Source organism: Manis pentadactyla, chromosome 15, assembly GCF_030020395.1.
Source record: "Manis pentadactyla isolate mManPen7 chromosome 15, mManPen7.hap1, whole genome shotgun sequence".
NCBI classification, from domain to species: Eukaryota; Metazoa; Chordata; class Mammalia; order Pholidota; family Manidae; genus Manis; species Manis pentadactyla.
Genome location: NC_080033.1, coordinates 61,245,728 through 61,518,559, shown reverse-complemented (window position 1 = coordinate 61,518,559; position 272,832 = coordinate 61,245,728). Strand labels below are relative to the sequence as shown.

Genomic DNA, 272,832 nt, shown 5'->3' with positions numbered 1-272,832 from the left:
TTAGTTGGTACTAGTTATTCAAAAACCGCAGGGCAGTTTTTGGGAGCAAGTGTGGGGACCGAGTCATGGGTGAGGGCATGGCTGCCAGGGGCTGAGGACGCTCCCTGGTCTCCAGGATGGCCAAGAAGGCTCGGCGCAGTCTCAGCTCAGTGTCTGCGGCGGTCCCTCGGGCTGTGTGGAGTGCGGCTCATGGGGGCAAGGTGCCCACGGCCTGCTCACATGCAGCCATCCCATGGTGCCCTGGAATTGAGCCTGTGACATCCTGGGGCAAGATGGGCCCAGGGGCCATCCAAGGAGCCCCTGCTCTGGCCAGGAGAGGGCTGGCAGAGGCTGGCCCAGGCAGGAAATGGGGAAGGGAGGGCCACTTTCCCAACAACTGAGAAACTGGGCAGCGAGAAAGCACAGGGGGAAAACGGTATCTCATGGCTGTCTTTAATTTCTGTTGAATTGACGATTAGACTGTTGGGGGTTCACTGTACAGATTTTGGCACAAAATAACCGTGGGGCCTCGGGCAAGTTACTTGCCCTCTCTGATCCCATTTCAAAGTATGTAAAATGGGGATGCTTAAAGTACGAGTCCCACAGTCGGGAAGGGCACACGCCATGCTGAGCGTGCGAGGACCGGCCTCACGCAGCCCACCCCGGGGGAGGGTCTTTGCACCCCCCTTGAGTCGCCGGCTGGCGCCCTCTGCAGGCTCCAGGGATTGCCCAGGGGCCGGGAGGGATGGGCGCAAGGTGCCAGGTGCGAAGGCAGGCCTAAGACAGGACGCATCTGTCACCCAAAGCTCACCAGGCTCCCGCTGGAATAGAACAAAGGAACAGAAACACAGATCCCCGCCTTTAGCAAGGTTACATGGCGACACGGGTGGGAGGGGTTAAAGAGAAAAGTTAAAAAAAAAAAAAAGAAAGGAAAATATACATTATTGCCAGCTAAGGACTTATCGCTCATTATCATTATCAATACGGAGGCGGGAGGGCCTCACTCCGAAGGGGACATTGAAGTCGCAAAGCGCGAGTCTGCAGCCAAGCCCAGCCCCGAGGAGCCGGCGCCCCGGCGGGGGGCACAGAGGGCAAAGCGCGCCGGCCGGGGTGTCGGGAGGCCCGCAGGGGCAGCGCCTGGCCGACGGGGAGGCAGGGCGGCCCGGGCTGACCCGTGGGAGCCACCAGCTGGCCCGGCCGGGCCGCCCACGCCCCACGCGCCCCAGCGGCCGAGCCTGAGAACCGCGCAGCTGCGGGGGGTCGGCAGGTGCGCCCACACCCGCGGGGGCGGGGGGCGGCCCGGGGCTGTAGCTGGGCGGCCGCTCAGCAGGCGTGAGTCGAAGGGTGAGTGGAGGGACCTCTGGACCCAGGTGTTAGCCAATCGAGTTTACAGTGAAGAGTATTTTCCTGGGTCCTTTTTTGGTAGTATTTCTAATCTCCCGCCGTCGGGTTTAGAACCCTGCGCCTCCAAGACTCCTGGAGCCCACCCGTCTCTGCTCATGGCTTTGTTTGCAGGGTGTCTTCCATGTCAGAAAATCTTAACTCTGCACTTGCCACCTCGTTGCAGGTATGTGGCACCTAGTAGGTGTAGTGGGCAATGCTGAAGCAAGCCCAGGAAAAGGTGGAAATCAGTACAATCTACTCGGGAGATGACAAGATCCATGTGCGCGGTGGGAACAGCATCGGGCCTGGGGGGCAGTGCTCTCCCAGGCAGTCTGGGTGTCGGGGAGGCCCTGGTCCAATCCCTGCCCGGCTAACTCCCGGGATTTGGCCCTGGGTGGGGGCTGTGCCAGGATTCCAGGTCCTGACCAGCATCGAGGCATGCAGGTTGCCGCAGGCATTGGGCATCTGTCCCTCCAGGAGCGGCGGTCTTGCTTGTATCAGCAGCGTGTTCCTGTCTGTTGCCGGTGGTGTCCCACTGGATTAGTGCACCACCGTCTAACGTACCCATTCTCCCACTGGGACACTGCGGCTGTCTCTCCTCCCCGAGTCCCACCCTCAGTTGCTCCTTGTCAACCCTAAATACAGGCAGGCAAGAAATGTATGATTCTATTTTTTTTTATTAGAGAATGCAATTTCCATTTTGATCATTTTATCTGCTAGCAGCCTGAAATCAAATCTCAGCCCATGGAGGGTGACTCCCTGGAAGTCAGGAATGGGGCTGCATCTCCAAGGTTTGTCAGAGGCAGTAAGACAAAAGGCCCTTAAACTCACTTGTTTTCCTATTATTTTCCCCTAACCCTGGCTGGGTAGGGGACCAGAGAAGGCTGTGGACAGGATCTCAAGGATGCACCCCAGAACCTCTCCTTTCTCCCCTAGCTCAGGAAATTTTAAGTTAATATTTCTGGGGAGAAAATTACCCAATATTTCAAACTGTTGGGATTGTGTTCCACTGAGAAACAAGGGAGACTTGAAAAACTACAGCATAAGCAAATTAGACATTTATTTTTCTCATTTAACAATAAATCTAAAGGGAGGAAGTTCAAGGTTCATGTGGCAGCCCGAAGACTCTGGCATCTTCCCTGTGGCTCCAAGAGGGCTGCTGAATCTCCAGGCATCACATCTGCATTCAGCCAGAAAAAAAAGGGGGAGAGAAAAGGGAAAAAAAGCAATACTGGCTGAGTCTGCCCCATTTTAAAACGTCTCCCTGGTAGCCCTATCCAATGACTGCTTACGTCTCATTAGAGCTGTGTCTCAAGGCCACCCTTAGTGGCAAGGGACTTAGGAGCATAAGCCTTTTATTTTATTTTACTTAAATAAATTTTTGTATGAAGCTATTATTGACATACACTCTTATGAAGGTTTCACATGAAAAAACAATGTGTAATACATTGAACCTAAGCCTTTTAGCGGAGGCCTTCTCCACGTCAAACAAACCTGGAAGGTGGAGGAACAGGTTCTGGTAGGCCACCAGCACTGACGGCCACACGAGGCAGATCATGTCTTGACTCCTTCAGGGTTTAGGCATTTGAAATAGAACAGCACAGTGCCCTGCAGTTCAGAAGCTCTGGCTTCTTGTACATGTCAGCATTCTCAGGTGCCAGCCAACCAGAAAACTGGTGGACTTATGGCGAGAATGCATTTCTTTAGAGGCCCCCAGTGTAGTCAGGACAGTGAACTGGAAAACTAGGCTCCGGGCTTAGCAGCCAGGCACAAACCCCACAGCAAGCTCAGAGGCCACAAGGTGGGCAACCTGCCCAACGCAGCCAGGGAGCCTGGGGCCAGTGGCACCCATTCCCTCGCTCCTTTGGCTCACCCAACACGTGCCTGCCTAACCGAGCATATTATATCATTTCTGAGATAAATTATGTTCACATTTTAAAGTGTCTGAAAATGGAATTGTCTTACAAGTGATGGCCTCTTACAACTGCTGGCAAGGTGCCCATGGTGCCTGTACAAACCTGGTTTATTCCCAGTGGCATTGCTGGGCAGGCCCATAGACCATTTAAGGACCGTCTTGGGGAGGAGGAACGTCCTGGTGACCCCTCCTTGGAAGGTCAAGGGCAGCCATACAGAGGGACCGTGGCGATTTGGAAGAACATGCCAGACACCAGCCCACAGCTCTCTCTTAGGAAATGTGACCTTGCTGGTGCCCGTCGTGGTGCAGCATTTTCTCCTTTTTCATGGCACATGAACGAGGAGTGTGCAGCTGGTAGTAGAGGGAGCCTTTAGCTACTGTCAGAGCACTGCTTTCATTGCATCCCATAAGTTTTGATATACAGTTTATAGTTGAAAGTATTCTTTATTTCCATTTTTATTTCTTCAACTCATGAGTCACCTAGCAGGACGTTTTCTCCAGCTTTAGTGAACTTGATATTGAAGAATGACATAATACAAGAAAATGCACACATCGCAAGTGTACAGTTTGATGAGTTTTTTCAATTGTGCGCACACATTTACACAGCAAGCAGATCCGGAAACAGCCAGAAGCGCCCGTGTGCCGCTTGCCGCTCATGGTTTCCTCACCTCCAGACTAAGCACCTTGCGGACGCCTAATGGCATAGCTGCGTTTCACCAGTTTTGGAACTTCACAGGAGGAGAATCGCATGGCAGTGCTCTTGAATCTTTTCAATCCCAGGTTGTTGTTGTTGTTGTTTTTCCTTCAATCTGTGGGATTTATCTCCATTATTTCTCCAACTGGAGAATTGATCCTTTTCTGCTTTTTATTTATCTTGCTTTCTGGGACTCCTGTTTTCTAGGCTCTGGCATTTCACCTACTGTCCTCTATGCTTCTTTTCCTTTTTTGTTTCTTTACTCTTTCTTGTTTCATCTGAGACAGTTTCTTAACCTGACCTTCTAATTCAGTGATTTCTCAGCTGCACTGATCCCACCATGGGTCCCGCTGTGCACCCTGCTGTGGACCCTCCTGTAGACCCCACTGTGGATCCCTCTGTGGACCCCACTGTGGGCACCACTGTGGATCCCTCTGTGCACCCCACTGTGGACCCAGCTGTGGATCCCATTTATTATGTTCTTTGCTCCAGTCACTATGGTTTCCACACCTCTTCTATCTACTTGATTTTTCTTTTTATAGTTTATTGTTCTGATTTGATCTGGCTAATGAATTATCATGTTTAGTGTTTATTATGCCTATTTTAAGCCCCCATCCATTTTTTTTTCCCCTAACATCTATTTCTAATGGAATTTGTAATTCCAACTTCTTGATTTCTTTTGAAGTAGCTCAGATTTCTCATTATTTTGGCCTCCTGTGAGTGTCTATTGCCCCAGAGCACGGAGTGTGGGGTCCTGCCACACACACGGGGAGAGGTCAGGGCCCCTGGCAGGTGTCAGTCCTTCAGGAATGGGAAGCAGGGGACAAGCCCTGGGCAGCAGAAAGTCATAGTGAATTACTGCCCACCCCACCAAGAGATGGCTCTGGGCTGCACTTGGAGCTCAGCCCCCAGGGAGCAGCACCCAGAGCGGGTGGGGAGGGCTGGGGAGGTGGTCTTCCTGCCCTGCTGGGCTCCTCACCTGCACAGTTTCTGCACGACCCGCTTACCCCAAGGACCCCTGTAGCTGGGCCTGGGTCAGTGGATGGGCCCATCCATTGCCATTGGAGCTGGAGAAGCAAACAGAATTTGAGGCCACAGCCTCTTGCCATCTGTGGATGGCCACACACAAGCTCCAGTTCCCATCAACCTTTCCCCTCCCAGGTCTTGCTCCCAGTTTTCTCCGCGTCTCAGTGTTTCCCTCTTGATGGGAGCACGATACTGAAAACCTCAGTCCCAGGGTAAGGTTGCCACCTGGTGGCCAATGTGAACAATGCATGTCTGTGTCTTGCCTCTTTCCCTTCCAACTCAACACTGGACAAAAAGAAAGACAATGTGAGCCAAATAAATGATTTTAAATTATCTAGTAGCCTTACTAAAAAAGTCAAAGGAAATAAGTGATTTAATTCCACTAGTGATTTTATTTTACCCAAAATATCCACATATTATCATTTCAACATGTAATCAATGTGTTTCAATTATTGTTCTTTTTCTCATACTGAGTCTTTGAAATCCAACGAGCAGTTTGCACTTACAGCACATCTAAATTAGGATGCTAAATTTTCATCAGGAATATTTGATCTGCATTTAAATTTCATAAGTATTACAGTTGAAAAAGGAGATTTACATACCCACATTGTTGCAAATACCTACTGTCCTCTATGCTTCTTTTCCTTTTTTGTTTCTTTACTCTTTCTTGTTTCATCTGAGACAGTTTCTTAACCTGACCTTCTAATTCAGTGATTTCTCAGCTTCTTTTTTTCCAATTAGATGTTTTACTGAAATCTACAGGTAAGTGAAACGTTCCATGTTTAATCGGGATTCTGTCTCAGTTTGTAAACAGACCCACCCTATGGCACAGTTTGCTCCCCAAATGGGCCCTGCAGGGCTGCCCCATATTCTTAACCTAAGTTCGACCACGTTTGACCTAAGGCACGCTCGCCACCTTCTCGCTGTCCGTAGATAAACTTGTTTCTTACTTCACTGAAACATCTGAATTGGTCAGAAGAGAACGGCCACCATTCATGTCCAGAGAATGTCACACCGTTCCCCGAGCACTTGTCAGCCAGCATCCGTCCCCACAGTCCAGTGGAGCCCAATGAGCTGTGTGTGCTGAGTCCCTCCGGGGCTGACTCACACCCCAACTGCCGGGGTTGCTGCCAGCAGACAGCCCTCGGCTGGCAGGCCTCTCTGGGAACTTCCTTAGCTGGAGAGAATCATCTTGACCACCGCGCCTCCTTCTGGGTGGTCCACATCCCTGATTGGCCAGTATGGTTCTTAAAGGCCATTGGTACGAGTAGGGGGCCCCGGGAGGTGACTGCTAGGACAGGGTTCTGGAGCTGGATCCTGGCCGCTTGCTGGCAGTGAGGACCCCAGGACAAGGTAGTAATGACACTGTGAAAACTTCCACCACGGACCAGCTAGGGTGGTATTCTGGTGGTGAATTCAGTAGTTGATTCCTTATATCAGGAGTTTGGGAAATACGGAGGGAGGGAGACACTGTAAGGATGGTGAAATGGTGTGGCTGTGGCTGAGCATGATTAAGTCCTTGGGAAAAGAACAGGAAACAGAGTGATTCATAGGCAATCAGAAGCCGGCTGCAGAGGCTCACACCTCCTGTGCTTGCATGGCAGCAGAGAGAGTTGGGGACTGGCTCCAGGACTTGGTCGCAGAGCAGCCAAGCCCCAAAGGTGAACCTTAACCAAACAGGTCTGCTATGTGAAGGCCAGGGCCCCAGATCCCCTCCGCCACGGTGGTGTGCTGGGCCTGGTAAGAGCTGGCAGGAACCGTCCATGTCCCCAAGGATCTGAAGAAGCTGAGCAGCAAGCCTGGAGGGGCCAGGTGAGTGTGGTCGGGCTGACGCCGATAGCCTAGGATCCTGGGGCGGAGGCCAGCAGAACCTGACACTGGCTGAGGGGGAGTGCTGCTTTGGGAGCACTCTCCCGGGATGTAGGTTTAACACCCTGGCCAAGCCCCCAGGGGATGGTGCCAACATGCTGCTAGGCTGGCTTCTAGATGCATGGAAACAAGCCCTGAATGACATTAACTGAGGTGGAAATGCCAGAACTACTGTGCCAGGCAGTAGAAGAAGGGGTTCTAAGGCCCAGAAGTGGGCATGGTGCAGTGGGTGCCCAGTGACAGAAGGCCCCGTGGGTGCCTGTGCTCGGGGAGACCCAGAAGATGCCAGTGAGAGGGGCCCAGCGGGGCTATGTTCACACGTGGCTCCATTCACGGCTGGGTCACAGGGGATGGGGTGGTGACAGGAGGCCCTGCTACAGAGCTGATGCTGACGGCAGTGTGCCGGGAGCCTGGTGGCGGCAGTTACCACAGTGACTGCGTGGCAAGGCGGGAGTGGCAGCCAGGGTTCTGCCCTGCAGAGTTTTGCAGGCGGTTGAGTGGGGCCCGCAGCCCTGGGGCGGGCCAGATGGACGGCTAGTGGCGCCAGCTCAGTCTGCACGATCAAAGGAAGCCAAGGACGAGGACCCCCCGGCCAGGTGGCCTCAATAAACAGTCTGGCATTCTGTGGTGCCTCAAATCCAGACCGGGCCGCCTCTGCCTGCACTGGAGTAGGTAGCTCCCTCCTCCATGCTCCCAGGAGGCACCTGGCAGCCCCTCTGTTAGGAGCCAACCACACTCCACTGGACCCACCTGCTCACCTGGCCGTCTCCAACTAGATGGCAGCTCTCTGCGGCGGGAGTCGGTCCTCTGTGGGCCGGGGTTCTCCAAGTAGGGTGCCCAGCCTAGCAGCGGCCGCTTCACGCAGGAGCCGGTTAGCAGTGCTGGGGCCTGGCTCTTCTGTTGGGGTCACAGGTGGGGGCCTAGGGCTTCAAGGGCTCACTCTATTGGTGAATGTAAAACATAGGAGCGGGAATTAAAGCTCAGGAAGGGAAAACCCAGAGGCCAAACCATCAGTTATCCAAGTCACCAGAGGTCTCTAACACAAAGGAAACGAGCGGCTGCTCTTTAGCGTGGCTGGCCATGTGTTTGTCTGAGATAGCTGTCTCTGAAGTAGATGTCCTGGCAATCAAAAACTCAAGTTTTGTTATTTTAAATCCTACTTTATTAAAATTTTTGAATTGAAATATAGCTGGCATATTTCAGGTGTACAGCATAGTGATAATTACATACATCATGAAATGCTCACCATGGTGAGTTAGTTGTCATCTGTCACCATACAAAGTTCCAACATTATTATGGACTATATCCCCTTTGCTGTACCTTTCAATCCCTGTAACTTATTTTGTACTTGGAAGTTTGTACCTCTTTGTCCCCTTCACCTATTTCTCCCATTCCCTCAGCCCCCTCCCCTCTGGCAAACATCTTTTTGTTCTCTGTATTTGAGTCTGTTTGGTTTATTTGTTTTATAGATTTCACAGTTAAGTGAAATCATAGGGTATCTTCCTCTGACTTATTTACTTAGTGTAATGCACTCTAGTCTGTCAATGTTGTTACGAATGACAAGATTTCATTTTTTTATGGCTGAGTGATACACCATTGTATGTGTTCCACTCTTCGTTGTATATTGAAGGGCGAGTAGGTTGCTTCCATACCTTGGCTGTTGCAAATAATGCTGCAATAAACATAGGAGTGTATATGTCTTTTTGAATTACTGCTTTTGTTTTCTTTGGGTAAATACCTGGAAGTAGAATTGCTGGGTCATATGGTATTTCTATTTTTAATTTTTTGAGGAACCTCCATACTGCTTTCTATAGTGGCTGCACCAATTTACACTCCCACCAACAGTGCATGAGGGAGTGCCCTTTGCTCTAATCCTGCCAACACTTGTTAGTTGCCATTTTGATAATAGCCATCTGACAGGTGAAGTGATTTAAAAAAAAAAGCTCAAGTCAAGCACTTGCATTACAGTAAAACCAACTGAACGCGCCTGATGCTACAATCCACCCTGCGATGCCGAGGCATCTGACTGCATGGTGGAGACAGCAGCAGCCCAGGTAGTAGATGTATTAAAAATCACAGGTACGGTACATTGTAACCAAGAAGGGGCCACATCTAATAAAGATTATAGTATCAAATCCTATAACAATTATACAGGCTATGGTCTGAAATCCTGTCCGTGGCCTTTGTGCCAAACTTGAAGAGTACAGCCATGAAAATAGGTCAGTCATCTCAGGGACTCGGGAAATCTTTTTACAGATTTGGGTGACTTAGTGGGACATTTTCACATCCTGGGCAGTCTGGTCCGGGGTGAGTCTCCAGGCACTAATGGGGCCAATTAGCTTGCAGCAGTATTTGATACCCAGAACCTGGGGGTGTCATTTGGACATTGCTTGGGTCCAGCCTCTTCCAGCCGAGCTGTTTGTACGTGGCTCATCTCTCCCGAGAGGAGAGCTTTTTTCTGTCTTTAAGACACCCAGGCTGGGGCACTGGTTGGTCTGAGCCATGTTTTCTCCTTCCTGTCAGTTTGTGGAGGAACTGAGTTTCATTAGGCAGCCCTTGTGCCCACTACATTCAGGAAGAGTGGCCTGCCTGGACGTAGCTCCTTTCAGAGGGGCCCCATGGTTGTCGGGATTCGGTCTCACACCCTCTGGCTGGGGAAAATGTCGCACTGGGCAGCCTCTACTGTCTGGTGTGGGAGCGAGAACGCACTTGTCTACCGGGCTCTTGGCTGATGCCCAGGAGATGGGCCCCCTTTGGAGCCCAGGTTAAGGCATGAGTTCTCCCCCACCCAAGGTCAGTGGACCCCTCAGAGCTGCCAGGAACGGTCTTCACCCACATGGAGGGTGGAGGGCTAAGTGAGGGGGCCTGAGGCGACGTGGGAATGGCCTCAGGCATGAGGTCAGTGTGTGCGGACCGTGTGCAGCAAGGATGGGATGGGGCTCTGGGTATCCTTCCCGGATCTGCCCTGGGCGCGCCGGCCTTGTGGGAGGAACTGGCTGAGCCACTTGGCCAGAGATCAAGTGGCAGGGAACCCCAGATTGCTTAACTCCCAGTAGCACTTTGCCTGGGTATTCCCCTAAGGGGCAAAATTAGATCAAGGGTTTATTGGGGGAAGGAGTGGGAAACCTTCTCCCTTGAAGGAAATTTGTTTGAGGGTGACCCTTCAGGGGCTGCAGAGGGACATGAATCCGTGGTATCTGGGCGTCTGGGTGGGAATCTCCTCCTTGCCTCATAATCAAGGCAACTCCCTCCAGTGCCTTTTGGATGGTTTCTCAGTGGTCCTGTAGGTATGCCTGTAATTAGGGGCAGTGCTCTGTGGAAAGAATTCTCTGGCCTCAGGGTCAAGTGCAGCCTCTTCAGGGTTGGGTCACTATGGTCATAGAAATAATAAACCCATTTGTGATATTGTGATTTATAATAAGAAATACATACTTGGAGGAGGTGGAAAAAGATGGCGATGTGAGAAGTGAGGCAGAAATCTCTTCCCAAAACTACATTAAACACAAAAATACAGCAAATATAGCTAATCCAGAAAGAGTGGCCCAAAAGAAGACTGCAACAGACTGCTTGCATCTGGGGAAAAGAGAGGACCTCACAGAAAAGGGTAAAGTAGCAAAGCCCTGACCCAGCAGGACCCAAGCCCTCCCCCACCCCAGCTCACAGGAGAGAGGAAGAGAAACAGAGCCGGGAGGGAGTAGAAGCCCAGGACTGCTGAACACCCAGCCCTGGAGATCTGCTCCAAGAGCATGAACCCACATTACATGGTGCTCTGGAGATTAGAGGGGTTGGAAAGCAAAGACAGGAAGAATACTTGGAGAGACTGAGATTTCAGCTGCTTGTGGAGAACAGGTACCCACAACCAGTCACTTTGGGACAAAAGAAAGGTGGGTACTTTCAGAGACTTCCCAGGAGTGAGAGGGCTACTAAAGAGGCAAGGATTGCACAGAGATTGCTGCTCAGGAGAAAGGACAGGTGGGCAAAATCGTCCTGATGCACTGTGTCCAGCAGGTTGGGAACTTTCAGGAGTTTCAGGCTCTCCATCCCCCTGGCTGGCAATGCAGCCCCGAGGCCCCCCACTGCAATATGCAGCCTGCTGCTCCTTCCTCCTGGGCCACATCAGATCACAAACCTACTGCCTCCACCATTGAGCCAGGCCAGCCGGAGGGCGGCCCCACCTAGGGCAGCTACAGGGGCATAATGCAGAGGCTCCTCCCTGCAAGTTTGGCCCACTGGCCCTGGCAGTGGAGGCAGGCACTGCAGCTGGGAAGCAGGGAAGAGCTCTTTCCTCCTGGAAGGCACCAGCACCACATGCCTGCGACTGGGCAGCCCCACGAAGTAGAGCTTCTGCACACTTGAGGTGCCACCTACACAAAGTTATTATTCCATAGTAATCATTAGAAATACGAAACAAAAAAGAATCTTGCCTCAAACACCAAAAAGAGGGCTAAGTGAAACTGAAATCACCAATCTTCTTGATAAATATTTCAAAATAAAAATCATAAACATGCTCACAGAGCTACAGAAAAATATTCAAGATTCAAGAGAGACACAAACTTTGAAAAATACAGTGTCTGAAATGAAACATACAATAGAGGTATTTAAAAGCAAATTAGATGAGGTAGATGAGAAGGTAAATGAAATAGAAATTAGAGAACAGGATGCAGAAAAGCTAAGCCACAGAGAGAAAAAAGGATCTCTAGGAATGACAGAATGTTAGGAGAACTGTGTGACCAATCTAAATGGAACAATATTCCCATTATAGGGGTACCAGAAGAAGAAGAGAGAGAAAAAGGGATAGAAATTCTCTTTGAGGAAGTAATTGCTGAAAACTTCCCCAATCTGGGGAAGAAAATAGTCTCTCAGGCCATGGAAGTACACAGATCTTCCAACACGAGAGACCCAAGGAAGACAACACCAAGACATATAATAATTAAGATGGCAAAGATCAAGGACAAGGACAGAGTATTAAAAGAAGCCAGAGATAGAAAAAAGATCACATACAAAGGAAAACCCATCAGGCTATCATCAGACTTCTCAGCAGAAACCTTACAGGCCAGAAGGGAGTGGCATGATATACACAATGCAGTGAAGCAGAAGGGCCTCGAACCAGGAACACTCTACCCGGCAAGATTATCATTTAAACTTGAAGGAGGGATTAAACAATTTCCAGATAAGCAAAAGCTGAGAGAATTTGCCTCCCACAAACCATCTCTACAGTGTATTTTGGAGGGACTGCTATAGATGGAAGTGTTCCTAAGGCTAAATAGCTGTCACCAGAGGAAATAAAAAGAGTACAGAATATGACACCTAATATATAAAGAGTGGAAGAGGAAGAAAAAGAAGGGAGAAAAACAAAACCTTTAGATTGTGTTTGAAAAAGCATAATAAGCAAGTTAGACTGTTACACAGTAACAAAGCTGACTTTGAACCTTTGGTAACCATGAATCTAAAGCCTGTAATGGCAACAAGTACCTATCTATTGATAATCACCTTAAATGTAAATGGACCAAATGAACAAATCAAAAGACATAGAGTTAAAGAATGGATAAAAAACAAGACCCATCTATATGCTGCCTACAAAAGATTCACTTCAAACTCAAAGACATACACAGACTAAAAGTGAAGGGATGGAAAAAGATATTTCATGCAAATAATGGGGAGAAAAAATCAGGAGTTGCAGTACTTGTATCAGACAAAATAGACTTCAAACACAAAGTAATAAGAGATAAAGAAGGACATTACATAATGATAAAGGACTCAGTCCAACAAGAGGATATAACCATTATAAACATATATGCACCCAACACAGGAGCACCAGCATATGTGAAACAAATACTAACAGAATTAAAGGGGAAAATAGAATGCAATGTATTCCTTTTAGGAGACTTCAACACACCACCCTCTCCAAAACAAAAATCAGCCAGACAGAAAATAAGGAGGCAGAGGCACTGAACAACACATTAGAACACATGGACCTAACAGACATCTACAGAACACTCCATCCAAAAGCAGCAGGATACACATTCTTTTCAAGTGCACATGGAACATTTTCCAGAAGAGATCACATACTAGGCCACAAAAAGAGCCCCAGTAAATTCAGAAGGATTGAAATAGTAACGCTTCTCAGGCCACAAAGTATGAAACTAGAAATAAATTATGCAAAGAAAACAAAAAAGCCCATGAACACATGGAGAGTTAACAACATGCTCCTAAATAATCAATGGATCAATAACCAAATAAAAACAGAGATAAAGTGATATATGGAAACAAGTGAAAACAACAATTCAACACCCCAAAATCTATGGGATGCAGTGAAGGCTGTTCTAAGAGGAAAGTGTATTGCAATACAGGCTTACCTCAAGAAAGAACAGTCCCAAATGAACAGTCTCAACTCACAATTAATGAAACTAGAAAAAGAAGAACAAATGAGGCTCAAAGTCAGTAAAAGGAGGGACATAATAAAGATAAGAGAAGAAATAAATAAAATTGAGAAGAATAAAACAATAAAAAGAATCAATGAAACCAGGAGCTGGTTCTTTGAGAAACAAAATAGATAAACCCTTAGCCAGACTTACCAAGAAAAAAAGAGAGTGTACACACATAAACAGAATCAGAAATGAGAAAGGAAAAGTTACTACAGATACCACAGAAATATAAATAATTATTAGAGAATACTATGAAAAATTATATGCTAATTGGATAACCTAGAACTAGAAGAAATGGACAACTTTGTAAAAATACAATCTTTTAAGAATGACCCAGAAAGAACAAAAATCTGAACAGACCAATTACCAGCAACAAAATTGAATTGGTAATAAAAAAAACTACCTAAGAACAAAGCCCCCTGGGCCAGATGGCTTCACAGCAGAAGTCCTGATACCCATCCTCCTTAAAGTTTTCCAAAAGGTAGAAAAGGAGGGACTACTTCCAAACTAATTCTCTGAGGCCAACATCATTCTAATATCAAAAACAGACAAAGGTACCACAAAAAAAGAAAATTACAGACCAAAATCTCTGATGAACATACATGCAAAAACTGTCAACAAAATATTAGCAAACAGAATGCAAAAGTATGTTGAAAAGATCATCCATCATGATCAAGTAGGATTTATTCCAGGGACTCAAGGATCGTACAATATTTGAAAATCTATCAACATCATACACCACATCAACAAAAAGGATAAAAATCATATGATAATCTCAATAGGTGCTGATAAAGCATTCGACAAAATTCAACATCCATTCATTATAAAAACTCTCAACAAAAAGGGGAAAGAGGGCAAGTGCCTCAACATAATAAAGGCCATCTATGATAAACCCACAGCCAAAATCATACTGAACAGCGAGAAGCTGAAAGCTTTTCCTCTGAGATCGGGAACAAGACAGGGATGCCCACTCTCCCCACTCTTATTCAACACAGTACTAGAGGTCTTAGCCACAGCAGTCAGACAACACAAAGAAATAAAAAGCATCCAGATTGGTGAGAAAGAAGTTAGACTGTCACAGTTTGCAGATGACATTATATTATTCATAAAAAACCCTAAAGAATCCACCCCAAAACTACTAGAACTAATAATTCAGCAAAGTTGCAGGATACACAATCAATACACAAGATATCTGTTGCATTCGTATGTACTAATGATGAACAAGCAGAAAGAGAAATCAGAAAAACAACTCCATTCACAAATTGCATCAATTAAAAACTACCTAGGAATAAACCTAACCAAGGAGGTGAAAAACCTATACCCTGAAAACTACAAGACACTCATGAGAGAAATTAAAGAAGACACCAAAAAATGGAAATACATCAGGTGCTCATGGATAGGAGGAATTAATATTGTCAATATGGCCATCCTGCTGAAAGCAATCTATAGCTTCAATGCAATCCCTATCAAAATACCAACGGCATTCCTCAACAAACTGGAACAAATAGTTCAAAAATTCATATGGAAACACCAAAGACCCCAAATAGCTAAAGCAATCCTGAGAAGGAAGAATAAAGTGGGGGGGGATCTCGCTCCCCAACTTCAAGCTCTACTACAAAGCCATAGTAATCAAGACAATTTGGTACTGGCACAAGAGCAGAGCCACAGACCAATGGAACAGAATAGAGACTCCAGACATTAACCCAAACATATATGGTCAACTAATATTCGATAAAGGAGCCATGGACATACAATGGGGAAATAACAGCCTCTTCAACAGGTGGTGCTGGCAAAACTGGACAGTTACATGTAAGAGAATGAAACTGGATCATTGTCTAACCCCATACACAAAAGTAAACTCAAAATGGATCAAAGACCTGAATGTAAGTCATGAAACCATAAAACTCTTAGAAAAAAACATAGGCAAAAATCTCTTAGACATAAATATGAGTGACCTCTTCTTGAATGTATCTCCCTGGGCAGGGGAAACAAATGCAAAAATGAACAAATGGGACTATATCAAGCTGAAAAGCTTCTGTACAGCAAAGGACACCATCAATAGAACAAAAAGGTATCCTACAGTATGGGAGAACATATTCATAAATGACAGATCCGATAAAGGGTTGACATCCAAAATATATAAAGAGCTCACACACCTCAACAAACAAAAAGCAAATAATCCAATTAAAAAATGGGCAGAGGAGCTGAATAGACAGTTCTCTAAAGAAGAAATCCAGATGGCCAACAGACACATGAAAAGATGCTCCACATCGCTAATTATCAGAGAAATGCAAATTAAAACTACAATGAGGTATCACCTCACACCAGTAAGGATGGCTGCCATCCAGAAGACAAACAACAACAAATGTTGGCGAGATTGTGGAGAAAGGGGAACCCTCTTACACTGCTGGTGGGAATGTAAATTAGTTCAACCATTGTGGAAAGCAGTATGGAGGTTCCTCAAAAAACTAAAAATAGAAATGCCACTTGACCCAGGAATTCCATTCCTAAGAATTTACCTGAAGAAAACAAGATCACAGATTCAAAAAGACATATGCACCCCTATGTTTATTGCAGCACTATTTACAATAGCCAAGATACGGAAGCAACCTAAGTGTCCATCAGTAGATGAATGGATAAAGAAGATGTGGTACATATACACAATAGAATACTATTCAGCTATAAGAAGAAAACAAATCCTACCATTTGCAACAACATGGATGGAGCTAGAGGGTATTATGCTCAGTGAAATAAGCCAGGTGGAGAAAGACAAGTACCAAATGATTTCCCTCATTTGTGGAGTATAACAACAAAGCAAAACTGAAAGAACAAAACAGCAGCAGACTCACAGAACCCAAGAATGGACTAGAGGTTACCAAAGGGATAGAGGTGGGGAAGAAGGAATAAGGGGATTAAGGGGCATAATGATTGGCACACACGGTGTGTGTGGGGTCAAGGGGAAGGCAATATAGCACAGAGGAGTAGTGACTCTATAGCATCTTAGTACGCTGATAGACAGTGACTGCAATGGGGTGTGTGGGTGGACTCAATAATATGGGTGAATGTAGTAACCCCAATGTTGCTCGTGTGAAACCTTCATAAGATTGTATATCAATGATGTTAATAAAAAATATATATTTGGTCTTTTGTTTCTGACACAGAGCTGCTAAGACCCTTGGAATTTCCTACACGAGGGATAAAGGTGTCTTTTGTTACATTCAGGAGGTGAGGAGGTTGCTTTCGGATCCCACCTCAGGGTGGGGGCTGGCTTCCAGGGGAGTCCACCTGTGATTAGAGGGTTGGAACTCCCAGTCCCACCCCTTGACCTCTGGGGAGGGGAGAGGGGCGGGAGGCGGAATCAATTACTAATGGCCAATGATTTAATCAATCATGTCTATGGAATGAAGCTGCCATAAAAACAAAGGACGGACTTGGGGAGCTTCCAGGTTGGTGAACATGTAGAGACTGGGGAGAGTGGTGTCCCTGGAGAGGGCCTGGAAGCTCCAGTGCCCTTACCCTTACCTGGCCCTGTGCATTTCTTCCATCTGGCTATTCCTGAACTACATCCTTTATAATAAACTAGTGATGTAGGGGTGAAGGGGTTTCCTGACTTCTGTGTGCCACTCTAGCAAATTCGTTGAATACAATGAGGGGTCTGTGGGAACCTCTGATTTATAGCTAGTTCGTCAGAAATACAGGTAACAACCTAGAGTCTCGACTGGCATCTGAAGTCCACGGAGGGGCAGCAGGAACCTCCCATCCGTAGTTGGTCCGTCAGAACCTACTGGCTCACAAGTGGTGCCTGAAATGCTGGTGGGGGTCCGGGGCAGTCTCGTAGGACTGAGTCCTAAAACGGTAGAACCTGATGCCATCTCTGGGTGTATAGTGTCATAACTGAGTTGAATTTTAGGAAATCAGCCCGCGTCTAAGAATCACTTGTTGGTGTGGGGAACCCCCAACCTGCACACTCAGGGGAGCTGGATGCAGACCTTCCACCACGGGGCCAGGCCACCCTGATGGGCCTCTTGCATGTTTCCACTCGCTTGTGCCTCAGCAGTGATCCTGTGAGGGAGGGACGGGCAGGGTGCCAGGCTAAGTGTCCCTGTGAGGAGAGGGAAGGTCCGGGGGCGAATACTCCCCTGGCTCTGGGGGCCTTTGCCTCCCCATCTTCTTCTTCCTTCCTCACGGGGCCCCCAAACCCAGTCAGCTTTTCCTCTGGTGGCAGAGATGCCTCCTGAGGGGTGTGTCTCGGTCCTACCCCATTAGGGGGTTCAGGATCTGTGGTATTTTGGGGGAAATGAGCATACACCTGGATGGGTCTTTGAGAAGGTTCAGAGTTTTAGGGTCTTTAGAGACCCTGGCCAGTTGTCAAATTTTGGCAGCCCTCCCAGTTCAGAGCCTGGCCCCAAACCCCATGATAGCCAATCAGCAGCCTTTTCTCCTTCCTGCTGCACAAAATCTTGATATTTGTATTTCAGTTAAGGTGTAGTTTCTGATCTGTTTCTACATTGTGATTTTTATTTTCTCCCATTACCTCAATCTTGCATGTTGTTAACAGAAAAATTTGTGGGTGACACCATCCCTGTGGGCACTCCTCGGAGGCGGCTGCTTAGGTTCCCAGGGGTCCTGACTGGCCTCCCTGGGATGGGGGTCTGCCTCCACTAGACGCACTCACAGGTGTTCGGGGCAAGCGCTGGGCCTCTGGCACGTGACCCTGGAGCCACCAGGTGGGCAGGCCCTCCTGCACATTGAGTCGGTGAAGGCCCTTATACCCGGTGGTCCCATCGTCCTGTTGGACCACTGGCCTTGGTCCCGCAGATCTGGGGAGATGGCCAGATTATGGCAGCAGTGACATTTTGGATTGGATACAGCAGGCAACACATACATGTGAAACCACATAGCAGTGTGACAGACCCCCAGCAACCAGTGTCCCCTCCCCGTTTCCCACCTGGGCCAGTCAGTCAGCATGGCGCTTGCAGCTGAGAGCATTGCCCTGGGTTAGCCGCAGTCACACACTCCTGCCCTCCGCCAGCTGTTCTGTGCCTGTCTCAGCTTACAGAGAGCGAGTGGGCAAGCCATGCCCTGGGGGACTCCTCTGGGCCCCCACCTCTCTCCCTTGGGTACCAGTGTTGAGGCTGGACCAGCCCTTGTGGTCCTATGACAGCAGGATGCCCTCAGCAATGACTGTCAGGGCACTTCAGGGACGATGCCCATGGCTAAGCGAGCACAGGCTCTGAAGGATGCATGGCAGGCCCGGGGCCACCCAGCCAGGTTGGTGGGGAAGGTGGAGGGAGAGAAAGGGCGGGCCTGGAGTTGTGTCAAGTGTGGGGGGCCAGGGCTTTGTGGGTTCACTCTTTAGAGAAAAGCGGTAATTAAAGTAGGAGAGGGGAAAACAAGGTCAGTCAGCTGTCTAAGTCAGCCAGAGATCTCTAGGACACACGCTGGGGGGCAGGCGGAGGCCTGGCTCTATCCAGTGGCGCAGCCGATCCACAAGGTGTTCTTCCAGATGGCTTCTCGCTAGTGGCTGCCTCGGCGAGCAAAAGCGTAAGTCAGGCACTTGTGTCACAATAAAAAAAAACAGCTGTCAGGTGCTTAAACACCAGTTACCTTGCTACTCATTTTAATTTCAAACATATTAAGACTTGGATGGCCCCGCGCATGTCTATTTTGGTGAACATGCTATGCGCATTTGAAAAGAATGTTTTCTGCAGCTGGTGAAGTGTCCCATCAATGTCAGTTAGATCGAGGTGGTTAGTCGTGTTATTGGTATTTTCTGTATCTTCATTAAATTTTTGTCATTCTATCAATTACTGAGAGGAATTAAAATATCCAACTATGTCTTTTCTTCCTTTAAATATGTCCGTTTTTGCTTTGTCTACTTTGAAGCTCTTATTAGTCACATGCATGTGCCTTTCTTCCCTTTATCTCTTGATATGCCCCCAAGTCTACTTTATCTAAGATTAATAGGGCCACTCCACACTCTGTTTGCAGGTCACATTGAATACTTTTCTCACCAACTTACTTTCCATCCTGTTTTTATATTGAAGGTGTGATTCTCATAGAGCATATAGTTTGAATTGTTTGGGTAACAATTAAGTTTAGTTTTTGATTTTTTTTTTAATCCATTTGACCATTTCTGTCTCTTGTTAATACAGCTGAACTTAGGTCTGCCATTTTACTGTTTTGTTTGTCCCTTTCTTCTTTCTTGCCTTCTTTTGGATTAAAAATATTTTTAGAATTCCATTTTAATTTATTGGCTTTTTAGATATCTCTGCCCATTTTTTCAGTGGTTCCTCTAGATTAAAAATACAACTTTAACTTTTCATATTCTCCTTATTGTACCATGTTATGTACCTTGAGCAAATTTCTTAGCCTCTTGGAACCTGTTTCTTCATTTATAAGTAATAAACTTGTCTCATGGCTTATTTGACTACTGAATGAGTGAATGCATATAAGGAAACCAGTAAACTGCTGAGAGCAGAGCAAGAAATAGCCATTTACCACCATATTACCATGCTATTTACTAATAGCAGTACTATTGTTACTACTACTGCTGGTCTGGTGGTAAATGTTGTTGTGTTTGACCTCCTAAGGCCACAGGGGAGGCATAATGAGCATCCTCCGCAGTTTGACTGCTTGAGGTCATGTTTTCCCAGCTGTATTGATCACTCAACCTCTAGCTGGCCTGTTCCATCAGGGATGGTGTGTGTCGCAGGGCACCTCTCAGCTACCCCTTCCTTGCCCAGGCCTGGCCATCTGTGCCTACTCTCCAGGCTGCTCCTATACCCCATACAGCCCAGCCAACTGACCACAGCCTGCCCCAGCCATGCCCCTTGCCTGGTCCCCATCATAGACAAAGCCTGGCTTTATTTCAGCATCACTGTCTGTGGTCCTGGGCAAAATCTGAGGCCGCAGTCCCACAGGCCTCCTGCTACCTTCAGAGGTGTGCTTCCCCGTCTCTCCCTCCTCAATTCAAAGTGCACAGCCTCCGCTCAGTCCTGGCCTCTCCCATTTCCCTGAACAGCTCCCATTTCCCCAACCGGCTGCTCCTCCTCTTCTGTAATGAATGGACAGGCTCTACTGGATTCTGTAATGCAATGAATGAAGTCTGGACGGGCTGGAGGCAAGAGGGTTGGGGCAAACACTAGCAATGCTCCTAAGAAAGAATGAATCAGGTTAACTTGGATTCCTGCAAGGTTTCTCTTTAGTTACCACCCATCAGAAACAGACAGAAGGAGCACCTAGTTGCTGTCTGAAGTTTTGGTGAAAGCAACTGAAATGGGAGCTATGAGTCAGAAGCACTTCATCCCTTGGGCTTCTCTTCCTAAGAGGGGGTTTCTGCCTCTGGGTAAAGCTGCCCAAATCCTCTTCCCAGTCAGCATCAAGCTCACTCACTTTTTATGAAGCAAACGATGCTATTCCTTACCACAGTGGCTTCTCAGTTTTCTCACCAGCCCAGACCTCTATCTCCAGCTTCGCATAGCCTGTCCTCTGCCCAGGTTTTCTGCAGTGACCCACAGGCAGGAGCCCTTGGTCATAATCTTCTTCACCCCCTGCAATGCCTGTTCCATTTTTGGTGCTCAGGATCTTTCTGGAATGAATGAATGAATGTCTCCCTACATCCATGATTGCTGTCAACAGCCATGGTCTGGGGTTCATGTTAGGCTCCCTTTACTCTCCAGTAACTTACTTCTTCGGTGGCCATCTCTGGGTTCCTTCACGAGCCCCACCCACCTTTATAGGGATGTTCTGGTTTGTTTTTTCATATATTTTCTGTAACATACTGACAGTCCTTTTAAAACCAAGAAAGGTAGGTTCTCCTTTACTGAAACCTGTGTTACGCACAAAAGGATTCAATGTGTATGTCTCAGAGTGAGGGGCAGCCTCTCCCCGGGGGGCAGGAGGAGAGAGAAGTCCTGAGGATAAGGTGACCGACGATGAGCTAAGTAAGAGCTGGAAAACAGAGCAGAGGGTCGCAGCCGTGTTCCAATGACTCCTCCTCAGCAGGATGAGCTATGGGAATTCTTTTAAAAAATACCAGAGTGCAGACCCAGTGGAGTCTGAAGACTGTGGAGACCTAGTACCACTAGTCCACTGTACTTTGGCCAGTAGGGTTCGATGGGACAATCATATAAGCAGTTGAGCCAAAAAAAACTAGTGCCAAGCATGGCCTGGGGTGGCAGAGGCTCCAGCCTTCCCAGACCCAGCTGCCCTGTGGGGACAGGGCCCTGTGTTGGTCACACAGACGGAGGAGGACGAACTGTGGCCAAGGGTGGCAACTGTGACAGGGCAACAGCCAGGGTGGCTGGGACTAAACCTCCAGCTTACCCCACAAAGGCCCTCCTCTCCCAGTGCCCCAGGACCCATGTCTTTGCAAGCCTTGTGCCTACTGCCTAGGATGCTATTGCTGCCAGGCAGCTGCTTCTGGGAGGAATCTCCCTGTGCACCAGGTGAAACCTCAGCCTGGATGGGGGGAGGGTTCTTGACTATGAACGAGAAAGGATTCTCCAGCAGATCGTAAGACTGTAGGTAAAGAAGGAATTCATTAGAGCGAGAGTAGTAACGAATGGCAGCGGCCTTGCAGGCAGCTGATGACAGGGAAGTGCAGAGACAGGGAGAGGAAGCTCGCTGAACTTGTCAGTATAGGGCAGTCTCCCTGGCCGGCTCCTGAAGCCAGGGTCAGCTGGTGTCCAGCGTCCGCTTGGATCTGCACTGTGTGGGGGCTAGACCCCACCACCCCAGGAGTCAGCCACAGAGCACGGGATGGAGGGACGTCATATTCTGAAAACATCCCGAAGAAGGGAGATTTTCAGGCAGGTTCGTGCAGCTAGAGGTTCGTCAGGATCATGTAGGCAACGAGAATTCGCAGGCCCAAATCTGAGCTCTCAGCAGTCTCTCTCCCTACTTATCAGAAATAAAGTGCTGACGAAGTGGAGACTTGAAAATAAAATGAAATAGCAAAGAAAAAGACGCTTACCGCTGGAAAAGCAGAGAGACAAAACGCACTTAAGTTGAGCAGTGAGACAGCTTTATTTAAAGTTACACATTTAAAGAAAGGAAAGTGTGGGTCCTCAGTGAGGAGGTGCGCTGAAAGATTGGGGGGGAGTCCCTCTTTTAAGCATTTTTCAAGAATGTGACAAAGGGCCAGGGGTGTGGACTTGTTAAGTGGTCTCAAGTTGCTTATCTCTGGTGAAAGACACCACATCTGCTCTCCTCTATTATTAGTCCTCCAGCTAGTTCTGCAAAATAAACGTAACACAAGAAATTTATTGACCCAGTTCCTCCCCAGGATAGCAGCTTCCCTCTGGGAAAATACCAGTTAAGAGGCCTGAGACCTCCTGCCCTGCTCCCAAGGTGGGCTGAGTTACTGTCTGTTTGCTAAAGAATATGTTATGAAGCTTACTTCCTAACTTCCTGACTTTTAAAATACAATTTCAGCCTTAACATAGACTCTCTCCTGTTCTTACACTGTTTGTATCTCAGCCTGTTTGAAAAATTAATCATGATGCTTGTCTCAGGTCCCTGCCCTACATCACTACCATCTCATCCCCATTCAACTAGTCCTTAGACTTACCAACAGTAGAGTGACACCAAACAGATTATCCAAGTCAGCTATATACCAAGATGGTCCCCAACTTCAGATTTATACATAAAACAATGTGAAAAGGTTAAAATATGTAAACATTTTAGTTACAAAAATGGTTATCTATGGAAATGTGAAGAAAATCTCCAAAATTAAAATATCAGTGGAATAAAGACAGTCACGGGACCAGGGCAGTGGGCGGGCATGGGCTCTGGAGTGAGAGGCCCACACCTGGGAACACCCCGACCAGCTGGGTTTTGTCCTGCACCCTGCACCTCTGGGCTGTGGCCTCGCCCAGGCTGTAAGGACCTGTCTTTAGGAGTTCCATCTACAAACGCTTTGGTTTATGAGGACCACAAAGCACTTTTTTTTTAGTTCTGACCTGGATTTTTAAAGTGTTGGGAGTAAGGAGCTCATGAAAAGACAGTCACTCCCATGGTCACCTCTGCAGCTGCTCAGGTAGGCAGGTGTTTTCTCAGAGCATCTGTGATTTGCTCATTTATAGTAGTATCGCTGGCATTCCCTGAAAGTTTTCCACAGGTTTTTCTGCCTTTACTATCATCTGTTTTTGGATTCGTTTCCATTGTAGGATCAATGAATGTCAAATACGTGTTTTCGTTCAGAGTCCAAGTTCAAGTCGAGCCCACGAGGCAGCTGTGATAGCTAGAGCCAGAGGCCAGCCGCTGTGCAGCTTGAGCCTGCTTTATGCTATGCTAATGTTAATTAACTAACAGGGCCCACTTTAATGGGTTACAGTTTTAGTATAAATGAGTGTTCATTTAGGGACTAAAGAACGCATGAAAAACTTTCCAATGGAATTAATGATTGTATTTTTGAAGTAGGAAAATTCTATTCTCTAGGCCCATAAAATTATATGCAAATATACACACATAAGATTCTTAGATCTTTATTTTACAAAACTTGGTGTACAAACACATACTCTTTTTCCTTGCTTTCCTTATCTGACCTGGAGGCATTTGCTCCCACTACACATTTTTCATAGAAAACCATCCAGCCATGATATATTTTTATACCAGTTTACTCAATCACTCCCTTACTGATAGTCACATTATTTCCTCTTTTTGTCCTTATCAAAATATACAATATACACTGATAAACATATAATCTTAAGTACTGGTACTTTTCTTCTTAAGGATTGATATTAAAGAGTATAATATATTCTTAATGTTAAAAGACAGAGTCACAATGATTTCCAAGGAGGCTGTCACAATTTACATTTCTAACAGCTATGTATGAAATTAACCTTTTCTTCTGCTTCCTTGCCGCTAGTAGATGACAATTTAGAAAAACAAAGACTTACTGGACTATGGAAGATCTGGTAAATTTGTTCAGAAAGTCACTCACATTCATATATAGCCACAGCACATCAATGATCTTCAAAAGTAACATAAAAAAAGCCAGTTACAGTTGCCATTTACAATTCTAACGCATGACTTACACTAAGTCAGTTTCCAAAGGGAAATGCTTTGGTTGACAGTGAACCTCAAGGAAGTAGAATGTGCCTCCTTTAGACCGAATACTGCAGAAATTTATTTATAAAGTGGACTAAACATATCCAAATTTTAAAAAGCAAAAAAAGACATTTATTGACAGTTTCTTAGAATAAATTATTTTTTCCTCTAAGGTCTCTGAAATGTAACATTTGTGGACTATCTACACATCCTACTTTTTTGCAAGACACTTTATAAAAATGTTAAGAGAAACAGGGAAACACACGAAAATACAAGGAAGTTTCTGGGTTAAACAATATTTTGGCGAATGACATGCACTTGTATGTAAACACCCCACTGGAAAACAGTGAGCGCACGACGGACGGGGGGTTCTCCTTGAGCCCACGCTCGTCTGGCGGCGCACACGAGGGGCGGAACCCCACCTGCCTCCTTCCGCTCCTTCCACCTCCTCCAGTTACCTCGCTCGCACAGTCATGTAAATAACGCTTCTAGGAAATCTAGCAAACCCAGAAGCAGATTGAAAGGCCAACACTGCCTTCTATTTACTGATGAGGCAGCCCAATAACAATGGTCAGACCGACTTAACAATACCAGCAAGTGGTAGGAGAACAAGCTGCAAGCTGCCGACAACCCACTGCACGTTTCATCTGCAAGGCATACTGGGTCGTAAGGGTACTGAGAACACGGGGTGTTTAGTATGGAAAATCTTGTGTCCTAATAATCAGAGGACAAGAATCTCAAACTCCCAGTGACTATGTTAAATTTACATGTGCTGATCTAAAATGCACAATTTGTATTTTGTGCCACGATCTCACACATACCCACTGAATTCTTAGGGTATGTCTGTAGATCCTTTATGCTGCTGCCCAAAATATTTCATTCGAGATTTTAAAAAGTTCATTGTGATGCAGCTTAGTTTGTCTCTTTACAATTGGTATACTCTGATGTGAATCCTTCAGTCCCGTACCCTAACTTTGAATACACTACTCTTCTTAGGAGGCCCTATTTGTACACATTTTTGAGTGGATAGCTTGTGTGTCCTCCGGTACCTTCACTGCTTCTCAGCCGCCAGAAGGGGTCTGGTGGAAGGGTTTCCACCGCACAGCCTGGCTGCGGTCTCAGGGTTTAGCCCCCGCATGAACTCTCTGGTGGACACTGAGTCGGGACTTCCTGCTGAAGGCCTTCCCACATTCGGAACACTCATATGGTTTTTCTCCTGTATGGATTCGCAAATGTAATCGAAGAGTTGACCTCTGGCTGAATGTTTTGCCACATTCAGTACATTCATAGGGTTTCTCTCCCGTATGAGTTCTCATGTGTATAATGAGTTGTGAGTTTTGGATAAAGGATTTTCCACATTCGCTGCACTCATAGCGTTTCTCCCCTGTGTGAATTTTCTGGTGTATAATGAGGTTTGACTTCTTGAAGAAGGTTTTTGCACACTCACTGCACTCGTAGGGCCGTTCTCCTGTGTGAATTCTCTGGTGTGTAGTGAGCTCAAACTTCTGGGCAAACGTCTTGCCACATTCACCGCACTCATAGGGCTTCTTCTCCATATGCGCCCTCTGGTGGACAATGAGGTTCGACTGGTGGGTGAAGGCTTTTCCACATTCAAGACATTCAAAGGGCTTCTCGCCAGTATGAATTCTCTGATGTTTAATGAGGTTGGCCTTATGGGAGAAGGTTTTCTTACACACGTTACACTCATAAGGTTTCTCTCCAGTATGGATTCTCTTGTGACTAATGAGCAGTGACTTAAAGGAGAAAGCCTTGTCACAGTAATTACAAATAAATGGTTGTACCAAATTTCTAATTTTCTGACGTTTAAAAATGGCTTCTTTATGGCTAAAGGCTTTTCCACTTTTGGTGTATTCAGAGTATTCTACCCCAGGGTGGGTTTTCTCTTGCTTCAGATAGAGGAGTGCTTTTCCAAATCCATTACACTCATCAGCTCTCTTTCTCATATAGCTTCTACTACTATTAAATAGGTCTGAATTAGATTTCAAAGTTTTTTCATATAAGTCATATTTATAGGGTACTTGTCTTAAGGAAATAAAGTCTGTGCTCAGATTAAATGTTTTTCCAAAGAGATTACCTCTTTCCTCAATTGGGGTTTGGTTCTTAAAAATTATAAATGGTCTCGCCTGCTCGTCTGGGTGGCTGTGGCCCCTCTCCACCTGCTCATCAGCCTTCCACACCTCTAGGAGAGAGCACATAAACACTGGGTCAGCCTCTCACTGTGGGGTTCATCACTGTCAAGTCTCCTCAGTGCCCCACTGTAGGGCGGCCTCTTTAGTTTGGGACCCAGTCTGACAATCTTAAGTCCCCAGTGCAAATTTTTCCTACCTCTTAAACTCTGAGAGACAAAGCGTGGGGCAAAGGCAGCAGAAACCGACAGTGGACACAAGTAGCATTGCCAGCTTACAAAATGACCTCGGAGTGTGTGATGTGAAAAAAAACAGAGCTGCAAACAGCACAAATGATGTGGGGAGGCTGGTCATGCCAGGGATGAATGGCAAACACAGTGTCCTCAAGGACAAAGGGCAGTTAGCATAGACCAAGAGAATAAGCAGATGAAGATGTTAAGGGAAAAAACCTAGGCCGATCTGAGTTGAGCAACCAGTACTTCGGCTCTGAGTTACCATGGCTAGACTGGCACCTCGCCTCCATGCACCTAGTGCCTTCCTTTTTCTCCTCTGCTCATCTATACGAGTAGCCTCCTACAGGCAGCACTTCTCACAGGCTTGCAGAGATAATCCCAGTGCCAAACTCCAAATCTCTGAAGTGAGATGTTTACAAACAAATGGCAAGATCCAGAAACGCTTATGTTCTGTGGAAAACATAAACCCAAGGATTCAAGATCCTTCTTACAGAATCACTCACCACTACTGCTAGTTCCACTACCTTTTGCTCCTGAACTTGCTGGAGAGAGAACGTGTTTTTACCATCACATCTGATATTTCTCCTTTTAATATGTTTAATCTCTTCCCCAAACCAGTCTTGTTCCTGCTTTCATGCAAAGGGACCTTAGGGACCAAGTTTACCCAGCCCCAGCTACAGCTTTTAACAACCCTTATACCCTCATCTACATATTACTGCTTATTCCTGACTCTTGTGATCCTGCCACCATTTGTGACCAGGACAATGCTGTCACTCTTGCACTGAAATGGCTGCAGTTTCCTTGAGGCCACTACACCAATTCCCATAACCTAAATTATAAGTCACCATTCTGGCAAACCGAGAATACTAATGAAAGAGCAACTAACTGCAAAACAAAGGTTTAAGACATAAGACATGTTAGACAAGTATCAAGGCTCAAGTGTGAGAGGCAAATACCTATAAAAGTTAAACAAGAAAGAAAAAGCAGGAACAAGGTGCTATTTGGAGGTATGAGTCAGAGATCTGAGCTATACAGATGAGCTAGCTGTTCTCAGACATCTCTAAAGGTTTAAGGATTTGAAAAACAGGTTCCTAAAATATACTTCAAAAGTACCAACCCATTCATAATCCCTGGGATATTATTTCCATTGGCTTCTGATTCTCCCTCTCATCTCCCACAACTTCCTTGGAAAGTTCTGCACTGGTGGTTCTAACTTTGCTATCTTCAACTCTTCTCATTGCTCCAACTTGAAAATCACTTCTGGTTTGAAAATATTAGAGAACTTGCTAATGGAACATAGCTCCTAACTGCTTAGACTTCACAAATCCCCCCCAAAATAAAGAAGGCAGAATGTCAGAGTCTCTCTCAGCTTTAACACCTGAAACTCAAAGCCTAAATCATTTAGTAATTCAGAAGCTCATCATTTTTGGTAACTCAGAAAGAATATAAATGCTACTAAGCAAAAAGTGAGCTATACCTGGAAGCTGTCCTTACCCACAGAGAGTAAGTTGCTATAATTCTCCAACATCACATCCATGTATAGAATCCTCTGAGAGGGGTCCAGCTGCTCCCATTCCTCCTGCGTGAAGTCCACGGTCACATCCGTGAATGAAACCGATTCCTGAAATGGCATATTGCTATTCATTCTGAAATGATCAACATTTGGTGATATAGAAAGGATTTATGAAAACTTATCCTTACCATGTTGTAAGAGTTATTCATCATGAAAATTTACATACATACAAAATGTACACCTGTACATCTTCACTATGTTTTGTTATGCCTCCAAAGAGTATTTTTATAAATAAAGCATTTATTCAGGATTCCCTATATCTCCAACAATGTCATATTTGACAGCTATCTAAGATTAATAAACCACTATTTCTCTCCTGAAGATGGGTACAGGGAAATAAACACATCATCATGATAAGCATATTTAATGTCACTAGTACAGTTATGACTGACACTTATATGGGGTATTATTTCTTGTGGCAGCAAACTACACACTACTAAAGAGTTAAAGCTTTCAATATTTAAAGGCAGAAGATGAATTTTCAATTATAAAACAAAAAAATATCAGGTATAACTAAAGGTCTCTCCACCATATCTAAGCCATAAAAATGGTAGAAAAATAAAAAATAAGTGGGATGACACCAAACTAAAAAGTTTCTGTATAGCCAAGGAAATCATTAACAAAATGAAAAGGCCATCTACTAAATAGAAGAAAATATCTGCAAATCATGTATCTGCTAAGGTCTTAATACTCAAAATATATAAATAACTCATACAACTCAAAAGTGAAAAAACAGTAACTAAAAATGGGCAAAGGATCTGAATAGACATTTTTCCAAAGGACATACAAATGGCCAACAGGTACTTGAAATCACTAATGAAAAGGTGCTGTACATCACTAATAATTAGGGAAATGCAAATCAAAACTACCAACAGCTATCACCTCAATATCACACTTGTCAGAATGGCTAGCATCAAAAACTAGAAATAACAAGTGTTGGTAGGAAATTAAAGTGATGCAGCCACTAAAGGAAAATAGTATGAGGGCTCTTCAAAAAAACAGAATTACCATGTGATCCAGCAATTCCACTTTTGGGTATTTATCCCAAGAAAACAGAAACACTCGAAAAGATACATGTTTCCCCATGTTCACTGCAGCAAAATTTACAATAGCCAAGATGTGGAAACAAACCAAGGTCCACAGACAGACAAAGAAAAGGTGGCATACACACACACACACACACACACACACACACACACACACACATTATGGAATATAATTCAGCTAGCTAGATGTGGAAACAAACCAAGGTCCACAGACAGACAAAGAAAAGGTGGCATACACACACACACACACACACACACACACACACACACACACACACACACACACACACACACACACACACTATGGAATATAATTCAGCTACAAAAAGGAGACCCTGACATTTTGAACAACATGGATGGACATTTAGGGCACGATGCTAAGTGAAATAAATCAGAGAGAGACAAATACCTTATGATCTCACTTTTATGTGGAACATAAAAACAAAATCAAGCTTATAGATAAGAGAATAGATTGGTGGTTGCCACAGGACGGGGGTAGATGATATATGAAATAGGTGAAAGAGATCTGAAGGTATAAACTTCCAGTTACAAAACAGGTTAAGTTATGGGGATGCAATGTATTCCATGGTGACTCAATTAACAATATTGCATTGCATAGTTGACAGTTGCTAAGAGAATAGCTCTTAAAATTTCTCAATGCAAGAAGTTATAACTATGTATGGCATTAGATGTTAACTAAACTTACGATGATCATTTCCCAATATATACAAATCTCAAATCATTGTTGTATACCTGAAACTAATATGCCAATAAAATATTAATAGAAATTTAATTTTATTAATAAAATTAAATAATTTTATAATTATTATTCAAAAAACAAAAATTAAAAGATAATTCTATATTTTAAAAATGCTCACAGCATCATTTTACACAAGCACCCAAAGCTGGAAAAACAGCAGACTAATTTCTTGTGATGTACCCAATCCACTGAGTACTATATAGCAATGAAAATGAACTAATTCTAGCTACACAGAATTTCGCAAGGTAGAAATGCTGGCTAATTTCTATTTCTTGGCCTGAATGGTGGATACATGGGATTTTATATATATGAATATACACGTACACATATATTATACCACATGTGTATCTTAAACACTCTTCTATATATATGATGCTTTTCACTATAACAAACAATCCCCATGAAGCAAAAGAAATGTGGAAGCATATAAATATGGAACGAGTCACAAAAAGAACTTGAAAACCAAGCATATAAATAAAAAAAAAAAGGAAAAAGCCTTAAGGACAGAAAAAAACCTGAAGACCATTTGGTAACTTTAAAAACCACCTATGTTGGGATTAAACATGGCAATGTGAGAGGTTAAACAGAAACCTCCTCCCAAAACAACATATAATATGAAAATATAACAAATACATAAAATCCTGAAAGAGCAACAGGAAAGAAGGCTGTGGCAGACTGCCTACACCTGGGGAAACCAGCAGACCTCAAGGAAAAGGGTAAAGTACCAAAGCCGTGATCCAGAGGGACCCAAGCCCTTTCCCCACCTCAGCTCACCAGAGAGAGGAAGAGAAACGGAGTAGGGAGGGGGTGAAGGCCTAGGACTGGAAGCATGAACCTACATTGCATAGTGCTCACAGCTAAGACAGGCGGACTACTTGGAGAGACAGATTCCAGCCACTTGTGGAAAAGAGGGATCCACATCCAGCTGCTCTGAGACAAAAGAAAGGTGGGCAGTCTGAGAGACTTCCTAATAGCAAGAGGGCTGCTAAAGGGGCAAGGATTGCACAGAGCTTGCTGCTCAGGAGAAAGGACAGGTGGACAAAATTGCCTGGGCACACTCTGCCCAGGATGTTGGGGACTTTCAGGAGCTTCAGGCTCTCCATCCCCTTGGCTGGCTACACAGCTCTGAGGCGCCCCACTGTGATATGCAGCCTGCTGCGCCTTCCTCCCGGCTGGCACCAGATTGCAAACCGGCTGTCCCCACCATTGCACCAGGCCAGCCAGAGGGTGGTCCTGCCTGCAGCAGCTACAAGTGCAAAGCACAGAGGCTTCTCCCTGCATGCTCAGCCCACTGGCCCTGGCAGTGGAGACAGGCAGTGTAGCTGGGAAGCAGGAAAGACCTCTTTTCTCCCAACAGGCACCAATGCTGTACACCTGCAACCCCCACCATTGCTCCAGGGGCTGAGCACCTCCAGAGAGTAGAGCTTCAGGGCACTAGAGGGCGTCACTGACAAATATGAAACTTCAAAGGAACCTGGTTCAAACCAAAATCCCACAAACACCAGAAAGAGGACCAAGTGAAACTGAACTCATCAATCTTCCTGAAAAAGATTTCAAAATAAAAATCATAAACATGCTCATGGAGCCACAGAAAAATATTAAGAACTCAGGGAGGAATTCAGGAATGACATACAAACATTGAAGAATACAGTATCTGAAATGAAACATACAATGGAAGGATTTAAAAGCAGATTAGATGAAGTAGAGGAGACAGTAAATGAAATAGAAATTAGAGAACAGGAGTACAAACAAGCTGAGGCACCCAGGGGAAAAAAAGGATCTCTAGGAATGAAAGAATATTAAGAGAACTATGTGACCAATCCAAACGGAACAATATTTGCATTACAGGGGTACCAGAAAAAGAGAGAGAAAAAGGGATAGAATGTGTCTTTGAGGAGGTGATTGTTGAAAATTTCACCAATCTCCAGAGAGCATAGTGAGGGAGATAATCTCTCAGGCCATGGAGGTGCACAGATCTCGAAAAACAAGGGACCCAAAAAACACAACACCAAGACATATACTAATTAAAACGGCAAAGATCAAGGATAAAGACAGAGTATTAAAAGCAATCAGCAAAGAGAAAAAAATCACATACAAAGGAAAACCCATGAGGCTATCATCAGACTTCTCAAGAGAAACCTTACTGGCCAGAAGGGAGTGGCATGATGTATTTAATGCAATGAAGCAGAAGGGCCTTGAACCAAGAGTACTTTATCTGGCAAGATTATAATTTACATTTGAAGGAGGGATTAAACAATTTCCAGATAAGCAAAAGCTGAGAGAATTTACCTCCTACAAACTATCTCTACAGTGAACGTTTGAGGGACTGCTATAGATGGAAGTGTTCCTAAGGCTAAACAGCTGTCACCAGAGGAAATAAAACCACAGTAAAGCAAGCAAAAAAATTAATTGCTAAGCAGATGCAAAATCAAATCAACTACCCCCAAAGTCAGTCAAGGGATAGGCAAAGAGCACAGAATATGATACCTAATATATAAAGTATGGAGGAAGAAGAAAAACGAGGGAGAAAAAAAAGAACCTTTAGATTGTGTTTGTAATAGCATACTAAGTAAGTTAAGTTAGACTGTTAGATAGTAAGGAAATTACCCTTGAACCTTTGGTATCCATGAATCTAAAGCCTGCAATGGCAATAAGATAATCACCCTAAATGTAAAGATTTCACCCAAAAAGATTGAAATTGGTCTGAATGCACCAATCAAAAGACATAGAGTTACAGAATGGGAAAAAAAACCAAGACCCATCTATATGCTGCCTACAAGAGATTCACTTCAAACCCAAGGACATACACAGACTAAAAGTGAAGAGATGGAAAAAGACATTTCATGCAACTAATAGGGAAAAAAAATCAGGAGTTCCAGTACTCCAGGAGTTCTTGTATCAGACAAAATAGACTTTAAAACAAAGAAAGTAACAAGAGACAAAGAAGGACATTAAATAAGGATAAAGGGGTCAGTCAAACAAGAGGATATAACCATTATAAACATCTATGCACCCAACAGGAACACCTACATATGTGAAACAAATACTAACAGAATTAAAAGGGGAAACAGAATGCAATGCATTCATTTTAGGAGACTTCAACACACCACTCGCTTCAAAGGATGGAACAAGCAGAGAGAAAATAAGTAAGGACACAGAGGCCCTGAACAACACGTTAGAACACATGGACCTAACAGACATCCACAGAACACTGCACCCAAAAGGAGCAGAATACACATTCTTCTCAAGTGCACATGAAACATTTTCAAGAATAGATCATATACTAGGCCACAAAAAGAGCCTCAGTACATTCAAAAAGATTGAAATTGTACCAACCAGCTTCTCAGATCACAAAGGTATGAAACTAGAAATAAATTACATCAAGAAAACAAAAGAGCCCACAAACACATAGAGGCTTAACAACATGCTCTTAAATAATCAATGGATCAATGACCAAATAAAAACAAAGATCAAGCAATATATGGAGACAAATGACAACAATAACTCAATACCGCAAAATCTATGGGACACAGCGAAGGCCGTGCTAAAAGAGAAGTTATTGCAATTAGGCTTACCTCAGGGAAGAACAACAATCCCATATGAATAGTCTAAACTCACAATTAATGAAACTAGAAAAAGCAGAACAAATGAAGCTCAAAGTCAGTAGAAGGAGGGACATAATAAAAAGATAAGAGAAGTATAAGCCAGGTGGAGAAAGACAAGTACCAAATGATTTCCCTCATTTGTGGAGTGTAACAATGTAGCAAAACTGAAGGAACAGAACGGCAACAGACTTCAAGAAGGGACTACTGGTTACCAAAGAGTAGGGGTGGGGGAGGGTGGGTGGGGAGGGAGGGAGAAGGGGACTGAGGGGTATTATGACTGGCACACATGGTGTGGGGGGGATCATGCGGAAGACAGGGTAGTACAGAGAAGGCAAATAGTGACTGTGGCATCTTACTATACTGTTGGGCAGTGACTGCAATGGGGTATGGGGGGGACACAGTAACATGGGTGAATGTAGTAACCCCATTGTTTTTTCATGTGAAATCTTCGTAAGAGTGTATATCAATAATAACTTTAAAAAAAAGATAAGAGAATAAATAAATACAATTGAGAAGAATAAAACAATAGAAAGAATCAATGAAAGGAGGAGCTGGTTCTTGGAGAAAATAAACAAAATAGATAAATCCCTAGCCAGACTTATCAAGAAAAAAAGAGAGTCTACACACATAAACAGAATCAGAAATGAGAAAGGAAAAATCATTACAGACACCATAGAAATACAAAGAATTATTAGAGAATACAATGAAAAATTATGTGGTAACAAACTGGATAACTTAGAAGAAATAGACAACTTTCTAGAAAAATTCAACCTTCCAAGGCTGACCCAGAAAGAAACAAAATCTGAATAGACCAATTACCAGCAACAAAATTGAACTGGTAGTCAGTCATAAAATTACCTAAGAACAAAACTCCTGGACCAATGGCTTCAACTGCTGAATTTTATCAAACATTTAGTGAAGACCTAACACCTGTCCTCCTTAAGGTTTCTCAAAAAGTAGAAGAGGAGGGTATACTTTCAAACTCATTCTAGGAGGCCAGCATTACTCTAATACCAAAACCAGACAAAGATACCACAAAAAAAGAAAACTACAGACCAATATCCCTGATGAACATAGATGCAAAAATACTCAACAAAATATTAGCAGACCGAATTCAAAAATATATCAAGAGGATCATACACCATGATCAAGTGGGATTCATCTCAGGAATGCAAGGATGGTACAACATTAGAAAATCCATCAACATCACCACCACATCAACAAAAAGAAGGACAAAAAACACATGATCATTTCCATAGATGCTGAAAAAGCATTCGACAAAATTCAACATCCATTCATGATAAAAACTCTCAACAAAATGAGTACAGAGGGCAAGTACCTCAACATAATAAAGGTCATACATGACCCAACATTATACTTAACAGCGAGAACCTGAAAGCTTTTTCCCTAAGATCGGGAACAAGACAAGGATGCCCACTCTCCCCGCTTTTATTCAACATAGTTCTGGAGGTCCTAGCCACGGCAATCAGACAACACAAAGAAATAAAAGGCATCCAGATTGACAAGGAAGAAGTCAAACTGTCCCTGTTTGCAGATGACATGATGTTGTACATAACAAACCCTAAAGAATACACTCCAAAACTACTAGATATAATATCTGAATTCAGCTGGATAGAAAAAAGTTGCAGGATACAAAATTAATACACAGAAATCTGTTGCATTCCTATACACTAATGATGAACTAGCAGAAAGAGAAATCAGGAAAACTATTCCATTCACAATTGCATCAAAAAGAATAAAATACCTAGGAATAAACCTAACCAAGGAAGTGAAAGACCTATACCCTGAAAACTACAAGACACTCTTAAGAAAAATTAAAGAGGACACTAATAAATGGAAATTCACCCCATGCTCTTGGGTAGGAAGAATTAGTATTGCCAAAATGGCCATCCTGCCTAAAGAAATCTACAGATTCAATGCAATCCCTATCAAAATACCAACAGCATTCTTCCAAGAACTAGAGCAAATAGTTCTAAAATTCATATGGAACCACAAAAGATCCTGAATAGCCAAAGCAATCCTGAGAAGGAAGAATAAAGCAGGGGGGATTACCCTCCCTGACTTCAAGCTCTACTACAAAGCCACAGTAATTAAGACAGTTTGGTACTGGCACAAGAACAGACCCATAGACCGATGGAACAGACTAGAAAGCCCAGATATAAACCCAAGCATATATGGTCGATTAATATACGATAAAGGAGGGAGCCATGGATATACAATGGGGAAATGACAGCCTCTTCAAAAACTGGTGTTGTCAAAATTGGACAGCTACATGTAAGAGAATAACACTGTATTACTGTCTAACTCCTCACACAAAAGTAAACTTGAAATGGATCAAAGACCTGAATGTAAGTCATGAAACCATAAAACACCTAGAAGAAAACATAGGCAAAAATCTCTCAAATATAAAGATGAGCAACTTTTTCCTGAACACAACTCCTTGGGCAAGGGAAAGAAAAGCAAAAATGAACAAATGGGGGACTACATCAAACTAAAAAGCTTCTGTATAACAAAGGACATCATCAATAGAACAAAAAGGTATCCTATAGTATGGGAGAATATATTTGTAAATGACATATCTAAGAAGGTTTTAACATCCAAAATATATAAAGAACTCACATGCCTCAATCCCCAAAAAGCAAATAACCCTATTAAAAAATGGGTGGAGGATATGAACAGACATTTCTCCAAAGAAGAAATTCAAATGGCCAACAGGCACATGAAAAGAATCCCCACATCACTAACCATCAGGGAAATGCAAATTAAAACCACAATGAGATATCACCTCATATCAGTTAAGATGGCCAACATCGAAAAGACTAGGAACAACGAATGCTGGTGAGGATGCAGAGAAAGGGGAACCCTCCTACACTGCTGGCAGGAATGTAAATTAGTTCAACCATTGAGGAAAGCAATATGGAGGTTCCTCAAAAAACTTAAAATAGAAATACCATTTGACCTGGAAATTCCACTCCTAGGAATTTACCCAAAGAAAACAAGTTCTCCGACTCAAAAAGACATATGCACCCCTATGTTTATCACAGCACTATTTACAATAGCCAAGAAATGGAAACAACCTAAGTATCCATCAGTAGATGAATGGATAAAGAAGATGTGGTACACATACACAATGGAATACTATTTAGCCATAAAAAGAAAATAAATCCTACCATTTGCAACAACATGGATGGAACTAGAGAGTATTATGCTCAGTGAAATAAGCCAGGCAGAGAAAACAAGTATCAAATGATTTCACTCATCTGTGGAGTATAACAACAAAGAAAAAACTGAAGGAACAAAACAGCAGCAGACTCACAGAACCCAAGAATGGACTAACAGTTACCAAAGGGAAAGGGATTGGGAAGGATAGGTGGGAAGGGAGGGGTAATGGGAAAGAAGGGGCATCACGATTAGCACATATAATGTAGGAGAGGGGACACAGGGAAGGCAGTATAACACAGAGAAGACAAGTAGTGATTCTATAGCATCTTACTATGCTGATGGACAGTGACTGTAATGGGTATGTGGTGGGGACTTGATAATAGGGGGAGCCTAGTAACCGTAACGTTGCTCATGTAGTTGTACATTAATGACAGCAAAATAAAAAAATGTATGTAAAACTTCTCCCTGTTATTAAAGATGATCTATTTCCCTATTATTTTTTATTTAAAAAAAAAACACATGGAGGTTAAACAATATACTACTAAAGAACGGGTCAACAAAGAATAAAAGAGGAAAAACAGAACGTATGTTGAAACAAATGAGAATAGAAACAATAACCTAAAATCTATGAGACAGTAAAAGCACCTCTAAGATGGAAGTTTGTAGTGATACAGACCTACCTCAAGAAACAAAAATCTCAAACCATCTAAACTTACACCTACAGGAACTATAAGAAGAATAATAAAGCCCAAAGTTAGAATCAAGGAAATAAAGATTAGAGAAGTAAATGAAATAGACTAAAAACAATAGAAAAGATCAATGAAATTAAGAAGTGGTCTTTGAAAAGATAAAATTGATAATCCTTTGGTTAGACTCACCAAAAAACAGAGGGCCCAAATAAAATCAGAAATAAAAAAGAACTTAAAATTGACACACAGAAATACAAAGGATTATGAGAGAATTCTATGAAAAATTATATGCTAACAAACTGGATAACCAAGAAGTGGAGAAGTTCCTAGAAATATACAATCTTCCAAGGCTGAACCAACCATGAAGAAATAGAAAATCTGAAAAGACCAATTACTAGTAATGAAATTCAATCAGTTATCAAAAAAATTCCCAGCAAACAAAAAGGCCAGGATCTGATGGCTTCACAGGTACATTCTACCAAACACTTAAAGAGTTAATACTTATCCCTCTCAAACTATCCCAAAAAATTGAAGAAAGAACACTTCCAAATTCATTCTATAAGGCCAGCATTACTCATACCAAAACCAAAGACACTACATAAAAGGAAAATTACATACCAATATCCTTGATAAACAAGGATGCAAAAAGCTTCAACAGAGTATTAGCAAACTAAACAATACAGTAAAAGGATTATATACCATAATCAAGTGTGATTTATTCCAAGGTTGCAAGAATGGTTCCATATCAGGAAATCAATAAATGTGACAGGTCACATTTAATAAAATGAAGACTAAAAATCATTATGATCATCTCAACAGATGCAGGAAAAGCATCTGATAAAACTCAACACCCATTCACGATTTTAAAAAGCCCTCAACAAAGTGGTTATAGAGGGAACATACCTCGACATAATAAGGCCATATATGACAAACCAACAGGTAACACCACACTCAACATGCAAAGTGGAAAGCTTTTGCTCTAAGATCAGAAACAAGACAAGGATAATCACTCTTGGTACTTTTATTCAACATAGTACTGGAAGTCCTAGCCTCAGCAATCATACCAGAAAAAGAAATAAAAGGTGTCCAAACTGGTAGGGACGAAGTAAAACTCACTATTTGCAGACGACAAGGTACTACACATAGAAAACCCTAGATTCCATCAAAAACACTATTAGAACTAATAAGTGAATTCAGTGAAGCTGCAGGGAATAAAATTAATATATAAAAATCTGTTGCCTTTCTAAACACTAATCAACAAACTACCAGAGAAATTAAAAAAACAATCCCATCAAAAAGAATAAGTAAAATACTTAGGAATAAATTCAACCAACAAGGTGAAAGATCTATACTCTGACAACTGTGGGATACCAATTAAACAAATTGAAAATAACACAAGTAAGTGAAAAGATATACTATGTTCAGGAATTGGAAGAATATTGTTAAAATGTCCATACTACCCAAAGCAATCTCCAGATTCGGTGCAATCCCCTATCAAAATTCCAATGGCATTTTTCACAGAACTAGAACAAATGATCCTAAAATTTGTTTGGAACTACAAAAGACCCCAAACAGCCAAAGCTATTTTGAGAAATAAGAATAAAGCTGGAGGGATCATGTGCCCAGATTTCAAATTATACCTTGAAACTATCCTTATCAAAACCATATGGTACTGGTATAAAAACGGATACATAGATCAATGGAACAGAACAGAAAACTCAGAAATAAATCCACACTTATACGGCCAATTAATCTACAACAAAGAAGGCAAAAACATTGGGGAAAAGTTTCTTCAACAAATGGTGTTGGGAAAACTGGAGAGCTACATACAAAACAATGAAACTGGACCTCTTTCTTATACCATACACAAAACTAAACTCAAACTGGACTGAAAATCTAAATATAAGACCTGAAACCATAAAAATCCTAAAAGAAAACACAGGCAGTAAACTCTTGACACCAGTCTTAGCATCTGTCTCCCTCAGGCAAGGGAAACAAGAGCAAAAATATACAGTTGGGACTACATCAAACTGAAAATCTTTTGCACAGAGAAGGAATCAACAAAATGAAAAGGCAATCTAATACATAGGAGGAAGTGTTTGCCAATGATATATCCAATGCAGGGTTAACATCCAAAATATAAAAAGAACTCATACAACTCAACAACAAATAAACAGTCTGATTAAAAAATGGGAGAAAACTTGAATAGACATTTTCCCAGACATACAATGGCAAACAGACATGAAAACATGCTCAACATTACTAATCATCAGGGAAATTCAAATCGAAACAAAATGAGTATCATCCCACACCAGTCAGAATGGCTAATATCAAAAAGACAAAAAAGTGTTGGCAAGGTTGTGGAGAAAAGGGAATCTTCAAGCACTATTGGTGGGAATGTAAACTCGTGCAGCTACTAGGGAAAACACCATGGAGGTCTTACAAAAAATTAAAAATAGAAATACCATATGATCTAGCAATTCTGCTTCTGGGTATTTATCTGAGGAAAACAAAAATACTAATTCAAAAAGATAATATGCACTCCTATGTTCACTTCCGCATTATTTATAATAGCTAAGATATGGAAGCAACCAAAGTGTCTGTCGATAGATGAATGGACAGAGATGTATACTGTTCAAATTAATAAAGGGAAACCTCACTGACATGGAGTTAGGAGGCCTGCAGTGTGAACTGTCAAGTTCACTACTCCTCATCAATTACAGACCCCTCCCTGCCAAGACATTAGCACCTTACAACACATACTGTTTTAGCTACTTTACTCCTTAGTAAGAAGAGGGAAGAGTTCCTGCCTCCTCCAGCAACAGCCCAGCCAAGGAGAGACTGTCTTCAACTCAGGCGATTAGAAGCCATGACACATGGGACCCCCCGTTTCCTCCAATGAACTTTTTGCTTAGAACAGTCCACCTAACTCCCCCAACTTTCTTCTAAAAGCATTCTTCTCCCTTGTTTTCCAGACATGCCTATGATTTTGCATTGCCATCACTTTCTTGTCCTGAATTGCAATTCTCTGCTGTTCCCAAATAAACCCATTTTTTGCTGGCAAAATAATTGATGGTTTTAAAGTTAAAAATGTACTTGTGTGTGTGTATACACACACACAATGAAATGTTACTCATCCATAAAAGTGAATGGAATCTTGCCATTTTCAACAATATGGATGGACCTAGAGGGTATTCCACATAAGTAAGACAGAGAAGGACAAATACCGTATGAGTTCATTTATATGTGGTTATCTAAAAAACAAAATAAATGAACCAACAAAACAAAACAGACACATTAATACAGACAACTGGTGGTTGCCAGAGGGGAAAGAGGTAGTGGGGTGAGATAAGCAAGATAAGTGGTACAAACTTCCAGTTATAAATAAGTCATAAGGATATAAGGTACAGTATAGGAAAGACTGTCAATAACAGTGTAATAACTCTGTATGGTAACAGGGTAACCAGATGTACTGTAGTGAGCATTTTATAATGTATATAAATGTTGAACACTATGTTATACATCTGAAACTAATAGAATATTGTATATCAACCATACTTCAATTAAAAAAATCACTAATTAAAATAAAAATGGAATAAATGTTTAGTAAAACATTAAGACCTTCAGAAAAAGTTAAATATATATGTATACATATATACTTTTTATAAGAGGCATACTTTAATACAAAAGGCACAGAAAAGCTGGCACAAAAGCATTATTAATTAGTTAAAACATAATTCCAACAATATGTATATTCCATGACTCCCAAATTCTATAAATTCTACTTAACACATACAAATGGATTAAGAAAGAAGATTGGATCACCCACACAAAACTGATAATACTGGCTACCTCCCAAGTGAGAAGACTAGCTTTAATGGTTAAGAGGATTTTAGCACTGAATGAGATAACCTAATTCCAAGAGTGACAGCATGCTAGGGAGGGCTGTCTACAAACTACAAAAGAGGATAGTAGGAGAGAGTAAAAGACAGAATTCATGTATGAACTGTGTTAACATAAAGAAAAAGACTTCAACATATATGTTATGCGGAAGCAAAGAAGCGAAGATGTTAAGTATTGACCACTGGATAATGTAATAGGTTGGTAGTTATTAGGTTGGACCATATTGAAATTGATAACATTCAACTGTTCGGACAGATGAAAACAGGAATTTCATATACCTTAACTTACTGTGCTTTTATGCTTTTATTTGTATTTCCCTATATTTTCACACTTCACAATATCAAATGCAAAGAGAAAAATGAATTAACAGGCAATAAGAAAAACCAATCATCAGAAAAATTTAAAACTCTGGGTACAAAGAGAAAAGTTTACAAGTGTCAGAAGAGAACTGAATAGGTCACTACATGGCATTAAGAAAAACTGGCATTTGGGTCTGCAAAGCAACTGGAATTTGGGGGCAGGGTAATGGAGTTAAGGAAGTCATAGAGAAGGGCCTCTAAAATTCTGCATAATTCACCTCAGATCTTTGGCTGGTTGCTGTATGTTCACGTTGGAGGGCAAGCCTTGAGGAGAATTAGCAGAGTGCAGCAGTTTTGTTCTGCCAGAGAGTTAAATTATCGGTGAAACAAAACTCAATATTCTTTAGTTATGTTATCATAACTTTAGATTATGAGTTTATCATACATGTCAAACATACAAAAATTTCTAGACATGCAATAAAGCAAAAATCAATGAAAGGACAAAAATCAAGTGATAATCAAAAACAGATGTAGAGATGATCCACATATTAGAGTTAGCACACAGACTGCATATTGTAGAGAAAAAGTTCAACAATGTGGCTGAAAACATGGGAACATTTCAACACAGAACTGGAATCTACAAAAAGGAAGCAAATGGACATTCTAGAACTTAACAAATGTAGTTTTTACCTAAAATTAAAAAATGAATTGTACATGCTTAATAGCAGACTGGACACAGAAGGAGACAAGAATTGTGAACTTTAAGACAGGTAAACAGACGATATCCAACTGAGACAGTGAGGAAAAAATGGCGTAAGTAACAAAACGTAAAAGAGATGTGAGGCATGGCCAAAAAATCTAATGCACTATTGCTTAAAATGTTGAAAGAAAAAAACAAAAAAGGATTATGTGTAGTCCCAGAAAAGGAGAAAAGAGAATGGGACAGAAACAATAGTTGAAATAGTAGCTGGGAATTTTTCAAATTTGATTAAGAGGCATCAACCACAGATCTAAGAAACTCAATAAAGCCCAAGCAGAATAAATTCAAAGAAAATCATATCCAGATACACCATACTGAAGTTGCTGAGTGGTAGAGAAAAAGAGATTATCTTAAAAGTAACCAGAAGAAAATGTATTGCTTTTAGTGCATAATAATAAAGACTTTCTTTTTTTTTTTTACCAGAAGGCATAGAACTGAGATGAAAACAGAATGCCATCTTTAAAGTACTGACCAAAACCCCCTAGCATTCTATACCCAGGTAAAGTATTTTTCAAAATGAAAGCAAAATAAAGACATATATAGGATTAATTTTTAAAAGCTGCAAGAATTCACTGCAATGTATACCTCTCTTGGACTGTACTGAGGTAGTATAATACTAATTATAAGGTGATTAGTGAAATACATAAGCTGTAATCTCTAGAGAAACCACTTCAAAAATAAAAGATATAAAGGAAAAAGGCACAGAGGTACAGATAAAAAACAAACAGCAAGATGACAGACATAAACCCAACTGTGCCTATAACTAAATCAACCATATATAAAATAATATATCAATTAAAAGAGAGTGTCAGGCTGGATAAAAACTATGACCCAACTATATGCTGTTTAGAGGAAATACATTATAAATATAAAACAAATAGATTGAAACAAAAAGAATGGAAAAAGACACACCACAAAACACTAATCATAAAAAGGTAGGTATGGCTGTATTTATATAAAATAAAGAAGTATAACCAGAGCTAAAAAGAGACACTCCAAAATGAAAGAGGGGTAAATACATTAGGAAGACAGAACAATAAAAAATGTACATGCACAGAGAAGACAAGTAGTGATTCTACAACATCTTACTATGCTGATGGACAGTGACTGCAATGGGGTTTGTGCGGGGGGACTTGATGAAGGGGAGAGCCTAGTAAACATAATGTTCTTCATGTAATTGTAGATTAATGATAACAAAAGAAAAAAAAATGTGCACGTAGTCCATAAATATACATGCACTTAATAATACAGCTTCAAATTATATCGAGCAAAAACAGAACTAAAGTGAGGAATGGACAAATTCACATTCACATTATCAGTAAAATATAAGAACAGAATAAAGACATTTTCAGAAATGCTAAGTCTAAAAAAATGTATCTCACATACCCATTCTGAAAAAGCTACTAAAGAATGTATTCCAATAAAACAACAGTAGCCCAAAAAAAGACAAAGACATGAAATAGAGAAACAAAAGATATAGCTAAAGGAAATATTTAGGAGTTTAAAGGGGACTGCAGGATGGCAGTGATTAACTACTGATACCAAACTACTTACCATACAGATTAAAATAGTGTAATTCAGACATTTTGAGGGCTGTCATAAACAAGATGCCAACTGCCAGCATGCCACCTTTTTAACCTGAGAGCACCATGCCTGAGTGAGCCAGGCCCAAATTCTTATCTGTACTTGGTTTGGCCTATCCTGAACAAATGCTGATGACCTCTATTTCTCCCTTCCACACCACACTGCCTTACATTGGGAGGGCAGTGATTTAATCTCACAAAGTGTTCTGTGTTGATCTACACCTGAGAGTTGGCAGTTGACCAGTAAGCTAAGAAGCAGAGAATACAGAGCAGCCCACACGGTCTAATTATATTCCCACCAGACATGCAATACCTAATCCACACTTTGACTCTGCTAAATGGCCTAATCATGTGAGCCTATGTTTTCTTGTTTCTCATGACCTTGCCAATGACTTCTCCAAATGGAATTTCTGTAAACTCTCAAAAAAGCTGAAGCCAGACTATCACCCAGAGACTATTCAGCTCATCTTCTAAAAAACCTTTATCTAATACCAGCAAAATTTCTAGATATGTGCTTACTTGTAAGTTTTGCCAATTGCTCCCCAGTAAGGCTGTCTTACTTTATACTACCACCAATATATGAGTGGTTTCATCTCTATTCTACTAACACTAGCCAATATAACTTGAAAAAACAATGATAAAACCTAAGTCTTAATAAAGGGAACATTGATACATGAAAGGAAAAGTCTGGAAGAAAAACAACTCCACAATTCAGACAGAAAATTATACAAAAGGCAATTTAAGTTCCAGTTCCAGTTTTTCAAAGCTGAATTTTATATTGATTAGGGAGGGATATAATACATAAGTGGTAAAATCTCTAAGAAAAGCAAGTAAATAATAGCCATGTCAAGATAGTGGCTACCCGTGAGAAGGATTCAATCAGAGACTGTATCACAAACAACAGGTAATGTTCTATTTCTTAACCTGGGTGTGCACATGGGTGCCCATTTTATTATTCTTTAATGTACATATATTTGTTATACACATTGTTGTAACATGCACAGAGTATTACAATGCTTTCTACACTCCCCTATATACATGGTGCATTACACAATTTAAAAAGTTAGGGGAAAAAATGAGGAAACTCTCCATGCCCTGCTATGGAAAGACTTCAAAGATAAGTCACTGAGAGACAAAAATACAAGTAATCAGAGAATGAAAAGACAAACCGCATTTGGAGATAAAATCTTTGCAAAACATATACCCAAAAAAAGGATTTGCACCCAAAATATATATAAAGAATTCTTGCAACTCAGCAATGTGAAAACAACCAACCTGATTTAAAAATGGGCCAAAGACTTTCCTATACACTAACAATGAACTAAAAGAAAGAGAAATCAGGAAAACAATTCCATTCACAATTGCATCAAAAAGAATAAAATACCTAGGAATAAACTTAACCAAGGAAGTGAAAGACCTATACCCTGAAAACTATAAGACACTCTTAAGAGAAATTAAAGCGGACACTAACAAATGGAAACTCATCCCATGCTCTTGGCTGGGAAGACTTAATATCATCAAAATGGCCATCCTGTCCAAAGCATACACAGATTTGATGCAATCCCCATCAAATTACCAACAGCATTCTTCAACAACCTGGAACAAATAGTTCAAAAATTCATATGGAAACACCAAAGACCCCGAATAACCAAAGCAATCCTGAGAAGGAAGAATAAAGTGGGGGGGGGAATCTCGCTCCCCAACTTCAAGCTCTACTACAAAGCCACAGTAATCAAGACAATTTGGTACTGGCACAAGAACAGAGCCACAGACCAGTGGAACAGAATAGAGACTCCAGACATTAACCCAAACATATATGGTCAATTAATATATGATAAAGGAGCCATGGACATACAATGAGGAAATGACAGTCTCTTCAACAGATGGTGCTGGCAAAACTGGACAGCTACATGTAAGAGAATGAAACTGGATCACTCTTTAACCCCATACACAAAAGTAAATTTGAAATGGATCAAAGACCTGAATGTAAGTCATGAAATCATAAAACTTTTAGAAAAAAACATAGGCAAAAATCTCTTGGACAGAGAGAACCAAGATGGCGGCGTGAGTAGAGCAGCGGAAATCTCCCAAAACCATATATATTTTTGAAAATACAACAAATACAACTAATCCTAAAAGAGAGAACAGAAGACACAGGACAACAGCCAGACCACATCCACATCCACGAGAACCCAGCGCCTCACGAAGGGGATAAGATAAAAGCCGTGGCCTGGCAGGACCCGAGCGCCCCTCACCCCAGCTCCCAGCAGGAGGAGAGGAGTTGGAGCAGGGAGGGAGAGGGAGCCCAGGACTGCTAATCACCCAGCCCCAGCCATCCGCACCGGAGCGCAGACACAGTGCATGCATGGGGTGCTGGAAACTAGGGAAACAGGACAGCAAGACCTGTGAGTGGGTCCCTGCAACGGGCGCCCCTGGGACAAAGAAAAGCGAGTGCTTTTTGAAAGTCTTAAAGGGACAGGGACCCCACAGCTGGACAGAAGCGCCCTGGGACACTTAGCCCAGCAGCTGCGAATCCCCGGGTAACTCTGGGCGCCCGAACCCCCGCAGCACAGCTTGGAGGCCCCTCACCGCAATAAACAGCCTCCCGCCTGTTCCCCCTCCAACGCGGCTCCACCATATTGGAGCGGCAGGCTGAAGCAGGCCATGCCCACAGCAACTGCAGAGCTAAATAAACTCCATAGCCGCCGGGCAAGATCAGAAGCCCCATCTGCACGCAGCTGCCCAGCACAAGCCGCTAGAGGTCGCTGTTCTCCCAGGAGAGGAAGGCCATAAATGGGCAAGAAGGGACTTTCTCTTACCCAACACACGCGCCAGGCTCCCCACAAATATATCTATCGCCATGAAAAGGCGGAAGAAATTGATACAGACCAAGATCACAGAGGCAAACCCTGAGAAGGAGATAGACCTAACCAGTTTTCCTGAAAAAGAATTAAAAATAAAGCTCATAACCATGCTGATGGAGCTGCAGAGAAATATGCAAGAGTTAAGGGATGAAGTCCGGAGGGAGATTACAGACGTCCGGAGGGAGATTACAGAAATGAAACAATCTCTGGAAGGATTTATAAACAGAATGGATAAGATGCAAGAGGCCACTGATGGAATACAAACCAGAGAACAGGAACGCATAGAAGCTGATGCAGAGAGAGATAAAAGGATCTCCAGGAATGAAACAATATTAAGAGAACTGTGTGACCAATCCAAAAGGAACAATATCCGCATTATAGGGGTACCAGAAGAAGAAGAAGAGAGAAAAAGGAATAGAAAGAGTATTTGAAGAAATAATTGCTGAAAACTTCCCCAAACTGGGGGAGGAAATAATCGATCAGACCATGGAAGTGTACAGAACTCCCAACAGAAAGGACCCAAGGAGGACAACACCAAGACACATAATAATTAAAATGGTAAAGATCAAGGACAAGGACAGAGTTTTAAAGGCAGCCAGAGAGAGGAAAAAGGTCACCTACAAAGGAAAACCCATCAGGCTATCATCAGACTTCTCAACAGAAACCTTACAGGCCAGAGGAGAATGGCATGATATATTTAATGCAATGAAAGAGAAGGGCCTTGAACCAAGAATACTGTATCCAGCACGACTATCATTTAAATATGAAAGAGGGATTAAACAATTCCCAGACAACCAAAGTTGAGGGAATTTGCCTCCCACAAACCACCTCTACAGGGTATTTTAGAGGGACTGCTCTAGATGGGAGCACTTCTAAGACTAAATAGATGTCACCAGAGAAAATAAAATCACAGCAAAGAAAGCAGACCAACCAAATACTAACTAAAGGCAAAATATAAAATCAACTATCCACAAAAGCAGTTAAAGGAAGCACAAAAGAGCACTGAATAAAACAACCAACATATAAAGAACAGAGGAGGAGGAATAAGAAGGGAGAAAAATAAAGAATGACAAGACAGTGTTTAAAATAGCTCAATAAGTGAGTTAAGTTAGACAGTAAGATACTAAAGAAGCTAACCTTGAACCTTTGGCAACCAAATCTAAAGCCTGCAATGCCAATAAGTACATATCTTTCAATAATCACCCTAAATGTAAATGGACTGAATGCACCAATCAAAAGACACAGAATAATAAAATGGATAAAAAAGCAAGACCCATCTATATGCTGCTTACAAGAGACTCACCTCAAACCCAAAGACTATAGGAACAAAGAAAGACTTAAGTAACAAAACTGCAGCAGAATCATAGAACCTAAGAATGGACTAACAGTTACCAAAGGGAAAGGGACTGGGGAGAAAGGGAGGGAAGGGAGGGATAAGGGTGGGGAAAAGAAAGGGGACATTACAATTAGCATGTATAATGTGGGGGGGGCATAGGGAGGGCTGTGCAACACAGAGAAGACAAGTAGTGATTCTACAGCATCTTACTAGTTGATGGACAGTACTGTAATGGGGTTTGTGGGGGTGATTTGGTGAAGGGGTGACCCTAGTAAACATAATGTTCTTCAAAAAAAGAAAAAAACTCTTGGACATAAACATGAGTGACTTCTTCATGAACATATCTCCCCGGGAAAGGGAAACAAAAGCAAAAATAAACAAGTGGGACTTATATCAAGCTGAAAAGCTTCTGGACAGCAAAGGACACCATCAAGAGAACAAAAAGGTACAGTACAGTATGGAAGAATATACTCATAAATGACAGATCTGATAAAGGCTTGACATCCAAAATACATAAAGAGCTCATACACCTCAACAAACAAAAAGCAAATAATCCAATTAAAAAATGGGCAGAGGAGCTAACAGACAGTTCTCCAAAGAAGAAATTCAGATGGCCAACAGACACATGAAAAGATGCTCCACATCGCTAGTCATCAGAGAAATGCAAATTAAAACCACAATGAGATATCACCTCACACCAGTTAAGGATCACCACCATTCAAAAGACAAACAACAACAAATGTTGGTGAGGTTGCGGAGAAAGGGGAACCCTCCTACACTGCTGCTGGGAATGTAAATTAGTTCAACCATTGTGGAAAGCAGTATGGAGGTTCCTCAAAAAGCTCAAAATAGAAATACCATTTGACCCAGGAATTCCACTTCTAGGAATTTACCCTAAGAATGCAGCATCCCAGTTTGAAAAAAACAGATGCACCCCTATGTTTATCACAGCACTATTTACAATAATCAAGAAATGGAAGCAACCTAAGTGTCCATCAGTAGATGAATGTATAAAGAAGATGTGGTACATATACACAATGGAATATTATTCAGCCATAAGAAGAAAACAAATCCTACCATTTGCAACAACATGGATGGAGCTAGAGGGTATTATGCTCAGTGAAATAAGCCAGGTGGAGAAAGAAAAGTACCAAATGATTTCACTCATATGTGGAGTATAAGAACAAAGAAAAACTGAAGGAACAAAACAGCAGCAGAAGCACAGAACCCAAGAATGGACTAACGGTCACCAAAGGGAAAGGGACTGAGAAGGATGGGTGGGAAGGGAGGGATAAGGGCAGGGAAAAGGAAAGGCGGCCATTATGATTAGCATGTGTAATGTAGGGTGGTGCATGGGGAGGGCTTTGCAACACAGAGAAGACAAGTAGTGATTCTACAGCATCTTACTATGCTGATGGACAGTGACTGTAATGGGGATTGTGGGGGGGACTTGGTGAAGGGGGGAGCCTAGTAGACATAATGGTCTGCATGTAATTGTAGATTAATGGTAACAACAACAAAAAAAGGGCCAAAGACTTTAACAGATATCTCACCAAAGATATACAAATGGCAAGTAAACACATGAAAATTTCAACATCACACTATCAAGGAATTGTAAATTACAATGAGATATGCCTACATACCTGTTAGAATGGTCAAAAACCACAACACTGACAACACCAAATGCTGACAAGGATGTGAGATAATAGGAACTCATTCATTGATGGTGGGAATTCAAAATGGTACAGCCACTTTGGAATACAGTTCGGCAGTTTCTCACAAAACTAAACATATTCTTACCATGTAATCAATGTGCTCCTTAGTATTTACCCAAATGAGAAATTTATTTTATAGATGTTTACAGCAGCTTTATTCATAACTACCAAAACTTGGAAGCAACCAAGATATCCTTCAATAGGTGAACAGATAAATAAATGGTGGTACATCTATACAATGGAATACTATTCAGTGCTAAAAAGAAATGAGCTATCAAGTCATGAAAAGACATGACGAACCTTTAAATACATATTTCGAAGTGAATGAAGCCAATCTGAAAAGGCTCCATACTGTTACGATTACAACTATATGACTTTCTGGAAAAGGCAAAACCAGGGAGACAGTAAAAAGATCAGTGATTTCCTGGGGCTCAGGAGGAGAGAGGGATGAATAGATGGAATACAGGGCAGTGAAACTATTCTGTGTGATATTATAGTGGTTGATACACATCATTACATATTTGTCAAAACCCACAGAATACACAATACCAAGACTGAATTCTAACATAAACTATGGACTTTATCTTAGATAAAGTATCAATATTGGCTAAACTGTAACAGGCATACATTAATGCAAGATGGTAGTAACAGGGAAACTATGTATAGAGGGAGTAAGGGAGTAATATGGAAACTCTCTGTACTTTTCACTCAAATTTTCCATAAACCCCAAACTGCTGTAAAAAAAATGATGTCTATTACTTAAAAACAAAACAAAATAGGTACAGAACAGTACGTTTAATATGCTATCTTTATAACATCCTGTATTTGTACTTGTGTAAACATGTACAAATAAGCTCTGGAAAGCAACTCAAGAAAATAATGACAATGTTACTCATGGAGGCTAGTGGAAGAATTAAAATACAGACCCAGACATCTACTGAGTTCTCTGGCATCATGCTAATCTGATTGGAAAAATAAAAGACATACAGTAATACCCTGCATTTGCACTTAAGAATGCTATAAGAAATAATTAGAAACAAACTGATAACTCATTTAATTTAGCTTGTTTCTGGGAACACTGTCCAAAACACCATCTATATAAAGGTCCATAGATTTATTCAGTCCTAATACTAAAGAGCCGATGAAATGACACACAGGAATTTAATTCACTTGGTTTGCTTTTTAGCTGCTAGTATTGACCAGTCATTCTTACTGTTTTCTTGAGTTTTAGTCATTTATACCCTTCTATTTCATTTTCTGTGTCCTTATAAACTTTCTCCAGTGCACTGAAAAACACAACTAGAATAAACAAACAACTCACCTCGGATTTGTTCATTTTCTGCAGTTTTTGGATAAAGGCAGAAAAACTATGAAGGCAGAACTGGAATAGAGGAAAAAGGGGAGGTATTATTATTATTAAAGATCTGAGCTGCCTTAGAAGTCCTAGAAGGGCTTGTTTAGGAATCCTTACACATCTACTGGGAAAATACCACCCTCCTGGGAAAGTTCCTCTGCCTCTTCAGAAGGGACAGAAAGTATCATTCTGGCAGCACTCACTGTCAACCAAATATTATGACACCCCCAAAAAGGCAAGACAAAGACAATCCACTATCAAAAAAACCAAGCAATCAACACAAGCCTCAACTGATGAAATTATCACACAGGGAATTGAAAACAACTATGATTCCATATATTAAAGCTTTAATGGAAAAAGATGGAGAACATGAATGAACAAATAGGAAATTTCAGCAGCGATGGAAACTGTTAAGAAAAGATGAAATGGAAATGCTAAGAAATAAAGGCAAAATAACAGAGTTGATAGTTCAACAGGTTCATTAGTAGATTCAACAGAGGTGAGAAAATTTTCAGTAAATCTGAAGACAGGTCAAAAGAAATTACCCAAATGGAAACACAAAGATAAAGTAGAAGAAGAAGAAGAAAAAAAACAGAACCCAAGGGCTGTGGTACAGCATCTAAGGGCCTAACAAACATGTCATTGGAATCCCAAAAGAAGAGAGTGGGACAGAAGTATTTGAAGGTATATGATTAAGAAATTCCCCCAAATAATGAATGATTATCAAACCACAGATCCCAGAAGTTCAGATAATTTATCCAAACAGGATAAATACCAAGACTATAAAACAAAAACATAAACAGACACATTATATTCAAAACACTGAAAATCTAAGTTAAAGTCTTGAAAGCAGCTAGAGGAAAAACTGACATATCACATACAGAGGAAACAACATGAAGAACCAAAGCCAATTTCTCACCAAGAATTATACAAGCTTGAAGACAATGCAGTGAAATCTTTAAAGTGCTTTAAAAAAAGGAAAAAAACTATCAACCAAGTATTCTATATCCAGCAAATATCTTTCAAAAAATGAAAGTGAAAATAAACCTTTTCAAATAAAAACAGAAAATTCATTATCAGTAGACCTGTACTACAGGAAATATTTAAAGAAAATTTCAGGTAGAAAAAATATGATCCCAGACAGAAACCTGTTATCTACAACAAAGTAATAAAGATCCCTGGGAATGGTAAAATGAAGATAGATATAAAAGACACTTTTTCTTATTTTTAATCACTCTAACAGATAATTGTCTAAAAAAGAGTAGCAAAGTTCTCTGGTTTTATAGCATATGTAAAAGTAAAAACAGTAACAGCACAAAAGATGGGGTGATGAAATTGGAAGTATAACTGCTGTAAAGATCTTACATTACACATAAAGTAATATAATATTTAAAGGTCTATTGTGATTATATTATAATATTACTTAAAGGTCCATCTCTACTTAAGATATTTACTGTAAATCTAGCACAACCACAAAACTTTTTTAAAAGGAATAAATAAGCCAATAGTGCAGAAAAAAATGGAATCATAAAAAGTACCCCCTAAAGCTTAAAGTGGCCAGAAAAAGAGAAAAATAGGAACAAAGACCAGACAGGACAAGTAGGAAAAACTAACAAGAGAGTAATTTTAATCCAACCATACCAGAAATTGGTATAAACACACCAATTAAAAGACAGAGGTTGTCAAATTGTATAAAAACGGCTTTGTGCTGTCTATAAGCAGTGTGTTTTAACCACAAAAACAGCTAGATTGGAAATAAAAGGATGAAAAAAAAAACACTAATCAAAAGAAATTTGGAGTGATTATACTATCAAACCAAGTAGACTTCGGAAGGAATATTACCAGAGATAAAGAATGTCACTCTGATAAATGACACATGATGTGTCAAATCACCAGAAGATATAATAATGTCTTATGTCTATACGTATATGCACCTAACAAAAGAACTTCATAATACAATAAGCAAAAATTGATGTAACTTAAAGAAAAAAAATAGACAAACACGCAATTATAGTTAGAGACTTCACTACTCTTTTCTCAGTAATAGAACAGGTAGATAGAAACCCAATAAGAATACAGAAGAATTGAACCATATTATCAGCTATCCTGGTCCAGTTAGTATTGTAGAAGATTCCACCAATAGCATAGTAGCATTAGTACATATAAAACATTCCCAAGATAGATCACAATCTTGGCCATAAAACAAACATCAACAGGTTTTAAAGAATTGAGATCTCTAATCAAGTGTATTCTTTGACCAAAACAGAACTAGAAATCAGTAACAGAAAGAGATCTGGAAAATCCCCAAATATCTGGAAGTAGAACAATAAACTTCTAAATAATCAATGGGTGACAAAGGAAGTCACAAGGTAAGTTAAAACACAAATACAGAATTGAATGGAAATGAAAACAACATATCAAAATTTGACAGATGTAGCTAAAGTAGTATTTAGGGGACAATTAAAGCATTAAACTACTTACATTGGAAAAGAAAGGTTTTAACTAAAGACCTCAGCTTCTAAAGAAATGCAGAAAAAAAGGTATACCCAAAACAAGCAAAAGAAAAATAATCAAGGTACGAGCAGAGATCAATGAAACTGAAAACAAAAAAATAAGATTCAATGAAACCAAAAGCTGGTTATTTGAAAAGATCAGTAATATTGATAAACCTCTAGCCAATCTGACACGAGATGACACAAATTACCAGTATCAAGAATGCTGGGGGAGACATTACCAAAGATGACACAAACACTAAAAAAGCGCTATTCTTTAGCAACAGAAATAAATGACCATTAGCAACACTAAGGAGAAAAGGAGTCTTAAATACACAAGAAAAGCGGGAAATATCAACAAACAAACAAAAATGAAATAATGGGGAAAAGATTCCATCTTTAGTAGCAATAAAATACCACATAAAAGTGAGGTTAAGAAAAATGCAGATCTCTTAGAAAGATTATAAAATACTGTTAAGGGGGACAAGAGGACTTGACTAAAGTGCTCATTCCCCCTAATTAAATGGGATCATTATGAAAGTTTTAATAGGTTCCTTTTTACAATACAATTGATTCTGAAGTTCCGGCGGGAATCACAAGTAAATTCGTAAAAATCACAAAGTGTTCAGGGCTTTTGGGAGTCATAAAAGGGGAAGAGCGGTAAATTCTACAATGGACAAATTCAAAACGCCTGCATGGCAAACACTATCAGTGAGCAACGTCAAAAGGCAAATGAACACACAGGCCATTCGCATACCGAAGTACCAGCCGGCTGTCACCCTGGGCACAGCACTTCACCTGAGCCCCGTTTTTCCTTCAGTCTTCACTGAGATACCAGGGAACTCACAGGGTAGGTCTGTGGACCAGCTAAACACCTAACTCAAAAGGCCTTCGCTAAGTGGTCACTGGGCACGCCGAGGGAACCAGTTAACTTGGGAGCTCTCGCTCCTCCCAGCCCCGCGCCCGCCACGGGCCGCTGCGCGCGGCCGCTGGCGCCGCCAGGTGCGTCCGGCCCCGCCCTCGGCCTCGCCCCGCGCCCGCTGGGCCGGGTCACGCGCTCGCACGCCGGGCTTCCGGAGTTGCTCCGCTGAGGGAGACTCTCGCCGCCGGTCGGAAGCGCTCCTGACAAAGGGAGGAAAGCCAGCCCTCGCCACCGCCCTCCGCCTCCGCCATCTCCGCCCCCGCACGTCCGGCCCGGCGGCCCGCTGACTCCGCGCTGAGGAGAACGCCGGGCGGCCCCCGACACCGCCCCGAGGGTCACCATCGCCTGCGAGTCGCCGAAGTTTGGGCTCCCACCCTGCGCGGGCAAAAGCCCATCCCTCATTCCTTACCGTCGGCCCCCAGACCCCGCGGAGCTGCTGGCGACCCACCCACCATACCTGGACGGGCACAGCCTCCACTCGTGGCTCAGCGCCAGGCCGGTCACGGCACTGGGCAGTGAAGACGCACGGACACAGGCCCCGTCACCCACTCGCGGCAGGGGTGGGGGAAGGGAGGCCACCGGCGCGCTCGCAGTATTGCACATGCGCAGAAGCGGGGACTGGTTGCAGGGTCCTCCGAGGGGTGGTCCGTGGAGCTTCGGGACTACGTTTCCCATAAGCCTGCGGGGCCGCGCTGTGGGGACTCTGAGGAAAGTCTTCGCCTGGTTTCGCCGGTCGAATGAGCGCTGACCAAGATAATCCGTTGGCCGGGACAATTCATTTTTCCCCCAAAAGGGTTAATGGACAACCACTACCTCCCCGCAAATACAAAAACCTGGCTTTTAAATATTACACACATGATCTATGATAGCTGTGTTTAAATTAGTATGTACAAATATCACATAATTTCACTTTTCAAAGATAACTGTACCTTTAAATTACATACGCGCACACACATATATTTATATATATATATATATATATAAATTAAGTTAGCCATAAAGACATCATGCATTGCAACTAGCTTCTTTTTTTTTCACCTCGATCACTTAAAGGTTCATAGGAAATTTGAGAAAGTACACAGTTACCATATTCCACTTGTCAGCACACAACGCATAGCCTCCTCCAGAACAACGTCCCCCAACCAGAGTGGTGGTACATTTGTACAATAGGATACATCTGACACATTACCCAAAATCTGTAGTTTACATTAGGAACGACTCTGTGTTGTGCATTCTGTAAGGGTTTGAATTTATATAATGACATGTATCCACCTCTATGGTATCAAATAGAATAGTTTTCACTGCCCTAAAAATACCCTGTGCTCTATCTATTGATCCCTCCCTCTCTCCCCTGAGATCCTGGCAACCACTGATCTTTTTACTGTCTCCAGAGTTTTGCCATTTCTAGAATGTCAAAATCCACTTAGAAATATGAATTTAAGGTTCTTCCTTGTCTTCATGTCTTGATAACTCATTTCTGTTTATCCCTGAATAATATTCCATTGTCTCGATGAACTATAGTTTATCCATTCACTTATTGAAGGACATCTTGGTTGATCCAAATTTTGATTTTTATGAATAAAGCTGCTATAAACATCCCTGTGCAGCATTTTGTGTGGACATAAAATAAGTTACTGATTTCGGTAAATACCAAGGAGTGCAACTGTTAGATCATACAGTGAGAATATATTTAGTTTGACCCATAGATCAATGGAACACAATAGAGAGCCCAGAAGTAAGCCCATGCATACCTGGACAATTAATACATGATAAAGGAGCCATGAATATACAATGAGGAAAAGATTGTCTCTTCAATTAATGGTGTTGGGATAGCTTGATAGCTACATGCAAGAGAATAAAACTGGATTTCTGTCTACCTCTATACACAAAAGTAAACTCAAAATGGATTAAAGACCTAAATATAAGACATGAAACCATAAAACTTTTAGAAGAAAATGTAGGCAAAAATCTCTTGAACATAAGCAGGAGCAATTTTTTTTCTGGACACATCTCCCCAGGCAAGGGAAACAAAATAAAAAATGAGCAAGTAGGACTATATCAAACTAAGAAGCTTCTGTACAGCAAAGGACACCATCAACAAAATAAAAAGGCAACCTACAGTATGGAGAATATATTCATAAATGATTTATCCAATAAGGGGTTAAAATTCAAAATATATAAAGAACTCATATGCCTCAACAACAACAAAAAACTGATTAAAACATAGGCAGAGGACCTAAACAGACGTTTTTCCAAAGAAGAAATACAGATGGCCAACAAGCACATGAAAAAATACTCCACATGTCTAATCATCAGGGAAATGCAAATCAAAACCACAATGAAGTATCACCTCACCTCATACCAGTTAGAATGGCCACTATCCAAAAGACAAGAAATAATAAGTGCTGGCAAGGATGCGAAGAAAAGGGAACCCTCCTACACTATTGCTGGGAATGTAAATTAGTGCAGGTATTGTGGAAAGCAGGATGGAGGTTCCTCGAAAAAATAAAAATAGAAAGACCATATGATCCAGTAACTGCACTTTTAGGAACTTAACTGAAGAAAACAAAATTCTGATTCATAAAGATAACATGCACCCCTAAGTTTATTGCTGCATTATTTACAATAGCCAAGCTATGGAAGCAACCTAAGTGTCCATCAATAGACGACTGCATCAAGAAGAGGTGGTACATATACACAATGGAATACTATTCAGCCATAAAAAAGAAAGAAATCCTGCCATTTGCAACAACATGGAAGGACCTAGAGGGTATTATGCTAAGTGAAATAAGCCAGGCAGAGAAAGACAAATACCATATGATTTCACTTATTTGTGGAATATAAAAACAAAATAAAACCAAATGAACAAAACAGCAGTATCCTCATAGACACTGAGAACTGATTGGTGGTTACCAAGGGGAAGGGGTTGGGGTAGGTGGGGTGGGTGAGAGGGATAATGGGGCACAAAAAATCTTAATCATAGTATAAGTTGGCCATGGGAATGGAAATGCAGCATGGAGAATGTAGTCAATGGTTCTGTAACATCTTTCTATGTTGACAGATAGTAATTGCAGTACTTGGAGTGAGGATTTAATAATGTATGTAACTGTTGAACCACTGTTACATATTACATGTTTGAATGGTATTGCTATAGGATGTAAAGATATTTTAACTGTAATAATTTTGAAGACTGTTTAAAGTGGAACAATGTCCCAAAGCACATAAATTATAACGTGGTTTGTTGATAGGTACTGATGAAATTTTTTTCTGTTGTTTACTTGGCTCAAATGACATCATGGGGCATAGATCATATATCACAACACATGACCTTATCAGAGAACTTTTGTACTCTGTTATATTAAAATCTATTGGTCTTTTATGCACTTTGAAAGGATCATTTATCCAGGCATGATTTTGAAACATCATGCCTTGTTCATTTGAAAAATACTGGCCCACTGAGTCCTGAAGATCTTTAAATGTTGATAAATTTTATTACATTGTACCAAATGACCACAATTAATATCACCACTGGTCTCATCAGAAAAGCTGAAGTACCGGGAAGCCGATACAGGTTTTTGCCCAACTTCTAACTTTCATTTGCAAGCTCGTTCTATCATTGGGCAATATGATTGATCACTTGTTTTCCCTGAAGTGACAGTTCACTCCATTCATTTTGGAGAAAATGTTTGCCAAACACCCTGCCTTCCTTTGATGATCATGCAAGTAAAAATGGTGTTACATGAGAAAAGCAGTGAGTTCAGTTCACGACTCAGACAATTGCACAAGTGATTTTCCTGGAGATGACCATCATGCCTCTGCGTGCAGCAAAACTACTGCGTGCCAAGTCTCGTTTCTTCAGATAGACTATTACAAAGACGTGTGCTCAAAGGTGGAGACTTACTAGAATTAATCATTTTTACTGCTCCATTAAGGTTATTCTTAAGTGAAGCTAGCATTTCTTTTCTGCAAGTGCATGAAAGTGCAGAATACAATGACTGCCAGCTCAATTTGGTGCCACCGTCGACAGTCCTGCTGTGGCACCAGCAGATTTCCCCACCAACTGCTTTTGCACCACCAGTGCAAATGTCAACTCAGTGAATAAGGAAAATAATATCTAAGTATTCTTATTAAATAATAATAATTTGGTCCCCTGCAAGTGTCTTGGAGACCCCAGGGGTCTGCAGATCACACTTAACGCACCGTCATAATCACACCTAAAAAATTAACATTGTTTCCTTCAGAGTGTTCAAATATCCAGTTGGTATTCATGGTTCTGAATTCTTTTTGTAAGCTTCATCCATTTCTTAAAATTTTTAAACCTCAAGATCTAAATGAGTCCACATCCTGTAACTGATGTCTTTTAATACCTAGGTTCCCTCTGTATCTTTTTTTTTTCTTTGCCATTTTCACATCAAAAACACTGGGTTGTTTATTCTGAAGAATTTCCAGTCAGGATTTCCCTGATCATCTTAGATTTTAATTATGAATTTTCTGTTTCCTCATCAGGACTCTGAACCTGATCAGGAAGAATTTCTGATCAAATAATGACAGCAATTCCCTACTCTTTTCCGGGTCTTAGAATGATTCTTTTCCTAAGGTGTTGAGTGACAGGACCAGGTCCACCAAGTGTCTTGATTTTCTGTCCTTCTATTCAGCATTCCTATAATCAAGTACTTGCTGGGGCACAGCTATGAGGGAGACACAAAGGTCTCCCCCCTTGAGAGCTTACATTCCAGTTGGGGGACAGGCAATAAACAATAAGTAAAACAGACAGGGAGTCAGGTGGCATCCACCGCAAAGGAGATCATATCAGGAGGGCTGCAGGGAGTGCATTTTTTAAGAGAAAGGCTAGAGAAGGCTTCACTATGCAGGTGAGATCTGAGCCAAAACTCTGTAATAAAATATTAAGCTCCATACTTTCCATAATCCCAACTACAACACTCCATCATCAGGCCCCTACTGGTGGATGTTCTTTTCTTTGGATGATTTCCAGTGTCTGACACCACCACTCCATCCAATCACCAATGCCTCCCAGTAAGTAAGCCTGCCTCCCTCTTTTATACCTGAAATGATGGAAAGGAATGATACCTAATCACAGCTTTTCCCTCCTATTTGGGGCTTTGAGAGGCGGCCTTCTTTTTTTCTCAAGACAACATCATGAAGGAGGAGGCCTGCACAAATTGTCCTGAATCGGAGCAAAGTCAATACCTCATGCTTTAATTTCTTCATTTTTACCACAAATTAACTCTGGGGAACAGAACAGGCTGAACCCTGCAAAGTCCAGTTATCTTACTGAGCATTTGACAAGTCCATCTTTCTCCCTGATAAATGAAGAATTCTTACCTGGGCAATGACTTAGAAAGGCTTCATCCCAGGATTGCCAGGGCACACAGGAACTGTCTCATTTATCTCTTCCTTTCCAGTACTATGCTTGGTATAGATGAGGAACGAATGAATGGCTGGGGCAAGACATTGACCTAACGATGCTTCAAACCCAGCTATGGCCAAGATCGTCCAGTTCCGCAGCTTTGTCCACCTGAATGAACACAGTGCTGCCTCTGTATCCTGCACCTTGCTGCCACCCTCACCCAACTTTTCAGTACTGTCCACCTGAGTGGGACAAGTGGTACTCTTGCATCCTGCATCGTGCCAGAGTAGGGAGCTGCCCCTTCGGTGCATCTCTCCTGCCAGCCAGGTCTTGGGAATACAAAAAACTCCAGCTAGCTCCTTGCTCTATCCCCTCCTTGCAGAAACATACCTAAATAATATTCTATTTATCTCACCTGGTAGAGAAAAAAATGTCATAGTCATTCTAAATAAGTTTTAGTATTGGATGTATTGTTTTATAGAAGAGTTAGAGATAATTTCATATAGGTCAGATAGATATAGATATGAATAATACTGGGCAAAGTATTATTACAAAATGAAGCATTGAATCGAAGACTACTGTTTTTTTTCTATAAGTAGATCCAGAAATAGCATGGATCAGGGGTCTAGTGGTCCAAATAACTGTTTGCAAACAGAAAAACTAAAGTCTGGAGAAGTCAACATGTTTTAATTGAGACAAAATTGTGTTTATGGTTTAAAAAATGATATGATTATGTTTGGGGGGTCCCCAAAACCATGTTCAGATTCAATTATTCACTAAAAGAACTCAGAACCTAGCAAAACTGTTACATTCGTGGTTTTTATTGCAGTGAAAAGATACAGATTAAAATCAGCAATGGAAAAAGGCACAGAGGCCAGGGTCCTGGAGGCACTAGGCAGGAGCTTGCAGTTGTCCTCTTTCAGTGAAGTCACGCAGACTGCACTTAATTCTCCTAGCAACTACGTATGACACTACGTATGGAGCACTACTAAGCAGGGAGGCTCACCTGAGCCTTGTTGTCCAGGGTTTTACTGGGGGTTTAGCTTATAGGCATGTGTCACTGCCCTTGAGGCTGACCTTAGTCTTCAGCCTCTCCAGAGGTGAAGCTGATAATACCATGTATTCATATCTTTCACCTATTTTTAAACCAAGTGGTGTTTTTTTTTTTTCATAGAGTTTTAAGAGCACATCTAGCACCGAAATCTGGATTTCTAAATATTATTTTCCACTAGCAGGAGCCAGAACTCCTTGGAAAAGTGGTTGATTACTGGTCTGGGCCAGGAAAAGACAAGCTGAGCCTGGAGTAACTTGTATTAGAAAGTATTAGAAAGTAAGACCAAAAAAAGGTGAGAGCTAGTCTAAAGGGCAGAGACACTTACATCACAGAGGGCTCTAGTGGCCAAAGCTGGAACAGTCTGAGCAACAAAACAACTAAGGATAGTATTAGATTATAATCTATGAACTAAAACAAATTACCATAAAATATTACCATATTGGTAAAATATAAATAATTGAATAAATAAACAAATAAGGCAGAAGGCATGGCTCTTCCTTAGGGAATAATTCTAATTAAATAATAGAGAGGAAATAAGAGAACTAGAAAATCCCCATTAGAATACACAATAACAAAATAACAATAATAACAGATACTGAAGGCAAGAAATAGTGGGTGAAAGTGAGGCAAAACAGGATATTTTCACTCTTAAAGTATCTACCCCAATATAGTTATTAATTACAAAGAGAAAAATGGTAACTTCACAGTGCAGAAACCCCACAAACATGACCTAAATCAAGTAATCTTAAGTGAACATCACCAGTAATAAGACATACTGACATCTCATCCCACTGATGTGATATATAGAGAAGGGCACATCAATTCTGTGGTATTCTTGATAAAAACACATGACCTCAACCTACTCATGAGAAAATATCAGACAACCCGAACTGAGGAAACTTCAGTACAGTAACTGACCAGTACTTCCTCAAAATGCTAAGATCAGAAAGAGAAGGAAGGACTGAGGAAGCTGTCACAGATTACAGGAGACCAAGGGATGAGACAGCAACTGCCATGTGGGGTGGTGGATTAGATACTGGGCCAAACAAACACTTCCCAAAGCAAGGAGACATTGGTGGAAGAAGTGGTGAAATCAAATTTGTAGTTTAGCAATGTACCAATTAGTATTTAACTAATTCTTAGTTTTGATAATTGTACTATGGTTAGGTACCATGTAAACATTAGTGAAAACCAAGTGAAGGGTATATAGGAACTTCCTGTACTGTTTTTGCAATTTTTCTGTAAGTCTAGAATGACTTTAAAATAAAAAAGTTAACAATAATTTGGATACTCACCCTTTATCTGTTAGTCCTATAAAAATATCTTCCTCTTCTGGCACTCCGGTTGAGTAGATGCATCTCCAGGCTGGTGCCTTAGTGGTACCTTTCAAAGGCCATTCCATGTGCCGCTGTCAGGTCAGCAGCCTCTGGATGCTGAGGTATATATTAGGATTTGTGCATTCCATGGTCATTTGCCACCGTTGCACCTGTTTTGCTAAAAAGTGGGCCACTTGGCCTGAGGTGATGTTATGTGGTAAACTGTATAGGTGGGCCACACGCCCTGTGAGCCTTCAGACAGTGGTCCTGGCTGAGGCCATGCAGGCAGGAGGGGCAAACTCATTCCCATAATATGTGTTGTGTTGATTTCAGACAAGATGAGACTTTGGTCAAAATTTCTCCCCTTCCAGAGGGCAAGGGGTCCAGTGTAATCAACTTGTCAGGCAGTGGCTGGCTGTTCTCCATAAGGAATGGTCCCAACTGGGGAACTCACTCTTGCAATAAGACAGATACTCAGCATTGGCAATAGCTCGATCAACTTTAGTGAGTGGGTGTCCATGATGGGGGGCCTGTTATTAGCCTCTATCCCGACTACCACTGCACCAGCACTGGGGCTGCCAATGACAGAGGTTAGCTGATGGCAAATGGTTGAATCACACTACTTTGTTTAGTCTTTTCTGTGGTAGAGACTGGTGGGCATTAACATGTAGTACATGTGCCATAAAGACCTGACTTTGTGCCTACTCTTAGAGACCCATCTGCATGCCTCTTCTCCAAGCCTCCTTTACCCTGATTTTCCAATCTTTCTCCTCTCCTGGCCCTTGAAAATCAGCCAAGCCACTCACCATTGCTCAAGGGCCCATATATTCTTTTATCAGGCCACTTTTCTTTCTTCAAAAGGGAGTGACCAGGTGCATTACCTGGAGCTCTGCAGAGGGGAAGTATGTCAGGGTTACCCCTAAGTGGGGCTGTAGTGCAACACAAGTCCATTTTCAGCTTACACCCTCATACTGAACCAACTTATTCATGAATCAAACCTGAGCTTTTTCCTCCTCTATCAGAGGGTATAGGTGTGAGCTGAGGGAGAAATGCTGGCCAGGCCTTGGTGGGTGACATGGGGGTGTGCAACACTTACTCAACCAGCTTACTTTGCCCTCTGGCCCTGCTGATGCCCAATTTTGTCTGCTCTCCTTTCACCTAGTAACGGGTTATTTTGGACCCCTGGCTTGATAACTTGGTGGGTCTGATAGAATGCAGCTCAGGATGGCCAGCTCTGGCCCAATGGTCACTTGATGTCTTGTGGTCACACTCACCATCTTAATTGGGACCCAGTTGTAGGCCAGGTGCAGTTTTCTGACTAGTGTATAGCTAGCTTTCTGTCGTAGATATCACGGCCCTGATCCAGACCTTAGGGGTCTACCCTGTGGTTCTTGTTTTGGGATTTGTCGCAAACTCTTCCTGGCATCTCTCCCCCAACCATAGGTACCTGTGGTACTATTCGCTCTGTGTGGCTAATGGCTACCCTATTGGGAAGCACAGATACAGAACATTCCCAGCAGTACAGAAAGTTGTATTGGACAGCACCACATCTGTAGATCTAACAGTCTACAAGAGAAACAGAAATGAGAGAAATATATTAATCAATACCACAAGTATGCAAATCACCCAATACAGAATGTGGAAAATGCTACAGGACAAGTAACCCAGTTTCTTTAACAAATAAATTGCACGGAAAAAAAAAAAACCAGCCAGGGGGAATTTTATTCTACAAACTACAACATGATCAGCGCCCACACATGAACAAAAGTCCACATGAAAGTGTGGACTTTCACTGGACCTTGATTTGAACTAACCAACTGTAAGAGACATACTTTGAGACAAACCAGTTAAGCAACACATTGGGAGTGTGGAAATGTGAATTCATTCAAATATGGTTAAGGAGAAGAACCCAAGTAGGAGTTTGGATTTCTGATTCAACTGGAGGAAAAAAAAACAAAGCCGGGACTCCCTTTATCTCAGTCACGTTAGTGACATGTTTCTTCAAAGTTGCAGTGGCAAGAAAACCGAGCTTGGAATAGGTTCAAGAGCAGCAGCCACATCGCTCCCTCCAGCGTGATCCTGGGCCTGCCCACTAGGAGGGGGATGAAAGGGATGCCTGTCTTTCCCGTCACTCGGCTGGCGAACTGCTGCTCAGCCTTAGCTCTCTTTCAGGAAGCCCTCCTGGCGTGCCTCACTGCCCTTGTGCGCCTCGTCCTGGAGAGGGCCTCCCTGGAATTCCTCCTGAGGCCTGACCATGGTCCACTCTAGCTGGGGCTGCAGCTGGGACGTTCAGCGTGTGCCGAGGCGCTGTGCTTGGCTGGAGCTCAGGGCACAGCGTACAGGAACTGAAAGGAAAACGCGGGCTCGGGGGCCAAAGAGGAGACTGGCAGGAAGTGGGGTAGATGAGGAGGTGGCAGGAATTGGCAGGGCCTTTAAGGCCACGGCAAGGAGCCTGTCTCTGTTGGGAGGACTCTGTTAGGTAAGCCTCCCTCTCCTTTAGAAGTACAGACGCCGGCGCCCACCGACACCTCTGACTCAAAGTACAAGGTCTGGCAGGGCCACCTTAAGGCCATGCCACCTTAAGCAGGCCCACCCCCAGCACAGCCAATGGGGTCAAGCTCCACCTGGCCGCCAGCCCGCACTCTCTGGCCCTACCTCGTTATGGCCAGCCTGCTCCGCGCTGCTCCTGCGACCCGGTGGTTGTTGCCCCGGAGGGGCTACTGCTCCCAGGGCAAGCAGGTACGTGGGGGAAGTCCCCGGGAGGGTGGGGCCAGGCCAAATTCCCTCCAGGCTCTGTGCTGACCTAGAGCAGAGGATCGGAGAGCTTACCCTGTGTCAGGGGTGGGTGTTGAGTGAGATGGGCTGTGGGGAGTGTTGGGTGAAAGGTTTGTGGGCTCCAGGGACCCCCTTTGGGTCTTCCAAATGTACACACACATTTTGAAGGAAAGCCTGGGACAGTACAGCACAGAGAAGACAGGTAGTGACTCTATAGCATCTTACTACGTTGATGGACAGTGACGGTAATGGGGTATGTGGGGGGGACTTGATAGTGGGGGAAATCTAGTAACCACGGTGTTGCTCATGTGATTGTAGATTAATGACAGCAAAAGAAAAAAGAAAAAAAAAAGAAAGAATGCCTGGGAGGCCAAGGACCTGGGTTCTAGGCCAGCTTCTGTCTTTGACTTGTCCTTCCCATCTGTGAAATGGGAAGAAGTCCCCAGAAGGGCTCAAGAGCCCTGGAAGCCCCCAGACAAGGCGGTGTCAGGAAGGGGAGGTGCCGTGGCGATGTGCAGTGGAGCGCCTCCTTCCTGGCCTCCCCCGCTGTGTGCCTAAGGCAGCAGTGGCCAGCCTCGCAGGAAGGACAATGCTGAGTGACCTGCCCAAGTCCCTCAGGCAGGGCCAGCTACGTTAGGAGCCCTGCTGGCGTCCCCTTCTGCAGAGGCAGTCTGGTTCTTATCTTTGGTCAGGTGGCAGTTCTCCTGAAGTGAAACCACAACCCACGAGGTTCTGTCTGGAAAAGGCCATTTCTGGACAGCAGGTTCGCTTCTAGGGGCCCACTGGCATGGCCTAGCTACCTGGCCCTCGGGCAGTGTTAGCGGAGGCAGGAGGTGCTGGCAGCCCCTCTCCTGCTCCGGGACCTGCCACAGGGGCAGCCTGTGGCCCCAGGTGTCTTGGAGTGACTTAGAGTGTTTCTCTTTTCAGGGCGGACTCAGCAAGGGCTTTGTGGAGGCTCTGAAGGCAGTTGTGGGGAGCCCCCACGTGTCTATGGCCACAGTGGTCCGGGAGCAGCACGGGCACGATGAGTCCATACACAGGTGTGTGGGCGCTCCTGTCGGATCCCACCTGGGGGTGAGGGTCCTGGGGGGGTTCTTCCCCACATCTGTTTTGGGGGCGCTTTGGCATTTTCTACTTCTCCACACCCTCCAGAAAGGGGTCCGCAGCTCCTCTCCCACTGTGTAGCCTCAGGCCCTCCAATACCTCCAGGCTCCTTGAAACAGGACTGGACCGGAGGACACCACTTGCTGGGGGTTTGGATTTAGGTGCCAACCTCCGGATGCTGTGGTGTGGCCTCAGAACGTGGAGCACGTCAGCCAGCTGGCAGCCCTGTGTTATGGCCACGGCGTGCCCATCATCCCATTCGGCACGGGCACTGGGCTTGAAGGGGGAGTCTGCGCGGTGCAGGTATGGTGGCCCTTGTCACATGTGTGGCTGCCCTCTGCACCACACCCAGCTTTCGGCCAGGTCTGGCCCTCCTCACCTGCTTTCCCAGGGCTCTGGATTGGTGGCTGGGAGGTCAGCCTCAAGGTGGGTCCCATGGCCTGTGGTCTGGTGGGAGACCTAGGTCAGCTGGCTCCTGGGCACCTCTCCTGCCAGGGTGGTGTGTGTGTCAACCTGACCCACATGGACCAAATCCTGGAACTGAATCCAGAAGACTTCTCTGTGGTGGTGGAGCCTGGTGTCACCCGTAAAGCTCTTAACACCTACCTGCGGGACAGCGGCCTCTGGTTTCCTGTGGGTAAGCTGGGACTTGAGGCTGTCCCTGGGGCTCCCTGGTAGTAGGGCTGCTTCCGGGGCTCGTGGGGGCCCCTCTGTCCCCAGGCACCCACCCAAGGCTGCCCTCTGCCTGCACTCTGCCCTGCAGACCCAGGTGCAGATGCCTCTCTCTGTGGCATGGTGGCCACTGCGGCCTCGGGTACTAACGCTGTGCGCTATGGCACCATGCGGGACAACGTGCTGAACCTGGAGGTGGTGCTGCCTGACGGGCAGCTTCTTCACACTGCAGGCCATGGCCGTTACTTCCGGTGAACACCCTCCACCCACAGCCATGGGGGCCTCTGGGATAGGTGGGCCAGGCTTCTGGGGTTTGTTCTTCTTGCACGAGGCTGATTTGGGCTGTGCCGGGGACCATCTGCCTTGATGGCAGGCTGGGCCAAAAGGCCAGCCAAGACCTCAGGCTCTGATGGGCCTGCGGGACAGTGCCCCTACTTCCAGCCCCAGGGGTCTGGCCAGAAACCTGTCACCACATGGCTTGGGTACTCACCTACCTTGTGTGTCCCCTGGGCCCAGGAAGAGTGCAGCTGGCTACAACCTCACAGGGCTCTTTGTGGGCTCTGAGGGGACTCTGGGACTCATCACAGCTGCCACTCTGCGCCTGCACCCTGCCCCTGAGGCTATTATGGCTGCCACCTGTGCATTCCCCAGTGTCCAGGCGGCTGTGGACAGCACTGTACACATCCTCCAGGCTGCAGTGCCCGTGGCGCGCATTGGTGAGCTGGGCACTGGGCAGTCTAGGTGGGCTTCCCAGAAGAGACCCTCTTTGAAGGCCAGGCCCCACCTCATGTGACCTCTCCATGGCTTCAGAGTTCCTGGATGATGTCACGATAGATGCCTGCAACAGGTATAACAAACTGAACTGCTCTGTGGCACCCACGCTCTTCTTTGAGTTCCACGGTTCCAAGCAGACACTGGAAGAGCAGCTGCAGCGGGCAGGTGTGCTAGGGTGCCACGGGGTGTAGGGGAATGGGCTGCTCCCAGCAGGTGTCAACACCCTGCCCCCCACAGAGGAGATCACCCAGCACAACGGAGCCTCGCATTTCTCCTGGGCCAAGGAGGCTGAAGAGCGCAACTGGCTTTGGACGGCACGTCACAACGCCTGGTATGCACTCCTGGCCCTGCGGCCGGGCTGCAAGGTAAGCAGCTTGGTCCATGGACCATTTCCTCAGCCTGCTACTCTCTTGTCCAGAGCAGCAGGCAAGGCCCGCCCACAGTAGGAAAGCACAGGAGGGAGGCCCTGCCTCCAGCCAGCACTGGGCACAGCATGATGCCCTCAAGAGCTGTGAGCAGAGGACAGCCCTCCTGGAGAAAGAGCCAACAGGAAGGGGAGCTGGGCTTCAGGCATACATGCAGAGGTTCAGCAGTGTGGGGTGTTGGGGGGCTGCACACAGCCAGGGATGGGGAGCAAGGCAAGAGCTTGGAAAGCCTCTGCAGGCCAGGCCTGGAGAACTCCTGAGTCCCCTCACACCTGTTCTTAGCCTCGACGACAGTGACTGCTTACCTCTGTGCCTGCCCTGCCCTAGGGCTATTCCACCGATGTGTGTGTGCCCATCTCCCGGCTGCCAGAGATCCTGGTGCAGACCAAGGAGGACCTGAAGGCCTCAGGACTCACAGGTTCTGCCTGCCTGCTGCTGGGGCACCGAGGGGAGAGGACAGGGCTGGGGGTGGGCTGGGCTGGAGGCAGCAGCTCTGTCCTCTGGGCCCCCAGGAGCCATTGTTGGACACGTGGGTGATGGGAATTTCCACTGCATCATGCTGATAGACCCGGAGGATGCTGAGGAGTACCGCAGGGTCAAGGCCTTTGCAGAACAGCTGGGCAGGTAGGCACAAGCCTGGGGGTCGCAGGGGGAAGGGCTAGTTGAGGGCGGTGGGAGGAGCCCCTGCTAAGGCTCTCCCATCACTGCCTCCCAGGCACGCACTGGCACTCCGTGGGACGTGTACTGGGGAGCATGGCATTGGGCTGGGCAAGCGGCAGCTACTGCAAGAAGAGGTGGGCACTGTGGGCATGGAGATCATGCGGCAGCTTAAGGCCACGCTGGATCCCCAAGGCCTCATGAACCCAGGCAAGGTGCTGTGAAGGATCCAAGCACTTGACCCCCAAGCCCCCAGACAATGGAACCTCCCATCTAGAACCTTTCTTCAGGCCACAGAACCACTCTGCCTTTGCCCAGACCCTGCAGGGTCTTCACCTTCCACCCTGCTGGAGGCCAGGGTAAAAGCCTGAGGGACTTGGCACTCTTAGTCCCACTCCACCTGTCTGGTGACTTCCTGCTGTGGGAAGGGACCTCCAACTCCACTTTGAAAGGTCTTCTCTTTGAGCCCCCCAAATAAACCTGAACCTCATTTGCAGCTGTCTGGAGATGAGCAGGTAGCACCTGTGAGTGGCCTCCCATGCCTGTCCACCTCCTCCAGTTCTCTGTCCCTTGGCCAGTGACTCCCTCATCCCTCGTTCCAGGCCCGTCCTGACTTGTAGCCTGGGAAGGGGACGGTGCTCAGGCTACAGAAGGAACTCGGGTCCCTGTCCCAGCTGCTCTGTGAGAATCCCAGGGCCCAAGGACCGGCCCACGGCCAACATTGCTTATGACAGTTTCCCCCACTGAGCTTGAACTGGGCTTTAGAACATTCTGAACATGTTCTTTGAGCAGCTGCTACCAATCGCTGGAAATGCGAGTGAAGTTATTCTCCTTGTACCACTCCGCCTTCTCCTCGGTGTGATGTATTACACTGTCAGCTTTTCCCCCTCAAAGTCAGGATCTGTCTCCCCTGGAGCCTTCCCCCGCCTTGGCCGGGCCAGAGCCACCGGCAGTCATTCCCCCTAGGCCCACAAGAGGGCGCCCGGCACTGTAAAGCTCAGTCACCGCAGCATGGGTATCCGGCAGCGGCGCCCGGGGCTCACCTCACTCCAGGGCCTACCGCTCCCAGCCCAGCATCCCAGGCTTGGGGCGGGGCTTGGTGTTCTTGGAAGCCAGTCACTGACCACCACCTCCCTGCAGGTCCCAGGAGCCCATGGTGTGCACCCACCTCCCTCACCCCTCGCCTTGGCCCCTTAGGAAAGGGGCTGGGTGAGGGAAGCAGCGGCACTTCCTATCCCCCCTCACCACCCCCTCTCCCAGGCGCTCCTTCCCTGCTTCCACTCCCGCCGCCCTTCTTCACCTGCCCTCCTTAGCTGTTCAGGCCCTGGGCAGAGGCCACCCCTCTATGCTTCCTCAGTCCAGGGCTGAACGCTGAGTTCACTCAGGGTTTGTGACGTTTCTGCCCCCTGGCTTCCCCGGATGGGAGCAGTAGCTACGCCAAGGGGCGGTGTGAGAGCAAGTCTCCTTGGCCCTCGCCCCAAGCCACACGTACACTACGATCTAACCCCCGGCTCCCTGGCCCACTCCCCTCCCACCTGGACCGCCTATAGGCAAGCCCTCCAGGGGAGAATTCTGCAATGGCAGGTGTCTCCCCCTACTGGGCAGGGCTCTTCTTTGATGCGCGCCCCATTGCCTGGTAATTAGTAGGTGCTCACTCCGCAAGTGGCCATTTCCTCACGCTGTTTTATTAGAAAAAATTCCAAGCATACAGAAGAGCTGAAAGACCAAGTACACTGTTCACTGACATACCAGCCACTGAAGATTCAACAATGAGTATTTTTAATACTTGGTTTGTGTATTTTGGGGGAGCCATTTGGAATTGAGTTACATGTTTCTTGACATCATTCACCTACATAATTCAGCACCAACTCCTGAGAATAAGGACATTCTCCTACAAACCTCAACACCACTAAATGGCCACTAGATGGTCCTAGTGAGCTGCTGCCCAGGAAGCTCCCCCAACGTGTGCTGGGCTCCTGCCGATTTCCTCCCCTCCCAGAAAGTATGAGCTCAGGAGAGCTGTCTGGATGCAGGACAGATACCAGTTCCACTCGGGAATCCCAAACCACGCTGGTCCCACCCCTACCCCACAAGCTGGCAATCAGGGTCTGAATTTGGAGAAGGCGGCCTCCAGCATAGGGCTGCTGTGTGCCAGGTGGGAGTGGAAGTGGCTGGGGGTGGAGATAAGCACCAGCCCAAGAGCCTGGAATAGCACCCAGCGTGGGCTCCAGCCTGCCCCACCCGGCTCACGATCACTCGGCTGTCCAGGTCACTGCCAAGGCTGCTGGGCTTAAGCCACTGAGGTGGGCACACAGGCCTCTGCCTGCAGGCCCAGGGGTCAAGCAAGGAGATCTCCTTCAGGGCCAGCTTTGCCAGAGGAATTAAATATAGAACAGGGAGACACAGTTGCCAGGCAGAAGCAGGAGGTGCTGTGAATAGAACAGCACTCTTTGTGGTGACGGAGCTACGAGGGAGTCTGCTATGCATGTGCCAGGGGCTTCTGGGCAGGTTCTCTGACCCTCATGATGACCCCTGAGCTGCTTGACTCTGTCCTCACGTCACATGCGAGGCATCTCAAGTTTAGATGAAGTCATCCTAAGATCGTTGTGCCAAGTAGAGGAGTCTGCATGCAGATGGTGTAGAGCCCATGTTCGTGCCACGATGGAGACAGTCGGTCCCTGGGGTCCCCAGCCCAGGTGGGTCTGATGCTCAGGATTAGACCCACAAATTCTTCTTTAGTATTTCTCTGAACAAGGTGAGTGTGCCGTGTCTCGGCTCACATTTGCCCACTGGCCTGCAACACCCTTACACAGAGAAGGTGCTTCCAGAAACATCTGATGCAGACTGCAGAGCCAAGGCCTGGTGGGGTGACAGCCCACAGCACATGGGGGCTGAGAAGGGCAGAGTGGAGAAGCCGAGGAGTCGGCTCCCTCGCGAGCTGAGCTTCCCTCTGCAAGCTCTGCTAAGAGGCTCCACAATGCCCGCCGTGCGCTCCAGGAGCCTGTCTGGCATGGGGACAGGCTGGGTGTGCACTGCCACCCCGTCCTGAGCTTCCCGCCCATCCGAGGTGTGCCAACTCTTGTGAGCCCTGAGTGGCTGGTTCTAGTTCAAGGGTTCTGAGCTGGCTCAGCCCCAAAGCAGGGCCTCTTTCTGGGCCTCCATGAAGCATGCCCATGAGTCAGCACTGAGCAACAGGCAGGGCAGGACGTGGGATGGGGAGCCGAGGATGAAGTGGGGCTGGGCCTGCACCTGAAAGAACCTGCATCCTTGCGGCCGCCAGAGCTTTGCCCCCGCAGCTCTTTCCCGAAGAGTCCTGTCACAACCACTCCACAGGTGGTGGCAGGCTGATCCCACTGGCTGAGAGGGTTGGCAGGCGTTAAGACTCGGCTCTGACCTGCCACGTTCCCTCCCCCTGGGCGTGACTGCTTGGAGAACCGCTTCACACTCCCTGGGCCCACAGCAGCCTGAAGGGAGGCGAGGAGGTAGGCGAGGGGGTGCGGGACAGGCCTTCAACCCCCGCTTCTTGACTGGGTAACAATACTTCATTAAAATAAAGTCACACGGTGCATCTTTTATTAGACATTATTTTAATACCATATCAAAACACCTTGACTAATGAAGAAAGCTTTTCCCCCAAGCTTTGAACATTTTTTTAAACATTTTATAAGGTTTTATTTGTATTTTAATATATAAATACAGAAACCTATCTTGCATGGGCTGATGCCACGTGTGAACATCAATGGCTAAAATGTTCTCAGAGTGCCTGAAAACAGGGGTAGCTGTACATATTCTTTTAATAAGTCTTTTGTTTATCTAAGTTTTCTGGAAAAGAAAATCCACACAAGGGTCTAAGAAAAATATTCAGGCATTTTTGCAGGACACTTGTGATTGTTAAATCCTCTGAACTGACCAGAACCAGGAGGGAGAACGGGAATGGAGGGGAGAAGGTCCTCGATGGTTTGTTTTTTTGGCAATGAAGTCAAGATATCAGGGTCCCAAAGGGAAGAAAAGTGCAAAAACAAGCCAGAAAAAAAAAAAAAAAAAAAAAGGAACAAAAACCACAGAACACCCAAGGCAGAGCGGTTGATGATGGAGAGGGCCGGGTGCTGGGCACAGGAGACCATGTGCGTGTGCTCCTGGCCCTCAAAGCACGTGGCCTGTCCGGCTGTCACCGAGTGGGCTCTAGCTGGGCAGCATACGGCAATCTGTAAACATCATGAGGGAAAACACCAGTTGACACTAGACTTTTTGTTTTTTTTATAATTTTTTTTGTAAACACTTTATAGAGACAGACCCACAACGCCTTTCAAAGGTGAAAAAGAAAATGCCCTTTCCCTCCTGGCACGAGGGGTGAGGGGAAGGATAGCGGTTGACTCTTTCTTCTCTCAAACTCGCTCTCATCCAATTTGGTGTCCTCAGGGAGCAAGGGAGAGCCATTCTCTGGAAGTCAGTGCAGGAGGGGTGCCCTGTCCCCACTGGTGTCCCCAGCTCAGCTCTGCCCGTGGCCGATGCCTCCTCTCAGGACGGGGGCTGGCTGTCCCTGTGTGGACCGCAATATGTAAGTCATGCTCTACTGGCCAAGGCAAGGCCAGCTGCTGGCGTCTGGATGGGTCAGCGCGGAGCCCAGCATCATGCCAGGACACGGCTGGCACTCCAGCGCTGGCCCCATGCCCTCTGCCTCCCCCTCGCTCTCCTCCTCACTTTTCTTCCCCCTGTGTCCTCAGTGTTTAAGGTGAGGGTAAAATGAGCAAACGTCCCTGATTTGTCTGAGATCACCAGCTGTTCTGGGAGTTTACTTAGAATAAATAAAATAAACCTAATGGATAATAAAAGAAAACAAAGTAATGAGAAACCTTTGATAGTGAGATGAGGTGGAGTCAGTTTTGGTTTCTCTGGGGTTTTTGACTATTTGCCAGAAAAAAGAAAGTGCCAGCCTAGAACTCAGAAGGGACAGGTGGGATGAGGGACAGGAGAGGATGGTCAGTGGTAAAGCCAGGTGTCCTGGGGAAGGAACAGAGGTCAGACTGGGTGGTTGAAATGGGGACACGTGTGCGCATCTCAGGGAGGAAGTTGTTGCGCTGGCCTGCTGTGGAGTCGGGGACCTGTGCGGGGGCGCGGGGGTCGGGGAGGGGGTCCGAGACTGGCCTGGAGGCCTCAGATCCATCTGGAAGTGGGCCGAGGGAGGTGACCTGCAAGCAGGAAGAACCTGCAGTGAATGGACCTCTGACAAGACCTGCAGGGCACAGCGCCCCATCCTGCAGACCATCCTGTGCGTAAGTGCGATGATCTGGGGATGGGGAGAGATTATCTGTCCCCAGAGAAGCTGAGACCCACAGAGGGGAGGACTTGCTCTAGCTGCCCCTCGAGCACAAGGCAGAGCTGGGGTGCAAACCTGGGGCCAGGCCCAGAGCTCATGCTGGTGCTCCTACCCAGCACATCCCAAGGGCATCTTCCGGAACCTTCTTCAGGGAGCTTCATCTAGATGTCTGGAATATGCTGATCTTTTCCCCAGCTAATCTAATGCTACAGCAGGTTCTCCTCTGTAACCGTGTGCATCTGTATATGTTACCCTTCCCAGTGAATCGCCACCACCACCACCACCCCACAGAACCGCTGAAGGGTGAGACACTCCCCCCTCTCTCTGCTCCTCTCTCAGGGGTGTGTGTAAGGGTGACTCAGCCCCCGCCACCAGGCCCCAGGGTGACTCAACCCCAAGCCTCGCGCCCAGAGCACTCCCAGGCATGGCTCACCTTTGAGAGGAGTCAGCAAGGGAGCCCAGCAGGGTCAGTCCGCAGGGTGTTCTGGACAAGATCTGTTTACTTCAAACCACGAGTCTATGCAACTGGGGTGGGGCAGGGGAGCAAGGGGAGGCACGTTACCCCGCGACAGGCCACTCTCTGGGGGCTCTTGCCAAGGGCCAGGGTTGCTAAGCTCACCTGCGAGGACCCGAGGGGACAATGAACATGTCCCTAGATACCCACTTTCTGAAGCAGAGAGAAGGGAGAACACAAAGACTGGTCTTAGCTCAGCCAGAGGCAGTCCACCTGGCAGTGGGCTGCAGGATTGGGGTGGACCTGGGCCCCGCACGAAGGGGAGTGAGACCAGGCCTTGCCGCACGGATGGCAACAGCTACCAGTAAGGAAGGGAGAGGGGAGGGCTTTGTCGGGCAGCTAGGTGACTATCTCTCAGGCTTGAAGGGAACGGAACTGGGAACAAAGACCCAGCAGACTGGCCCTCACTCTGAGCTCGGGGGTCCTGGCAGGCCTCTCCTAGGTCACAGGAGCAACCTTGAGGTTCCCTTCCCAGCAGGGGACTTCTCAGGAGACCCCCAAGCTCTACCTGGCTCTGATGGTTGTGGCTGGCAGCCAGCATCTATCCCTTCCCGGAGAAGGTGGGAAGGGGAGGATGGACCCCCTGGCTTAGTGACATTAGTAAGGAGAGGCTGACAGTGAAACCCTGGTCTCCAGGGTTTACAGAAAGGACTGTCTGAACCAGAGAGGAAACAGAGATTGCCCCAAGACAGCTTTCTGATTTGTAAACCAACATCTGGGTATTTTCAAAGACAGGAACCAGACAGATAATTTGCATAGTTCTGCCCCAGAGTCAGACTCCCTTCTCCTGGTTTTGGTTTCTGCCTCACCAGAACACTCCAGTCCTCTGTGCTGGGCCGAGTCAAGACCCCACCTCCAGGCCAACTTTGAGCCTCCCATGCACCAGCCACATCCGTGTGCTGGGTACCACAGTTGCCCTGTGGCCAGTGGCCCTGTGAGTCACACTTTGGAAAAGCTTTTGTGTCAGGAAGAAGCTCTGGGGCTCGAGAAGCTGAGAGCAGGTGGTAGCCATCAGGCAGCACAGAGAGTCCTCCTGTCTTGGGTAAGGAGGTGTCTTCTTTCCAGTTGGAAACCAGAACAAGGATTGTGCTGGAGCCTAAGGATGGCGCTCGGCCCTGCTAATAATGGCAGCTCTTAGTGCCAAGGCCCACAGGTAGTGGTTGTTCCTGCCCTTGGCCCTCTGTGGGGGAGGGGGCTCGGGCAGCAAGCGCACCCTTCCGTGCCGCCTCTCTCACACAGGTGAGGGTCCTCACCGTGTGGAGCAGAGGGGCCCGTAGAGGAAGAAAAGGCTCTGGGAGACAGACGGAGACTCAACTTCCCAAGTGGGCCCTAAGCACCCCCACCCTGTGGGGCCCACAGGTCTCCCCTCAGCCCCACTGTCCAGGCTGCTAAGCCAGAGCAAAACCACTTTGCTCTGTATTCGGCAGGCTGAGACCTTCCGCGTGTTGGCCTCTGCCTCAACCCCATGCAGAGCCTTTGAGGGGAGGAGAGATGGTCCCACCACTGAAGGGGACAGGACGGCTAGTGGTGAGGGCCTGCCCTTCTCTGCTCTGCTTGCAGGGAGGGAGCCACCTGGGATCTGGGGTCAGCCGAGCCGGCGGGATGGCCCTCGTACCTCTTGTGATAAATGCACAGGCAGGGCAGCCTGGCTATTGTGTCCCCCTGAAGCAGCTCCTCCAGGCAGATCACACACTCACCCGCGTCTTTAGTCAGCACGTCATCTGCAAAGGGGACACAGAGGGTGGGAGAGGGTCAGTCGCCAGCAGGTGGGCAGCACGGAGCAGGTACACATAGGTCTAGGGACTGGTTGGGGCTGCTTGGGTCACCCAGTGTGCAAGGCTCTGTGGGAGACACAGAAGCCCAAGAGGAACCTTGACCAGAAGGCCCTCAACGCAGGATGAGACATGCACAACACATGTCAATCATCAAATAGTGAACTGGGAAGAGGGGACGGTAAAGGCTTGGAGAGGGACACACATGGTGCAGCGGCAGTACAAGGCAAATAGTCTCCCTGAAGAGACCTTCCCCCTCGACATATACACACAGACTGGGTGCGCTGACTTCTGGATTGGAAAAAATGGCGATGGGGAGAGTGGTACACATCAAGAATGAATGGAAGAAACAGGTACTCTAGCAAATACTTGCACATGCATGATGCAGCACTATTCACAACAGCCAACAGATAGAAACCAAAATATTCACCAGCTGATGAATGGATAACAAAATGCAGCATGCCCGTGGGACAGAGTACCACTCAGCAGGAAGAGGAATGCAGGACTGCCGCGTGCATGCTACCGTGTGGAGGATCCTCAGAAACATTAGGCTAACCGAACGAGGCCAGACACAAAGGGCCACATTATAGGAAATGTCCTAAGTGAGCAAATTCATAGAGATAAGAAGCAAATCAGGGGCTGGGGACCGGAGGGAATGGGGAGCTACCATTAAATGAGTAAGGAGTTTTCTTTTCTGGTTTTGTTCAGAACACTTCACACGAAACCTACCCTCTTGACAGACTGGTAAGTTTACAGCCCAGGGTTTGTCCATACAGGCGGACATTTTTATAGCAGTGCTCTAGAACTTCCCTTCATACCTGTTGAACAGCAACTCCCTATTTCCCTTTCCCCTCAGCCTCTGGCAACTACGTTCTACTGTCTGGCTCTGTGAGGCTATTTCAGATATTTCACCCAAGTGTGATCATGCAAGGGATTATCTTTTGGGGTGATGAAAATATCCATAACTAGATAGAGATGGCAACTGCATGACACTGTGAATGTCCTAAATGCCACTAAGTTGTACAACTCCATTTTAAAAAAAGACTGCCCACCCCCCCAAGAAAGAATGAATGCGAGCAAGCTACCGCCCACCACAGGCCCATGGCAAAGCCATGGCTGAGGAGCCCAAGCAAAATGGGGGCCACCATGGCCACGCCAGAAGTCCTTTATTAATTTCTATGACAGTCGGGGGACAGGCGACTCAGTGAATAAGCTATGGTCTCAAGACTGAAAAAACTCAAAGTCTAGCAGAGAGGTCAAACAAGAAAACAGAAATGAACAGTGCAGGAATTTCTAGAAGTCTTACAATGCATATGGGACTAGGTATGAGAGGTATGCAAGATGCCTAACTAGGGTGGAGAACATTCAGGGAAGGATGTTCCAGGCCAAGGGAACAGTATCTGCCCACCTGGGAACTCAGGAAGTTTGCTTTGGCAGGTGCAGAGACGTGCAGGGCCCAGGTAGGAAGGGCAGACCAACTCCCCAAGGATGGACTCGTGTCCTGCTGTGGTGCCTGGGTTTTATCTGGTTCACTGTGAAGCCCTGGAGATGCACTCCGATCACATATGGCCTCTGGAAATGCCTGGAGAATGGGCTGGAAGAGTCCAAGATGGGAAGCCCACTCTGCAGGCCGACACAGCAGTGCGGGTGAGATGAACTCAAGGAGAATGTGCCCTGTGCTGACGAGGGCAGCTGGGCAAATGGTGGGGCACTTGTCACTATGAGAAGAGACCCAGGAGGAGGAGGACAAGCATGAGAAGGAAGTGAAACTCAGAGTTGGGTGGGAGGTGTTGACCAGGCATCTCCCTGGGACGCTAATCGGAACCTCCAGGAGTCGGTATGAGTGTAGGTCTGGGATTTAGAAGTCAGTTGTGGGCAACAGGGGTAGACGTAGGATAAAGAAACTAGACCAAAATCTGAAGAAGGCAGAAGACAGAACCAGGTTAACTCTAACATTTTAAAGACAGGTCAGAGTGAAGCAGAAGGTTACCCAGAGTTTCCAGAACCACAGGAGAAAGGGGTCATGGATGTGAGAAAGGAGAGCATGAAGCAGGACCAATGTGCCTGCTGAAAGGTGTTCCGCGGTGGTGAACCCTGCCAGTGACACATACTGAGATTCTGTGTGCGTGCGTGTTCAAAGGAGCCTCACAACCTCATGAGCTAGGCAGGGTGCGTGGTGTTGTTTTTATTTTGCAAATGAGGATACTGAGGCCAGAAAGGCCAAACGCCCTGATTGCCAGGGGGCTGGTGATCTGCAGGGCCTGGACTGTTTGCTTGGCACCCTCCTCTGCCACTGTGCCCTTTGGTTACTTTGGTGGAAAGGGCAACATCTGTGGCTCATAAAATGAGGATTCTTCAGAGTCTGGAAAGTCATGGTGACTCCAAGCCTAGAAGGAACCCCAAGGAAAAAGCCTGTGATAGAAACCACTCAATGCCTAAGTCCCCATGCAGCGAGCTGTCAGAGAAGTCATCTTGGCTTCCTGGCCATTAGGATACCCTGTGGGCACTTTGTTAGCATCTGGCAAAGCACAGGCCCACCTGAAAGGGAGATGCGAACAGAAAAAGCAGATGGCACATAATTAATCTGCCAGTGAGGTGGAACCTCACACTCCAAATGTGGTAAATGGCAGATCAATAAAAAGGCTTGGTCTCTCTGTAAAGCAGTGCATACCATACACATTTAAGTATCTGTGTGTGTGTGTGTGTGTGTGTATATATATATATATATATATATATATACGTGTAAGTACATAAAAACATTTGGATGGATACACCTTATGAGTGGTGGAAAAAAGGATTAGAAGAAAAATATTTTTGTGTATTTTTAATAGTTTGCACATGCATTACTTTTATAATTAAAACCCCAATAAAGAAACATATTGGTGTTTTCATTTTACTCTGAAATGTATCAAAAGGCAAAGATGGCTTGGTGGATGGAAATATGTGATAAATAATAGTATGTGTGGTAATGCAGACTCTTGGTGGGGGTATCTGGGTATTCAGTGCAAAACTCTCCTCTTTGCTCTATGTCTGACACTTTTCATAATCCAGTATTGGAGGCAAAACCCCTAACAAAGATGGGAGGAAAAATGGTCTACTTTGAGGCAGTGGTTATACTGTAGACATCCTTGGCATTTATTTCCCTCTCTCTCTCTGTCCCAGGGATCTCACTGATAAAAAGAGCTTAGGCTCTAGCCCCCTTTCACATACTACGCTCCACACTTGGGGTTTATTTCCTCATGGGCGCAGCAACACTTGACTCCAAATTAGTGTCACCTTGCTTTCCCCCCACTGACGTAACTCAGCTGTGAGGCCAACGGGCAAGTTAGAATCCCCTGGGTCCCAAACAGCTTCCTGTGCCTTGTCAGCCCCAGGGGGTCTGGGAGAAGAGGGCGCAGGTGACTGAGACAAGGGGCAGGGAGCCAGTGGCGGAGAGGAGCATGGGGGCCTGCTTCTTCAACAGGACAGGACGCGCCTCTCCTCCCTTTCACGGCGGTCTCACTGGGCAAAGGGAAATGGTAGGAAGCGCGAGGGAGGCTCATTTTCTTATCATGGACTCAGGCTTGAGCACGTGAAGGCGAGACGCAGGCCTTCCTCACTAACAGTCAGTGACCACCACAGAACACTGAGCAGCGAGCGTTTCACAGAAGCGCAGGGCTGTGCCTTCCCAGCCAGCCCGGGTAAGCACCACGCACCACTGGCAGAATGAGACTGGGCAGCTGCCCCTCCACAGGGGCACACAGTGGGGAGCACATCTTGCTGGTACCCAGAGTCCTGGCTGCAAAAGGCTGCCCGGAGGTCCCAGGGTGGGGAGGAGTCAGAGACTTGGAAGGTGACAGCGTGGGGAAGCCAGCTGCACCCACACCCAGCACACTGCCCAGCTTTCTTCCTGCAGCGGAAGGCACGAGGTGCACAAACCCGCAACAGGCCTGAGTGGGCTGAGTGAAACTTCCTGCCCCGATCCCTGGGGCTCTGGGACTTCGCAGTCTCCAGATGTCCCAGGAGCCCAACGGCTAAAGCTGAAGCTTGGCTATGAACTGTTTCCTGCAGGACTCCCATGCTCTTCTGATGGGAGCCTGCTGCCTGCCGTCGAAGGACCCTGGGCCTGGCACAAGCTACTCTGCAGATGGAATCAAACACCCCTCGGCATCCCCAGTCTCCAGGGCAGAGGGCCTCAACCAGTGCTGCTTGGTGAGAACACGATGAGGCTGTGCTGGCAGCCATTTCCTACTGCCTCCCAAGCCTCCTGAGACCACGTGCAAACAGCCCAAGGGGAGTCTGGAGTGTGTTTGGCCTGGCTGGGGGTGGCGCCAAATGGTGCCAGTGCCTGTTCCTCCAAGCAGACTAAGGGATCAACCCTGAGTGGCAGGCAGAGCTCTCGGCACCACAATGGAGGAGTAACAGGTGGGTGGGGGTGGGGGAGGGTGGTGACAACATACTTCTGCTCCTCCCTGAGATGCATGGGCAGCGCTTCTAACAGAGAAGAGAGATCTACGAGGGGGAGAAGCCCTCACTTTGGGGCTGGTCAGGACTTCAGAGAGAGGTCAGTGAACCCTCAAGACCCTGTGGGGGGTCTTAGGATCCACTCCCACAGCAGGCAAGTGACCGTGACTGCCAAGCCCACTTTCTGCCCCTCAGCCACCTGGCCTCCTTTTCCTTCACAGACCAGGCCACAGCATCTCTTCCCCTGGGGCTAGAAACACATCTCACAGCTTCAGATCTTTCTCTTTGTACATATGTGTGGGTTCCGGGACCCAAGAGGAGTGGAGGAACCTAGGAGCTCAGAGCGAAGAGGCCAGATTTCCGTTGCTGTTCCACTGCCCTAGGCGTGCCGCTTGCGGGGTTAGCTTCCCTGGAGAGAGCTCGACTCAACACTCCCCAGAGGACCCCCAGAGTTGCTGGTGGTGTGCAAGGGTGGAGAGACCCAAATGGCTGCAGATGCATTTCTGCTGGCAGCTGGAGGGAAGGCTGATGCTGTGCAGCTTGGAGCCAGAAGCTGAGAGCAGGCCCATAATACACTTCCCCTTGTGCCTGATGGCAGTCAAGCCCCTGTGGGAAGGAAGGTGGGAGCCAGAGGGAGAACCTCCAGCAATTGACGCAGGCACACAGGCTCCACCCCCTGGCCTCATTTCCAGCCCAGGTGTGGAAAAGCCTGGTCTTGAAGCAAGCCTCTTTGGTTTGCACAGAGCTGCTGGCTCAGTCTCCAGGGGGACGGGAAGGGGCGCAGCCACCAATGCCGGCTCCCTTCTTCGGAAATCTTTAGGCAAAGGGGAGACTTTGAGAAGAGAGCTCCCCTACCAGCAGTGGCACCCCCACCCCAACACCCCAGGACCATGGACGTACCCCAATTATTCTGGCCAGTTGGGCTACAATGATGATAGCCTAGAGGGGCGAGCTGAATAAAGCTCAGGCCCAGAGGACTTTCTAAGGAGCCTTCCCATGGGAACCCCACACTCAGTCCCTTCCCCTGAGCCACAGATTCTGGTTTCCCCACATACGTCAAGCCCCTAGTGGGTCTCCTCCCACCTGTTCCTCCTTCACCCAGTGGCCTGTGGGGCAGCAGCAGCCAGGAGCTCTCTCTTCCTGCACCGAGGCAGATGCCTCCCCAGCCAGACCCTGCCACTGCTACAGCACCTGGGAGCTTTGGGCAGCACCCGCTGGGCTGGCAAACTCCCTGGCAGGACCTGGAGCCCCCAGGCCCAGGAAGAAGACCTTCCATCCCAAGCAAGTCTCAGCAGAGACCAGGCCAAAAAAGCACCATTTACACATGTCTGGTGGCTCAGCTGGGACAAACTAGCAAGAGGCACTCCTGCTTTTAGAGGAGCAATTCCCTTTCCTGGAAATAAATCCTTGTGTGACAGTTAGCATTTCAAAAACCCTGAAGTTGGGAGCAATGACCTTTGGTAGAGAGGAGGGGAAGGCAGTCAGGACTGAAGCAGGTCATGGGTCCGCACCCAAGAAGAAAGCTGAGGGGAGAGAATCTTCTTAAGCCACCTTGACAGCCACCAAGTTCCCCTTAATGCTGCTGGCAAGCAGCCTGCCACACGCTGGACTCCCCCAGGGTCAAGGGCCTCTGGCTGGTCCTGGACACCCCTCAGTAGTATGCCTCTCTTCTGTTCACAGCAGTATCAGCCCCCCACCTTGAGGCTTGCTCTGCTAGCTGAGCAATCTGATGGTCAGAATCTGTGTACATATTCTTGAGGGCAAGTCCCCTGGTTTCAGAGTCATAAACAGATGCTGGAGAGAAATTCAAAGGCCCATTCAAGCCTTTTTTTTTTGGTGTGTAAATTTAAGCATTTACACACCAAAATGGGTCCCACTGACTCCTTCCCCATCTCCTCAGAGCCCTGCATTCCGAGCTGCCTGTGGCAGAGAATGAAGGAGGGAACGTTCAGTGCTCCGGGGTGGTAGCTCCCCTGCCCCTCCAGGCGTTCATGAGCCCTCCCAGCCCGGGGCCAGCCCGGGGAGCTCCAGTTACTGGTACCCACATTTATCTGGAGCACTGGGTGAACCAAACTGGCCTTGCCTTTCCTAAAGTGGTTTTTTTTCAATCTGGCAGGCGGCTACTGGAGACTTTCCAACCCACAGCTCAGGCCAACCCTCATAATAAGAAAACTACTACTTTCTATCTGCCTCATTTAGGAGGTTTCTACTTTTTTTCCTTTGTTGGTTAACTAAATTTCATCTTATACAACCACTGTAAATTGTCTAAAAATGTCCCCAATTGGTGCCAGAAAGCGTGTGTGTAGATGGGAGATCTCCAGCGGAGTGACCAGGGGCTCCAGTGAATCTTTGTAAGGAAGCTTCTATCCTGCCCCTTCCCAGAAAGATTCCAAACTCTAATGTCACAGACTCTTGAAATCTCTGCACACTTACTTTCTAACAGAACAGATAAAGTGAGGCTGGCGAGGCTGGCATGATGAAAAATCATGGGTAAAATACGTTACTGGCAAAACCCAAATAAGTACCTAAAGGCCCCTACTTGGAACTTTGGTCTATGGCCCCACAAAGGCTGTGCTTTACCTGAACTAGAACAGGCCCTGGAGACTTCTGCTTCAAATCAAGCCAGGTGACAAACACCGTCCTCTCATCTGGAAGGTTCAGGTGTCTTCAGAAAGGACAGACTGAGGATGAGGAGTCTAGCCATGAATGCCGCCTTTCTGCATTAACAGTCTACACAGAAAGGGGCGAGACCATTGTTTCTGAAGACCCTTCATCGCCTTAAGACAAATCTATTGATAGGACCAGATGCAACAAGCCCCTCTTTTCAATTAGAGGGAAAATACGGGAACAGAACAACAGCTGCAGTTGCCGCAGACTGCTTGGCCAACCTCCTCTTCCTCTAAGGGGACTCTGACTCCAAGTGCGGCTTCTCTGGACGACCTGTGCTCAGGTGCACTACCAGGCCTGCTCTCCGATGGAGGTGAGGTGAGAAGAGAGCAGGACCCTTCCCATGGCTGCTGGCAGGGAGGGAGTCCCACGAGCAGCAGCTGGCACTTCCGGGCTAACACAGAAGAGGCCCTGGAGGCGTCTGGGCAGTTCTCCAAAACAGGAGCCCGAGACCCTCACCTTCCCCATTCCCTGGTGGGTGGCTCCAAGAGCCCTCTGTCCTCCACGGTTGCTCTTGCAAAGTTCTCCCTGATGACGCCAGGAGCCCGGTCCTCTCAGGCTGAGCCCACTGAGGCTGCTTTGTGTTCTCATGACAGCAAGGCACTGTCTACATGGAACTCTGCCGAGCAACCCACGGGACAAAAAACGGTCTTCAGGAGGGTGATGCACTTATTTTCATGTGAAAAATAAGTGAACACAGTTTCTGAGGCCAAGGAGGGGGAGCTGTGAACCACAGGAGAAGATGTCTCTTCCTTTGTAGGCCGAGGCAGAGATGAGAAAGAGAACAATGTGAAGTGGGGCACCCTCGAAGTGACACACACTGACAAGTCTGACAGGAAGCCTGACAACAGAACCAGAGATTAGGCGGCAGGCAGTCCCCAGGGCCAGGGAGAGGCTGTCCACTGGGGAGCAGAGGGGCTTCCCAGACACCATGTAAGAGAGAAAAGAGAAGGAAATACTGGGGACAGTCCTCCAACTGAGCAAAAGTTACCAGACTGCATGTAGCTGAGACACATCGGTAAGTGGACCACCCACATGTATCCAGAATCTTTTGGCTGAGCAAATAAATAAGAGATAAAGAGAATAGTAGCATGCGTTTTAGGAGAACTGAGTAGATCACATTTGTCAGATTACTTTGCAGGAACAATCTGGAATCATCAGGCTTTTCTAGGCTAAGGCCTTGTGGGGGAAGGAGGACATCTGGGACCGGGGACGCAGGGGTCCAAGGATGGGTCTGTAAGGAGAGTGCACCCAGGAAACTTGCCGTCACGTTGGGGGTCAATCAATTCAGTCTCACCTCCTTCTTAGTCCTCAGACTTCCTGAGAAATCACAGAACTCGCTTCCTAAGCATTGTTGTGACTTTATTCCTAGAAGCTGGGCCCGTGACATGGTCAGGGTGCGCTCACTCAGATACAATGCCTGTTTTGGTAGCAGATGCAATTCTCTGGTGAACATGGTTTGCAGACCAGACAAAGCACGAGAATGGAACCCCAGAGAGCTGCCAGCAGCATAGCAGTAAAGGGAAGCTAGTCTACTCTGGAAAATGGTGAGAAGAAACTACAGATGGTCTCACATCTTTTAGGGAGGGTGTCCCTACCAATAGCAGCTGAAACTTTCTGAGCACTGACAATGTGACAGGCTCTGTGTTGAAGGGTTTTAGATGCCACATTTTATTTTATTCTGGTAATAATCCTATGAGGCAGATCTATACCCATTTTATGGGCCAGAAGACCCAGGCTCTGCTGAACTGAGCAACTTGCCAAAGATTATATAGTGTAAGTGGCAGAAGCAGGCTTTGAACTCATGTTAATTGGGCTCCAAATTCTTATTCATAGCACGTCATGTCTGTGCTCACTGACAGCAGATGTCCATACTCATTTTGTCCACACAGCTGGGACATTAGGAGCACTTGGGTTTCTGGGAGTTTCCTGGCCTGATGATCCTATGCCCTGTTGTATTCATCGCTCAGCCCTGAGGCAGCCTCCGAGGTAGGGAGCAGCACGGCCTGGGTGGAGGATTAGGTGGCAGATCAGTGCACTTAAGCCCTGAAGGGAGACCACATGCTGCTCGGACCCTGCCAAGGAGCGCAGGAGCACACCATGCACACCACTGGCACAGACCCCCACCCACAGGGAGAGGTGGCAGCCCTCCAGACCCTCTGCCGCCAGAGGTGTGAACAGGCAAAGGCTGCATCTCCCAACTATCTCCCAACTGTCCAAGGAAGTAAGGGGGCAGAAGAAAGAGCAAAGGACTATCTGAGTGACCCAAGAGACTTCAGGGTGCCGCAGACCTAACCCCCGCCTTCCTTCTTCATCTCACTCCCCTTCCTCTCCAACCAGGGCAGCGAAACCCCACAACAGCTGGGCTCCTCAGCACCACTCAGACGCTCCTGTCAGACGGCAGGATGGAGACACGGCCCAGAGCCACGTGAGGTTGGGAAGACCCTCCCTCAGAGACTAACCCTGGCAAGCCCTTACCATTGTAGGAGAGGCGAGGTTTGCTCAGACACATTATAAAGTGCATTTCCATCTCATCTGAAGCCACAGACTTGGAGCAAATGGGGCACTTGAAACCTGAAAGAGAAGGAAACAGGATGAAACGTTTTCTCTGAGCAAACTATACCTATAATCAATGCGACACTCAAATGCCTGTAGCCATGTGGGTTTGAATCAAAAGAGATACGCCTAAGACCTGACTTTCCCCTCATTAAGTCATACAAAATTTTGTTATTTTATCACAACTCCCATTTTTTTCCCTAGTGTTCTCCCAGTCATATGCCCCTCACTGAAGTTTATCAGCATCACTGACAGCTGATATGAGTTTTAATTTCTTCTGGATGCTTTCCCATGGGGGTCTAGTGGGCAGTGGGCATAGGCACCAAATCATGGGCAACTAAATAAAATCAGTCTTAGTAACAGAGTTTAACACCTTAACCACTGGGCTGGATCGTGTATGGGATGAACGCCTGCAGTCACCAGTGTTCCATCCCTCACTCGCTCTGCCTCATCACCCATAACCAGGTGGCACCTCCCTCCCTCACCCAGAGCACCTTTGCCCCCCTGTGGCTAAAGCAGCTGTCCTCTGAGAGTGTGCAAGCAGCAGGGTGGCCATACAGAGTGCTCCCAAATGCCGTATGTCTTAGCCATATGCCACTAAGAATAACAGGTGTTTTACAACGCTGAGTGAACACAGGGTGTTAGGACCCCATTCTATTCCCAAAGAAGTTTGGACTGCTTATACACCCAAGTTTCATCAAGTTGTATCAGTACTGAAGATTTTGGTTGAGAATCTTCTGTGTTAAACTCAATTAAGCAAACATTGATTAAGTCCCTTCATTTTTTGTTAACTTTTTTGTAGATAAACACAGACAAACTATTTCCAATTTCCCCCATTTTAATTGTATGGAAACAATTTTCAAGTGGATTGCCATTCTACCAAAAAGATCCAAAACTTAATTATTTGTCCATACTTTACATACCACAGCTTTTCCCTTTTGTGATCCTAATTCCTACCTACCCAGCCTGTATTTCCTAGGTCAAATACAGCACATCTAAATAGTGTTGTGAAGATTTGACTAATTCTATTGATCATCAGTCAAAATGTCCCACACAGAGCTTCACTGACTGCTGGTAATATCTGTCAGTAACATTTCTTCTGAAACAGATAAAAGGCTGACATTTGTGTTGACTGCCAGTTGCTCCTGGACAGAGGAGGAGGTCACACCCTTAGCAGTGTCCTTCCTGGGCCTCGCACGTTCCGTTTGGAAAGTCCTGGACTCCGACAGCTGGTGGTGCTGAGACAGGAAGCAAGCTGGCTCCCATATTGCCATGTACTTTGCTTAAAGTCTTCTCCAAACCATCCTCTTCTCAGTGACAATGCTCCAAACACAGGACCAGACAGAAAATCCAGGGTCTGGCTAACTGTGGACAGTGTGGACCTTGGACTCTGTGGCATAGTCCCCATTCCCCCAACTCCTTTCCTCAAAGATCTTTAGCATCTAAGCATCTCAGCTATAAAGTCTTGGAAGTGCTATCAACCCAAGGACTCTGGCCAAGCTTTGGGTAAGGGCTGGCTTTTCTGATCTCTGGGTGGTTCCAAACGCATTAACAACACAACCAGAAGACTGAAAAAACAAAACAAAACCATGGTGCCAGAGGGTCCATCCTTAGTTTTCTGGCAAAACTAGATCTCCAATGTGCCAGGCTGATTCTTTTCTAACCCAGTTTCAACAGACCCAGTGTTCCACACTTGGTGAACAGGTGAGTAATGAATTTGAGTCTTATAGATGAGAATGTCTTCACATCTAACCTAAGCACCTCTGCACCCTTGGGTCTGCCCTCATGCCTGTGTCCTGCAAACACAACAATACTCGCATCAAATAACATCCCACAGAATTACCTCCATTGGGAGATTGTCTCATTTTCTTCAATTCAGCTAGTCACCTTTTCTTCCTACTCAGAATACCAAGGTTTTGCAATACTTTAGGTGACTGTAAGATACTCACACTTTTAAAATTTGCTAAGTTAGTACCTCTCTGCAGGCTGAGGACTCAGGACTGGGAGCAGGCCAGGACGGCTGTGTATGGGACCAGATCCTCTAACACCAGGCCCTGATGCAGCCCCTGGGAGGTGTTAGAGTGATTTGTTAGTAACAAAAGGCCTTACACCTTGCACATTACTCACTACTCTGATAACTTTGAACACATTCACAGTTAGTGCAAGAGTAGCATCAGTCAGTCCTTGTACCCAACCCATTCCTTGAGTGCTGGAGAGGGAGTTGAGTTACAGCTAAGGTACCAGGAAGCAGGCCACCCAACAAGAGGACTACAAGGGAATGTCACTGGACATCTATATTCCAGAAAAAAACAAGTTGAGACTCACAGGTTTAGACCAGTCTCCTCACTGTACAGATAAAGAAAGAGGTACAGTGAGGCCATGAGGCCAAACAACTAAAAGGACAGTGCTGGGACCAGAATCAGATTTCTTCCCTCCCAAACTAAAGTCCTTTTCCATCAGGGAAGAAAGAGCTGACCATAGGTGTGATACTGTGCTTCATAGTAAGAAATACATTTTTGGTCTTTGTCCTGTTTTTGACACAGAGCTCGCGCAAAGCCTTGGAATTTCCTAACATAGTAAGACCAGTAATATTTCATCTTTTGTCATGGTTCCCGAAGTAGCTCCAGAGCAGTAAGGTGAAGGGCGTGTCTTGTTATTCATAACACACCGGAGTTTACATTAATGAGGTGACTTTTGGAAAGTCCCTCGGTAAAGTAAGGATGGGGGCCGGTTGCCAGGGGAGCCAACCAGCTGATGAGAGGATTGGAACTTTCAGGTCCCCCCACAACATGACCTCCGGGGAGGGGAGAGGGGCAGGAGATGGAGTTCTGTCACCAATGGCCAACGACTTAATCAGTCATGCCTATGAATGAAGTCTCCAATAAACCCCAAGGACAGGGTTCAGAGAGCTTCCAGGCTGGTGAACGCCTGGACATTCGGACAGAATGATGCCCCTGCAGAGCACCTGGAAGGCTGCATCCTTTCTCATATACCTGGCCCTATATGTATGTCTTCCATCTGGCTGTTTCTGAGCGATATATCCTTTTATAATAAAACGGTGATCTACTAAGTAAAAGGTTTCTCTGAGCTCTGTGAGCTGCTCTAGCAAATAAAATGAACTCAAGGAGGGAGTTGTGGGAACCCCCGATTAACAGCCAGTCAGGCAGAAGCACAGGGACAACCTGGGCTTGTGACTGGGGTCTGAAGTGGAAGCAGTCTGTGGAACCGAGCCCTTAGCCTGTGGGATCTGATGCTAGATCCAGGTAGGCAGTGTTGGGATTGATTCAACTGCTTGGTGGTACGGGGAAAACACACCATGGGTTTTAAGAAAGAGGTGAGTTGGAGAGGAAGTGTCATTGTGGTAGGAAGAGAGACCCTCATTCCAGCAAAAGCAGGGTTAATGTTACTTTATCACCTACCTTTGGATTCTGGGGGAGTGGGTAAGGCTCAAGTCAGAGTCTATTGTGTGAGCAGGAAATGCCAAGACGACCTGGGTTTTCCAGCTGACAGACCTTGGCATGCAATCTACCCTCCCTAGACCATGGTTTCATCACCTGAAAAACAGGAATTTACCTCACCTTGCAAGGATCAAGTGAGATAAGAAACCTGAAGGCACGCTAAAAGGACGCTTATCAAATGTACGGTGGCATCATCATCAAGCATAGCAGCACTAATGAGGAGGAAGGAATTGGAGGGCTGCAGGAAGGGTTCAGGGGGCTGAGATGCGGGTGATGGGCCAGCAGGGAACACAGGCAACAGGTCATGCTAGGGGGTGGCCAGTGGCCAGCTCTGCTAGTCCCATCTGTTTCCTTTGAAACTCTAGAGCACTGTGTGTGGTATTTTCCATACCAGCAATACGGAACAATGGCCCCTATTTAACCTCTACAGCATCTACTCTTGCAGATGATGATAAAAGCATTTTTCTAGCCATTACTATGGGCAACCACTGGGCTTACACGTCTTCTCATTTACCATGATATGAAGGGGTACTAACATTAACTCTATTTTGGAGAAGAGGGTACCAAAGTTAGTCACTGGCCCCAGATAATGCAGCCAAAGGGCCAGTGCTGACTCACAACACCCAGGAAGCCGGACTGCCCTTGCTCACTGGGCTGGGTGACTGTCTGATTAGTATAGGAGGAGGAATTCATGGCAAAAAGAACATAAATGCTACCCAGATGCAAGATATTACTAAAAACTAACTTCAAATCTTCCACACTGTCCCCAATTTTTCCTGATGTATCCATGGTTCTAGATCATCCCATAAACTCAAACAATTGATAACTTTTCTGAGAATTCTGTTAATATGGAAGGACAGAGTCTGCTTTCCACTTGGCACTGAGTCTATAACTGGTGGTAAGATGCTGAGTTTGTAAATTATCTTTAAATGGAAAATGAAGGGCAAAAGTAAGAGGGATGGAAAAATATGGAGTACGAAGGGGAAAAAACTAATGTCCCCCACCTTCTTTCCTGCAAGGTCATCCAATGGTCAAGATGGGTTCTACCAATCTACTGCCCCAATCTGTTCTCATAATGTGTCCAGTCACAATTCTGCACCAAGAGCCCTACAGAATGATAAATATACTGTGACTTTTATGAGCTATCTGAAGGCTAAAATATCTAGGAAAGTTTGATACCCTTTTGGAAAGAAGTCCAAACTCGATTAAAATCAACCCCTGCAAACAAAGATAACCCAAAAGTCCACAAAGTCATCCAATCAAGTTGATTTTGTCAAATGTCCTGAGACCTTCATCAGCATTCACTAAGTGTGTGGAAGAATGCTTTATTTTTCTGAGAAAGCTACAGGTGGAGCCTGAGGGACATCCCCTACCACACCTGAGCCCAGATGGCCCACAGCACCCTGGGAGCTGGGCAAGGAGACAGCAAGTGCCTTGGCGGCCTTTCCCAGGACCCCAACCCCTACCATCTACTTCATTCCGGGGCGGCACCCCCCACACTGCTGTGTCTATCATATTTGCCACTGATAGAATGCAGAGAGGCTTTGGCTAGCTCAGGCTTACCAGCCAAGTCTGACACTGGTTCCCCTCCGCCATCGTCTGCTCCCACCAGGCTGTGGCTGAGGCAGGAAAGTGACACGGTTCCTAGTTCTCTTCTGCCAACCTCTCAAAACGAGGAAGGAATGCATGACAGAGCACCTTGGGGAATTTGTCAGCAACTGTCCGATTCTGTGCTGGGTGGGCTCCACCAACCCTTTACCTGCTGCTACAGGATCCCTCCACTCCAAACCTCCAAACCAGAGGAGAGAATGGAGACCTCACTTCCATCTTTCTTCTTGCCATGGGATCAGCTCGAGGTTATACAGCCAGAAGAGCCGAGGAGAGTCCAGCTGTTTGCTGTCTTTCAACAGCACCTTGCCTACATGGGGGAATCCTGAGCTGGCCCAAAGTCCAGAGCTCCAAGAGAAGACAAGCCTGAACTCGCCACCTGTGTGGGGCCGTGACCCCCGTTAGTGCCAGAAAACTCTTTGCAGTGTCAGGGTAAGCCTACTGGCAAGGAAACCAGCAGTGACCCCAGGAATGCACACATGATCACAGGCATGAGCATATTCCTGCATTAGGCTAAATAGGCCTCTCAGACTGTACCCAGTTTCCTGCATATGACTGGAGTAGCTGAGGCAGGACAGGCTCTAGCAGCTCAACTTACAACTTTCCCAATTCTCTACAACATTTATCTTGTGATATAAAGCGTTTCTCATTTTCGAAATCTGCAACTTCTCCTTTAAGACCTGATTTCTACGATGGGACGTGTGCTCTGCATGTTGCCCCAGTTCCCTCCCTGACCCTCCCTCCTATAATGTGCTATTTTAACACTGCCCCAGTTTTGCCTGTCTCTGGGATCACTGAAAGGGAGAAGAATCTAAAGAAGCAACCAGGGAAAAGGAAGCCACACCATCCAGGCAGGGCCTCCTGTTCCAGGGAAGAGGGCTGATGCAGACTCCTCTCACCTAGGGGCTCAGATGGCACCACCCGCAACGCTGTGTCCCTACCACCCAGTTCCTAGTTTCCAGCCTGGATCTTTCCTGCTCATGCCCTGTGGTGCTTAGTATTGATAAAATGAGACTTGACTACATACATAAATAAATGGGATTTATTACAAAAGAAAGGTCAAGGGATAACTCAGGATGACCTTCTTCTACATTTCTATACTGCAGATGTGTCCCCAAGAGCAGAGGCTGTAGGTATCATATTCTTACACTCTCTCTCTCTCTCTCTCCCTCACCACTGAGAAATAACTGGAAACCAATGCACAGTTTACGAGTTGATGAGGTGTTGACTGGTCACTCCTAGAACATTCTGGACTAGGGAAGGGCCCAGCAGTTCTGACTTTTGCCTCTTCAGCACCTCTCTTCTGGACTCGGCCTCTGAGGTTCTGTTCCAAGGGCTGGGGCTCACTTGTCAATCCAGGTGTTAAGAAAATTCTCTTAGGGAGACATCAGAAGAGAGCCACACTGATGCTTAAAGTGACTTAACATATTAGAGTATGTGTATGTGTGTGTACGTATGTTGTGATGCTTAACTTTATGTGCCAACTTGACTGGGCCACAGGGCGTCCAGAAGTTTGGTTGAACTTTATTTCTGGGTGTGTCTGCAAGGGTGTTTGTGGATGAGATTACAACTGAACTGGCAGACTGAGAAAAGCAGACTGCAGTCCCCAGTGTGGGTGGGCATCATCTAATCTGTTGAAGACCTGAACAGAATTCAAAGAAGAAAGAAGGGGAGATTTTGAGCTCTTTGACTGATCTGGGACACTGGGCTTCTCCTACCCTCAGACTGGCATGTCCACCATTGGTTTCCCTGGTTCTCAGGCCTTCAGACTCTGACTGACTAAAGCTGGTGGATTTCTTGGGTCTTCCACTTGCAGAGAGCAGATTATAGGACTTAACACTTTCCAAAATTGCATGAGCCAATTCCTTATATTCTTTCTTTCTATCTGTCTTTCATCTACCTCCTATTGGTTCTGTTTCTTTGGAGAGCCCTAAGACATCTGTTTATTAAAATGCCAAATAATAAAATTTAAGACACTGACAACATCAAAAGTTGGTGAAGATGTAAAGCAAATGGAACTCTCCTATACTGTTGGAGGGAATGTATAATGACACAGTCACTTTGGGAAATAGTTTGGTAGTTCTTCATGAAAACAAAACAGATACCTAGTCTGACCTGTGCAATTTGACCCAAATAGTCATTTAAATATTTACCCAAAAGAAATGAAAACACTTGTCTACCAATAGATGTTTATGAGAATGTTCATCACAGCTTTACTCATAACAAGCAAAACCAAAAATTACCCACTGTCCATCAACAGAATGGGTAAACTGTGGTTAATCTTGGAATACAATCAATAAAGAGATACATGCAACAACACAGATGAATATTAAAAACATAGTCAGCAAAGGACAAGAAAGAGCATATACTTTGATTCCAATTACATGAATTTCTAGAGCAGAGAAAAACTAATCAACAGTGGAAAAAATCAGAACAGTAGCTATCTCTATGATGGAGTTGGGCCAGAGATTGACTGAGAAAGGTATAAGAGAACTTTCTGGGGTGACGAAAATGTTCTATACCATGAGGAGGGTTTGAATTACTATCTTTCTTCCTTCCAGCTATATCGTATAGTAGGCCTGCACTTCCTGCTCCCTTTGAGGTTAAAGTCGGGTTTATGAATTGCTTTGGCCATTGAAATGTAAGCAGATGTAATGTATGTACTTCCAATTGGATTTTAAGAACTAGTTCATGATTTACTGTATTACCTGCACTACTGCACTGAGATGAAGCTTCTATCACCTTGGGTTCCTAAGCAACAGCAATGGGCAGAGGCCCTTTGACCTACACTGGATACTGCAGCTTGGGGGAAATAATAACTTGGTTGAGATAGCTGCTGAGCTTTGGGACTTTCTGTTATTACATTATAATCTGGTACTAGTCTGTTCTGACTGATACACCCTTCCTCTATCTTTTTCTCCTTCTAGGACTCCTATTACTCCTAAGTCAAGTGTCTTGGTTCCATCTTCCAGGTCTTATCTCTTCCTCCCTAACTTCTACGCCTTAGTATTTTCTCAGGTGCTCAGCACCTTTCTAACTCCTTCTGGACCCTGTCTGCAAAGAGGTAGATAATTGGCATTGGAAGTCAAAGAGATGAGACATGCATTCCAGCCACTATCTTCCCAGAATCTTCTCTGCCTAGATAGTTGTATCCTGCTTTTTAAATATAGATACTTCCTTTTATCAGCAGCCATCTACATACTTGTCATTTTCAATGTCTATATGTTCTATACTGATATACTGTATTTAGTTATTTTCATCTCTGGGTGTTTGGATTACCAATTTTTACCTACTATAAAGATTCTCAAAGTAGTGATTTCCACTCTCTACTCTAGTAGCGGATATCCCACCCCAACATATTTTTGCTGTTTCTAGATTCTAAGCTGACTGGTCTGGCAGAAAGTAATTTTAGGAGTCAGAAGAAACAGACTCTCCCAATCCTAGATAGATGGCCTTGTATAAGCTACTTAGCAATATTTGTGTAGCACCCAGTATGGTTCTAAAGCCCAACCAAATGGATGTATGAGTGTTCTGTGCAGAGAAAACCATGTGATATGTGGGGTGGCCATTTCGCCAGGCTGCATACAATGTAGCTTGAATATACTGAGGCTTGCCGATAAATCTGCCTATTTGAGAAACTCAAAAATTTTTTAGGCAAAGAAGTGAAAGATAAGCTGTCCCACATAATGTATTTTGTGGACTCGAAGATGCCATCAATTTTAAGAGGCCCCATTATGAACCTCCAAGAGAGAAAAAGAAGTTGCCTATTATAATTTTAAGATGTGATTATATGACACATCCTGATTTTAGAGTTATGATATGTATGTGCCTTAGAATCAATGAATATATGGAAAAATACATATGTGCGTATTTAAAATATATATATAGATTGAATCCCAATCACATATCCAATAAATTTATTCCTGTTCATCTACTGCAAATGAGAACAGGCTCCATGAAGATATCTACAGTGGGAACAAAGGCAAGAACTGCAGGGTGTGCACATAGTATGTGCCTGATGACGTCAAACCCACCCTGCCGCTAAAGCAAGTCCAGGCAGGTGGAGCCCAACAACAGCATTCCAGCCAAGTGAAGAATGGAAAAACATTTGCCAGGAGCAGGAGCAATGGCTACTCTTCAGTCCTGTTCTCTCTGACCCTCTAACCCATTGCTTCCGGAGAGAGGCCCTGGAAGAACTGTTCAGGAAGGCGGATGATGGGGACAGGGGGACGTGGGGACGTGAGGGGCTGATGACCTGAGCTTGGGCAGGTATAAGTACGAAAAAGATGAGAGCCTCAGTGTGAGTGTGATCAAGTCCTCAACTAGTGGCCAAGGAAGATGAATGTCAAATTATAACCATTTGTCACCTGGCTATCAATCTTGGGCAAATTTAGAGGCATCAAATCATGATTCAGAAAGTGTGGATGTAGTCTCCAGATGAACATTTGCGTTTTCTTTGGAGATGTCTTATTTAAAGGATGGCCCATCTGTTGAAAGAGGAAAATCATATCCAAAGGGTCAAGCCAGAATTTCTTTAAATTCGTAGATATTGGGAATTAGGGATTACCTATAAGCTAGGCAACAGGACAGGCAGGTTTGGACAGGAAATAACTTGTTAGTTAGCTGAATACCATGCTTTCCTCTCAATGGCCACCCCAGGTTCATTTCAATCACAGCATACGACATACCTATGCCCCTGGGGACCCAATGCCCACAGCTGCTGCTGGAGTGGGCAGAAATGAACAGCAAGGAGTGGGGCCAAGGACTACTTCCCCTTAAGACCAAGGGGACAATAAAATCCGATCTTTAAGCAAAAAAGGTAGTTATCGGCCCCAGAGGATTCATGAATTGATTAGAAACAGAAGGGAGCCTCATTCTTCCAATCCCAGAGAGGCACTGTCTGAGCAGGACACCAGCCATGCAGGAGCCATGCTACTTCCGTGGTAGCATGTGCCCTCAGCTGACCTGCCCAGAGAAACAGGACTGTGCTGGGAACCACCCTATTGCTGGCTTGTTTCTCCTCTGAATACACTCTTTTTCAAGTCTTGGGGTCTTTACCGGTATACTTAAAAATTCCAACCTTTGAATAACTGCTTTTTTAATGGAGAGATAGAGAGAGTAGGTGGAGTTGGAGGAGAAAAGTATATTCTATACAGGACCGTATAATTATTTCTGGGTTCCTGAAGACACTGTCCACATTGCTGATAGAGATTTTTCACTGACAAGGAGGAAAAGACTTGAACACACTACTAGCTCAGGTTCAGCCAGTATCTGCCTCACCAGGCAAATGGACATGACATTCACATCTAAGTGACTGCTCATATAGAAAAACACCATTTGCCTGGCACTGTGGAACTTGCATGTATTCATGCCAACAGCCCTGGCTTTCATGTCACTGGAGGTCTGCTAGAAGGCTCCTCCATGGCTCCCAGTATAATCTCAGGATACAGAACACATGCTGCTGTATTCACTTAATAAAAACCATCAGCTCCAGCATGGCCCCTGGCACACAGCAACATTGCAGGCTATGCCTGGCTATTTGGCAGAGTAAACACTGGCTAGCATCTTGCCTGGCCCTAGACCTGGTCCCTTCTCAGCAGGGCATCCTTTGCTCAGAGTACCTCCAACACAGAAGTAGATGGAAGCAGGAACTCAGAGGACATAGTCGTATAGGCCACAGCTGTGCTCTGAAATGGCATCTACAGAGGAAGAAGCCAGAAGAATAGAATGGGGTTGTTTTTAAAAGCCTAACTTCAATGGAGCAATCAATCCTATCAGAGGGAACTATCAGGGTAAGAGAAGACCTTCATGTTTCAACCCTTGCTTTTCTGTCATCCTTTTGGCTATCGGTACCTTAGAGAAAGAGATGGAAGGATTCTAGAGAGCTATGAGGCACTGACCAATGAGTTAAAAAGGATTTCCCAGAGACCTGCAGACACAAAGCATGAGTAAGAAGGATAATCAATTCTAAGCTCCTTAAAATACTGAATGACCCCTTCAAGCCACATAAAGTGTGCTAACATACTGGCTTTCTTCACCTCTGGTTCAGATGAGGTCTGGTAGACAAAAATGGGAGGAGAAGGGGTGGAGCAAGAGGAAGACACTCTAGGGTGGTAAGCAGGAACATGACAAGAGCTCATAAATCTTTATTCATGATAGTAGCTCCAGGGTTAAGAAAGTCAGGCATCTCCTAATGATAAGCAATCTGGCTGGCAAGCAAAAAATCTATAATATGATATAATATTAAAACCAAGTGCATGTAGTGGACAAAAATATTAAGTCAGTAAGCAGACTGTACTGGACCTTAGACATACATGTTTCTGAAATGGGAGGACCACATAAACTGGGAATGCCTTCTTCATTTTTACATTTTGCCTTGATGACTATTTTTCCACAGATTGTGACACTCCTTCATTTCAAATCAGCACACAACTTCCCAAGATACAGGCATCAGCAAACTAAACATTGACAAATACCACTTACTGAAATCTGTGGAAGATAAGAGAATTAAAAAATAAGCAGCCAAACAGAATGGAACAATGTAGATCCAGACTCAGAATTCTAGCATCCAAGTCATGAGTTATGTGGCCAAGGGCAAGCTGCCTGATCTTCCTGAGCTTCCACGTTTTTTATCTATAAAATGAATCATTTTACTGGTCTAGGCATAAATGAAACATGTATGTAACAGCTATTCAAATCTGTGGTACGTAGAATACGGGTCTCCCAAAGATGTCCACATCCTAATCCCTGACACCTGAGATATTACATGACAAAAAGGGCTTCACAGATGTGATAAATTAAGGATTTTTAAATGGGAGAGTATTCTGGATTATCCAGGTGGGCCCAATGTAATCACAAATTTCCTTATAAGGGAAAAAGGAGAGGCGAGTCAGGGAAACAGATATGAGAGAGAGGTTTAAAGATGCTAGGCTGCTGGCTTTGGAGGTGGACGAAGAGGCCATGAGCCAAGAAAAGCCAGCAGCCTCTAGAAGCTGGAAAAGGCGAGGAATGGGTTCTCCTCCAGGACCTCAGAGGAAATGCAGTCCTGCCAACACCTTGGTTTTAGCCCAGTCAGACTGTCTCAGACTTGACTTTTGCCTCCAAAATTGAGTGAAAATTTGTGTGGTCAACTTTGTGATAATTTGTTGTAGCAGGAAAGGAAGCCAACATAAAATGTTCCAGGAGACAAGGTTGTTCCCCTATATTAAAAGGGGGGACTTTAATTTTAAACGGAGTATTAGTTGGGGTTCCTTGGTTCTACTAAAAATTACTCAAGCATGGCATCCTCTCTTGGGGCACCACTGAAAACTGTAGTTATTTGCCACACTCAAGTAGCATGAGCAGCTAAGTCAGTCAGTCTGTCTGTCCATTCATTTTTATTCTTGCTATTAAATGGTAAGGAAGCATGGAAAAACATAAATACAATTTCTACCCTCAAGGAACTGATGGTAGCAGAAGAAAAGATAAAGCCCCAGAGCTCTCATTCCTTCATCATTCTCACAAGCCAGCAGTAACTGTCTAATGAATACATCTGACATGCAGCTTCTTGACCTGGATGCTCCTGGAATGGACATCAGAGGACCCATCAATGTCCTGAAATGACATGCCAGGTTCTGTGGTAGGTGTGTGTTTCTGGGGAATAGAGCCACAGATTTAGATTGTCAAAAGGGTTTGGGCTTGTAACCCAAAAACCTCAGAACAATCTGTATAACAAGAGAAAGATAATAGAAGATTAAAGCATGTTATAACAGCTATTCTGAGACCAGCCCAAATATTTGTGACTTACTTTTAGTATGGAGAACAGGGAACTCTAAGTGAAAAAGAAAATGGAACCAGGCCCTCCAGGGCTCTACCTCATGATCAGGATCATTTAATATTTGCTAAAGCATATTAGAGCCATTTACAAATTCCACTAAAGACTTCTTCCCTCTCTATTCAGTCAGCATTCATACGCTAGTCCCTGTCTTACACAACACTCTCTCAGCGCCACCCACACCTTCAGTGATTGCTCCATTTACAGCAAAAAGTGCCTGCAAAGTTATCCGCAATGGCCTTCTTCTCTTCCTCTCCTTCCATTCCTTCTTCAACTACGCCAATCCCCCCAAATCACCCTTACAAAGGTTACCAATGACCTCCACCTGGTGGTATTCTGAAGTCAATTCTCTAACAATCAGCAGCACCCAAGAAAGGTGACCCTCCTCTTCCCCCTCCACTAAACCCACATGTTGCCCATGCTTTCTGGTCCCCCTCATGATGCTCCTTTCTGACACCTGCTTTCCTTCTCACTCCCTTAGAAACCCACCTGAAACAGCCACCACTCTAGATCTACCTCCCCACCCAACGTGTTGCCCTTTCTTCTTAGCACTCAGCACCACTGCACCGGCCACTGCCCACTAACGTATAAGCTCCTGGAAGGCAGTCCTTTCCTTCTCCGCAGTCTCCCTGGAGCGTGGCATATGATAGGTCTTGAAGTATGTGTTGGATGAAAGAATATCACTTTGTAGAACTGGGAGAAAAAGGCCTCACTCTACAAGTGGAAAGAGATAACAAATTCAGGGTATGTCAAACTGTTGTTTGGGTTCATTCCCAGCAAGGCTACCTTCTACCACTTGAGGTTCCAGCAGCTGCCACACCACAGTGAGGGTTAAGTAGGATGGTACAGTGTGTATGAGGCAGTGGTGGTTAATAACCCACTGTGGTCATGTTGCTTCCTGCCTAGCTCGTGGTTCCAACAGGGGTGCAGATAACAATCACACGTGTGTGCAGAGACTGCGGGCATCCCTGCCCCCGGCACTGTGCTGTGCAGGAGATGTGAGGGCATCTGCTTCAGCTGCCACCTGCGCAGGCCTTGAAAGTCCTGGGGGCAGGAAAAAGGTCAGCAGCCCTGCCCCCAAGCAAAACGAAGTTGAGCTGGGCTAGAACACCCTCAAGGTTTCTCATTCCTCCTATGGACAAGAGCTGGCAGGGTCTGTCTCCCTACTCCTCCTGCCCTGCCCTTAGGTGGAAGTGCCCAGCACATGGGAGAGTAGCACTGGGTGACCTGGGCCTCCTATCCCACGAAGGGGCTGCCTAGGGACCCAGCAGCCACTGGAGTGGGGACTTCTGCATGCTTTCAGCAGTCTGGCAGATATACTTCCTTAAACAAAACAGCAAACTTTTGATTTTGAAAATTCTCAAACAAAATAATAGAATACAACGAGCTCCCAGGTACTCATCACCCAGCTTCAACAATGATCAACTCAGGATCAGTCCTGGTGTCTCACTTTCCCCTGGGGTCTCCATGTCTTGGTTTGCGGGTACCTTGTTGTCCTGGTGTGATTAATAGTCTCTCTTCTAGTCTCATACATGCCTGGGACTGCATAATTAATTATATGGTCACCTGATGTTCACTTCCACCTACTCCCACTTGCACCTGGATTATTTTGAAGCAAATTCCAGACATAAGTCCATCCATAAACATTCTACGATACCACATATTTTAATATAGCTTAACACCCTTTAGACCCAATTTATGAAGCACTGGGATGCTTCCTCTCAACACTCTTACTGGAGGCTTTCATGTCTCATAAACGGGGACTCAAGAAGGGGGAGTTGAAATGACTCCCGGACAGGCTCTGTGCTGTGCACTTGCAGGCGGGCCCTCCACACCCACCCTGTGGGATGACCGCATGGCGCAGCTTGTGCAGGCGCTGGCATGCACATCGAGAAGCCAATGTGCACTTTTGTCAGCCTGATTCCATTGTATGGACTTCTTCATTACCTCATGCTGCCTCCATACAAGAGGCTAAGAAACAGTCATGGACCACAGGATCCCAGAAACTTTGGCAGCCATGGCTCATTTTATACAAGGCCATAGGAGGAGCACTGTGAGTTTGAACAGTTCAGAGAAGGAACTCAAACTTTAAGCTGATCCACAAGAAAATAAAATCCCAACCTTTGTCTCTGCTCTCTGGACCGTATCACTGCAAGCTTCTAGAGCCAGGCTAAAAGCTGGGGCAGTCTAAGCAACCGACCTTCCTGGCACTTAGAGAAAATAGGAGAGAGATGGGACACAATCACCTTTTGAGTCCTCAGTAGAAGTGATCCCAGAAAGTTCACTGGTCTGTGATCCAGCAAGCCCATTTCTGGGTATGTTTCCCAGAGAAATCCTCCCACAGGCCAATCTGAAGATAGCACAAGATGTTCAGCACAGCAGGGAGCTGGGCAGAAGTTGCAGGCAGCCCAGATGGTGAATGGGGAGTAGATGAGCACACCGTAGAGCACGTGTGCAGCAAGCAGCAGCAAGGACCACATGCACACACAGGGTAGACCTGAACACAGGGCCCGTTAAAAAAAGAAACAAGGGGATCTGTAGCACCAAGCATTGACTTAAGTTAAAAACACAAGCACATGATTAACTAAAATCCAAAACAAAAAACAAAAATAAAAACCCCATTTATGCACACAAAGCAACAATTCGTAATACAACCATAAGAGAATACACATCAAACACATTTGCATGGTTGGCTAAGGAGGGGAGGGAATTGGAGAGTAGGACTAAAAGGGAGTAAATCAACATGCAAATGAATAAACCGAAGAGAACAGCCATGCCCAGACAATGATAATATGCTACAAACTGAGGAACAGTATTAACTCAGCTCTCTGTACCAGAAGGCTGTCTAAAAAAAAAAAAGGCTCACCTCACTGTTGATGAATATCCATGAAAAGAGGCCTAGACTCAATTGCTGTTAATGCCTTCTTCTCACCTAACTAGTTAACAGGTTGACAAATGGCCCAGGACCTGGGAGGGAGAGAGCAGGGGGACTGAAAGAGGGCGCCCCACTCCTTCCTGTTTGCACAGGGTTGAATGGCAGAGGGTGGGACTCATTACTGGACTAACGCAGTCCCTGCATCTCAGAGGTGAAGGCAGGTGGAGGGGCTTGAACGGAATTCCATTCACTGCAATGCCTCCCCTCAAGGTGTGCGCCTGGGATCACTGGTCCCAAGGCACCTACTTCCGGGTGGGTGACTCATGTCACAGCAATGTTTATATTTCTTAGCTGCAAAAGAAGGGGGTTTAACGGGATTTAACTTAACCCAAAATTGTTCCCTGCTTTGATACTCAGTGCTTGCATTTGTGTGTGTGTGTGTGTGTGTGTGTGTGTGTGTGTGTGTGTGTGTGTGTGTCCTACGATTCAGCTAGGCCGATGTATTAAACTGTGTTAATGCTCAGTGTTTTGCATACATCACTGTCTCTAGCAGCTGGTCACTGCAGGCTGAACCCACTTTCTCCATTTTACTGTGTTTACTAAGTGCCAGGCACTGATGAGCATACAAGGCAGAAAGGGCTCCTTCATGAGCTAAAGCTCTGATGAGGGGGCACACACAAGCACACGGGGCAAGTGCACTGCCTCACAATCACTATTATGATGGGAACAGGACAAGGTGCCAAATGGAACTGAGACGGCAGTGATGCCAGGAAATGCTTTCTATATGAAGGGATATCTCAACTAAGCTGATGGTAAAGAATAAGCAAAAGCCAGCCAGGCAGTTAGGACTGGGGAGGGGAAGAGGGGCAAGGCAGGAATGGGAGAAGAGGTTTCAAGCAGATGGGACCGCACGTGACAGGCTGTTTTTTCTAAGAACTAAAATAAGTATCAGTGTAGCTGGATCAGAAAGGTAGACACCTATCACCAGAGGACAGTGAAGAAGACTGTATTTTTCAAAAATGGCCTTAGGACAATTCCCAGTCCCTCATGGACCTCTAGAACTTTGCTGGTTTTTCATCAAGTGTTGGAGTCTATTTTCCCTCCCCTTGAACCTCGGTGGGCTTGTGTCTGTTCTGACCAATTATGTACAGTCAAAATGCACGACCTCTGAGGCTAAGTCATATGAAAGATGCTGCGGCTGCCTGGCTCACTCCCAGGACCCTCCCCCTACTTTGGAACCAGTCACGACGACGCTGTGAGAGGATGCCTAGAACACATGGAGAGGCCACCCACATCAGCATTCTGGCTGACAGCCCTATGTGAGGTCTCAGCCAGAGCCAGGTGTGGGAGTGGACAGGCCATCAAAAGTTACAGTGCTCAGCTTTCCAGATTTCTAGCAGAGGCCCCACATTATCATGGAGACAAGCTGCTCCTGCCATGCCCTATGCAAATACTTGACCATAGAATCTGTGAGCATAATAAACAGTTGTTTTATGGTTCTTAGTTTTGAAGTACTTTGTTATGCATCCCTAGTACAAGAACAAATGGATGCACAGAGTGTACACACATAATGGGAAACCTTAGAGCAAAGCGAAGGGCAGGTCTACAATACCTTACAGTATGGACACCTCTCACAAACATACTGCTGAGTGAAGGAAAAGGATGTAAGAGTATATACTTTATGATTCTGTCCACTTGAAGTAGAAATATAAGACAAATCTATGCTGTTACAAGTCAGGATAGCTGTTACCCGCTACAGGGGTAGTATTTGGAAAGGGGAAGGAGGGAGTCTCCTAGGATGCTGGGTACAGAGGTGTTCAGTTAGTGAAAAGTCATCAACATGCATACTTATGATGTAATACAAGCATTTTCCTATATATATATTCAATTGTAATTACAAAAAATTTCCTAAGTTTTTTTTTTTTTCAAGAGGTAGGCAAGGATCAGATTGGATAAGGCCTTCTAAGGCACACTGAGGATTTGGTGCATCATTCCAGAAATACCACAGTTCTGAGAGGGACTATATTTTAGAAATACTTCTCTGGACACGGTGCAGTAACTAGACTGGGTTGGTCTAAAAGCCCGCAGAGCAGTTAGGGCATTGCTGCAGTCATTCAGGCCAAAGGTGGTGTGAATGGAGAGAAGGGAGAAGCAGGCCTGTCCTGCTAGCCTGCCAACACCTTGTAAACCCCTATGCTATTGGGAATTCTGGATCGGCTGCCTAATGGGCCATATGGTAGACTCAGAATGCAGAGGGACATCTGGTTAACCTGACTCTGAACAATTATTTATCTTGATTACTGAGTTTTTTGACATCCCTTTGTAGTTTGTACCCAACCCTGGAAGAAAAGTATATGAATTAAAAAGATCTTTAAAGAGTCCACACTCTTGGGTTTGTTATCTTAGAAGTCAGAGGTATGCGTGCAGAGGTTTCTGGCTGCAGAATTTGGGTAAATACAGGCATAACGCATTTTACTGTGCTTTGCTCTATTTTATAAATAGAAATTTATAAATATTGCATATTTTATAAACCGAAGGTTTGTAGCAACCCTGTGTTGAGTTTGTTTATTGGTGCCATTTTTCCAATAGCATGTGCTCACTTAGGGACTCTATGTCACATTTTGGTAATTCTTGCAATATTTCAAGCTTTTTCATTATTATTATTTTTGTTATGGTGATCTGTGATTAGTGATCTTTGGTCAGTTACTATGATAATTTGAGGTGCCATGAACCGCATCCATATTAAGACAGGAACTTAATTGATAATGCATTCTAACTGTTCTACTGATTGGCTGTTCACCCATCTCTCTCCCACTCCTTGGGCCTCCCTATTTCCTGAGACACAATATTGAAATTAGGCCAATTAATAACCCTACAATGGCCTTTAAGGGTTCAAGGGAAAGGAAGAATCAAATATCTTTCACTTTAACTCAAAAGCCTTATTGCTGATACAGTGAAAGTATCAGTGGTCTGGAGAGAAGATCAAATAATCTACAACATTCCCAAAGCCAAGCTATTGCACACTTAACAGACTCCAGCACAGTATAAACATAACTTTTATATGCACTGGGAAACCAAAAATGTCATTGACTTGCTTTTTACTGGGACAGTTGCTTTACTGCAATGGTCTGCACTGAACCCACAGTATCTCCAAGGTCTGCCCGTAAGGGCCCATGCACTTTGGAATCCTAGGAGGATGGAATATGGAAAGGGGACAGCGATAGTGATGATGGTTCAGTGTGTAACACACCAAGTTTGAGGGCTCTGAGAGACATACATGGCAATACCTGGACTGGTGTAAGGAGCTAAGGCCCAGAGGGAAGATCTCAGCTGCAGATATGGATTAGGCTAGAAACAATGGGCAAGGGCAAGCCCTGAACAGATGCGCCCACTCCAGGAGAATGCATGAAGATTCAAGTCTGAGCCCTGAGGGAAAATAATGTATAAGGGACCACACCGAAACACATGTCCAAATATGGTGGATTCTGGAAGTAAAAGGGAGCAGCTAAGAATAGCATTTACAGTAGGAATCTTTGGGATTGGGGGGTGGGGTGGGGGGACTCCAAACTGTCGACATCTATCCACAAAGCAACTCTTCTTGCCTTCTTTCCTTTTCTTCTTCTCTTTTTTTTTGCTGAAAGGCAATAGCGTTACTAAAAGACTATCTCTTGATTTTGGCTAAACTTAACTCAGGTCTTTAAAATGAACCAATTAATACTGTTCAGGCCTCTGGCTAAAGAGCCACAGAAAATACCATTCTTCTCACTTTCTTCAGCCCCACTGGCTCTCCTTAGGCATCAGCTAGATTCCACACCTTTGCTGAATGAAACGGTGGCGGGGGAAGTGGACCATCACCTTTCTGAGTGTACTCGAAATAGCCTGGAGAGGCAACCTCAGGGGCATTTTACAGAAGAGGAGAAAGGAAAAGACACACAGACACACAGACACACAGACACACACACACACACACACTCTCTCTCTCTCTCTCTCTCTCTCTCTCACTCTGCAGCCAGAGGTCACACTCCCAAACTGGTCACACTCCCAAACTGGATCAGTGGGTCTTTAACTTTCCAACAGGCAAATGTTTGAGTTTGGTTTTAAAAGGCAAAACCGGTCAGCACAACCCACGAAAAAGGAACAGTGGGTCTGGATTGGAACCCAGCCTTGCCTTCTGAGAAGGGGAATCGTCAAATCCGCACAGCTGCCCACCACCCCCGTCTTCACAGACTGACACTCCCAGCCTCGTCAGGTGCCTTCTCACCACCGCTGGGATGGCTGGTGGACTTTCCTCCTTATCACTTCAGCACATTACAAAATGTTCACCACTTCTAACCGCCATTCTCCTCCACTTCAAGGCTTTCCCAAGGCGCCACTCTCTTTGGGGACACTGGCTCTTGGCTCTAAACTTTGAGGCCTTCTCTCTCCCCCAGTGGAGAAAAGTTTTTTATTTTTAAAATATATTGGACTAAAATATTCGTATGTCAAGACTTTTTTTTTAACATACCATGCCATTTAGGCTATTTTGAAGTCTGCTTTTTTTGAAAAACATTTTATTGTGATAAGAACACTTAACACGGGATCTATCTTCTTAACCTCACTCTTCTGAGAAATGGTTATATATCATCCTATTGTATGGAGGTATAGTGTATTTAGCTAGTTTCCCACAGACGGTTGTCTCCAGAGGGAGGGCAACACTTAGGTTGTCACCAGTTTTTCAGTATTAGAAACAACACTGCATCTTGGCAGCACTTCAAGCAATGTGGGCACTTGTCCACTTATATCCTTTGGGTAAATTTCACACAGTAAAACTGCTTACTTAAGACACAGATACTTTACAACTACTACTACTGCTGCTATTTTTGTAAAAAAGGGAAAAAGCAAACTGAAAAGTTCCAAATTTGACTCCACAGAGCTAAGTACTGATACAGTACCTCACGTCCCACAAGGACACAGCAGACTTACTATATCCTCCTTTGTTAGATCCCTTCCCCTGGATTCCTGGTTTTCTCTTTCTTGGTTCACTCCATTCTTTAGGAGGGAGCACACCCTCCTGAAGCTTCCTGGGAAAGGGTAAGTTTTTCAAGACCTTGCAAATGGCTTTACTCTACTGTCATCCACCTGTGGTGGGGGCTGGATGACTGGTGGTTTCACAGCAAGATGTCAGTGATGTCAGGTGCTCCTCTCCAGGCTTGTTTTTATCCTCTGGTTCCAAGGGCTGATTTAATCTCACTCCACAATTCATGACACACTGGTCTGATCAAGGCCCTTCTCTTGCTTGTTTCCTTTCATCCCCAAGGGTCATTCCCTTCTCCTCCCCGAACACCTTCTTCCCCAGAAGCAGCCATTTCAATGTAAACTTTATAGGCACCTTCTGGTTTATACACGTGCTAGCAAATGGAAATGGTCATTTTGGGTAGGCACCTTCTTAACTTTTTTGCTCTCTACTGGATCATTCTCATCAGTAAATAAATATGCAAGTATTTCTTCAGTTTTGAAAAAATGCCTTCTCTGGACTCTGCTTCCCCTGACAGCTCTCTCCCCATTTCTTTGCATTGCTTTTCATCAAAACTCCTCCACAAGGTTGTCTATATTCACTAATGCCTCTCTGCCCTTTCACCCTAAGCCCACTCCAGTCAGACTGCTACCTTCACCAGCCCATCAGCACTGCTCATCAAGGGCACCAATTGGTCCCCTGCTGCCAAATCGGGCAGTCAACTCTCAAGTCCTCATCTACATAATGCTGAAGAGCCCAGAGCTGGTCACCACTCCCTACTCTTGGACTCACTTTCTTCCTGTGGCTTCTGCGCTGGGCTCTCTTGGTTTTCCTCTTATCCCACTAGTTGTTCCTTCTGTCTCCTTTTAGGATTCCTCCTCTTCCTCCCAGCCACTTAATAATGGTCTCTGCCTCAAGGCTTAGTCCTAACCCTCTTACTATTCTCTTTCTACAGTCTCTCTGAGTATTGCAGCATTAAATAACACCTGTGTTTTTGCCTTACTTGTGCTTTGGAAAGTTCTTCTTTGCTCCTGTGACAAAAAGAAATTCTGCATTTTTTCCTACTTGTTTTATAATCCTTTATCTGCAAACCTTGGGGACAGAGGAGTTTTGGAATTCAGATCGGCCAGACTTAAGAAGGGTGATGTTAGGGAAATACAAATCGAAACCACAATGAGATATCCACCTCACACCAGTTAGAATGGCCACTATCCAAAGACAAGAAATAACAAGTGTTGGAGAGGATGTGGAGAAATGGGAACCCTCCTACACTGTTGGCGGGAATGTAAATTGGTACAACTGCTATGGGAAAAAGGATGGAGGTTCCCAAAAAAACTAAAAACAGAAATACCATTTGATCTAGTATTTCCACTTCTAGGAATTTACCCAAAGAACATAAAATCTCTGATTCAAAAAGATATATGTACCCCTATGTTTATCACTGCATTACTTACAATACCTAAGATATGGAAGCAACCTAAATGTCCATCAGTAGATGAATGGATAAAGAACGTGTGATACATATACACAATGGAATATTTTTCAGCCATAAAAAAAGGAAATCCTACCATTTGCAACAACATAGATGGATTTAGAGGGTATTATGCTCAGTGAAATAGCCAGGTGGATAAAGACAAATACCATACCTTATCTGCAGAATATAAAAAACAAAGCAAAACAGAATGAACAAAACAGCAGTAGACTCACAGACACTGAGAAGTGTCTAGTGGTTACCATGGGGGAGGGATGGGGGTGGGGAAGGTGAGGGGGATAAAGATAAAGGGACACAAAAATTCTCAAACATAATATAAGTTGGTCACAGAGATAGTAGTATAGCATGGAGAACATAGCTAATGGTTCTATATAATCTTTCATAAACAGTAACTATACTAGTAGGGGTAAGGATTTAATAATGTGGGTAACTGTTGAGCCACTGTGCTGTATAATTGAAATCAATATAAGATTGTATATCAATGATACTTCAATAAAAAAAGGGTGATGTGGAAAAGACAAGTAATGACTCTATAGCATCTTACTACATTGACAGACAGTGACTGCAATGAGGTCAGTGGGGGGACTTGATAATATGGGTGAATGTTGTAACCACAATGTTACTCATGTGAAACCTTCATAAGATTGTGTATCAATGATACCTTAATTTTAAAAAAAGGAGTGATGTCGTGTCACAATCCTATCAACATTAGGGATAGCACCACACAATTATACATATCAATAGTTTTGAAGTGACCCATCAAAGAAATAACTGATTCAGGCAAGGATTATCAATGGATATTAAAACCATTAGATTTCATCACTAGAACACTAAAATCACTTGGTTGTTGGAGAACAGGATATTTGCAAGTCACCAATAAATCACCCTGTAAGTAACTTGTTAACTGCAGAGAAAAACTGTCTTTTATGTGAGAAAGACAGGGCAGTCACTATCCTAATCAAATTATCAAACTTAACAGAACTAATGGTGGAAAAACCTGATAGCCATCACACATCTCCCTGCATGATATAATATGAAATACATAACAATAGCTATATACTTGCCCAAAATATTTTAACTAATCTAGCTTCTAGGCCTAGTTTCCAGTTTAAAAACAAATACAAGGGATAGTATAAACAGGTTAAATGACACCATAAGGAAACAATCAGACAAATCAGAATGAGGGACATTCTATAAGTCAACTGGTTCTAGTCTTTACAAGAAGTCAGTGACACACACACACACACACACACACACACTCTCTCTCTCTCTCTCTCTCTCTCTCTCTCTCCTGGATCAAGAGAAATGAAAGAAATATACCAACCAAATGCAATGTATGAACTAGATCTTAGTTCAAAAAAGCCAAATAAGAATATATTTTGGGTCTCTTTAAGGCCAAATATCTCTCATATTAGAATCACTCTAAGGTCTTAGCAGAGAAGGAACTGGGTAGGACCAGCAAGAGGACTTAGAGAGGACTTAGCAGTCCCCCGAGATGCTAGAGCAGAAGCAACTGGTGACTGCCTGCCCCACGTCCTTATAGTTTCGTTTCTGCCAGGATATGGCGCTTACTGCATCCTGTCTTGCATCAAGATGCATGTTTGCATCTCCCACATGACATTGTTCCTGAAGACAGTGAATATGTCTAATTAATTTTTTAATTTTCCATAGTGACTTTTAATAGCATGTGTTCAATAATGTTCACTAAACACTGTTCAATGAACAATAAATAATGTTCAAATGCTCAAACATGAATTCAGTAGGGAAAAACACTTTAGAAATAAATGGGGAAGGTTGAATATGGATTGGGTATTAGATGATATTATGGAATTACTGTTTATTTTTTAAAGTGTGACAACTATACTGTGATTCTGGAGGAAGCATATCCTTTTCCTTAGGAAATACCTATATGTAGTAGTATATGCAGATAAAGTGTCACAATTTTTGCAACTTACTTCAAATGGTTAAAGCAAAAAAGAAAAAATATATATACATACACATATATGAAACAAATACAGCAAAGTGTTAAGCATTGAGTTCAGGCAGTGGATGTATGGGTCCCCACTGGAATACAATTTTAACTTATCTGAATGTTTGAAAGTTTTTATAATAACAGTTGAGAAAAGAGCTACAGTAAAATGTGTGATATATTCACATTAAGCAGGATAAATAATTATTAATGCTATAAATAGCCACACCTGAAAGTTTTGCTGCCATGTGGGTTATAAAAGAGCTTTCAGTTTTCACAGCTTTCTGGATTTCAGATTTGTGGATAAGGGATGGTGGACCTGTATTCATTTTATGATGTTACCACTCTCATTTAGGTCTTTAATTCTTCCAGACTCTATCACTGTATGAGAAATTATACAGAGATCTGGTTATGCTTTTCCATGCTGTAAGTCAATTTTTCCTGTGCTTTCTACTAAGCATTCCATCCTTTCCTCACTGAATTTGTGGTGCCCCTTCATAGTATATATAGTTTATATATGTATATGGTTCTGAGATCTTTATTCTAGTCCACATTTGTCTTCTACCTGTTTTTGCATAGACACCATACTGCTTTTAGTGCTAGGGCTTCGTAATTTACAATTATCTGATGCACTTTCTTTCTAGAAGTTGACTTTGTTACTTCAAATACATTTAAGAATAAAAGCTCTTTAAAAAAATCAGAATTCTGAATGGGATTGCACTTGTGGCTGGCAGACTGTATTTTCCCAAGATAGCTGCACCAATGTATGTCTCATCCCACACACTCTCTTTGCAATGTGGTATTAACATTCCTCTATCAACAGATGGGGTCTATGTTCCCTTCCCTTCCATCTAGAGTGACCGTTGCGCCTGCCTCAACCAATAATGTGCAGAGGTGACGCTGCATGACTTCTGAGACTGGGCCAAAAATGGCGATATGGCTTCCACCTGGTCCTCCCTTGGGACACGGGCTGTGGGAGCCCAGAGCCAACAAGCAAGAAGTCCAGCGACCCTGAAGGCCCGCGCTGGGAGATCACATGGAAAGCTTGCTCACAAAGAGAGAAGCCCAAGGAGCCCTAGCTGACCCATCCCCCAGCTGCTCGGGTCGCCCAGACTGGGCACCAGGCATGTGAGTGAAAAACCCTTTGAGACGGTCCCATCCACAGCTATCATCTGAATGCAACCTCATGAGAGGCCAAAAGGCCAAAAATGCCTGGAAGAGCTGCTCCCAAATTACCAACACACAAAAATTATGAGAGAATGATTATTATTGTTTTAAGCTAAATTTTGGGGTAATTTGCTCTCCAGTTACTGGAATAGCACTGAATTTATAAATCAATGTGAGTGGGAGATTATCATCCTGATAATATTAGATCTCACATAAGAATACAGACTGTCTTTCCATTTATTTGGATCTCCCATAGAGGTTCTTCATATTCGAGTTTCAGTTAAATATCAGAAACTTTATGCTTTCTTCTGCTATTATTTCTTATATTTCTAGTTGGTTATTGCTGGTATAGGGAAATACAATTTAATTTGATAGATTCATCTTGTATCTGATTATATCAGTGAAAAAGTATTCTTTTCCTTTTTAATTCTTATATTTAGTTTTTCTTTCCTTATCCTGTTGATCAGAACCTCTGCAACTAAGTTAGTCTTTTCAATTGACTATATTTGCTGTAGATTTGTTACATAACTTTTGTCAAATTAAGGAAGTTCCTTTTACCATTGTTTTACTGAGACTTTAAAACATATAATGGCACTGAACTTAACCAAATTATTTTTCTGTATCAACTGAGATCATGTTATACCTCGTTTGTTGTGTTCATTTGGTAGGTTTTCTGATGTTAAACCATCTTTGTATTTTTGGGAAAAACAGTACTTGTTTGTAATGTGTATATTCTCAATACACTATTGAATTGGTTAGCTGATATTTCATTTGGAATTTTGGTATATAGGCTCCAGGGAGCTTTTTCATTTGTGACCAAATGTTAGTATCTGTATGTCTTTTTTCTGTAGTAGCTCAGTTTCTTCAAAGATCCTCCAAACTCTTTATCTGTACCCACAGAATTCTGGAATTGAAGGGGAAAGGAAGTTTGGGGCCTCATGGTATAGTACAGACTCCTGTCTGGTCCTACTGCCTTTGGTTTGGCACCTCACCCCACCTTCCCTTCCTCATTGTTCATCAGTCCATACACTCTGACTCAGTTTCTCCAGAGATGACACCTCCCAACTGCGGCAGGGCTGGGAAAGGAGAGTCACCTGATGGAGGAGAAGACACCAGTGGCTCCTTATTCAGACTTTCAAACTATCCTGTTTGAAAGATTAACAGAGGTATGGCTAATAATTTGGTTAAATAAAAAGGTAAAACTTTTATATACTAATTTGTCCATAAATTGAATTTAAAAAATAATCAAGCTGCAGAACAACATACAGAGTGTGATAGCTTTAGAAAACAAAGAGACCATCTGCGTTTGCAGGAGCGTAAGCACAGCCACACGTCTGCACAGACACACCCATGTTTCTGTGGCTACCGGTTTCCCACAGACAAGGAAACTAGAGTGGGAGAAGGGGCATAAACAATTTACTTTATTCTGTGTTGTGTGATTCTGTGATAATGAACTCAAATTACTTCCATAAATGTTCTGTTAAATTCCAAAGATGTTTGTTAAGTCCTCTCACTCCCTAGCATCCCCGCCACCCCCCACCCCCACCCCCCCCCACCCCCGACCCTAATTATCTTTGATCTCTGTGAAAGCCATCATTGTTGGGACTGCTAGCTAGTAAGAGGCACAACCCACAGTCTGGACCGGGGAAGTGAATGGCCGAAAACCCCCGGGGCGGCGGGGACTTTGCAGGCGATGGCAGTCTGCTGGGGCCATCCCCGCCAGGGAGCAGCTTCACCCAACCAGCCCTGCCTGCCCCAGAGCAGGAACAGTGCATCCCCTCTTAGCTGGTGGCTGTGCTGGAAGGAGCAGTGAAGCACCTCCCCGGGCTGCCTTATCACTTGTGTTTCCCCTTCTCCCACTTCACCTCTGGTTGCTTGCATTTAGCACATGTAATACTGCAATTACTAAAGCAATGGGATTGGTATAGTTTCTCACTCTGTGAAAGCACATCCCCTTTTCCTTTTTTGAAGGCACAAGAGCTACTGAGCAAGACACACAGGGACACAGCCCATCGCTCATGTAAGATAAGGAGAGGAGTACTCCCAAGCCCCCATGAAAAGCAGTTTCATCAGTGAGAACCAACACCACATTCCATCATGATCAGGTCTGAACCCAGGGCACCAGCTGGTGGTGGTCCACACTGCTACACTGCTAGACCCTCTAGGGGCACCGGAAAAGCACACGTGATGCCCAGGGAGGACGCACAGTGAGCCAAGGGCAGGGCTGGGTAGTCAGTCCTTCTGAAAAGCCCCTTTGGCTCTCACCAATGCAAGATAACCAGTGCTAAGCGTGGCAAGGATGGCCAAGAGCAGCCAGAAAGTCTCAATTCTCTTGCCACAGCAGCTCTGAGCTGCTACTCATTTCGCTTTTCCATCTACCCAGTCACTACCCAGGAGGACAGGGGGAAGGAAAGGAGTGGTAAGAAGAAATGAGAAGAGTAGCCTACATTTTGGAGCCATTCCTGCGTGCCAGGCAGGGTTCTGGGTGCCTTATTTGTTACTGTATTTAATCCCTTCACCGTCTGTGCTAGACACCATTGCTATTCCTGCTTTACAGAAAGGGAAATCGAGGCCCAGGGAAGTGAAGGTCAGACAGCTATGGATGATTGGGGCTGCAATCACACCCCAGGCAGGCTGATCTCTGCACAACATGAAGAACCAGATGGGGAGGGAGAAAGGAATAAAACCAACCAACCAAAACCATGGCCTGTTCTTCCTCTCCAATCAAGGACTAAGAAACTGAGTTTTGGTTGAAAAATCTGGCCCTTATCTCAAAGATGAGCTAACACAAGACTCAAGGTAGGGGAGAAGTTAGTTGTCAGTAACAATGTTCCTATCCTCATTTGGGTGACCTAGAGATACATAGGAAGAACTCTAAGAATAACAGGAAGTGGACCCTGTGCTTTAACAAAAATCCTAACCTGGGAGATAACCTCCTTCTCTAGTCCCACCTGGCATGAAGGAGGCAGTCACATACAAGGAGGTCACAGCCAACTCTAAAGAAGGCCACTTGTCCCCTGCCTTTATTACTGAGGACAAAAGCAGTGACTGCTTTGTGCCTGGAGTTTTCTGCCTTCTCATCCTGATTTCTGATAGGAATGGCCTTTCTTTTATCACCTGAGCTGAGGGGCAGGGGCCTCACAAGCATTCACCTCCTGATAGCTGCAGAACTGCAGAGCTCACAGTGACTTTCTGATCTTCATCTACTCTGCGAACGAATGGCTCACTACCTTCATTCATTTATTAATTCAGATACTTTCATACTTTCAAGAACACATCAAGATCTTTGGGCTAAACTTTAAAACATATAAATGAAATGCCACCATATATTTTTCAAAGCAGCATAACACAAACACCTATCCAAGGCAAAGGTTGAACCCAGCAGGGTGGGTGGGAGGGGGGTCAGAGATGAAGGAGGATAAGGTTAAACACAAAACCTGGTGGAGCCTGGCTGTCTACACCCTCCCCAATCTATAGAAGCTACCCCTGGCCTCCAGGAATGTGCACAACTCACCCTTACACCAGGCTGGAAGTGTCCTTCCCCACCTCCCTGAAGGCACTCCTTGTATGCCATCTGGCTCCAAGTGTCCAGCTAGCTGCTTGGGTGGGGTGGGGTGGGGTGGTAGAAAAGGGACTAAACAGAGAGCTAAAAATATATGCATTCTTATCAAGGGTCTGTCTCTAACCACCTGTACAACTCTGGGCAAATCTTAGCATTTCTGAGTCTCTGCTTTTTCACCTGTAAAGTGAGGAGACTGGCTTAAGCCTCCAAGATTCCTTCTAATTCTAAGGTTTATGGATTTAAAGTTAGGGATGGCTGTGCTATTTCTCTCCCACTAGGGTCCCCTTCAGTTCAAGGAGGACCTCAGGTTCCTCTGGCCCTGAAGAAAGGCAGTACTATTCCCAAGTGAACAAAAGGAGTTGAGAAGCCTCAGGTCTCACACATGGTAAATAGCTAAAGTATTTTCAGAATTGATACCCCTGCTGTTTTTAAAAAAGGCTCTATTATAAAAGGGGACACTTGTTATTCACATGCTGTTAAACTTGAGAATATTCCTCCTTGTCCCTCCTCTGATGCCCAACTGTGCAGCATCACATCCCCAGCCCCCCACACTAAGCTTCCATCAACTACAATGACCTGAAGGAGATATTCTCACAAAGAGATTAAAGACTGAGATGAACAATGGTAACATTCATTTTGCCACAAGTGCCAAGAGGAGATAGACATGGGAACACCCCAGCTCCTGGATGATCCTGCTACACACCTATGAATGCAGGTGGCAAAGTGAACTCAGGTGCATGCAGCCAAAGCTGCTATGAAAAGGTAAAGACAGTCCATATTTGCACTCTCCTTACTTAGTTCTCTTAATCAACTCTCTCTGATAAATAATAACTTACTTTAGCAACTCTCAACTTTAGCAAAAGGTCACAGCATTGACCTTGAGCTTCTGTAGGTAGAAACTTCTCCAGCTGCCTTCAGAGACTTCAAGAAGTTCTATAAAGGGAGTAGTATTTCACACATGGAAGAGACATGGGGTTCAGCCTCTGACATCCTAACCCTCCAGGGTTGTGCTTAATGGTGCTTCCCAGTGGGACAACTACAAGGCAACACCTTCTCAGATACTCTTTAAACAAATAAGATTCTAAGCATGTTGTTACAAATGAGATATAACAGGTTTGTCAAAGCAAGTTCTTTAAACTGTCTTGATTCTTTTAAAGTCACTGAACAGCCATATGCTTAAATCCTTCTAAGCAGCATAACAGCGAGAACACTGATACTCTGTCAAAAGTATAACCTAATTTTAAGTATTTTTCATGGATTACCTTGAGGAAAATACAATATAAACCAGAGTCCTCCACTGTCTTAGCAGCCAGGCTTTTGGGAATGGCAACTTCTCACAATATGACTACACTTAGGCCGGTTGTCATTAGAAGGCCTCAGCCAGATTAGAAGCTATTATAGAGCTGATTCCTCAAATTAACACTTTAAATCAAGTTTGGTGGCAAGATGATTAGTTCTGTTAAGGAACCTGGTGGAGTGAAAGTTACACTGGGAACAGGAATCAATTAAGAGGTCCCGTACTTTTCATGCCCTCTTCCAGGTCACTTCTGCCTAAGCCATCACAAAAATGCCAGCAGAAACATCAAGCTTCATTACAAGATCTGAATCCACTGTGTCCCCTGAAGGGACGTCACCCTGGGCAGCCTTACTGAGACCTTCCTGTCTCATTTGCTTAGCCTCCTCTCACACAGTTAAGAAATTTCACTACCCTCACAGTATAGAGGAGAAATGATGACCTTCAGAAGTCTTTCCCCCAAATCAAGGGTGCAGCCAAGATTACAATCCAGGTTTATGGAGTCCTGAACAATCCTTTGGGGCTGGTGAGCTGGGGTGTCTTTATGTTCCTCTTGCTCAAATGTGTAGATAGGATTTATCTCCGTACTCCTGCCACAGGCAAGGTCGGACTATCCTAACTCAGAAAGTGACCCTGTCACCTCGGTTTGCCAATGGTAAGTCCAGGTGCTTCTATAATTTCTGCAACTGAGAGAGGATCCTCATATCCTGTACTGTAGCAAATAATCAAATCAGAATGTCTAGTCATATAACCCTACCCAAACTATCTACTCCTTTAGAATCTCCAAGTGCAAGAAGCAAAGGAAGAAATGAGGGGTGGGAAATATAAAGGAACATAAGCATATGACTTCCAAGAGTGAAATGTAACAAAGCCAACTTGAAGGAGAGAGAGGAGTGATCAAATCAGCCTAAAACGTTTAGTCCACTTTTTGGCGTGGGGGGGGTATCATTAATCTACAATTACATGAGGAACATTATATTTACTAGACTCCCCCCATCACCAAGTCCCCCCAACATACCCCATTACAGTCACTGTCCACCATCGTAGTAAGATGCTGTAGAATCATTATTGTCTTCTCTGTGTTGCACCCCCCCCCACATTATACATGCTAATCATAAGGCCCCCTTTCTTCCCCCCCCCATCCCTCCCTTCCCACCCATCCTCCCCAGTCCTTTTCCCTTTGGTAACTGTTAGTCCATTCTTGGGTTCTGAGAGTCTGCTGCTGTTTTGTTCCTTCAGTTTTTTTCTTTGTTCTTATGCTCCACAGATGAGTGAAATCATTTGATACTTGTCTTTTTCTGCCTGGCTTATTTCACTAAGCATAATACCCTCCAGCTCCATCCATGTTGTTGCAAATAGCAGTATTTGTTTTCTTCTTATGGCTGAATAATATTCCATTGTGTATATGTACCACATCTTTATCCATTCATCTACTAATGGACACTTAGGTTGCCTCCATTTCTTGGCTATTGTAAATAGTGCTGCGATGAACATAGGGGTGCACTGATCTTTCTCATACTTGATTGCTGCATTCTTAGGGTAAATTCCTAGGAGTGGGATTCCTGGGTCAAATGGTATTTCTATTTTGAGCATTTTGAGGAACCTCCATACTGCTTTCCACAATGGTTGAACTAGTTTACATTCCCACCATTTAGTCCACTTTTAAATTGACTTATGCAACTTCCAGTCATTACAGGTACAGTGAAAAACTCAAACTCTTAGCTCCAAATACTTCTCTGCTCACATCTAGAAATGGAAGAATCAAATAAGACTAAAAACAAACTTCAAGAGTCCAGAGTGTTTTGATGGCAGAAGACAGATTCCTAGGTGATCTAAGCCATTTCACCACAAACAAAAATAAAAAGACTAGTTTTCTCTGATACCCCCACAGTATCAGAGATTTATTATGCTTGATTTTTATTTACTACACCGTTCTTTTTTAAATTCCATGGACATTTGAGGCCAAACCTGCAAAGGGGAAGGGTAACTGCAACGTGTCTATAATGAGTCCTGTTACCTAATCTGAAAACAGTTCCCATAGCAGGTTTTTCCTATAGCAGGGAAGTCTGGGACATTTTGAGGGCTTCCTTCACAGATCCCAAATACTCACACAGCTGACCAGTGTCTAGTTATTTATATCCAAATATCAAAAGCCTATCAGCTTCTGGGAGCAGCTCAGAACCAGAGCAAGGAAAAGCCAATGTTGTTGGAAACTCTCACCTGGTATAGATAAAGCCCAGTGCCCCTTGTGGGTGATGAGACTTGATTTATTTAAAGGAGAAAAGGAAGGAGATCAAGTGGAACAATCCTCCAAGATCCAGCCAGCCAAAGCTGCATCCAAGGCAACCATAAGCACTACTAGCTACTTCTAGCTCTAAGTAGACACTTGTCAAGTTACCAAACTCAGGCTGAACACTTCTTTCCAAAGCACCATGATGAGATTTGCTGCTTACTTTCTGCCCAAGTGCATCATGAAGGGCTGGGACCCCCGCTGTCCAGCAGGTTTCCAATTCCCTTTCAAGTTGTCCCCATCTTTAACCATTTCTCTCACCCTCTCACAAGGCCTTGGCCATACTCCTTCCCCTTAGCTCCTGCTGTCTTCAGTGGTGCTGGGCCAGCAGGCATGGGGAAATAAGCCTTGGATTTAACTGTTATTGTGGTGTTATTCTCAGTTTCCCTTGCTAGGATGCTACCAAAAGCCAAAAAGGAAAAAGCTGGGGGCCACTGAGAAGAACTGCGCACCAGTGGGGACAGCCCCAGGCTATCATCAGGTCTAACACTCTCCTGAAGAGAAAGAAAAGGAAATGGGCAAGTCAAACAGCAGTATTTATAGGACCAGAGGGGCAGACGAGAAGTTCTTCTGTGTCAGACCCCGTATCTGTTGAGGGCATTTACAGTGGCCCTGATCCTTCCCCCTTCACACAGCGCACTGCTAAAACAGCAGTTCCCAGCCCAGATGGACAGAACCAACTCCACCGACCTCCTCGCAAAGCAGGTGCTGCTGACAATCCTGAGGCCAGGGAGTGTGAACCCCTTGTGCGTTGATGTCATTTTCTCCTGTGAAGTTATTTTCAATCCTACTTTCTAAGACCCATGACTTTAGAACCAGAAGTAGAAGGTTCAAAAGTGGTGAGAACCAGAGAAAGCACATGAGAGACCCACAGGCATCAGTCCTTCTGCTGCCCTGAATCAGCCACCTTCTGGCTAAGGGAAGCACCGTAGCTTCAGGGCTGAGGAGCCTGTCTTCCTCAAGCCCCTCTTCTCAATCCAGGACCAAATTAAATCATTAAAAAAATCTCCAGGTGTCAATCAAACCTGGTGATTCTCACGGAGCAAACAAGAAAACAAAACTCTGTTGCCATCTATATTTGTACTAGAAATAACCTTAATACTAAACATAAATTCTGTTTAGATCAGAAATCTGCCTGGCATGAATAAGCACAGAACATTTGAGTTACAGAAGACTCAAAGAACATGGAGGAGGAAGCTGGCAGGATGGATGTTTTCAAAGAAGCTCTGGAGCCATCAGGATTCTCAATGAGGGAAAACCCCAGGAGACTGAACAGATCTGAAAGAGAACACAAGAGCGTGACTGTGAAGAGAAATGCCATCATCACAAGAATCCTAAACCTTGAGTTCCAACAACCCAAGAGACTGAACTGCAATATGCCATAGGACTAAATGAATGCGTCAGGGTGGGGAAAGCTTTCCTGAGAAATTAAGTTCAAACAAGAGCTAGGTATCTCACAGGCAGAGCCAAACTTCCTCCCGTAAGCTTAGTCCATGCTCTCATGAGAGGATGCGCCCCTGTCCTTTAAAGATTAAACCTTTTACACACTCACTGGACTGTTAGTCTATGAAGCACAGACACGTGTGCTGGGAAATTTTACCTCTGAGTAAATGGGGGTTATCAATTGATTCTCAAAGCAGTAAACCAACAAACACTCTGACAAATTAGCACTTTGGTTAACTATAAAAATAGTGAAGGATGTTGGTGCACTGCAATCCTGTTTGCCATATTCTTCTGGCAATAAAATGGCCAGAGCCAGAGAACTCTGGAGTTTTCTAGTTGCTCCTCAAGGGGATTCCCACAGTGGGTGGTGGAGCATAGTGGTATTAAAAGTCTCTATGGTGAGATAAGTCCCTGATGATCTGGTCTCCCACACACTGCCTTTAAGTCTTTGTATATGCACACAGTTCCCATTCTTGTTAAAGAGTGTCAATGCCGGAAATAGTGACTCTGTGGCGTCTTACTATACTGTTGGGCAGTGACTGCAATGGGGTGTGGGGGGGACACAATAACATGGGTGAATGTAGTAACCACATTGCTTTTTCATGTGAAACCTTCATAAGAGTGTATATCAATAATACCTTAATAAAAAAAATAAAGGGAAAAAAAAAAGAGTGCCAATGCCGGATTTATTCTTTAACCAAGAAAGATAAAACACCAACATCAGATACAACTATATACCTGACTTTCAAACCTGTCTGTAAGCTTAGTCCATGTTCTGGTCATGACCACCAAAACTTATGAGCAGCACCATCATTGAAAAAGATGGAATCCTTGGCCAATACCTTATTTCCAGGGTCTCTGGCTAGAGCTGCCTGATAGAAGTGTGATCCAACGTGATTCCTAGGATCTAGGGAAGGAGAGAGACCTAGGGAAGGAGAGGCATCCTTCCAGTCAACTTCCTTTCACCTTAGCCTCTGAAGAGGAAGATTCCAACTCATCTTTCCAGATCCTTCTATTTCAAACCAGATATTAAAAAAGACTTCTAAAATGATAGAGAGGGGACCTGTAGAAACAACCATCAGCTATTAATAGCTAAAGAGACTGCAGTCCTCAGAATGTTCTCCAACGGCAATGGCCCTGATTACATACAAATATAACCTGCCAGCAGCCCAGCAAAAGAATAGATCTAAAGTCTGGGCAGCTCAGGGACAACTATGGGTCACCAGCTAGCAAACATCTTTATTGAGGAAATACAGAAACAGAAACATTACTTGTTTTCTTCAAAGCTTGTGACGCAAAAGAAAACCTCTCAGTCCTTTGAGGATATATCCAGTTAGAGATGAGACTGACTTTCCCAGGGAAAGCTCCATTTAGTTTTAGACTGTGTGTTTATGTTGTTTTTCTTCTGTAAAATCAAAGCCCTTGTCTCTAAGCTCACTTGAAGAGGTCAATGAGCATGGCATTCCTATGCCTTTCCAGGAGAGGTGACGCTCCACGGACTGGAAGGAAAGGGTTTCCTGCTCCAGATGGCAGCTGGTGTGTCCACCAGTCTTTGGCTTTGGGAGCACAGGAAAGACCTCTCTCCAGAGGGATAAGCTGTGCCTGTCATCAAGCCCACAGCTTTTCTGAGAAGACTCCACTGTCTGAAGACAGGACATGACCAGTTTTTGGGACAGTAGCACGCAAAGTGCTGACAGTCAAGTTCTTCCCAACAAGAAACACCCAGGACCTTAAATTAGGACCCTGGTTATGCACAAGGATGAAATTCTAAATCCTAAGTGGCAGACTGGAAAGGCAGAGCAAGTGTGCACAAAGGGAGGGCAGTTCTCATTGCTAGTTAGCTGGTGCTGCCACTTTATTTAAACCAGAGAAAAGGTTCCTTTAGAAAACACTAAAATGGAAGCAAGGGGAAAAGTCCAAATGATGTTCCCACACTTCTCAATTTTCTTTCTGCATCAATGCAATATGGACCTTGGTGGCTCCGCTTGTTAGGAGAGGGAAACCACCTCTCCACAAACAAAAGCACGGTGGCCCACCCTCTTAGCCTGCTACAAAGGTCTTCTTTCTATATTTGCTCTCGGAAGTGGATAAGATCACAGTAACAGGTTCATCTAGACACCCTGCTCCTCTAATTACTGCTCTAAAACAAGACAGCTACACAGGAGAACAGACCAGGAAGGGAGTCAGACCCTCTTGTTTGGACTTGACCAGTATGAAAGGTCAGGTGTGAGAGACAAAGAGGGGCTGAGATCACCCAGCTGATGGGGGCAGTGAATGTGCAGGCACCACTGCCACAGAGCAAGGCTCGTGCTCCACACACACAGGAAGGCCAATCTGCCACGGAATTAACACCAGGAGGAAATCATGAGGCGATACAATAATGCCACCACAGAACTTAGATGAAGAAGATGGTCAGGGAAGCATACAGCACTAGTATTACTGACTAGTTAATTACTCAATCACTTCTTAGAGTAAAATGCAATGATTGTAGACACTTAATTAGACATGCCTGACTCAGAGACCAGAGTCAAAGCTGAAAACCCAGCATGAGGCCTGAGAAGCCCACAGAGATCTCCACCACACCTGCTCCCATTCCATGTCCTCCTCCCCACTCTTCCTCTTACCCAGGCCCGATGGGGAAACCTGCCCGGGGTCTTAGACCAGAGACCGTGAACCAGGGCCTACCCTGTCCCCTGACCCACGGAGGTCAGAGAGGACGACAGAATGGGAGGGGCTCTGGAAGACAAAGGGGGTCTGTAAAAACATTCTGCTGTGGAAACACACACAGCAGCATGATTATTTTCCACACCGGCTTCTGCCATTTCCACAGGAACCACAAAACCAGAGGAAACTAAGGGGCCTTGCTGGGGTTAGGGGAATACAAAGCGAACTGTCAACAAGGAAGGAAGAAATCATTTTAAACGGACAAACCTATGAGCTGACAGAAGTGACAAGAGTTAATTCAATGAAAAGCAAAGCTTTGACTAAAGCTTAGACTACCAAAAGGAATATATCAGAAGAACATGAACCACCAGGATGAGCCAAACAGCTAGTGGGCACTATGGCAGAGCTGGCCTGAACAGGGAAGCCTGGACCAATCAGGAATATCCTACAGGTTCTTTTCCAAAGTCCCATTTGCTTGAAAATCTGATGTGTCATACCAAAGTACACACTGAAAAGACATCATCTGAGCTTCCAAGGAAAACTATTTGTATGAGTCACATGTGCTTATTTAAATACACGAAATTATGCTTCACTGTATGAGGCACACCTCTGATGGGAATTATGGATGCAAAGGAAGGAAAACCTCTGGGTTCAAGAGTAGCCTCTGACAGTTGCAGACATTGGACATTCATTACAGGCTCTATCTTTCCAGCTGGAGTCCTCAATTTAGAGAACATAATTCTTTTCTGGCCCCTTGTTCCCACCTTACATGTATATTTATATAATTGGTGTTTAACATTAAGGTTCTAACCACCCACCTGAACTAATTTTATAAGGTAGGGTGGGAAGTGAGACAAAATCCCCTAGATTTCCTCCAGGATCTATAAATAGAGTTTCAGGAAGGCAGTCAGCCTACCTAGGGCAGGACTTTAAGAAAGAGTCCATTTCCTCAGGGGGTACCTCCTTCACTTCCAGTATAGACCCCTGCAAGGAGCTAAGTCACAGGATATGTAGCTGTGGAGATACACGCTTCATATCGCCAGTGGGAGTAAATGAAAATATTTCTCACAATTGCAGGCTCAGATTCCCATTTTCACCTGGGCCACCAGCTCTGTTTTGATTCTACATGTCTGTGCTGCAAAGGAGCAGAATCACAGAGGAAATCATGCAGAGATTAAAACTGCATTTATGAAATGCATCAAAACAATAAGATGAGTCGATGGAGGACTGCATAGTTGAACAGTCTGTGATAAAGCAAATACAGGAAGTGGTGACTGCAGAGTATAGGTGCTGGTTACATGGCAGACCTGTCTGCTTGAGAATGGAGGTGGCTTTGCAGGAGTGAGGACATCATTCACACCCCTAGGTTCAGAAGACTTACCCTCACTGTAAATAAGCCTGCTGGCCTGAAGGAGGCCTTTCAAGTCACCAAGCATTCTCTACAAGGGTATGCACCAGAACCAGCCTCATTAAAATTAGGGACCTTTTACAAATGACCCATGCTTGGGCCCCACTGTAGGTCTACTGACCCACAATCTGAGATTGGCAAGGTGATGTAATTTTCTATTATGATGGGGGTCTGAGTTGTGCATGTGTAGGCACCTGTCAAAACTCAGTGAACTTATACTTAAAACGTGTGCACTTCATTGTATGTAAATTTTACATCAAGAGAATCTTGATACTTCATACCAGTTAATGTATGCATGTTGGATTTTTTAGAGGAAAGTATATAGACGTCTGCAATTTACTTTGAAATGCATTGAAAAGTAAGACTGATAATGGATAGAAGAGTGGGTAGAGCAAGAGATGTGACGATAAAACAAGTATAGTAAAAAAATATATTTGGGGTGGGTAGTGATGGAGGTGGTGGTAAGACTGTGCCAGCAGACAAATATTTTTTAAAAGTTTCTTAGGTGGTTTAAACAAACTATAGTCCACCATACCATGGAATACTAGTTAGGCAAAAAAAAAAGAACTATTGATATGCACAACTTGGAAAGGGAATTACACTAAGTGAAAAAACATGAAGGTCATATACCATATGATTCCATTTATTTAGCATTAACAAAATTACACAGATGGAGAATAGATGAGTGGTTGCCAGGGGTTAGGGATGGACATAACTATAAAGGGAAGCACTAGGGATCTCTGTGTGGCTGGATCATTCGGTATCTTGATTGTGGATATTCCAACCTACACGCATGATAAAACTGCATCAACTACATGACACACAAATGGGTGCATGTCGAACTGGTGAAATCTGAATGAAGTTTGTGGCTTGCACCAAAGGTACCAATGTCAATTTCCTTGTTCTGATATTGTATCGTATTATGTAAGATTCACCATTGAGGGAAACTGCATAAAGGTACAAGGGATCACTCTGTATTATTTTTACAACTACCTGTGAATCTATAATTATTTCAAAGTAATAAGTTAAAGAAAAGTTCAGACATTTCCAAAACATTTCTCTAAGTAAGAACTACTAATTTAAGTCTAGCCATTTACTGTAGAGAAGAAAAACCAAAGTTCGTGGAGGTTTCTTAATCACAAAAACCTTTACCTTCTAATTCCAAAACTGAAGGAAAGTTAATTACCAAAAAATGTTCATTGATATTTGAGCCATTTGTACCTAAGACATCATCCTTTCCTTCTGTGGGATAGTAACCTTGGCATTACATGAAATAGTAGGATTGAGATGACCAAATGTTTAATTTTTGTTGAAAAAAAGTAGGTCAAAAGGAGAAAAAAACCAAATGCCTTCTATAGTTACATCAGGGCAGCTGCAAATTTGCAAAGTGAAAATTATGGAGAAATTTTTTAAAAACTGAGTATTTCACACCCATTATACCCAAGCCTGGGTTTGTCAAAATGGGGTCCTCTCATCTTTTGAAGCTCCTATAACAACATTATTTGCTAGTAAATTTCATGAGAAGGGAACATGCTCTAGACACAGATGTTTCCATCTGTGGTTGAAAATAAGATCCTATCTAAAAAAAGAAAATGTTAAAAAGTCATAAATCCTTCAAACTACAACCCAAGCAGGGGAGTGAACCGCAATTCTTTTCATCTTTTAACATGTAATAACTGCTCCAGCTTGATCATATTGGAAAGAAAACCATTCTGACACATTTAAATGCTGTTGTACTGATGCCCTTAAGAACTGAAAGACTAAGCAAAACAAGACACTCGTGGCTTCTACAACTTCACTATCCTCCCTCTCTCCCTATTCCACCATCCTTCTTCAACCCTTATCCTTAAAAAAAAAAAATTTGTATGATCTGGTAATCAGGGTTAATAATTTAGGAGCTAAGATTCTAGGACTTGTTAAATCGTGAGAAAGATAACTTTAGTCACTTGTTGAAAGTTAACAGAATAGTAAACCTAAGCCTTAAAAATTCTTTGAAGTGCCAAGTCTCAATTCTGAAAATGAAAATTGGGGAACTTCCAGTTACAGTAATATGATAGCCTTATTATAGCCAGAAAACCCTACTGCAATAAGTACTTAATGTTACTGGAGAACAAAAGAAAGAAAGAACTGGAAATCCCCAAGTGCCAGAAACTGAGAGAAAAATGAAAAGAGAAAGTGAGGGTAGGGAAAGAGTCGTGTTGCTTGTGCTATACACAGAGAGAATAAAAGTCTCTCTTGAGATCGATAACCATGGGCCTACATCTGCTCTACCCTGCTTATGATGAGTTTGCTCTAAAAAATTACAAAACATGGGGGGAAACAATCCATCATGGGCAAGAATCTGAAAGAGTCTATAAAATAAGTATACTTAGAGATTGAAGACATAAAAGAAGGATTCAAAATTCCAAAGAGTAAGATACTGTGGAAGGAGGTAGGAAGGGAAGGAAAGAAAGGTTGAGCAGAAAAAGGACATTTGGGGGACAAATTTGAATAAAGCTGTAATATTATTTAGTATTAGTTAGATAATCTTTAGAAGTGTATACCATGATGCCTACAACTTACTTTTAAATGGGTCAGGAAAAAAATAGTGGACCAGAGAAGTTCAAATAGGGCAAAACATTAACTGGCTGAATCCAGGTAAGGGTATATAGGTGTTCACTGTCCTACTCTTAAAGTTTTCTGTAGGATTGAAGATTTTCAATAAAAAGTTGAGGAAATGAAAAAAACTTACCTTGTTCATTTATAAACATAAACACCTGTGTATGTATCAAGGCCATTAAATACAGTAGTTAGTGTGAGGTTGAAAAAGGACAGAAAGAACTGGACACATTTAATGAATATGTTAATATAGTTCCAACCTAAGTAACTTAATACAAATTAGAAAATCCTCAGGACCTGTAAAGGATAGTTAGCTCACAGTTATTTCAGGGGCTGTCGATATCATACTACATAAAACAGAATGTATTTGTATTGGATCATCTGAGGAAATGTAATTGCCAAATTGACCAAAAGGCTGAAGACTAATATTTCTACCATATGTTCTATAAGTCATGAATTCTGAATACTAATTAAGCATGAGGCTTCTTATGTTAATAACAAGATGATTTTTAGGAAGAAACAATAAAAGGTGATTACAAAAATTCCTCTATGATTAAAAAGAGCTTGTGGGATACAGCAAAGCAGAACCTAGAGGGAATTTAATATGCCAATACTGAAACAAGTAAATGCATACAGACAGGGAGTAGACTGTCTAGGTCTGGGTGCCTTGGGGGTAAATGGAAGATCTAGAGGGCATGGAGTTTCTTTTTGGGGTAATGAGAATGTTCTAAAATTGATGGTGGTGACAGCTGCATGACTCTGAATCTACTAAAAACTACTGAACTATAAATGGGCAAATTGTATGTGAATTATATCTCAATAAAGTTGTAAAAAATGCACATACTATAAAATTAAAATAATGGAAAATCATTAGTGTATCCAATTCAAAAACCCGGGGAAGAACCACAGAGCATGCCCAAAGAGAGTGGAAGGGAAGGCAACAGGCCAGAAAAGGTTCGTCGTAGCAACCAGCAGAAAATGATCCTGGTGATTAGGCAGGAAAATGTTAATTAAAAGGATTGTGGCAAAGTAACATAGAAGGGAGACTAAGCTTCTAGGGACAAGGCTGAACACCACACCACAAAATTGGACTGAAGAGGAGCCTTCCACCTCAGGGACACTTGAGAAGAACACCACCATCACACTACCCCCTGATGCCATTCACATGCTACAATTTGACCCTGTCAACATGCCACCTCCACTGCCTCAAGTTGCACTTTCCAAATTAGTCTTTGGACAGAGCCCAGGTCATCTCTCTGGACCCTGCTGTGAGGAAGGCCAGGCTCTAACTTGCAAAGGCAGGTCTCATGGGGTTAAAAAGTCTCCAACATCCATTCCTGAGAGCAAACAGGTCCAGGAAGGAACTTTTTTAAACCAGTGAAAGTAACTACAAACCCATGGTAATGATCACCTTCAGTGATGAAACTTTAAGAACATTCTCTTTAAAATCCCTCCATTGTCAGGAACAAATCAAGGACGCCCACCATCACTGAGTTAATTCGGTCGTATATTAGACAGCAGAGCCAACAGAGGGTTAGGGCTGAATTGTGTCCTCCCAAATTCCTACGCTGAAGTCTTAACACCCCCCATCCCCCCGTAACCCAGAATGTGCATTTGGAATCAGGATGTTAAAGAGGTAAGTAAGGTTAAATAAGGTCATCAGCGTGGGCCCTAGTCCAATGTGACTGGTATCTTTATAACAAGTAGAGATTAGGACACACACAGAAGAAAGACCATGTGAAGACTTGGGGAAGATGGCACCTAAAACCAAAAAGGAAGAAATCAACCCTGCTGACATCTTGATCTTGAGCTTCTAGCCCCTAGAACTGTGAGAAAATAAATTTCTGTCATTTAAGCCACCCAGTCTGTGGTAACTTGCTATGCAGCCCTCACAAACCCACACAATAAGATAAGAAAAAAGAGACAGACATTAGGGTTACAAATTAACAAACATAAGCATGATATGATCATCTGCATTAGAAAGGCAGGAGAATTTACAAACTGTTAGAACTAACAGCTCAGTGAAGTTGCTGGAGAAGATACCTACACCCCCCCCAAAATCAATAGCGCCTCTCCCTACATACCAGAAACAATTAGAAAACAGGCAGTTATATTAATTATCTGTCCCTCACTGTGCATACGAATAAATAAGTTGAGATGTATTTATGACACATCAAGGGAACACTATAAAGCATTTAAATTAAGGATCTGCAAGGATACATTTCCAAAAACATAACTCTGAATTAAAAACAAACAAAAAAAGCAAGTTATAAAGAGACAGATACATTAGTATATTTATTCATTTTTAACAGATGCACAAAATTGTAGGGATTCATTCAAGTGGTACAAGCACAGATAAATCCACAGGAATGATTAAAAAATAGTATAAACATTTTATCTTGGTGACAGGCACACAGATGCTTGCTATTTTCTTTTCCACATTGTTCTGTGTACTTGAGATGTTTTATTTTCTTGGTAAAATTAAAAAAAAACTTTTAGATTTAGATAAATGCAAACATTAAATTCTAAGGTGCTCGTAATGTTGTAAAAAGCCCTACAACACTGTTCTCTACTATCTGTACACGTGCCTTTCCAGGGGACCTTAAGTTCACTTCCAAACTACTACTACCTCAGCAGGAAGGTAACACCAGCAAAGAAAGCAAATTATTTCCAAGACACTTATTTTAAAGTCAGAATAAAAACCAACTTTAGTTAGTGCCCTTTTTTCATGGCTTGCATGATCTCCTATAATCTGAAAGGTGTCATGAATAATATATACCATGCTCTCCACTTGGGAGTACTCAGTGAACTCAGTAAAGAGGAGATTCAACTGACTAAATCAGGCTTACAGGCACTCAGTGCAATATAGTTCACATCCAAAGTCAAGTTAAGACCACAACAGGGATCCCTCAGACAAAGCCAATGATTGAAAAGGTCATGGGATCTTTACTGCTATGTTAAAAAAATCTTAAAACCGGTAAAATTTGCACTGGCCCCATCTATGCTTATTTAGCAGCAACTTCTCAGCTTATCCATGCCCTCTAAGCCTAGGATAATAACTCAAGCTTCTACCTCTCAGACGTTTCCTAAGGGAAATAAAGTTATGAATACCTTACAAAAAATGTAATGCACAGGGCAGGCAGAGTTCATGTATTTTATTTTAGGTCAGTTACCAGGTTTTTCTTGAGCCCTGGCCAGGGTTATTCTGGGGCTGGCATGAGGCACATGGTTTGCATGGGCGTGGGTAAATTAAAAACAAACAAACAAACAAAACTATCACACCCAGAGCTCAAAGAACACATCCCTGAACTGGATCCGCAAGCCAGCAGACAAGCACCACCCAGAGATCCAACAGGACACCTGCCAGTCGATTTTGCTGAAGATGAGGGTTTCCCACAGTATAGAGGGACAGAGGAGGCAGCTACCAGAGTCTATTTCAAATCCTCTGCTACCTCCTTCTTCTGGCGGAAGTTTTAAGCAATGTTAGAGAAAAGAATCACACTTCAGGAGCCCAAGGATGACAGAGAACCATACTAAGCTCCCCTTGGGAAACAGTATATTAAATAACAGATGAGGTGCTTAAAATATTATGTTACTCCATTTATAAGCATGTCACTCATGGTTCGTTTGTTACATATACAGCCCTTTTTCCAAGAGAAAGCAGAATGCCCATCAAATAACTCAACTGAAAATACATCCTAGAGCCTTGTGAGATCAGCAGCAGCAACATGAACCAACAGGAAAAAAAGGCCTGAAAGTCAAGCACTCTGTCCTATACTCAGCAGGGCTGATCGCTGAACAACTGCAAGAGATTCCAAGGACTAAACTCTGAAAGTCAAGATCACAGCTTTAAAATTGAAGCACAGGTAACTCCTGATGCCCAGAAGACTACTTGGAAAACCAGTACTCAGGCGACCCCGAGATGCTCCCAACTCTGTGTCTCCACAGCTGTCTGTCTACTGACACTGCGCACTGGCTCCCTGACCAGACTGGGAGTTCCAAGAGGGCAAGGAGCATGTTTTATTCATTTCTGCACACCCATTATGGCCTAAAATGATATGCTGCAAATAGTCAAATACTCAATAAATATTAATTGGGTTTAAGTGAATCCAGTACAAAAAGGTGTCATTAAGCAGAAGGAAGATAAGAACTACACAGTTTGGAAAGCATCTTGTTCAAAAGAAATACACATTTGAAATGTTAAAAGATGAACAGCCAACCTTTGTAAGAAAGAGATAAAATGTTCCTCTAAGTAAAACTAAGGAAGGGAACCATCAGAGTTTCCTCTCACAAGCTTCTGAAAAGATAAAAGCATGCCTGGTTTGAGTGATAATGTGTTACAGGCTTAGGCTAGAAAAGGTGAAAAAATCAGATAAAAGCAACCAACCACAAAGTTCCCTGTAACTCAGTGAAGAAGGAGCCAGACTTGGCCAGGCTGCTTCAAAACTCAACTGCTATAAAGATGGCTTTACAATATGGAAGGCAAGCCGATAAGCACATCATCCTCAACTTGGTCTTTACTGTAGATGCTCTCTCACTTCTGTTAAGTATATTTATGGAGTGTTAACTACCAGTGAAACAAATGTGGTGAAGGGAAACACCAGTCATAGCTGTTTTGGGGTTGGCCTTGGCCTGTGTCCTCACTAGCTGTTGAACACAACATGCTTAACCTGGAAAAATGCCAGCACATCAAGTGCTTCTCATGAACCACTTATCATAACTTCTCAAAGAGCAGTGAGTCAGTTTCATCAACTCTCTGAGGAATTACAAAGACTCCTGAATGCAGGTATCAGGATCCAAAAACAGATAACCATTTTGTAGAAACTGACAAGCTGATCCTAAAATCTAGATGGAAATACAAAAGACCTGGTATAGCTGAAACAATTTTGAAAAAGGACAAAGATGGAGAATACATGCTACCAGATTTCAAAACTTACTATAAAGCTATAAGTAACCAAGATAGTGACAGACATATAAATTGGTGGAACAGAACTGAGTTCACCAACAACCCTTTTTATTTATGGCCAGTTGATTCTGCCAAGGGAATTCAGTGGGGAAAAGAATGGCCTTGTCAACCAATAGTGCTAAAACAGTGAATATGCATATGTTGAAAAAAAAATTTTTTTTAAGGGAACTTAGACCCTTATGTCACACCAACTAACTCAAAATGGAATAGAGGCATATGTAAGAGCTAAAACTATAAAACTTACAGATGAAAACATAGGAAAAAATCATTGTGATCAAGGACTAGCAAAGATTTCTTTATATATGACACCAAAAGCATGGTCAATAAGAGAAAAACATTGATAAACTGGATTTAATCAAAATTTTAAATGTTTGCTCTTCAAAAGACACCATGTAAGAAAATGAAAAGACAAGTCACACATTGGGAGAAATTACAAAGATATATCTAATAAAAGACTTGTATCTAGAATACATAAAGAACTCTTACAACTCAGTAAGACTACAAATAACCCAATAAAAAAGCAAATGGGCAAAAATCTGAATAGACATTTTTTCATCAAAGAAATACATGAATTGCTAATGAGCACAAGAAGAGGCTCAATATCATTTGTCATCAGGAAAGTACAAAGTAAAACCACAGTGATATACCACTACATATCTACTGGAATGTCTCTAATTAATAAGACTGACAATACTAGGTGATGTGAAGATAAGACAAAATTGGAACCCTCGTCCACTGCTGAAATGTACAGCCACTTTGGAAAAGTTTGTCAGCTTCTTAAAAGGTTAAACCTAGACCTACCATGTGGTAACACATGTCTAAACAAACTTGTCCTTGAATGTTCACAGCAGCATCATGCACAAGTGCCTCAAACAAAAAACAATCCAAATGTCTATTCACTTGGTGAACAGACAAAATGTGGTGAATTCCTTCAACGGAATACTACTTAGCTATAAAAAAGGAACAACATGCTCAACATGAACAAAGGGAAGCCAAATGCAAGACTCACGATGTATGATTTTGATTTTAAGAAATTTCCGGAAGACACAAATCCAGTCTGGGACTGACAGTGGGAATAGAGATCAACTACTAACAGACATAATAGAACTTCTGAATTCTAGAAGTGTTATAAAATTGGAATTTTAATGATAACAGAGCTTATAAGTGCACAACTTTATAAGTTTGCTAAAAATCACTGAATTGTTCACTTACAACAAATGAATTTTATGGTATGTAATTACGCTTCAGCTTAAACAACCACCAATCCCCCACATTATCTCAAGGGTCCCTAACTGCAAGTTCTTCTACAGTAAAAACTTTTTGGAATACTTTCTGGTGGAGAGGGGGCCCTCAGGCAGAGAACAAAGAAATGGATTTCTCTGTAACAGTGCTTCATCAACTTTAGCACTAGTAAGAATCACTTGGAAAACCTGTTAAAACTACAGGCACCCTAGATATCCTTTCACCCACAAAATGATTCAGTAGGTCTGGGGTAAGGCCCCTTTAATTTGCATTTCTAAGAAACCCCAGGAACACTCACTAAAAATACAGTCTGAAGTCCAACCAGAGACTTAACACACAGAATCCTCAGGAAAGGAGGACCTGGGGATCTACACATCTTAAAGATATAAGAAGAATCTTATGATCAGTCTTTGGTTTAGCACTCATAAGCTACAACACTCATTTGCCAGTAACTCCAATGATTTTATAAGTATTTTCAAGAATGAAATTTGTGTGTTTCTGTGTTGAAAGTGACAAAGTAAATGTCCTATATTTTAAATGGTTCAAAGTCAGAAGGGTTTCGCCTTAGGCCTTTCTTAATAAAGTAATTTGCAGAGAAGTAAATTATATTTATTCAAGGTATTCTAAATATGCTTTCACATTTAAAAAAAGTCTTCTCCTTTAAAAATGTTTAGACCACTTTTCAAGTTGAATCTAATTTTAAATCTGTTCAAGTGCAAGATCACATGTTTTTCTGAATTCTTAACAGACGTGTAATTGATCTACAGGATCACAATTCTGACAGGCCCTGGTAACACTCAGCAGGAATGGTGCCATTTCTAATGGTTCATTTCAACAATTTCCTGCATACCTATTGGAGTCTAAGGCTGTGTTATCACAGAAGACACAAAGGAGAAGACCTAGTTTTTACCAGGAATTCATGATACTTTTAACTACTATAAAAACAACAGTATTCAACATCAGGGTATGCAGGAGGAGACGGGGGAAATACTTACACAAGAATATAGAAAAAAATTAACAGAGCTTAAATTATTTTTAATTTCTCTTATTGGTATGGCTCAAAAGAGTGGGAGTAGTCTTGCACACTGGAATGCCATGTTGCATGCATGAGCCAGAAAGAGTCAGACTGAAGACCTCAGTGTGAAGGTAAACACTGAGCACCTCACCAGTGGAGCACCTCACTGCTTCTTCAGATTCTGACTGAAGTGGCCTGGGGTGCAGCTCAAGCTCTCCAGGGAAAGGATTCTGTGGTGGACGATGTTTCTAAAGATAGCTGTAACAATACTGTCCATCCCACAGGCCCCTCTGCAATGGCCCCTCTCCTGACCCCCTCCTTGTCACAGGGCTAGCCGATTCTTGTTTTGATCCACAAAATGTGGGTCAAATGACCCAAAAAATGTGATTTCTGAGCCTGGGCCTGGGCCCTAAGAGAATTGCGCTCGGCCTTCACTGCTTGGAATGCTTGCTCTTGGAATCCAGTGGCCATGTATGAAACCCACATCAGACAAGTGAAGAGCAAGCCATATGGAGAGGGAGAGGTTCTTCCTCCTAGCCATGCCCACCAAGGTGCCACATGTGTGAGTGAAGCCACCTCAGATGTTCCACCTACAGTTGCTCTCTACTATACCCTCAAGAGACAGACCAGCTATGGCCACACAAAGAGCTGCCCAGCTCAGCCTTGCCTGAATTCTAGAATTAGGAGCAAACAGAAAATGGCTGTAGCCTTAGCCATTAAGTTTTGGGGTAGGTTTTGTTACCTAACAACAGACAACAAATACAAGTTTCAAGTTTGCTCTTAAATATACTTCAAGGTAAATGACATGCAGAATGTAGTTAACGTGTATGATTTGGTCTTTCCCCTCAGAAGTAGGAGGAGACTGAATCTACCAGGGAGAAGAAAGTGAGTGTTCACAAGCAACACCCGGCCTGCTCCCTTAGCATAGAGCTTTCCATATTTATCAGCAAAAGGTTTTGTTGTTTCCCAAATTTTGCATTAAAAAACAAGTTACATGAATGTTTTATGTCCTTTCTAAAGGCCAAATGAGGCACAGAACTACCATTACACACAAACGTTATCAGTGTGGTTCTATTCTTAAGAGTTTGTTGAAACAGGAAGAACAAAAGATTCTGAAGATGAAGATTTCAACAGTATCATCTATTCTGCTCTGAATACCAGCACCTCCTATCAATTCTATAATATGAGAGTATAAACCCAAACAAATCTCAATGCCACTGTGGGAAAAATGGAAGTTCCTGTGGCCAGGATCCTCACCTGCCCCTAAACTACTTGATGATGTAATTGGCCTACTGCTAGGCCACTGCTTCCACACCTGTGGACAATGAGCTATTATTGACTGAGTCACTATATAAACAGCTCTGCCCAGTACTCTGGGCCAAGGCAGAGATGGAGGTGAATTATGGACCTATGGCAGACTTCTAGATGTAGATGTGACTAGAGTGCTCAACTGCCCTGACAATAAAGCCAGGTATAAACCCTTTTACCCCAAGAATGTTCCATTGTCATTTCTCAGTCTCACCGATTCCATAGTGAACTTGCCCAGGGCTGAAACCCTCAGGCAAGACAGCCACAGATCACAAAGGCTGCAAAAGATGATGTGGGGGTCAGGCAGATTCAACCTCTGGCTCTGTTACTTGCCATAGATGGGAATCCTGGCACTGAACAAGTACTCAAGAAATGTCCAGTTCATGTTTCCTTTCTTTCTTTCCTCCCAGACCAGTGCAACTGAACCTATAAAATGTTGCCCAGCCCATGGATTTTCTTGAACATACTTTATGCAAACAAAATAAGGAAACTGAATCACATATGGCTCCGTTTAGTGCTCAAGGAAATTAAACATATACATGTATACATAAACATATACCATCCAGGTACTCCGGTCACATCCTACTTATCCACATACCATACAGGTATTAGTATTCCTTCTAAGTGTTTAAAATTTCAACGTCTGGGAAAGAAAATGAATGAAATTGCTTTTATATTTCTGGATAAGTTATCCAAAGTTCTTTGGATCAGAGAGCAGATAATTTAGCTGCCAGAGAACAAGCCATGCTTGTTTAGAGATGGATCCTTAAAAGGAGAACTGTAGAGATGAGCTCTGAGCCCAGACCAGCTATGCAAGTCCTAATGATTTCAACTCACAACTGAGAGCTGGCTAGTGAACACTTGAGAGTTGGAAAGTGACAAGTCCTTGAGTCTACTGCTGAAAGAGGGGAAGGCTCTGGGGAAAACTGGGCAGTCTTCCCATGCAGAAGGGTGCTGGCAGGTGGAGGCACTTAGCTCTACTAGGGTTTACAAGGAGACCGGAGATTCCCAGTGTGATCCTTCTTCATTCTTACATAAGGTAGTAAATTGAGTCTCCTACTCTGACATTAAACTGATGATAGCAGTCTCCTACTAATTATAGCCCAGTTTTCACCTGTCTCTGTTATACTGAATTCCCCTCAGTCTTTTAGCCACTTGAACCACAGAACCAGAAAAATAAGACAATGTGTGCTTTTCATGTCTCAACTTCATATGATTTGCTCAAGAAAATACAATGCCTGCTATATGAACTGTGAAATCTGTATTTTATTATTTAGAGCCTAGTCATTCACCCTCCTCTCAGATACAGTGATTGAACTTGAGGGAGTGGTAAAAGACTTAGAGATCTTCTGCTGAAGGCAAATAAATGGACAAATACTGGTGCAAGGTTCTAACCCTATACATGAAGTGACATAAATACTAACTGAAAGTACACTGTGGTAAGTGAAAGATGTGTATAGTAAAACCTAGAGCAACCATTAAAAAAAATGAGCCAAAGATGTAAAAAGCTAATAAGCCCACAGCAGAGATATGCAGTATCTACTAATAAGCTAATAATAAGCAAGATGGTCAACTCAAACCCAATCATATGGATAATTGCATTAAATGCAAACATTCCAGTTAAAAGACAGTCTGGATTTTAAAAAGCAACACAAAATTATATATGCGTTCTTTAAAAACACCACTTTAAATAGGAAGACACAGGTTAATAGTAAAAGGATAAAAAAACATAACCATGCAAACAGTAATCAAAAGAAAGCTGTAGTGGCCACAATTTTATTGCTGGACATTTTAACACTCTCTCTTCTCTGATTGACAAAATAAGTAGATAGACAGAATATCAGTATAGTTCTAGAAGACTTGAAAAACACTATCGACCAAATTGAGCTAACTGACATTGATAGGAAATCCACCCAAGTGCTGCAGAAAACACAGCCTTTTCAAATCCATGTGGAACATTCACCAAACTAGAACACATTCTGAGCGACAAAATAAATCTCAGAAAAGTTGAGAGGATTCAAGTCATACTAAGTGTGTTTTCTCATCACAGCAAAACTAAACTAAAAACCAATACAGAAATCTGGAAAAATCCCAGTATCTGACAATTACAAAAGATACTTCTAACAACCTGAGTTATAGAAAAAAAAATTACAGAGAAAGAAAATATATTGAAATGAATGAAAATAAAAGCACAATATATAAAAATTTATGGAATATATAATATGAAAAAGATAAAGCAGTGTTTACAGTGAAATTTGTAGCTTTAAAATAAGAAAAGTCTAAAATCAATTATCTAAGCTTTAGCCTTTAGGAGCTAGAAAAAGAAGAGCAAATTAAGCTGAAAGGATGAAATCAAAAGCAGAAATAACAAAACAGGAGACAGAAAAACAAGAGTTTGAGTCAATGAAACCAAAGCCTGGTTCACTGAAATAATTAATAAAACTGATAAATCCCTCACCAGACTAATCAGAAAAAAGAGAAGACACAAATTTCCAACGTCAGGAATGAAAGATGGGTCATCTGAAACATCCTTATAGCAATTAAAAGAATAAGGAAATGCTGCAAATAACTTTTTGCTAATAAATTTAACAACTTAGATGAAACGGACAAATTACATGACAAAGATAAACTACTAAAGCTTACTTGATAAGAAATAAATAGCCCTGTAACTGTTAATAACCTTAATAGTCTTTTTATAACTTTAATAGCCCTATAACTGTTAGATTACATTTTCTGTTAAACTTTTCTACAAAGAAAATTCTAGGGCCAGAAAGTTTTACTGGTGCATTAAATCAAACATGTAAGAAAGAAAAAATTACTATACAATATCTTCAGAAAACAGAAAAACAGCACACTTCCAAAATCACTGTATGAGGCCAATATTATTGATATCAAAACAAGACAAAAATATTACCAAAAAATACAAATATTCCTCATGAACATAAAAGTAAAAATTCTTAACAAGATTTTAAGAAACTGAAATAACATATAAAAAGAATACACCATGACCAATTGGATTGCTTAACTCTTTAAAATCAATATTTTTCATATTGGCAGAAAAAAGGAAAAAAATCCTATGATCTTCTCAATTGATGCAAAATAAGCATTCAACAGCCACTGATAACAACTCTGGGCAGAGTAGAAACAGAAGGAAATTTTATGAGACACCCACAGCCAGCATCATACTTAATAACAGAAGACTGAATGCTTCCCCCTAAGACTGGGAACAAGCCAAGGATGTCTGTTTCACTACCTCTATTCTGCAATGTACTGGAGTTTACATTTACATTTACATTTTTAAAAATGTAAAAATCAAACATGAAATACTTAGAGATCAATGCTTAAAAATACATGCAGACCTTTATTCAAAAACTACAAAACATTGCTGAGAGATTAAAGATCACTTAAATAAATGCACAGAAATATCACTTTCATGGATTAGAAGTTGAAATATTAAGACATCAACTCTCCCCAAATTTATTCATAAATTTAACTCAATCTCAATCAAAATTCCTGATGATTTTTTTCTAGAAATTTACAATCTGATTCTAAAATGTATATGGAAATTCAAAAGGATTGAGAATACCCTAAACAATTATTTTAAAAAATAAGGTAGAAGATTTACAATTTTTTATTTCAAGACTTAGTATACCACCACAGTAATCAAAAGATTATAGAATTGGCATAAGGACAGAAATATACAGCAGAACAGAATAGAGTCTAGAAATAGACCCACACACATATGGTCAATAGAGTTTCTGTAAAGGTTCTGTGGTGATTCAACAGGGGGAAGGACAGTCTTTTCAACATTTGGTGCTGAAACAACTAGGGGGAAAATGAACTTTGAAAGGAAGTGTAAGACTTGTACATTGAAAAGTATTCCCCAAATTGATCTAGAGATTCAGTGCAATCCCTATCAAAATCCCAAATGCCTTTTTCACAGAAATGGATAGGATGATCCTAAAATTCAATGAAACTGTAAGCAATTTCAAATAGCCCCCAAAACATCTTGAAAAAGAAGAACGAAGTCGGCAGACTCATACTTCCTGATTTCAAAATTTACTACAAAGCTACAGTAATCAAGATAGCAGTACTGGCATAAACATATAGACCACTAGAATTGAGAGTACAGAAATTAACCCACATACCTACAGATAACTGACTTTCAGCAGGGGTGCCAAGAACATTCATGCAGAAAGAAAGTGTTTTCAATAAATGGTGCTGGGACAACTGGATATCCCTATGCAAAAGAATGAGAGCCCGGACCGTTACCTCACACTATATCCAAAAATGAACTCAAAATGGGTCACAGACCTAAGTATAAAAACTAAAACCATAGGTGAGCAAAGAGGAATGAAATCTAGTGTGCAAATGGCCTTGGCCCTTGTCAAGAGCATGGACAGATAACTCAGACCTGTGGAAATACAGGATACAGGAAAGTGGAGAACAGCAGAGACGCAAGTAGGTGGGTAGATATGTTGGTAAGGGCTAATAACTTGCTTTCTTGATGCAACAGGAAGTAAGGATACCACCAAAGGCTGAGATGGAAGAAAGGAGCGAAACAGTCCTCTAGGAGGGTAGGAGAATGAATGAACTACAGAAATGCAGCAGGATTCCCACGCAGCATTAAGAGCCTGCCTGACGTTCATGATCAGGAATTCAGAGCAATGCCAGTGCCATACTCAATGTTTCCTCCAGCCCAGGAGTACACCCACAGAGTAGGCTGAGACTTGGATTGAAACCAGAGCTGGGGTTTAGCCAAGCAAGTGCGACAAGGGAAAAGAAGGGAAGGGGGCTGAGAGTAACTACCTGAAGCAGTGATTATAATGACTAACCTTGGAATTTATGCTATTTAAAGAGGAAAGTAAGGGGCTGGGGGATAAGGGACTGGGAGAAGGAAATAGGATCAATGGACTGTAGGTTGGAGTCAGACTGTTGAGAGGACTGATGTTATGCTAAAGAGCAGAAAAACACAGTCACATGTGGCAACTCTTACTACAGTTGACACAGTAGGGAAGTATGTTTCATTTCTTCACCATCTGATGAAACTATAAGGGATGCTATAGGCTCCTAAGTGATAGGAAGGACATAGGGCTGAAAAAGATTTCAACAAAATTTTTGATGGCCAAACTGATTGTAATTTAATAACAGTATGAGATACCATTTATTAGAGCCACATCACTTTCTAGCTATGTGACACTGAGTTCTCAAAATGCTGGGGCTGTTTTCTTATCTGTACAGTGGGGATGATAACAGTAACCACCTCACAGGATGAGGGGTGAAAGAGTTAATAATACATGAGAAGCACTTAAACTGTGCCTGGCACCTAGTAAGCAATAAAAAATGCCTGCTATTAGTAATATTTTTATTATGTACTACTGTTTAAGATTATACATGTTTTTTATTTATTTAAAAATGCAATAACAAAAACAGACCATTATAAAAGCAACAGTCTCAGTGGGGAAGAGTTCAAAGACTGGCTGAGGCTCAAGTCATTCCAAAAATTTTCCAAGTACTATACCCACCCTGCTTCTGTTTCTCCACTTTTGGGGGCATGAGAGAAATGACATGTGCTATCCAAAAGGGCAGTGAGCTCACAGCAATTCTACAAACATCGACCTTGCCATTGGGTAGTGAGTTCAACTTCATCCTAAACTCAATTTCCAGATTCTGGGTCAGCACCTCTACTTCCTGCCCACACAGTTGGGACAGGGTGTGTCAGCACCTCAGGAAAGGGTGCTTTTTCTTATTTAGGAATATTTCACATGTCCACTTAGGAACAGACCAGACTTCTTTTACAGTTCAAATAAGATGCTGGTTATTGGCCATTTTATTACTCCACAGGTCATTGAAGGAGGGAGGAGAATCAGGTAATTGCCTGCCTATCACCTGACAGCTACTCAGACTGTGGGGCTGTTGGATGCAAGCCCACGGGAGACTCCTCTGTGGGATATAATCCCAGACAGATGTCTCTGTCCCACTGGATTACTGCACGTCCCACGAGCATGCTGCCTGTTTGACAGTTTCTGTTTGCAGGGCCCCGACAAAGCAAAAGCAGCTGGCTGAGTGCAGAGCCATGACTAGCTGCCTCTAACAGGACTGGCTTGAAAGGTCTCCACCCCACCCCCTCCCAGTGTTTCTTTTAGAGTGGCTCAGATTGTGGATCCAAGATAAAAGTTTCTTATGTTCCAAGTCTAGCTACTGGCAGAAGCAATCATCCCATCAGAAAGAAAAATGGGAAGATGCAGTGCTCCTGGAACCAGTGAGACATATTCAGATTGCTTCAGAATTGAAAAGTGGGGAGAAAAGAACATGGGTTCCTATGAATCCTAGTGCCTGGTGTGATTTATTTAGCAAATGTTCTTTGCAGTTGGGGCTGAGCTCAGAGCTCTTTATAGTTTGTAATTGCTCTGTGAGAACAAACCAAATTCAAAGAAGTTTTGACCTATAGTAGTAGATATTATCTAGCAAAGGGGTAAAAGGGTAAAAGTATTTCTGGTCAAACTTTGTGGACCACAACCTATTATGTACTTTAATACTTCATCCAATCAGCACAATAGTTGGGGAACAGGGGGGTGGGGGTGGGATTTGCTGTGAATCAGTTCACTTCCAGGTATAACAAATTACTGGAAATTACAACAGACAAGAGCAAAACAAATAAAATCCACACATGACCATGGAATGACATGGAACAATGAAGACATTAAAAAACAAGTTATGGAATGATATAAACACAATATGATTTCTACTATCTTAACATATCCATTCATCTACAGAGGCAAAAATCTGGAGTACTACACACCAAAGGGATTATGAGGAGCTTCAGCTTTCTACATTAATGTTTAAAAGCTTTACATTAAATATTGTGATTATTTCTGAGATCAGGAAAAAAAAAATCAGGAAGAACTCATGCTTCCAGTTTAATTTAAAAGAACAAAACAAAACAAAAAACCCCACTGGTTTAGAAACCACAAGGTCTGCTAACTTCTGTTTCTGCAGAGGATCTATTAGTTCATCCTTCCCAACTCCATCACCTGCTATAGAGCATTTTTTTCTTTTAGAGCTTCCTCCTTGTCTGACAAATGCTCTGAATTCATCCTACACCTCCTGGTCATCTTACAAGCCAACTTCTTTCAAATTAATTTCTTCCAGAGAGTCAATGCCAAGCTACCTTTGCCAACCCTTCAAAAATCTCTAGAATGAACTATGTATTGAACCCTTTTCCAAAACAAATTACTTTTGTCTTCACCTTGAAAATTACCATCATTTTTCATGTGTATCTACACTGAACAACTTCTATTTGTTACCTTTTCTGTACCATGGGCCATAAATACTCCAGATAGACTTAAAAAAACTTTCTCAACTAACAGATTTGGCTCATAATACTGTTTGACAGTAAAAAGGTTTAGTCTCACATGCCAACTCAGCTAGTAAATACAGATTGGACACCAGGAATGCTGTGTTAAGAAGGATTCTGAGTCCATGTAGAGTTCCATAATAAAGAGTAAAATATATTTCAGTAATGTCTGCCATGAGCAAAGAACAACATGAGGGTCAGTGACTCTTGCCTCTCTGCATAGCCATGGATGGCTACTGAGGCTGTGGCAGGTGTGACCCATATTGTTCTTATTCTTCATCTATGTGAAGTCCGGTCACTGTGAAATGTTGCTATATTTGAAGAAGGTGTAGGTTTGTGTATGCGGTGGAAGGAGGAAGAAAGTATCTCTTTTCTTCTCTTGAGAATCTTTAAATGTTCTACAGCAATTCAAAGGAGAATGAGATTGCAATTTAAGGGGATGAGAAAGATGATTTCATAACAAGGAATTTCCAAACTGAGTCAAATTTCAATTCATAAGACCTTGGGCTGGCTTCTTCCAGTCACCTCACAAACATACCCTTCCCTATTCTCAGTTTAATCACAACTGTATAAAATCAACATACCTATGCAGTAATTTTCTCCATGTTCCTGAAAGTATATTCAACATCAGGGGTTCATTCACCTTTCTACTTACCTGGCTTCCCCACTTCACATGGGACTAAGTTATAGGTAAGACAGGAGGCCTGGGCTTACCATTTCATCTCATAAATCATTCTTAAGAGTACAATGCTCTCTTTGAATTCTTCCTACACACAGATGGTGCAGAATGACAGTAACTCAAAAGCAAGCCTTCTAGATTTTGGGTAGGTTCACTTGATCCATTTTCTGAAACTACACATTTACCAATTCCTTATCTACTGTAAGAATACTATGGAAGAGTTCAGAACAGCACTGTCCAACAGGACTTTCTGTAATGATGGAAATGTTCTATAGCTGTGCTGATCACTATAGTAGTCATAAGCAATCTGTGGCTATTGAGCACTTGAAATGTGGCTAGTATGACCCAGAAACTAAATTTTAAATTTTAACTAATTGCAATTTAAATAGCTCCATGTGTCTAGTGGCTAATGTGTTGAACAGTGCTGCCTAGAAGAAAGAATAAATCCAGCCTCTCAAGAAAATGGAGAGCTCTAAAAGTTTATCCTGTTAACTTCCTCTGCATATCCTGACTACAGAGGAAGAGTTAAGCCTTCTGTTGCCATAGAAATGGATCCTTGCCACAGCTGTGAGCCCCCAAGAGGTATAGTGCTGAAGCATTTCCCTACATGACTCAGGAGCTGCTCTTCCTCTGGGAGTAGAGAACAAAATTATGATGGGCTTCCAACTTCCTGTCTCTCTGTTCACAGTGCTTGTTTGTTCAACAATATAATGCCAGTGATATGGTTCCATGGAATTTCTGAGCAGCATGAGAACAAATAGTAAGTAGCCAGCCCCACTTACTTTCCCAAAGAGAAAAACTAGAACCATGGGACTAAGATGATTTACTCATTTTTGTTTGTTCTTACATAGTTGACGGCAATAAGTAAACAATCCACCAATTCATTTCAAGGAATTTAGAATGTAATTCAATGAAATATAAAACTCAATGGATGGGTTAAAAAGCAGGTGAAGAAGGAATTAATGTACTGAAAGATGGAGATAAGAAATTACCCAGAGTGCAGCACACATAAATTGGAAAAAAAGAAAGAGTTTAAGAAACATGAAGGGTAGAATAAGAAGGTCCAATATATGACTTTTAGGATTTCCAAAAGGAAAAATCAGAGAGAATAAAAGGAAGGGAGGGATAAATGGCTGAGAATTGAGTGGATACTTTGAAAGACATGAAATGTCAGATTCAAGAACAAATAGCAAGCAGGATACATAAAAATAAAGCAAACGGTGAATACATGACAGTAAACTTGCAGACCACCATGAACAGAAAGATAAAAAAGCAATTAGGTTAAAAAAATTTAACTCAAAAGAGTTGAGAAGCAGACTTCTCAATTGCAATATTAGAAGCCAGAAGATAATAAAACATAATAATAACACCATGCAATTGCAGAGGAAAAAGTAACTGCCAACAGTTTTTTTTTATATCCAGCTAAATTATCATTCATTGGTTATGGCAAATAAAAGCACTTTTGGGCAAGCAAAAAAAGTTTACCATTAATGGAATCTCACTAAAGAAAATTTTTAAGCCTACACTGGAAGAAATAATTTAACTCAGAAGGATGAAGTATGATGAAAGAAGGACAGTAGTTAAGAAGGAAGATGAATCCAAACAAGCATATTTAGCAAATAAAAACAAGAACTATAGAGTATTAAAAACAAAATGGAATTATAATACTGAACCAAAACAAGTGGAAGACAAACTGTGGGTTCTTATATTATTTGGGAAGACAGTTGAGATATTGATTTGACTTTAGATTTTATTTAAGTATTCAGGCCAAAAAATTTAAGAGTAGTCTCTAAAAGTACTGAAAGCTTCCAGATGGTGGAGAGTGGAGGGAGTTAAGAATGGAAATGTGGGAAAAAAGAAAAATCCAAGCTATCTCACAGAAAGCAGGAAAGGAGAAAAACAAAAACAAAACACATTGTACTAAACAAAATGCTATATGATATACTTGTTAAGGTAATAATATATAAGATATTAAGCAAGTTATTAAAATAACAATTGTAACCACAATACTTTTTAAATGGGTTAAACTTGCCAACTGAAAGACAGTCTCAGATTAGGTTGAAAAAAACCCAACTATGTGTCATTTATAGGAGACACATCCAAGACATTAGAATATAGGGATTGAAAGTCAAACAACAAGAAAAGATACCAGGCAAATATTTATAAAAAGAGAGCTGGAATTAGTCAACAAAACACACCAAGGGAAAAAGTGTTATTAAGGATAATGGTGCTCTCTACTGAAACAAATCTCCAGGAAGATATAGATAATTCTAAACAACTATGCACTTAAGAGAACTTGATAAGTTGGTAAACCCACAGTCATAGATTTTAACACAGTTTTCTCAGGAACTGGGAGATCAGTAACACCAAAATTTAGTAAGATACAGAAGATGTGAAGAACACAACTGATAAGCTTGATCCAAGGATATACAGAATCAAATTTCATTCAAAAATTAGAACACTTCTTCTCAAGCACGAATGAAATACTTATGGAAGCTGACCACACAATATGCCACAAATCAAGTATCAATAAAACCAAACAATCAGTATCATATAGACTTCTCTGTGACTATAATGCAATCAGGTTAAAGACCAACTTAAGAAATGTTTCAAATTTTAAAAATATACTTGTAAGTAACTCATGAATCAAAGAAAGATTAGAAATTAGAAAATACCTAGAGCTGAATGATAAAGATAAAAATTATGTGATCCAGTTAAAAAAATGCTCTAAGGAAGATTCTAGAGCCATAAATGCCTACTTCAGAAAAGGAGATAGAAAAATTATAAGCATAGGGTCCAACTCAAGTTAGGAAAACACAGAATAAGCCCAAGGAAAGAAGAAGGAAAGACAAAATACATTAAGAGCAGAAAGCAATAAAATAAAGGCAAAAAGGCAATTGCTGACTCAAAAGCTGGTCCTTTGAAGGTAAACTAATAAAACAGAGTTCTGGCAAGAATAAAAAGAAAAAGAATACAAGTAATATTAGGAATGAAAATGGGGCCACAAAATAGAGACTGACACAGAGATTGCTTGAAATATATGCCTTATCAATACTGACACAAGAACAGAAAACCTGAATAGACTTTGAAGAACTTGAATCATTAGATAAAACCCAGCTCAACAAAAAAAGTCCTAGACCCAGATAGTTTTACAGGAGTATTTTATATGCATGTTCTACCAAGCATTCAGAGTACAGATATTTCCTTTTCTGTTTCCTCCAGATCTACTTTCCTCTCTTCTTCTCTGTTCTATGTTCCACAGGGCTAACAAGTCTGGATAAGGGTCCCTTGTCTCCCAAACTTCTATTGGATTTGGCCAGTGAGAAGCACCAGCAGTAGACTGTAGGACAAGATGATAGAGAAGTTGGAGTACTTATTACTTGGGTCCCTCTCTGCCTTGCCATGGCATGGCATTACTTTCATTCTTCTATATAAGACGACACAGTTCTGTGGGACATCTCTCCCAGGGCTACCGTTCTCACCACATTTGATAATGGCTCCCTCCCCCATGTACTTCAGATCTAGGAGTGGTAACAGCTTCCCACTGTGGCCGATCTATGGATACTTCACCCATCCACTGTTCGTTCCTTTAATCCTGCCCACTGCAAACTGTCTCTTGAATTACATTTGATTCAACTACCACTCTGAGTGTGTCCTCTGTTGGCAGTAAGAACTCTAACACGCTTTTATAAAAAATTTTCCAGAAAAGAATGTACATATATTTCTAAACTCCTTTCAAAAAGCTGCATTCATCTTAATAACGAGAAGAAAAATAAATTATGAGTGAAATTTCATAATAGATACACAGAAATCCCCAAGTAGAATGTTAACATATTAAATCTGGCAACATATTTAAAAATTCACAACCAAGTAGGATTTATTTCAAGCACATAAGGATAGCTTAACATTACAAGTCTATTAATACAATTCACTTCATTAACAAATGAAAGGAAAAAGACCATATGAATAAATGCAAAGGAAATTTTTGATAAAACAGCCATTTATTATACTTAATTTTAAATTAAGAATAGGAGGGAATAAAGGATATCTACCAAAACCATACACAGTGCTTTCAATGCAAGAAGCACTCCCTTGAATAGGAGGAAAACAAATATGCCCATGATTATAGATTTAAATAAGGTTTTTACTGGAGGAACTAGTCAGCGATCTTAAATAAGAAAGAGAAATGACACATACAAGGATTAGAAAAGAACAAACAAAACAGTCATTATTTGCAGATGTGACTCTCAGTAGATGTAGATTCCTCTGTAGACCTATAAGAGTTCAGGAAGTCTGCTGAACATACAAGGAAACTGAAACAATTATTTACAAATTTTTTAAGTTACTATTTACAATAATCACCAAAACACTATAAGGTACCTAGTACCTAGTGATAAATCTAACAAAAGGGACTCAAGATCTTAAAGAACTTATAACCTTTATCCAAAGACATTAAAAAATAATAGTAAGTTACATTTACTGATCATTTATTATCTGCTGGACCCTCTCCCAAGTGATGTGGATATGCCTATAAACTCGTTTAATTCATACAACAGATCCCTTTGACTGATACAATTACTATTAGCCTCACTTTAGAGCACAAGGTTCTGAAACTAAATCAGCCACACTGGGATTCAAAGCTAAGGTATTCTGGCTGCGAGCCTGCAACCTTAACCACTGCCCCTCACTGCCTCTCCCAGGAGGTGGGGAAAGGGGTGTCTCATTCCTCCCATTAAAGCACCTCTGGCTTAACCTAGCCAAGCCTCCAGAAAACATTCTCATGTCATACTGCGGCAGACTTGACCTGAACTCTGCAGCCCAAAGCTGTCTGAGAAGACCCTAAACTGAAGAACAATAAACTCCTCTTTCAATAGGGACGGATTTCAGTTCACGTAAGGATACAGACCAACTCTGATGAAAGCAGATCTCAGTGTTAGGCCTGGCCACCCCTTCAGACACCATGTCACTTGGTTTTCCCATTCCCAAGAGCAGGTCAATGTAGATTACCCAGACTTGAGAAGTTTCATTTATTATGACCTTAAATTACTTTGTAGAGTCAAGAACTTAATAGACATTCAACTATTTGTGTCTTTCTAGTAACATTCTGAGAATTCTGGATGATGGAAATGCAGTATATATTTATACAGATTTTGCAACTTTTCTGTAAGTCTGAAATCATTTCAAAGTTTCAAAAACTGTTCTTTAAAAATTCTGTTCTTACATCTCTAAGTCCATTCCCATCAGATTCATAGGTAGACTCAATTTTAAAAAGATGGCAACTGATAAACTGAATGTAATTCTGATAAATATCTTAACACTTTTCCCCCATAGAAGTTGACAAAGTAGATTCTAAACTTTATCTGGAAGCCACAAGTGCCAAAAATAGCTAACCAGTTTTTGTTTTTATGGTTTTTGTAACATATATTATTGTTTATTCTGCTGTTTGCAATACAAAGACACAGGGAAATGTTATTGTTTGTGCAATATTGTAGGGGAAAAATTTGAAACTGTCCATTAAGGTTGGTTTACCAGATGTTCTGTCATTAAGAACACTAGCTATCAACAGAGCAGTTACCCCGCACTTTGTACTTCATTTGTTGATTCTATCCGGATTCCCTTATTTGTCCCCTAGAAAGCTTCATTTAGACAACACAGCTTTGCTAAGGAATAAATAACACAATGAAAGGATTTGCCCTTCCACACAGCAAGACTAAACTACAGTAATTAAGAAAGCATTAGCACAAGGAGAGACAAATTGACCAGTGGAACAGAACAAAAGCCCAAGGAACAAATCCATACCTGGGAAGCAACTTGATAAATGATAAAGGTGGCTTTGTAAATCAGTAGGAAAAGTCTTTAACATTCCTCACTGGCTACTGAAGAACTGGTTATTCATATGGAAATAGAAAAATATATACTTATCTTACCCATTCAAACAGTTTAATTGTCCTTGGATTAAGGACTTATAAAAAAGGCAAAATTTTTTAGATTTGAAAAGAAAATATAATACCTTTATGTCCTCTTTACCTATGGGAAAGAAATTTTTCTTAAGCCACAAAATGCACAAGCCAAAAGTGAAAACACTGAAATATTCAACTGTATTAAAATTAACTGTGAGAAAACACAAAGAGAATAAAGAGATAAGCCACAAACTGGGAGAAACACATTTGCATTCATAAGATGACAATTATCAGGAAACAGGACAAAACAAAAAAACACAAATTCATATACCTGCTAGTAAGAAAAGGATGAACCATCCTACGTGAGTAAGACTGAAAAAGCATTTCATAGAAGAGGAGACATGATGATTAAATATACAATATTAATATACTAATTAATATAAATATACATTATCAAACATATAAAAACAAAATTATAATGGTATACCATTTCACACCCATTAGAGCTTGCCAAAAATTAAAGTATGACAATATCAACTTTTGGCAAGGACATGGAATAAGTGAAAATATGCTATTTTGGGTGTGTAAACTGGTACAAGCACATTGAAGATCTACTGGGCAATATGACCCAGATATTTCATGACTAAGGATGTACCTTAAAAAATCTTTCACTCAAGTATTTAAGGAAACAGAAAAACATTCTCGAAGCAACTGAAAATAACTTTACTATCCACTGATGAGAATGGATCAATAAATGGTGATATTTGTGGTATATTTACACAGTAGAGTACAGCAATGACAGTGAATGTTAGAGCAATGTTAGTACAATAGATTTATAGGTCTCAAATCCTTTTTGAGGTGTATATATGTATACATGGATATGAAAAGGTGGAGATATGATAAAGTTACATGAATTAACAAATACTGTTTTGGACAGACACATGCAGTGAAAGTATGAAAATATACAGGCTGATAAACAGGAAAAAGTCAGGGCAGCAGTTACCTTTGAGGAGGCAAGGAGAAAAAGGGAATTGGGCACGGTACATACAATTACATCTGTAATGTTTTGTTTTATTTATTAATCTGCTTGGTAGATAACCATATAATTTCTTTCAAATGCCTGGGATAGTTCAATTTTTGAAAAGATTCCAAGAGACCAGAGCTCCTATTTAGAGTCCCACCACTATCCTATTTCCTGAAATGTGCAAGTGAAACCAAAATCAAAATAGCACAAGCCACTGTGAATTTTCCATCCTGAAATCACAGGAATGAAACTTTATAGAGTTCATCTAATAAAAGTGAAGGGACAGGAAAAGGAAGAGTCAGGCTCCAGCCTAGATCCCACAAGACATACCTCAGGAAGATAGGAGAGTAATTAACTGTTATTTTGAGAATTTTGAACTTCTTAGGCAAAAGATACTTTGTAATTATGCCATTAGTTAAAAACGTTGAGTTTTTAAATTAGTCCTCTCAAAACAGGGATTCCTATTGCTTTTCCCTTGTGGTTAGTCACCCTTGAAGGATGTGTCTGTAATCCTACAGGCCTGATACCTTCAGGGCCCAGAACCTCCCTCCTAGTTCTGAGCTTGTGCCCTTCTCTCCCTTAGTTATTGCTGGCTCTTAGGCATAACCTTTGAGACTTTCCGCATCTGTAGCTCATGTAAGACAGTGGTAAGACACAGTAACCAAAGAATTGTAAGTCACTGCAGTTGCAAACAATTAAAACGCAGGTACTAGCAGGCAGAAAGGTTGAGGGCAGGCACTGTGGTTGCTGATATCATAATCTTGGCTTGTTCAAAACTCGCTAGTTTCCTTTACACCATCTTACAGAAAGACTGAACGGGTGACAAGCTCATTTTGGATGTCAGTCAAAGTGCTTTATTAGACCTAATGTCTTAAGAGCACACATGACCTTGTATGAATTCCCTCTTTGTAAAGTAGTCCCATGGTCAGTGCCCAGCACCACCATTTCACAATATGGAGAAAGGAGGCACACTCATGACTCTTCAATTCTCATCATTATGTCCACAGTCATCCCTTAATCCAGAAATCTGATGCTTTTCCTGTAAACAGCCTAAAGCCCTCTGACCCAGGGCCTGTTTCATGATCCTTTTACTCTACTACATGTATTTTAATGAATTGAGTTTGAATGTTGAAACACTAATCTCATTGGTCATGCTACTACGGCAATTCATGGCGCACAGGCCTCCCCACTCTATTCTGCTGCCCTGCACTTTGAATGCACAGCTAGCTGTCAGCATGGAAAACACCAGAGTTCTTATATGGCAGCCTTTGGTTATGTTCCACCGAAGGATTTATCATCCACAACCTACTCAAATCCCTCCCCCAACAGCTACCAAAAATTCCCCTGGTGAGAAATGCTATTATGAGAAGGAGTGGCTGCTTTGTGACTCACAGTTTCATTAAAAAGATTTTTTTTTTCAAACAGATTTTCAGTAGAAGAATCCAAAGGTTTTCCAAAGCCACAGCAAAAACAGAACAGCTCATAATACTATTTCTCAAAGGTCTGCCACTTCATAGGAGATTCCTATACCTTAAAGTACTGGAGATGCTTAGATTCACTATCCTTTTATGTTGCCCTTGGCCTCTGGGCTGAGAGAAGACAGGAAGCGATGAATTAAAGGCAAGCAACACGACTGGGCTTGCCAGATATGAAGAAGGCAGGCAGCTAGCGGCACAACCAGCCCTCCTCACAGACCTTAGACGCATCGTAGTTCTCAAGGCCACCTGGTTGCAAAGATAGGAATGTTTCCGCCACATTTGACCAGGAATGAGGAGACCTAATAATACATAGTGTACGTGGGTATTTGATGATGCATGGTACAGTAGTGGGCAGTGTTATAATATAGTTTCTCTGAAAGGCTGACTTGGCTGGTATTATAGCTTAGCAGGCACTGAAAGTGTAAATGATCTCAACAGAATAGAAAAATATCACAGGAAGATCATTTGTATTTATGGGAGACAAGTACTTCATTGGTTTAGCTGGAATCGCAAGAATGCCCTCAAATCCTTACAGGATCTTCAGAGAAACTTAGTTCTCTATGAGAAGGGGAAAGGTTCTCTGAGAGGGAAACAAATTAGCACATCTCCAAAGAGCTGGGAAATGTGGGCAAGATGACCAAGCTGGCTGGGGTCTAGGGCTCTTGGGTTCCTGTACTTCTGCCCCAGATCACCTAGGCAACTCCAGATTGAAGTTTCTCTCATGTGCTAAAAAAATCACCTTGGACCATAAAAGATACTGTACAGTACAGGGGTGAGTGATTTCAGAAAAACTCTTTGTAAAGTGTGGCTTATTTAATTATATTTGTTAGAGGGCTAAAGGTACTACCAACAAGAGACTGGAGCCATGCTATGACAAGTCTAATTCACTAAGATCAAGATGGCTAGGTTCTCTAAAAATCATCCTTCAGAAATTAAGGTATCACTTTGCAGCCAGAGTCCACATAAAGTCCCTCAGTATGAAGCACTCTTCCACATTCTTTATTTTGAGCAAAAAATGCTCAAATGTAACAACAACTTAATAATTATTCCAGGGGGGTATGACATGTTAGTCATCAATGTTGACTTTCATAAACAAGGCTTTAAAAATTACTTAAAATAGCACTAAAGTGTCAATGTGGTGGAGCTCAGAGACGTATATTTATAAGACGAAGCAGAAAAAGAGGAAAACTGTGCCTTAAATTTCCTTTTGGGTTTCTGCAGCTTGGAATAAATTTTATAGAGATGGATTACTAAAAGGGTGGGTCATGCTTCTAGATCAGTGTTCAGTGACCTGAAAGAAAAGTGGCTCTAGGGATGATGAAGAAACTGAAGTCAAAGATAGGCATGAAGAGTTTGAAAAAGTTTTTCTTCTGATATTCTCAGCAGACCAATTATACGAGCAATTTCTTAATAGACACATGGCTGGAACCACAAAGAAAAGATTGCCTGCCCTAGACCAGAAATAAGGGTTTAGGAAAAGAATGAATACTGAGAGTGAAGAACAGAGGGGATCTATCATCCGTGTGGTAGCCTCATGGGCAAAAGTCTGAATTTGTTTGTTTATTCAACAGAGGAGCTGATGAAGAAGGTAAAATCTTACAGGAGCTGCAATGTGCAGATTCTCTGAGGAGTGAGGCAGCCAAGATTCTTAGAAAGAACCAAGTAATGTTAATCACCCTTATAATACCTATTCCCAGCACTTACCACAGGTCCTAGAATACTGGAGGCGCCATAAAACCCAGCAGAATAAATGAATGTCTTAACAGACCTTCACACGCATACACAAAAAGTCACATACTTTTGGGTCAGTAAGAGAAAAGGAAAAAAAGGTATTTTGCCTATTTAAAGTCTGGATTCATCTTAAGATCTTGACTTGTCTAGCTGCTGGCTGGAGATACAGAAAAGAGGATATTACTTAGGCAGCTGTGCCTTACAAGAAAAGTTAGGGGAAGACAAGCACAGAAGGAGAGAGGACACTGTCACAATTTCCTTCTGTGTCGAACAACTTCAATTCTCAGGGGCACGGCAGACTGGCTCAGGCCTGCCTGCAAAAGAAAAAAGCTTAGTTCCATGTAAAAGAAAACTGTCAAATAATGACCCATGCTCTTGCTGGATGAATCTACCCTCTGGGAGCATGTGAAACGAAGATTTGTATGGATCCTGCTTAGGAAATATCTGCTTGGTTTAGTAATGTTGAAAATAATGCTAATGAAAGCACCAAAAAAAGCACTCAAAGTTCTTTCTCTGTTTGGGGAGAGAAAAGCTAAATCTGTGATAGTTTTCAGATCTAGGTCTTATGAGTACAGTTCCAGAACTGTTTGTTACAGATTCAGATTCTAGGGTCTCTCCTAGCTCTACTGAATTCTAGCAGTGAGGTCCAGTCGTCTGCATTGTTAATAAGCCCCCTACAGATTACAGAGCAGTTAGGCTTAAAAATCCTCTGAACCATTCACAGAAATCAGGAGAGCTCTTACTTGTATCTGCCTCCTGCTTGTTATAGATCAAGCGTGCACTATAAATTCTTACCATGCCTCCTCTAACTTGGTGTTTACAGAGACCCTGTAAAATCCCCCTTCCTTTTTATTCCCAACAGAGGAAGATTTTACTCTTTAACAACTAACTCCAAGATCACAAGGTAAACAGCCTCATCAGTCTAGATACTACCTCAGCTGCTGCTTTAAGATTAAATTTGGTTCTTTATTTGCTTCACACCTGGGAGTTGGTCCTCAGGTTATTCATTCATGCCCCCGACTCACCCCTCATCCATTCAGCATATCAAGATTCAGTAAGCCAACTGCTGATTCAAGGATAAAACCTGTGTCCTTCCTAAGTGAAAACTGCTGAGTCTCTGAGAAGTCCCTTCTCAGACTCAAGCCTATCCCCACAGTCATCACTAGGAACCACTTGATTCAGACGAGGCCATGCAAAACTTGGAAAGCAAACAGATGGAAATTTATTCTCATCCATCATTCTAAAAGCCTGGGTTTAAGATTTAAGTTTTCAGCTGACTTCAAGATTCTAGTACCACAACTTCAGTGACCCATTGTCATTAAAAACACCCCTGTTTAAGGGCTAGTGGTAGGATCAGGACCAAGAGCCCATTTAAGTTACCACTATTTTCCCCATGAAGTTTTTTCCCATACTGAAATTGTCAAAATTCAAGTTTATTTTTATAATTGATAATTATAAATGATAGTGCCTAATGAGCTTGGTTTGAGTATCGCATTCATAAAATACAAAGCACGTTCTTTTCCCAAAAAGAACTAGAGATGAATTTCTTTGGTTAAGAGTGGCCTGGCTCAGAGTATCCCCTGTGACATAACTGGGGGTGTGTATTTGTTTAATAGCAAAATGTAAACATCACATAAAGCAAACACTTTAAGAGTGAAACCATTGTTTCTTGAAACACCTTTCAAACCTGAATGAGGAAGACTTAACTGTGACCTTCAAGAAATTATCTTCTTCCCAAAGGAACTTTTTTATTTTATAGAAAAAAAGCCTTCATGGCAATAGAGAACTAAAAACTCTGCTTTAAAAAGGTCTTCATTAAGAATAGAACTTTTGCAGGGCAAGGGACCCCAATCATGCTCTTTGGAGACCACAAAATGCTTTTCCTTCTCCAAAACCGTGTGAAGGACCATTACTCTAGCACCCCTAAGGTCAGGCACAAAAAGGCTTTCTGATCCAATCCAGTGGAGTTGGCAACTCCCCCTATTTAAAAATACAGAAAATTAAATCACTTGAGAACCCCCGAGTGGCAGCAGAATAGAACACAGGAGATACCCATGCTAGCACGTTCAGAGACTTATCAAAAGTCACCCCAGTTGATGGCTTGATGACAACAGAGAAGAGTTTGGATTTTTCTGAATATGCATATGTATATACATATATGGGAAGAAGCTGGAGTGAAACCCTCCGTTACCAGCCATTTTATAGTAGGAACCAGAAAACAGGTAACCTCTTCCTTCCAACATGGTGGATCCTCTGTTTTTTATCCCATTTCCAGAAATGTGCATTCTGAGATAAACAGGTCTGTAACAAAGAATGACCAGGTCTTCAGAATACCACCCAAATAGCCTTTAGGAGTTAAACCCTTCACAGCAAAACTTATATTTTAATGTAGAAGGGAAGGGACTCTACTCAGATCCTATTAAAAAGGTAGCTCTTCTCAATGGCATTCATCATTAAGAATTTCCCACTGGTGTAGGTCAGATTTCCGTAGAGAGCACTGGCTTCCATTTTGAGGAAACAGTTCATACAGGTCTAACTAAATCTCTTTGCCCAGCAAATTATGGAGATGAAAGAAGGCAGAGAACTATGGGAGTGTCTTCTATAAAGTGGGAACACCACTTTCCATTTGTATGTTATCTGGCTTTTGTAAACACTATCCCATGAGACCCTCACAGAACACCCCTGCAAAGTAAGCAGGGCAGGTATTATCTCTATCTTACCTGTGAAGAAATGATGACTGAGGCTAAATGACTTGCCCAAGGATGTAAGTCAGACAGTTAATTGGTAGCCCAACCAGGAGATGAGCCTAGCCCTCCGACTCTCAGGCCACTGCAATCTTCAGGGTACTACCCAGCTTCCTTATGTTTTGGGATGAGAGACAGCAGAAGGTAATGGCTCACAGCCCAGGTTCTGACACTTGCAGACCTGTATTCCTATCTCAGCTCTGCTTCATGTTTACTACCTGACCTTAATGTCCCCCTAAACCTCAGTTTCCTCATCTGTAAAATGGGAATAAAAAGTCTTACCTCACAGAGTTATAGTGATGATTCAATGAAATAATGGACTCCAGGCACTCAACAGATCTGTGTGTCAGGCACACATAGTACATGAGTTCCAATAGTGGTCAAGAGGCACAGTCCTGCTCTCATGGAACTTAAAATTTAGTTAAATGGATAAGTGCTTATAAAGTATGATAAGTGCTATTAAGGTAATAGGTGAGTGACTGGAGAGATTAACAGGAGGGAGCCAATTTTTAAGAGTGGTCTCTGAGGAGAAATTTAAGTTGAGTCCTAAGGGATCGGAAGAGCTACCCATGTACAGAATGGAAGGAAAAGTATTTTAGGCATAGAGAAGAGAGCATGCAAGGGTCACTGCCCAGGGAAGAGTAACTGGAACCGAGAACAGACAAATATGACTGCTTCATATCCTCACAGGATTTGGGGATCAACCTTTCAGGGCTGGTGGCCGAGGATTATTACATCTACTTTAAAAATAACAAAGATGAGGCTCAAGAAAGTGATGTGTCTTGCCCAAGGTCACAGCTACTCAGAGGAGGAGCTGGGACCCCAGTACTCTACCTCCTGACACTGCATCGGCTCACTCCCTTTAAAGAAGCCTTGTGCACACTGAATTCCCCCACTTATTTCACTGACAGCTGTTTTCCCTGCCCGTGAAGAGTTCCGTAAGCCCCGTGAAAATGTAAGCATCACATCAACTCCAGGCACCCAGTCAATGGTGCACTGAAATCCTTACCCTTCCACTCTTACGACACAGCAAGAACTGCAGACCTTACTCAAAGGCTCCAAAATAGAAACAAAGTTTCTCTTCTTCCAGCAATGAACAAAAGAGGAAAGGGATGCCCTGGAAGAAAGATCCTGTGGCCCGTTCCAGAAGGTGAGACAGAACCACCATTGCAGAAGAGTGGAAATAGGACAGCTCATCTCAAATGAAATGCATAGGAAAAACTACTTTATTTGAATAAAAGAATGAATTCCTAAAGCAAGTTCTCAGTCAGGGTGGTGCCCTCCTCTCCCACCAAGAGCATTTGGAAATTCTGTGGGGGCACTGAACAAGCAGGGCCAGGAATGTTCAGTGTATTGGAAAAGGACAGGATGGTCCTGTAAAGAATGTATTACCCAAAATATTAATAGCAATGCTCCCAAACACACTTTAACATTAATCCCTTAAGGGATTAATATGCCCCAATTTATCCCATATTCCCAAAGTTCAATAGCTTTTTCTACCCTCACAACTGGATGAAAAAAATTTTAACTAAGGTTTCACAGCTGAGAAGTATGAAATTTTGGACTGTAAGCTTCTAACTCCAGCATGGAAGCTGGTAGTGAAATAAGGAAAAAGAAGTTTCTAGTAAGAGACAGACAAGAAATTTTAGCAAAAAATGGAACTCCTTACCCAACAAGCCTCTGTAAGATTACATTTGTTTTGCAACACACAAAACTTTGTGATTTTAGAGAACCTAACAGTGGTTTTTAGTTTAAAATCAGATACTAATGACAGTTCTGTTAAAAATGTAACCACAATTGTCTCACAAATACAGCTGACTCTTTCAATACCAAATCTTATAAAAAAGATTACTAATTTCAATATGTCTAAAGCTGATTAAATGTCTAAAAGTGCTAAAGGCAGTCATGCCTTGCATCTCATTCAGCAGAATTTGATGCAGGTCCAATAATACCTAGAGGTCTGCTCAAGGATTAAAGTACCATCCTAGTAATTCAAAAGTCACTTTCAAGTGTTACCCTAAACTAGTCACAATGTCCCCAAAAAAGTACTTCACAATTTAAAGTTTTTAGAATTGAAAAAAAAAAAAAAACAGACTATTTTGAGCAGAAAAAAGAGAGAGATCCAAAAAGTCTACCCCATTCCACAACAGCCAGAACAGTGAGCCAATAAAGAAATCCTCCATAAAAAGTCTCAATAGGTTAACTTCTTCACTCCAACCTGCCAATTAGTAAAGAGCAGCCCCGTACCCCTTTTGGCCAATTTTCTAGAAGCCTAACCTGGGTTCTCAGGTTAGCTGAGCAGACAGACCTGTTTCTTCCAGAAGCTCCCGCCAGTGCCTTTTCTGCCCTGCCAGTCAGAGCCTGGGAAACCCTCCACGGGCTTTTCACCGGCCTGTCAGTAGAAGTTCACAAAATGAATTCATCCTGATTCTTTGAATCTTCCTCTTTCCCAGTCATGTGCCAACAGATGGGCAGTAAAATCCCACCTCTCCCATAACAAAAAGATGCAAATTACCGGGAAGACCAAACACTTAGCATGGAGGGGAAGAAAAAAGATGGAAGGATGTGACAGTCATTGACTGAGCCAAGCCCACTGCAAGCAGCAGGGGAACTAGAGCCCCGGCCCAGCAAAGCCTCCCAGGGAGGCTCCTTGGCTAGGCCCTCCATTCAGCAGGCCACACCTGTCTATACCAGCAGCCTGCCTGCTGCTCCATTTTAAACAATTCAAACAGATCTCCAGCAGGGTGGCAAAATTGGGCACCCACCTCTCACAGCAGGAGTGAGGGCACTAATCCGAACACCATTTGCCCCAATTTTATTTTCACACTCTTTGTTTGGGAGACACCCTTTGTTTGGGAGACACCCTTTGGTTGAACTGGATCCCTCTCTGTTAACGGTGACATAGACACAATGCTGCAGTGATAGAAAGGAAGCCCCAAGGCCGACTTGCTCTAAGCCAGACCAGACCTCTTCTCCCAGGATGACAGAGAATGAGCTTCCAATAGGCAGGTTTCACTCTGCCCATCCACAAGTGAACGAACGCCTGCAGTCCTAAAACGCCAGACCCCGTAAGCCTCGCAGAAACCCTCTTTTCCAGATGGTGGATATCCATCTCATTCATCCCTTGGCTTCGGGAACCAAGGGAAAGGCAGACGGACGCAGGTCGGGCACTCCACATCCAAACCTTCGCCGGCACGCTAAGGTTTGGGGCGCCCCGGCGCGTCTCCCTTGCACTCCACCCTCGGAGGCCTCCCCCGCCCGCGGACTCACCACTGTGCGAGCTGAACCACCTGGGTGCGATGTGCAGAGGTAGAGCATCCGCCAGCGAGGCTCGGGAGCCCAGGTACAGCATCCCGTCTCTATGGTGACCGCCGCCCGTCTCCTGGTAACCATTGCCATGGGCATAGGTGGAGTCGGACGTGGACCCTCCGCCGCCGGGCGCCCTCTCGGAGTCGCCGGTCCCGCGGGAGGCGGCGGTGTAGAGGCCAAAGGGCACCCCCCCGGCCGTGCTGGGGTCCATGCCCATGCCCGCCACCGAGCTGACCGAGCGGCTGCGCAGCCCCATGGCCCCGCCGCCCGCCCGGTAGTGGCCAAAGTGGGGTGCCCCTCCCGGCGGGGGTACGGCGCTGTCATCGGTGGAGACTCCCGGAAAGGGGCCCCGGGAGCGGGCCGCCGTGCTCTGCTTGCCCCCCATGCTCGCCCGGGCCCGGTGGGGCGGGAACCTGCAGGCCGAGACCCTCCCCCACCTCTCAGCAGCGGGGGGAGGGTTGGGCGAGCATAAATGGCGAGGAAGTCAAAAAGGAGACCGGGAGGGGAAAAAGGAGAAAAAAAAAAAAAAAGAACAGGAAAAGAAAAAGGAAAAAAGAAACCCCGCGGGGCGGAAGAGGCAGGCAGGCGGGGATCCCAAACTAAGAATTTAAAACGATCCAAGCCAAACGCATGTTTCCCCTCAAGGTCCAAAGAGGCGCAGTCTGGAGCGGGCTCGGCGCGCCACAGTCCGCCCCCGGGCTCCGGAAAGCCGGGGGAGCCGCAGGGAAGGAGGGAGGGGGGCGGCGGGCGGGCGCAGGGAGGCGCCGGAGGAGGCCGCCCGCCGGGCAGGAGGAGGGCTGGGGGCGCCGGGCGCGTCCCCCGCCTCAGAACGCCGCAACCACGGACGGCGGCCCGGACCCCTCCAGGCTTCGAGCGGGCTGCGGCGCCGGGCGGCCAAGCGGAGCTCGGGAAGCCGCGGTCGCGTCGCGTCGCGCTTTCCCTCCAGCCGCCGCCGGCGCCGCCGGCCGCTCCGCCCCGCTCGGTCCCGGGCTGCGTTAGCCGGCGCTCCTCGCCGCCGTGGAGACAATGGAAGGCGGCAGAGCGCAGGCGCGGCCCGCGCCCCCTCCCCGCCCCAGCCCCCCCCGCCGGGTTAACCCCTTCGCGGCCCCTGCTGCGCGGCGCGGCAGACGCCCGGGAGGTCCCCGCCCACCCCGCCAGTCCCGACTGGCCTGGGACCTGAGTGGCCTGAGCCCCGGGGGCGTCAGGAAGAGAAGAATAAGGTCTTCTCAAAGCAGGCACTTTGTAAGTCCCAGAAGATGGCTAATAATTCAGGGGGGCACCACCTGTGATGGGAGGGGCGGCGATGTTCAAGGGGGTGGGAGGGAAACACAAGGAAGAATGACAACTGCTCCAGACGCCTACCTGGCTCTGAGGGGGTCACCGGTCAAGCTCCCCTCCCAGCACAAATTTACCCCTACAGCACCCTCTGGTGGGCATGCGTTCCGTTCTTTCGGAGGTTCCCCATCCGAGGATCCCCTAAAGTCAGGAAGCTTAGCATTTGGGGGATTTTTAGTTGTTTGGGGGTAAACGGCGCACGAGGGCACCTGTGACTCCGGATTTCGCTGACAGTAGATCAGAATTTCCCATTTGGGGCTTAACCAATGTATGATAAAAAGTGAAAAGAAATGGACATGGAAATTGAATAATGGCAGCTAGATCCAGTGATTTTAGAAACTCCCTAGTCCAAGGCAGGTCCCCTGTTTTGTTTCCTTTTTATTCTGGCATGTACCACAGGGCCTGGGGACACAGTGGGTACTTAAAAAATATTTGTTGACCAAGTCTGCATTTTGCAATACGTCTCTCTCACATATCCACATTCATTAATTCAACGTGTATTTTTCAAGTGCTGAGTCCTGGCTATGAGCATCATCCAGTCCCTGGCCCAACTGACTTCTTTGCTCAACATGTTCCCAGATACTTCCAAATCAAAGAGCCAAAAGAGGGTGTAGAGAAATAATGGAAGGAAACCAATAGAAGAAGGGCTGGACTGTCATAGGTATTGATTGTTCCAGTGTGACCAGCTTTGGAAAGAAACAGGAGGAAGTTTGTTTGCAAGTATTGAATGCTGGGAGTGAGGGTGAACAAAAAGCCCTGCCAAAAGAAGTCAAGAGTTTTGTATGAGAAATGGATGTAGGAAAAACAAAATGTTACAATATCAATAAATTATCTGTAAGTGCCTAAATGAGGAATTTACACACACCTAACATCCAAATGAGTGATCTGAAGACAAACAAGAATGCTTAAATTTATTTAACCCAGTTTCTTCCCTGAAAAAAGACTATCATAACAGAAGAGTGGTTCAGTACTGTGCAGAAAAAAAGGTACTAGATCTCTTAACAGATCTCTACTGGGGAAATAATACACAGTAAGTATTGTAGCCATCTAACTAGCTTTTGATTTACTTATTCAACACTTTTTTTGGTGTATTGAACAAAATATAAACATCTAATAAATGCTAGGTCTTACAGTACGTTCTCAGAGATAATAGTGAACAAGAAAGATGGAGTACTTGTTCTCATAAAGCTTCGGAAGAACACTTCATACCCACTAGGATGGCTCTAATCAAAGAGGATGATAACAAGGGTTGATGAGATGTGCAGAAATCAGAACCCACAGATCTTGCTGATGGGAATGTAAAATGGTACAGCTGCTTTGAAAAATAGTCTGGCAGCTGCTCAAATAGAAGAAACATCATATGACCCAGCAATTCCACTCCTAGGTATATTTCCAAGAGAAATGTAAATACATGCCCACATGAATGTTCACAGGAGCATTATTCAGAATAGCTTAAAAGTGGAAACAACCCAAACTGATGAATGGATAAAGCAAATGTGGTATATCCATACAATGGACTATTATTCAACCATAAAGAAAAATAAAAGGCTACTACATGCTACAACATGGATGAACCTTGAAAATATTATACTATGTAAAAGAATCCAACTACAAAAGACCACATATTGTATGATTCCACTTACATGAGATGTCTGGAATAGACAAATCCATTGAGACAGGAAGGTTAATAGCTGCCTGGTCCTTGGGGAAAGGAGAATGGGGAATGACTGCTAATGGGTTTCTTTTTGGTGTGATAAAAATGTTCTGGAGTTAAATAATGGTAATAGTTACACAACCTTATAAATATACCAAAACGCACTGATGTATACACTTTACAGGGTGAATTTTATGGTATGTGAATTATAGTGTAGTACCATATAAATATATGTATATGAAATATATTGAAGCAGGCGGTAACAATACAGTGTGCTAAATATGCCTAGAACAGTGCCTGGTACATAGCTGGCACTCAGTAAATATGTGTCAAAGGCAAGACCTAAAATAACTTGGAGACTAGCCAGAAAACTGGGGGTGGGGGATGGAGAACTGTGCTGCAGGAAGTGAAGAATGTTCCAAACAAAGACAACAGCATGTTTGAAGGACATGGCATCTTCAAGGAACCAAAGGATGCAATAGAGCAGCAATGGAGGATGTGGGAGCCAAGATGTAGCTGGTTCACAAGAGCAGGCAAGAGAGTTCTGTGAACCTCAGTAGGGAGGAAGGACCATGTGCTGAGGGCGTGGGGAGCTGGGGAAAGATTGATCAACATCATTATCAGTAAAAATAATAATGGCCCATGATTAATGAGCACTGGAGAGGCCATGGCCTAAAAAACTAAGAAACTTGCCCCCTCCCCAAATTAGATCTATTTTTCTTAGCCTATATATTCATGAATATACTGGATGGAAATATGAAAAAACATAATATAGTCCCCTGGGGTTGGGCAGTGGGAACCGGAGGTGACAGGATGGATGAGAAATATTTCTTTTTGCTATATACCTTTTTGTATTTTAGTGTTGGAGCAATTTAAGTTTATATAGAGATAGGTATAGAGAAAAGGATACATATAAGTATATACCTCATGTACCCTACAACGTCACACAGCTAGTAGGAGCAGAGCTGGACTTCTAAGCTTTACAGTGAACATGCTCATCAAGGGATCTTGGGATGACAATTTCTTTTCCTCTATATGTTTGCCAGTGGGGTGAAAAAGATTAGATCTGCTTGACAGTTACATTCCTTTTTGTAAATTAATAATTTGTCCTGAAGGTTTATATTCCAGTCTGTAGCTTATGCTCATGATGGGACCACTGAACAGCTGAGCGTCTGAACTGCAAAGGTGAAGCCAATATTCTCTGCAATATGATGACACTAGGCTTGGGTGCCCTGTGGGACCCTGAATGGCAGCCATTCTCAGGCAGTGCCCTTGTTATCTCCTTGTGCACTTACTCAAATGACAATTTTTGTCTCTGAAGTGAAAACATTAAAATACAGAGCAGGGAAAGTTCTTCATTCAGTAGCTTACTTCTACACATTACATCTTAGAGAGTAACTCTTAGCATAGCAACAGGGATCCACGGAGACCTGCATCCTCGGATTAGTTTCATTTTGTTATTTGTTGCATCAAGAGTCCAGTATGTGTTTTGCCCCAAGTTTCTCCTGTGGGTTCTTGGTTTAAAGTTATTGGGTCTGCGACAGATACTCCAAACAGGATCCCCCACAACTATAATTTAAATTCCAATAAATAAATAAATAAAGTTATTGGGTCTGGGGACATCAATTTGGATGCCATCAATGCAAGGATATGAATGCAGAAATGGCCTCAGCTAGATTGAGAGTCTGTTTTATTTTTTTATCGTCATGTTCTCACTGACGCTGGCTGAGCTGCTTCCTGGCTCTCCTTCAGCTAGGAAACAGGGCTAATAACCACTGGTCCAGTTAACAGAACAGGAGAATGAGCCGATAAAATTGGTGTTGCCACAGTCTGCAAATCAATGCATAGTAATGTTGCCCCTGCTTGAAGTATCTTTTTAAGGGCCGCTGTGTGTGAGCATAACTGATTGGTGTAAGCAAAGAATACAAGTCTGGGACTTGAAGTGTTCAGAAAATGGGAGAAATTGCTTGTTAGGACCTACTCATGGGAAGCCTGGGGAAGTCTGTAGCCCCCTCTCCATCTCCAGGAGCCAGAGGGTGGGGAGGACTTCCCATGGTTTTGGAGGGAGTCCCCAGCACCCCCTCTGGGTGGACAAGTGTCTCCCACTAAGAAAGGTCCTCCCAGACCTCTCAGAGCTCTTTACCATTCTTCTTGTTTTGCTTGAAGAGAGAAAACTTAAACAGAGAAACTAGGTCAGTGGGCAACCAAATACACATAGCAAGGAGCCTGAGCATGGCTCAGAGAATATTTTATGAAACTCACATCCACAAATATCTGTTGAATGATGAAGATGAGGAAATTGCTAGTGAGGCTCAGGGCAGGATTCAAAGATTCCCAGATGTAAAGAGACTGAGGGGTCAACTAACTCCACATTCTGTAGAAGAGGAAACAGGGGACTTAGAGGATTGACTTCAAGGCTAGCTGCTGATAAGAGCCAGCCAAAGCCCTGGATTTCTGCGTTGGTTATGTACCTTGCCTTCCTGTGACTTGACTAGCAAGAAAACTGAAAAGACATTGCCTGATGATAAGGGCCCTGTGGCCTGGTCAGCACATTGAGGTCTACTTGACAAGGGGCCCCAGTCTCTGAATCAGACAGGATACTCGCATGTGGGTCTTAGAGGCTCACAGCAATGAAGCAGCAGCCAGGGAGTCCTAGATTTAGCTCCAGAGTCCCCACTCCCTCCTGATGACAGTGTAGGTGGGAGATGGAAAGGCAAGGACTGAGGAGGCAGTTTGAAAGGTGTTCATACTCCCTTTCTCAAAAATTCTACTGGGCCTTCTCACATTTAAAAAAGAAAAAATTGAGAGAACAGAAGCACCAAGGACTTGAAACCCAAAGTACTTTCTGTGCCTACCAACCATGACAAGCAGATTTTGAGAACTAGACAGATACCAACTAAAGAGGTGGGAGTGGGGGAGGGTTGCAGAAATGATCAGGCAAGAGCAATCCTACAGCGTTTAATGGGAAACAGATTACCAAACTAGATATAGACAGATAGCTTTAGAATACCTATATCTGTTCCTCTATATCCAAAATAAAACTCAAATGCCAAAGTAAGGCCCTTCCTAACTAGCCCTTTCTAACTTCTCTGGTCATACTTCTTTTTGCTACATCCTGCCATATACCCTAAATTATAGCCTTACCCATTTGCTACTCACTCATTCAGTGGATATTTTTTTTTTTTTTTTTAGATAATTATTTTTTATTGAAGGGTAGTTGACACACAGTATTACATTACATTAGTTTCAGGTGTACAACACAGTGATTCAACATTTATATACATGATAATTCTAAGTACCAGCTATCACCATACCAAGTTGTTACAATATTTTGACTATATTCCTTATGCTATACATTACATCCCGGTTGCTTATTTATTTTACAATTGGAAGTGTGTACTTTTTCTTGGTTGTTGTTGTTAGGGCATCTCTCATATTTATTGATCAAATGGTTGTTAACAACAATAAAATTCTGTATAGGGGAGTCAATGCTCAATGCACAATCATTAATCCACCCCAAGCCTAATTTTCGTCAGTCTCCAATCTTCTGAAGCATAACGAACAAGTTCTTACATGTAGAACAAATTCTTACATAGTGAATAAGTTACATGGTGAGCAGTACAAGGGCAGTCATCACAGAAACTTTTGGTTTTGCTCATGCATTATGAACTATAAACAGTCAGTTCAAATATGAATACACATTTGATTTTTATACTTGATTTATATGTGGATACCACATTTCTCTCTTTATTATTTTTAATAAGATGCTGAAGTGGTAGGTAGATACAACATAAAGGTAGAAAACATAGTTTAGTGTTGTAAGAGAGCAAATGTAGATGATCAGGTGTGTGCCTGTAGACTATGTGTTAATCCAAGCTAGACAAGGGCAATAAAACATCCACATATGCAGAAGATTTCTCTCAGAACAGGGGGGGTGAGGTTCTAAGCCTCACCTCTGTTGATCCCCAATTTCTCACCTGATGACCCCCCTGCGACTGTGCCTGTCTTAGGTTGTTCCTCCCTTGAGGAATCTTACCCGTCTCTGGCTAACCAGTCATCTTCCGGGGCCATACAGGGAAATGTTAAGTTGGTAAGTGAGAGAGAAGCCTTATTGTTTGAAATGGTTAGCTTTTTATTTCTTTGCATATTTATGCCCTGTGGCTTCTATGCCCAGCATTTGTCTTGAGGTATCTTTACCCCTTGGAGGAGTTATGATACTCGGTAAATTTGATATGAGGCACGAATTCTATTTAAGAATTCGTTGTAATTAGGAAGAAAGAAGAAAAGCTATAGAAGTAGCAGGTGGGAGAAAACATGGGAAGATTGATTATTTCTTTGACATATCTTCTTGTAGAGTAACTTCAGCATGTATAGATTTTAAGCTACTACTTAAATTGCGCACACACATTAACATAATAGGAGTATAGTTACATAACCAAAGCATACCTGTAATTACCAGCCATCTCCAGTGAAACCAAGAAAACCAGTTAGGCACCCTAGGCATTTGTGAAAACTTATCAATGATATGATGGTTATTATCTAACTGAATTTGAGTAGTTTGAGAAAAATCAGACAAATTAAAACAACCCATTCCTGGGCACTGTTCACATCCCATATGTTCTTTTAACAGTAAATAGTCTGTAGTTGTAAGATTTTGGAGCGCTACAATTTGCACTTCTCCTAATTCTTGGTTGAGTTCCAACAGTATAGATCCAGTCAAATTTGTTGTTTTACTGTATGCACAGGCCAGCTTAGATATCTCCTTCATTCCCATGGCAAGTCCAGGAGCTGGTGGGATGAGTGCATCTACAGCTGTAGCAGTGCGTGGATCTTTGTTGGGGTTTTTTTATGATCATCTTCTGTCATGAGTCTTCCCGAGAGTGCTGATGTTGGAAGTTCTCTTTCATATTGTTTCTTAGTTCATTTTCGGGGTAGCCCAATTAGGCTTTGATCCTCTGTATAAACACAAACAGACCCTTTGCCTACACTTTTATATGTCCTTTATATCATTGTGTAGAACTCATTAGAGGTCACCACATAGGAACTGCATTTTTTTTTTTAATCATTAATCTACACTTACATGACGAATACTTTGTTTACTAGGCTCTCCCCTATACCAGGTCCCCCCTATATACTCCTTTACAGTCACTGTCCATCAGCGTAGCAACCTGTTGTAGAATCACTACTTGTCTTCTCTGTGTTGTACAGCCCTCCCCTTTCTCCCACCCCGCTATGGATGCTAATCTTAATACCCCCCTACTTCTCCCCCCCTTATCCCTCCCTACCCACCCATCCTCCCCAGTCCCTTTCCATTCAGTGGATATTTATTGATCACCCACTGTATATCCCAGGTAACAGGCAAAGAAGCAAGTAAAAAATATGGTATATTAATTGGATTCATTCATTCACTTATTCCTATGTGATGCATGAGAAGGCACAGAAAGTATTCTTTATCTTTTCTTTTCTCTGCCTTTTATCTGGCTTGCAGTTTTCCCCTTTCCTCATCCTCTGAGCTGAGGCCCTTCTGTTCAGAACAGTCTTTGGCCTTTTATGATGAAGAATTGAGAAGAAACTAGGAGACAGGAAGAAAATTCATTATAGGAGGGTGAAGGCCAGGGCTGGAGGGGTTTTTTAAGGGCTGCAGTGTGTGAGCATAACTGATAGGTGGATGGGGTAGAAAGCAAAGGGATTTTAAGGAGGGTGATGGGTGATTCTGTATTCCCTTCTGGGTGTGAAGAATTGCAAGTAAGAGTCTTGAATAGTTTAGGAATTACCTGTGGTTTCACAGAAAGCATCCTTTGACCCAGACAGCACTCTAGGGGCATAACTTTATGTACTTTCATTCATTGAACAATAATATTCATGAAGCATCTTGTATGTGCAGTGAACACGCAGGGCTGGACAAAGCTGTTTTAGACCCTATCCCTGGCCTCCCAAAGCTTGAAAATATTAAAGAAATAAATATTGAATTATATTTATTCTGTGGCATGTATTTTGAAGGAAAGAAAGAAGCACAGCACCATGAGTATTAATTGAGGAACTGCTTTATGTCTTTGGAATGCATCCTGCTTTTCATACTTCAGTCTGAAGAACTTTTTTGATAGTGTATTCTTTGGAAATCCTGATATTATACTGAAGCTTGAATGTCACCTTCTTCAAGAAGCCATGTCAGGACCTCTCCTAACACATTGCTTGCAAGTTTTTTTTTTTCCAAGCCAGGTACTATTTACTCTTTTTCAAATCATTCTGAGTTCTATATTTTCACCCATCATTTCCGGTAACCTTTTGTTTGTTTGTTTGTTTGTTTGTAAGTCTTTAAAGAAACTCAAATCATTCTGCCAAGTGTATACCTGTTGTATACTGAACAACTGCCTCAGTTTGTCTGGACTGAAGAGTTTCCTGGGACAATTTGGTCACCCTAACTTTTTGATGTCTGTCCTCCCCATTACATCCAACACTCCAGAGGGAAGGGGAGCTTTCTTATCTCCATTCATGCAACAACTTGCACACAGAAATAGTAATATTAACAACAGTAATAATAGTTTACACTTAAGTATTGACTACTTTCAGACCCTGTGCTTAACTCCTTACAACAACCAAATGAAGTAGGTCATTACCCTCTGCTATAAAGAAATTAAAGCTAAGGCAGTTAAGCCAGGATTTGAGAGGGTGGGGCTGAAGAAGAGAACTTAATCACTGTTCACCATGCTAGGACAGCGGTTCTCAAACTTTTTGATCTCAGGACCCCTTTACACTCTTAAAAATTGTTAAAGACCTGACCTAAAACTTTTCATGTGGGCTACATCTACTGATAGTAATGATTAGAAATTAAAACTGAGCATTTAAATATATTTATTCATGATCTCACTTAAACATTAGTGTACCTTAACAATAATACGTTTTGTAAATGGAAAATATACCTTCCAGAACAAAAACATTTTAGTGGGAAATCTCTTTAATGTTTGACTTAATAGAAAACCATTTGGATTTTCACATTTTCTACGTTCAATCTGTTACATGTATCATGTAGCCTCTGGAAAACTCCACTGTACACTGCTGAGAGAAAGGAAGTGGAAAAGGCAAACAACTTCTTAGGATGATTATGAAAATTGTTTTGCCTTCGGAGACCCCCCCTCCCCCTCCGCCCCCCGGAGTCCCTGGCACTGGCAGGCGCTGCCCAGCCAGACTTTTCCATGCCTTTAGGGCAGGCTTCAGGAGAAGTAGCCTTGGTTTGCACGAATGTTGGGTTTTGGTTTGTAGACCCCCTGGGCCTTGCGGGGTACACCAACTAGGGCACAGGGAGGACAACTTGAGCCTCTCCTCGGCCAAACCCTAACCCTTCTTCCCTGGTTACCCACGCGCTGCTCCTCAAACTACGACTCCCGGCCGAGCTTGCGGCAGGGGCGTGTGTCTGCAGTGGCGAGTAGCGCGGGTGACCCAAGCCGGGTGGCGTAAACGTAGGGGGCGTGCCTTTTTTTTTTTTTTTTTTGTAGGCGCGGTGCGGCAATGGAGGATCCGGGAGGAGGGGGCGGAGCCTGCTTTAAGGTCGGCCAATGGCTTGCGGTCAGGCGGAAGAGGGGACGAAGCGTGGCAGCGCTGAGGGTTGCGTGGGGCTCACGGAGCGCGGGAACTCGGGTTTGTGGGGTGCGAACGCGCCGTCCAGGGCCTGGACGCCCGGGTGCGGGAGATGGCGGCTCGTTGGAGCAGCGAGAACGTGGTTGTGGAGTTCCGCGACTCTCAGGTGAGCCGGGGCCAAACAGAGCCTTCTGGGCATGCGCCCTCCCTGCTTCCCCTCCCCCACGCTGCCGGGTCCGTCTCGCGGGGTGGAGGGGTGGCAGCGGGGCAAACCTTCAGCCCGGGCTGGGGAGATGGGTAAGGGGTTGCCCGGAGCTGTCAGACCCGAGTGGGAGAGGGGGTCCTTGATGACTGTTGGGAGCGGTTGGGGCGAGCACGGGCGGGGTTTCGGGGCTCCTCGCGTGGGGCACGGGGAGTGGGCTGCCTTGGGACACAGAGGCGTAAGGATTGCGGGCCAGTGAGTACGGAGGGGGCTTCCCTCACCAACGTGGTGTGCGAGGGCGTGTTTGCTCCTCGGGGCCGGGGGCTGCGCCTAGTGACTTTGGGCAAGTGGCAAAACTCTGAGCCTCAGATGGGGGGACTTAATTCTGCCTGATGGAACTTTGGGGTGGATTCTATTAAGAAACTGCATTCAATGTGCCTCTTTCGGCCCCTAAGCTTTTAAATGGTTGCAGATGCCAGAATAGTGGAAAATACCGTTAGTGAATAGAAGTGCGCTTTGCATATATTGCGTGGGTTCGAATCCCAGCTCAGCCCCTACCTAGTCTATCATTCTCTAAGCCTCAGTTTTCTCACCTGTCAGAAGGTACTAGTCATATCTACTTCATACTTAATTCTGGAGAATTTTAAGTTATACATTTAGAATGTGTGGCACAGTGCCAGGGATATATCTGGTAAGCCTCAAAAACGTTAGCACTTACTAGACATTTTTATCATTCTTCTATTTTCTGTCTTCCATAGGCCAGGCCTTGTGCTAAATAATTTATCTATATTTTCCTTTTCTAATTCATGAAAGAGCCATGCAAGATAAGTAGATGTTATGCCTTTTGCCAAATGGGAAAGCTGATCCCCTTGTGACTGATCTCAGGTGACTTGGCCAAGGCCTCCCATTATGAGGCCTCATTGGGATTGAGTGCAGGCATCTGGCCCCGGGATGGTTAGTGGGCTTATTGTACTACGTTGCTTCATACTGTAGAGCCTGTCATACAGTCATTCTTCAATAAATATGCTGCCCTTCTCAGCACCTAGGACAGTGTCTTTGTGATTCCCTTAATTTATTCAACAAATATTTATTGAATATGGTACCTTCTTTGTGCCAGGCTTTCACTCACTCATTTATTCAACAGGGATTTATTGAGCTCCTGCCAGGTGCACATTGTGCCAGGCACTGTGGAGGTACTCAGGTGACTTATACTGAAGAGAAATCTGGATTAGGACAAGGGGGTGATGTGGTTTCTTCTTTCTAAAGCCCCATCCCTTCTTTTGTCATAAAGATTAATGAGTGGAGGAGCCACCCACCAAGTTGCTCTCGGTGCCCTGTGATACAGGGCCCCCATAGAGAATCTGAGCAGCAGCATTGGGATTGAAGGATTCTAACTCACTTTGCACCGTCAGCATGGTGTCTCTGGGAGTCCTGCCCTCTCAAGGGGGGCGCCTGTCTCCTGGGGGAAAAAGAAGCAAATTCCTGTTACTGTCTCATTAATTGCTTTCGCTGGGGACTAATAACAGAATCATGTAAGGTAGATACCTCTGAGTCTGCTAATTTGGAAGCTCCCAATCTGCAAAAGCCCAGGTAGTCTCACCAGACTTCCCTACGGAGATGTAATTGAAGAGGCTTGCAGAGAGGGTGCTGATGCACATATTAAGATGCTATGAAGTAGTATCACATAATTAAACCTAAACAGCAGTTGTCCTACCTAGTAAGAGAACACGTTTTTCTTTCTGATTTTTCTATTCAATTGGAAGGGAGGGTACATGTTAGTGTGAATTAGCATGGTTTTATGGTTGATTCTGGCGGCAATTGGGAGAGATACGGACCCATCTTATTAACTACTTATTAATATAGAAAGAAAAAGTGAAAATTCTTCATATTGTCTGTCGGAAAAGGAAGGCCAGAAAAAATAAACTTTTCAAAAAGACCCCACCTCGTTTTTTCAAAAGACCCCACCTCTTTTAAAAATTGTTTAAAAAATTACAGCTTTTAGGTTTTTCAGAGAAAAGGCCCAGCCTGAAAACTGAAACTTTTTTTTTACGGTTTACATAAGCGTCATTTACCTTATAAAACAATGCCTTGAGGTGGTACTGTCATCGATTCATAGTGAAGAACCTGTTCTGCTTGGCAACTACTCTGAAGTGGCCTCTGGCATCTGTGAGTGTCAGCACTGTAAGAAAACTTAGAGATAATCTTCTAGAGCAATAGCATCCAGAAGAATTTTCTGTGACAAGAAGTATGGCCACTGAACCCTTGAAACAGGGCTAATGCAACTGAGATACTGTATTTTCAGTTTAATTAAATTATACTTAATTGCCATTAACATAGCCATTTGTGGCTAGTGGCTGTGGTATTGGAAAGTGCACTGGAGATGAAATAGTTTCCACTCTCAGAGGATAGATGGTGGAATATACAGTTAAGTTTCTGCTGCCACAGTTAAGTGCAAAAATCCTGCAGAATATGACTCTTGTGGTGAAGATGGAAACTACAGATCTGAGGCAACTGTTTGCCCGATGCCTCTACTTTGTCATCTGTGAGAGATCTTAAACTCAGTATGTCCAAAGTAGCTGGGCATATTCTGGGGCCACTCTCCCTGCACCCCAACTTTTTGCCCCCTTCCAATCGATCCTGTCCACAGCCAAGTGATTTATTTAATACAGATTTATTGAGGTATAATTAATGTGCCATAAAGTTCACCCTTTTAAGCATACAATTCATTGAGTTTTGACAAAAGTATGTAGTTGTAGTCCTGTAACCAGCACCACAATTAAAATACGGGACATTCCAGTCACTCCAAGAAGTTCCCTTGTGCCCCCATGTGGCTGGACTTCTCCTTTCCTCCCCTGCCCCTAGCAGCTGCAGCTGAGCTCTGTGAGAAGTGGAGTGTACAGTGTGGAAACCATTCAAGCCTGGCCTCTCAACTTAGCCTAGTGCTTTTGAGATTCATCCATGTTGTTGAACATACCTGTTAGTCTGTTCTTTTATATTGCCCAGTAGTATTCCAGTGTATGAATAGACCACAATTTGTGTATCCATTCACCTGTTTATGGACATTTAGGGTGTTTCAATTTTTTGGCAGTTACGATGAAAACTGTGATAAATATCAAGGTGATTTTAAAAAATGCAGATCCTTCAGTGGCTTCCTGTAGCACCCAAGATAGAGTAGAAATTCTTATTTTGGACTATTTTGTGTGCTGGTCTTTGGCTACTTCTCAGATCACATCTGGCACCACTTTCCCCCTCACTCTGTATTTATTTATTTTCATCTTTCTCCCCAGCTACAGTGTAAAATTGCTGGAGATAGGGACTGTCTTACTAACCATTGTATTCCTAGGGCCTAGAATTGTGCTTGGTATGTGACAGCACTCAACAAATATTTTTCAAATGAATAATTCTACAAATCAATTCTATTGGTTAACAGTATTAACAAGAATTAGGAAAAAAATATTTAGGTATTCATGGTTCTTAAAATAAGTTTTTATTTTGGAATAGTTTTAGATTTACAGAAAAATTGGAAGATAGTATAGAGAGTTGCCATGTATCCCACATCCAGTTTTCCTTATTAAAACATCTTCCACTGGTATGGTGCATTTTCCACAACTAATGAATCAATGGTGGTACATCATTATTAACCAAATCCATACTGTACTCAGGTTTCCTTAGTTTTTACCTAATGTCCTTTCTCTGTCCTGGGATCCTGCCCAGAACACTAGGTTACATTTAGTAGCATATCTCCTTAGCCTCCTCTTGGCTGTGACAATTTCTTAGACTTTCTTTGTCTTTGATGACTTTGCCAGTCTTGAGGAGTATTATGTCTTTTGTAGAATATCCCTCAGTTGATACTTGTCTGATGTTTTCTCATGATAGGACTGGGATTATGGGTTTTGGGAGGAAGACCCCAGAGGTAAGGTGCCATTCTTCCCACATCATATCAAGGGTAACTGCCATGTACATGCCATGTCACCGTTGCTGCTGACTTTGATCACCTGCCTGAGGTAGTGCTTGTCAGGTTTCTCTATTGGAAACTTACTGTTTGCCCTCTGTCCATATTGTATTCTTTGGAAGATAGTCTTTATATGCAACCCACACTTAAAGAATGGGGAGTTATTCTCTCCCATTTATTTCTTCAATTATTTGCACCCACAGATGTTTATTTTCTTTGGACTATAATCCAATACCATTTTATTTTCTTGCTCAGATTGTTCCAGTTTTCAGCATTGGGAGCTCTTTCAGGTGGTCCTTGTGTTTCTTTGGCATATCCCCATCAGTGTTTTTGCTTTATTTTAAATATAGTACTTACTTCAGATATAGTACTTCTTTACTTCCTGGTACTACAAGATTCTTAACTCTCATCAGATCTGTTTCCTGCCCCAGTCCTAAAATTAGCCATTTCTCGAAAGAGTCTTGGTTCCTTTTATTGGAGAATTAGAAACCAAGATCTGCTGGATGATGTGCTCATTGCTGTTGGGTTGTCATTGCCTCCAGGCCCTCTCTGCTGATAAAACAAGAAGTATATGTGTGTGTTAATCCATATATATATATATATATATATATACATATGTCTGTAGATACTTCTACATTATATGTAACCATCTGTATCTATATTAAGCTGAACAGGAGTTCATACTTATCTTTAACTCTAATCTGTTATCATTATCATGTCGCCCTTTGCTCTTCAGTAACCTCCACTCCAATAGTGAGAAACCTGGCTCCTGCTATCTTCCATCGGTTTACTTAATTGTCCATTCCAGTATACATGTAAAGTGGTTTCAGAACTGTTTGCCTGTACCCTTAGAGGAAGTTACTTTATGAGCTAGAACACATGCTATGTACAGTTTCTTTTCCCTTTGGACTTTCAGATTCCACAAGATTTTCACCATTTTAAGCAACCTTTTGCACTTCTCTACATTGTAGTCTGGTCTATATGAGGCATTCTTTTAATGACATTCTAAAATGTTTTGCCTTAAAAATTATTTTATTATGAAAGAAGTCAAACGAGTGATATTGGTAACCATATAAAGAATAATCATAAAATGTATCTTCCACAGAGCTTAAGGAATAGACCATTCCAGTTTTTAAGCCCTGAATACATTTTCTCTAGAATGTATCCCTCTCTTAAGACCATTCAGAGGCAGCAACTGCCCTGAATTTTGGATTAATCATTTCTTTGCTTTTTGTTATGGTTTTATCACACATATATGTAAATGTAAACAATACTTGGGTGTTTTTTTTTTTTTTTGGTATCTTTAATCTACAATTACATGAGGAACATTATGTTTACTAGGCTCTCCCCTTCAACAAGTCCCCCCCACAAACCCCATTACAGTCACTGTCCATCAGCGTAGTAAGATGCTGTAGAGTCACTACTTGTCTTCTCTGTGTTGCAGAGCCCTCCCAGTGCCTCCCGCCACATTATACATGCTAATCGTAATCGTAATGTCCCTTTTCTCCCCCCCACCCCCCTTACTCCTCCCTTCCCACCCATCCTCCCAAGTCCCTTTCCCTTTGGTAACTGTTTGTCCATTCTTGAGTTTGTGATTCTGCTGCTGTTTTGCTCCTTCAATTTTTTCTTTGTTCTTATACTCCACATATAAGTGAAATCTTTTGGTACTTGTCTTTCTCCGCCTGGCTTATTTCACTGAGCATAATACCCTCTAGCTCCGTCCATGTTGTTGCAAATAGTAGGATTTATTTTCTTCTTATGGCTGAATAATATTCCATTGTGTATGTGTACCACATCTTTATCCATTCATCTACTGATGAACAGTTAGGTTGCTTCCATTTCTTGGTTATTTTAAATAGTGCTGCAATAAACATAGGTGTGCATCTATCTTTTTCAAACTGGGCTGCAGTATTCTTTGGGTAAATTCCTGGAAGTGGAATTTCTGGGTCAAATGGTATTTCTATTTTGAGCTTTTTGAGGAACTTCCATATTGCTTTCCACAATGGTTGAACTAATTTACATTTCCACCAGCAGTGTAGGAGGGTTCCCCTTTCTCCACAACGTCGCCAACATTTGTTGTTGTTTGTCTTTTGGATGGTGGCAATCCTTACTGGTGTAAGGTGATATCTCATTGTGGTTTTAATTTGCATTTCTCTGATGACTAGTGTTGTGGAGCATCTTTTCATGTGCCTGTTGGCCATCTGAATTTCTTCTTTGGAGAACTGTCTGCTGAGCTCCTCTGCCCATTTTTTAATTGGATTATTTGCTTTTTGTTTGTTGAGGTGCGTGAGCTCTCTTTTGGATGTCAACCCTTTATCGGATATGTCATTTATGAATATATTCTCCCATACTGTAGGGTATCTTTTTGTTCTATTGCAATACTTGGTTTTATTTTGACTGATTTTAACTGTTAAATATAGATGGGATCATATGGTATAAACTCTGTAACTTGCTTTTTTTGTGAAGTTCATCCCTGTTAACTACTGTGTCATTATATGAATATGTCACAGTTGATTTATCCCTCTGTCAGTAAACATTTGGGTGGTTTCCAGTTTGTCTGTTATTGTAGGTAATGATACATAAACATAGTATTTACAGAAGAGTAGAATTGTTGGGCTATGGGATGTTCATATTCTTCAGCCTCACCAGCAAATGTCAAGTTGTTCTCCAACATAATTGAGATTTTATATCTCTAGCAGTGGTACTTAAAAAATTCTTGTTGGGCCATATCCTCATTAACACTTAGGGTTATCAGACATGTAAGCTTCTCATCCTTTCAGCAATTATTTATTGAGTCTACTGCATGCCACACCCTGTGGATTCAGCAGTGCTATGGTCTGGATATTTGTGCCTCCACAACTCCTATGTTGAAACCTAACCCCAAGGTAATGGAATTAGAGGCAGGGCCCTTGGAAGGTGATTAGATCATGAGGATGGAGCCCTCCATGTGTGGGCTTAGTGCCATTGGTCCTGAGAATGCTCTCTTCCCCTCTGCCATGTGAGATTACCTAGGAATTAAGTCCTTACCAGACAATGAATATGTCAGCACCTTGTCCCTGGACTTCCCAGCCTCCACAACTGTGAGAAATAAATTGCTGTAGTTTATAAGCCATCCAGCCTATCTGGCAGGAAGCCTGAGTGGACAGACAAGCAGTGCATAGAGCAGACAAAAGTCCCTGCCCACATCAAGCTCTTGTCCTTAACGTCTGACTGATTTCCACCTTTTCAGGTTCATGAAATGGCTGTTATTTTGGGGCTTAATTTGTATGTCTCTGGTTACAGGTCAAGATGCATATCTTTTCATATGTTTAATTGGCAACTTATTTCTTCCGTGAGGTGCCTGTTTAAGTCTTATGCCCTTTTTTATTGAACTGTCTCTTGCAGATTGTGAGGAGTTAAAACATTTTCTGGATTCTAACCCTCCGTTGGTTACATGTGTTGTAAATACAGTCTCTAGGCCGCATCTTGTCTTTTCAGTGTCTTTATAGTATCTTTTGATGAGCACAAGTTTAATTTTAATGGTGTTTAACTTATGGACTGTGCTTTTTCACTTTTCTTAAGAAAAATCCATATCCTGGGTTCATAGAATTCTCCGGTATTTTTTCTTGCTACCACGAAGCGAGGCACCTCAGTGGGAGACATGTTCTCTGCCCCACTGATGATTGATGGCTTCTTGGTCTCAGCATTACTCTTCCACTAAGATTCCAGACAAAGATTGCAGACTTTTTTTTTTGCTCTAAATAAACAGAATAAAAAACAAAGAACAACTCAGCAAATTTTTCAGCTAAGAGGAAAGATAAGAATAGCTAATATTTTATACACCTCTGGAGCAACCAGCTTCAGTCTCTATTTTTCTAGCTTCAGCTAAAGTTCATTTTAAAAAGTATGGGGATGGAGGGAACAGTAGGGCTATTTATGGTGCAGGTGACTACTATTATGTGAATGCTGCAAATTTGTTTTCTAGAAACTTGATATGAAAATGGAATGGTGAATAGGGGAAGAGCATATATATATATATATATATATATATATATAGTATAGCAAAGAGGTTAGGAGTTCGCAGCTAAAGGGCCAGTGTTAGGATCTAGGTTGTCTCACCATCTGCCATGTGATCTTAAGCAACTTCATTCTTTCCAAGCATCAGTTTCATCATCCATAAAACAAGAATAACAGTACCTACCTCTGTCCATGGTTCCCCAGACCACTCCCAGTTTCACTAGGTGGGTTCAAAGAATCCATAGTTGGATTCACTTTCGATTTATTACAGGAAATGATACAAAGCAACATTTAAGAGAAAAGGCTCTTGGAGTGAAGTCTGGAGGAAACTAGGTGCAAGCTTCCAAGAAGCCTCTGAGTGGGGGGCCATCAAGGACATGCTCAGTTCCTCCAGCATTGAGTTATAACACATCTGATATATGAAATTTATCTGAAATGTCCACCAGGAAAGCTCATTAGAGACTCAGTGCCCAAGGGTTTTTTACTTGGGCCTGGTCACATAGGCACACTCTGGCTAGCACATACCAAAACTCCAGATTCCCAGAAGACAGCAGGCACTCAGCATAAACCACGTTATCTGCACATACAGTTTAGGCACAGTGAGCACTCTTACCAGGGAATCATGGAAATACTTCCCAAATCCAAGTTCCAAGATACCAGCCAAGAGCCAACCTTGCAAGCCAGCCTTTTCTAAGGTTAGCAGTCTCACAGCTGCTGTGGTAGCTCTTTTCTGCGCACAGAGTTAACTGTGAGGGTTCAGTGAGAATGCCACACAGAGCATTTAGCACAGTGGTCTACATTTAGTGCTTGGTACACGTTAATTGACTAAGATTATATTAGAAATCTTGCTGAAGAAAGCAACGAACTTGGCCTGACAAAACAGCCTCAGGGAGCTGAGAGGACCTTGGGAAGATGCCTCATCTACTCTTATTTTACAGATGAAGAACCTGAGGCTCAGAGAGATTAGGTAACTTCCCTAGTGATACCCAGCTTGTGCCATTTTAGTCTGTGGGGAAGTAAGGATGTTAGCATTTTAAAAGGGAGACTTTTTAAATGCTGAGTGTAGAACCTCAGATTAGCTAACCTCCAGTAAGCATGAGATAAGGATGGTTCCCCAGCTGCCTTGGCAGCAGTGTCTGTCTAATTTAAAGAGATTGGATCTTGTTATATGAAATAGTCTGATCCTTTTTATATCATTGGGTTTTAATTCTATAAAATTTGAGAGTTCATACAGTGTAGTTGCTTGGCCTATGCCAAATTGATTTTAGGGGAGCTGACCTAGCTGTGATTTGCATTGATTCGATGTTTCTGTTTGACATCGTTTGGAAGGAGGAACAGGTAAAGTGTTCTCCTTTTTTTAAATTTTTAAAAAAATTTTGGTATCATTAATCTACAATTACATGAGGAACATTATATTTACTAGGCTCCCCCCTTCACCAAGTCACCCCGACAAACTCCATTACAGTCACCATCCATCAGCGTAGTAAGATGCTGTAGAGTCACTACATGTCTTTTCTGTGTTGCACAGCCCTCCCAGTGCCTCCCCCCACATTATACATGCTAATCGTAAGGCCCCCTTTCTTCCACCCCCCTTATCCCTCCCTTCCCACCTATCCTCCCAAGTCCCTTTCCCTTTGGTAACTGTCCATTCTTGGGTTTGTGATTCTGCTGCTGTTTTGTTCCTTCAGTTTTTTCTTTGTTCTTATACTCCACATATGAGTGAAATCATTTGGTACTTGTCTTTCTCCGCCTGGCTTATTTCACTGAGCATAATACCCTCTAGTTCCATCCATATTGTTGCAAATGGTAGGATTTGTTTTCTTCTTATGGCTGAATAATATTCCATTGTGTATATGTACCACATCTTCTTTATCCATTCATCTACTGATGGACACTTAGGTTGCTTACATTTCTTGGCTATTGTAAATAGTGCTGCGATAAACATAGGGGTGCATCTGTTTTTTTCAAACTGGGCTGCTGCATTCTTAGGGTAAATTCCTAGAAGTGGAATTTCTGGGTCGAATGGTATTCCTATTTTGAGCTTTTTGAGGAACCTCCATATTGCTTTCCACAATGGTTGAACTAATTTACATTTCCACCAGCAGTGTAAGAGGGTTCCCCTTTCTCCACAACGTCGCCAACATTTGTTGTTGTTTGTCTTTTGGATGGTGGCGATCCTTACTGGTGTAAGGTGATATCTCATTGTGGTTTTAATTTGCATTTCTCTGATGACTAGTGTTGTGGAGCATCTTTTCATGTGTCTGTTGGCCATCTGAATTTCTTCTTTGGAGAACTGTCTGCTGAGCTCCTCTGCCCATTTTTTAATTGGATTATTTGCTTTTTGTTTGTTGAGGTGCGTGAGCTCTTTATGTATTTTGGATGTCAACCCTTTATCAGATCTGTCATTTATGAATATATTCTCCCTTACTGTAGGATACCTTTTTGTTCTATTGATGGTGTCCTTTGCTGTACAGAAGCTTTTCAGCTTGATATAGTCCCACTTGTTCATTTTTGCTCTTGTTTCCCTTGCCTGGGGAGATATGTTCATGAAGAAGTCTCTCATGTTTATGTCCAAGAGATTTTTGCTTATGTTTTTTTCTAAGAGTTTTATGGTTTCATGACTTACATTTAGGTCTTTGATACATTTCAAATTTACTTTTGTGTATGGGGTTAGACAGTGATCCAGTTTCATTCTCTTACATGTAGCTGTCCAGTTTTGCCAGCACCATCTGTTGAAGAGACTGTCATTTCCCCCTTGTATGTCCATGGCTCCTTTATCGTATATTAATTGGCCATATATGTTTGGGTTAATGTTTGGAGTCTCTATTCTGTTCCACTGGTCTGTGGGTCTGTTCTTGTGCCAGTGCCAAATTGTCTTGATTACTGTGGCTTTGTAGCTTGAAGTTGGGGAGCAAGATCCCCCCCACTTTATTCTTCCTTTTCAGGATTGCTTTGGCTATTCGGGGTCTTAGGTGGTTCCATATGAATTTTTTAACTATTTGTTCCAGTTCGTTGAAGAATGCTGTTGGTAATTTGATAGGGATTGCACTGAATCTGTAGATTGCTTTGGGCAGGATGGCCATTTTGACAATATTAATTCTTCCTAGCCAAGAGCATGGGATGAGTTTCCATTTGTTAGTTTACTCTTTAATTTCTCTTAAGAATGTCTTGTAGTTTTCAGGGTTTAGGTTTTTTACTTCATTGGTTAGGTTTATTCCTAGGTATTTTAATTCTTTTTGATGCAATTGTGAGTGGAATTGTTTTCCTCATTTCTCTTTCTATTAGTTCATTGTTAGTGTATAGGAAAGCCACAGATTTGTGTGTGTCTGTGTATTAATTTTGTATCCTGCAACTTTGCTGAATTCCGTATTAGTTCTAGTAGTTTTGGAGTGGAGTCCTTAGGGTTTTTTATGTACAATATCATGTCATCTGCAAATAGTGACAGTTTAACTTCTTCTTTACCAATATGGATTCCTTGTATTTCTTTGTTTTGTCTAATTGCCATGGCTAAGACCTCCAGTACTATGTTGAATAACAGTGGGGAGAGTGGGCATCCCTGTCTTGTTCCTGATCTTAGAGGAAAAGCTTTCAGCTTCTCGCTGTTCAGTATGTTGTCGGCTGTGGGTTTATCATATATGGCCTTTATTATGTTGAGGTACTTGCCCTCTACCCATTTTGTTGAGAGTTTTTATCATGAATGGATGTTGAATTTTGTCGAACGCTTTTTCAGCGTCTATGGAAATGATCGTGTGATTTTTGTCCTTTTTGTTTATGTGGTGTATGATGTTGTTGAATTTTCGAATGTTGTACCATTCTTGCATCCCTGAGATGAATCCCACTTGGTCATGGTTTAAGCGTTTTCCTTTTTTCTCAACAATTGTTTCTAACTTAATCTAGGATTGTAAGAGAAAGTGTTGATTTCTTTTCTAGTCTTTCAAAATAAATAAACTCTAGATGGTGCTCTACAGATAGCAGAGTTCCCTACACAGAGGGTTTCCTTTGCATTGAGTGAGGGGAGAAAGACAGGAAGTCCAATAAGGCTGTATACAAATTCTTCCCAGAGAGATCATCTTTCTAACAGGACCATTGTGTTTGTACTAAAATTTACCTATAAATCCAAAATGGATTTGTAATGCAAATCATCCCCAAATTCAGTGTCATTCAACTGTAATAAAACATCATACCTGTTATTTTTTAAAAGGTGAAAATGTTAGAGCATTAGCTTTTTGGGGGGAACAGTCTTATTGTGATATAATTCATATATCATGTATAATTCGCCTGCTTAAAATATTGATGATTCAGTGGGTTTAGTGTATTCGCAGAATGCAGCCATCACCACATCATTTCTAGAATATTTTCATCACCCCAAGAACGCACCTTGTACTCTTTAGGCATCCCTCCCCACTCCCAGCCGTTGACACCCCCAGCCCAAGGCAACATTCACTAATCTCATTTCTGTCTCTTTAGATTTCTTTCTTAGTCTGGACATATCACAGAAATGGAATCATCGTATATGGTCTTTGTGACTGGCTTCTTTCACTTGGTTGTTTTCAAGGTTCATCCATATGGTAGGTTGTAGCATATATCAGAACTTCATTCCTTTTTAGGGTCCAATAATACTCCGTCATATGGATAGACCACATTGTGTTTATCGTTCATCAGTTGTTGGATATTTGGGTTGTTTCCACTTTTTTCCACATTATGTCTAATGCTGCCATGAATATGTACAAGTTTTTGTATAGCATAAGCTCTTAAGACCCATATTGTCTGTAATGGCATTTATTGAATACATACCATGTGCTGGGCATTGTGCTAATGAATTTTTACCTTCAAGGAATGATGGTCTAATGGAGGAGACGAATCAGTAATAGAGAATTATTGTAAAGTACCATAAATACTCTGTAAAGAGAAGCCTTGGGTACTGTGCAAATTCAGTGGATGTACAGCTGGCGCACACTAGGTGTGTGTGATGGATGGTTCAGAATAATTTTCTTAGAAGAGCCTGAACTGAATCCTGAAGGGCCAGGTGAAGAATTGAGAGAAGTGTATTCTGGGCAGAAGCAGCAGCTGGTACAAGGGTCCAGAGGTGAGAGAGTGCTTGCCTGAGTTTGGATGGCTGGAAGGAACTCATTGTGAAGAATTCATCTTGACTGGTGTGTTGGGGTGGTGGTGGGGGTTGTGAGGTGAGAGATGGGCTGTTAGAAGTGAGCAGAAGAGAGATCTACGTGGTCTTGAATGCTGTGCTAAGGGTGCAGTATGTTATCCTGCAGACTGTGGGGTGCCATGGAGGGAATGTGAGCAAGCCAGCAGCAGAGCCAGACAGAGGCCTGGCAGCAGTCTGAGGGGGAGGGAGCAAGGCTGGTGACAGGCAGGTGACGAGGCCTGAACTGAGGCAGAGATTGGAGAACATGGATTGGTTAGGGCCAGACTAGAGAGGGGTGTCCAGAGTTAGAAGGAGTCCCAGGAGAGTCACAGCACAGAAGCCTGGGGTTTGAAGTAGGGAGTGACCATTAGTTCTGATGCTGCCACAAAATCAAAAGTACAATAAGAAAAAGTATCCACTAATTTCAGTGACACCCACTGCTGGATCATCCTTTACTGTTGTACACCTGAGAGGTGGCAGAAGGGGATTTAGAATCCAGTTCTGACCCCAGAGCCCATGCATACCCTTCCTGCTGCCCTAGACAAACTCCATCTTACACCTGGAGAAATGCCATATAGGTTCTTCCTTTTGATAAAATGGTCTCAGCTTATTTGTTGGTGAAACCAAATGTTTAAGAACACAGCAGCCTTCATGAAGAAACGAGATTTTAAACAAGGGCAGCATCAGTTTGTGTAAGGAGACTTACAGAGTCTTACGGACTTGATAGTTTTTATTAGCCATCAGTTAGCCTGTCTTTTCCAAATTATTACTTACATTTTCTTTAGGCCACTAAAAAGCAAAGGTCACAAAAGCCATGTGATTCCTGAAGCGAGTCATGAGAGCCACCGGCCCGCAACTGACAGAACAAAGGCTGTTAAGAACTTTATTCTCTTTGTTTAAAGAGGTCCCTTTTGACAGGGAGCAGTTCTGAACAGTAGGTTTGTTTCGTACATGTGGGAGAGGACTTTGCAGTATTTAAGAACAAAAGTTGAAAAGAAGATATGATTGGAATTTTACATTCTAAAGTATAGAATTCGTTCATCAAATTTCTCTCTTCTAGTAGAAGGTTTCACACAGCAGGGAGTCGACTATTGAGGTTTATTATGCTGGGAGGTATTGAAGAAGTGAAGGAATTTTGGAAGTGTAGATAAATTCATGGGAAGAAACAATTGTTTGAGTTCAAGGAGCCCCTCAGCACATTATGAGCTAAAAGGACCCTGATTTTGCCCTGGTTCTGACCTATCTTCAAAATAGCAGATGTTCACAGAGCACCTGTGTGCACAAAGCACCTGGGTGCTCTGGGAGAATGAAATAGACCCCACCCTGCAGAGGCTCGCCAGCTAGTGGGAGAAGATAAATGGGTGCAACAGTGCCTGCCACAGAACTAGTGAAAGCAAGTCCTGTGAGCGCTGGGCAGTGAAGATGCCCTGGGAGAAGGTGGGATCCCCTTGGCACACTCTGGGAGAGCTGCTTACAGAGGTACATCTTGGGACTTAAGCAATGAGTAGAATTTCAACAGCAAAATAGAGAGAAGGACTTTCCAGGGGAAGGGGAAGAGCTTAAGCATTTCTTCAGAGTTGGGAGAATTGCTGACGTTTTTTGAAAAAGGTGAGTCTTCAAATGGGTGTGGCTTGAACAGGTGTAGTGAGAGGTCAGATGGAAACGTCCTGTAAGAGGAGAGACTGGCAATGCCTTTGGAAAAAAGTATGTTTTATTATAAAGTAATGCAAGTATATAAATAATACAAAAACACAGGCTGATTTAGAAGAATAAAATAAAAACCCCATAAGAACAACTACCATCTAAACATTTTGATATACATTGTTCAGTTTTTTTTTTTAAGACATAAATAGCTGATTTACATTTCAGTTCACAGTAGGTATAAAATACTGCTGTCCTTTCCTTCGCTGAGCTGTCTTCAGTCAGCAGCAAGCCCCTTCTTGGTGGTGGGAACTTCTCTCAGTGATTGTAAGGACTCCCTGCCTGTCTTGTAGTGGGATCATGTAAGATTCCCGTAGTCTTAACCCCAGACGTCCAGGCAGAGAGTGTCTCTCAGCCTGTCCCCTGTCCCTGCCTGGTGCACTGGGGCTAGTGGGACCTTGCGGCAGGGACTCCTGCCCCACAGAACTCCACCTTCTGCTCGGGGCAGGGTATTTTCACTTTCTCTGCTTAAAGCACCCCCCCACCCGTCGTTCCCTCTTGGGGACAGCCTAGCGTAACCCACCTTAATGTGCACCTACAGACATAATGTTGGCCTCTTTTTTCTGGGGTAAGAAAGGAGTTTTACTTTTTAAAAATAACTTACTCTGGTAAAATGATACGGTGAGTTATGATACCCTATTTGTACTTTGGGCTTTTGCACTTTTCCATGTCATTTTTCAACTTTTGCAGAATATACCTTTGTATAAATATGCACCATTTACTTGGAGATAACATGAAATCAGCAACTTTGTATGAAAGTTTTGCTGTATTTTGGATAGGTTCTGGAGGTGGGATTACTGAGTCACGGGCATGACTTTTTTGTGTGTTATTACCAGAGCACCCTTTATCATCACTCTACCGCAAATGTAGCAGCTTGAAGCAACACCCATTTATTAGCTCACAGTTCTGTAGGCCAGAGGTCCAGGCGCTGCAGGGCTGGTTTCTCTGTTCAGTGTCTCGTGGACTGAAACCCAGATGTCAGTTGGCTGTGTTCTTATCTGGAGACTAAGGAAGAATCTGCTGACAAGCTCATTCAGTTGTTGGTAGAACCCAGTTCCTGGGAGTATGGCACTGAGGTCCTGTTCTTTTATGGGTGCTATTTAGGGGTCACTTTCAGGTCCTTGTCATGTGGTCCCTCCACCATTACATGTTTGCAACAGAATCTTCCTCATGTCAAATCCCTCCCCCTTTGAATCTCTGACTTCCCCTGTCTCTGGCCTCAAGACCTAGATTTAAAGAGCTCATGGGGTTAGGTCACTGTGCTCCCCCACCTCCCACGGAGAACTTTTTCATCTTTCCAAACAGAAACTCTGCTCATTAAACAATATTCCCCATTCTGCACTCCCCCCAGCCTCTGGCAACCTCTTTTCTACTTTCTGTTTCTATGAATTGACCTGCTGTAGGTATGTCATGTAAGTGGAATCATGCAATATTTGTCCTTTTGTACCTGGCTTATTTCACTTTGCAGCTTTCTGCAGGTTCATCCAGGTCATAGTGTGTATGCCGCTGGATGTAGATGCCACATTTTTTTTATCCAACCCAGTCATCTGCTGATGGACATTTGGGTTGTCCCAGGTCTCTCTGTCTGAAGGTCAGCTGATTTGGGGCCTTAATTACACCTAAAAATCCCTACATAGCAGCACCAAGATTAGTGTTTGAATAAGGGAGAGAATGTGTGTGTGTATACCAAGGCCCCAGAATGGTGGGGCCACCTTACGATTCTGCCTCCCACACACACTGTAGAAAGATTATATTGCCCCTGGTTGGGGGGGTGGGGTACCATCTTGCCTTCTTTCATACCTTTTAATCTATTAGTTGCACAGAAGAGTTCTTTAAATGGCATCTCATTTCACTGCCTGCCTTTCCAGCTGAGCTTTTCTCTGCTTACGACTAGTGGAATGAAGGATGCATAATAATCACTTTTCAGCCTCCAGTGGGAGTACTCTGGCTTCTTGTCCCTAATATTCCCTGTGATGTGTTTCTTGAGGGCATATGAATGTGAGAAACCCATTAATAAGACCAGAGAGAGTGAGGAAGGGAATTTCTATTTACCATTTGTGATTTGTGAGTGCAGCAAAATGTACAAAATGGATTATTTCTTGATAGGCTCATGGAAATATCTTAGAAGCATTTAGTAATCAAACAATGCCACATGCTGTTGCAGCTAATTCCCTAAGAATGCAACAGGATTTGAACTTACCCAGGTAAGATAATTTAGGCTGTAACTGCCATGATTAAAATCAAGTCTCATGCTTCTTCCTGAATGCATGCTTATTTGATTCAGTGTGGTCTTTGGGAATTGGACGTTAGATCCTGGAAAGATGGTGCTCGCTAGGAATTGGGAGACTTAGACAATAGAAACCAACAAAATGTTCTAGAAATTTTAGATTAAATGGGAACTGGGCATCTTAATAACAAAAATATGATTGTGGATTCAGCAGGGGTACTGTTTGAATATTACCAATTGCCATTTGGTTTGGAGAGGTGTGCATGCGTGCGCGCATGTGTGAATGATGTCTAGGTGTGTGTGTCTGTGTGTGATGTCTAGGTTAGGTTTCCCTTGGAAGGTACTCTTGGTAGCTCTGTTTGCTCTGACCTAGTCTGATTCTCCGAGGGCTCCAGGACTTATGTCTCCTCAATTTAGAATACACCAGCTTTGTTGTGTGTAGTTCTGGTGTTGGGGGAAACAGGTGGTATCTGCCCTATTGTGGAGGGTGAATGTGAGGTTTGGATGAGAACTAGAAGGGGATAGAAGTGTCTCCTGTAGAGACCTGATGACCTGCCAGGTGGGGGCATCTCGGGTCGTGGGAGGTGGAAGACCCAAAGATGACTTCCTGCCTGTCTTCTCCAACCTGAGCTGGCTTTGTCGGCAGCACTGAATCTGTGTTCTCTCTCACAGGCGACTGCAATGTCTGTGGATTGTCTGGGGCAGCATGCAGTGCTTTCTGGGTAAGTGAGCTTGCAGAATTTGTCTGCCGTGATTTCTGGGGACAAATTGCAAATCAAAAGGTTGCTGGGAAGTTGAAAAGTACTCTTATATTTAAGGTTTATGGTCACAGGGTTTCATTCTGCTATTCTAGTGACCCCAAGGGTACCTGTAGGGATTGTTTGCAGTTTATTTTTGTCTCTGCCTTAAGGGGTAAGCAATAAAATTCCTTTGAAATTTTAGTGACTTGTAGTTTGGTCTTGAAATTGCAATTTTCTGTTTACTGCACAGACTCTTTAGAACGATACTATCGGGTTTGGCCTAACAGGTAGTTACTAGGATTGAGATGATCCAGGTTCTAGCTTGGCAGTGCCATTAATTATAAGCCCATGGACATTTATTCAGTTAGCCTCCCTGGACTTCGGTTTTCTTATGAAGGAATTCAATTTCATCATGAAGAAGTTGAACTGCATAATTTCTGCAGTGTCTTCTGGTTCAACATTTTTAAGATTCTGGGAATTAAGGGCCATCCCTGCGTTTGTTAATCAGCCTAGCAGTGCACCATTTGGTGACATTTAATGGTCAGAGTCCCCTTTCCCTTGTATCTTGTTTTCGGTCACTGCCCTGACTCTCAAATTCAGCTATATTTTCATTACATTGGTTGTTTATGAAACCATTTCTAAGTCAATGGAGAATTTTCTATTAACTTCATTATTTTATTTTGAAATCCTGTTTAATTTACCTTTAGCAAAAGCATATAACAAATATTTGAATAATTCAAAATAAACATTTAAATAATGCAGTGGGAAGTTAGATCTCCCCCCTCCCCCCAGACACTTATTGATACCATTATTTTGTGTCACACTGGATGCATGGTAAGGAAAAATTGGTATGTCTCTTTTCTGACCCCTCCCTACTCACTTTTTTGAAAACAGCTTCATTGAGGTGAAATTCACATACCTTGCAATTCACCTATTCAAAATATACAATTCAATGGGTTTTGGTATATATTATTAATTTCCTGCTCAGTTTTCAAACCTTTTTTTTTTAAATCAGGGAAATACCTATACATAGTTTAAAAAGTCAGGGGGCATTACAAGGCTTAGAAGGCTTAAAATGTGGGATGCAACCTTTTCCCCCACCCCAACCCCACTCACCAAGAAACAGCTCCTTGAGATTCATTTAGCTGTTTCTTCTGGCTTGCCTCCACTTTCCCAAACAGTATATGTGTACTGCTGTACCTCAATTTATCCATCATAGATATTTCAGATTGACTTCTTACAATAGAAGATGAAGATTTAGCATTTTTACTTTGTCCTGGGAGTCTCTTACATGACTTTCCCCCTCCTTCCAATATAGGTATATAATAATTGTTGGTTTGAATCAGTATTTGGGTTCTTTTTCTCAGTTACTGTTGAGAGCTCCTATGTCATTCATATTTTGGACTGTGTGTTACCTATTTTTTTTTCCTTTGGAAGCTCTGAAATCCTGCCTTTGTCTCTAGTGTTATCTCTATCTCTAGTGTGTATGAAATTGGCACAGTGATTGCTTTGATGTGTTTTTTTCATCCATTGTACTGACTACTTAGAGGACCCCCCCCTTTTTTTTAACATCATGACTTATGTTACTGAAACAAATAAAAGTGTAATATATACTTGGCATCATGTTGTCATATTCATAACCCAGACAGTACTGTCAGGTGCCCTGGAATCACTGTGATTCAAATGTTAGACTTCTGAGCATTCACCGAAACGGATACTGTCATTTAGAGCATTCCAGGAGAAAATGGGGTTCTGGAATTGGCAGTCGTGCAAGTGTTCCTGGTGTGGTGTGTTCTTAGATACGTATATGTCCACTTTGTTTTTCAACATGATGTTGAAGTTCACCATTTTATTTTCTTACAGTGAACTTGAAAATACGGAGAGTATGGTGTGACTTAAGTGCCCAGCTCAAATAAACTTACAAATTTATACACCTGTGTGATCACTATTCAGATTAAGATAAAGAGTAATTGTTAGCTTCTTGGAAGACCCTTAAATCTGGAAATCTCTGTCTTTAGTTTGGAGAAATTTCCCTGCATTAGGTCTTTGATACTTTCCCTGTTTCCTCTTCACATTCTTTCAGCTCTCTTGTTAGTCCAGGTGGGATGCCCTCTACAGATTCCCTTTTGGTTTTTTTGTTTTACATTCTGGGAGTTTTCTTCCATTTTAAATTGCAAACCATCCATCAGATTTCTTTATTTCAGCTGTTACTTTAATTTCCAAGAGCTCTTCCTTTTTCTCAGTTCTTTACCTTGCCTTCTTTTACCTCTCTGAGAATATTCTAGGCTTTTTTCTTTCCTCTGGCTGTTTCCCTTTCTTCCTTTTGGTTGTTGGTCTCTGATTTTCAGGTTTCCTCGGGTGACTGATGCTCACCGGCTATCTGTTAATATTGAAGAGTGATGGGAATCTTTGCTTATGTGTGTGATGGTGGGGTTCCCTCAGGGAGTCAGAGGGGAACAGGCCCTTTTGTTGGAGGGTGCCCGAGCATCACTGTCTCCAGGCTTTTCATGTTGTTTGTTTGTTTGCTTTTGTTTTTTCTTGGGCTGGCCATTTCCTCCTGAGGAGAGTCTTGCGGTCACCAGTCACTGTCCTAAGACAGGAAACTGAGTTCTGTGGCTGCCGAGTCAGGGAAGAGGCCCGTGGTCTCACACTCCCCTTCGTGCCCTCCTGAGCACAGCACCTCACACGCCCTCTGCCGTGCGCCTTGTTGCAGTCCCTGGGCTTCTGTGAAGTAGCTTCTCTGTAAAGCACATCACCACCTCCACCTGGACACCTGGCTCTGTGGGATGCGAGTAAGCCGCTCCTCTTTGCCCTCTCCCAACCAGCTCTCCCTGTTCTGTTCTGCCTTTGGCTCTCCAGCCCTCTGCTGTGCCCTCGCCTGCAGACCAGCCTCCCAACCCCGCCTGGGTTCTGCAGTGTGACTCAGCCACGTCTCACTCGCTTCCCCTCTACAGGGACGTGGGCATCAGCTCTTTTTACTCTGAATCAATCACCACTTGTCCACCTGCTTTGCATTTCCTCTCTCATCTTCCTTGTCTTTGTGGGGTTCTGTCTTTTACGTTTTTACTCTTATTTTAGTGGGTCTTCAGTCGGGCATGAAAACAGACACGTATGTTCAGTCAGACGTGTTTGCTGTGAAGAGCCCACCTTCAGCTGCTCTCCCTCTGCTCCATAATGTCTCTGACCCCCGTTGGTGCACACCCCATATATAGAGCTCTTAGCTGTTTCCTGGCATTTTAATGGGAAGATGCCAGCCTGCCTGCCAGGATCAGGTGATTCCTTCAGAGGCAGTCAGAGGTTCTAGATCTTTGTTCCACACCAACTGCCTTAGAAGTCCCACAAGTTCTGTGAAGGTGTATGACTTACCTGTACTTTCCTTCTACTACCTTAACCATCCTTCCTAGGGTTTCTGACAGTCTTACAAGCCATGTTAACATTCATTTCTTATCTCTTCTGAGCAGCTACTGTTAATCTTTTTCTTCATTATTGAGCCCACCTCTCCTCACTGATGTCCAGGGGCTTGGAGGCTAACAAAGAATCAACAGCTGATGGCTGTTGAGATATTCACACACCAAAGATTTTTCACTTAAAAGGAAAATAGGAGAATGTAGGACAACACTGTTTTTAGTTTCTTTCTATTGATTAGCACCTTAAATAGTATTGGCACTTAATATATTATTTCATTATTATTATTTTTTGGTTATTACTGATAGATTTAATTAAACCCTCCTGATAGATTTAACTTAGTTCCCTCCACCAGGTAGTCAGCTGGCAAGGGAATTTCAGATTTTCTGTAGGATATTTGGTTAAGTGATAAGTGATTATTTAACACATTTATTGAATGCAGAACACTGCCTGATGAGGAGGAATGTACAAAGACATTTGAGACATGACCTGTGCTCCAAACACTCAGTTTGGGACGAGAGCCTCGGTGTTAGTAGTTCTGCTTACCCAGAATGCTGCAGTCAAAATACAAACTGCCCCGTGGAGTTACATAGAAGCTGTGGTTTTCCTAGATGGGGAATTGGGAGAGGCGAGAGGCAGGGTTGGAGCTGAATCCAGGGAAGAGGTCAGGCTTTCATGGATATGGTAGGAAGATCATCTCTAGAGGCAGACTTTCATGGGGATACGGCTCCTATCTGCCTACCCAGCCACCTTGAGTTACTCTTGAGATAAACATCTTGTGTCTCTGGGTATTTTTTGAGCACTGCTTGCAAGCCTCATGCAATTCCAAACGTGCTTTTCTGTCTTAATGCTAATGCTGTTATGTTATTACAACATTGGTGTTGTTTTCCTAGCCGCCGATTCCTATACATCGTTAACCTAGATGCCCCTTTCGAAGGTCACCGAAAGATCTCTCGCCAGAGCAAATGGGACATTGGAGCTGTGCGGTGGAATCCTCATGAGAGCTTCTCACACTATTTTGCTGCTTCGGTGAGCTCATTTAAGAAGTACAGGGAAAGGTTTTTAAACATGTGATCTGGGGCTGGTATGTCTATGTTCTATTAGAGGAGAGAATGTAGCCCTCATTTCTTAGGCAGAAAAGAGTTGTGCATGGTTCTAAAAGGAAAATAAAGGCAAATTACAGGTTAAGAAATATGTATGTATATGTGAAAAGAATTGCTGGTACCATCAGGCCTTGTATTTCTAAGGATTGAATTCAGATTTTGCAAGGTAAATGGGTAGATGCTTCCATGTCTGCATGTGCTAAGCACCAATTTTCATTAGCAGAAATGTAACCAGCCAGGACTCTGAAAGACGTTCTAAAGCTGGTCTGGGGCTGACCTTCATGCTTTCAGAAGGATCGAAAGATTCCATACACTCTTCCCCTCAAAGGAAGGGATTCATTAGATAAATTAACCCCCTGACTTTTTGTGCCTGTTTGTATGTAAATTTTTCTGGGGAAAAGATGCATGCATTTAATTAGGTTTTCTAAGAGATTCATGACCAAAAGCCATCTGGGTTAGATCATCTCTGGTATCTTTGGCCGGATTCTACATCAGCATTTTATTCTCTTCAAGCAATTAGAGATCCAGGCCAGAAGAACAGTGTCAGGAGTAACCCTTTCTGTCATTGAAGGGATACAGCCATTCACACGCTGTCTGGGTCTGTTCTTATCGGAAGTGACGGTCTGTAAGAGGGAAGCATCTGAGAAAAGAAAGGGCACGTTGTAGCTTTAGAGCAACAAAAAGCTGCTCTTCCCCGTCATCTCCAAAGTTGAATCTGACTACCTGACCTTAACCATCGATGTTTGGAGACTGTTCTGAAAGAGAGGGGAGAGTCTGTCTGCTGCTTTCCCTTTCTCAACACCTTTCATGTGTGTTAGGGAGACGCTGTTTCATTGTCTTCTGCCTCTAGGTCCTCAGCTTCCCTCTCACCCCCAGCCCCTGGTCATTTGGTCCAGGGCCCCTCCTGACACTGTTGATAATTCTAGTTAGGCTAGATAATTCTTCTTGGTGGGGGCTGTCCTGTGCATGGTAGATTTAGCAACATGCCTGGCTAAATCTTAGTAGAATCCCCACCTCTGTCATTGTGACAGCCAAAAATGTCTCTTGACATTGTTTGATGTCCTCTAGGAAGCAAAATCGCCCCTGATTGGGAGCCACTGATTTAGGCTGACCCCTCAGTACTTGGCCCAAGTGGATCAACACTGCATTTGTTTAGAAGTGGCAAGAAAGAGCCCCCCCCCCTGCCCTTTTTAAGGCAGTTAATTATTTTAAAGTGAACAATTCAGTGCCATTTGCTACCTTCACAATGTTACGTAACCATCGCCTCTATCTCGTTTCCAAACATCCTGTCACTCCAAAGTAAAACCTCTTACTGTCAAACATTTCTTCCCGTTCCCTCCTCTTCCCGGATCCTGGCAGCCATGGGTCTGTTCTGTGTTCTGTCTCTTTGAACTTGTGTATTCTGGATGTTTCATACACATGGACTCATATGATATGTGACCTTTTATGTATGACTTCTTTATCCATGTTGCACTATATACCAGTACTTCACTGGTTTTTGTGGCTGAATAATACCCGCTGTATGGATAGGCCACATTTTGCTTGTCCTTTCATCCACTGATAGACACCCAGGCTGGCTGTTGTGACCAGCACTGATACGAACATGTGTGTACATGTAGTGTTTTGAGTCCTTGTTTTCAGTTCTTACGCTGTGTACCTGGTAGTGGAATTGCAGGGTCATGTGATAAGCATGTGCTTAACATTTTGAGGGACCATCAAGCTGTTTTCTACAGCGGCTGAACTGTTTTGCAGCCCTGCCTGCCGTGTACAATGATTCTCATTTCTCCTCACCAAAAATTGTTGTTTCCTATTCTTTTATTTTTTAGTTTTTAAGTTATAGCCACCCTAGTGGGTATGAAGTGGTATCTCACTGTGATTTCAATTTGCTTTTCCCTCATGACTACTGATGTTGAGCATCTTTCCATGCGCCTCCTGGCCATTCGCTTATCTTTTTTGGAGAAATGTCTGTTCAAGTCCTTTGTCCATTTTTGAATTGGGTTGTTTGTCTTTTTGCTATTGAGTGTGGTAGTTATCTATATATTCTTGGTACCAGCCCCTTATCAGACATGTGACTTGCAAATGTTTTCTCCAATTCTATAGATTTTTTTCACTTTCTTTATAATGTCCTTTGATACATGAAAGTTTTAATGTTGATGAAGTGCAGTTTACTGGATTTTTTTTTTCTTTAATTGTTCTTGATTAGAAGGCAACTTTTCTCCGGAGGAAGAGCTTTGGGGGAGTTAGGTGAATCTGAGGTCAAGTCCTGGTTTTAACACTCACTATTGTATTTTGAGCTCTCCCCCAACTCTGCGCCTCAGCTGCCTCATCTGTAAGGGGGGTGATGACACCCAGTGTGCAGTGTGGTGAGAAAGAGTAGAGGGCAGGCTTCTTAGTTCCTTGTCCACAGACCGGCACTAGGAGACCCTTTGGAAAAGGCAGGGAATATTGTTACAAGCTGAGAGGGTGAGAGGGCTTTTTTTTCACTTCTGTTCCTGTTGAAAGCTATTTTGAGGCCTATCCTTTTGACAGGAACCTTACCTATTTAGAATTAGAAGCTGGCATTTCTGAATAAAAGTCTCAGAACTTTATACATCTGTCTGTCTCTGACCAAAAATGACTATCAGCCTAATAAATATATATGTATAATATATAGATCTCCATATCAGTTCAGAAAATATTAAATAGCCTATTAGTAATTAATCTATTAGTTATCTTTATTTACATTCAGTGTGTTTCATAACTCATGATATTTAGGGAGCCTCTGCTGGCTTCTTTTTTTAAAATTTTATTCTATCAACTGTGCATCACAGTGGTTCAGCAGTCCCCCTCCCTCCCCCCCCTGCTCCCACCCCTTTCCTCCCTTTGGTAACCACTAGTCACTTATCAGTGTCTGTGAGACTAATGCTGTTTTGTTCCTTCTGTTTTGCTTTGTTTTTATATTCTGCAGGTAAGTGAAATCATATGGTATTTGTCTGTCTTTGCCTGGCATATTTCACTGAGCATAATAACCTCTAGCTCCATGTTTTCACAAATGGCAGAACTTCTTTTCTTTTGGTGGCTGAATAATATTCCATTGTGTATATATACCATATCTTTTTTGTCCATTTATCTACTGATGGACGCTTAGGTTGCTTCCGTATCTTGGCTATCGTAAATAGTGCAATGATAAACATAGAGGTGCATGTATCTTTTTGAATCAGACATTTTGTTTTCTTTGGGTAAATTCCTAGGTGTGGAATTACTGGGTCAAATGGTATTTCTGTTTTTTAGTTCTTTGAGGAACCTCCATTCTGCTTTCCATAGCGGTGGCACCAGTTTGCAGTCCCACCAACAGTGTAGCAGGGTCCTGTTCCTCTGCATCCTCCCGCTGGCTTATTATTTCTTTAAGTGAAGTGCAGTTTGATCTTTTTTCCTCCTGTAGTTGTGGTTTCTTCTGGCCCATTTTCCCCATGTCTTTCTGCTTAACCCTTTAAGGAATTTAATATAGGCACATTTCAAGGAGTTCTGTATAATGTTGCTTTCTACAACATCCTTTTGGTGGTGGTTCTGTTTTCTTTCTTGTGCATCTATGTTAATAAAGTGTGGTAGATGCTTCTAGGCATTTGAGAGTGGGAACGGCTAGCTAAAAACATCTAGTGTGACAGTAACTGGAGAGATGGGTGAGTGACCTTCAGGGAAGGGAAGCGGTTCCTCTAGTGGTCGGGGGACAGCTCCATAACCCATAACCCGTGCTCCGTGGTGCAGCTGTAGGTTCAGCTCAACTGTACCTGTTCTGGATAGATTCACTTTGGAGGTGGCACCGCCTCTCCATTTTGAAATTCTGAGTGCCATAGACTGAGCTGAGGTTAGCTCATGTGTTATTCGTACTTACCCTTGATGGCTTTTAAATCAAGTTCAACCTGTAGCATCTTTGCCCTGCACATTGGTTTCTCCCTAGCTTCCTCTTCTCAGCCCCAAGCAGATTGGGGTGAGAGTGTGTGGGCTGATGTGCCACCCGCTGTCTCCTGTCCCTTGTTTCTTTCCAGAGTAACCAACGGGTTGACCTTTATAAGTGGAAAGATGGCAGTGGGGAAGTTGGCGCAACCTTACAAGGCCACACTCGTGTGATCAGGTAAGCAGCAGCCCTCCACAGCTCTCTGGCCTGCCTGGCTTTGTCAGAGTCCCTTGTGACGAAATGAAGACACCGTCATCCTCCCATGTCTTGACCCTCTGTGTTGCTTGCGCTGGCCCTGTGTGGCTGTTGGGTCCTTAACATTCACTGAAGTGATGATGGCTTTCACAGTGAAGAACAACCGGTATTTAGGAACCAGCATCCATGTAGCTCTTAACCCCGATTCCAGAAGACACAGACCAGTATAGTCCAGTCCAGAATAAAGGATTAGAGCTGATTTTTGTCCTAGGAGGGAGACGAAGTTATGCAGCTGAGTCCTGAGCTCACAGTCAGAGTGCTCAGGAGCAAAGACATGGTGTTGGGCACCGTGGGGAGCTCTTGCCTCATGGTCCATTGTCCAAACACACATTGCCTCCCGCTCGTGGCATTCCAGTTGGCCTCTGGAGTGTTCCTCGACCTGTCCTTCCTTGGGGTCACTGTTCTGGGTGGGGAAGCTCATTCTGGGAAGTGGCAGTGGGAGCGTGCCGCTGGTGAAGCTGACCTGGGACGTGGTGGAGAGGCTAGACCCCTGGCCTGGGTAACTGCTCATGTGGCGACTGCCTCTCCAGGAGTGAGGAGATGAGTAGGGGCCAGAGGTTGGCTTGCCTTCCTGGGAGGCTGCCTGACAGCATGGTGATTTGCCACTTCTTTAAGAGATGCTGGGTTTACTCAAGGTACCTGTGGTCGAGTCTAATTTAGAAAACGGTAAGTCAAAAGTTACTTATTGTGTTTTTCCTTTGTTTTGTCTGTTTAGTGTGTGTGTGTGTGTGTGTGTGTGCATGTGTGTGTGTGTTTTAGGCTGAAATGCTCTGTCTCTTTCTTGGGAGCAGGTGATGATATAGCTGATGATGACAGGGGGAAGAACATACAAATTCCCTTCAGAGCTCAGTTAAGTCTTATTCCCAAAGAACTTCGCAGAATCCCACCTAAGCTGTGTTATGAGGCCCAATTACAGTAACTTTCTGCAGCTACCAGAAACTAAATCTGCTGCTGTTTTGGAACTGAATTTTTTCCTTGTTGTTGTTTTGTTTTTTGTGTTTCCAGTGACTTGGACTGGGCAGTGTTTGAGCCAGATCTCCTAGTTACCAGCTCTGTGGACACCTACATCTACATTTGGGATATAAAGTAAGAATAATTAAGAGGCACAGCTGCGTGGTTGTGGGACAATCTCAGACCTTCATTTAGAATCAGGTGTCTTGGTTTGGTTTCCCCTGGATGCAGACCTTGAGACAGGGATACATGGCAGATACGTTATTCAGGAGGTAAAGAAACACTGGTAGTGGGTAGAGAAGAGAGGTAGGCTTGGGAAGGCCACTAATATAGGGTGCCCTCTCTGTCTGAGGACCTCTAAACAGGTGGAGTTTAGTCTTACTGGATACCACCAGGTGCTAATGTAAAACTCCCTCTTCAGGGTCTAAGGCGTGGGGGTACCCACCCCCATCAGTCCCCGCACCCGCCGCAGCTCCCAGCCCTTCAGGCCTGTCATGAAGGTTTGCACAGTGGGCTTCTGCTTCCCAGGAAACCCCTTCGGCAGAGAAATGCAGGTGCTGTTGTTTGGAAGTCAGTCTAGAGTTTACTGAGTTTACTGCAGTGGCAAGGGCTGTGGGGGGGTTTGGGCACAGATGCTCATCTGCTTCAGTGGCAGTGCTGAGACACATGTGCTCTGTGCTTTGTGAGCTTGAGTCTCATCTGTCGGGCTGGCAGCCACCTGGTGGGGCTGCTGTGCGTGGAGGGAAGAGTAAAGGAGCACCGGGGGCCAGGAAGGTTCTCAGTGAGCGTCCGTCCCCCTCCCTTTGTAGAGTGCCGTTCCCTTTGTGACAGCTAGAGGCGACTGACCGATGGGTGTGTCTGTACAGTGTCTACCCTGCTACACCCCTTGCCAGGTGGCCACGTAGCAGTGGCTTCGTGCTGTTTTACACTGAAGGCAGGCTATGGGCAAAAGGTGAGGCCCGGATTGAGGTTTGCCAGATGGGGCAGGTGGGTGAGCTGGACCGAGCGCTGGGGATGTGTGTTGGTACTGATCAGCACCTAGTTAGTCTAGTTAGTCAGTCTAAGGTAGTGCCAGGTGAGGGATGAAGCGCTATGCTCAGGAAAGCGGAGAGGAGCTCCTCAGCAAAGCAAGCTGGAGCTGTGGGCAAAGTCCGCATTTTCTTCCTTTACATGAAACAGTTGTTTTCATAATTTAATGATGAAAAGACACTGAGCAGCCGATTTCTCTTCAGGAAGGAAGTCCTCTCAGTCGGAAGTGGGGGCTGTAGATTTACCTCCGCTGACCCAGCCCAGGCTCCTGCCCAGCCCTGTCATTTATGATTTGGGGGGGAACGTGCCCCTCTGACTTTGTAGTAAACCAAGGAGCCTCTGTCTCCAAGAGTCTCCTGTTGTATCCAGGACTAGTTTTTGTTTTGTTTTGTAATTGTGGTTAAAAAAGACAACATAGAATTTACCATCTTCACCATTCCTAAGTACACAGTTAAGTATATTCACATTGTTGTGCAGCAGATCTCCATTTCTAGAACCGTTTGCATCTTACAAAGCTAAAACTCTGCTCACTAAACAATTTCCTATTCTTCTTCCCCCAGCCCCTAGCAAGCACCATTCCATTTCTGTTTCTGTGGATTTAGATACCTCATGTAAGTGGAATCATGAGATATTTATCTTTTTTTGATGGACTTATTGACTTAATGTCCTCAGGTCTATCCATGTTGTAGCATGCGACAAGATTTTCCTTCTTAATACTCTGCCACGTTTGTTTATCCATTCCTCTGTTGGACCTGAGGGTTGCTTCCTCTTGGCTGCTGTGAATGTCCAGAGTGGTTTCTTACTCCACCTTTGAAATGCTGCTGGGAAAGTTTTTGCAGAGTTATGCTTCCATGTCCGTGGCCTTGTTGCCTGTAGGAGAAATGACATCCGGAAAGGATTCTTTTGGCTTCCCTGGCCCCTCCATCAGCGTCATCCAGGCCATGCTGAATCATATAATTTGTTTTCTGTGGATGCCACTGTATGGTTTGAAATTCAGAGTCAGACTCAGTTGAAGTGGCTGAGAAAGTTCTGCATAGAGAGAGCTCGGCCTCTCTGTATAACTTCTTTTTAAGTTCCTCACATTCCCACTGAACTCCAAGAACCCATTGAAAGGGAAGTGGAGAAATGCATGCAGAGGGTGAAGAGTACCAGATGGATGGTAGCACATGAACTGAGGTTTGATTCCTAATTTTTCTGTTTCAGAGACACAAGGAAACCTGCCACTGCGCTGTCTGCTGTAGGTGAGTGTGTACTCCCCCCGCCCGCCTGTGCCCTCCTGGTGCCTCCATCCCTTTTCTCACAGGGCCTCCAGGCCCCATGCTCTGTCCCAGCTGCGTGTAATTGTTAAGTCCCACGTCGCAAGCTGCTTGCTTCAGCCTGCTCTCAGAAGTTAGAGTCAGGGCTGCTGAGTGTAGTCAGAAACTTACTTCAGAATGCAAGGATAGGAGCCAAATTTGTTTGTAAACTTTTTACTGTGGAAAACTTCAAATGTATATGAAAATAGAAGAAAAACAACTACCTTGTGTTCATCATCCAGCTTCAGCAATTATCAACATACAGCCAATCCTATTTCATCTTCACCTCTACCCACTGCCCCCACCCCATCTTCTTCGGGGTGATTTTGAAGCAATTCTTAGCTGTCATACCATTATATCAACGAATACTTTAATAAGTAATATTTTTGCAAGAGTGGAATCCTTTAAAAACACATAACCACAATACCATTAACATACCTAAATATAGTAACAGTAGCTTTTTAATATCACCAGATATTTAAGCAGTATTCAGATTTTCCCAGTAGGCTCCATTGTTGATTTTACAAATTATTTGAATCAGTATTCAAATAAAGTCCATACTAATAAGTGGTTGACACATTTCCCATCTTTTTTAGTTGGTGGGTTTCTTCTTCTGCTTGTTTGGTTGGGTTTTCTTTTCCTGCAGTTTACTTATTGAAGAAATGAGGTTGTTTGTCATGTGGCTTCCCCACAATCTAGATTACGCCGATTGTGTCCCTGTGGTGTCATTTACTGTGGACTTCCTGAAACTTTGAAATTACTTTCTGATCTCCCTATTTTTATCATGCAGTTGGAATTGACTGTTTTTGGAAGTCTCCCTTGGGGCTGCTGTGCAGTATTCCCACTACTCCCTCAGAGTAGGATTTGGGCACAGAACTGGTACACCTTACAGTGATGAAGCCCAAATATCAGTATTGTATTTTGGCATTTTTGATAAAAATGTATCATATTATCTGTCTTTTAAATCTCGTTCCTTTGTATATTCTTGGTACATTTTAATTCTCATTTGGTGTTTGCTCCAAAGTGATGACATGATTCTTTTCCCCTGCACCCCCTATACCTTGTCACTTAAAGGTATTAAGCAGCTGGGTTATCTGTTCTGTGAGGTTAGGAGCCATGTCTTTCTTGTTAGTGCTGTGGACCAAGGTCAGTATTTACACCTGACCCAAGGAGATGCCCCATAAATGTTTGTTAAAAGAATTTGGAATGGAGCACTAAATGCTTCTGTGCTGAGCGCTTAGCACTTGGACTGATTTGGGCCTCTCCTGCTTTAGGCATTTAGGATCTGAGACATAGGATGGCTCACAGACATGGTTGCAGAGGACGTCCAATCATCCAACTGAATGAAAATACAAATATTCTGTAAATGCCTCAGTCATCTCCCCCTACTTTGTTACTCCTGCTTACAGGTTTCCAATTTGGATTGTTTGTAGAGGAATTCTAAAAAGACAGATAGGTCTGTTGTTGTTTTTTTTTCAGCCTCTTTGTTCTAGTTGCTTTCCTTTCTAAGCCTTTCTAAAAAATAGAGGTGAGAAACTTCTTTCCTTTTTGCACTGAATTCAGTGAGCTTTCTCTCTGGGGGCAAGCTGCCCTGGGAGAAAAGAGGCAAATGAGAGGCATGTAGACCTTTATAAGCAGCTTGATCTGACGTGCCCTGATGGGTGCAGCCTTGACTACTACCTGGGTCCGTCGTCCCCATTTTCATCTTCCCGCGAGTGCATCATTTATACCTCTGGGGTGGGGAGTCAGTAAAAGCCTGCCCATGTGTACTCCAGGCTGTTCTCTGGCTGAGAACTCTTACCTTCTGGGACCTCTACCTGACTCTGGTGTCATGATCCTATAAAGCAGGTTGAATTAGGGAGTCCCCAGAATCCTCTGGGAGGCTTCCTGTTCTGCGGGACCACTACCCCCATCCCCACTGGGAAAAGTATATATTCTTGGAACTCTTCAAGTAATGCCATCCTGAGGAGATGGAGCAGCCTCTTCTTATTCATTATCTGATAACCTTTCTTGCAAAGAAACTGGGTCTCCTAAGTAATGCACTCCCTCCTCATCTTCAGGGGTCTCCACCATTCATTCTCAGATAATTTAAGATGCCCTATGTCTTAAGGAGAAAACGCAACAAAGAAACCTTCACCAGAACCAGGCAAGGATAAGTTCTGGACCTTCTCTCTATTTCTGTTGGAGTCTTAAGTCCTTGCTTTACCCGTCACACTTGCTAGGCTCCTTGGACCAGGCCACTCTCCCAAACCCTCCGTCTACTGTGGTGTCCCCAGTAAAAAACACCTGCCTGAAGGGAGAGGTGTCAAAGTAGAAGTGTCATGTGTTATCTGAACAAGGACAAGAAGAGGCAGGAAGGAGAGCCATTGTGTTGTTTTGGTTTAACTTGATTGATTATTTTTAAGAATCAGCTAGAAGTACTGATGTGTCATAGTTTTCTCCACATCTCAGCCCCGTCTGGCATCTTCCAACATGTCTCCTTTCTTAAGTAGCTCTTCTGTCGTTGTTACCTCTGTGTTGACAGAGTGGGAAAGGACTAAGTCCTCACAGCACCAGGGGTGTTCCTTCCTCTGACTCAACACAGGGCCGGTGGCTGTGCCTGACCGCTGGCAGGGAGATGAGTGTGTGCGGTGGTATATACCTAACCTGAGTGCAGAATTAGGCAACTGTGGGGCTTATTCTTCTGCTGAGCTTCAGCCGGAGGCTATGTTTTTCCAAAACTGTCCCTTTAAAAAAAAAAAGTGGGAAGGAGCAGGCATTGAGCTGAGGGCCTTCTGACGGGAGCTCAGCCTTGGAAAGGATGGAGAGCTAGGCTCTGTGATGAGTCGGGTACCATCCAACAGTGTGGAGCTGCACTGCTTCTCTGCAAGGAAGTATGCTACCCTGCTGGTTCTGCTCAGAGCTACCCTGTAGGTTTTTTCCTAAGTGAGACTGTTTTCTCAATTAGGTGACTCTGATCCAGTTCCCATGTGCTCACTCATTTAGCTTTTGGCTTCATATTCTCTTTAATGTTGCCTCTGGTGCAGTCATAGAATCTTAAAGGGTCCTGTTTTAATGCAGCCGGACTTCATTATACAGGTCCCCTGGATATGCTCTGTCCTAGTTCTGGAGGTGTTGAGGGCAGCAGCTGTCTTCCCCTGATTTTTCTTTGCAGCTGGTGCTTCACAGGTCAAATGGAATAAAAAAAATGCTAATTGCCTTGCCACCAGTCATGACGGGGATGTACGGATATGGGACAAGCGGGTGAGTAGTTGACCCTCCCACCCCCCAGTTGGTCTTTAGTCCCTCCCAGAGGGTGTTTAGCGGATGTTGTGGGTGGCAGGATTTGCCTTGAGAGCACAAGGTATGCTGTCAGCATGCTGGATTGTCATTTTAAGATCACAGCACCAGATGACATTTGCTTCCTGATCAGATTGATGCCGGAGGAAGACAGGGAAGTGAGGCATTATCATCAGTTGTTAAGAAAATGAACTGGGCCTGAACAAAGTCAGAGTCCCATTTGTGTTTCCTTCTGACCTGCTGCTCTAACTAACCTTCTCCAAGCCTCAGTTTCCTTATCTTCAAAGTACAGATGACAGCTGTGTATCACTGAGGAGGTCAAGCCTGAGGGACCAGACAGTACTCGAGAATGGTCTGCAGGCTGCTTCTCCCTGTCCCAGATTGCAAAGTGAAAACTAGCTGTTCTAGGATACCTGCCATCCTGAATACTTTTGCTATGAATCACTGAGGTGGCTGCTTGGTTTGCTCGAGTCCCCCTTGCAAGTCTAGCTATGCCATCAGCCCCAGAGTTGCCCGCAGATCCTGTATTGTCCCTGCAACAGCCCGGGTACCTGAGAGCGTGAGAGAGGGGCAGGCTCCCAGGCTGCTGCTGCTGTCATGGAAGGCCTGGGGGAAGTTTGGGATGATGGCATCAGTGAAAGTAACGACACAGGGAAATTACCGTGTCTGCCTGCTGGTGATGTTAGCATAGAACAGTGGGCCTGTGCAACCCGCAGCTGGCACTCCTCATCCTTGGGGGGAGCACCCACCTTTAGTTTTCCTGAGACTTGACTGGGGCTGCGTCAGCTTGGAGCTGACCAGCAGGTCTCGGCATTGCTCTGGCTGCCCTGCACCCTGCCCTGGCGGAAATGGGTCCTGGAGTGGGAGAAGGGGAATCTGTGGGGCTGGTGCCAGGATGCTGGGGAGGTGGTGGGCTGCTGAAGCCCTCTCTTCAGGCAGTTCGTGGGGACAACCTTTAAAAGTAGAGGTTGGGTGGATGCATCTTCTCTGTTAGTTTGTGTTGCTGTCCTGTTAGGCCAGTCTGGTATTAGACATTCTTCTCCCTCTTTATTTCTTAAACTGATGATTGGTTTTATTCCTTTTATCTCTAGCGTAGTAAATGGTTTAAATAAATGGTTGTTTGTAGCGTATACGTATTTGCTTTAGACTGTTTCCTGAGCCATAGGCACAGTAAACAGTTTGGCATATAGCCGTGAACTCTCTCAGCACCTGTTTTCCACAGCAGTACCTGTGCCCCTTATCTTGTGGGAAAATACAAACAGACTGTCCCTTTTAGTCCTCTGCTTGGTCCACTAATAATCCCTGATTTCCCTTAGCAAACCTGTTATCTATTTTGTTTAAGGCTTTTAACGTTTTTTCTGGCTGTTAATACTCAGGACCTCTGCTCAGATGGCCTCTTAGACATGTCGGTCACATTTTTACCTCTGTGGCACTTTCTAGTATCAGCATAGGTACTGGTGGTGGCAAACATCAGAGACTGAGACAAACTCAGGGTCAGTGGTAATGTCAGATCTCATTCAGACTCACGTCTGACTAATAGTACCAACATTTAATAAGCATTTGTTATGCGTAGACATTGTCCTAAGGAACTATGTGTGTATTGATTCATGTCCCTTTATAACTGCCCTTTGAAGTAGGTACTGTTTTTATCTCCACTTGGCATATGAGTAAACTGAGGCACTGTTGGTAGGATTTTAACTCAGAAAGGCTGGTTCTGGAGACTACACTCTTAACCTCATAGACTAGTGGTAATTATAGAGGTAATACATGCTCTTTGTAGAAAATATAAAAGGAAAAATAAAAATCATTCATAGTCCTATTACCCAGAGACAAATGCGAATATTTTGATGTTTTCTTATGCTTTTTAAAACATGGTTCATTATATCGTGGGCATAGTTATGTACACTTTTTTCCTTTAACATCACAACAGGTGCATTTTCCCTATGTTATAATCTCTAAGTATAGCTTTTAGTGTCTACATTATGTTGGATCAGATAGCTGTTCATAATTGATTCTAAAATTTAATTATTCCCCACTTGTGTTGTTTCTGGTTTGTTAGTGTTTCAAGTAACACCAGTGTGAACATACTTTGCATGTAAATCTTTTTGTGAATTTGGAATGTTCCCTTAAGAAAGGAAAATTGTAAGTCTCTTGATAAAAATGGTCAAATTTTTGTCCCAAACTGGTTGTACTACTTTATATGTACACCAGCAGTGACAAGTGTGGTCTCACCAGCATTGAATATTATTTACAGATATTTTCTGATAGCTTTAAAATATCTTAATGTACATTTCTGAGGTTCCCTTCTGAGTTTGTTCTGTATGTGCTTATCAGTCATGTTTGTTGCCTCTTGTGATGTGTGTCATTCCCTCTTGGGGTCTAGGTGCTTGGTCACTTCCAGATAGGTGGTTTTCCCTCAGGATTGCTCTGTTGGGATGTCACAGCCCCTCTTCTTGGGTGATTGTGAGGAAGGGGAGCAGGAATTGCAGACCACAAAACTATAGGGAGATGTACCCACCGCCTTTTGTTCCCATGCCTGAGGCTGGATGGGAAGAAGTTAGTCTCATAGGCCCATATATGGAGCCTGCGTGAAGGAGAGCTGGAGAAGTCTTTTCCTATTACTGTTTTGTTTGCTCTAAACAGAAAGTGCAGTTTCCCAAGGATAAAGATGGTATCTTGTAGTATTGTTTTATCCCTGCTCAGCACACAGCTGACTGTTAGCTCCATGTAGACACTGCCTGAATGGACAACACTCAGTGCCGATCCTATTGCAGAAACCCAGCACAGCAACGGAGTATCTAGCAGCCCACCTCTCCAAAATCCATGGCCTGGACTGGCACCCAGACAGTGAGCACATTCTTGCCACCTCCAGTCAAGACAACTCTGTCAAGGTGAGTGGCACCCATTTGGCAGCTGGGGAGCTGTGTTTGGGAGGCAGATATGTGGCAGCACTTTCTTCAGAAGGAAAGTATGTTACCATAGTGTGTCCATCTTGGGTGCATGTGCTTCCCGGGAAGATGGGCAAGTAAACCTGGTTATGCAGACCAGCAGGAGTGATGTAGCATATATCTGATTTGGTTCCTGGAATGTGTTCAGAGCATTTTCTTCTTTCCCTTTGTGGAAGGAAGTTAGAAACAAAAACATTTAAAAAGGAAAATAAATTTACTTGCAGAGAAATTGTCAGGACATCAGATTTCAGAGAAAAAACACAAACAGATATGTAAGTAGAGTGGAAAAGCCCACAAAATTGTTAAGGTTACCACATTTGTAAGTAGTCTCTCTGGGGTGGAAAAACAGCAATTTCCTCTCATGATTGTCATATCTGCAGAAGTTTTAACATCTTGAGTCATGAACACTGTAAAAGTCATGGGTATGGTTGTTTTATTAGAGATTCTCTAAGTTACAGGAAATACTCAGGGTCTCTGGGTTTCAGGAACTCTGTTATTTTTGGTTTATCTCAGAGTTCTTGTTTGTCTTTCTTCTCCGACTGTGGGAAGTCATGCGTACCCTTGTTTAGAGGGATGTAGGGCAGACTCACCTTGTGCCATGGTGCCTCCCTGTGGTCAGGTCTCTGCCTGGAAGGACACCATAGAAGTTTGCTGAGCAGTTTTGTGATTCAGCATCATTACTTCAATGCTTTGTTTCCGTAGGCATGTACAATATCTCTTTGGTATGGTTAGCAGAATTAGAATCATACACTGAGACCTAAAAGTTAACTTCTGCCTGGAGGTTTGCAAATCCCTTGGAGTTTTAATTTATTTGTATGTGCCAGAAGTGTTTTTTGTTTATTTTTTTTGAGTTTGTGTTTTTGTCCCTATATCCCAGTCAGCCTCTCTTCCAAATTCAGGAACCATCAATTCACTACTTTCTTTGAGGTCACCAAGTATGTCGATGTTCAGTGACATCTTTACTGCCTGCGAGGCTGGGATTCCATAGTTATTAAATCAGGTAACAGGTCAGTTTCCACATGTGAAACATAGCCTATTCCTTACTAGTAGGCTTAGCTTATGAATTATATGAGATTTTGGATGTGGTATTTGATTTCTTCCACTATGTCCTGGTAGGAAGGAAGACAGTTCTTATTGAATGTATATAAACATCATAACTGTAAAAAGTTAAGCAATTCAGAGGCACTTTGCATAATATTCAACCACTGTTTTTAGTAATTTGTAGATAAGGATCAATATGTCATTTTTCCCCTACATAATCATTTTATTAAGTTTACCTGGCAGTTTATTAGCTTATAATTTGTAGTAATAATTTTTTAATTGATATATAGTTGATATACAATATTATATTGGTTTCAAATATACAACACAGTGATTCAACAGAAACATTATTAAATCCTTGTCCCAACTAGTGCAGATTATTGCCTGTCAACATAGAAAGATGTTACAGAATCATTGACTGTTCTCCATGATGCACTTCCATCCCTGTGACAAACTTTAATTGTGATTGAGATTTTTATGGCTCTATTATCCCCCTCACCTACTCCACCATGCCATCCTCTCCCTCATGGTAACCACTAGTCACTTCTCAACATCTGTGAGTCTGTTGCTATTTTGTTCATTTTGTTTTGTTTTATTTTTGTATTCCACAAATAAGTGAAATCATATGGTATTTGTCTTTTTCCACCTAGCTTATTTCACTTAGTATAATACCCTATAGGTCCATTCATGTTGTCACAAATGGCAGAATTTCTTTTTATGGCTGAATAATATTCCATTGTGTATATGTACCACATCTTTATCCATTCATCTGTTGCTGGACACTTAGGTTGCTTCCATATCTTGGCTATTGTAAATAATGTGACAGTAAACATAGGGGAGCATGTACTTTTCAAATCAAGAGATTTTGTTTCTTTGGGTAAATTCCTGCAAGTAGAGTTAGGTCATATAGTATTTCTATTTTTATTTTTATTTTTTTGAGGAACCTTCATACTGCTTTCCATAGTGGCTGTACCAATTTACATTCCCACCAACAGAGTAGGAGGGTTCCCTTTTCTCCACATCCTCCCCAACACTTGTTAGTTCTTGTCTTTTGGGTAGTAGCCATTCTAACTTGTGTGAGTGTAGTAATAATTTTAATTATATTTTTATTTTCTGAATTCTGAGGGGTCAGCTAGAATAAGATACCATTGAATGAGTGTTTAATTTCAGTTCGTAAATTATTAAACTGTAATACTGTTGAATTGAGGGTTAGAGCTAGATCAAGAAGAAAGAAAAGGATTTTTCTTATATGGCCATTAAACATAGAACATTAACCACAGTAAAACTAGCACACATCATTTTAGATAGTTGTTTTTTTCCTGATCTTGGGTTAAGCAGTCTGTTTGACAAAATTTGCCTTCTTATAGACTAAGAGTCCTCAAAATTCAGATATGGTCCGTTGGTACATTCTCACAGATGGGTGTCTGCCCATGGGTCAAGGTCAACCTTACTGAGAATCCTGTATCCATGAGACTGTTGAAGAACCTGTTTCTTTTCTTTCATGACTGAGACTTTTCTGATGTGTCTTCAGAAGACTTGCTTTCTGATCTATAGCTTGTAGTGGGAGCTCTTTGGCAATAGTAAGAGAAAAGCAGAAGTCATCTATGGATAGGAAGATGGCATGGCTTTGGTTAACTCAACGATAAACAGTTCTATCAGATTGAAACAGACCGAGGTCCTCCATTTACATATGATATTTAATAATTTCATAAGATTCCACAAGGGATTGTCTAGAGAATAAGAACATGTTACAAAGTGAATGGGGACTTTGTCAAATTTCCAGAGTCTAATTTATTCCATAAATTCTGTGTTATGGTTGTTGTCACCAGCTGATGAGCATATATAAATCTAGAAACAAATTTTTAAAAAATGATTAATTTTGTTAATAGTTACTATGCTAGTCTTTGTAAATGAAATGAATACGCTTCTGTCCAAACTGAAAAGTAAGCTATTACTGAAATGCACTCATAGTAGTATTTTCCTTGTATATAATTAACCTAGGAAGGTTGAGCTTCTCTTTTTTTTTTTTTTTTTTTTTTTTAAATAATTATTTTTTATTGAAGGGTAGTTGACACACAGTATTACATTACATTAGTTTCAGGTGTACAACATAGTGATTCAACATTTATATACATGACACTTCTAGGTACCAGTTATCACCATACCAAGCTGTTACAATATCTTGACTATATTAATTACATCCCGGTTACTTATTATTTTACCATTGGAAGTGTATACTTTTTTTTTTTTTTTTTGTGAGGGCATCTCCCATATTTATTGATCAAATGGTTGTTAACAACAATAAAATTCTGTATAGGGGAGTCAATGCTCAATGCACAATCATTAATCCACCCCAAGCCTAATTTTCATCAGTCTCCAATCTTCTGAGGCATAACAAACAAGTTCTTACATGGAGAACAAATTCTTACATAGTGAATAAGTTCTTACATGGTGAACAGTACAAGGGCAACCATCACAGAAACCTTCGGTTTTGCTCATGCATTATGAACTATAAACAGTCAGTTCAAATATGAATACTCATTTGATTTTTATACTTGATTTATATGTGGATACCACATTTCTCTCTTTATTATTATTATTTTTAATAAAATGCTGAAGTGGTAGGTAGATACAAGATAAAGGTAGAAAACATAGTTTAGTGTTGTAAGAGAGCAAATGTAGATGATCAGGTGTGTGCCTGTAGACTATGTGTTAATCCAAGCTAGACCAGGGCAATAAAACATCCACGTATGCAGAAGATTTCTCTCAGAACAGGGGGGGTGAGGTTCTAAGCCTCACCTCTGTTGATCCCCAATTTCTCACCTGATGGCCCCCCTGCGACTGTGCCTGTCTTAGGTTGTTCCTCCCTTGAGGAATCTTACCCGTCTCTGGCTAACCAGTCATCTTCCGGGGCCATACAGGGAAATGTGAAGTTGGTAAGTGAGAAAGAAGCCTTATTGTTTGAAAAAGTTAGCTTTTTACTTCTTTGCATATTTATGCCCTGTGGCTTCTATGCCCAGCATTTGTCTTGAGGTATCTTTCCCACTTGGAAGAATTATGATACTCGGTAAATTTGATATGAGGCACGAATTCTATTTAAGGGTTGTAATTAGGAAGGAAGAAGAAAAGCTATAGAAGTAGCAGGGGGAAGAAAACATGGGAAGATTGATTATTTCTTTGATATATCTTCTTGTAGAGTAACTTCAGCATGTATAGGTTTTAAGCTACTACTTAAATTGCACACACACATTAACATAATAGGAGTATAGTTACATAACCAAAGCATATCTATAATTACCAGCCATCTGCAGTGAAACCAAGAAAACCAGTTAGGCACCTTAGGCATTTGTGAAAACTTATCTATGATATGGTGGATATTGTCCAGCTGAACTTGAACAGTCTGAGAGAAATCAGACAAATTAAAACAACCCATTCCTGGGGACTGTTCACATGCCATATGTTCTTTTAACAGTAAATAGTTTGTAGTTGTAAGACTTTGGAGTGCTACAATTTGCACTTCTCCAAATTCTTGGTTGAGTTCCAACAGTATAGATCCAGTCCAATTTTGTTGTTTTACTGTATGCACAGGCCAGCTTAGATATCTCCTTCCTCATTCCCATGGCAAGTCCAGGAACTGGTGGGATGAGTGCATCTACAGCTGTAGCAGTGCGTGGATCTTTGTTGGGGTTTTTTGATGATCATCTTCTGGCATGAGTCTTCCAGAGAGTGCAGATGTTGGAAGTTCTTTTTCATATCGTATCTTAGTTCATTTTCGGGGTAGCCCAATTAGGCTTTGATCCTCTGTATAAACACAAACAGACCCTTTGCCTACACTTTTATATGCCCTTTATACCCTTGTGTAGAACTCGTTGGAGGTTACCACACAGGAACTGCCCTTTTTTTTTTTTTTTTTTGCTATCACTAATCTACACTTACATGATGAATATTATGTTTACTAGGCTCTCCCCTATACCAGGTCTCCCCTATAAACCCCTTTACAGTCACTGTCCATCAGCATAGCAAAATGTTGTAGAATCACTACTTGCCTTCTCTGTGTTGTACAGCCCTCCCTTTTCTCCTACCCCCCCATGCATGCTAATCTTAATACCCCCCTACTTCTCCCCCCATTATCCCTCCCTACCCACCCATCCTCCCCAGTCCCTTTCCCTTTGGTACCTGTTAGTCCATTCTTGAGTTCTGTGATTCTGCTGCTGTTTTGTTCCTTCAGTTTTTCCTTTGTTCTTATATTCCACAGATAAGTAAAATCATTTGGTATTTCTCTTTCTCCGCTTGGCTTGTTTCACTGAGCATAATACCCTCCAGCTCCATCCATGTTGCTGCAAATGATTGGATTTGCCCTTTTCTTATGGCTGAGTAGTATTCCATTGTGTATATGTACCACATCTTCTTTATCCATTCATCTATTGATGGACATTTAGGTTGCTTCCAATTCTTGGCTATTGTAAATAGTGCTGCAATAAACATAGGGGTGCATCTGTCTTTCTCAAACTTGATTGCTGCGTTCTTAGGGTAAATTCCTAGGAGTGGAATTCCTGGGTCAAATGGTAAGTCTGTTTTGAGCATTTTGATGTACCTCCATACTGCTTTCCACAATGGTTGAACTAACTTACATTCCCACCAGCAGTGTAGGAGGGTTCCCCTTTCTCCACAGCCTCGCCAACATTTGTTGTTGTTTGTCTTTTGGATGGCAGCTATCCTTACTGGTGTGAGGTGATACCTCATTGTAGTTTTAATTTGCATTTCTCTGATAATTAGCGATGTGGAGCATCTTTTCATGTGTCTGTTGGCCATCTGTATTTCTTTTTTGGAGAACTGTCTGTTCAGTTCCTCTGCCCATTTTTTAATTGGGTTATTTGTTTTTTGTTTGTAGAGGCGTGAGAGCTCCTTATATATTCTGGACGTCAAGCCTTTATCGGATGTGTCATTTTCAAATATATTCTCCCATACTGTAGGGATCCTTCTTGTTCTATTGATGGTGTCTTTTGCTGTACAGAAGCTTTTCAGCTTAATATAGTCCCACTTACTCATTTTTGCTGTTGTTTTCCTTGCCCGGGGAGATATGTTCAAGAAGAGGTCACTCATGTTTATGTCTAAGAGGTTTTTGCCTATGTTTTCTTCCAAGAGTTTAATGGTTTCATGGCTTACATTCAGGTCTTTGATCCATTTTGAGTTTACTTTTGTATATGGGGTTAGACAATGGTCCAGTTTCATTCTCCTACATGTAGCTGTCCAGTTTTGCCAGCACCACCTGTTGAAGAGACTGTCATTTCGCCATTGTATGTCCATGGCTCCTTTATCAAATATTAATTGACCATATATGTCTGGGTTAATGTCTGGATTCTCTAGTCTGTTCCATTGGTCTGTGGCTCTGCTCTTGTGCCAGTACCAAATTGTCTTGATTACTATGGCTTTATAGTAGAGCTTGAAGTTGGGGAGTGAGATCCCCCCTACTTTATTCTTCTTTCTCAGGATTGCTTTGGCTATTCGGGGTCTTTTGTGTTTCCATATGAATTTTTGAATTATTTGTTCCAGTTCATTGAAGAATGTTGCTGGTAGTTTCATAGGGATTGCATCAAATCTGTATATTGCTTTGGGCAGGATGGCCATTTTGACGATATTAATTCTTCCTAGCCACGAGCATGGGATGAGTTTCCATCTGTTAGTGTCCCCTTTAATTTCTCTTAAGAGTGACTTGTAGTTTTCAGAGTATAAGTCTTTCACTTCTTTGGTTAGGTTTATTCCTAGGTATTTTATTTTTTTTGATGCAATTGTGAATGGAGTTGTTTTCCTGATTTCTCTTTCTGTTGGTTCATTGTTAGTATATAGGAAAGCCACAGATTTCTGTGTGTTGATTTTGTATCCTGCAACTTTGCTGTATTCCGATATCAGTTCTAGTAGTTTTGGGGTGGAGTCTTTAGGGTTTTTTATGTACAGTATCATGTCATCTGCAAATAGTGAGAGTTTAACTTCTTCTTTACCAATATGGATTCCTTGTATTTCTTTATTTTGTCTGATTGCCGTGGCTAGGACCTCCAGTACTATGTTAAATAACAGTGGAGAGAGTGGGCATCCCTGTCTAGTTCCCGATCTCAGCGGAAATGCTTTCAGCTTCTCGCTGTTCAATATAATGTTGGCTGTGGGTTTATCATAGATGGCCTTTATTATGTTGAGGTACTTGCCCTCTATTCCCATTTTGCTGAGAGTTTTTAACATGAATGGATGTTGAACTTTGTCAAATGCTTTTTCAGCATCTATGGAGATGATCATGTGGTTTTTGTCTTTCTTTTTGTTGATGTGGTGGATGATGTTGATGGACTTTCGAATGTTGTACCATCCTTGCATCCCTGGGATGAATCCCACTTGGTCATGGTGTATGATCCTTTTGATGTATTTTTGAATTCGGTTTGCTAATATTTTGTTGAGTATTTTTGCATCTACGTTCATCAGGGATATTGGTCTGTAGTTTTCTTTTTTGGTTGGGTCTTTGCCTGGTTTTGTTATTAGGGTGATGTTAGCTTCATAGAATGAGTTTGGGAGTATCCCCTCCTCCTCTATTTTTTGGAAAACTTTAAAGAGAATGGGTATTATGTCTTCCCTGTATGTCTGATAAAATTCTGAGGTAAATCCATCTGGCCCGGGGGTTTTGTTCTTTGGTAGTTTTTTGATTACCTCTTCAATTTTGTTGCTGGTAATTGGTCTGTTTAGATTTTCTGTTTCTTCCTGGGTCAATCTTGGAAGGTTATATTTTTCTAGGAAGTTGTCCATTTCTCCTAGGTTTCCCAGCTTGTTAGCATATAGGTTTTCATAGTATTCTCCAATAATTCTTTGCATTTCCGTGGGGTCCGTCGTGATTTTTCCTTTCTCGTTTCTGATACTGTTGATTTGTGTTGACTCTCTTTTCTTCTTAATAAGTCTGGCTAGAGGCTTATCTATTTTGTTTATTTTCTCGAAGAACCAGCTCTTGGTTTCATTGATTTTTGCTATTGTTTTATTCTTCTCAATTTTATTTATTTCTTCTCTGATCTTTATTATGTCCCTCCTTCTGCTGACCTTAGGCCTCATCTGTTCTTCTTTTTCCAATTTCGATAATTGTGACATTAGACCATTCATTTGGGATTGCTCTTCCTTTTTTAAATATGCTTGGATTGCTATATACGTTCCTCTTAAGACTGCTTTTGCTGTGTCCCACAGAAGTTGGGGCTTAGGGTTCTTGTTGTCATTTGTTTCCATATATTGCTTGATCTCCATTTTGATTTGGTCATTGATCCATTGATTATTTAGGAGCGTGTTGTTAAGCCTCCATGTGTTTGTGAGCCTCTTTGCTTTCTTTGTACAGTTTATTTCTAGTTTTATGCCTTTGTGGTCTGAAAAGTTGGTTGGTAGGATTTCAATCTTTTGGAATTTTCTGAGGCTCTTTTTGTGGCCTAGTATGTGATCTATTCTGGAGAATGTTCCATGTGCACTTGAGAAGAATGTATATCCTGTTGCTTTTGGATGTAGAGTTCTATAGATGTCTATTAGGTCCATCTGCTCTACTGTGTTGTTCAGTGCTTCCGTGTCCTTACTTATTTTCTGCCCAGTGGATCTATCCTTTGGGGTGAGTGGTGTGTTGAAGTCTCCTAGAATGAATGCATTGCAGTCTATATCCCCCTTTAGTTCTGTTAGTATTTGTTTCACATATGCTGGTGCTCCTGTGTTGGGTGCATATATATTTAGAATGGTTATATCCTCTTGTTTGACTGAGCCCTTTATCATTATGTAGTGTCCTTCTTTATCTCTTGTTACTTTCTTTGTTTTGAAGTCTATTTTGTCTGATATTAGTACTGCAACCCCTGCTTTCTTCTCACTGTTGTTTGCTTGAAATATGTTTTTCCATCCCTTGACTTTTAGTCTGTACATGTCTTTGGGTTTGAGGTGAGTTTCTTGTAAGCAGCATATAGATGGGTCTTGCTTTTTTATCCATTCTGTTACTCTGTGTCTTTTGATTGGTGCATTCAACCCATTAACATTTAGGGTGACTATTGAAAGATATGTACTTATTGCCATTGCAGGCTTTAAATTCGTGGTTACCAAAGGTTCAAGGTTAGCCTCTTTAGTATCTTACTGCCTAACTTAGCTCGCTTATTGAGCTGTTATATACACTGTCTGGAGATTCTTTTCTTCTCTCCCTTCTTATTCCTCCTCCTCGATTCTTCATATGTTGGGTGTTTTGTGCTGTGCTCTTTCTAGGAGTGCTCCCATCTAGAGCAGTCCCTGTAAGATGTTCTGTAGAGGTGGTTTGTGGAAAGCAAATTCCCTCAGCTTTTGTTTGTCTGGGAATTGTTTAATCCCACCATCATATTTGAATGATAGTCGTGCTGGATACAGTATCCTTGGTTCAAGGCCCTTCTGTTTCATTGTATTAAATATATCATGCCATTCTCTTCTGGCCTGTAGGGTTTCTGTTGAGAAATCTGACGTTAGCCTTATGGGTTTCCCTTTATAGGTGACCTTTTTCTCTCTAGCTGCCTTTAACACTCTTTCCTTGTCCTTGATCTTTGCCATTTTAATTATTATGTGTCTTGGTGTTGCCCTTCTTGGATCCTTTCTGTTGGGGGTTCTGTGTATTTCCGTGGTCTGTTTGATTACTTCCTCCCCCAGTGTGGGGAAGTTTTCAGCAATTATTTCTTCTAAGATACTTTCCATCTCTTTTCCTCTCTCTTCTTCTTCTGGGACCCCTATAATACGGATATTGTTCCTTTTGGATTGGTCACACAGTTCTCTTAATATTGTTTCATTCCTGGAGATCCTTTTGTCTCTCTCTATGTCAGCTTCTATGCGTTCCTGTTCTCTGATTTCAATTCCATCAATGGCCTCTTGCATTCTATCCATTCTGCTTATAAACCCTTCCAGAGTTTGTTTCATTTCTGCGATCTCCTTTCTGGCATCTGTGATCTCTTTCCGGACTTCATCCCATTTTTCTTGCGTATTTCTCTGCATCTCTGTCAGCATGTTTATGATTCTTATTTTGAATTCTTTGTCAGGAAGACTGGTTAGGTCTGTCTCCTTCTCTGGTGTTGTCTCTGTGATCTTTGTCTGCCTGTAGCTTTGCCTTTTCATGGTGATAGGAATAGTCTGCAGAACTGGGACGAGTGACGGCTGGAAGGACTTCCTTTCTTGTTGGTTTGTGGCCCTCCTCTCCTGGGAGAACAGCGGCCTCTAGTGGCTTGTGCTGCGCAGCTGCGCGCAGACAGGGTTTCTGCTTCCTGCCCGGCTGCTATGGAGTTAATCTCCGCTGTTGCTGTGGGTGTGGCCTGGCTCGGGCAGCTACTCCAAAATGGTGGAGTCGCGTTGGAGCAGGAGCTGCTCGGAGGCTATTTATCTCCGTAAGGGGCCTCCCTGCTCCCTGCAGCCCAGGGGTTAGGGTGCCCAGAGATCCCGGATTCCCTACCTCTGGATTAAGTGACCCGCCCTGCCCCTTTAAGACTTCCAAAAAGCACCCGCCAAAACAAAACAACGACCACAAAAGAAAACAAGAAAAAAAATTTTTTTTAATTAAAAAAAAAAAAGGTGGTCGTTCGTTTTTCTTTATTCTCCGGTGCCAGCCTCAGGCCTCTGCTCACCGGTCTTTCTGCCCTGTTTCCCTAGTATTGGGGTCCCTGTCCCTTTAAGACTTCCAAAAAGCGCTCGCCAAAACAAAGCAGCAAAAAAGCAAAAAAAAAAAAAATGGTCGCGCGCTTTTCTTATGTCCTCTGTCGCCCAGCCTCCAGTGCCTGCTCACTGTTCTTGCTGCCCTCTTTTCCCAGTATCGAGGGCCCTGCACTCTGGCCCGGATGGCTGGGGCTGGGTGTTCGGCAGCCCTGGGCTCCGTCTCCCTCCCGCTCTGCCTGCTCTTCTCCCGCCGGGAGCTGGGGGGAGGGGCGCTCGGCTCCCGCGGGGCCGGGGCTTGTATCTTACCCCCTTCGCGAGGCGCTGGGTTCTCTCAGTTGTGGATGTGGTCTGGATATTGTCCTGTGTCCTCTGGTCTTTATTCTAGGAAGGGTTGTCTTTGTTATATTTTCATAGATATATGTTGTTTTGGGAGGAGATTTCCGCTGCTCTACTCACGCCGCCATCTTCCGCCCCTCCCGAGCTTCTCTTTTATTTGCTATCTTTTCACATATGGTGGACTTGGTAACAGGAAAGCATTCGCAAAGTGTTGAGCTAATTAAAAATCTGGAGAGTGCCGAGCATTCCTTATTATCTCTAGTTTCCCTTCTGTTGTAAGTTGAGGAAGCAACTTATAGTTTATCTTGTGGCCATCATCTGCGAAACCCAAAAGAAGTTCAGATGGGAAAGCTATCATAATTTTACTATTTTGAATATGGGGCCTGAATTTGGGAAAAAAAAGAGTTGTCCTAAGAAGTAAGCATTACCTTGTACGATCCCTTTATACTCACACCTGCCCCCCACTCCTTCCTAACTTCTAGCAGCCACTGATCTGTTCTCCATCACGATGGTTTTGTCTTTTCCAGATGTCATTTAAATGGAATCATGCAGAATGTAACTTTTGGAGGTTGGCTTCTTTCACTCGGCATAGTGCTTTTAAGATTCATCCATTGTTTTAAGAATCAATAGTTCATATACTTTTACTGCTGAGTAGTAATCCACTGTATGGATATTACAATTGATTATCTGGTGTTCTGTCAAAGGACATTTGGGCTATTTCCAGTTTTTGGTGATTGTGAGTAGAGCTGCTATAAACATTAATGTATAGATTTTTCTGTGAACAGAACTTTTTAGTTTTTTAGGGCAAATGTGTAGAAGCAGGATCACTGGGTCATATGGTGTGTGTGTTTAACTTTTAAAGAAGCTGCTGGATTCTTCCAGAGTGGCTTCTGACGTCTGTTTTTGAAAAGAAATGTTTAATACCTGAGCAGTTCCAGTTTCAGGCTTGGTCCTGCCCCCTCTGGTGCTGTGTCCTGCTTTCACGACAGGTGCCCAAGCTCTCAGTGTATTGCCATTAGAAGCATAGGCACCTCTAAGGTGGAGTCTGTGTCTGGCTCACCTCTGTGTACTCTGCAACTTCAGGTTCCCACTTGCCATGTTGGAGAGAGTGGATGAGTGTGCACAGGAGTGAGCTGGTAGCAAAGCAGTCACACAGCCATCTTTTCCTGTGTGACCTTGGGCAAGTTACATCACTTAGTAATTTAGCTTTTGCATTTGAAAAAGAGATTAATAATACCCATTATATGGTTGTTGTAAGGATTAAATGGGATAAAAAACTTAGAACTCTCAACATGTGTCTGAAATGCAATAAGTAGTCAGCACATTTCAACTATTCTTATGAGGTGAGTTACCCTACATGGTGTAAAAGTGACACAGGATGAAAACACGTCACCCTTACCTTTCAACTGTGAAGACTATTTACAGGCAGGCTGATGGTGAGCTGCCCTGCGGGATGGTCCTGGGGAAGTGTGGGAGTTCTCCCATGATGTTTCTATTACTGTGAAAGGAAGGTTTTCTTTGTGTCTCTGTCATAGTAACATAGCTATGGGGGCTGACTGAAATGCACCATGGGCATGTGCCTTTAAAGGACAAAAAGCAATGACTTTGACAAAAAGTTATGTTTATTTCAATAGTTGAGTTTTTTTTTTTTTAGATGGCATTTATCTCACAAATTATCCTGCTTGCTTTCTTCCAGTTCTGGGATTACCGCCAGCCTCGGAAATACCTCAATATTCTCCCTTGCCAGGTGCCCGTCTGGAAGGCCAGATACACTGTAAGACACCCTACCTCTTGCTGAGAAACTTCATCTTGGTGTTTCAGACAAACAGGGCCAAAGATCATTTTCTCTTGTTTTCTTTGTAAGGCAGTTTTCTCTTTCTGTCTTGTTTAGGGGTGGGGTGAAAGTGGTAATAATGGCATAAGGCTTTTATCTATTTAGAAATTTACCCTTGGAATCCTGGGTAAGGGTCTGTACTAGACTTGCTAAGCATGGCTGGACTGGGAAGCTAGGCCATCTGAAGGTGGTCACTAACGGCAGGGGAAGAGAGCGAGATGGAAGCAGAGGGCTGAGAGCCTGTGGTCAGGGAATTGTGATGGAAAGAACTCCACCTGTAGATTCAGAAGACCTGGGTTTGGGGCCCAGAAATGCCATTCAGTTTCTCTCTCCAGCTTTATTGAGATATAGTTGGCATATAATATTGTGAAAGTTCAAAGTGTCTGATGTGTTGATTTGATACAGTTTTTTTTTTGTTGCAGAATGAGTACCACCATGGCATTAGCAAACACCTCCAACACATGACTCAATTATCAGTTCTTTTTTTGTGATGAGAACATTTAAGATCTACTCTCTTAGCAAGCTTCAAGTATACAATATTATGCAGTATTATTAATGAGAGTCACCATGCTATACCTTAGATTCCCAGAGCTTATTGATCGTATAACTAGAATTTTGAACTCTTTGACCAGCATCTCCCCATTTCCCCCACCCCTCAGCCCTTCGTAACCACCACTCTACTCTGTTTCTATGAGTGCAGCTTCTTGAGACTCCACCTATAAATGATGTCATATAGTATTTATCTATCTCTGGCTTACTTCACTTAGCATAATGCTCTCAGTGTCCATCTATGTTGTAGCATATGGCAGGATTTCCTTCTCATGGCTGAGTAATATTCCATTATAGATATATACCCCACATCTGCTTTATTCATTCATCCCCTGATAGACACTTCGGTTGTTCCCCTATCTTAGTTGTTGTGACTCATGCTGCAATGAGTCATTCAATATTTGTGTGGCCTTGGGCAAGCCACTTGGTGTTTTTGAGCAAGTTTCTTCCTCTGTAAAAATGAATGATAATTTTTACCATGCCTACCCTTTATTTATTGTGATAAAATTCATCATTTTAAAGTGTGCAATTCAGTGGCATTAGCATGTGCACAAATATGCTTTCCTTTTGAAAAGTTGTATATGAAAATGCTTTATAAACCATAAAATGCTACAAATATAGGGGGTAGATTATTATCAACCTTCCAACAATTTTTCCATTGCGACATTGATAGCTACAGACTGAAGATACTATATTTCCTTCTGTGTCAATTTGAAAGGGAGCACAGGGAGGAATAAAGCTACCTTCTTACATTAGGCTGTCCCCAAGAGGCATCAGGGAACACAGAAGATGATTTAGATGTTTAGTGGCTCTTGCATTTGGGAACACTTGTCAAGAAATCATACATTGTTCTTATGAATTGAAATATTTCTCTGGATTAAAGTTTGCTCTAAAAAATAAACGGAGAAGTCCAGGAGGGAAGGTGAAGATATCATGCTCTTTGGTGACTGTGGTGTATTCCTTAAAGAACAGAGGCTAATTATTAACCTCTCAGCTGCCAAGTTGGTTGCTGCTAAGTAAAACACGTCAGCTCTGAAATTGGGAGGTTTTCCTCTGAGTAGCTGTAGTACTTTGGGCAGTGGAAGGTGATGCTTCATGTGGACCATGTGCTTCCGGTCCTGCCCGCGTTGCAGGAGCTACAGTGCTGCACCAGGGTTTGCCAGTGTGCCTGGCATGCTCACACTCATTCCAGGAAAGCGTATGATGACTCTTGGAGGGAACCCGTTTAGAATAGCTTGGATGGGAAACAGTATGTTTCAGTGTGTGACAGAGCCACTCACTCATTTTAGAATTTAAAAAGTTCTTCTCTGAGCATGTGGCTTAGCTTTATCTTTTTTACTTGCTGTGGTCCCTTCCATATGCAGAGAAAAAGTAATATAAATACAGAAGGAGAGTAGATGGTCAACTTGTGGTATTGGGGAAAATTTCCCCCAGATAGGTTGGGACCTTCAGTCATCTAATTTGTTTTCTTTAGGAAAGAAGTCCATCTTCAGTAACTCAACACTCAGCTGATTCTCCCTGGAATAATCAGTTGCTTTTCCCTTTCTTGCCATAGCCTTTCAGCAATGGCTTAGTGACAGTGATGGTTCCCCAGCTGCGGAGGGAAAATAGCCTTCTCCTGTGGAATGTCTTTGACTTGAACACCCCAGTCCACACGTTTGTGGGGCATGACGACGTGGTGTTGGAGTTCCAGTGGAGGAAACAGAAGGAAGGTGAGCAGGAGAGAGGGCTGCGGAGATGGGCTTCCGAGTCCTGCTCTGCCCGGTTAGGGCTGACCATGGTCCCGAGGAGGTGCAGGTGCAGGGAGGGCTCAGGAAGGAGAGAGCCTGGGGGTCCGCCACTTTGAAGTGTGGGTGGCTAAGGGAGATGCCACTAAAGGTGTTTCTTCTCCCAGGGTCCCTCCTGCTGTCATGTTCAGCGTGGTCTCTTTCCTGTATGGAGGAGAGCATAAGAGATTAATAGACTTGCTGTTGGGTCACTTCTAGGGCCGAGAAACTCTGGGTTTGCAACCTCAGAAGTCCCCAGCATTTGCCCCTTGCCACTCCATTGGTGAGGGAGACCCAAGGTCATCATTAGTACTGCCCATCACATTCCTGTTCTCTCCACAAACATGCAGTGGTATGTTACCTCCTATCCCCTGGGAGATAGGTGACTTGCTTTGATCTTGAAACATGAATGGAAGTGATACGGGCACTTCTGAGGTGAAGTATTATCAGCCAATGTGCAATCGCACACTCTCTTTGCATCTGCCACAGAAACAGCAAAATCCCAGATGGAGCTGCCCCTGTCAGGAGTGAAGATGAGGTGGAGGTGTAGTGTGAGCAAGAAATCCTTGCTTTACGCCACTGAGATTTTGGGATTGTTTGTTATTACGGCTTAATCAGGGTCATAAGTAGAATGGGAGTCAGGAAGCCCTTGGCCTATTTTTCCACCAACTCACCATGCAAATTTAGTTGTAGCCTCTCTTTTCTTGAGATCTTATTGTTACGGCCTCTAAAGGTTTTACAGAACAGAAGTATAGTTCTTAAGTCTTTTCATATTACAGAAGTAAGGAGTGGTGTGACTTGTCTGGAGTCCCAGGAAAGGTCTCTGGTACGGCACATATCTTGTCCTGGCTTGTTTGTGACCCTTGCAAGCCTCTTCCAGAATAATTTCTGAAGTGATTCTTGCATTTTGCCATAGTAAATAGACAAGGTACTTTCCCCATAGTCTGGCAAGGAGACTTTGGCCTGTAGTTTTGGATTGAAATAAAAAGTGTTGAGCAACCCACTTAGTTATCAGTGTCACCTGTAAGCTGGCAGGGTGAATTGTATAAATAGGGACTGTCTGTCTGGTCAGTAGTGAGAATTTGAGCACAAGTTACAGGTGTTTTAAAAATTCCTTTTTATTGTGAAATATATCATTTATCTGGAAAATTGCATGAAACATGTTTAGTTTGACAAATTATTATAAAGTAAAAGTTTGTGTAACTGCCACCAAGGTTAACTTCCACTAAGAAAGACAACATTGCTGGAACCCAGAAGCCTCCAGATCATAATTCCCTCCCTTTCCCAGACATAAACACTGTCCTGATGCTTACGATAATGATTTATGCTTTTATTTTTACCACTCATTCCTGCATCCTGCATGTTGTCTTGTATTTCACTTCTTCAACAACCTAATGTCACTTCATTTTCTTTCTGTTGTTACATTATTTTGGGGGGACCACCTCAAGCTTTGATTTTGGTTTTCACTGTGGTGCAGGACCTGTCAGAGAGGCAGGAAGAGAATGAGGATGTGGTGGCTCAGGGAAAGGATGCTTCTGGAAGGAAGTGGCAGTCATTGGTTTCACGCATTGCTGAAGGATCAAGGTGCCAAGTAAGAGAAAGGCCCTTCACTGTTCAAATAGGAAGCTGTATGACCATAAGAGAGGCGTTCTGAAGCAGACCGAGGCTAGAAGCCTGACTGAAAGGTAGTGTAAGCAGAGGCAGCAGGCGCTGGTTTGGTGAATGAAGTTGCCATCAAAGGCAAGGAGTAGTCTAGGCTGACTGGCAGAGGCTGCTGCAGCCTCTATTTGAAGGCAAGTTAAAGTGCAAGATAGGGAGTGTGTGGGAAAGAGGGCCTCTGGAAATGAGAGGGGACGGGCCGAGGTAACAGGTGGAGAAGGTGGGTTTAGAAAGGAATCAGGCATGACTTTTCTCCAAAGTCAGGGACATGAAAAGAGGCCACATGTGGAGTCAGAAAACTATTGATGTGACCATGTGTCTAGATGGTAGAACTCATAACAGGCAATAGTTCCGAATAGTTGCTTGTTGGGCCCACCCAGGGAGATAGTAAAACTGAGGACCAAGGGCCTGATTGAAGGAGGTGACACAGAGAAGGGGCCTCTGCCCCCCACTATAAGCTTGGCCAGATCGTGTGCTCTGTTTTGCCTCAGTTTTTCCCATCTGTAAAATAAGGGAATTGGATGAAATTATCTCTAAATTCTTTGCTCTTTGAAGATGGCCGTTAAGGAGATTTTAGATGCTACGTAATTACCCTGAAATGTCCTGATCTTTCACAGAGCTTTTCCATAAGGCATCCTGAATCTTTGTAGAAAAATTTTCCTTTGACCAGACCTAATATGTGAAAATGTAACTCTGTCAGTTAAGAACATTGAAGATTGATTATTCATTTTATATATAAAGAGGTGTATCTCCTTACCAAAAATTCTTTTAAATAGTAAGATGACATGAAACATACAAAATAATTCATTTTACAAAAGCCATATTCATTCCCAGCTCTCAGAAAGCATATAAGGTGAAGAATATTTGTGGAGGTGAAAGCTGAATGCGACATTAAATCCCAGCATCACTCTTCACCTCCTGATTTGCCAGTTATTACTTCCTTCATTTAAGTTTCTGCTCAGATGTGACTCACTCAGGGACTGCTGTCTAAAAATAGCTCCCCTGTCAGCCTGTGTCCTCTTATCCTGTTATTTTTTTATAACACTTTCACTACCAAATATTTTATTATATATTCATTTGTTTGTTTCCACCACTGAAAGGTGAGATCTGTGAAGACAGATTGTTGTATTCATGCTATAGTCCCAGTGCCTAGAACAGTGCCTGGCCTATAGGAGATGTTCAAGAAATACAGTGAATGAATGAATGAATGAATCTATCTTACTCCATTGCAGCCTGTAGCAAAATTAATGTTGAATCCAGAAAAATTCCCAGGATTCTTATTTGGTGATTTCTAGGGTCCAAGGACTACCAGCTGGTTACGTGGTCACGGGATCAGAGCTTGAGAATGTGGCGGGTGGATTCCCAGATGCAGAGGGTATGTAATTCAATGTTGTCATAGAGGAATATAACTGGATATACTAGAAACTTTTAAAATAATTACAAGATTTGGTATTTGTGAAAGTTAGAGGATAGATGATAGACATTAAATACATATTTGCTGGTTGGCCCACTGGCTTGTGTATGTCACACTGAGGCTTTGGGGTCTTCAGGAGCCAACTTTAATATTCAACACTTTGAGGCTGAAAAGCCTCAATGTCTTTTCTTCTTGTCCTGGTCTCAGCAGGTGTCAGTTGCACACTGAGTGATGGCCTGTGGGCTTCATTTCTTTCTCTTCTTGTAAATGGCTAGGAAGTCTACCTTTGCACTCGGCAGCGCTCAGAACTCCTTACATCCATCAATGACACCTGTTCTATGAGGCCCTTTTGTATGATACTTTTGCCCTATGTATGATACTGTTTCTTAATGTGAACCGCAGTGGCACCTGGTGTGAACTGATTTTTGGCCCTTGCTTTGCACTGCCTCACCATTTGGTGGCTAAATTCCTTGCAGGCAGGTCCATGTCTCACTGTATTACCTCCCGCATAGCAGTCTGTATAGAGTGGATAGAAAATGCTGGGTGAAATTTGCAACACTGCTTAGTACGAAGTCACTCGAGCATTTTGGTGAAATATCATCACCTCATTGCCTTTCAAATCTATTTTCTCCAAAAAATATCATTTGTTCCAAATTATTTTGAATGTTATAGTATTTTTGGTCATGGGTTAGCTGAATAATTCTATTAAGGCTTGCATTTAAAATGTTTTCTGAGACTTGCATAAACTGTGAACATGATGACAAATTTCCAGGGTGGAATGATGGAGTTATTCTCCTGTGTATTTAACAGGGAGAGTTGGTGGTGGATAAACCCTATTTTTATTGTCTGCAGTTTTGGCGGACATCTCTTTCGTCTGTGATTATACCATTTTAAAGTTAGACCTCTAACCAGACAACGATGATCATCTCCGTTGACTTCTCTCCACCTAGATCTTCCACCTTTTGTTGCAGCTTTGTGCAAATGACATATTAGATGGGGTTGACGAGTTCATCGAGAGCATTTCTCTTCTGCCCGAGCCAGAGAAGACTCTTCACACTCAAGATATAGATCACCACCACAACTCCAGCCATGGCGAGGAAGAAGGTAATAGGCCAAACTGACATGTTAGGTGAGGTGCCCCTCTGCACATTTCAGAGTTGCAGCAGATACCCGGAAACTGCTCTCTGACTCATTTTTCAAAATGATATCCAACAACTGAACTTCTGTCTCCGGCTAGTCTTAAAGGAAGACCCCCCAAGCAGTCTCCTCGAAGAGAAGAAGGCAGATCAACTGGGACTGCCTCAGACTTTGCAGCAGGAGTTCTCCCTGATCAACGTGCAGATCCGGAACGTCAACGTGGAGGTACTCAGGAGTTTGAGGTGCTGTCTCTCATGCTCATACATGGTGGTTTGTGAGCAAGGGGACTGTTTCAGCTGTGATTGTGGCTAGCAAATAGCTTTGCTGCTCTAACAGCTAAGTCTCTCTGCTTGCTTTATTTCTGAGGTTTTTCTAAAGAAATGGATATTTTATAAATGTTTTATAAAATAGATGTTTTGCTTTTACAAAATGAAATGAATTTTATAATTTTTTTTCTTACCATGTTATTTTCTTGAAAGATGAGCCAAGGGATAAACTGATGCTCATATGTCTTAAAATCGCCTTAGATGCTCCAACAACCTCATTTTACCATGTGTAAAGATACTTTGATCCAGGAAGACTTTAACGATTTGGCAAAGGTTATGGGCATGTTAATGGCAGAGCTGAGTTTGGAAGCCAGCCCTCCTGATATTCCAAGGCTCTCTGTGCTGTGCTGTACTGTCTTCCTGTAAAGCTGGTAATTTCCTTGGTGACTTAGATTCATAGTAAGAAAATGACCGAGCCTCTGTTCATGTAACACATGAGAACTTTACTCTTTTCCTTTGGGGCAGATATTGAAATTGTTTGCTTCAGAGAACTGAATCTCTCTCTGAAAGTTTTAAAACTTGATTAGGTGTTCTTTTGCCCAGATTCAATTAACAGCAGGCATGGGTATGTGCGCTTGCATAATGATCTCATTTGGCTATTAGACATCTCTGCAGTAAGTGCTTTTATCCCCACTTCACAGATGAGAAAACAGACACTAAGCGATGAGTGCTTTGTCCAAGGTCAGCAGTTTGGTGGGAGAAATGATATTTGAATGCAAGCCTCCAGATTGCTCACGTATGGCCCACTTCACTGTGCTCCAGCGGCCTTATGTAGTTGGAGCACAAGAACTCAAAAGAGATAAAGGATGCTTTGATTAGTTGGTTATTTATATCAATTCAGTTTACCCTCCCTTTGCTCCAGTTTTGCACATTGTGGGTACCCAGTGATCCAGCTTAAGAAGATCTTGATTCTGTTCCCAGGGGTGTTTTGTTGAGATATAATTCATATACTATAAGATTCACCCTTGTTAAAGTGTACAATTTAGTGGTTTTTAACGTATTCACAGAGTTGTGCCACCATCACCGCTATTTCATTCCAGAGCATTTTCATCATCCCAAAAAGAAACCCTATCTCCATTAGCAGTTACTCCCCATTTCCCTGCCTCCCCAGCCCCTGGCAACTGCTAATCTACTTTCTGTCTCTATGGATTCTCTCAAGAGTAGTTTTTAACTTGAGTCAGGTATTTTTTTTTTAGTTTTTTTTTTTTGTAGATAATTATTTTTTTATTGAAGGGTAGTTGACACACAGTATTACATTACATTAGTTTCAGGTGTACAACATAGTGATTCAACATTTATATACATGACACTTCTAGGTACCAGTTATCACCATACCAAGCTGTTACAATATCTTGACTATATTCATTACATCCCGGTTACTTATTATTTTACCATTGGAAGTGTATACTTTTTTTTTTTTTTTTTGTGAGGGCATCTCCCATATTTATTGATCAAATGGTCGTTAACAACAATAAAATTCTGTATAGGGGAGTCAATGCTCAATGCACAATCATTAATCCACCCCAAGCCTAATTTTCATCAGTCTCCAATCTTCTGAGGCATAACAAACAAGTTCTTACATGGAGAACAAATTCTTACATAGTGAATAAGTTCTTACATGGTGAACAGTACAAGGGCAACCATCACAGAAACCTTCGGTTTTGCTCATGCATTATGAACTATAAACAGTCAGTTCAAATATGAATACTCATTTGATTTTTATACTTGATTTATATGTGGATACCACATTTCTCTCTTTATTATTATTATTTTTAATAAAATGCTGAAGTGGTAGGTAGATACAAGATAAAGGTAGAAAACATAGTTTAGTGTTGTAAGAGAGCAAATGTAGATGATCAAGTGTGTGCCTGTAGACTATGTATTAATCCAAGCTAGACATGGGCAATAAAACATCCACGTATGCAGAAGATTTCTCTCAGAACGGGGGGGTGAGGTTCTAAGCCTCACCTCTGTTGATCCCCAATTTCTCACCTGATGACCCCCCTGCGACTGTGCCTGTCTTAGGTTGTTCCTCCCTTGAGGAATCATACCCATCTCTGGCTAACCAGTCATCTTCCGGGGCCATACAGGGAAATGTAAAGTTGGTAACTGAGAAAGAAGCCTTATTGTTTGAAATGGTTAGCTTTTTATTTCTTTGCATATTTGTGCCCTGTAGCTTCTATGCCCAGCATTTGTCTTGAAGTATCTTTCCCACTTGGAAGAATTATGATACTCGGTAAATTTGATATGAGACACGAATTCTATTTAAGGGTTGTAATTAGGAAGGAAGAAGAAAAGCTATAGAAGTAGCAGGCGGCAGAAAACATGGGAAGATTGATGATTTCTTTGACATATCTTCTTGTAGAGTAACTTCAGCATGTATAGGTTTTAAGCTACTACTTAAATGCGCACACACATTAACATAATAGGAGTATAGTTACATAACCAAAGCATACCTGTAATTACCAGCCATCTGCAGTGAAACCAAGAAAACCAGTTAGGCACCTTAGGCATTTGTGAAAACTTATCTATGATATGGTGGATATTGTCCAACTGAACTTGAACAGTCTGAGAGAAATCAGACAAATTAAAACAACCCATTCCTGGGGAATGTTCACATCCCTTATGTTCTTTTAACAGTAAATAGTCTGTAGTTGTAAGATTTTGGAGCGCTACAATTTGCACTTCTCCTAATTCTTGATTGAGTTCCAACAGTATAGATCCAGTCAAATTTGTTGTTTTACTGTATGCACAGGCCAGCTTAGATATCTCCTTCCTCATTCCCATGGCAAGTCCAGGAGCTGGTGGGATGAGTGCATCTACAGCTGTAGCAGTGCGTGGATCTTTGTTGGGGTTTTTTGATGATCATCTTCTGGCATGAGTCTTCCAGAGAGTGCTGATGTTGGAAGTTCTTTTTCATATCGTATCTTAGTTCATTTTCGGGGTAGCCCAATTAGGCTTTGATCCTCTGTATAAACACAAACAGACCCTTTGCCTACACTTTTATATGCCCTTTATACCCTTGTGTAGAACTCGTTGGAGGTTACCACACAGGAACTGCCCTTTTTTTTTTGCTTTGTTTTTGGTATCACTAATCTACACTTACATGACGAATATTATGTTTACTAGGCTCTCCCCTATACCAGGTCCCCCCTATAAACCCCTTTACAGTCACTGTCCATCAGCATAGCAAAATGTTGTAGAAACCCTATTTGCCTTCTCTGTGTTGTACAGCCCTCCCTTTTCTCCTACCCCCCCATGCATGCTAATCTTAATACCCCCCTACTTCTCCCCCCGCCCTTATCCCTCCCTACCCACCCAACCTCCCCAGTCCCTTTCCCTTTGGTACCTGTTAGTCCATTCTTGAGTTCTGTGATTCTGCTGCTGTTTTGTTCCTTCAGTTTTTCCTTTGTTCTTATATTCCACAGATAAGTGAAATCATTTGGTATTTCTCTTTCTCCGCTTGGCTTGTTTCACTGAGCATAATACCCTCCAGCTCCATCCATGTTGCTGCAAATGGTTGGATTTGCCCTTTTCTTATGGCTGAGTAGTATTCCATTGTGTATATGTACCACATCTTCTTTATCCATTCATCTATCAATGGACATTTAGGTTGCTTCCAATTCTTGGCTATTGTAAATAGTGCTGCGATGAACATAGGGGTGCACTGATCTTTCTCATACTTGATTGCTGCATTCTTAGGGTAAATTCCTAGGAGTGCAATTCCTGGGTCAAATGGTAGGTCTGTTTTGAGCATTTTGATGTACCTCCATACTGCGTTCCACAATGGTTGAACTAACTTACATTCCCACCAGCAGTGTAGGAGGGTTCCCCTTTCTCCACAGCCTCGCCAACATTTGTTGTTGTTTGTCTTTTGGATGGCAGCTATCCTTACTGGTGTGAGGTGATACCTCATTGTAGTTTTAATTTGCATTTCTCTGATAATTAGCGATGTGGAGCATCTTTTCATGTGTCTGTTGGCCATCTGTATTTCTTTTTTGGAGAACTGTCTGTTCAGTTCCTCTGCCCATTTTTTAATTGGGTTATTTGTTTTTTGTTTGTTGAGGCGTGTGAGCTCTTTATATATTCTGGACGTCAAGCCTTTATCGGATGTGTCATTTTCAAAGATATTCTCCCATACTGTAGGGTTCCTTTTTGTTCTATTGATGGTGTCTTTTGCTGTACAGGAGCTTTTCAGCTTAATATAGTCCCACTTATTCATTTTTGCTGTTGTTTTCCTTGCCTGGGGAGACATGTTCAAGAAGAGGTCACTCATGTTTATGTCTAAGAGGTTTTTGCCTATGTTTTCTTCCAAGAGTTTGATGGTTTCATGACTTACATTCAGGTCTTTGATCCATTTTGAGTTTACTTTTGTATATGGGGTTAGACAATGGTCCAGTTTCATTCTCCTACATGTAGCTGTCCAGTTTTGCCAGCACCACCTGTTGAAGAGACTGTCATTTCGCCATTGTATGTCCATGGCTCCTTTATCAAATATTAATTGACCATATATGTCTGGGTTAATGTCTGGATTCTCTAGTCTGTTCCATTGGTCTGTGGCTCTGCTCTTGTGCCAGTACCAAATTGTCTTGATTACTATGGCTTTATAGTAGAGCTTGAAGTTGGGGAGTGAGATCCCCCCTACTTTATTCTTCTTTCTCAGGATTGCTTTGGCTATTCGGGGTCTTTTGTGTTTCCATATGAATTTTTGAATTATTTGTTCCAGTTCATTGAAGAATGTTGCTGGTAGTTTCATAGGGATTGCATCAAATCTGTATATTGCTTTGGGCAGGATGGCCATTTTAACGATATTAATTCTTCCTAGCCACGAGCATGGGATGAGTTTCCATCTGTTAGTGTCCCCCTTAATTTCTCTTAAGAGTGACTTGTAGTTTTCAGAGTATAAGTCTTTCACTTCTTTGGTTAGGTTTATTCCTAGGTATTTTATGTTTTTGGATGCAATTGTGAATGGAGTTGTTTTCCTGATTTCTCTTTCTGTTGGTTCATTGTTAGTATATAGGAAAGCCACAGATTTCTGTGTGTTGATTTTGTATCCTGCAACTTTGCTGTATTCCGATATCAGTTCTAGTAGTTTTGGGGTGGAGTCTTTAGGGTTTTTTATGTACAGTATCATGTCATCTGCAAATAGTGACAGTTTAACTTATTCTTTACCAATCTGGATTCCTTGTATTTCTTTATTTTGTCTGATTGCCGTGGCTAGGACCTCCAGTACTATGTTAAATAACAGTGGAGAGAGTGGGCATCCCTGTCTAGTTCCCGATCTCAGCGGAAATGCTTTCAGCTTCTCGCTGTTCAATATAATGTTGGCTGTGGGTTTATCATAGATGGCCTTTATTATGTTGAGGTACTTGCCCTCTATTCCCATTTTGCTGAGAGTTTTTAACATGAATGGATGTTGAACTTTGTCAAATGCTTTTTCAGCATCTATGGAGATCATCATGTGGTTTTTGTCTTTCTTTTTGTTGATGTGGTGGATGATGTTGATGGACTTTCGAATGTTGTACCATCCTTGCATCCCTGGGATGAATCCCACTTGGTCATGGTGTATGATCCTTTTGATATATTTTTGAATTCGGTTTGCCAATATTTTGTTGAGTATTTTTGCATCTACGTTCATCAGGGATATTGGTCTGTAGTTTTCTTTTTTGGTGGGGTCTTTGCCTGGTTTTGGTATTAGGGTGATGTTAGCTTCATAGAATGAGTTTGGGAGTATCCCCTCCTCCTCTATTTTTTGGAAAACTCTAAGGAGAAATGGGTATTATGTCTTCCCTGTATGTCAGATAAAATTCTGAGGTAAATCCATCTGGCCCGGGGGTTTTGTTCTTTGGTAGTTTTTTGATTACCGCTTCAATTTCGTTGCTGGTAATTGGTCTGTTTAGATTTTCTGTTTCTTTCTCGGTCAATCGTGGAAGGTTGTATTTTTCTAGGAAGTTGTCCATTTCTCCTAGGTTTCCCAGCTTGTTAGCATATAGGTTTTCATAGTATTCTCTAATAATTCTTTGTATTTCTGTGGGGTCTGTCGTGATTTTTCCTTTCTCATTTTTGATACTGTTGATTTGTGTTGACTCTCTTTTCTTCTTAATAAGTCTGGCTAGAGGCTTATCTATTTTGTTTATTTTCTCGAAGAACCAGCTCTTGGTTTCATTGATTTTTGCTATTGTTTTATTCTTCTCAATTTTATTTATTTCTTCTCTGATCTTTATTATGTCCCTCTTTCTGCTGACCTTAGGCCTCATTTGTTCTTCTTTTTCCATTTCGATAATTGTGACATTAGATCATTCATTTGGGATTGTTCTTCCTTTTTTAAATATGCTTGGATTGCTATATACTTTCCTCTTAAGACTGCTTTTGCTGCATCCCACAGAAGTTGGGGCTTAGTGTTGTTGTTGTCATTTGTTTACATATATTGCTGGATCTCCATTTTGATTTGGTTATTGATCCATTGATTATTTAGGTGCGTGTTGTTAAGCCTCCATGTGTTTGTGAGCCTCTTTGCTTTCTTTGTACAGTTTATTTCTAGTTTTATGCCTTTGTGGTCTGAAAAGTTGGTTGGTAGGATTTCAATCTTTTGGAATTTTCTGAGGCTCTTTTTGTGGCCTAGTATGTGGTCTATTCTGGAGAATGTTCCATGTGCACTTGAGAAGAATGTATATCCCGCTGCTTTTGGATGTAGAGTTCTATAGATGTCTATTAGGTCCATCTGCTCTACTGTGTTGTTCAGTGCTTCCGTGTCCTTACTTATTTTCTGCCCAGTGGATCTATCCTTTGGGGTGAGTGGTGTGTTGAAGTCTCCTAGAATGAATGCATTGCAGTCTATTTCCCCCTTTAGTTCTGTTAGTATTTGTTTCACATATGCTGGTGCTCCTGTGTTGGGTGCACATATATTTAGAATGGTTATATCCTCTTGTTGGACTGAGCCCTTTATCATTATGTAGTATCCTTCTTTATCTCTTGTTACTTTCTTTGTTTTGAAGTCTATTTTGTCTGATATTAGTACTGCAACCCCTGCTTTCTTCTCGCTGTTGTTTGCTTGAAATATTTTTCCATCCCTTGACTTTTAGTCTGTACATGTCTTTGGGTTTGAGGTGAGTTTCTTGTAAGCAGCATATAGATGGATCTTGCTTTTTTATCCATTCTCTTACTCTATGTCTTTTGATTGGTGCATTCAGCCCATTAACATTTAGGGTGACTATTGAAAGATATGTACTTATTGCCATTGCAGGCTTTAAATTTGTGGTTACCAAAGGTTCAAGGTTAGCCTCTTTAGTATCTTACTGCCTAACTTAGCTCGCTTATTGAGCTGTTATATACACTGTCTGGAGATTCTTTTCTTCTCTCCCTTCTTATTCCTCCTCCTTGATTCTTCATATGTTGGGTGTTTTGTGCTGTGCTCTTTCTAGGAGTGCTCCCATCTAGAGCAGTCCCTGTAAGATGTTCTGTAGAGGTGGTTTGTGGGAAGCAAATTCCCTCAGCTTTTGTTTGTCTGGGAATTGTTTAATCCCACCGTCATATTTGAATGATAGTCGTGCTGGATACAGTATCCTTGGTTCAAGGCCCTTCTGTTTCATTGTATTATATATATCATGCCATTCTCTTCTGGCCTGTAGGGTTTCTGTCGAGAAGTCTGATGTTAGCCTGATGGGTTTTCCTTTATAGGTGACCTTTTTCTCTCTAGCTGCCTTTAAAACTCTTTCTTTGTCCTTGATCTTTGCCATTTTAATTATTATGTGTCTTGGTGTTGTCCTCCTTGGATCCTTTCTGTTGGGGGTTTTGTGTATTTCTGTGGTCTGTTCGATTATTTCCTCCCCCAGTTTGGGGAAGTTTTCAGCAATTATTTCTTCTAAGATACTTTCCATCTCTTTTCCTCTCTCTTCTTCTTCTGGAACCCCTATAATACGGATATTGTTCCTTTTGGATTGGTCACACAGTTCTCTTAACATTGTTTCGTTCCTGGAGATCCTTTTATCTCTCTCTATGTCAGCTTCTATGCGTTCCTGTTCTCTGGTTTCAATTCCATCAATGGCCTCTTGCATCCTATCCATTCTGCTTATAAACCCTTCCAGAGTTTGTTTCATTTCTGCGATCTCCTTTCTGGCATCTGTGATCTCCCTCCGGACTTCGTCCTATTTCTCTTGCGTATTTCTCTGCATCTCTGTCAGCATGTTTATGATTCTTATTTTGAATTCTTTATCAGGAAGAAGTCTCCTTCTCTGGTGTTGTCTCTGTGATCTTTGTCTGCCTGTAGCTTTGCCTTTTCATGGTGATAGGAATAGTTTGCAGAGCTGGGACGAGTGACGGCTGGAAGAACTTCCCTTCTTGTTGGTTTGTGGCCCTCCTCTCCTGGGAGAACAGCGACCTCTAGTGGCTTGTGCTGCGCAGCTGCACGCAGACAGGGTTTCTGCTTCCTGCCGGGCTGTTATGGAGTTTATCTCTGCTGTTGCTGTTGGTGTGGCCTGGTTTGGGCTTCTGCTCCAAAGTGGTGGAGTCGCGTTGGAGGGGGAGCGGCCTGGAGGCTCTTTATCTCCATAAGGGGCCTCCCTGCTCCCTGCAGCCCAGGGGTTAGGGTGCCCAGAGATCCCCGGATTCCCTGCCTCTGGATTAAGTGTCCCACCCTGCCCCTTTAAGACTTCCAAAAAGCGCTCGCCAAAACAAAACAGCAAAAAAAAAAAAATGGTTGCGCGCTTTTCTTATGTCCTCCGGCACCCAGCCTCCGGTGCCCGCTTACTGTTCTTGCTGCTCTGTTTCCCTAGCATCCAGGGCCCCTGGGCACATACTGTGTCTGCACTCTGTCCTGGATGGCGGGGGCTGGGTGCTCGGCAGTCCTGGGCTCCGTCTCCCTCCCGCTCTGCCTGCTCTTCTCCCGCCGGGAGCTGGGGGGAGGGGTGCTCGGCTCCCGCGGGGCCGAGGCTTGTATCTTACCCCCTTTGCGAGGCGCTGGGTTCTCTCAGGTGCGGATGTGGTCTGGATATTGTCCTGTGTCCTCTGGTCTTTATTCTAGGAAGGGTTGTCTTTGTTATATTTTCATAGATATATGTGGTTTTGGGAGGAGATTTCCGCTGCTCTACTCACGCCGCCCTCTTCTGCCCCCTCCTGTGTATTCTTGAGTCAGGTATTTAACTTTTTTCTAGCTTTATATTCTCATCTCAAAATAAATACAAGTGTCAGCCTACCTCACAGCTTTAGGATGAGGCTTTTGGAAGTCAGAATATTTTGAACTTACTAAACTAATGCTAAGATTAGAAATCTGTTTTGAAAATGAGTTGTTCACATCTTCCAAATTCATTTGTCTTAGAGATTCTCCCTTCACCTGGTTACCAAAAACGTGGAGCATTTGTTTAGCTTAAATCCCTTTCCATCTAGAGACCCTGTGTGGCTCATCTCCAACGCAGTTGTCAATTTGTCCCTTGCAGATGGATGCAGCAGATAGGAGCTGCACGGTGTCTGTGCACTGTAGCAGCCATCGCGTCAAGATGCTGGTGAAGTTCCCTGCGCAGTACCCGAACAACGCCGCCCCTTCCTTCCAGTTTATTAACCCTACAACCATCACATCCACAATGAAAGCTAAGCTGCTAAAGGTGGGGATCTGTGTTCACAAATTCTCCTTGATGTTGTAAGAGGAAACCTCTGCTCATGTGTATCAGTGTCTAAGTTGTGTAGTAAAGTTGAATGAAAACTCCAATAGGTAAAATTTGGAAGTCATCTGTTCCCTACGCACTGCCACGTTAACAGTCGCTCTCCGTTCTGCATTGAAAACATTAGAGCAGTGGTTCCTAACTTTCTGATCACAGACTTCCTTTGAAAGTCTAATACTTTAACTATGATCCTTTCCCAGACAACTTTGTACAAATGTTGCATTGCATCTAGTTTCAGAAATATGCATGTAAATAAAATGCAATTCTAGAATGGGATGTAATCTGCTCGCAGATCTTGTTAAAGCTATGCATTAATTCCAGGTTAATGGAAAACCATGCAGTACAATTCCATTTATCTGGAAATGATAGGCAGGATGTACTCTAAAGCTAAAAGGTACTTTGTCACCAGGGAAAAAGTATGTAAAGTCTTTTTAAAAAATCCATTCTGTGAAAGGAGACAGTGTCCTCCTGGAGTGAGGCTGGCTGGCTGTGCAGTGGGATGTGAGAAAGGATGGCAGAGCCCTCACAGAGCTGGTGCAGCCTGGCACCCTCCTGGCATCTGTGCTGGTGCAGCCTGGCATCCTCCTGGCATCTGTTCTGTACTCCTACGGGGTCAGAAACTTGATTTGCCAGTTCATGCAGGCCAGTCAGGCAGAATCCCACGAGAAACTCCATGGGCTGGTAATGACGTGCCTTTTTCTGTGTGAGCAGGTCATATGTAAAGGAACTGAACTGTCCTGACAAAACCAAGCTGACTGGAGTGCTGCTCACCTCTTATCGAGTGTCTATCACACACACTTGGTCTGTCCTCTTGGACTGTGATATGTAACCAAGAAATTTTTAAGTGGTGTAGGGATCTTTGAATTCTAACGTTTCCGATTTTTGTGGTATTTGACATTTTGTGCTTGTAATTTGAACATTTCATTGTCTCATTTAGAACATATATAAAAGATTTTTTTTCTATTGATATAAAAGTGATAGGATTAGGAATTGTCTTTAAAGGTCTAATTCATTGCTATTCAGTACAAATATAATGCAGGTCATGTGTAATTTTAAATTTCTTAGTAGCCACACCAAGAAAAATTGGAAGTAGCTAGTAAATTAATTTCAGTAGTATTTTTATTTAATCCAGTATGTTCAAAGTATTGCCAACATGTAATCAATATAAAAATTACTGAGATAGTTTAATTCTTTTCTTTTTATACTAAGTTTTCAACATTTTTTGAATTTTAAACTTAGAATACATCTCAGTTCAACTGAGCCACACTTCCTGTGCTCGGTAGCCCCATATGGGTGATGACAGTGCAGGTCCCACATACGTGCCTATCTAAAGTATGTGTGTGTCACTTTATATCTACAGCATGTGCATTAACATGTTAGGATTTGTATTTTTAAAGAACCAAAAAAAGATACATTATAATTTTCACTAAAGTGAAATCTGCTCCCTGGCTTGTACTAGAGCAATTTACAGTCCAGCCTGGAGAGTATTACTTCTAAAGTACTGAGATTTCTTGCAGATGGGGATAGAGTAGGGGGAGAGCAGAGGAGTGGGAGTCACTATAAAGAAACCTGCCCTCTCAGAACCTGTGTGCCTACCCTGGCTGAGGAAAGGCCTTCCAAGAGGGCCCAGAAATGAATCGTTGAGCCTCTGGAGAAGGTGGCCAGTAAGATGTGTTGGAAGCTCAGACACAGCCTCCCGGCATATTCACTGCTTCCAGCTGCTTTGAAGACTAAAAGCAAGTTGGGACAAGAAGTGTTGCTATTCATGACTGTTTTGTGCCTCTTCTAGATCCTAAAAGACACTTCCCTGCAAAAAGTGAAACGCAACCAGAGTTGTCTGGAGCCCTGCCTGCGCCAGCTCGTCTCCTGCCTTGAGTCTTTTGTGGTGCGATTCTTGTTCCAACCTATGCTTTTTAATGTTCTGTTCAGTGTCTTCCTCCCTGAACTCCTGGACTCCCTGATTCTGTAATAATTGTGTCCTTACTTTGTAATTCAGCTTTCAGACAGGGTGTGGTTTTTAGTCTATTGATTTTTAAATTTCAGAACCAAGAAGACAGCGCTTCTAGCAACCCCTTTGCTCTCCCAAACTCCGTCACACCACCCTTACCAACATTTGCCCGGGTGACCACTGCCTACGGGTCATACCAGGATGCCAACATTCCCTTTCCTAGGACCTCGGGGGCCAGGTTCTGTGGAGCAGGTTGGTCTCTTTTCAGTTCTGTGATTCTAGATTTTGAGATAGAGCAGCTAAGAATGTCATATAGTCTACATAGAAATCTCCATCAGAAGATTTTTCTGTTTTTATTTCCTGAGAACTCAGAAGACCTCTGTAGTAGTGTTACATGGTCTGATGCTGAATTATCATCTGTGGACATATCCTCAGAATGTCCACCTGAATTACAGCCTTAATTTTTCCATTCTGAAGAGCGTGAATTTGAGTCATACGCAGAGCCTCGATTCTCATCATGGGACCGGTCCCCTAGCAGGAAAATATAAAGTATCCATGAAGACTTTCTCTAAACATTCAGCCTATCTCTTCTGGAGCCTAGAGATTCTGACCTTTGTCCTCGTCGGGTATGACTGCAGTTAGGATTAACCAGGGCCGACTGAGGATTTCCTGCATCCAGCTTGCTGACTGCGGTGTGCGCATTCATGTCTCCTTTGTCAGGGTATCTGGTGTATTTCACGAGGCCTATGACGATGCATCGAGCAGTGTCTCCAACAGAACCTACTCCGAGGTGAGTTTGGGACATGCAGACATAACTGCATTCATGGGGTCAGAAGTGGGGAGACATCTGGGGGTGACCACTGAATTTGTCTTTGGACAGTTTGTTTCAGTTCTGCAGTAAACACCCATTGAAAGATTTATTCAAGGTAGATCAGGTTCATCCCATTGCCAAATATGCTGAGGTTTCAACTGCTAGGTTACTCCCAAACCACTAGGAGTAGCTTGATAAAAGCTGTTGTCAAAACAAGGCAAATTCTTTTTTCATGTGCTTTTCCCCTGTTGCTAAAGGATTGTTTGAATATTAAATAAAAATACAAAAATAATAAAAACCATCTCCAGTCCCACAACGCTAATATGCCTCTTCCAATATTACCAAAACATGTTTAATTTTAAGTAGGATGTTGGAAAAACTCAAACAATACAGAAATTTTACAGTGTGAAAGCTCTTCTTTTCCTTCTTGAGCCCTGTTAACAATTTAACATGTTTTCTGTCTAGCCTCCACTGTTTGTGTGTGGGGTTTTACTTTGTTTTGTTTTGTTTTTAAGAGGCAATCTAGCATAGCAAATGGGAATGTGGGCTTCAGAGACAAACTACTGGGTCTGAGTTTTGACCCTGCTGTTCTGTGACCTCAGGTAAGTTATCGAAACTGCTTGAGTCTCCTCAGCGATAACTTGGGGATGATAACAGCACCTTTAGCTGCTGCTGTGAGCATTTAATGAATTTGTCCCTCTGAAGCCTTTAGAACACCACCTGGCACATTGAGGGTGCTCTGTGTTTCCTATTATTACTACTGTGTGGTTTTTTTTTTTTGTTTTTTTTTTTAGTTAACACCTTTATTGAGATACAATTCTATAATATACAGTTGACCCCCTTAAAGTATGTAATTCAGTGGCTTTTGGTATATGTATATTCACAGCTATGTGCAGCCATCACCACAGTAAATTCTGGAACATTTTCATTACCTCTGAAGGAAATGCATCTCCTAGTTGTCACCACCCCTCAGTCCCCCATCCCTCTAACCTAGAGCAAACATTAATCTGCTTTTTGTCTATAAATGTGCCTATTCTTAACATTTCATGTAAATGGAATCATGTGTGTGGTCCTTTGTGACTGGCTTCTTTTAATACAGTTTACTTATTACAGTTTAATATTCAAACTACCTATTACAGTTGACCCTTGAACAACACGGGTTTGAACTATGCAGGTCCACTTATTTGTGGATTTTTTTCAACAAATACATTGGAAAATTTTTTGAAGATTTGTGACAATTTGGAAAAACTCTTTCCTCTAGCTTACCTTATCATAAGAATATAGTATGTAATACATATAACATAGAAAGTATGTGTTAATCAACTGTGTCATTGGTAAGGCTTCCAGTTAGCAGTAGGCTATTAGCAGTCATATTTTGGGGGAGGCAAAAGTTATACGTTGATTTTTGACTGTGCAGGGGGTTAGTTCCCCTAACCCCATGTTGTTCATGGGTCAGCTGTATAATGTTCTCAAGGACCACACATGTCATAGCATATATCAGTACTTCATTTCTATTAATTGCCAAAGAATATTCTATCATATGTATATACCACATTTTATTTATTCATCCATCAGTCAGTGAACATCTGGGTTATTTCTACTTTTTAGCTGTGGTGAATAATGCTGCTGTGAACATACATATACATGTTTTTATGTAGACATATATTTTCATTTTTTCTTGGGTATTTACATAGGAATGGAATTGCTGGATCATACTGCAAAATGTTCTTTTCTGAATCTTTTAGAACAGTTTTAGATTCATAGCTCTTCAAGTGGAAAGTACTGGGTTCCCATATACCCCTACTCTTGCCCCCACAACATGCACTGTCTGCCCCATACTACTGGTTATTTTAAACTTAAATATTGTTAAGTTTTGTATAATAGATTTCTGGTTCTGCTGACCAAGATAACTTAGAAACCCTCTGCTATAAACACCTGGATATATTGGATATAGTATAATTCACATACTTATGAATGAGTAGCAGAGCTAACAAGAAAGAAAGAAGATTGACCCAAGTGCATGAGCAGGCCCTCCTGCTGTCCTGGGAGTTTACCAGGCTCTGCAGTACCAAGCAGATGAGACCTTGGCCCATAAGAACTGGGGAGTAAAGTGCCAGAGACCCCCCTCATTACTTATTTTGAAAGGTTGGTCTAGAAAGTTTCCTTATTTTGAAAGGTTGGTCTAGAAAGCAAACACCTAAGCTAAAAACCTATTAGAACACTTTTCAGATAAACTATTTTATTGAGCTATAATCTACATATACAAATGTGAAGTGTATATGTTAATGACCAGGACCGAGACCAGATACAGAGCATTGCTGTCACCCCAAAAAGTTCCCTGGTCCTTTTATCTAGAGAAAACTACCCTTCTGACTTCCATCACTGCATTTAAGTTTATCTGTGTTTGTACTGTTTTATGTCTGGTTTATTTTGCCCAACTTAATGTTTTTGAAATTGATCCACTTTGTTATGCATATCAATAGTTAGTTCCATTGTATGAAAGCAATACAATTTGTTTATTCATTCTCCTTTTGATGGACATTTGGGTTATTTCCAGTTTTGGGCTATTATGAGTAGACCTACATGTGCAAGTCTTTTTCTAGACATGTGTATTAATTTCTCTACCCAAGGATTAGAATGCCTGTGTCATAGGATTAGGTGCATTTTATCAGAATTGCCAAAAAAGCCTGTCTCCAGTAGTTGTACCATTTTACAATCTAAACAGCAGTTTTCTGAGTTTTGGTTGCTCCACCCCCTCTTAAAAACTCGATATTTTCAGTCTTTTCAACATTAGCTAAGTGGTGGGTTGTAGCATCCTGTCACTTGTGACTGACGATGTTGAGCAATTTCTGTGTGCTCACTGACCATTCGAGTCTCTTCTGTGCTGTGTCTCTTCAAGTACTTTGCCATTTTTTTCCTACTGTGCTTCTTATTTATTGTGGTAGTTCTTAATCTATTCTGGTTGCGAATTCTTTGTTAGACGTAACCACAGATCATAGATCTGTGGCTTGTCTTTATCCCTCCTTAATGATTTTTGATAACAGCAGTTTTTAATTTGAATGAAGTCCAGTGTGTCGCTTTAGAAATGTTATGGTTAGTGTTTTTGTGTCCTTTCTAAAAAAGTCTTTGCCTGCCCCAAGGTCATGAAAATATTCTTCTGTGTTTTCTTTTAAAAGTTTATAGTTTTAAATTCCTTAAATTCTGTAATCAATCTTAAATTAATTCTTTTGTATGAAGTGGAGATCAATGTTTATTATTTTCAGTGGTGATATATAGTTCTAGCACCACTTTTGGAAAAAATTTGGTTTTTGTCATTGAATTTGTATTGATACCTTTGTTGCAAATCAATTAACTGTATGTTTGTGGGTCTATTTCTGTATTGTTATTTTTCCTTGATCTTCTTATGCCAACACTAGACTCTTAATGTAGTTTTATGTAGTAAGTCTTCAAATTTGGTAGTGTAAGTCTCCCAGCTTGTGTTGGCTATTGTAGGTCTTTTGCATTTCTGTAAAAATATGAAATCAACTTATTAGTTTCTACAAAATAAGCCTGCTCATATTTTGATCAGAATTGTGTTGACTCTATAGATCAATGTGGAGAAAATTGACGTCTTGACAATAGTATGGAATCTTCCAATCCACTCACATGGTATTTCTCTGTTGTTTTGGGTTGTCTTTAATTTCTTTCAGCAATATTTTGTATTTTCAGTGTAATTTTTTCATTACATTTTTTCATTCTTTCTAGGGATTTGATGTGTTTTGGTGCTACTGTATATCAAATTTTTTTGAAAGTTTCTTTCCAAATGTTTGTTTCTAATATATAGACGTACAATAAGGTTTGTAGATAGACCTTGAATCTAACTTCACTTATTCTGGTAGTTTGTAGAGTCCTTTGAATTTTCCACATATACAATCATAAAAGTATTCTTTGCTTTTGCAGATAAAGCATATTTCAATTCTAAAAGTTCTATTTGATTCTTTTTTTTTTTTTTGAGTTTCCATTTTTTCTCCATTTTATCTGTCTTTTCCTCTTGGTTTCATCAAGTGCTAAGAACAGTAGTACTTAGAAATATAGAAAGACTAAAGCCAGTATGGGTAATTCTGCATTTTCAACCACAGATCTCTCTCAGCCTTGTCTGCTTATCATACTGGCTTGATTGCACCAATGAAGATCCGCACAGAGGCCCCTGGGAACCTTCGTTTGTACAGCGGGAGCCCCACTCGCAGTGAGAAAGAGCAGGTGTCCATCAGCTCCTTCTACTACAAGGAGCGGGTAAGCTGCAGAGTCACAGCCTTTGACTCTTACCCCTTTTCCGGATTCTTGTTCTTCGTCTCCTGTCTGCCCCACACAGGAGCTCAATCAGTACTCCCCCTAGTCTTCAGCTTTCATTATTAGTTTGCTCAAGAAAAGCCTTTGCTTCTTCCTTTCAGTTGGTTTGAACTGCTGTGAACTGTGTGTGGAGGGGAGGGCTAGTTTCTGGAATCCTGGTTCCCCCTGCCTCATTTGACGCTCTCCTTGCTCTCCCCATTCATTAAGTTGATTCCCTTTCCTTTTAGAATAATTTAGCCTCAGGTCATCCTTGGTATTGATGGTGTCAACAAGTTAAGGGATGTCTCTGAAGACTTGGGATCTTGATATATTTGGAATTTTATAGTTTTTTAAAATTTTAAAGTTGATCTTTAAGAGATTTTATACTTTTCCTAAGTCTAAACTGAAGTACCCATTTGAATAGACACATTTATACAAAAACCACCTAAACCTGTCCTTATGTTCATGGGTTCTTAAAGAACTCATTGTCCCTAACGTAGTTATTGAGCTGTCAGGAGCCTTTATGACAACAGTAGACAATATTGGCAGAGCAGAGGAATGATTCTAAGGACTCTTTCTGTGTTGTTGAGAGAGTCTGGTTTAAACCGGCTTTTAACTGACATATTTTAAACAGTTATCACTGGAGCTATCAACAGACTCAGTCCTTAGGTATTCTTTGTTGTCATTGAGAAATGACATCCATTGAGAAATGATGGATTGACTATAATTAAAATTTTTTGTAAAAAATTTGAATTACTAACAAATATTAGAGGCGTCTTCACTTCGATTGCAATGTAATATCTAACTGGCTCACCCTGATAGCTGGCCATCTCTGATTGTCTAGTCTTATGGTTCTATGTGACTGAAATGAATGACAGGCAGGATCTATCTTGAGCAACATATTCAGTTGAATAGGAAAAATTATTTTTGTCGCATTGTTCTTCGGGCCAACTTTTTATGTCTTCACATCTCTGATGGAATTCTGCCCGCCCTGGATGTCACCTATATCCTCCCAAGTCCTTTACATTCAAAATTTTTAGTGTCCCCATGCCCTGTTTTCTGTAAGCTAGCAGGCAATTGGATAGATAATTTGATAAACAGTTGGAACTAAGGCATTTAATTGACGTAATAGCTAAACAAACTCAAGAGTTGGGTAAATGTGGGAATTTTCTTTAGCAGGTTGAGGAGATCTTTTAATTGAAGGGGCAATTCTGACTTCCCCTTTGAATCATGTCATGTGCTACTCATGCTTGGGTTCAGGTTGGGCAGAACAGATTCGCTGGCACTTCTGACTCTGTGATAGTGCATAAAGGCCAAGTCTAGTCAAAATAACTCCAGTTCCAAGATGGAACCTCTCCTAATGCAAAAGCATTTCTGAAGCTGAAGCTTACATTCATGTTTTTGGTGGTCTGGCCTCTTCTGTAAAAACCATAATCCTAAAGATGAACCAGTTACATAGATAATTACCTTTATCAGACAGGACGTTTCCGGCATAGGGAAAGAACTGGGATATTTCCATTTGGGGTGACTCCCAGTTTGCTGCTTCTCCCCAGAAAGTGGGCTGTTGTGATCCCCTAGGATGACACAGTAAGTGGTCTTTATTTCAGATAGCGACCAAATAAAATGAGGAGAGACACTTTTATTATAATTTCATACGAAATGTTTGTATTGCTATATAACATGTACAGAAAAGTTCACGAATCATAAGCATGTAATTCAGTAAATTAACAATCTCACAGGCCAAGAAGTAAGATATTACAGGAACCCTAGAGGCCTTTGGGGAGGGAGGCACATTTTAATGGATAACATATAGTAATTAGGTTAAAGGTTAAATCATGTGAAATTGCTGTCATTTGACCATTTTCTACCTTTAACAAAGTTTCATGTGGTTCAACCTAATAAGTTAAAATGGTAAATCTGAAATAAGTCATCTCTCCTTATAGCTTGTTCATGTCCATCCCATTTATACAGGCAAAGTGGGGGGAATTACATGAAATTTGGCCATGAGATCTTATACAGGCCATCTTCTCTTCCTCATGGAGGTTAATACATTTTTATGCCTTGAGGAAGTGTTCTGATTCTCAAGTATCTAGTTTCACCTGTGTCACTTTTACTACTTCTGTTCTGGAAATGATTCTAGTTTACTAAATTTCTGTGTGCTTAAGTCTTTATTTTCAGTCCCAGTTTTTCTCCTACATATTTTTTTTCTCTTTTAGATCTCTACCCCTGAGATCTTTAAATGAGCAAGAATAAAGGAAAAGAATATAACTGCATTAAAGTGTATCAGTGAAGAAATTACAGAATATTTTGGAGATTCCAAAAATCTTTGTATAGAGCCATTGGGGATACTGTTCATTTCTCTGTTTTTTTTTTGTATCTTTAACCTACCCTGCTTAGGTCCTTCTGTTATATTCACCCACATGTGCTCCAGATGGAATTTCAAGATGCACTCCTAAAAGTTAAAAAAATGTTAGAGGCTTTAAAGAAACCACCAAGTGTCATAGGAAGTTAGAAAGCAGAGAGAGATGCTAACACTCATTTGTTAACTGGTCCAACTATTAATAGTCGATAAATTACTGTTCATTCCTATGATAAATCAGAAGATCCAGAGCTTGTGATAAACAAGAGATAGTGCCCTGCAACCATTAAAAAAATTTTGCAACCTCCCACATTTGCTTCAGTTTATGTTACTAAAATAGCTCTAATGTAAATAACTGGGAAGGTCTTGACATTCACAGAGTCATTTCTGATTCCCCTAAGCAGTGCTTCATGCCCTTGGTTTCACACCAGTGCCCTTGTTGTTAGCGAGCGCCCTTCAGCGCCACTCCCCCGTCCTGTCATTTCTCTCAGACTCTCTCTTGCTTCCCCATGCATCACTCTGAAACCAGTCCTGCAGTCCCCAGTGGCCCCCAGCCACACACCAAAAAGAATTTAGTATTAAGTCTATTGAAGAATTTCTTCCTTTTTAGGAATGAGAATCTTCTTGCACGTAATGTAGGCTCTCTAAGGGGCGAGCAGACTTTCCGCCTGTTTTCTCCACGTGCACTGTGATCTTAATCCTCCTCAGAGTACTGCAAACCCTGATGGTAGTTCCTTTGTCAGAGCGGTGTTGACGCCAGCCTCCTCGTGTCTTGAAGTGTGTTTCAGACTGAAGAACAATGACATTGAAGCTGGGTTTGGAGCGATGGGTGGGAAGGGAGGTGAGGGAATCCAATAAAGCTCTGCTAGGCTCAGATTTTTTTAGTCATTCCAATCCTGATTTTGCCAGTATAGTGTGGTACCTTTTAATCCATCAGATGTGTGGGAAGCTTTCATTTTATTCTATATTTTTCCCTTTTAATTTTCTTGGTGTTTTTCTTCCCTCCTCCTGGGTGTAACGTTTTCACGCACAGATGTCTCCTCGCTCTGCCCGGCGACGTTGGTCCATACAAGCAATTAACGACTTCCCGGTACTGTGCGCTGTGCAACTGCTCTCCTTGACTAATCCTGTCTCTGCCCAAAGGCCCAAGAATAAAATGCCACCTGCCTGGCTTTGAGGAACCTGAAATGACAGGCTGGCTGGTTGTCAAGACCAGCGCCATAAATTTTTCACTCTTGGGAGGCGGGCGCCAAGGACTGCCTCCTTGTTCGATCACAGTTTCAAGTGGGTGAATACCAATGTCATTAAGGATTGTGAATGAAAATGAAGCTAAATACTGGGTTTCGTGGAAGAAACCCTGACTGTAAGCCCTTTGCTCACCTGATTTCATTTGGAGTATTTGTGTAATTCCATAGAGCTTCCAAAAGCCTACCTTTGGCATGGGGGGAAGCAGAGGAAGATACAAGAGGCTTCCACTGTTTTCTATCTGTTTTTATGGTCTTGGTCTAGGGCAGAGGGGGAAGTGCCCACCTGCTACATTGGCATGACACATAAGCTAATTTTTAAAACTTTGGGAATTTTCTGGGACAGATTTTTTTCTATACCATCATCATTTTGCACCGACAGCAGAACCGCTACAATGGACATCCTCTCTTCCTGCCTTTCCTCCTCGCTTGCTCCTACTGGCCATCCCCTCTTCTGTCTTCCTCTCCCCCCTTCATGTTTCGGTAGCGCCAAGGTGGCCTCAAGCTGTACAAGGCAGCCTTGAGGCTTTTGTGTAAGTTTCATTCAGCCGAAAAAATGTTTAGGGGAATAGTCCCAGAGCCTTTTTTGTATAAACACCAGTTGAAATCAGGAGCCCTGATAAGCAGGTACCACTGCGGCCAACAGCTTGCAGGTGGATCCGACAGCATGGCCACCTTTCCCCAAAGAGCCTGTCCCAGCCGACCTGACTGCTGAGTCTCTGCTGATTTTCCGGAAGTCTCCACTCCCGCTGCCACTTAAATAGGGACTCATTTTGACTCACTGCCCACTCTGCTGATTATGCGTTGTTGATGGGGTTGCTGCGAAGCAGTTGGTGGCTTATTCTTGGGCTGTTTTTACATTTAACCCATTTATTGGCATCGATGTTGCCTCCGATTGTAGCAGTAATACTGGTGGTACAGTCGCAAGCTGGCTGTTGGTTGTCATTCAGTGCTATTCGCCCCAGTGCCTCCCGTCCCCCTCCCAGTCTTTCCTCCCTGTCGTCTTTCCTGTAATTCCATGAACACCTTCTTGGTATGTTCAGAGGAGCATCTGGTGCTCATCATGTGGTAATTTGTCTGTCTTGTCTGTGTCTCTTCTCTCAGCCCCTGCTCATGAACTCTGTGGGGAAGGGGCATTTTCTGTCGATGGGGCATTGAGAAGACCTCAGAGAGTGCAGTCCTTTGCCTCTCAGAGGTACCGATTTTCCTGCACAGAAAAGTGTCTGCATTTGAGCCTGTCAGAGTGGGACCAGAGCAATGCAGGAGGTTTAGGGGGCTTTTAGGCCAACGTGCCCTCCCCTCACCTGGAAAGATCAGCCGTACCTCAGCCTTGCGTGTCCTTGTTCTCTGCATGTTGTTACACAGACAAGCGAGACTCCAAAAATCGCCAGCAATATATAAGGGGAAAAAGGAGTCTTGGGAGATGTGGGTGGAATATGAATCTTTTTGTTACCAAAGCACTGGAAATACCCTGAAAAACTGTCTGTTCTCGTAGCGGACAACAAGAACTGAGGCCCCTAAATTCTGATTTGAGCTTTGAGCTTTAGCATGTCTGTATTTAGGCAGCCTTGTTTTATTTGAACCCTAGAAAAATTGACCACCTGACAGGATTACTGAATGACCCCTGCAACCTGAAGAGGAGATATTTCATATTTAAAACCCACCAACCAATTTAAAACAGTGTTTTATGACCCCTTAAAGATTTTTGAGAATGTATTACAGGTATTGCTTGCTGTGTTAAATGAATGAATATAGTGCCGTCCCATAATTGCTTTTACAGTTGGATTCTTGGTGGCACTATGATTAGGGTCATCCTGTGTGGGAGAGCCTCCTTCTATTATATGCTTGAAAGGCAGCTTAGTGAGGTTCTGTGGAACATCACCCATACATCTGTACAGACCAGAGAAGCATCAGAAGCCTGGTGTCCCAAGAGTTGGCAAGGAAGCCACAGGAATACAGACTGATTTCCGCATGAAGGGTAATTGTAGAAAGTTGTCCAAGGCCACTGGTCTTCACATTTCCATCAAGTAGATGTGGATGACTCCATGGGTTTGCTTCTGCCAATCTCTGTAACCCAAGACTATGGATGGGGGAGGAGTCCTAACACACCTCCCTGGACTCAGTTTTCTTCTCTCTGAATGTGCCTTCTCCTGACACATGCAGAAAGGAGATAAGAATGTGAGGTACTGGCTCCTGAGCCTGGCCTGAAGTACGACTTCGTGGTCTGAGCCTGGTGCCCCTTGTGAAGCCACGGGGCCTCAGGCTGCTGCGTCTGCCGGTCTTCAGCACGCTGCCCTGGCTCAGCAGAACACGCTCCTACTTACAGAGAAGTGAAATTTGAAATGAGTGATTGTAGGGATGGTGTGTTGGTTTGTCTTTACTAGAACTAAATGTTGCTCTCCTTATATGCCAAAATGGATCCAGTTAAACATTGGCCAGACTCTTTACATATGAACAGGTAGCTTAGTCAGGACTTAATTTTTTCTTTTTTAATCTAAAATCATGTGCTTGAAAACAGGTTAACAAGTATGGGCTTAGCAGCCTGATAGCCTGTGTCCAAACCTCAGCTTTTATGAGTGTGGCCTTGAGTAAGCCTCATGCCCTCATTTATACAACAGAGGCAACCCCCATCTGTCAGAGCTGTGACGAGCTCACCTCACTCAGAAGGGAGCCCGCATCGTAGGAGCAAACGTTAACAGTAACAGACAAATCTTTAAAGCCCAAGTCCAACATCTGTACACTTGGCCTTGTGTCCAGGACAGCGCTCGTGTCCCACACAGGCTCCTCTGTAGCCATTTGTAGGTAAGGCTCTGGGGCAATAGGATAATTGCTCATGGTCTTCCGTGTTTGTTACCCGGGTCCCTCTGCTCGAGTATTTTTGACATTCTAAAGTGATCATTTTTAGAAATAATTCATGTCTGCTAGGAAAAGCGTTTTTAATTGAGCTGGTCTATTTGCAGCTGAGCCACTTGGCACATGGGCCTCAGATATTATGCTTTTGGTAGGTTAGCTTAAAAAGTCAGGGAATTGTGGTGGTTCCCAGTGTGGTCTGAAAGCTTGCAGACCCCACCTCTGGGGTGGCCTCCATTTATTTTTCCACTGTTTGGTTAAATGGAGCCATAGTGGATTGCTCATTTAGCCAAGTGCTTCTCATTATCTCTGTAATAAGGAGCCAGCATGACTGCCTTGACAGTGTTCTGGGGCCTTTCCACCAACCCGGACACCAAATGAGACAGATCATATCCTGTTATAGGTGGACTCTTTTTAACATAGAGATTTTCTTAAAATCCAGTACCCTCACTCTCATTTGGGATAACCAATTATGTGGGACCTGTGGCTGTGTCATTTCCTAGGATTTTTAAATTCCTGGAAACCTAGGTGAAAATCACCGGGAATTGGGTTTGTCCTAGTCAACCACAGTGTTCCGTTCCTGTCCCTGTTGGGTAGATGTACCCCAAATTACCCTTCCTAGAACTGGTCACGTCATAAGTCCGTTGTGCCCGTGTGATGACACCTGTCTTGTGTGGGCAAATACTGCCTGGCTCCAGCCCATTCCAACAGTGTGTCTGCTCTTTCAAGCACAGTCTCCCTATTTGCACCCACATCAGGATATTTGTGGCTAAAAGGATAGTATTTTTGTGAGTATGCACATAATTCTTCTTTAGAAAATAACCAGGGCTAGTAGAGAATTGAAGGACTACCCCACAGTAATAGAAAACTTGCTCTTGTATTACAAAATAATGATATATATGGATAAATAGTAAAATAGTAAATAGTAACTGAACTACTTAAGGCTACTGGGTTAAGGTTCCAAATCGATAATACAGCACATATATTTACAAATTACGATAAATAGTTCAACTACTTGAGCTAAGCTTCTTCATTTAGCTACCATAAATGAAGTCCCAGTGTCCTGGATTTAGTACGTTCTGTGACACTTATCCTATAGGAAGTTCCATGCATTGGGCAGCTGTGGTGATCAGACGGGACATCAGTGGTCATAAATGCCCAGTATAGACCATGACTAATTTATGGAAGAGTGCTTATATAACAGTTGCTTGCAGAAAATAATTTGTGAGTAATCTAACTAGGGATCTAATCTAAATTTCTGAGGGTTAACACATCAGTAATTAAATTGTACATTGTCAGTTTGCACTCTGCCTGTTCATTGTGCCCTTAGTATCCAGTGAGACTGGAACAGCAGAATTCAGCATGAGACACATGTTAGCAGTGAGCAAGGAGAGAGAGGCAGGAGACCGAAGGCAGAGCTAATAAGAAAACTGGCCCTGGGGTCACACCGAGCCAGTGCAGGTGGTAGTAAGACCAGTAAACCTTGGTTTTCTGATTCCAAGTTCTAGGCCTTTCACTAACTCCTTTGTTAGTAAATATGTCACTTCCCTCCCGAGTTGAATCGTTTTGGTGGTCCCTTTTTGACTTAGTGATAAAATAAAAGAGAATATTGCTCCCTTGGCTGCTTGTCATTTTGAAGATGCTGGTGGGGCTACACTCCAATGAGAGGACAGCACTCTTGTCCCACACACAGGCTCCTCTGTAGCCATTTGTAGGTGAGGCTCTGGGGAGAAAGGATAATTGCTCATGGTCTTCCATGTCCGTTACCTGGGTCCCTCTGCTCGAGTATTTTTGACAATCTAAAATGATCACTTTTAGAAGTAATGCACGTCTGCTAGAAAAAACAGGGTAAAGCTCCTGGAGCTGCCAGGTTTTTCTGCCTACCAGAAATTAAGGTTTGCAGAGCAGAGCCTACACTGCTGTTTGAATTAAATTTTCAACAAACCCTATTGAAACCACCTGAGAAGAAAACAATTTTGATTAGTTTCCAGCAAGAACTTTGAACCTAGGGCTGATCCCAACCTTAAAAGTTGCTCTTCTCCCACGTTTTTGTGGTCATTTACTAACTTATTTACCTATTGTTCTTTCTTTCTTTATTTTTTCAATTCTGGATTCAAGGTATCGATTTTTGAGCACCTGCAGAATGTACATAGTACTGCAATAGGTGCTTATTTTCCCATTAGGATTTTGGACTAAGAGCTCAATGCCCTGTGTCATCCTTTTATTTCCTACAGATGCTGATTCATATAATTGTGGGCATGATATAATGCAAAGTTTCTGCAAATTACCAATGACCCAAACTGATGTGCTCTGCGACTATAGGTTTCCAATCCTCAAAGTCCGCATTAGTTATATTGTGTCATCTTCCCCCAGAAATCGAGGAGATGGAAAAGTAAGCGTGAGGGATTGGACTCTGGCAATCGACCAATCAAGGCTGCTGGGAAAGTTATCATCCAGGACATTGCATGTCTTCTCCCTGTTCACAAGTCGTTGGGAGAACTGTACATGTAAGTTGAAAATGTCAAGTATGCCATGCTTATCACTTGGTCAAGATTATTGAAGTTTTGTTTTGTTCTTTAAGTAGTAGCACCCTCTCTTCACAACAAGTTTTAGGAGACTAGTATATTAGTTTTCTATTGCTGCATAACACATTAGCACAAAGTAAATGGCTTAAAGCAAGATGCCTGCATTATCTCACAAGTTCCCTAGGTCAGGGTCTGGGCCTGGCTTAGCTGGGTCTTTGTTCAGGCCTCACCAGGTGGAAATTGTGGAGTTGGCCAAGTGGTGGTCTTATCCATGCTTTTTCCAAGCTCTGTCAGGTTGTTAGCAGAATTCCATTTCTCACAGCCATAGGACTTGGTGAATTTTATCTGCATAGAGACTAGCAGGAGTATCTCGCTGAGGTTTCACCTCCTTTCTAAGGTTTCATCTGATTAGCTCAGCCCACCCAGGACAATTTCCCTTTCCACAGATTGAAAGTTAGCTGGTTTATAAACCTAATCATGGGAGTGATACTCTATTAATATTCAGTAGTTTCACCTGAATTTAAAGGGCGGGGACTACACAAGATGCATATAACAGGGGGCAGAAATCTTGGAAACAGCCTCAAAATTCTACGTCCCACAACCAATATGTAGAACAGTTAAAAGCAGAGCCACTTTGGTTGAAGGGAGTTGGGAGGTTAATGACAGGCACACAGAAGCCAGCCTGTGGTTGTCCTCCTTCCTGAACGTTAAAACACAAAAAGTATTTATTTTGTAGTATATAATAGCACACTACCCTTGTGTGTGATACTATAGAGTTGCACATATTTAAATCCATTTTCATTCAACTCTCAAGCTTGGGGAACTGCACAGAAGAGTTGATAGGGAGCGGTTTCACCTGGTCCAGGCCTGAACCCACAGCCTGACGTTAGCTGCAGTTAAGCTTTTTTCCATGTCACATAGCCAGGGTAAAGCTTGAAGCCAACACAAATAAAACCTTTTGAGTGACGACGAAAGAGATGTTTTTCAGTCTGTTAGCCAGGAGTAATTCATTTAGGAAGTTAGACTAGAAAGAAACGTTTTTATTCTTTTTAAAATTTCAGATTAAATGTGAATGATATTCAAGAAACATGTCAGAAGAATGCCACTTCTGCCTTGCTTGTTGGAAGGAAGGATCTTGTCCAGGTATTGTGTGTTCCTTTCAGTGAGATCAGGATTTTTCTTTTTGAGCAGGTGGTTGTCACTTTATGGCTGTGGTTTAATGGTAGTTTAAGGTGTGTCTCCTATTTTGCAATTTCCCATTTTCTTTGCCAAACTATGGGGCCATAGCAGCTCTTCAAATCCCTTGGATGTTTTTCTTATTAGTGCTTAGTTGATAAGATCCTAGAGTGCTGACTGTTTTTGTTTAATTACATCTCTTTTCATTTTAGTACCATGGTGATGGTTACATACCTAAACTTGGGTATCTGTATCTTCACCACTTGTACCCTCAATTCTATTTTGTTGTTTTTTTTATTTATAAAAATGCTGCATTTCCATAGCCAAAGCAATCCTGAGAAGGAAGAATAAAGCTGAGGGAATTATGCTCCCCAACTTCAAGCTCTACTACAAAGCCACAGTAATCAAAACTATTTGGTACTGGCATTAAGAACAGACCCATAGACCAGTGGAACAGACTAGAGAGCCCAGATGTAAACCCAAGCATATATGGTCAATGAATATACGATAACGGAGCCATGGATATACAATGGGAAAATGACAGCCTCTTCAACAGCTGGTGTTGGCAAAACTGGACAGCTACATGTGAGAGAATGAAACTGGATTATTGTCTAACCCCATACACAAAAGTAAACCCAAAATGGATCAAAGACCTGAATGTAAGTCATGAAACCATTAAACTCTTAGAAGAAAATATAGGCAAAAATCTCTTGAATATAAACATGAGCAACTTTTTCCTGAACGCATCTCCTCGGGCAAGGGAAACAAAATAAAAAATGAACAAGTGGGACTATATCAAGCTGAAAAGCTTCTGTACAGCAAAGGACACCATCAATAGAACAAAAAGGTATCCTACAGTATGGGAGAATATATTCATAAATGACAGATCCGATAAAGGGTTGACATCCAAAATACATAAAGAGCTCATGTACCTCAACAAACAAAAAGCAAATAAGCCAATTAAAAAATGGGCAGAGGAACTGAACAGACAGTTCTCCAAAGAAGAAATTCAGATGGCCAACAGACACATGAAAAGATGCTCCACATTGTTAGCCATCAGAGAAATGCAAATTAAAACCACAATGAGATATCTCCTCACACCAGTAAGGATCACCACCATCCAAAAGACAAACAACAACAAATGTTGGCGATGTTGTGGAGAAAGGGGAACCCTCCTACACTGCTGGTGGAAATGTAAATTAGTTCAACCATTGTGGAAAGCAGTATGGAGCTTCCTCAAAAAGCTCAAAATAGGAATACCATTTGACCCAGGAATTCCACTTCTAGGAATTTACCCTAAGAATGCAGCAGCCCAGTTTGAAAAAGACAGATGCACCCCTATGTTTATCTCAGCACTATTTACAATAGCCAAGAAATGGAAGCAACCTAAGTGTCCATCAGTAGATGAATGTATAAAGAAGATGTGGTACATATACACAATGGAATATTATTCAGCCATAAGAAGAAAACAAATCCTAGCATTTGCAACAACATGAATGGAGCTGGAGGGTATTATGCTCAGTGAAATAAGCCAGGAGGAGAAAGACAAGTACCAGATGATTTCCCTCATCTGTGGAGTATAAGAACAAAGCAGAAACTGAAGGAACAAAACAGCAGCAGACTCACAGAACCCAAGAATGGACTAACAGTTATCAAAGGGAAAGGGACTGAGGAGGGTATGATGCCGGGGTTCTTGTTTGCGGAGCTGAAGAATGAGCTTCACAAACACTCAAGGTAGGAGAGCAAGGTACAGGCTTTTATTTAGAAATAAAGTGAAAGGACAGAGCTCCTGGCTCACACCAGGAGGGGACAAGAGAGCCCGGGTGGTGCGTTGTCTAGGGGATTTATAGGCAGTTGAGGATTTTGGGGGACTGACAGCTTAGGGTGTGGACTTGTACCACCTGCCCTGCCCTCAAGGTGGGCTGGATTGTTGTCTGTTTGCCAGGGCTGTTTACAGTGAAGTCATGGATTATGCTGAAATACCCTTGCAGAATACTCAAACATTCCAGGCCAAGTTGCTCCTGGCCTTTTGACCTTTAACTGATCTCACTGAAGATGTCTATATTCCTAGTCTGGTATCTTTACCCTAGAGAATTAGTGTGATCTTGATTTTGCATAATGTTGAACACAGAGTTTCGATAGGGACTTTACATTGTTACATTGTTTTGACTGTAAATATCTTGCCTTGCTTTTTCTGGAGGCCCTCACCCTACTCTGTCTAAGCCCATGGTCCCTGTCTCAGGTGGGTGGGAAGGGAGGGATAAAGGGAATAAGGGGCATTATGATTAGCACACATAATGTAGGGGGTGGCATGGGGAAGGCAGTATATCACAGAGAACACAAGTAGTGACTCTATAGCATCTTACTATGCTGATGGACAGTGACTAACAGGGTATGTGGTGGGGACTTCATAACGGGGGGAATCTAGTAATCACAATATTGCTCATGTGATTGTATATTAATGATACCCCCCCAAAAATGGTGCATTTCCTACAAAGTTTACCACAGCATTCCTTTAGACAGAGACATGTTCAGTTTTAAAATACGATGTGACCTTACAAAAATTTTTATTTTCTTTCATCTTTTCAGGAACATGTGTATTAAAGCAAGCTGCTCCTACCAATCAATTTTAGAATATTTCCATTACCCTGGAAAGACACCCCACACCCCTTACTGTCTCCTCTCAATCCCCTTTCCCCCCCCAGCCCCAGGCAACCACTTAAGGTACTTTCTGTCTCTATGGCTTCTCTATTTAGTGTGAGGGTCAGAAGCTACAGGCAATGGAAGTCAGAAGCATTATCCTTTCAGCACAGTTTTTTGTTTACAACCTTGAAGTGACCCAGAGCTAAGGCATCCCTTGATTTTTATCTGATTACAAAATCCCTAAAATTTCTATTTGTCTCTCATAAGCACTGGCAAGTCTCTGCCCTAAACCCTTTTCTGTGAGATTTAGAGCCCTGACTGAATCTATTTCCATAAGGACCCAGCCACCTAAAGTTCTGTGAACACTAAGAAAGCAAAATGAAGTAAGTAGTATGGAATTAATCATAGAAAGCAGTATGGGTCCAACTCAGCTCCCTACGGGTAACCCTGGGCCAATTATTTCAGACCCTCTCAGCCTCTGTGTATATTTGTAAAATGAGAATTCCTAAAATAATGACCTCATAGGGTTGGTGAGAAGACTGGCAAATGCAATACCATGGCAGACCCAAGGTTCATATTCTGAAAAAACATACTCTGAAAAAAATTACTTCCTAAGGAGTTTTTTCTTTCAGTTTCCTGTATTTTTCTAGCAGTTAGTTTAGAAGGTCAGGCTAGTTACCATGTTAGTAGAAAGACCCTTCCCTTGGGTTCAGACAGAACTGGTTTTAAATCTGGGCTCTGTCACCTTTTTGTGTGTGATCCTAGGTAAACAACTGATCTTTCTGAACCTCAATTTCCTTGACTATAAAGAAAAGAACAATACTTCTAGTCTGTCTGAAAATGAAATAAGGAAATATATGTATGTAAAATCCCCATACCTATTTCTGGTAGATGGTAAGTGACCAGTCTGTGGTGCAATTAATGCTGCTGTTCTTGGGATCATTGTCGTTTGAGCCATGGCACTCTTTAATGGCACAGAAATGACATCAGTGCAAGTGCACAAAAGAATTTTTTTTGTTCTTTTTTTATGCATGTTGAAGATGATGTGTCTCCTATTTTGCAGAGAGCTGCAGAAATAAACCTCAGTGTCAGTGAACCACTGTGTTGTACACTTGAAACTAATATAAGGTTGTATATCAACTATAATCAATAAAAATAAAACAAATAAATAAATAAAAGTCATGGGGACAAAAAGTACAGCACAGGAATATAGCCAATATATTGTAATAGCTTTGTACGAAGACAGTCACTACACTTACTTAATTTCATAATGTATATAATTGTCAAATTATTCTTGTGCACCTGAAACTAAAATAACTATATGTCAACATATTTCAATAAAATCAATTAATTAATTTAAAAAGGAAAGAAACCTCAGTGTCACCTACTTCTGTTAAGGCATTTAGGAAGGGTGTAAGTGAGGCAGTAACGTGGCTAAGTTGCCAACCAGGGTGGTAAGCACCCTATCCCGTCCCAGGAAGACATTGACCTTAAGCAACCATTCAGGGGTGTCATGGATTATAGAGATGAATGTGAACCTCAAATTCCTTGTTTTAACCAATACTTGTGTGTTTCATTCAAGTATATTGGTATCACAGAAGTTAATTTATTTTTCACATACCTGATGTGTTTCCCTAGCTTGTTTCTCAGTATTTTTATTGCTATTCTTTTTCCTTAGACTATAACTCTTTGATTCAAATGTATCTTCTTTCTTTCCAGTTTCTCACAGAGTCTAATACGCTATACTTGTCCCATTAGTGGACATTCAATGATGTGTCGTTAGTAAGAAAGATGTCCTAAAAGTAGTATTCCCAAGTTTAAAGGTATTGGAGGGGAGGAGGCTCCATTGAAGGCATGATGTATTTAGCAAGTGCTAAATCTTGGATTCAGTAGACACTCAGTAGGCATTATTTTCTGCTTGATGACTCCAAGCCCCATGAGATTTCAAGTTTGGAGATATTCCTCAGATTTGGTATCAACAAAAAGAAAACCAAGTCTCTTTTGTCCTGGCCTATTTTTCTTTAGCTTTGGTAATATACAGAAAGTTTTGTAATGAAGTCAACAAAGTTTTTCATCATTTGGAGGAAAGAACAGATCTTAAATGTGATACAGAATGTTTCTGTTTTTCCTCTTCCTGCTAACTGACTAATCAAACAGAAAAAGTCACGAGTTAGTGGTTAAACAGACAAGTCATTGAATGTATTGCACAGTGTCATTTCTATGAAGTTTGCTTAACGAAGGAATTTAAGACCAGTGTTTCTTAACATTATAGTGCATACAAGTCCCCTGAGAATCCTACCTATTAGAATATAAACTCTGGTTCAGTAGGTTTGGAATGGGGCCTAACAGTCTGCATATCAATGAGCTCCTAGCTTTTGCTATCCTCAGAGTGGCAGGACTTCAGACTTGATATGGAGACTGGGTGGGCTTCTTACAGGGTTTCCGTTCCAGTCCTCACCCCTCTGAGTTTGAATGTTTCTCTGCTCTGTCCAGGTTTGGTCGCTGGCTACGGTAGCCACAGATCTTTGCCTTGGTCCAAAGTCCGACCCAGATTTGGAAACACCCTGGGCTCGACATCCATTTGGGCGACAGCTGCTGGAGTCCCTGTAGGTTTTGAGAGCTAAAAGTGAAGAACATGAGTGATGTAGATTTTAGGCCTGCAAATGCTTTCAGGGTTATCATTGAAGGGATAAGTGCAGAGGCCTGAGGAATGACATCTTTCTTTCTAGTGCTGTAATGACTTCTGTGCAGAACCAACTTCTCATATCGGAAGGAACCTCACGATATTCATCATTTATAACAAGGATTTGAAACTCATGTTTGATGAGGTTGATGCTTTAGCCCAGAAGTCAGACATCGGGCTGAACACAGGAGTTTGAACCCTTACGATGGTAAATCTCCTGAGTGCTGTAGTGTTTTGCCTCTGAGAGCAGATAGAGAATTGCATGTTGACTTTCGCGTTTTCTAAAGGCCCTCACCCTGTTAAGCAATTTATGGAAACACTGACTTTGTGTTTTTGATTTATTGCACTGAAGTATGGCAAGCTGGAAATACAGTATACAAAATGATTTCCAACCTGGTAAATCCTCTTGAACTCCATATAGTGAGGCCCAGGTCCTGGAAGACAGGGAAGCTCTAATTCCTTTGGGTGGAGGTTTGCTTTACTGACTTGTTGAAGCCAGACATGGGACACGTGCTCATGCTTCCATTGCCTCATGGTAACATGGGGTGATAATGGTTGTTCTGTCCTCTGCATGAAAGGTCAAATGAGATCCTGAGTGTAAAACACTTTAAACAATATTAGCCATTGCTTGGTAGACAAGTGTCAGTAACACCCCATCACAAAGGCCAAGAGCTCTGATCCCTGCCTCACATTCTAGCCCAGCGGTCCTAAAGGGAGCAAAGGGGATATGAATTCCTAAAAGGCAAACTTATCCCTTGTTCTTATTTATTAGCTTATACCTACTTTCTCGTGGAGTGCCTGCTCGCCATACCACAGTAGCACAGGGTTCTCTGAGCACATGGCTGTAGATTATATGAACGAGGGATCTGGGAACCCGCCAGCAAGCAATGTGGTCCTTTTTGGAGTTAGGGAGACAGAGCATGTATGGCCTCACTCAATGCTAGGTCAGTCTGCTTAGTTCTCGGAGAAGCTGCATTCAGGTCTGAACTTGTACCTGGATGCCAAGCAGAAGCTTTCAGATTGGATATGTAGGTTATTTGCAATACCTTAATATATTTAATTCCAAAATAAACTTAGCCAAACTCAAAGTAGTTCAAGCCAGTGGTGCCATAGAAAGTTCCCGTTCCTGATAAGGATTTTGAGTAGCATCAAGAACCCTCCTCTTACAGCGCAGCACAGAGAAGACAAGTAGTGACTCTGGCATCTTACTACAGTGATGGACAGTGACTGCAGTGGGGCTTCGGGGAGGGGACTCGATAATATGGGTGAATGTAGTAACCACATTGTTTTCATGTGAAACCTTTATAGGAGTGTATATCAATAATACCATAATAAATAAATAAATGACCCTCCTTCCTGTCTCTGGCACAACCCGCCCCAGTTGTGAGGGTCACCTTTCCTCATTCCTTTCTCTTGACTGTCTTCCCTTCTCTCATCATCTTCCCCAGGTTGGCCCATTACTGCCAACTCCGGGATGTCCAGACACTGGCTATGCTCTGCAGTGTGTTTGAAGCCCAGTCTCGGCCTCAGGGGACACCAAACCCCTTCGGACCCCTGGGACCTTTTCCCAGCCGTTGCTCCAATCTTGTTGTGTCCCACAGTCGATACGTAAGCTTCTGGTTTGCTGGTTTGCCTCTGACTTTTCCTGCAGGCCACCCCGCGTGGGGAACGGTACTCTGATGCTTCTCCTATTGCTCTGCAGCCAAGTTTCACTTCCTCCGGCTCCTGCTCAAGCATGTCAGACCCAGGGCTCAACACTGGAGGCTGGAACATAGGTGGGTATGGAGCTCTCAAAGCTGTGTGTGAGTTGTTAGTATGTAATAGTTAGTTGATGAATATGTGCCATATTTTCCTTGTCCTCATTTCTCTTTAAATTTAATATACCGGGGATACTGTAGTCAGCAAGGCCTGGACTTCCGTATTTGAACAGGCCAGTTGCCAGTACGTCTTTGTGCCTTGCTGGGTTGCTTTTATAACCTTGAGAAACTGGCAGTGGGATGTTCTAGTGTTCAGCCCATATACTTAACCCTTCCCCTTTCTCCACCCTTTGAATGATCATCTGCCACTTCCTCTTACCCACTTCTTCCCATGTCACCTCTTCCAGTGTAGAGGGGAAAAGACTGAGCCTGGGTCTCGATGGCCATAAATGTCTATTTAATGACTAAGCATATTAGTGTTCTCTGGATTTTAAAATTTTCTCTTTAAAAGTCATCTTAATTTTCTTGATTATTAAAGCAATACATACCCAGTGAAGCAAAACAAAAAGTACTAGAGAAGAAAATCATTGAATCCCTCACCTAGAAATTAACTTTCTGGAATATTTTCTTCTAATCTTCATGTGCTGGCGGGGGGCAGAGGGAGTCATTCTGTATGTGTGATTTTAATTTTCTTATGAGCATTTTGTCATGTCTTTTAAAAAGGCTTTAGAAATAATGACCGCCTAATACTCTGCTATATCACCATACCATGATTTGCTTTATCATTCTGTATATACTTAATTAGTGTCAGGTTACCTTAATAATAAATATCTGGACCAAAAGGCAGGGCTAGGAAAGAGTTCTGTTTAATTTATATTTCTCAGGATATTCAACTGAGGTTAGTTTTCTTCCGGGGAATAAATTGGATGCACTGCATTATGAGAGTTTTCAGATATTTTCCAGGCTTTCTTTGATTTCTGTCTTCCCTTCCCATTTGATTTTCTTCAGCGGGAAGAGAGACAGAACATCTGTCTTCACCCTGGGGAGAGTCTTCACCAGAAGAAATCCGCTTTGGGAGTCTGACCTACAGTGATCCTCGTGAGCGAGAACGGGACCAGCATGATAAAAATAAGAGGTAACCACCTGCCCAGGCAGGAGCTGCAGGTTTATAACGCTTAGTCTCCCAAATCAGGGCTCTTGCTTTAAGAAAGGTACAGTACGTGCCATTTAGAGTCAAGCTTGTTTTTTCTTAAAGGAACTGACAGGTAATCTTTGGAATTTTATTTAGGCTTTTAGACCCTGCCAATACCCAGCAATTTGATGACTTTAAGAAATGCTACGGAGAGATCCTCTATCGCTGGGGCTTGAGAGAGAAACGCGCAGAAGTGCTCAAGTTCGTCTCCTGTCCTCCAGACCCTCACAAAGGGATCGGTGAGAATATGAATTTCTTTCTTTTCCTGTCACTATCTGAAATGTCCTATTATTTAATTTGCCCATAAGACTTAGAATGAAATTTAAACTTCTCATTTATAAGCAGAAATTTCTGAAGTATTTTGAGTCTATTCTCTGCCTCTGAAAACCCTTGCATTTCATGAAAAATTTCTATTGTAGCAGACTTTTTTTGTTATTTATGTATTTATTTGTTTATTAAAGTATTACTGATACACAATCTTACAAAGGTTTTACATGAACAACATTGTGGTTTCAACATTCACCCATGTTATCAAGTTCTCACCCCCACATTGCAATCACTGTCAACCAGTGTAGTAAGATGCTACAGAGTCATTACTTGTCTTCTCTGTGACCCACCTATATTATGAGTGCTAATTATAATGCCCTTCATCCCCTTGCCCCTCCCCTACCCCTTCCCTTTGGTAACTGCTAGTCTCTTCCTGGAGTCTGTGAGTCTGCTGCTGCTTTGTTCTTTCAGTTTTGCTTTGTTCTTATACTCCACAGATGAGGGAAATCATTTGGTACTTGTCTTTCTCTGCCTGGCTTATTTCACTGAGCATAATACCCTCTAGCTCCATCCATGTTGTTGCAAATGGTAGGATTTGTTTTCTTTTTATGGCTGAATAATATGCCATTGTGTATATGTACCTCATCTTCTTTATCCATTCATCTACTGATGGACACTTAGGTTGCTTCCATTTCTTGGCTATTGTAAATAGTGCTGCGATAAACATGGGGGTGCATATGTCTTTTTGAAACTAGGATCCTGCATTCTTAGGGTAAATTCCTAGGAGTAGAATTATTGGGTCGAATAGTATTTCTATTTTTAGTTTTTTGAGGAGCCTCCGTACTGCTTTCCACAATGGTTGAACTAATTTACATTCCCACCAGCAGTGCAGGAGGGTTCCCCTTTCTCCACATCCTTGCCAGCATTTGTTGTTTCTTGTTTGTTGGATGTTGGCCATCCTAACTGGTGTGAGGTGATATCTCATTGTGGTTTTGCATTTTCCTGATGATTAGAGATGTGGAGCACTTTTTCATGTGCTTTTTGGCCACTCAAATTGTGGTAGAAGAGGTTTTATATACAGTACTTGATATCGATTTTTATTCATTTATTCAACTAATATATCAAGCTCCTCTGAGGTACAGAGCTGGCACATTCCTTTCCCTTGTGAAACTCACAGACTAGTGGGGATAAAAAATTAAATAATTCTAAACTGTGATAAAAATTTATGAGCAAACAAGAAAGATGTTGGAGCAGGGAAAGAAGGGAGGCAGAATTTAAGGTGATGAGTTGAGGTATATTGGGAAGGCCTCCGTAAAGAGCTGAAATCTGAACAGTGAGAAGAAGCCATCTGTGCAGAAGGCAGTGAGAGGAGTGGTATAAAATTAGACTGTAGGATAATCAAAGACTTGCAAGTGGTGGTAAAGAATTTCGATTCTATTCGGAGTCCAATGGTAGCTTTAAAGGGCATTAAGTAGGTGACATGCTCTGTTTTCCATGTGAAGAGTATCATCACTTTGGCTGCTCTGTGAAGAAAGGGTTGTCGGGGGGCAGGAGTAATAGTGGGAACAGGGCCTGACGACTGTTAGGGAGTTGACACCCTCGTCCAGGGAGACATCAAAGGAGATGGAGAGAGATGGTGGGTTCAAAGTATGTTTTAGAGGTAGACTCAGCGTGACGTGACTTATGGAATAATTGGCTGTGGGATCGAGAGAACAAGGCCAAGTTTGGATGACTCCTAGGTTTCCAGTCTGAGCAGCAGGGTAGAAGGTGGGGCTTGGTCGAGTCAGAGATGTGTGTTACCAGACTGTGGAAGTCATGTCGGTCGCCAGTGTGAGCCAGCGCTCAGAGGGGAGATTGGGGCCACAGCTAGGAGTTCAAGGCTCCTCAGCATATTGTGGTGTTGAAACTGTGAGGTGGGTGCCTTTCCCTGGGGTCTGAGGCCTGAGGCCTGGGAGGAGGGACACAGGGAGAGCACATACGAGAGCCCACCCACTCTGGGCCTTGGGAGAAACAAGCATGTGCAGCTTGAGTCTTGAAGCAAAAACCAGAAGCAAACTTAACATGAGATCCCAGTGAGTTTTGAGGAGAAGCAAGACTGTAATAAAAAAGAAGCTAAGAGAAGGAATCTTTTAAAGGATGCTGTGGAAGACGCCCAGGACGGTGGACTGCACACACCTTGGCTTCCTCTTTGCCCAGGCTCTCCAAAGTGCCTAGACAGACCTTTTCTGCAAAGGCATGACTGTGCCAGAGAAGTAATGTTGGCGATAGAATTTGGGACCTGGTGGGAGCTGGTTTTTACAGGCCTAAGAAAGCTGGGCCTCGAAGTGGCAGGCAGAAGAGCTCACACACACGGTGGGGCCCCAAAACGGCTCAGCAATTAGTGGTGTCCAGTACCTCTGAAAGCGGCATGAAACAGGAGTATTGTTTGAGGGCCACAGGCCCCCACTCCTGGTTTGCAGAGCAAGTTTTTACCCTTGTACTGCAACAGACAACCGAAGTTCATGCTCTAGAGAAGCTAAACACATTTCCAGATTGCGAGGGTCCCCCATGCACCTAGCAGGGTGAATGAAGGAAGAACCAGGGATGAAGAGAAGACTGGGGGCTTCCAGAGGGAGAGAGCGGGTCACATACAGAGGATGAGGTATATATGCACGGTGTCACGTTTCTCAGGAGCAGTGAACTCCTGGCAGTGCAGCAGAGCCTTCACATCCTCAGAAAGTGGTTTCTAATCTAGACTTCTGCACCCAAATTATCAACCAGGTGTGAAAGTAAACCTTCAGCCTATCTGAGGAGGAGGTATAGGTTCAGTCCAGGAAACCAGGGAGTCAGAATGGAGGTGGACATCTACGAGGCAGACCTGGAGACAGACCAGTCCGGCCATAGCTTCAGGAGCGTTGTCTGCAGGAAGAGAAAATTGAGAAAATACCTAGTGTGTCTCAGCATTCAGTATATTTATAGAAGATTCAGATATTTGAGCAAGAGTTTGGAGGTGAATTATTGATAAGTAAATAGCAAACCAAGCAAATGGAAAAAGCAAGATAGTTACTAACTCTAGGAAAGCAAAATGGGCAAGAAAGGAAAAGTCGCCGTAGTACATGGCTTGGCTTGAATAATGTTTACCTAGATAAATAGTGTAATAACAATACTGATCCAACCAAAGAATAACAGAACAGTGTGGGGAAGGTGAAGGACAGGTATGTGTGTGACTGGGGACAGGTGTGGATGTGCATGGTTGGGGGATTGAAGCGTGAAGGGTCGTCCACTGTGGGAAATCAATAGCTGATGCTTACATGTGAAAATTAAGAAATATACTTATAAACATGCTGTTATAGAGAGGGAAGAAAATTTTAAAAAATAGATGAGTTGGACAGATTTCTTCTGAGGAATGTTGAGCATGAGGGGATAGATGGGAATGCTGATTTTGTTAATAAGGTGTATGCAATTACTTGACCCTTTGATCTGTATATATATAGTTTCAATCTGAAAAAAAAAGTAATACATAGATTGAGATACTGAATAACATTATTTTAATTTGGATTATTTTGGTGTGTGTACTTGAAGAAATGCAAAGACACAAAATGCTATTTGGGCAATATATTTTTCAGGGCATCTAAACACATGGAAGTATTTCAGGGAGAGATTAATGATGGCCTGGAGTAATTTGTCTTTTAAAATAGTTTCAGGGAAAATACGTGAATCACAGAGGTAGGTACCTGATGTATCAATCCATCAGTCTTACCAATCTAAACTCTTACCGACTTCTGCTAGTATAATGCAGCTTGCCAGGTTCTGTTGGCCGTACAAAGAAATAGAAGGTGTGGTTTGAAGGTGTTTGTGTTAAGTCTATAATCCAGTCAGAGAAATAAACAAACTCATGACAACGTAAGTCATTCTCAAGAGTGAATTATATATCCTAATACCATTACAAACGATATTATACAAGATTTCCGAAAGGGCGAGGGATTGTGAAAGGTAGACTCAGACAAAAACAGGAAGTATTTTCATCTGTAAAGGCTTTATTTTTGGAAGACTTTACCTGCCCAAGAACAGGCAACAGCAGGTATTGAAAAAAAAATATGACAAGGTTGCCAAGGCTACAGTGGTCTCCTCGGTGAGAAACCAGCATTTTCCTCTTAGGCTTTTCATGCCTGTAAAGGTCATCCTGTATCAGAAATGAATTTGAGAGATAAAGTTGTCTTTATTTAGGGTGTTAGATTTGTAGATTTGTAGAAAGGGCTCAAGCCTTCATTTATTTTGAAGGGATAGTGGTAGACACAGTATTCTTTAAAAACATCTCCGGATGGCAGATGATTTTTGTTTGTTTTCCGTCATGGCATGTGGCACTTGACCATAAGGTGGCAGGGCCAGGTGATCACTTTGCCTCACCGGCCCCACCCTCCAAGCCCCGCCCCAGAAGTGCGCATCGGATCACCTAAATTTTGTTCAGCAATTTTCTGCTTCGGTTTATTAATTGAGTGTCTTATTTATTTGGCTTATTTTATTTACATTTGTGAATAGGTGATGTTAATACACACAGCTCTTCTGTGTGGTTAACAAACTAGAGCCATATGACACTACACCTTTGGAGTTCGCTTCCCCCTGGAGGATTTGGGAGTCATAATTTGATCATTTATTTGCCAGAAGTATTTTTATTGTCCTGCTTAGTTTGTCTGTTAGGAACAAGAATGACCCATTTTGCCTCTACTAGGTTTCACCTGCAGGGCCCCTACCTGCAGCTGTAAGCCTCCTTCCCTGAGATCCCCGAGCTTGTCAGTGTTCGTACAAGGTATCTTGACAGCTTTGTGATTTTGAACACAGTCCCCATCCCTTTGTATCTCCTAAAGTGGCGAAAGTTAGCATGTACACCCTCATGGCCCAACTGTGTCTGCGTGTCCTTCTCAACTGTTAACTTAATGGACATTCCATTATGCAGAATAGTTAAGAGGCAAGAGAGAAATATTAAAATCATGCTTAGTGACGTGATGTCTTTGTGTTGTCTTTGTGAATTTATATCCACTTAGAAATTGTCCAGCTCCCCAAAGATTGTTCATCAGTTAACAAAATGAAATATTAATTCAAGGTCCTAAAGTTAATAAGGATTTTAGAAATTATGTTTACGCTGATACACTATAGAGAAACACAATTACTAATGATATATTGAGTTTTTCAGAGATGACATCTTAATAATTTTCCTAGATAGATACAGAGAATAATTATGCTTACATTTACAGTTACCACAAGTGTCAAAAGAACAATGTGTTTTAAAGGACATGTTGTAATTCAGTTTACTTGAACACACAATTTTTACCTTTTGATAATTTTAAATGTTGGATCTCATTGAACCAATAAAAACAGTGAATTTAAGAAATTTAAATGAATTAGGCTTTTCATGAGAACGTAAACCAAAGTCTCATATAATATAAAAAGTTATGCTTAGAGAAGACAGCTGTTCATCTGTTTTTAAACCAAAATGATCAAACCAGTCTACTTTGTCTCAGCATTTGCCTTAACTAGGACTGGCAGAAAACGTTTTCCTTAGTTACCATGTATTTTAAAAGTCTTTATTAGTCCATTTTTACGACTACCAATTGTTATGAAGCAGAAGAACTGGCTCTGGTAGAATAAATGACCCTTCTTCTGTTGTAAGAGGGGAAAGGAGAAGAGCAGACCTTGGGGGATTTGAAGATGGGGTGGTGCAGAGATGAGTGGGCCTGCTCGAAGCCTTCTATTTCCTCAGGGAAGTGACAGAAGGGGGAGCAGGGCATGTGGGAAGGGGTATATAGTAGCCATCATGGAAGGGGAGGAGAAAGAGTCAGACACTGGGGGACAGACATGGGTTAAGCAAGTGACGGGTTCATCCTGGGCTAAGGTCTTTGACAGCTGACACCAGGCCCAGGAGTTGAGGTATTTGCAAAATAGTGATCATGCATTTGGTCCATGTGTCAGGTTGGCCAAGGGGGAATTACCACCAGAAAGGGGCTGACGGGCAGAATGACAGTGACATTTTTGCAATTTTAATAATAAAAAGGTGGTAGGTGAGAGGTGAGAGGGTAGGGAGCTGGGAGGCAGGTGTGCAGACGTTGGTGGTATGAATTTGGAAGGCACCAGGGGCTGTGCCAAGAATTGGAGTAGAGGATCGAGACCTGAGAACAGAAGTGTTTGGTGAATGAGATGAAGGCAGAGAAAAAGAGGAAAGGAGAATGAAGCCAGATGGCATTAGCCTCAAGAGGAAAGGGAAGGGTCTGGAGGCAGATAGGGGCACAGTGCCCACCCTCCTGCCCCTGCGGTCCTCAGGACAGGTCAGGAACAACCTTCCCTTGAGAGGCCTGCAAGGCAGCAGAAATTAGGTGGGGAGCTGGCAGTCACCTGGGTCACGTGGCCTCTGGTGGGACTGAGGCAGACTAGTGAGTGCGGATGGCGGCCCTCTTCCCAGAGGCTGGGGGGCCAGGTGCAGCAGCGCCGGGTCCTGACCCACTCCCCTGATGCTCCTGGGCATCAGCAGGCATGTAGAGAACAGATCATAAGACCAAGCAGCTCTCGCTGGAGTGTTACTGCTGTTTGCATTCTTTCAGTGAGCCACCTTCTGGGTGTCAGGCCCCACAGCTGTTGGTGTGAGAGGCGGACACCCACTGGGGTTTTCACCCAGGGCCTCAAGAGCCAGGCACCCACTGCGCCCTCTTCATGGCCACTGCAGTGACAGCAGCTTCCCTTCATGAGACTCACCAGGACCAGAGCAGGGCCTCTGCTGAGTTATTTTTGTTGTTATTGAAAATCGCTAATAGGTGTGATAGACTCCTCTAGAATTCCAAGATGAGTACGACTTGCCCACCTCACAATGCCCAGGTGCCTTTGCAGAACTAAACCTCGTGTGTCTTGTTTGGCCATTCCCCATCGTTTCCAGAGTTCGGCGTGTACTGCAGCCACTGCCGGAGCGAGGTGCGTGGCACCCAGTGTGCCGTCTGCAAAGCCTTCACCTTCCAGTGTGCTGTCTGCCATGTGGCAGTGCGAGGATCGTCCAATTTCTGCCTGACCTGCGGGCACGGTGGCCACACCAGCCACATGATGGAGTGGTTTCGGACCCAGGAGGTGTGTCCCACTGGGTGTGGGTGCCACTGCCTGCTTGAAAGCACTTTCTGAATTTGTGGACCACGGGGGTGTTGCAAATTCCAGAGGACCCATAAATGCGGGGTGACAAGCTGTCTGCCAGGGGATGGGCTCTAGGACCTATCTACAGCCAGCCTTCAGTGTGTCCCCCAAAGATTGCCATTGCACCCGCTGTTCGTGGGCCTTTGCTCCCTTCATTCGGCAGCTGGTGGCGTGGATGTCCCTGGAGGAGGAGGAGGGCAGATGTGCAGAGCCACGTTGCCAGGTGGGTGTTCTCTTGAAGAAAAAGAAAACACCTGCCTCCTGAGCCCTGTTTACCTTTAAGATGTTAACGTTGACCTTGAACCACTGAAAAGCATCCTTTCTGATGCCATCACAGAGACTGAGGTCAGATGCAGAGGACTGTCTCCTGAGCCAAAGGATCACGGACATTATTTTAGTCGACAAGCGGGCTGTGGCTTAAGTTGGTACATTTAATGAACTGGCCTTTTAAAATACACTTAAATTAAAAATATATGATGTACTTAAGGATTCTGAAGATGTCTTTTTTTGTCTGTTATTTCTCTTCAAGCTGCTCTCCCTTGGCTAATAAAATTCAGGTAATTGGGGTAAAAAAAAGAAGAGGAAGTTGAATGTTTAAGTTGTTTTTTACCCTATTTCTGACTAAAGTTAATATTCTGAATAGGACCAAAAGTGGTGATCAAATTTTCAAAGGAAATGCCCATTTAACTTTGTCATCTGACAGACAGGAAAAAATAGAACTTGACATTTAAAGTTCTTCCCAGCCAGAGAGTCTTTTAGTCATTTCATTTAGCAGAAGGAAAATGAGGCGGCCTCACAGCATTGACATTCAAGTGTCCTGTTGCCCCTGGGCAGGATGGCTGAGTTCGGGTAAGTTCCTTTCCCTGCTCACGTGGGCCGCATCGCAGACTCCACCCTGTGCTTATCTGTGTTCCAAGTGGCATGACTCAGATGTCCACCAGTCCTTCAGAACGCTTTTCAACTCTTCACATTTTGTATGTGCCAGATAAATCTTTCTGATACTTCTACTGAAATCATTTGTTTCTTAGAATTTTATAATTCCAAGTGATTAAGAAATAAAACTGCATGTCTCAAAATGTGTTAGACATCACTATGTTTTAAACTACAGGTCAGGACCCATTAATGGATTGTGAAACCAAGTTAGAGGATAAAAACCAGCATTAAAAAAAAGTGAAATAGAGCAGAAGAGAAGGATCACACGGACCATATGTTGTTAGGGTAAATACTGTTTTGTGTAACTTGTTTACGGAGTGTATGTGCACACACTCCCGCACGTGTATAATGAATCACAGTGTAAATTCAGAATGCCACAGCATAAGGAAAACCTAGATCCTGTGTGGTGAGAGCAGATTTAGTCTGGGGCACTGATCTAAAGTCAGATGCCAGTGTTCCCAATTGGTCTGTGAGAGTCAAGCCTTCTAGAAATAATTCAGTTACACACTCCACAAGGTTACACTTAAAGATTCGACTGTCCCAACGCATGGAGTCTTATTCAGTGTTTTCTCTGAAGTCCAGTTCCTTGTTTACATCTACAATGTATTCTAGCCACTGGTTACTACTTTTATCACTTTCTGTTTTCAGTGAGCCTTTCTGACTCATCAATCCATTTTTGTAAACCGGAGACATGCTATACACCAGTAATAATGAAAGTGCAAATTAATAAACAACATACTCATTTGATACATAAGATGAAATGACCAGAAGTGTTTATGTGTACATGTGCTATCTTTGAGGATATGATTAAGAACATGCTAGTTAAGAAGAGATAATTATTAAAATCATAGTTAATATTATGTGTTAAGCTTGAGAAAAAATAATACACCAAATTATTTTTCCTTTTTCCCCTGGAAGGCTTGACTATCACAGATCAATTGGGAACACCACGGGTTTGAGGAGGTCACTTCAGAAATAACTACTGTAGGCAGCGGAGAGACATTGAAGAGCATTAAATGGGAGAGTGACAGGTCAGGTTTTAACTTGACCATGGCAGACTAGAGGTGGAGAGACTGGAAAAGGACACTGGTTAGGAGTGTCCTTTATTCAAGTGGCGACAGTGGGAAGACAGACATAAAGACAAAAAGAGATGAAAACCATCTCTTCAGGCCTCAGAGCTGCTTCCAGGGTGAGAGCAACTGTAGTTAAGAAAAAGCACGGTGAGCTTATACTTCACTGCTCCACCGTCCTACTGTGCTGGGATTTGTTCTTTTAAGCTTTTTATTTTTAGGTCATTGTAGTTTCACATGCAGTTAGTTGTAAGAAATAATACAGTTTCTCCCTGTTGTAACGTCTTGCCGTACTTGTAGTAAATACCACAACCAGGAAACTGACTTTGATTCTATCCGTCAACCTTATTCACTCGTTTGGCACACACGTGTGTGTGTGTGTGTGTTCTTTGCAGTTATACCATGTGTATCCACTCCCACCACAGTCAAGCTGCAGGACAGAGATTCCTTATGTTGCCCTTCTGTACCCAGTCATCTCCCCTACCCACCACACCACCTCCCTGAGCTCCTGGCGACCATTGATCTGTTTTCCAGCACTATGATTGTGTCATTTCAAGAATGTTCTGTAAATGGAATCATATAGTGTATAACTTTTTTGAGGTTGGATTTTTCAGTTATTGTGATTCCCTCCAGATTCAGCCCAGTTGCTGTGTCTATCAATAGCTTGTCCCTTTTTATTGCTGAGCCTATTTCATGGGGTGGATGGATCACAGGGTGTTTATCCATTCACCTGTTGAAGGACATTTGGGTTGTTTCCAGTTTGCAAAATTGACTTTTGAAAATTATTTTGTGAAATTATTCAAAAACAAAAAAGGTTTTCACTGCAATCAGAGGAACAATACATGGAAACAGATACAATTAATAATCTTACTGTCTCCCCAGCAACCAGTGTCAACGGCCTTGTGTTTATCCGTAAACACTTTTTTCTCATACAAATGTGCAAACCAACATTAGAAGGAATTTTTTCTAGAAAAAATGTGGTTATATCATATGCTTTGCACTGCAGTTAGCCTTCCTCACTTGAAAATGCCTTAAAACATCCCTCCAGTAATAGGTGTAGAGTGAAAGAACTTTCCATTTATAGCAGCACTACCCTGGGAAATAGAGAAACAGATAAAGTAGTATGTCAGGACTGGTGGTCTGGACAGGATGGGGGGTAGGCTTGTTTCTCCCTGCTCCTCCCTGGAAAGTACAACTGTTAACTCTAAAAATAATGCAAGAGACAAGCAGAGAGCTCTGAAAGGTGGAAAAAGAAAGGTGAACTGATGAGGGACCCCAGGGTTGGAAGCATGACATAGAGGGAGGACATTTGACAACCCCCACCCAGAAGAAGAAAGAGACCTGCACCCAGCATTTCCCAGTCCCCAACCTAGCAGTAGAAGGCAGTCCAGCTGGAATGAGAGCCCCGCCAATGGCAGGTGAGCCAGGCAGCCCCACTGAGGGGCATTAGTTGGGAATTCATGGACACCGAGCAGCTGGGCAGACCCAGGTTAGTTCAGCAGCCAGGGAGGCGCTCTCCCTTCCCTCTGGGTCTGAGGCTCTTCCTCACGGAAAGACACCTGGTGACCGAGAGCACTTCCCCACTGAGATACCCGGTGGTTGGGGGCACTGACAGCAAAATAACGAGTGCCCAGCTCAGGAAGCCTCTCTGGCCCTCTCAGGCGGCACCAGCTGGGACCAGGGGAGCCCCAGTGGCACCAGAGAAATTAAGCATACCAGAAAACACCACAAAAGCTCTGAAAGTTAAATTGTCATCGGAACCATAGCCCGCAAAACTGGGCCAGGCTTATTTATAAAGGTTAAACCTAAACAAGGTGATTACTTGCTAAAATACATTAAATAGGACTCAGAGCCTCCAAACTTAATAGCTGAATGTCCAGGGTAATTGAAAAATCACCTGTCATGCCAACAACCAGGATGATCGCAAATTGAATGAGAAAAGACAATGGGTGCCAACACAGATAAATGATAGAATCATTTGACAATGATTTTAAAGCAATCATAATGAAACAGCTTCCATAACCACTTACAAATTCTCTTGAAAAGAAATACAGAAAATCTCAGCAAAGAAAGAGAAGTTACAAAAAATTAGCCAAGTGGAATTATGGAACTGAAAATACAGTAACATTTTAAAACTTGCTGGGTGAAGCCACGAGTAGAGTGGACATGACAGAGAATAGAATCAGTGAACTTGAGGATAGAATTTGCCCAATCTGAACAGAGAAAATGTTGACTGGGGAAAAAAAGGGATCAGAGCCTTAGGGACAATAACAGAATAT

The 272,832-nt window shown here is 42.9% G+C and overlaps 4 protein-coding genes and 1 long non-coding RNA gene across 20 annotated transcripts; 2 read left to right on the top strand and 3 right to left on the bottom strand.

Moving 5' to 3' along the window:
• Positions 1 to 22,302: 22,302 nt before the first annotated feature.
• On the bottom strand, positions 22,303 to 55,724 carry ZFP1 (ZFP1 zinc finger protein). 8 transcript variants are annotated; one of them, XR_005029613.2, is made up of 5 exons: positions 55,268 to 55,724; positions 51,364 to 51,406; positions 28,221 to 28,347; positions 22,866 to 26,546; positions 22,303 to 22,530 (listed from the first exon to the last, which is right to left on the bottom strand). XR_005029613.2 is itself a non-coding variant. In XM_036909280.2 (4 exons), exons 1-4 carry the CDS (start codon positions 55,483 to 55,485, stop codon positions 25,465 to 25,467), a joined length of 1,470 nt encoding a protein of 489 aa, XP_036765175.2. In that variant the 5' UTR covers positions 55,486 to 55,724; the 3' UTR covers positions 22,303 to 25,464. The 8 variants fall into 8 exon arrangements, 6 of the variants coding, with proteins under 6 accessions (XP_036765175.2, XP_036765178.2, XP_057349542.1 ...); XR_005029614.2 differs by having other exon boundaries at positions 24,196 to 26,546; XM_036909280.2 differs by having other exon boundaries at positions 22,303 to 26,546.
• A 9,415-nt stretch (positions 55,725 to 65,139) lies between these two features.
• On the top strand, positions 65,140 to 69,451 carry LDHD (lactate dehydrogenase D). Its single transcript, XM_036909277.2, has 11 exons — positions 65,140 to 65,287; positions 66,251 to 66,363; positions 66,589 to 66,730; positions 66,923 to 67,064; positions 67,191 to 67,350; positions 67,616 to 67,815; positions 67,910 to 68,038; positions 68,111 to 68,238; positions 68,626 to 68,716; positions 68,811 to 68,922; positions 69,014 to 69,451. Exons 1-11 carry the CDS (start codon positions 65,156 to 65,158, stop codon positions 69,177 to 69,179), a joined length of 1,515 nt encoding a protein of 504 aa, XP_036765172.2. The 5' UTR covers positions 65,140 to 65,155; the 3' UTR covers positions 69,180 to 69,451.
• Positions 69,452 to 72,506: 3,055 nt separating this feature from the next.
• Positions 72,507 to 160,358, bottom strand: ZNRF1 (zinc and ring finger 1). 2 transcript variants are annotated; one of them, XM_036909279.2, is made up of 5 exons: positions 159,573 to 160,358; positions 86,147 to 86,242; positions 76,402 to 76,507; positions 74,706 to 74,797; positions 72,507 to 73,160 (listed from the first exon to the last, which is right to left on the bottom strand). In XM_036909279.2, exons 1-4 carry the CDS (start codon positions 159,994 to 159,996, stop codon positions 74,740 to 74,742), a joined length of 684 nt encoding a protein of 227 aa, XP_036765174.1. In that variant the 5' UTR covers positions 159,997 to 160,358; the 3' UTR covers positions 72,507 to 73,160; positions 74,706 to 74,739. The 2 variants fall into 2 exon arrangements, with proteins under 2 accessions (XP_036765174.1, XP_036765173.1); XM_036909278.2 differs by lacking the exon at positions 72,507 to 73,160 and adding an exon at positions 73,198 to 73,495.
• On the bottom strand, positions 111,715 to 113,234 carry LOC130681053 (uncharacterized). The gene is made up of 2 exons (XR_008994101.1): positions 113,146 to 113,234; positions 111,715 to 113,112 (listed from the first exon to the last, which is right to left on the bottom strand). It is a non-coding gene; the product is annotated as an uncharacterized LOC130681053 (long non-coding RNA).
• Positions 160,359 to 160,627: 269 nt separating the features above from the next.
• Positions 160,628 to 269,046, top strand: WDR59 (WD repeat domain 59). Of its 8 annotated transcripts, none has more exons than XM_057493091.1 (27): positions 160,628 to 160,853; positions 188,069 to 188,118; positions 192,435 to 192,570; positions 196,670 to 196,755; positions 197,839 to 197,919; positions 200,017 to 200,054; positions 203,263 to 203,351; positions 206,162 to 206,278; positions 219,060 to 219,137; positions 221,302 to 221,458; positions 224,467 to 224,546; positions 225,557 to 225,689; positions 225,823 to 225,947; positions 235,480 to 235,644; positions 237,491 to 237,586; positions 237,745 to 237,901; positions 238,370 to 238,439; positions 242,579 to 242,732; positions 246,161 to 246,217; positions 251,595 to 251,728; positions 252,808 to 252,889; positions 258,059 to 258,171; positions 259,697 to 259,856; positions 259,951 to 260,023; positions 260,954 to 261,080; positions 261,234 to 261,376; positions 268,306 to 269,046. In XM_057493091.1, the coding sequence occupies exons 1-27, from the start codon at positions 160,638 to 160,640 to the stop codon at positions 268,539 to 268,541; spliced, it is 3,153 nt and encodes a 1,050-aa protein (XP_057349074.1). In that variant the 5' UTR covers positions 160,628 to 160,637; the 3' UTR covers positions 268,542 to 269,046. The 8 variants fall into 8 exon arrangements, with proteins under 8 accessions (XP_057349074.1, XP_057349073.1, XP_057349078.1 ...); XM_057493090.1 differs by having other exon boundaries at positions 225,536 to 225,689; XM_036909276.2 differs by lacking the exon at positions 160,628 to 160,853 and adding an exon at positions 170,139 to 170,341 and having other exon boundaries at positions 192,479 to 192,570; positions 225,536 to 225,689.
• The last annotated feature ends 3,786 nt before the right edge of the window (positions 269,047 to 272,832 follow it).

Excerpts from the sequence above, each read along its gene's own strand:
- ZFP1 (XM_036909280.2), bottom strand. The coding sequence starts at position 55,485 with ATGGGAAACGTAGTCCCGAAGCTCCACGGACCACCCCTCGGAGGACCC. Across the intron at positions 28,348-51,363 it reads AGAAAATGAACAAATCCGAG|GAATCGGTTTCATTCACGGA; the intron begins GTGAGTTGTTTG and ends ATGCCATTTCAG. Across the intron at positions 26,547-28,220 it reads TAGCAACTTACTCTCTGTGG|AGGTGTGGAAGGCTGATGAG; the intron begins GTAAGGACAGCT and ends GCTCTCTCCTAG.
- LDHD (XM_036909277.2), top strand. The coding sequence starts at position 65,156 with ATGGGGTCAAGCTCCACCTGGCCGCCAGCCCGCACTCTCTGGCCCTAC. Across the intron at positions 67,816-67,909 it reads AGTGCCCGTGGCGCGCATTG|AGTTCCTGGATGATGTCACG; the intron begins GTGAGCTGGGCA and ends CCATGGCTTCAG. Across the intron at positions 68,717-68,810 it reads GAAGGCCTCAGGACTCACAG|GAGCCATTGTTGGACACGTG; the intron begins GTTCTGCCTGCC and ends CTGGGCCCCCAG.
- ZNRF1 (XM_036909279.2), bottom strand. The coding sequence starts at position 159,996 with ATGGGGGGCAAGCAGAGCACGGCGGCCCGCTCCCGGGGCCCCTTTCCG. Across the intron at positions 86,243-159,572 it reads GTGGTTCAGCTCGCACAGTG|GTTTCAAGTGCCCCATTTGC; the intron begins GTGAGTCCGCGG and ends CTTCTCTTTCAG. Across the intron at positions 76,508-86,146 it reads ACCTCGCCTCTCCTACAATG|ATGACGTGCTGACTAAAGAC; the intron begins GTAAGGGCTTGC and ends TCCCCTTTGCAG.
- WDR59 (XM_057493090.1), top strand. The coding sequence starts at position 160,638 with ATGGAAGGCGGCAGAGCGCAGGCGCGGCCCGCGCCCCCTCCCCGCCCC. Across the intron at positions 160,854-188,068 it reads CTTCTCAAAGCAGGCACTTT|GCGACTGCAATGTCTGTGGA; the intron begins GTAAGTCCCAGA and ends TCTCTCTCACAG. Across the intron at positions 221,459-224,466 it reads GTGGAGGAAACAGAAGGAAG|GGTCCAAGGACTACCAGCTG; the intron begins GTGAGCAGGAGA and ends GGTGATTTCTAG.